At 43.0% G+C, this 288358-nt stretch overlaps 1 protein-coding gene and 1 long non-coding RNA gene across 4 annotated transcripts; one reads left to right on the top strand and one right to left on the bottom strand.

Annotated features, from left to right (window-relative positions):
• Nucleotides 1–18530: 18530 nt before the first annotated feature.
• LOC143804350 (uncharacterized) lies at nucleotides 18531–76261 on the bottom strand. Its single transcript, XR_013221013.1, has 4 exons — nucleotides 76133–76261; nucleotides 51898–52025; nucleotides 48160–48280; nucleotides 18531–20049 (listed from the first exon to the last, which is right to left on the bottom strand). It is a non-coding gene; the product is annotated as an uncharacterized LOC143804350 (long non-coding RNA).
• On the top strand, nucleotides 74776–133173 carry BICRAL (BICRA like chromatin remodeling complex associated protein). 3 transcript variants are annotated; one of them, XM_077282356.1, is made up of 13 exons: nucleotides 74776–75065; nucleotides 107992–108108; nucleotides 108413–108458; nucleotides 112774–112822; nucleotides 114025–114093; nucleotides 115224–116843; nucleotides 119705–119774; nucleotides 121794–121873; nucleotides 125863–125912; nucleotides 126014–126159; nucleotides 126806–126900; nucleotides 127200–127302; nucleotides 128023–133173. In XM_077282356.1, the coding sequence occupies exons 3-13, from the start codon at nucleotides 108418–108420 to the stop codon at nucleotides 128799–128801; spliced, it is 3102 nt and encodes a 1033-aa protein (XP_077138471.1). In that variant the 5' UTR covers nucleotides 74776–75065; nucleotides 107992–108108; nucleotides 108413–108417; the 3' UTR covers nucleotides 128802–133173. The 3 variants fall into 3 exon arrangements, with proteins under 3 accessions (XP_077138471.1, XP_077138472.1, XP_077138470.1); XM_077282357.1 differs by lacking the exon at nucleotides 74776–75065 and adding an exon at nucleotides 75544–75732; XM_077282355.1 differs by lacking the exon at nucleotides 74776–75065 and adding an exon at nucleotides 75742–76540.
• The last annotated feature ends 155185 nt before the right edge of the window (nucleotides 133174–288358 follow it).

Consider the following 288358-nt stretch of genomic DNA (forward strand, 5'->3'; position numbering starts at 1 on the left):
GTTGTCAAGTGGATGCAAGGGGCACCAGCACCAGAAGCTATTATACAGCTACTGTCCTGCAAGTGTGTGCGGTCATGTGAACTTCCTCAGTGTACTTGCCTCAGCAATGGCCTGAAGTGCACAGACATGTGCAGATTACAGACATGCCAGAACAAGGGTACTGAAGACGAGCCAGTAGAACAACAGTCAGATTCAGAGTCCGATGTTGAAGATATTATGGAGTAACATATATATATATATATATATATATATATATATATATATATATATATATATATATATATATATATATATATATATATATATATATATATATGCACATGACATGTTCAGTGTGTATTTACATAACTTGGATTAAATTTTGTTACAAATACTACATCTAGTCACTCCGGGTGGTACCGATATCGTCATATTTGGTTCTTGGCTCATGCTAAATTTCCTGTGGAACACCTAAAGGGTTAACAGTTTTTAAAAATGAGTTTTGAACAGCTTGAGGGGTGTAGTTTGCAAAATGGGGTAATTTATGGGTGGTTTCTGTTATGTAAGCCCCTTAAAGTGACTTCAGAAGTGACTTGGTCCTTTGAAAAGTGGGTTTTGCTGTAAATGTGAAAAATTGCGCATAAAACTATAAGCCCTATTACGTCGTAAAACAATAAGGTTTCATTTTCAAAATGATGCCAATATGAAGTAAACATGTGGGGAGTGTAAATTAATAACTATTATGGGGGGTATCAGTATTTTTGTAAAAAGCAGAGAATTTCAAAGTTAAAAAATTGCCGATTTTTCCAAAATTTCCGAATATTTAGCATTTTTTTATATAGAAAGGTAAAATATATTGACTCCCATTTAGCACTGACGTGAAGTACAATATGTCACGAGAAAACAATCTCAGAATGGCTTGGATAGGTGAAAGCGTTCCAAAGTTATTAGCCCATGAAGTGGCACAGGTCAGATTGGCTTAGGCACTTGGGTACAAATAGGCCTAGGGCTGAAGGGGTTAATAAGCTACGTATATGTAAGGGCTATCATATCAAAAAATAAACTACAGACATGCATCTACCTAAAAATACCAAAGAGAATTAGTCACTCCGCTTGGTACCGATATCGTCAAATTTGGTTCTTGGCTCATGGACTAATGCTTGTCATTACAGAGCTCCTTTAAAACCCTGCCTGTGGCCGGGCTTCAAAGGAGACAATGATGTTTACTATATGCAGCAATGCTGTGGCATTGCTGTACATAGCACAAGCGATCAGATGATCACAGCTTCAAGTCCCCTAAGGGGCTAACAAGAACAGTGAAAAGTAAAAAAATGTTTTAACAAAATCACAAAAATGTGCCAGAAAAAAATGTTAGCACCCTGAGGTTAACCCCTTTACTACCTTGGACATATAAGGTATGTCCAAGGAGGGCTATCCTTGTTTGCTGCAGGCTCCGGCGATGAGCCTGCAACTTTTCCGGCACATGTCAGCTGACTTGAACAGCTGACATGTACCCCTAACAGCTGCGGGTGGAATTGCAATCCACCCTCGGCTGTTAAGATGTTAAATGCCGCTGTCAATATCTGACATAAATTTAACACGATTGCGCTAAAGGCGCATCACTAATCCCTACCATCGGCGCCCGTGTCACATGACCGCAGGTCGCCGATGGGTTGGCATGACAACCTGGAGTCTGCAGCAGTTGTCATTGCCGGATAGCTATGACCGCCACCCATCGTAATTATTTGAGGGGATGATCGGATAATCGCAGCTTCTAGACTCCCATGGAAACTATTGAAGCAAGTGTAAAGTAAAAAAAAGTTCAAATCACCATTCAAAATAAAAAAATAATAACAATATAAAAACCACCACATATTTGGTATCGCTGTGTTCAGAAATGCCCAATCAATATATTAAAATAATTAATCCGATCTGTAAACTGCGCAACAAGAAAAAAATCAAAGCGTCAGAATTAGGTTTTTTTGGGGTCGTCACAACATTGCATTGAAATGCAATAACCGGCAATCAAAAGATCGAATCTACACCTATATTGTATCAATAAAAACGTAAGCTTGGGATGCAAAAAGTAAGCCCTTACCCAGCCCCAGATCTCGAAAAATGGTGACGCTATTGGTCTCGGAAAATGGCGACCTTTTCTTTTGAGAAACTTTGGATTTTTTTTACCACTTAAAGGGACTCTGTCACCTGAATTTGGAGGGAACAATTTTCAGCCATAGGGGCGGGGTTTTCGGGTGTTTGATTCACCCTTTCCTTACCCGCTGGCTGCATGCTGGCTGCAATATTGGATTGAAGTTCATTCTCTGTCCTCCGTAGTACACGCCTGCACAAGGCAATCTTGCATTACGCAGGCGTGTACTATGGAGGACAGAGAATGAACTTCAATCCAATATTGCAGCCAGCATGCAGCCAGCGGGTAAGGAAAGGGTGCATCAAACACCCGAAAACCCCGCCCCTATGGCTGAAAATGGTTCCCTCCAAATTCAGGTGACAGTCCCTTTAAATTAAAAAGAACCTATAAATGTTTGGTATCTATGAACTCGTAATGACATGGAGAAACATAATGGGAGATCAAATTTAGCATTTAGTGAACATGGTAAAAAACAAGCCATCACATGGCCATATTGTCGGAAAAATAAAAATGTTATGACTCTGGGAAGAAGGGGAGCAAAAAACGGAAACTAAAAAAAACAGAAAAACCCAAGGTTGCAAAGGAATTAATATTTGGTTGAACACCCTTTGGAATAAATATCTGCAATCACTCACAACCATCAACAACTTCTTACACTTCTCAACTGAAGTTTGCACCACTCTTCTTTTGCAAACTGCTCCAGGTCTCTCATATGTGAAGGCGCTTTCTCCCAACAGCAATTTAAGATCTCTCCACAGGTGTTGAATGGGATTTAAATCCAGACTCATTTCTGAACACTTCAGGAATCTTTAGAGCTTTGTTTCCATATATTTTTGGGTGGTTCTTGAAGTACGTTTGAGGTCATTGTGCTGCCGGAAGACCCAAGTCCAAGGACGCAAACCCAGCTTTCTGAACACTGGGCACTACATTGCACCCCAAAATCTTTTGGTAATCTTCAAATTTCCTGATGTCTTGCGTATAGTCAATGCACTCAGGGCCAGAAGCAGGAAAACAACCCCAAAATATCTTTAACCCCTTTCTGACCTCGGACGGGATAGTACGTCCGTGGTCAGATCCCCTGCTTTGATGTGGACTCCGGCGGTGAGCTCGGCACACAAAAAATAAGCCCTCACCTGACACCAGATCACGAAAAATGGAGACGCTGTGGGTATCGGAAAATTGTGCAATTTTTTTTTTAGCAAAGTTTGGAATTTTTTTTCACCACTTAGATAAAAAAAATAACCTTGACATGTTTGGGGTCTATGAACTCGTAATGACCTGGAAAATCATAATGGCAGGTCAGTTTTAGCATTTAATGAAGCTAGCAAAAAAGCCAAACAAAAAACACGCATGGGATTGCACTTTTTTTGCAATTTCACGGCACTTGGAATTTTTTTCCCGTTTTCTAGTACACGACATGGTAAAACCAATGATGTCATTCAAAAGTACAACTCGTCCCGCAAAAAATAAGCCCTCACATGGCCATATTGACAGAAAAATAAAAAAGTTATGGCTCTGGGAAGGAGGGGAGCGAAAAACGAACACGGAAAATCCCAAGGTCATGAAGAGGTTAAACCTCCATCATATTAGACTGTGAGTAGTGTGTTCTTTTCTTTGTAGGCCTCATTCTTTTTGTGGAAAAACAGTAGAATGATGTGCGTTACCAAAAAATCTCTATCTTGGTCTCATTTGTTCTGAAGACACTTTCCCAGAAGGATTTTGGCTTCCTCAAGTACATTTTGGCAAACTGCAGTCTAGATTTTTATGTCTCTGTGTCAGCAGTGGGGTCCTCCTGGTTCTCCTGCTATAGCGATTCATTTCATCCAATTGTTGATGGATAATTTGTGCTGACACTGATGCACCCTGAGCCTGCAGGACAGCTTGAATTTCTTTAGAACGTGATTGGGGCTACTTATCAACCATCTGTACTATCCTGCGTTGCAAGCTTTCATCAATTTTTCTCTGTCGTCAACGTCCAGGGAGATTAGCTACAGTGCCATAGGTTGTAAACTTCTTGAATATGTTAGGGTATGTTTCCACGTTCAGGATTGCATCAGGATTTGATCAGGATTTGATGCAGGTAAAATCTGAACCAAATCTGCACCTGAGATCACTGGCAGGTCACCTGCGTTTTTCATGCGTTTTCTTATGCGTTTTTCATGCGGATTTGTGTGTGTTTTTGTAAGCTCAATAAAGATATACAATAAAAAAGAATTGTGATGTCTTTCTTGTCCAACCTCTTCATTTACAAACTCCATTGAAGAATATACACAAACAGCTAGATAGATACGTTAGATGGATACAATTTATAGATACGATACATATCTATCGTATCTGTCTATCTATCGTATCTATCTATCTATCTATCTATCTATCTATCTACAGTTAGGTCCATATATATTTGGACAGAGACAACATTTTTCTAATTTTGGTTATAGACATTACCACAATGAATTTTAACCAAAACAATTCAGATGCAGTTGAAGTTCAGACTTTCAGCTTTCATTTGAGGGTATCCACATTAAAATTGGATGAAGGGTTAAGGAGTTTCAGCTACTTAACCTGTGCCACCCTGTTTTTAAAGGGACCAAAAGTAATTGGTCAGATTCAATAATTTTAAATGAAATGTTCATTTTTAATACTTGGTTGAAAACCCTTTGTTGGCAATGACTGCCTGAAGTCTTGAACTCATGGACATCACCAGACGCTGTGTTTCCTCCTTTTTGATGCTCTGCCAGGCCTTCACTGCGGTGGTTTTCAGTTGCTGTTTGTTTGTGGGCCTATCTGTCTGAAGTTTAGTCTTTAACAAGTGAAATGCTGCTCAATTGGGTTGAGATCAGGTGACTGACTTGGCCATTCAAGAATATTCCACTTCTTTGCTTTAATTAACTCCTGGGTTGCTTTGGCTTTATGTTTTGGGTCATTGTCCATCTGTAGTATGAAACGACGACCAATCAGTTTGGTTGCATTTGGCTGGATCTGAGCACACAGTATGGCGGCTCTGAATACCTCAGAATTCATTCGGCTGCTTCTGTCCTGTGTCACATCATCAATAAACACTAGTGACCCAGTGCCACTGGCAGCCATGCATGCCCAAGCCATCACACTGCCTCCACCATGTTTTACAGATGATGTGGTATGCTTTGGATCATGAGCTGTACCACGCCTTCGCCATACTTTTCTCTTGCCATCATTCTGGTAGAGGTTGATCTTTGTTTCATCTGTCCAAAGAATGTTATTCCAGAACTGTGCTGGCTTTTTTAGATGTTTTTTAGCAAAGTCCAGTCTAGCCTTTTTATTCTTGATGCTTATGAGTGGCTTGCACCGTGCAGTGAACCCTCTGTATTTACGGTCATGCAGTCTTCTCTTTATGGTAGATTTGGATATTGATACGTCTACCTCCTGGAGAGTGTTCTTCACTTGGTTGGCTGTTGTGAAGGGGTTTCTCTTCACCATGGAGATTATTCTGCGATCATCCACCACTGTTGTCTTCCGTGGGCGCCCAGGTCTTTTTGCATTGTTGAGTTCACCAGTGCTTTCTTTCCTTCTCAGGATGTACCAAACTGTAGATTTTGTCACTCCTAATATTGTAGCAATTTCTCCGATGGGTTTTTTCTGTTTTCGCAGCTTAAGGATGGTTTGCTTCACCTGCATGGAGAGCTCCTTTGACCGAATGTTTACTTCACAGCAAAACCTTCCAAATGCAAGAATCATACTTCAAATCAACTCCAGGCCTTTTATCTGCTTAATTAAGAATTACATAACGAAGGGATTGCCCACACCTGTCCATGAAATAGCCTTGGAGTCAATTGTCCGATTACTTTTGGTCCCTTTAAAAACAGGGTGGCACATGTTAAGTAGCTGAAACTCCTTAACCCTCCATCCAATTTTACTGTGGATACCCTCAAATGAAAGCTGAAAGTCTGAACTTCAACTGCATCTGAATTGTTTTGTTTAAAATTCATTGTGGTAATGTCCATAACCAAAATTAGAAAAATGTTGTCTCTGTCCAAATATATGGACCTAACTGTATCTATGGATCTATCTATCGTATTTATCTATGGTATCTATCTATCGATATATTTATCTATTATCTACCGATATATCTATCTATCAATATATCTATATATAGCTATATCGATAGATATATTGATAGATAGATAATAGATAAACAGATAGATACGATAGATAGATAGATAGATAGATGGATACGATAGCTATCTATCATATCTATCAATTGTATCCATCTATTGTGTCTATCATATCTATCTATTGTATCCATCTATCGTATCTATCTATCTATCTATCTATCTATCGATATATCCATCTATCAATATATCTATTGATAGATAGATATATTGATAGATAATAGATAGATACGATAGATAGATAATAGATAAACAGATGATTGATAGATATGATAGATAGATGGATACGATAGATGGATCACACAAGCGAGAAACTCAGACGAGTCTCGCATCTTAATACCCGACACTGCCGCCGGCACTCGGGAGCAGAGCGTGCAGCTGCATGTATTTCTATGCAGCTGCACGCTCCACTCCCGAGTGGCAGCGCCAGTGTCGGGTATTAAGATGCGAGACTCGTCCGAGTTTCTCACATGTGTGATCCCGGCCTTAAATAAAGACACACACACGAAATCTGCGTTAGGCCGGGGTCACACTCGTGAGAAACTCACACAAGTCTCTCGCTTCAATACCCGGCACTGCCACCGGCACTCGGGAGCGGAGCGTGCGGCTGCATGTATTTCTATGCAGCTGAACGCTCCGGTCCCAAGTGCCCGCGGCAGTGCCGGGTATTGATGCCGGCCTTAAACGCAATGTTTAATTTAAAATTAAAAAAAAATAAAAATGGCGTGGGCTCCCGTGCAATTTTCTGCATGAGAGAGGGAAAGCCAGCGCTTGGGGGACTGATGTTTGTAGCCTGGGAACGGGTTAAATGGAGCTTCCCAGGCTATGAATATCAGCCCGCAGCTGTCTGTGTAGCCTTTACTGGCTATAAAAATAGGGGGACCCCCCAAAAATGACGTGGGGTCCCCCTATTTTTTATAGCCAGAAAGGCTAAGCAGACAGCTGCGGGCTGATATTCATAGCCTAGAGAGGGGCCATGGATATTGCCCCCCCGGCTACAAATACCAGCCCGCTATCCATTACTAATCCTATTGTAGTGAAAATGTAAAAAAGAAAATAAAGACACAGCCAGAAGAAAGTATTTTATTATTCTTAATTTCACCATACTTACCATACTTGAGCGCCTGCAAAAAAAGGAAAAATAATAAACCAACCGTACACTTACTTTCCGCCGTAGTCCAATTAATAACGAATGTCCCACGACAATCTCCCCTATAGAACAGTGACATCGGGTGATGTCACTGCTCTATAGGCCCTCCAGTGACACACTGACAGGAGACAATGGCTTCTGCAGTGTATTACTGAGGTTACCTTAGTTCAGAGTCTCACTTTATGGCAAAGCTGTGTTGGAATTTTCCCACACAGCAGTGCCACAAGTGAGACTAGGGACTATTTTGTCGCAGGGGTGGAGGAATACATTGTGGGGAATACATTGTGGAGGGATACCTTCCATCATTGTATTCCTGGAGCCCCTGGAGAGCGGTCACATCAGCTGATGTGGCTGCTCTCCACAGGAGATCGTTGTGGAACACTCGTTTTAATTGGAGATCTGTGGATCAGGGAGTATATTGTTTGTTTATTATTTTATTATTTGTTACAGGTGACAATGGCTTCGGGGATCAAGGTGACAAGATGATGGTGAGTATGTACTCTATGTTTAATGTACTGTATGGCTATATGTATGTATTGTATGTGCTGTATGTATGTACTGTATGTATGTTATGAATGTTGCATGTTCTGTATGTATGTACAGTATGTTGCATGTTGTATGTTGCATGTTGTATGTTGCATGTCACATGTTGTATGTCGCATGCTGTATGTTGCATGTTGTATGTCGCATGTTGCGTTGTATCTCGCATGTCACATGTTGTATGTTGCATGTTATATGTCGCATGTTGTATGTTGCATGTCGCATGTTATATGTCGCATGTTGTATGTCGCATGTTGTATGTTGCATGTTGTATGTCGCATGGTGTACATTGCATGGTGTATGTTGTATGTGCACAGTCTAGACAAGTCCGGCTCTGCTACATGTGGATGCCTGACATCCAGATGTAGCAGAGCCTGTAGATGATCGCCGGAGATAACTCTCCAGTGATCACCTACACTACAGCATTCTCACAATCAGCTGATCAGCTGTTTGTGAGAACCAGACTAGTGACCGGAGATAACTCCCGGTCACGTGTACGGCAGTTCTCGCGATAAGATAAGTTATCGCGAGAACTGCAGTGGACGAGGGACTTCCGGCGGCGGGACAGGTGAGCCGGCAGACATGCGTAGTAGGCTGCGGGTATGCAGTTTCTACGCATGTGACTAATCATTAGATGCGGTTTAACCGCATCTAATGATTGTCTATGGTAAATTTACGGTGCGGAGACGGAGCGTCGCCGCATTGTAAACAGACATGCTGCGTTCTGAAAAGACGCGCTGCGTGTCTGTTTACGCGGGTCTGCCGCCTGCGTGTTTTACCACATAGTGGAGACGGGATTTCATGAAATCCCCTCCACTATGCGGTAACATCTGGATGCTGCGTGTCTAAGCAGCATCAAACACGCAGAGTTTCCTGAACGTGGAAACATACCTTTAAGGTATGTATAAAAATGTGTCCTGCCTTTCCTTTAAGCTGGACATTACATTCATGAGGTTCTCCATGGCGACGTGTTCACTAGCCCACTCTCAGTCTTTCTCAGCCCTTATCCATATACACATCACTTGACAAAGGGTAAAGTTTTAATATTAACAGTTAGGACCATCCCGAATAGGGTCACCATGAAGTGGTGGGATGGCTTTTACATTTTTTTTAATCAAAATTATGTTAACTAAGCACCCTATATTATTTTCAGGCACTATTACCGTTCATTTATTTACTGCAGGGTATTTGCTTTTTATGTTTTGATCCTGGGTTTTGTCTGTTTAGGGGCCAGTGTGAAAGTGTGAACATGCGCTTACATCTTGCATGCACACCAACTCATTCTAGTTAATCTCTTTAGGTTTTTTTTTCTTGATTATATTGCACACTGTGGACAAAGGAAAATCAAGATCTCTGTAGATGGAATTGTAACCTTGAGGCTGTGTGCACACGTTGCGTTTTTTTTTGCTATAAGAACGCAATAAAAACGCATACATATGCATCCCATCAATTATAAAGCATTCTGCAATTTTTGTGCACATGATGGATGCATTTTTTTTCCGCAAAAAAAATGCATTGCGGTAAAAAACGCATCATGTTTATTAATTTTGCGGATTTTTCGCACTTTTCCCGCTATTTAATGCATTGGGAAGCTCCAGAAAAAAAACGCACCAAAAAGGCGTCAAAAGCGCGAAAAAAAAACGCATGCTGATTTCTTCCAGAAAATGTTTGGTTTTCTTCAGGAATTTTCTGCAAGAAATCCTGACGTGTGCACATACCCGGAGATTGTTGATATTTTGGTTCTCAAGTCCTAAGCTTGTTCTCTTCTACTCTTTTTGTTCTCCATACACACAAACAAGCAATGCAATAATTGAGTCAACTTTTCCCCTTTTATCTGGTTTCAAGTGTTATTTTCATATTGCCCACTTCTGTTACTTGCCACAGATAAGTTTGAACGAGCATCACATTCTTGAAACAAAGTTGTTTACCCACATTTTTATAAAGGTACCAACAATTTTGTCTGGATCACTTTTGTGGTTTTGTGTGAAATTACGTCCAATTTCCCTTTTTTCTTTTTTTTTTTGTTCCAAAGCATACAAAGTAAATAAACAGGTTTATAACAAAACATGTGTAATTACAATAATTTTGTGGGAGGAATACTTCATTTTCTGGAACAGTTTCAAGGATGCCAACACATCCGGCCATGATTGCATATATCTATTTATCTTTATGGTTCCTAAAAAAAATCTGCGATTTACCCCAAGAAATAGCAAGAATAATGACATTATTGGAATGTTTCTGATCTTTGCAGGGCACAAATTGTTTTTTTTCCCATTGGAGAAGAGTGAAATTGAGCAACAACCTGCAACAGATTCACAAGGAAAAATTGCATTGAAGCTCCAGCCTGAAACCCAACTGGTCATAGGTTTTGAAGAATATATGAAATGTTGACAGTATTTTGGTGTAAATAGTATTGAAAAGTCATACATTTGGTGCAAATGGCTTCTGTTCTTTGTTTATGCAACTTTTGGCATTCTCTTGCCACTTTTGCCCAGCTTTAACAAAGTGGGCGAAGCGGGATAGGGCGTGATGACCACTCCTCATCAAATTCATGACAAGCAGTGGCTTTCACCCATTCACAAATCTTACTCCAGCAGGGGCTGGACTAGCATTTGTGGCAAGGCGCACACTCGTCTGGCGCTCCTGATTAATGAATCAGGATTGTTTGATTCTAGCCCATCTCCTCATAAAGATTGGCGTGAACAATGCTGGTCTTGATGTCTCGGGTCATTAGTGGTCATTCTCGCTTCTATAGCAAGAACCTTTTTCTTGCACTCAGATATCAATATGTCAGAGAGCAATTACCATTGCAATGGGGAAGCGCAGTTGTAAGGACGAGCAGTTCAAATATGTGGGAACTAGTGTTGAGCATTCCGATACTGCAAGTATCGGGTATCGGCCGATACTTGCTGTATCGGAATTTCCGATACCGAGATCCGATATTTTTGTGATATCGGGTATCGGGTATCGCAACAACATTAATGTAATAATGTGTAAAAAAGAGAATTAAAATAAAAAATATCGCTATACTCACCTGTCCGACGCAGCCGGGACCTCAGCGAGGGAACCGGCAGCGTTGTTTGTTTAAATTTCGCGCTTTTACTTGGTTACGTGAAGTCCCGGCTTGTGATTGGTCAGGGCGGCCATGTTGCCGGGACGCGGACCAATCACAGCAAGCCGTGACGAAATTACGTCACGGCTTGCTGTGATTGGTCCGCGTCCCGGCAACATGGCCGCCATTAACCAATCACAAGCCGTGACGTCACGGGAGGCTGGACATGCGCGTATTTTGAAAAGCGCGCGTGTCCAGCCTCCAGTGACGTCCCGGCAACATGGCCGCCATTAACCAATCACAAGCCGGGACGTCACGGGAGGCTGGACATGCGCGTATTTTGAAAAGCGCGCGTGTCCAGCCTCCAGTGACGTCCCGGCAACATGGCCGCCATTAACCAATCACAAGCCGGGACGTCACGGGAGGCTGGACATGCGCGTATTTTGAAAAGCGCGCGTGTCCAGCCTCCCGTGACGTCACGGCTTGTGATTGGTTAATGGCGGCCATGTTGCCGGGACGCGGACCAATCACAGCAAGCCGTGACGTAATTTCGTCACGGCTTGCTGTGATTGGTCCGCGTCCCGGCAACATGGCGCCGTGACCAATCATAAGCCGGGACGTCACTGGAGGCTGGACACGCGCGCTTTTCAAAATACGCGCATGTCCAGCCTCCCGTGACGTCACGGCTTGTGATTGGTTAATGGCGGCCATGTTGCCGGGACGCGGACCAATCACAGCAAGCCGTGACGTAATTTCGTCACGGCTTGCTGTGATTGGTCCGCGTCCCGGCAACATGGCCGCCCTGACCAATCACAAGCCGGGACCTCACGTAACCAAGTAAAAGCGCGAATTTTAAACAAACAACGCTGCCGGTTCCCTCGCTGAGGTCCCGGCTGCGTCGGACAGGTGAGTATAGCGATATTTTTTATTTTAATTCTTTCTTTTACACATTAATATGGTTCCCAGGGCCTGAAGGAGAGTTTCCTCTCCTTCAGACCCTGGGAACCATCAGGAATACCGTCCGATACCTGAGTCCCATTGACTTGTATTGGTATCGGGTATCGGTATCGGATTGGATCCGATACTTTGCCGGTATCGGCCGATACTTTCCGATACCGATACTTTCAAGTATCGGACGGTATCGCTCAACACTAGTGGGAACCCAACTCGGGTAATAAATTGTTTCAATAATTCATTCCTTTATGGCACAAAAATAAAAATGATGTGGTCAAAATTATTGGGATGGTCACCTTTTGAATTTTCTCCCATAAGTGAACTGTCACAAGTGTGTCATGCCCTACTCGGAGATCTGGAGTTAGAAGATTACCTATTGTGAATTGCATATCTTCAATTTAGCCTGTGTGTTTGAGTCCCATATTAAATGGATTCGGCTTCCTTTGGTTGGTACTGCAGATGTTAACTACCCGTTCTATGATGGTTACAAATTTGCAGCTCCATTTTCAGTTGCTTCTGATCTGGTCATTACAACTCCCTATAAAACTTGGCCAGATCTTCCCTGTCCTGTCAGTGAAAACTTTGTTTCCTAGCTCCTTGGAGATGCTGTGCTGAATAGATCGTTGTTGCTACTGGAGATTGTTGCGTGCTGTTTTTGGGTGTCCGTTTTCCTCATTTTCCTATTCACATTTGGTTCGTACATTCCTATCCTTTCCTATATACCTCTTTACCTTTGGTGAGTTTGTATGTTTGTTGCTTTCTGTTATCCCTGTTTTGTCTGGGTCTTGTTTACCTTATATTTCGGTCCCCTCATGGGGTGGGGAGGGGACACATCAGGGTTTAACAGGAGCATGGTAAGGTCGAAGACTCGGGCCTCTCTACTTTCAAAAGTACCCTTTGGGACAGGGTTAGGGTCACAGTTCGAGATCCCCCTTCCTTACTGAGACCATCACAGCGTGACAGGAACAGTGAGACTGCACAACGAACTCAGAAATGCTTTGGAGCCCAAGCCTACTACTCAAGCTGCGCATAGTTTCTGAAGAATGTGACAATTGTCTGCTTGTATGACAGATGTGCCAGATGACAGATGTAAGACTTACATGTGGCATTCTGTCTTTTTAACATACTGTGAATAGTCTCCCTGCCCCAGACAACATGTCAGTGAGTCACATTGCTTAACACAACTGAAACAGACTTGGAGATAAAATTACTGGGTTGTCGTCCAAATCCTGATCTATGTTTAGCCCTCAACATTCACCACAGTAAAATGTCTCTGCATATTTATACATAGCTGTTAAAAAGAATTGTACATTAACAAGTGCTCTTTTTCTCATCTTTCAGGATACATCGGGGGCCTATCTACAGCATTACAGAATGCTGTAGATAAGCCCCTGATGCTGGTGGGCTTAGCTCACCTTCCATTTTGAGGGTGACAGGTTCCCTTTAATAAAATACATTCTTGTATTCCAAGGCTACATTTCTTTTTCAATTGTTAATTCCCCCACTGCAAAGGAGGGATCCTTGTCAGCCACCTCAGGACGTCTCATACTGAAAAACTTTTTTTATTTTTTTTTGCCTTTTTCCCTTTCTTTCTCTCCTGTGATTAGAGGGGACTAGGTGAATTTGTGTTGTGAATTCTTTATTCCAGGCGGGCTCAGGCTACGTTCACACGATCCGGATTTTGATCCGGATCCGTAGCGGATTTTCAGCTGCGGATCCGGATCAGTTTTCCATGTTGGTTACAGTACAATGTAACCCAATGGAAAACCAAAACCGCTGTGCTAACGATCCGTTTTTCCGCTGGAAAATCCGCGCGGATTTTCCAGCGGAAAAAAGAAGTAGCATGTCAATTCTTTCAGCGGATTCCGCACTGGTTTTCCAGCAGCTCCAATAGGAAACTGCTATTGGAAACCCGCAGTGGAAAACGCTGAAGAAAAAGGATCAGAAAACGCAGCTCAAATTCACTGCGGAATTTAGCTGCCGTTTTCCAAAAACGGGCAGGAAAAAAAAAGGATGTAAATCCTGATCGTGTGAACGTAGCCTCAATGTTTTGAGTATTTGGGAAATCTATTGTGTCTTATGGCGTGGTTAAATTCGTACACATTATGTATAGCTATTCTTTCTATGATGTCCTCTATTTTTGGAGGATCTTTCCTTTTCCAATGGGATGCAATTAAATGATTTGTTACCATTATTATATGTGAGACTATAAAGATATTTTCTTTTGGTATATCATTTATCCCTATTGCTAGAATTCTTAAGTGTGGACAGAGTCTTATATTATTGTGTGTAATCTGTTGTATCAGTTGTTCCACTTTTTTCCATGTTTCTTTAATCTAGGTACATTCCCAAAAGATATGCTTGATGTCTCCCTTTTTCCAGCATTCCCTCCAGCACAATGGTGACTGCGCTGGGAAGATTTTATTAAAAGATACATAAACAAGAAAAAAACAGAACCAACAACTATAAATACCTAAACCAATAATCACTTTGATCGAGGAACTCAAGAATGAAATAAAATGGAAAACATGTAGTATATATATAAACTTTTTAATAGCGACATTGATCTTAAAGAGACAACTAATACGACAAACTGGGAGAAAGATTTGAACTTTACTCAGGATTCAGAACAGTGGGAAAAATCTATTAAAAGAGTATAGAAATTCAATACATGCGCTACGCTGCATGAAGCTTATTATAAGCTGATCACAAGATGGTACTTTACCCCCAGTTAGACTTAATAAAATATGCCATACTTTTGAGGTCTTGCTTGTTTTTTTCTTATTACTGGTAATCCAGTATGCACACACATTTGGTTCCACTGCATACATTGCTTCCAGCCCTGCTGATGCACTAACTGCCCTTTTCCACTGCATACATTGCTTCCAGCCCTGCTGATGCACTAACTGCCCTTTTCCACTGCATACATTGCTTCCAGCCCTGCTGATGCACTAACTGCCCTTTTCCACTGCATCAGTGCTTGTGGTCCTTACTGCTCACCCTGATCTGAGGCCGAGCAAATCCACCTCAACAGATAAGGCCATAACAATTCCATTTGCAAAATCTAATTTCATAGAATCTAGTATTTTATCTGGTCAATGAACAAATAATATAAATGTCTACACATCATTACTCTATTAATACTGCAAAAAGCCTTCATCATGCTTTATTACTGCCTACATGCACTCATCTGTCTATCTCTGCCACTAAGAAGAGATTACAAAAGACAGAGGTATACAGCCATAATTCTATCATTTAAAGGACAACTACACTGTGTGCAGAATTATTAGGCAAGTTGTATTTTGATCACATGATACTTTTTATCCATGTTGTCCTACTCCAAGCTGTTCAGGCTTGAGAGCCAACTACCAATTAAGTAAATCAGGTGATGTGCATCTCTGTAATGAGGAAGGGTGTTGTATAATAATAATAATAATTTTTATTTCTATAGCGCCAACATATTCCGCAGCGCTTTACAACTTATAGAGGGGACTTGTACAGACAATAGACATTACAGCATAACAGAAATCACAGTTCAAAACAGATACCAGGAGGAATGAGGGCCCTGCTCGCAAGCTTACAAACTATGAGGGAAAGGGGAGACACGAGAGGTGGATGGTAACAATTGCTTTAGTTATTTGGACCAGCCATAGTGTAAGGCTCGGGTGTTCATGTAAAGCTGCATGAACCAGTTATCAGCCTAAGTGTGTAGCAGTACAGACACAGAGGGCTATTAACTGCATAAAGTGTATGAGAACACGATGCGAGGAACCTGACTATGTGTTTTGGGTTTTTTTTCTATTTTTAATCAAAACCAAATCAAAACCCTATATAAGGTGTGCGTAATTATTAGGCAACTTCCTTTCCATTGGTAAAATGGGTCAGAAGAGAGATTTGACGGGCTCTGAAAAGTCCAAAATTGTGAGATGTTTTGCAGAGGGATGCAGCAGTCTTGAAATTGCCAAACTTTAGAAGCGTGATCACCCAACAATCAAGCGTTTCATGGCAAATAGCCAACAGGGTCGCAAGAAGCGTGTTGGGTAAAAAAGGCGCAAAATAACTACCCATGAATTAAGGAAAATCAAGCGTGAAGCTGCCAAGATGCCATTTGCCACCAGTTTTGCCATATTTCAGAGCTGCAACGTTACTGGAGTAACAAAAAGCACAAGGTGTGCGATACTCAGGGACATGGCCAAGGTAAGGAAGGCTGAAAAACAACCACCTTTGAACAAGAAACATAAGATAAAACGTCAAGACTGGGCCAAGAAATATCTTAAGACTGACTTTTCAAAGGTTTTATGGACTGATGAAATGAGAGTGACTCTTGATGGGCCAGATGGATGGGCCAGAGGCTGGATCAGTAAAGGGCACAGAGCTCCACTCCGACTCAGACGCCAGCAAGGTGGAGGTGGGGTACTGGTATGGGCTGGTATCATCAAAGATGAACTTGTGGGACCTTTTTGGGTTGAGGATGGAGTGAAGCTCAACTCCCAGACCTACTGCCAGTTTCTGGAAGACAACGTCTTCAAACAGTGGTACAAGAAGAAGTCGGTATCGTTCAAGAAAAACATGATTTTCATGGAGGACAATGCTCCATCACATGCCTCCAACTACTCCACAGCATGACTGGCCAGTAAAGGTCTCAAAGAAGAAAAAATAATGACATGGCCCCCTTGTTCACCTGATCTGAACCCCATAGAGAACCTATGGTCCTTCATAAAATGTGAGATCTACAGTCAGGGAGGTAAAACAGTCCACCTCTCGGCACAGTGTCTGGGAGGCTGTGGTGGCTGCTGGACGCAGTGTTGATCGTAAACAGATCAAGCAACTGACAGAATCTATGGATGGAAGGCTGCTGAGTGTCATCATACAGAAAGGTGGCTATATTGGTCACTAATTTTTTAGGGTTTTGTTTTTACATGTCAGAAATGTTTATTTCTAATTTTTGTGCAGTGATATTGCTTTACCTGGTGAAAATAAACAAGTGAGATGGGAATATATTTGTTTTTTATTAAGTTGCCTAATAATTCTGCACAGTAATAGTTACCGGCACAAACAAATATCCTCCTAAGATAGCCAAATCTAAAAAAACACTCCAACTTCCACAAATATTAAGCTTTGATATTTATGAGTCTTTTGGGTTGATTGAGAACATACCGTATATACTTGAGTATAAGCCGACCGAAGTATAAGCCGAGACGCCTAATTTTGCAACAAAAAACTGGGAAAATTTAATGACTCAAGTATAAGCCTAGGGTGGAAAATGCAGCAGCTACCGGTAAATGTCAAAAATAAAAATAGATACCAATAAAAGTAAAATTAATTGAGACATCAGTAGGTTAAGTGTTTTTGAATTTCCATATTGAATCAGGAGCCTCATATAATGCTCCATAGAGTTCATGATGGGCCCCATAAGATGCTCCATATTAAAATATGCCCCATATAATGCTCCATACAGTTCATTATGGCCCCATAAGATGCTCCATATAACAATATGCCACATATAATGCTCCATGCAGTTCTCTATGGCCCCATAAGATGCTCCATATAACAATGTGCCCCATATAATGCTCCATGCAGTTCTTTATGGCCCCATAAGATGCTCCATATAACAATGTGCAACATGTAATGCTCCATGCAGTTCTTTATGGCCCTATAAGATGCTCCATATAACAATGTGCCACATGTAATGCTCCATGCAGTTCATTATGGCCCCATAAGATGCTCCATATAACAATGTGCCCCATATAATGCTCCATGCAGTTCATTATGGCCCCATAAGATGCTCCATATAACAATGTGCCCCATATAATGCTCCATACAGTTCTTTATGGCCCCATAAGATGCTCCATATAACAATGTGCCACATTTAATGCTCCATGCAGTTCATTATGGCCCCATAAGATGCTCCATATAACAATGTGCTCCATTTAATGTTCCATGCAGTTCATTATAGCCCCATAACAATGTGCCACATATAATGCTGCTGCTGCTACAATAAAAAAAATGACACACTCACGTCTCTTCGCTGCCCGCTGCTCCTCAGCGTCCCATCTCTCCGCAGTAACTGTTCAGGCAGAGGGCAGCGTGCACACTAATACGTCATCGCGCCCTCTGACCTGAGCAGTCACTGCAGAGGACGCGGAAGACGGGGCGGCGGTGGAACGAGAGAAGGTGAGTATGAAATACTCACCTACTCCCGGCGCGGTCCCTGGCAGCTTCTCCCGGACAGATGGTCTCCGGCGCCCGCAGCTTCTTCCTGTTTAGCGGTCACGTGGTACCGCTCATTACAGGAAAAGAATATGCGACTCCCTATGGGAGTGGAGTCCATATTCATTACTTTAATGAGAGGTACCACGTGACCGCTGAACAGGGGAAGAAGCTGTCGGCGCCGGAGACCATGGGACACGCAGGGACCGCGCCAGGAGCAGGTGAGTATGTGACCGTCCTCGCTCCCCCTCGTCCGCCGCCCCCCCCGCCCACCATGACTCGAGTACAAGCCGAGAGGGGCACTTTCAGCCCATTTTTTTGGGCTGAAAATCTCGGCTTATACTCGAGTATATACGATAGTTGTAGATCAATAATAAAAATAATCTTCTAAAATACAACTTGCCTAATAATTCTGCACACAGTGTATTACCTGATTAATGTTGACCAAACTGAGGGCAACATAAATCAGAACCTGGATGATCTACTGCAACCTGGAATGTTTCTTTATGAAATGTTCCAGCATTTCAGAGAAATTGTTCATCAAGGACTATCCAGCAGGGTTCCATAGCCAGAGACTAGACTAGTTTGGCACCAACCCTGATCGGCTTCTCCCAGCACTGTTAGGTGGTAAACAGGTTTCTTGCTAAGGGAGAGGCCTGTCAATCACTTGCATTGGCACTGGAAGAAGCTGGCCATCTCTGACTATGATCCCAGGATGGAGCTTTAAAGTATAATTTCTCTGAAATGCTGGGGAGTTTGCGAGAATCATATATATGGCTGCAATCGTACAGCCAGGCTCTGATTCCTGCTGAGCACTTTTAGGTCAGAATGAATCTGATGATAGAGATCCAGATTCCAGCGCTGAAAACTGTGACTACTGCTCTATCGGAGAACCACATAAATCCGGAGTCAGATTCATTTGAAAGAGGACCTGTACCTTGCTCAAAAATAAATATTGTTAAATTATTTAAATAGAGTTATTAAATAACTTAATGTTAAATAGAACTCTACATATTCTGTTGTTTTGATCCATTTTACTTTGCATCACTGCATTGAAGAGAGATTTACATTTATTGATTTAGGAGCAAAATATTTGTGAAATTTTTGCTTGTATTGCAACTGGGAGTTCCTTAAGTTTTCTTTGGCGGTGTGCGTTTTCACACCTTCCTTACAAACTCCGACAATCACAGCTGATCTATCAGACTCAGACACTGACAAACTTTGATTGAAAGCCTCTGGGAGGGAGTTGTGAAGGTTCAAGAAGACTCAATTTCACTTAAGGCAGAAATTTCACATATTGCGCTCCAAATGCAATAAATATGAATATCTCAGCAATGGAGTGATGCAGCGCAAAATGGAAAGAAACAGCAGATCAGGGAAGCTCAATTACAGTAGGTATTTCACTTTTTTTGAGCAAGTGACAGCACCTCTTTAAAAGGAATCTGTCACCAGGTTTATGTGGTCCTAAGATAGGGCAGTATTATTATTATTATTATTATTATTATTTATTTATAAAGCACCATTGATTCCATGGTGCTGTACATGAGAAGGGGTTACATACAAGTTACAGATATCACTTACAGAAAACAAACTTACAATGACAGACTGATACAGAGGGGCGAGGACTGTGCCCTTGCGGGCTTACATTCTGCAGGATTAAGGGGAAGGAGACAGTAGGTTGGGGGTTTCAGGAGCTCCGGTGTTGGTGAGGTGGTAGCTTCGGTGGTGATGAGGAGGCAGCGGGGTCAGTGCAGGCTGTAGGCGTTCCTGAAGAGATGAGTTTTCAGGTTCCGCCAGAGATTCTGATTAGAGTGCTGTGTACATTTCCAAATCAAGTGGATTTCACATAGCCGTTTACTTATTGCACCTACAGTTGAGAGATATGAGACTTATATTTACCAACCAACCACTTTTCACCCTTCCTCTGCTGACAACCTTTACCCTATCCTGTGCTCAGAGAGGAAGCTTCTGGACATTGCGAACTCCACAGTGGACACCCAAAAATTTACACTACTGTGCTTAACATCAAGGATTGGTTGGAGTGGTGGATCATCTCTGACACAATGTATCACACTTCACTATCTGTTGATAGCTGTCAATGATTCTCACAATTCAGAGTTGGGTAGATATTTGAAGAACTTTTTTTTCCCTTGTATATAGTACCTACCAAAAACTCATGGCACATGACACTTAAGGGGTCTATGATGGGAGTGGACAGCACAATAATCAGCTTCCCCTGCTTAATGCTACACTGACTACTTGCAGACATCGCTATTAGGAATTAACTTAATATAGAGATGACTATAGCTCCAATTTTGTGTAAAACTAGTCATATACATTAAAATGCATTTAGCTTCCTTCAGTGGTGTCCGCATGCAACCACAATTATTTAAATTTATTAATCCAAAAAAATAAGAAGAAAAAGAGTCTATGACGATTCCAAGTGTTTAATTTTCATTTAGTAGCTGTCAATATTAGGTCTCAAAAACATGTGACTGTAAGTGAAGGAGTCCATGAATAAGCTGGGAAAAGAATAAATCAGAGAGATAAGAGAAAACTTTAAGTGACCAAACCAACAACTTAGAACTATCTTAAAAAAAGAAGAAGAAGGAATGCATAAGTGAGTTCACAATCACCAAAAGGCCAAGATCCAAAGGGTAACGTTTCTTGAGGAGAGTGCCATGCCAAGCTGGACATGTCGCGGTGAGGAGACTTTTATGCTCCTCTGGGAAATATGATAATTATATCTTCAGAGAGGAAGAGAAAATTACAATTTGCAAAAGGCCAGGAAGAACGATACAAGAGGCAGGGCTATCAACAGTAGTCAAAGTCTAAGAAGAGATTTTTAAACTAACAGTTCATGAAAAAAACAACAACGTAGTTTGTTAAAAAGAGGCTTTAAACGCCATGAGCTTTTTTTTGCAAATGGCTGACAATTTCATGAATAATAACTACTTAACCTCCCGCCCACTCAACGAAGGTGAGTCATCCGCACAACCTGCTTGAAAACACACTAATAATCAGGTTCTAAAACCGAAATTAAAAATAAACGTAATATGACACTCTTATGCATCCTCTAACATACCTAATATGTAACATAATTAAGGTTTTGATTGCAGAAATAACCCACTGCAGGTTTATGCTACAATAATACACGGAGCTGTGTGGCCAGATCACATCTATAAGAGTGTATGATATCACCAAACTGTGAATACAGATCCAAGGCAAATGAAAATCTGCTGTGTTCTATTTAACCGCATGCATGACACAAGTAGAGTGCACATTTCAGCTAAAAATAAAAGATCAGAAATTAGTGGCTGGTAAAGTCATGCTTTGCACTGAAATAGGGCAACACCCCGAAACACGTGTCTGAAAATTGAAATTCTGGTTTGGCTTTTATCCCAAGTCATGTTGCAAGACTGGATATTGACGTTTAGGACTGATACTTCCAATAGGGGGCACTAGAGTTCAAGTCCTCTTCTTCTGTGAAGTGGTAATCGGAATGTTTAATTTCCCAGAGGAGCATTGCATTACATGAGTTTATATGAGTGAGCGAGACATTAGTCAAAGCTTATTAGATAGACAGGTTATGGGAAAAAGTGTAATCTATGGTACAATTAAAATACAGAAAGAATTAAATAAAAAGAAAAAAGGAAGGAAACGGAAAAAGAAGAGAAAAGTTGGAGATTTGTAGGGGGAAAAGATAGAGAGAAAAAAAAGAGGGAAAAAGAATGAAGAAGGTGAACAAAGAAAGAAAAAACGAATAATAAAAGTGGGGGGGGGGGCATGGGGAGGAGAAAAAAAAGAAAGAAAAGGAGAGTACTGGGTAAAGAGTTACCACGTCCTGATGGATAATGACTGAGTTAGCAGGTTATGAGCCGCTAGTTGAATATAGATGTGTAACATTTACCCAGAGTTAACTGGTGTTTAAATAAAAATGTAACTATATAAATATAAAGAATATACCTAATACATACATCGTTATGGGTTTAATGAGGTCTAAATATTATTATTATTAAAATGTAACATAATGTAAATAACATTCTAATCACTTTTGGTATATTATAACCAGGGCCGGACTGGGACTAAAATTCAGCTCTGGCATTTGAAGTTACACAGGACACTTGTCACATGGTGACTGTATAATATCTTTGTACACTTGTAGGTTACAAGAAGTGAGGGGAGTGTAACACGACTATATGGCCGGGGACACACTTAACGTATAAAAAAACAGTCCGTTTTTCACGGCCGAGAATCGCACAAATGTTTCAAAAACAGTGATCCGTGTGCAGTGCGAGGATGCGATTTCCTCGCATCAAATGATCCGTGTGACATCCGTGTGACATCCGTATGGCATCCGTATGCCGAGATTTTCTCGCAAGCTTGCAAAACCGACATCTAATGGATTTATGTGCTCAAATGTTCGGGAAAACATATATACAGTATATATATATATATATATATATATATATATATATATATATATATATATATATATATATATATATATATATATATATATATATATATATGTATATATATATATATATGTCATTGAGACACATATATATATATATATATATATATTCTGTATTTAGATTTCATTCAGCGCGATATCTGTGAACAGCCGGTAATTCAATTGCCGGCTTTTCATTTCTCCTGCACAAACCCGACAGGAAATGAGACATGGTTTTCATACAGTAAACCATCTCATATCCCCTTTTTTTTTGCATATTCCACACTACTGTTAGTAGTGTGTATGTGCAAAATTTCGGCGCTGTAGCTGCTAAAATAAAGGGTTAAATGGCGGAAAAAATTGGCGTGGGCTCCCGCGCAATTTTCTCCGCCAGAGTGGTAAAGCCAGTGACTGAGGGCAGATATTAATAACCAGGAGAGGGTCCATGGTTATTGGCCCCCCCGTGGCTACAAACATCTGCCCCCAGCCACCCCAGAAAAGGCACATCTGGAAGATAAGCCTATTCTGGCACTTGGCCACTCTCTTCCCACTCCCTGTAGCGGTGGGATATGGGGTAATGAAGGGTTAATGCCACCTTGCTATTGTAAGGTGACATTAAGCCAGGTTAATAATGGAGAGGTGTCAATTATGACACCTATCCATTATTAATCCAATTGTCTGAAAGGGTTAAAACACACACACACACACACATGATTTAAAAGTATTTTAATGAAATAAACACAGCGGTTGTTTCAGTATTTTATTCCTCTCTCAATCCATCAGCAAATAACCCTCGCTTGGAAAAATAATAAACGCACAAGATACATACCCTCAGCTGAACCGTCACGTCCCACGAGGTAATCCATGATCTGAAGGGGTTAAAATATTTTACAAGCAGGAGCCCTGCAAATGCAGCTGTGCTCCGTGCCTGTAATCCCCGGCGAATGAATGAAATGTAGGTCATTGACCTACATTTCCTTCAGTCGCGGTGATGCGCCCCCTGGTGGATGTCCTCATATGACCTGGAGCGTGGGAAAAAGTTCCCAGGCTGCAGTTCATGAGAACATCCAGCAGGGGCGTATCACCGCGACTCAATGTAAGTATAGATCACTCTGCTTTCCTTTCAGCACCCGGGGATTACAGGCACGAGCGAGTGGTTTATCGCAGCTGGTGCCTGTAATATTAGTTAACCCCTTCAGATGGATTACCTCGTTGGACGTGATAGGACATCAGAAGGTATGTATCTTGTGCGTTTATTATTTTGCCAAGCGAGGGTGTCCCGGATGGATTGAGAGAGCAATAAATTATTAAAACAACCGCTGTGTTTATTTCATTAAAATACTTTTTATTCATGTGTGTGTGTTTTTTTAACCCTTTCATACAATTGGATTAATAATGGATAGGTGTCATAATTGACGCCTCTCCATTATTAATCTGGCTTAATGTCACCTTCCAATAGCAAGGTGGCATTAACCCTTCATTACCCCATATCCCACCGCTACAGGGAGTGGGAAGAGAGTGGCCAAGTGCCAGAATAGACGCATCTTCCAGATGTGCCTTTTCTGGGGTGGCTGGGGGCAGATGTTTTTAGCCACGGGGGGGCCAATAACCATGGACCCTCTCCTGGCTATTAATATCTGCCCTCAGTCACTGGCTTTACCATTCTGGCGGAGAAAATTGCACGGGAGCCCACGCCAATTTTTTCCGCCATTTAACCCTTTATTTTAGCAGCTACAGCGCTGAAATTTTGCACATACACACTACTAACATTAGTAGTGTGGAATATGCAAAAAAAAAAAGGGGATATGAGATGGTTCACTGTATGTAATCATGTCTCATATCCTGTCGGGTTTGTGAAGGAGAAATGCAAAGCCGGCAATTTAATTACCGGCTTTTCTATAGAACACCGGTGCGTATTTCTCGCAATGCACACGCATGGTCCGTGTGTAATCCGATTTTTTCTCGCACCCATAGACTTGCATTGGCGAGTCTCGGCCGAGATACGCTGACAATCGCAGCCTGCTGCGAGTTCCCTCGGATCCGAAATACGGTGGAGAAAATATCGGATGATGGGAGCTGGACCATAGATTAACATTGGGCCGAGTGCTATGCGATTTTTTATCGCATAGCACTCGTCCGTATTACGGTCTAGTGTGACCCCGGCCTATAACATATAATCACAGCTGCATCCAGCATTACAGCTCAGTCCTATTTATTGCTTTTAGTTGCAGTACCAAGAAAAGCCGCTACTTTACCTACAGAACTGGATCTCGTAGATAATGAAGGGATTGAGACGACCAAAGCTATGGAACCTCATTCTGATGCTCCATAAACTTTGCCTACAGGCACTTTTGGTTCTGCTGCGCAGCCCAAGACCCGGTGACTCTGAAGAGCGGTGACATCAGTAACGTCACCGCTCTTCAGATATTCCGGGTCTTGCGCTGAGCTCAGCGACTGAAGAGCAGTACTGTTACTACCGTCACCGGTCTTCAGAGTCGCTGGGTCTCGCCAGGTCTGGGCTAGTAGTGGGGGTGTCTGATAGACACCTCTCCATTACTTACATAAGGGATTGATAGCAGCTGACATTACGCAGCTGACATCAACCCTAAAAATTATTACACATACCAGAATTAAAAGCTCTGACGGCTGGGAAAAGCAGTAGTGTTAGCGCTATTTCCAGGCGCCGGGTGCTAACTACAACTGTCATCATCCTTGCCTGGTCTCTCTGTGAAGCGTTTCTGCTGTATTTACATGTGTTGATCTCAGATCGTTAAACGAGTGTGATCGACAATACTAAGTTGTTCGCTTGTTTTTCCAGCCCCTTTACACCAACTGAGAAAGAATGAAGGGAACAGAACAATCACAATTAGATTAATCTGTCCCCACACAGGATTATGTTATCAGCAGCACATCTACAGTTTACATCGGCAATGTGCTGCTGAGAACAAGGATTTCTGTTCCCACATAAACAATCCAATCACTTGATGAATAGGCAGCATTTTGTTTGTTTAGTATAATACACCCCATAGTCCTCCATATATTATAATGTTCACCACAGTCCTCCATATAGTATAATACACTCCTCAGTTCTCCATATAGTATAACACACTCCTCAGTCCTCCATATAGTATAATACACTCCTCAGTCCTCCATATAGTATAATGCACCGCCATAGTCATCCATGTAGTACAATTCACTTCCCATAGTATAATGCATCCTATAGTTCTTCATATAGTATAATGTATTCCCCATAGTCCTTGATACAGTATAATGCCGCCCACGTACACTCCCTGACAGAAGTTATGTCGCTTATCCATGTTATGTAAATAAAAGCTTATAACCTGACATTAAATTCATCCATTGGTTGTATAAATTATTCTTTTGAAAGCTGAAACCCTCTGAAATGTGGTTTAGGCTAAGAAAATAAATTGGCATCAATGCAGAAGTATTGATCAGTTAATGGACACAGAATGGTCAGATTTTGGCAAGTCAAAAGTTTTGTCGCCCACAGAAAGTAATGTGATATTTAAACAAATAATTAACTTAAAAAAAAATATATGTTGCATAACATTGGTAAATGAAGTTGTGGTGCCATTAGAGTCATATTTAATATTTTGTGTGATTTCCATGAGCTTGAAGGACTGCATCCATTTGGTTCAACAATGATTCATACAATTTATTAATGAAGTCATCAGGAATAGCAAAGAATGCAGTCTTCCATGCCTCACAGAGTTCATCTAGATTCTTTGGTTTTGTCTTCCAAGCTTCCTCTTTCATCCTACCCCAAACATGCTCAATGATGTTCATGTCTGGTGACTGGGCTGGCCAGTCCTTGAGCACCTTGACCTTTTTTGCCTGGAGGAACTTTGTTGTAGAGACGGATGCATCCTGCTGCAGAATTTGACCCCTTTTATGATTTGGAATATAAGAGGTAGCTAATACTTTTTGATATTTTAGGTTATTGATATTGCCTTCCACCATGCAAATGTTTCACACACTCCCATACTGAATGTAACCCCAGACCATGATCTTTCCACCTCCAAATTTAACTGTTTTCTGGGTGTATTTTGGATCCATACAGGCTCCAGTAGGTCTCCTGCAGTATTTGTGGAAATCCACTTTCTGACACTATTTCCAGAGTCCATCTGTTTAGCAGGCTGTGGGACTTTGCAAATGCCACACGGTTTTTTATTTGCCTTTTGTTTAGTGCTGGCTTCTGGGCACTGATTCGACCATGGAGGCCATTTCGAGACAGAATCCTACAAACTGTTCTAGTTGACACAGAGACATGAGGTGACCAGGCCTGTTGGAGCTCTGCTGCAGTGGAAGAGGGGCTTGCTTTGGATTTTCTAACCAACAAACGTTCCTCCTGAGCAGTTGTCTTGCGGGGTCTGCCGGACCTGGGCTTGTCAAACACATCTCCAGTCTCTTCAAATCTTTTTTTAATTCTTTGTTCTTGATGCTGAGACACATTAAAGGTGCCAGCCACCTCTGCAGTGGATCTGGTCTTCAGCCTCTTGATAATCCAGGCTTTGGTAGCAGGGTGGATATTTGGCATGTTGTCAGAGCTCAAGTTGCAGTTCAAGTGAAGGTCTGGGGTGCTGGGCTTCTTTTTATACACACAAATTAACCAACCATTTACTGAGCACAGGTGAGGATGTAAACTAGGATTGGGTGCATTATATGACCAGGCGACAAAACTTTTGTCTTGCCAAAATCTGACCATTCTGTGTCCATTAACTGATCAATATTTATGCATTGATGCCAATTTATTTTCTTAACCTAAACCACATTTCGGAGGGTTTCAGCTTTCAAAAGAATAATTTAACATCAGGTTATAGGCTTTTATTTACATAACATGGATAAGCGACATAACTTCTGTCAGGGAGTGTATAGTATAATGCAGCCACCTCACAGAATACATTGTAGCCCCGAGTATAATGTAACCCCCCAGAGAATATAATGCAGCCCCCTCATATAGTATAATGCAGCCCCTGCATATATAATATATGGTAGCCCCCTCATAGAGTATAATGGAGCCCCCCATAGAATATAATGCAGCCCCTCCATATAGTATAATATCACCCCTCAGAGTATAATAAATTTAATACATAGAATACATTTAATACATAGAATATAATACAGTCTACCTCCCCATAGAATATAATGTAGCCCCATAAGACTATGATGCAAGTCTCCCTCATAGAATATAATACATCCCACATAGAATATAATGTAGCCCCCAGAGAATATAATACAGCCACCCATAGAATACAGCCCCCCATAAAATGTAATACAGCCCCCCATAGAATGTAATATAGCCCCCATAGAATATAATACAGCACCCCATAGAATGTAATACAGCCCTCCCATAGATTGTAATACAGCCCCCCATAGAATGTAATACAGCCCCCCATAGAATATAATACAGCCCCCTATAGAATATAATACAGCCCCCATAGAATGTAATACAGCCCCCCATAGAATATAATACAGCCCCTTATAGAATGTAATATAGCCCCCATAGAATATAATACATCACCCCATAGAATGTAATACAGCCCTCCCATAGATTGTAATACAGCCCCCATAGAATGTAATACAGCCCCCCATAGAATATAATACAGCAACCCATAGAATATAATACAGCACTCCGTAGAATATAATACAGCCCCTACAGAATATAATATAGCCCCCATAGATAATACAGCCACCCACAGAATGTAATACAGTCCCCCACAGAATATAATACAGCCCCCTATAGAATATAATACAGCCCCCCATAGAATATAATACAACCCCCCATAGAATATAATTTAGCCCCCCACCTGAGAATGGCCCCACAATCCAGTTGTCACTCATTGATTTACAAAAAAACCCCACAATCCTCACCTCTCCTCGTGCCCCACGCAGCTCCAGGCTCGGGTCTCAGCGGCTGCAGTCTGCCCGGCACACAGCAGGTACGCGATGATATGACGCCATCATGCACTCGCAGTGTCAGAGGCAGAGGGGAATGATGGGAGAGGGAACGTCATCTGACGCTCTCTCCTCCATCATTGCATTGAACTGTACTGGCGGTAGCTGGTGGGGGGGGGGTGAGTCGGCGCTGGCGGGGGTGGGGGGGAGTCGGCCCTGGCATCGCTGACAGTGGCAGAGCGTGCAGGAACGGGATCAAGTGGCCCACTACAGGCACCGGCCCTTCTGGCATTTGCCAGAAGTGCCCGATGCTCAGTCCGGCCCTGATTATAACCCTTAAAAGCCCAGTATATTGGGTGTCCCAGGACCTGGACTCACACCAAACACAGAACAGAAGCACTCAACTTATGCGTGAATGCATGCACAATAGTGTATGAGCTGAATAGAAAATTCATGGCATTCTGGTTTGACAGATTGGTTTCATTACTTGCCCCCCTGATCTACAGGGCTTTAAAGGGGCTACAAAATATTAAAGATTATGAAATATTTACTTACACTTTAAAAAGTTCCAATACATTCTAAAAGATTCTGATCACTTGATAATATTTCACCAAAAAGACTGTAGACTATTGATAAAGGACAGATACCATGAGGATTCTGAAACTGACTTTTGAAAGCTCTTTATTTTTCAATCGAAATGTGAAAAGCCATTTTAAATAACTTACTTTAAGGGCTTGCTCACACTGGTGAGTAGCATACGATGATTGTCTAATGCGAGAGTCAGATGCAATATGCAAATCACCCTCAACTTGAACTCTGCTTTGAGTGTGAGCCGAATGTCATTCTACTGTGATCTGATTCATTTGCATGCGAGAATCGGATCAGAAGTGTGGAGAAAATAAAGAACTAAATTTCTCTAACTTCTCCGTTCTGTGAGTTGGCGTATATCAGACCATGGTTGGATAACATCCGAGTGCAGTCTGATGTTTTGCATACACCCATAGACTTGTATGAGTGCGTGCGATCCCGATTCTCGGATGCACTAGCAGCAAGCTGCAATTGTTTTCTAATGCCGATTCGACATGAGAAAATAATATTCTGCACTGCTCCATAGTATACCATTGGGCCGAGTGCTATCTGATAAAACATTGGCTAGCACTCGGTCGTGTTATACGCTTGTGTGAACGAGCTCTTATACTGAGGTGATAAGATTATGGGTACAAGGTCACACTCCTTGTGTGAGGTCTGTACTTACTCTAATACAGTGCTTTCAATACTGTATATACTGTTGCATATATCTGCCATCTCTGACCATGTAGTTAAAGTACTTTATTCACTTCTATTACACTATTTTCAAATTTTGCCATTTAATCATATACTCACTATGACAGAGGGGAACCTGGAATATATTACTATTTATTTATACACTCCCTGCTGACTCTTATGATTGTACCTATCCTCTTTACCTGCTATATGCACCTTATGTGTACTTCATAACGTGCATATGCATATGTTGATTACTTATTGTCAAAACATACAGTATGTACCTCTCACCATTCATGTATTTACTGATTTTAATTCATTTGTGGATAATTTTCCCTTTCCCCATCATGTTTTTATTTTTTAATATTTGGATAGTTGTTTCGGTTTAGGACTAGGAGAACAAAAGAAGGTGAACCCACTGGACCGTAACAGCGAACCTCTCCAGGACGAGTGGACCAGGTAGACCACCCCCTATACAGGGAGCGTTAGGAGCAGGCCCAGGGGAGACTACTGCACGGCAGCTGGTACCAAAAGAAGGAGGGAAGGTAAAAGGGCTAGGCAGGGACGACGGGAAAAAACATGAAAGACGACGAGACGCGGGAACGGGAGACTAACAAAAGACAGACGGGCGATGAGAGACAAACCAGTAGACAAGATGAGGACACAGGGCTACGGATGAGCAGAGGACGACGGCAGGAGGACTAAGCAGAGGAGCAGGAGCACCGAGGAAACGGAGACACAGGAGGACTGGAGCTGAAAGGAAACAAGGAAACAAACAATGGTTAGGTACAAGAAACGAAAGCGAGAAATGGAAGACAAGCCACAGAGAGAATGCAGAGCACGCTGAGAAGCGTGGGAGCCAGAGACACTTGCTAGGAAACAAATGACAATCAGGCACAGCCGAAAGGAAGAGGCGGCCTGATATGCAGAGCGGCAGCATACTTTCCGGGTCAAGGTCCTCCAGGGGCATAGAGAACAGCGGAAGGAGCGGCTGATCATGGAAAACAGTGTGCGCGTGCGAAGGAAACCTAATGCGCGCGCGCCCGGCAGGAAGCAGAAGCCGGGAGTGTGAGCAGAGGAGCCGGCGCTGGAGGGAGAACAGGAGCGCGCCGGCACGCCGTGGAATGGTAAGTATGAGCGGGCAGCAGGGGTGGCGGCGGTGATGGCTTGACCGACGGCGACATGACAGTACCCCCCCCTTACATCCCCCCTTCCTAAGACCAGAAAGAAATCTAGCCAAAACTCAGGGAGCCTGGATGTTCTCCCGAGGCTCCCAAGATCTTTCCTCTGGACCAAAACCCTTCCAATCCACCAGAAAAAAGGTCCTCCCTCTCATTCTCTTCATGGCCAGGATGTCCTTGACCTCAAAAACATCATTAGCGGAGGCAGGCCGAGGAGAATGAGTAGTAGAGGCATGGAACTGGTTGAGAACAAGTGGCTTCAGGAGGGAAACGTGGAAAGAATTAGGAATACGGAGTGAGGGAGGTAGCTTTAGCTTGTAAGAGACATCATTAATACGGGTCAAGAGCTCAAAGGGTCCAATATAACGGGGACCCAATTTACGTAAAGGAATCTTTAAGCGAACAAATTTAGAGGATAACCATACCCTATCACCAGGATGATATAACGGAGGGTCTAAGCGCCTCTTGTCAGCATGCCTTTTCATTCTGTCACGCGCAAATTCAAGAGCGGTCTTGGTCTCCTGCCAGATCCTGGAGAACTCCCCGGACAGAAGATCAGCCACCGGCACCACCGAGACAGGAGGAACCGGTAGAGGTACACCAGGATGTTGCCCGAAGACGATAAAGAAAGGCGACTTGGAAGAAGATTCACTGGGATGGTTGTTGTATGCGAATTCGACCCACGAGAGTAAATCGGACCAGTCACTGTGATGGGAATTAGAAAAATGATGGAGATAAGTCACCAGAGTCTGATTAGTGCGTTCCACTTGACCGTTGGACTGTGGGTGGTAGGCAGAAGTCAAGCGAGATGCTAATAAATTTACAGAGAGCTCTCCAGAACCGAGAGGTGAACTGAACTCCTCTACCCGAAACGATATGTTGAGGGAAGCCATGAATACAAAAAATATGGTGAATAAAAACTTTTGCCAATTCAGGTGCAGAGGGTAAACCAGGAAGGGATATGAAATGCGCCATTTTGGAGAACCTATCCACAACCACAAGGATGACGGTGCAACCGGAAGAGCGAGGCAAATCGGTGATAAAATCCATTGCAATGTGTTGCCACGGAGCCGAAGGAACTGGAAGCGGATGAAGAAGTCCACAGGGCCGTTGCCTAGGTATCTTGTTCTTGGCACAAGACGGACAGGAGGCAATAAAACTTTGGACATCTTGGGAAAGAGTTGGCCACCAGTAGTAGCGAGACACAAGCATGAGAGTCTTCTTAAAACCAACATGACCAGCAATTTTGGAGGCATGTCCCCAACGTAAGACCCGCCTCCTGTTGCGCTCAGAGACGAAGGTTTTGCCCAGAGGCAAAGAAGACAGATTGACGGGAGCTACTACGATGACTTTGGAGGGATCCAAGATGTGCGTGGGTTCCTCCTCCGAATCGATAGACAAAAAGGACCTGGAGAGAGCATCGGCCTTAAGATTTTTATTGCCAGGACGAAAATGTAACTCAATATTAAAATGAGCAAAGAAGAGGGACCATCTAGCTTGCCAGGGATTAAGTCTTTGTGCCGAACAAATATAAGCTAGGTTCTTGTGGTCCGTATAGATCTTGAACGGGTGAACAGCTCCTTCCAATAGGTACCTCCACTCTTGCAAGGCCAACTTGATGGCCAATAACTCTCTGTCACCAATAGAATAGTTTCGTTCAGAAGAGGAGAAAGTCTTGGAGAAGAAACCGCAGGTGACGAATCGCCCAGACGAAGTCTTTTGAGAAAGTACTGCTCCGGCTCCTACAGCAGAAGCGTCTACCTCAAGAATAAAAGGTTTATTAGCCTCAGGGCGATGAAGCACGGGAGCTGAGGAGAAGGCTTGTTTCAGAGACAGGAAGGCATCTTCAGCTTCAGAGGGCCAGATGTGAGGATTGGATCCCTTGTGAATCAAAGAGATGATGGGTCTGGTCAGAGAAGAAAAGTGAGGGATGAACTGTCGATAATAATTTGTGAAACCAATGAATCGCTGGATAGCTTTGACACCAAGAGGACGAGGCCAGTTGAGCACGGCGGACACCTTTTCCGGGTCCATACACAAACCAGAGTCGGAGATGATGTAACCCAGGAATGGAAGAGACGACAGTTCAAAGGCGCACTTTTCGATTTTGGCGAAAAGGCGATTCTCCCTCAGACGCAGAAGCACAAGACGAACGTCTCTTCTGTGAGTAGACAGATCAGGAGAGTAAACGAGAATATCGTCCAAATATACCACCACACAAGAATACAAAAGGTCTAGGAAAATGTCATTCACAAATTCCTGAAATACTGCGGGGGCATTGCATAAGCCGAAGGGCATGACCAGATACTCATAATGGCCATCTCTGGTGTTGAAAGCGGTCTTCCACTCATCTCCGGAACGAATTCGGATTAGATTGTAGGCCCCACGAAGATCCAGCTTAGTAAAGATTCGTGCTCCCCGTAGCTGATCAAAGAGTTCAGGAATGAGAGTAAGTGGATACTTGTTCTTAATAGTTATACAGTTGAAACCTCGGTAGTCGATGCAGGGACGGAGGGTTCCATCCTTCTTCTTAACAAAAAAGAAGCCCGTGCCCGCGGGTGAGGACTTTCGGATGAAACCCCTGGCCAAATTCTCCTGTACATACTTGGTCATGGCTTGAGACGCAAGAGGATTCAGCGGATAAATTCATCCCCTGGGTGGAGTTGAACCAGGAACGAGGTCGATCGGGCGGTCATATGGACGATGCGGGGGCAAGTTCTCCGCCTCCTTTTTGTCGAAGACATCCGCAAAGGAATGGTAGGCCGAAGGCAAACCTTCCGGTGGAGTGGTAGACACAGATGACCTTATAGGAAGAACAGGGCGCAGACATCTAGTCTGACAGGAATGACCCCATCGGAGGACATCACCAGACCGCCAATCCAAAACAGGCTCGTGTATTCTTAACCAAAGAAGGCCCAGGAGAAACGTATGAGACAACGATGGCAGCACGTAGAAGGCTATCCTCTCTCGATGCAAAGCTCCGATTTGCAGCTCCACTTCTTCGGTGACCAAGGTAACGGTCTCCCGCAAGGGCCAGCCGTCGACTGAAGCTAACTGCCGAGGAGACTCCAAGGATCTGACAGGAATTTGAAACCTTCTGACCGCCTCAAGTTGAATAAAATTACCTGCAGCCCCAGAATCAACATAAGCCACCTCAGAAAAGCGACTAGAACCAATATGCAACAGAACTGAGAGAGTAAAGGGTAGAGAGGTATCGCTATCACCTAGGTAGGCCTCCCTTACCTGTCCTAGGCGGAAGCGTTTCCCGGCCTCACCGGACAGGAACGTAGGAGATGAGAGGCGCTGCCACAATAAAAGCAGAGACCCTGTGTGAATCTCTCCTTGCGACGCAGTTCCGCTGGCTTGATACGGTCCACTTGCATGGGCTCAGGTGCCAGTGCCGTTGAAGGAGACCTGTAGAAAACGAGGAGGACTGCGAGAAAGCGGAGCTTGTCGGGGCAACCTCTTCTCCCTGGCGGATTCACGGAGACGTTCCTGAAAACGCAAATCTATGCGGGTCGCCAGGGAAATAAGATGCTTCAAGGATGTTGGAGTGTCTCTACCCGCCAACTCGTCCTTAATTCGGCCAGACAGACCGCGCCAAAAAGCTCCCACCAAAGCCTCATTGTTCCAACCCAGCTTGGAGGCCAAAGTACAAAAACGAATGGCGTACTGGCCGACAGAAAGGGTGCCCTGGTGGAGATTAAAAAGAGACTCAGTGGTAGAAGCTAGTCGCCCTGGCTCATCGAAGATCTTACGAAAAGTCTCCAAAAAAGTAGAAAGTTGGGAGACGAGAGGATCGTCTCGTTCCCAGAGGGGATTAACCCAGGCCAAAGCCTCACCCTCCAAGTGAGACACAATAAAAGCCACCTTAGCTCGGTCAGTGGGGTATTGTTGTGGCAGTAATTCAAAGTGTAACTGGCATTGATTTAGGAAACCCCGACATAATTTGGGGTCTCCACTATACCGTGGAGGTTTAACCAGGCGAGGAGGTGGATGTGAAGCCGGAGTCTGGGCAGGAGCGGAGGCAGCAGACGGTTGTCCACCAAAGCCATATAATTAAGTATGTGGCCCTTAGTATCGTGTTGCTGGGCGAGCTCCTGCTGGAGGCCGGCCACCTGGGCGGCGCTCCCCGGGTCAGAGGGCTGAAGAGCAGTTAAACGGGATTCCATAGATTTTAAAAAACCCATGATCCTGGTTTGGTTCTCCCGTAGAAACGTCAGTTCCTTTTGGGTGAAAACAGAAGTACCAGCGGGGTCCATGGCCTGATTGTACTGTTACGGTTTAGGACTAGGAGAACAAAAGAAGGTGAACCCACTGGTCCGTAACAGCGAACCTCCCCAGGACGAGTGGACCAGGTAGACCACCCCCTATACAGGGAGCGTTAGGAGCAGGTCCAGGGGAGACTACTGCACGGCAGCTGGTACCAAAAGAAGGAGGGAAGGTAAAAGGGCTAGGCAGGGACGATGGGAAAAAACATGAAAGACGACGAGACGCGGGAACGGAAGACTGACAAAAGACAGACGGGCGATGAGAGACAAACCAGTAGACAAGATGAGGACACAGGGCTACGGATGAGCAGAGGACGACGGCAGGAGGACTAAGCAAAGGAGCAGGAGCACCAAGGAAACGGAGACACAGGAGGTCTGGAGCTGAAAGGAAACAAGGAAACAAACAATGGTTAGGTACAAGAAACGAAAGCGAGTAACGGAAGACAAGCCGCAGAGAGAATGCAGAGCACGCTGAGAAGCGTGGGAGCCAGAGACACTTGCTAGGAAACAAATGACAATCAGGCACAGCCGAAAGGAAGAGGCGGCCTGATATGCAGAGCGGCAGCGTACCTTCCGGGTCAAGGTCCTCCAGGGGCATAGAGAACAGCGGAAGGAGCGGCTGATCATGGAAAACAGTGTGCGCGTGCGCAGTGAAACCTAATGCGCGCGCGCGCCCAACAGGAAGCAGAAGCCGGGAGTGCGAGCAGAGGAGCCGGCACTGGAGGGAGAACAGGAGCGCGCCGGGACGCCGTGGAATGGGAAGTATGAGCGGGCAGCAGGGGCGGCGGCGGTGATGGCTTGACCGAATGCGACATGACAATAGTGGTTTATGCAGGCAGATAAATTTAGTGCATCTTTATAGAATTTTGAATAACTTTACCTTTTGGTACAGATATTGGTGCATCTGAAGCCACGCTGCTCCTCTACATAAAAGTTGTACTCATTTTTCGAGTGAGGAAAATGTACTAAGAGGTATTTCCATCTTGGGCATCTATGGTATATCCACAGTAGATTTTGAGACTGTAACATCTCATGCACCACCATTCAACCACATGTGCACTTTTCTCTCCATTCACTTATTTGGGCCTACCAAAACATGCTAAGCAAGTGTGCTTGGCAATTTTTTAGAACAGCTATATAAATCAATGGAGAGAGCCACAAACACCCATTTACCTCTCCATTGACGATGTTCCGTGTTCTCAGAATGGAAGAAGGACTAAACATTTATTAGACAATAATGTCCAAGAGACGACAGCCATAAACGCATAAAAAATTGATTTAAAATTGTATGTCAATTTGGCATAGAATTTAGTACATTATTTCCAAAAGCAAAGACACACTTGCAATACTAACTACACTGTTAATATAATTATTAGTCAATTTGTAGTTTTGATGATTAATTATATAATTGAACAACTACAGTGCTGTCGATCAAACCAAAAGGTTAATAAGACCGAATATTTAACAAAAAAGTAAAAGTGCAGATTTGTCTTTCTTAGGATAATATCTATGTGTGCCTGAGGAGGTGGTGATGGCGAACTCAGTCGAGGGGTTCAAGAGAGGCCTGGATGTCTTCTTGGAGCGTAATAATATTGTATCTTACAGTTATTAGGTTCTTTAGAAGGACGTAGATCTGGGGATTTATTATGACAGAATATAGGCTGAACTGGATGGACAAATGTCTTTTTTCGGCCTTGCTAACTATGTTTGAAATATTAGACAACTAATTGAAAACGTTCCCATTGCAATTGTTTATTTTGATCTGTTAACCCCTTAACGACCGCCGATACGCCTTTTAACGGCGGCCGCTAAGGGTACTTAAACCACAGCGCCGTTAATTAACGGCGCTGTGGAAAAAGTGAATAGCGCCCCCCAGAGTCGGATTTTCTCTGGGGTCTCGGTTGCCGAGGGTAGCCGAGACCCCAGAGAACATGATTCGGGGGGTTTTTACCGACCCCCGAGTTGCGATCGCCGGTAATTAACCGTTTACCGGCGGTCGCAACAAAAACAAAACAAAACGCGATTTGCCATTTAATTTCTCTGTGCTCCGATGTGATCGCACATCGGAGGACAGAGAAATAGGGTCCCCAATGGCCCCCGATAGCCCACCAATACTCACCTATCTCCCCCGGTGCTCCTCGTGGCTCCCGATGGGCGCCGCCATTTTTTTCCGGGGAAAAAATGGCGGGCGCATGCGCAGTGCGCCCGCCGCCCGGCCCCCGGAAGATCTTTGGGGTCTCGGCTGCCGGGGGTAGCCGAGACCCCAAAGAACATGATCGGGGTCGGTTTTTACCGACCCCTGTTTTGCGATCGCCGGTAATTAACTGTTTACCGGCGACCGCAAAAAAATAAAAAAAAAGCGATCTGTAATTCTCTGTCCTCTGATGTGATCGCACATCAGAGGACAGAGAAATAGGGGGATTCGGGGACCCTATCATACTTACCGGTGTCCCTGGGTCCTCCTGCGTCTCCTCCTGCCGGCCGGCTTCTTCCTCGGGAAAGAAAATGGCGGGCGCATGTGCAGTGCGCCCGCCATCTGCTGCCATCTGCCGGCCGGCAGGAGAGACGAGTTGGGGCTAAAATTAGGGTTAGGGCTAGGGTTAGGGTTAGGCTACTTTCACACTAGCGTTTTTTGGCTTCCGTCGCAATGCGCCGTTTTGGAGAAAAAAAACGCATCCTGCAAAAGTGCTTGCAGGATGCGTTTTTCTCCATTGACTTGCATTAGCGACACATTGCGACGGATTGCCACACGTCGCATCCGTCGTGCGACGGATGCATCGTGCTTTGGCGGACAGTCGGCACAAAAAACGCTACATGTAACGTTTTTTTGTGCGACGTGTCCGCCATTTCCGACCGCGCATGCACGGCCGGAACGCCGCCCCCGCCTCCCCGCACCTCACAATGGGGCAGCGGATGCGTTGAAAAACAGCATCCGCTGAAACCGTTGTGCGGCGCTTACAACGCTAGCGTCGGTACGTCGGCCCGACACACTGCGACGGGCCGAGTACAACGCTAGTGTGAAAGTAGCCTTAGGCTTCTTTCACACTTGCGTCGGTACGGGGCGGTCGCAATGCGTCGGCCCGACGTACCGACGCACGTTGTGAAAATTGTGCACAACGAGGGCAGCGGATGCAGTTTTTCAACGCATCCGCTGCCCAGTATATGTCCTGGGGAGGAGGGGGCAGAGTTACAGGCACGCATGCGCGGAAATGGCGGACGCGACGTACACAAAAAAGGTTACATTGAACTTTTTTGTGACGACGGTCCGCCAAAACACAACGGATCCAGTGCACGATGGACGCGACGTGTGGCCATCCGTTGGCAATACAAGTCTATGGGCAAAAAAGGCATCCTGTGGGCACATTTGCTGGATCCGTTTTTTGTCCAAAACAACGGATTGCGACGGATGCCACACGACGCAAGTGTGAAAGTAGCCTTAGGGCTAGGGTTAGGGTTGGGGCTAAAGTTAGGGCTAGGGTTAGGGTTAAATTTAGGGTTAGGGTTGGGGCTAAATTTAGGGTTAGGGCTAAAATTAGGGTTAGGGCTAGGGTTGGGGCTAAAATTAGGGTTAGGGTTGGGGCTAAAGTTAGGGTTAGGGTTGGGGCTAAAGTTAGGGTTAGGGTTGGGGCTAAAGTTAGGGTTAGGGTTGGGATTAGGGTTAGGGTTTGGATTAGGGTTGGTATTAGGGTTACGTTTGGGATTAGGGTTGGGATTAGGGTTAGGGTTAAGGTTAGGGTTGGGATTAGGGTTAAGGTTAGGGTTGGGATTAGGGGTGTATTGGGATTAGGGTTAGGTTTGAGGTTAGGGTTGAGATTAGGATTAGGGGTGTGTTGGATTTAGGGTTTTGATTAGGGTTATGGTTAGGGTTGAGATTAGGGCTGTTTTGGGGTTAGGGTTGTGATTATTGTTAGGGTTGTGATTAGGATTATGGATCGGGTTGAGATTAGGGTTAGGGGTGTGTTGGGGTTAGGGTTGGAGTTAGAATTGGGGGGTTTCCACTGTTTAGGTACATCAGGGGGTCTCCAAACACGACAGCCAATTTTGCGCTAAAAAAGTCAAATGGTGCTCCCTCCCTTCTGAGCTCTGCCGTGCGCCCAAACAGTGGTTTACCCCCACATATGGGGTATCAGCGTACTCGGGATAAATTGGACAACAACTTATGGGGTCCAATTTCTCCTGTTACCCTTGTGAAAATAAAAACTTGGGGGCTAAAAATCTTTTTTGTGGAAAATAAAATATTTTTTATTTTCACTACTCTGCATTATAAACTTCTGTGAAGCACTTGAGCATTCAAAGTTCTCACCACATATCTAGATAAGTTCCTTAGGGGTCTAGTTTCCAAAATTTGGTCACTTGTGGGAGGTTTCTACTGTTTAGGTACATCAGGGGCTCTGCAAACGCAACATAACACCCACAGACAATTCTATCAAAGTCTGCATTCCAAAATGGCGCTCCTTCTCTTCCGAGCTCTGCCGTGTGCCCAAACAGTGGTTTACCCCCACATATGGGGTACCAGCATACTCAGGACAAATTGGAGAACAAATATTGGCGTCCAATTTCTCTTGTTACCCTTGTGAAAATAAAAACTTGGGGGCTAAAAAATCTTTTTTGTGGAAAGAATTTTTTTTTTCTATTTTCACTACTCTGCATTATAAACTTCTGTGAAGCACTTGGGCATTCAAAGTTCTCACCACATATCTAGATAAGTTCCTTGGGGGGTCTAGTTTCCAAAATGAGGTCACTTGTGGGGGGTTTCTACTGTTTAGGTACATAAGTGGCTCTGCAAATGCAACATAACGCCCGCAGACCATTCTATCAAAGCCTGTATTCCAAAATGGCGCTCCTTCCCTTCCGAGCTCTGCCGTGCGCCCAAACAGTGGTTTACCCCCACATATGGGGTACTGTTATGGTTCTCAATGGCAAGAGAACATAGCCCAGCATACATAGGAACTAGCTCTTGGAAGGATGGAAACTTAAACTGACCATGAACTAAACCTGCCGCACAACTAACAGTAGCCGGGTAGCGTAGCCTGCGTTTTATCCCTAGACGCCCAGCGCCGGCCGGAGGACTAACTAATCCTGGCAGAGGAAAATATAGTCCTGGCTCACCTCTAGAGAAATTTCCCCGAAAGGCAGACAGAGGCCCCCACATATATTGGCGGTGATTTAAGATGAAAATGACAAACGTAGTATGAAAATAGGTTTAGCAAAATCGAGGTCCGCTTACTAGATAGCAGGAAGACAGAAAGGGTACTTTCATGGTCAGCTGAAAACCCTATCAATACACCATCCTGAAATTACTTTAAGACTCTAGTATTAACTCATAACATCAGAGTGGCAATTTCAGATCACAAGAGCTTTCCAGACACAGAAACGAAACTGCAGCTGTGAACTGGAACAAAATGCAAAAAACAAACAAGGACAAAAGTCCGACTTAGCTGGAAGTTGTCTGGTAGCAGGAACATGCACAGAAAGGCTTCTGATTACAATGTTGACCGGCATGGAAGTGACAGAGGAGCAAGGTTAAATAGCGACTCCCACATCCTGATGGGAACAGGTGAACAGAGGGGATGATGCACACAAGTTCAATTCCACCAGTGGCCACCGGGGGAGCCCAAAATCCAATTTCACAACAGTACCCCCCCCTCAAGGAGGGGGCACCGAACCCTCACCAGAACCACCAGGGCGATCAGGATGATCCCTATGAAAGGCACGGACCAGATCGGAGGCATGAACATCAGAGGCAGTCACCCAAGAATTATCCTCCTGACCGTATCCCTTCCATTTGACCAGATACTGGAGTTTCCGTCTGGAAACACGGGAGTCCAAGATTTTTTCCACAACGTACTCCAACTCGCCCTCAGCCAACACCGGAGCAGGAGGCTCAACGGAAGGCACAACCGGTACCTCATACCTGCGCAACAATGACCGATGAAAAACATTATGAATAGAAAAAGATGCAGGGAGGTCCAAACGGAAGGACACAGGGTTAAGAATCTCCAATATCTTGTACGGGCCGATGAACCGAGGCTTAAACTTAGGAGAAGAAACCCTCATAGGGACAAAACGAGAAGACAACCACACCAAGTCCCCGACACAAAGCCGAGGACCAACCCGACGCCGGCGGTTGGCAAAAAGCTGAGTCTTCTCCTGGGAAAACTTCAAATTGTCCACCACCTGCCCCCAAATCTGATGCAACCTCTCCACCACAGCATCCACTCCAGGACAATCCGAAGATTCCACCTGACCGGAGGAAAATCGAGGATGAAACCCCGAATTACAGAAAAAAGGAGACACCAAGGTGGCAGAGCTGGCCCGATTATTGAGGGCAAACTCCGCTAAAGGCAAAAAAGCAACCCAATCATCCTGATCTGCAGACACAAAACACCTCAAATATGTCTCCAAAGTCTGATTCGTCCGCTCGGTCTGGCCATTAGTCTGAGGATGGAAAGCAGACGAGAAAGACAAATCTATGCCCATCCTAGCACAGAATGCCCACCAAAATCTAGACACGAATTGGGTTCCTCTGTCAGAAACGATATTCTCCGGAATACCATGCAAACGAACCACATTTTGAAAAAACAGAGGAACCAACTCGGAAGAAGAAGGCAACTTAGGCAGGGGAACCAAATGGACCATCTTAGAGAAACGGTCACACACCACCCAGATGACAGACATCTTCTGAGAAACAGGAAGATCCGAAATAAAATCCATCGAGATGTGCGTCCAAGGCCTCTTCGGGATAGGCAAGGGCAACAACAATCCACTAGCCCGAGAACAACAAGGCTTGGCCCGAGCACAAACGTCACAAGACTGCACAAAGCCTCGTACATCTCGTGACAGGGAAGGCCACCAGAAGGACCTTGCCACCAAATCCCTGGTACCAAAGATTCCAGGATGACCTGCCAACGCAGAAGAATGAACCTCAGAAATGACTTTACTGGTCCAATCATCAGGAACAAACAGTCTACCAGGTGGGCAACGATCAGGTCTATCCGCCTGAAAATCCTGCAAGGCCCGCCGCAGGTCTGGAGAAACGGCAGACAATATCACTCCATCCTTAAGGATACCTGTAGGTTCAGAATTACCAGGGGAGTCAGGCTCAAAACTCCTAGAAAGGGCATCCGCCTTAACATTCTTAGAACCCGGTAGGTATGACACCACAAAATTAAACCGAGAGAAAAACAACGACCAGCGCGCCTGTCTAGGATTCAGGCGTCTGGCGGACTCAAGATAAATTAAATTTTTGTGGTCGGTCAATACCACCACCTGATGTCTAGCCCCCTCAAGCCAATGACGCCACTCCTCAAAAGCCCACTTCATGGCCAAAAGCTCCCGATTCCCAATATCATAATTCCGCTCGGCGGGCGAAAATTTACGAGAAAAAAAAGCACAAGGTTTCATCACGGAGCAGTCGGAACTTCTTTGCGACAAAACCGCCCCAGCTCCGATTTCAGAAGCGTCGACCTCAACCTGAAAAGGAAGAGCAACATCAGGCTGACGCAACACAGGGGCGGAAGAAAAGCGGCGCTTAAGCTCCCGAAAGGCCTCCACAGCAGCAGGGGACCAATCAGCAACATCAGCACCCTTCTTAGTCAAATCAGTCAATGGTTTAACAACATCAGAAAAACCAGCAATAAATCGACGATAAAAGTTAGCAAAGCCCAAAAATTTCTGAAGACTCTTAAGAGAAGAGGGTTGCGTCCAATCACAAATAGCCCGAACCTTGACAGGATCCATCTCGATGGAAGAGGGGGAAAAAATGTATCCCAAGAAGGAAATCTTTTGAACCCCAAAAACGCACTTAGAACCCTTCACACACAAGGAATTAGACCGCAAAACCTGAAAAACCCTCCTGACCTGCTGGACATGAGAGTCCCAGTCATCCGAAAAAATCAGAATATCATCCAGATACACGATCATAAATTTATCCAAATAATCACGGAAAATGTCATGCATAAAGGACTGAAAGACTGAAGGGGCATTTGAAAGGCCAAAAGGCATCACCAAATACTCAAAGTGGCCCTCGGGCGTATTAAATGCGGTTTTCCACTCATCCCCCTGCTTAATTCGCACCAAATTATACGCCCCACGGAGATCTATCTTAGAGAACCACTTGGCCCCCTTTATGCGAGCAAACAAATCAGTCAGCAGTGGCAACGGATATTGATATTTAACCGTGATTTTATTCAAAAGCCGATAATCAATACACGGCCTCAAAGAGCCATCTTTCTTAGACACAAAGAAAAAACCGGCTCCTAAGGGAGATGACGAAGGACGAATATGTCCCTTTTCCAAGGACTCCTTTATATATTCTCGCATAGCAGCATGTTCAGGCACAGACAGATTAAATAAACGACCCTTAGGGTATTTACTACCCGGAATCAAATCTATGGCACAATCGCACTCCCGGTGCGGAGGTAATGAACCAAGCTTAGGTTCTTCAAAAACGTCACGATAGTCAGACAAGAATTCAGGAATCTCAGAGGGAATAGATGACGAAATGGAAACCAAAGGTACGTCCCCATGCATCCCCTTACATCCCCAGCTTAACACAGACATAGCGTTCCAGTCGAGGACTGGGTTATGAGATTGCAGCCATGGCAATCCAAGCACCAACACATCATGTAGATTATACAGCACAAGAAAGCGAATAATCTCCTGATGATCCGGATTAATTCGCATAGTTACTTGTGTCCAGTATTGTGGTTTATTACTAGCCAATGGGGTGGAGTCAATCCCCTTCAGAGGTATAGGAGTTTCAAGAGGCTCTAAATCATACCCACAGCGTTTGGCAAAGGACCAATCCATAAGACTCAAAGCGGCGCCAGAGTCGACATAGGCATCCGCGGTAATAGATGATAAAGAACAAATCAGGGTCACAGATAGAATAAACTTAGACTGAAAAGTGCCAATTGAAACTGACTTATCAAGCTTCTTAGTACGCTTAGAGCATGCTGATATAACATGAGTTGAATCACCACAATAAAAGCACAACCCATTTTTTCGTCTAAAATTCTGCTGTTCGCTTCTGGACAGAATTCTATCACATTGCATATTCTCTGGCGTCTTCTCAGTAGACACCGCCAAATGGTGCACAGGTTTGCACTCCCGCAGACGTCTATCGATCTGGATAGCCATTGTCATGGACTCATTCAGACCCGCAGGCACAGGGAACCCCACCATAACATCCTTAACGGCATCAGAGAGACCCTCTCTGAAATTCGCCGCCAGGGCGCAGTCATTCCACTGAGTAAGCACAGACCATTTACGGAATTTTTGGCAGTATATTTCAACTTCATCTTGCCCCTGAGATAGGGACATCAAGGCTTTTTCCGCCTGAAGCTCTAAATGAGGTTCCTCATAAAGCAACCCCAAGGCCAGAAAAAACGCATCCACATTGAGCAACGCAGGATCCCCTGGAGCCAATGCAAAAGCCCAATCTTGAGGGTCGCCCCGGAGCAAGGAAATCACAATCCTGACCTGCTGAGCAGGATCTCCAGCAGAGCGAGATTTCAGGGACAAAAACAACTTGCAATTATTTTTGAAATTTTGAAAGCAAGATCTATTCCCCGAGAAAAATTCAGGCAAAGGAATTCTAGGTTCAGATATAGGAACATGAACAACAAAATCTTGTAAATTTTGAACTTTCGTGGTGAGATTATTCAAACCTGCAGCTAAACTCTGAATATCCATTTTAAACAGGTGAACACAGAGCCATTCCAGGATTAGAAGGAGAGAGAGAGAGGAAGGCTGCAATATAGGCAGACTTGCAAGTGATTCAATTGAAAGCACACTCAGAACTGAAGGGAAAAAAAAAAAAAAAAAAAAATTTTCAGCAGACTTCTTTTTTCTCTCCTTTCTCTGCCAATTAATTTAACCCTTTGTTGGCCGGTCAAACTGTTATGGTTCTCAATGGCAAGAGAACATAGCCCAGCATACATAGGAACTAGCTCTTGGAAGGATGGAAACTTAAACTGACCATGAACTAAACCTGCCGCACAACTAACAGTAGCCGGGTAGCGTAGCCTGCGTTTTATCCCTAGACGCCCAGCGCCGGCCGGAGGACTAACTAATCCTGGCAGAGGAAAATATAGTCCTGGCTCACCTCTAGAGAAATTTCCCCGAAAGGCAGACAGAGGCCCCCACATATATTGGCGGTGATTTAAGATGAAAATGACAAACGTAGTATGAAAATAGGTTTTGCAAAATCGAGGTCCGCTTACTAGATAGCAGGAAGACAGAAAGGGTACTTTCATGGTCAGCTGAAAACCCTATCAATACACCATCCTGAAATTACTTTAAGACTCTAGTATTAACTCATAACATCAGAGTGGCAATTTCAGATCACAAGAGCTTTCCAGACACAGAAACGAAACTGCAGCTGTGAACTGGAACAAAATGCAAAAAACAAACAAGGACAAAAGTCCGACTTAGCTGGAAGTTGTCTGGTAGCAGGAACATGCACAGAAAGGCTTCTGATTACAATGTTGACCGGCATGGAAGTGACAGAGGAGCAAGGTTAAATAGCGACTCCCACATCCTGATGGGAACAGGTGAACAGAGGGGATGATGCACACAAGTTCAATTCCACCAGTGGCCACCGGGGGAGCCCAAAATCCAATTTCACAACAGGGTACCAGCATACTCAGGACAAATTGGACAACAACGTTTGGGGTCCAATTTTTCTTGTTACCCTTGTGAAAATAAAAATTTGGGGGCTAAAAAATCTTTTTTGTGGGAAAAAAATATATTTTTTATTTTCACTACTCTGCATCATAAACTTCTGTGAAGCACATGGGCATTCAAAGTTCTCACCACATATCTAGATAAGTTCCTTGGGGGGTCTATTTTCCAAAATGGGGTCACTTGTGGGGGGTTTCTACTGTTTAGGCACATCAGGGGCTCTCCAAACGCGACATGGTGTCCGATCTCAATTCCAGTTAATTTTGCATTGAAAAGTCAAATGGCGCTCCTTTGCTTCCGAGCTCAGCCATGCGCCCAAACAGTGGTTTACCCCCACATATGGGGTGTGGGCGTACTCAGGACAAATTGTACAACAACTTCTGGGGTCCATTTTCTCCTGTTACCCTTGGTAAAATAAAAATTTGGAGGCAAAAAGATCATTTTTGTAGAAAAAATGCGATTTTTTTATTTTCAGGGCTCTACGTTATAAACTTTTGTGAAGCACCTGGGGGTTTAAAGTGCTCACCACACATCTAGATAAGTTCCTTAAGGGGTCTAGTTTCCAAAATGGTGTCACTTGTGGGGGGTTTCCACTGTTTAGGCACATCAGGGGCTCTCCAAACGTGACATGGCGTCCGATCTCAATTCCAGCCAATTCTACATTGAAAAAGTAAAACGACACTCCTTCTCTTCCAAGCTCTGCGGTGCGCCCAAACAGTGGTTTACCCCCACATATGGGGTATCGACATACTCAGGAGAAATTGCACAACAACTTTTGTGGTCTAATTTCTCCTGTTACCCTTGTGAAAATAAAAATTTGGGGGCAAAAAGATCATTTTTGTGTAAACAAATGCGATTTTTTATTTTCACGGCTCTACGTTATAAACTTCTGTGAAGCACTTGGGGGTTCAAAGTGCTCACCACACATCTAGATAAGTTCCTTAAGGGGTCTAGTTTCCAAAATGGTATCACTTGTGGGGGGTTTCCACTGTTTAGGCACATCAGGGGCTCTCCAAACGCGACATGGCGTCCGATCTCAATTCCAGCCAATTCTGCATTGAAAAAGTCAAACGGTGCTCCTTCACTTCCAAGCTCTGCGGTGCCCCCAAACAGTGGTTTACCTCCACATATGGGGTATCAGCATACTCAGGAGAAATTGCACAACAAAATTTGTGGTTAAATTTCTGTTTTTACACTTGAGAAAATTAAAAAAAAATGGTTCTGAAGTAAAATGTTTGCAAAAAAAAGTTAAATGTTAATTTTTTTCTTCCACATTGTTTCAGTTCCTGTGAAGCACGTAAAGGGTTAATAAACTTCTTGAATGTGGTTTTGAGCAGCTTGAGGGGTGCAGTTTTTAGAATGGTGTCACACTTGGTTATTTTCTATCATATAGACCCCTCAAAATGACTTCAAAGGTGATGTGGTCCCTAAAAAAAAGATGGTGTTGTAAAAATTAGAAATTGCTGGTCAACTTTTAACCCTTATAACTCCCTAACAAAAAAAAATGTTGTTTCCAAAATTGTGCTGATGTAAAGTAGACATGTGGGAAATGTTATTTATTAACTATTTTTCGTGACATATCTCTCTGATTTAAGGGCATAAAAATACAAAGTTTGAAAATTGCAAAATTTTAAAAATTTTCGCCATATTTCCATTTTTTTCATAAATAATCGCAAGTAATATCAAAGAAATGTTACCACTAACTTGAAGTACAATATGTCACGAAAAAACATTCTCAGAATCAGCGGGATCCGATAAAGTGTTCCAGAGTTATAACCTCTTCAATTGACAGTGGTCAGAATAGTAAAAATTGGCTCGGTCATTAAGTACCAAATTGGCTCTGTCACTAAGGGGTTAAAGTGAGAACAATAAACAAACAACTTATAATGTACACAAATACATTTCTGAAATAATATACACATATATCACTGACCAACATAGACACTAGTGATGAGCGAACGTGCTTGGATAACGTCTTATCCGAGTATTTGGGCGTGCTCGTATATTATATTCGAATCCCTGTGGCTGCATGATTTGCCGATGTTAGACAGCCTCAACATATGTGGGATTCCCTAACAGACAATTTTTTCATCTGTTGACGATCCACTTTTTGAACCAAACCGAGAGACATCCTCCCAGACACCGTTCAGAGAGGTGTACTGTTTTTCATTGTTCAGTCATGGTCAGCTTTCATCTTTCCTTACCTTGGCCGTGTCTCTTAGCACTGAACACCTTGTACTTCTGGGCCTCCAATGAGATTGCAGTTTTGGAATATGACTGCACTAGAGGATAATGGGCTTCCTGATTGCTTCATGTGTGATTCTTCTAAAATCAAGACAGATAGTGTGAGTCTATTTTTGTCAACAAGTTATTTGCACTTTTTCAAGAGTGCTGCATCCCACAGTAAAGGCAAGTGCCGACAATCAGGAATAGTAATGTTTTGGACACAGCGTATTTTCGCTGCATCCAAAACGCTGCGTTCTATATTACGCACTTGTCTTTAGAAATATGCGGAGTTACCACATCTAAGATCTACTCAGGGAAAGTTCGCAGAGAAGACTAGGTCTACGCTACATAAATTAACATGCCCAGATGTACTCATGGAGTCTTGAAAGCCAAGGGTGGATTTACAAAGTAGGAACAAAATAATAAAAATTAAAATTTAGATTTTAGGAGAAAAACCGTAACAATGCAATGACATGACACTAGAAATGAGTGAACGTGTTTGGATAACGTCTTATCTGGGCGTGCTTGTATATTATATTCGAGTCCCTGTGGCTGCATGATTTGCAACTGGCCTGAACACATGTGAGGATTCCCTAACAAACAGGCAATCCATGCATGTACGGTATTGAGGCTGTCAACAGACGTAAATCATTCAGTGGCAGGGACTCTAACATAATATACGAGCACACCCAGCAGATGCTCAGATAAGACTAGAGCATGCTCATATAATACGTTATTCCAGCATGTTCGCTCATCTCTACTTGACACGAATCTGCATAACTAATCATACGTTAAATAGTTTCAAATTTATGTATCAGATAGCCAAGATGATTGTCTATAACATGATGGTAGTTTGGATGGAAGCAGTAGTGGATGGTGAGATATGGAGCCTCAAAGTCAAAAGTTCAAAACATTGTTACCATTTTGCTCATCACTGTAACATTTCCCATATGTTCACTTTACATCTGTATCATTTTACAAACATCATTTTATTTTGTTAGGGTGTTAGAGGGGTTAAAAATGTAGCAGCAATTTCTCATTATTTCAACAACTTTACAAAACCTGTTTATTTAGGGACTAGTGATGAGCAAGCGTGCTCGGATAAGGTGTTATCTGAACATGCTTGTGTGCTTATAGAGTATCTTCAGCATGCTCAAATACTATGCTTGAGTCGCCGCAGTTACGTCTCGACAGCCACAACATATGCAGGCATTGCCTGTTATATAATCCCCGTATGTGGCTGTTGAACGGCTCATAGACATGCAGCCGCGGCGACTTGAACAATGTGTTCGAGTACGTCGAAGATACTCTATTATCACACGAGCATGCTTGGATAACACCTTATTCGAGCATGCTCGCTTTTCACTATTAGGAACCTATTCAGATTTAAATGGACTTTGAGGGCCTACAGTATATATTGGAAACTCCCAAAAAGTGATACCATTTAAAAAAAAGCATACTTCAAAACTGCTGTCGCAGGTTTTTTTAACCCTTCAGGTGCCACACAGGAATTAATGCAAAGTGGAATGAAAAAAATTGTAATACAATTTTGCCTCTAAAACGTTGCTATTTCCCCAAATTTTTCACTTGTGCAAGATGCAACACCAAGGAGTGGACCCCACAGTTTGTTTCTCACTTTCTTAAGAGCGTGGCAATAAGTTCTGTTTGGACCAACAGCAGGGATCGATACAGATGGAGCAATATTTGAATTTTGAAACACAAATTTGGCTGAAAGGGATGGCGGGTGACAAGACACATTTGCAGGACCCCTAAGGTAGGCCTAAACAGCAAAATACCCCCACAAGAGACCCCATTTTGGAAACTACATCCCTCAAGGATTTTATCCAGTATAGTGAGCATTTTAAACTCACAGGTACTACACAGAATTTGATAACATGGGGTCATCTTCAAAATGTTCTTTTTTTTCCACAAAAATTTTGATCTAGCCCCAAATGTCTCACTTTTGCAAGAGGTAACACCAAAAAGTGGACCCCACATGTCGGAACAGAAGGGGAACAGTTTGAATTTTGGAACACAAATTTGTCTTTACTTTGTCAGATTTGCAGAACCTGTGTGGTTCAAGAACAACATAAACCCCCCATAAATGTATTTTTTGTAAATTATACCCTCAAATGTATTTATCTAGGGAGGTAGTGAGTAGTTTAATACCACCATTTTTTATGCAGTCGAGGCAACACAAATTTGAAAAATTACAATATTTATCTATTTACTGTCACTTTTATGACTTTTTTTGTTTGTATGTTCTGAGGAACGCACCTTAAATTTTGTTGGATTAGTTTTTTAGTGTTCATAAATACATCCAATATGGCACCAATGTGAGTACTGGACACACGGCTGTGCCTGATGGCGCACCATTTGGTTTTTGGGGTAAAATTGATGGATTCCAAGACCCATTCAAAGCTTACAGAGACACTGAGCAAACAAGAAAATCCTTCTAGGAATTATTACTCGCAGAGGAAGGCATGTCCCGGAAAACACGTTTGCTGATTCTAAAACTTGGTCTTGCTAACAAAACAGTTGTCATGCAATTATGTTTTCGTAGCAGGAAGAATAATCTGTACTGGAGTTAAGGGGAAAATGTGGAAGAAAATGCAGCCAGCTATGTGGCAAAACTTGAATTTATTCCAAAGATGAAAAAAACACCAGCAGGGCTAGAATAACAGGTTTATCTTTCAAAGTGACTGGTCGTACATTGCTTGTTTAGCTCCATCAATCCCTATATACGGGACGAATGTACCAATAGATAACAGACTCCTGCCGATAAGGTAGGAGGTGCTATGTGCATGTAGCGCCCCCACTGCCGCAGGGCCGAGGGGTACCCGGTACCGGGCCTCTGAGTCTCTGCTCTGGGGTTGTCACGGTGGCTAGACCCGGTCCGTGACCCTGCTGAGGGGCGCCCAATGAAAGGTGTGGATGGTGGTGGTAGTGCGGTGCAGTGCTGGTCACAGTAAATAACGAGGACACCAGGTTGCAGTCTCTTTACCTTTTTACTGAAGGCTTGGAGGTGCCCAATCCAGAGTACTGTCAACAGGGCTGGCTGAGACCGGCCGGTCCAATGGCTCATCCGGAGTTCCCTTTGCAGGTGGGAATCAGTGTCTACCTTCTAGCGCCTGTGTGTTGTAGTCCTTCCCTGCTGAACACCCCAGGATAGTCCTCACAACTGATTCTGTCTGTCTCTGATGTTCGTTCTCTCCGTCCCCCAGATGATATGGTTAGGACGCACCCGTATGACGGGGTAGGCCTGGAGTTCTTCCGGGACTCTAGAGTCGCCCCTCTCCCACAGCTGCCTCCATTGTCTGCTTAGGTGATTTTGGTGAGACAGCCAACCTATAATTGGCTGTCCTGCCGTGGTTTAAAGTAATGCTTAAAGTCTTTTACTTTCTCGGCGTTACGGCCACCGACTGTTTGTGCCTCAGAAGGATGTTGCCTCGATCTTTCAGCACGACTCCTTCTGGTCCTATCGCCTCTTTGCTGTATTCCCGTTTTCTCACTCAGCACAATAAACCTCGCTTCTTGTCCTTTCTTAGGAATCTGTCAGGATCCCATCCCTGACAGGTCCTCTCTCTAGCTCTTCCCAGTTACTTCTCTCTGTCTTCCTGTCCAACCCCCAGTTTTACCAGAGTGTGAGGAGTGGCCTACTAGATAGAACCCCCCCCCCCTGGTGGCCGGAGTGTGAAGTGTAGTGTGAGTGTTACCTGGTCAGGTGAATTCCTTCAGTGCCATCAGACGTACCATAGCCCCCCTTAGCGGCGGGGCATCAGTACTGCAACGACCAGGACTCTGGGGCGCTGCACTCCCCCCGGTTAAATCCAGTACTCCTGGACTGGGAAGAAAACAACAATACATGTCAGCAAAAAGACATACAATTTTGAAAATGCAGTAACAATAAGTAAATTTGAACAGAGCTTCCCTTTATGGGAGGTGAGGACACTTGAACGTTACAAACTTGGTTAAATACTTTAAATAGCATATTATAAATAACTTTTCTTACCCAACCGGGTATTCTACTAAGTGCAAAATTTTGAACAATAATTTAACGTTGCCTTTAAGGACGTACACGCTGAATCCACTAAAGACCTTCTTATAAAACATTATAAGGCTAATCAACCTTTTCTTCATTTTCCATTTTTACATCTGCAGGACCGCCTGTCTATCTGCCCCAGACCTACTGCCTCTCGTTCTGTTGCAGGACCGCCCCTTTCAGCCCGGGCCTACTGCCTTTCTGCTACTATACACAGTATAGAACGTATCATCCATCTCTCAGTTCAGGATCACCGAGCCATCTCTGTATGGCTCCTAGGAGGACTCACCGACTAACCCCGTACGGGTCCACTTCCTGTCCTCATTCTCTGACACATCATTAAACATTTCTTACTATCAACTGTCTGACTACATATAACTTTACATGTAAGCATTATCACTATTTCTTTTAAGGCATCATTATACTTTAAGTGCTATGGGTGAACGTTCCCTTTAACCCCTTCCTGACATCTGACGTACTATCCCGTCGAGGTGGGCCCGTATGACCACCGACGGGATAGTACTTCATACGCGATCGGCCGCGCTCACGGGGGGAGCGCGGCCGATCGCGGCCGGGTGTCAGCTGCATATCGCAGCTGACATCCGGCACTATGTGCCAGGAGCGGTCACGGACCGCCCCCGGCACATTAACCCCCGGCACACCGCGATCAAACATGATCGCGGTGTACCGGCGGTATAGGGAAGCATCGCGCAGGGAGGGGGCTCCCTGTGGGCTTCCCTGAGACCCCCGGAGCAACGCGATGTGATCGCGTTGCTCCGAGGGTCTCCTACCTCCCTTCTCGCCGCAGGTCCTGGATCCAAGATGGCCGCGGCATCCGGGTCCTGCAGGGAGGGAGGTGGCTTACCGAGTGCCTGCTCAGAGCAGACACTTGGTAAGCCTGCAGCCCTGCACAGCAGATCGCAGATCTGGCAGAGTGCTGTGCACACTGCCAGATCAATGATCTGTGATGTCCCCCCCTGGCACAAAGTAAAAAAGTTAAAAAAAAATTCCCCACATGTGTAAAAAAAATAAATAAATAAATATCCTAAATAAAGAAAAAAAATATATATATTATTCCCATAAATACATTTCTTTTGCTAAATAAAATAAAAAAAACAATAAAAGTACACATATTTAGTATCGCCGCGTCCGTAACGACCCATCCTATAAAACTGCCCCACTAGTTAACCCCTTCAGTAAACACCGTAAGAAAAAAAAAAAAAAAACGAGGCAAAAAACAACGCTTTATTATCATACCGCCGAACAAAAAGTGGAATAACACGCGATCAAAAAGACTGATATAAATAACCATGGTACCGCTGAAAACGTCATCTTGTCCCGCAAAAAATGAGCCGCCATACAGCATCATCAGCAAAAAAATAAAAAAGTTATAGTCCTGAGAATAAAGCGATACCAAAATAATTATTTTTTCTATAAAATAGTTTTTATCGTATAAAAGCGCCAAAACATAAAAAAATGATATAAATGAGATATCGCTGTAATCGTACTGACCCGACGAATAAAACTGCTTTATCAATTTTACCAAACGCGGAACGGTATAACCGCCTCCCCCAAAAGAAATTCATGAATAGCTGGTTTTTGATCACTCTGCCTCACAAAAATCGGAATAAAAAGCGATCAAAAAATGTCACGTGTCCGAAAATGTTACCAATAAAAACGTCAACTCGTCCCACAAAAAACAAGATCTCACATGACTCTGTGGACTCAAATATGGAAAAATTACAGCTCTCAAAATGTGGTAACGCAAAAAATATTTTTTGCAATGAAAAGCGTCTTTCAGTGTGTGACGGCTGCCAATCATAAAAATCCGCTAAAAAACCCGCTATAAAAGTAAATCAAACCCCCCTTCATCATCCCCTTAGTTAGGGAAAACTAAAAAAAATTAAAAAATGTATTTATTTCCATTTTCCGGTTAGGGTTAGGGCTAGAGTTAGGACTAGAGTTAGGACTAGAGTTAGGGCTAGGGTTAAGGCTAGGGTTAAAGCAAGGGTTAGGGCTAGGGTTGGGGCTAGGGTTAGGGTTAGGGTTGGGGCTAGGGTTGGGGCTAGGGTTAGGGCTAGGGCTAGGGTTGGGGCTAGGGTTGGGGCTAGGGTTAGGGCTAGGGTTAGGGCTAGGGTTAGGGCTAGTGTTACGGCTAGTGATAGGGCTAGGATTATTGCTAGGGTTAGGGCTAGGGTTGGGGCTACAGTTAGGGTTGGGGCTAAAGATAGGGTTAGGGTTTGGATTACATTTACGGTTGGGAATAGGGTTGGGTGTGTCTGGGTTAGAGGAGTGGTTAGGGTTACTGTTGGGATTAGGGTAAGGGGTGTGTTTGGATTAGGGTTTCAGTTATAATTGGGGGGTTTCCACTGTTTAGGCACATCAGGGGCTCTCCAAACGGGACATGGCATCCAATCTGAATTCCAGCCAATTCTGCGTTGAAAAAGGAAAACAGTGCTCCTTCCCTTCAGAGCTCTCCCGTGTGCCCAAACAGGGGTTTACCCCAACATATGGGGTATCAGCGTACTCAGGACAAATTGGACATCATCTTTTGGGGTCCAAGTTCTCCTGCTACCCTTGGGAAAATACAAAACTGGGGGCCAAAAAATAAGTTTTGTGGGAAAAAAAAGATTTTTTATTTTCACGGCTCTGCGTTGTAAACTGTAGTGAAACACTTGGGGGTTCAAAGTTCTCACAACACATCTAGATAAGTTCCTTGGGGGGTCTAGTTTCCGATATGGGGTCACTTGTGGGGGGTTTGTACTGTATGGGTACATCAGGGGCTCTGCAAATGCAACGTGACGCCTGCAGACCAATTCATTTAAGTCTGCATTCCAAATGGCGCTCCTTCCCTTCCGAGCTCTGTCATGCGCCCAAACAGTGGTTCCCCCCCACATATGGGGTATCAGCGTACTCAGGACAAATTGGACAACAACTTTTGGGGTCCAATTTATCCTGATACCCTTGTGAAAATACAAAACTGGGGGCGAAAAGATCATTTTTGTGAAAAAATATGATTTTTTATTTTTACGGCTCTGCATTATAAACTTCTGTGAAGCACTTGTTGGGTCAAAGTGCTCAACACACATCTAGATAAGTTCCTTAACGGGTCTACTTTCCAAAATGGTGTCACTTGTACAGGGTTTCAATGTTTAGGCACATCAGGGGCTCTCCAAACGCAACATGGTGTCCCATCTCAATTCCAGTCAATTTTGCATTGAAAAGTCAAATGGCGCTCCTTCCCTTCCGAGCTCTGCCCTGCGCCCAAACAATGGTTTACACCCACATATGGGGTATCAGTGTACTCAAGACAAATTGCACAACAATTTTTCGGGTCCAATTTCTTCTCTTACCCTTGGGAAAATAAAAAATTGGGGGCGAAAAGATCATTTTTGTGAAAAAATATGATTTTTTATTTTTACGGCTCTGCATTATAAACTTCTGTGAAGCACTTGTTGGGACAAAGAGCTCACCACACATCTAGATAAGATCCTTAGGGGGTCTACTTTCCAAAATGGTGTCACTTGTGGGGGGTTTCAATGTTTAGGCACATCAGGGGCTCTCCAAATGCAACATGGCGTCCCATCTCAATTCCAGTCAATTTTGCATTGAAAAGTCAAATGGCGCTCCTTTCCTTCCGAGCTCTGCCATGCGCCCAAACAGTGGTTTACCCCCACATATGGGGTATCAGCGTACTCAGGACAAATTGTACAACAAATTTTGGGGTCTATTTTCTCCTGTTACCCTTGGTAAAATAAAACAAATTGGAGCTGAAATAAATTTTGTGTGAAAAAAAGTTAAATGTTTATTTTTATTTAAACATTCCAAAAATTCCTGTGAAACACCTGAAGGGTTAATAAACTTTTTGAAAGTGGTTTTGAGTACCTTGAGGGGTGCAGTTTTTAGAATGGTGTCACACTTGGGTATTTTCTATCATATAGACCCCTCAAAATGACTTCAAATGAGATGTGGTCACTAAAAAAAAATGGTGTTGTAAAAATGAGAAATTGCTGGTCAACTTTTAACCCTTATAACTCCGTCACAAAAAAAAATTTTGGTTCCAAAATTGTGCTGATGTAAAGTAGACATGTGGGAAATGTTATTTATTAAGTATTTTGCGTGACATATGTCTGTGATTTAAGGGCATAAAAATTCAAAGTTGGAAAATTGCGAAATTTTCAAAATTTTCGCCAAATATTCGTTTTTTTCACAAATAAACGCAAGTTATATCGAAGAAATTTTACCACTATCATGAAGTACAATATGTCATGAGAAAACAATGTCTGAATCGCCAAGATCCGTTGAAGCGTTCCAGAGTTATAACCTCATAAAGGGACAGTGGTCAGAATTGTAAAAATTGGCCCAGTCATTAACGTGCAAACCACCCTTGGGGGTGAAGGGGTTAAGAAGGAACCAAGTCTCTATGAGGTAGTGCAACTTCTCAAGCTGCAAGTCCGTACGCAGCAAGGACTCCGGTACTGCTTCCAGGAACAGTTTCTTCGCAAAGAGTCCTTTCTTTTATAAAACCAGTAGAGGGCACCTTTAAGAAGGTGCAAACTATTTACAAGGAGTTTGTAATCATGCAGTGTTCATGATCCAGCAGTTCTTTTCCACAATAATAAAACAGGAACAAAAACAAAAAGCAGAAGAAGGGATCCCGGGTAAACAAAGGGATCCCTTTAAGAGTTACCCTGATCGGGTTGCAGCAGCAGAACACAAAGATCAACAATCAACTATATACATTCCCGTGGTATCGAGGTTTACTCTCACTCTGGCGGACGTAGCTCCGCATAGACCTCGCTAGGCAAGGTGATCGGCGAGATCAGGGCCTTTAAGAAGTGCTCCCTACCCGTGGCTCGATCCCAGGGTGTAAGGCGCCGGAGTCTATAGGTCCCAGGGAGACGGGGTACCACGACGGGGCCTATCAGCAAGTCCTCTGCTGGCAGGGTCGTTCTTCATATCTGCTTCAGATGCGGTCCCTCCGGTGCCGATCTGCTCCGTCTCCGCTGGGATCTGGAACGCTGGTTGCAGGGCCTTGCGATGCGGCGTTGTCATCTCCGTTTGCAGCATCTCGCTTTCCGGCAGAGCCTTGCTTTCTGGCTTCGGAGCGCTGGAACTTCTTTCTTGCTCCGGACCAGACGAGGCTGCCGACAGACGTCTGGTGAGGCTCCCGATGAAGGTCTTCTTCCACCCGGCCTCAGTGCTCAGCTGCGTCCGCAGGAGTTGGTCGCTGAGCTCATCCACTCCGGCCGGCAGGAAGTCAGCGGTGGAGGCCTGGTCACGGTGTCCCTCCGGGTAGCTGGGGGAGTCCTCTGCTCCGACCCCACGCTCCGGTTCCGGGCAGCTCGCCATGGCGTCCTCCACATGGTTCGCTTCTTCTTCCTCATCCTTTTCCCGCTCTCTCCTCCGTGGGCGGTTTCGCTTTCTTTGCCTCCGCCCTCCATTAAGGATTAGGAGGCGGATCTCGGCTGCTGACGGACACGTCCTCAAGGGACAGAAATACTTAGACTGGGCAGCCATTGTCTTTCGCGCTCTTCAGCTTGTTTACGCCCACTTCACGCCCCTCTTCTTCTCCTGCACTCTCCTTAGCGCTGTAATGGTGGCGGTTTTGGCGGGAACTTTTGGCGGCAAGTGGCAGTCCACAGTCTTTGCAATAAGTCACAGTCCAAGTATAATAAATCACAGTTCCAAGGCACACATGACCTGATCCTTCAGGCTTAAGTAGATCCTGTTCGTGACGCCAAATTGTAGCGCCCCCACTGCCGCAGGGCCGAGGGGTACCCGGTACCGGGCCTCTGAGTCTCTGCTCTGGGGTTGTCACGGTGGCTAGACCCGGTCCGTGACCCTGCTGAGGGGCGCCCAATGAAAGGTGTGGATGGTGGTGGTAGTGCGGTGCAGTGCTGGTCACAGTAAATAACGAGGACACCAGGTTGCAGTCTCTTTACCTTTTTACTGAAGGCTTGGAGGTGCCCAATCCAGAGTACTGTCAACAGGGCTGGCTGAGACCGGCCGGTCCAATGGCTCATCCGGAGTTCCCTTTGCAGGTGGGAATCAGTGTCTACCTTCTAGCGCCTGTGTGTTGTAGTCCTTCCCTGCTGAACACCCCAGGATAGTCCTCACAACTGATTCTGACTGTCTCTGATGTTCGTTCTCTCCGTCCCCCAGATGATATGGTTAGGACACACCCGTATGACGGGGTAGGCCTGGAGTTCTTCCGGGACTCTAGAGTCGCCCCTCTCCCACAGCTGCCTCCGTTGTCTGCTTAGGTGATTTTGGTGAGACAGCCAACCTATAATTGGCTGTCCTGCCGTGGTTTAAAGTAATGCTTAAAGTCTCTTACTTTCTCGGCGTTACGGCCACCGACTGTTTGCGCCTCAGAAGGATGTTGCCTCGATCTTTCAGCACGACTCCTTCTGGTCCTATCGCCTCTTTGCTGTATTCCCGTTTTCTCACTCAGCACAATAAACCTCGCTTCTTGTCTTTTCTTAGGAATCTGTCAGGATCCCATCCCTGACAGGTCCTCTCTCTAGCTCTTCCCAGTTACTTCTCTCTGTCTTCCTGTCCAACCCCCAGTTTTACCAGAGTGTGAGGAGTGGCCTACTAGATAGAACCCCCCCCCCTGGTGGCCGGAGTGTGAAGTGTAGTGTGAGTGTTACCTGGTCAGGTGAATTCCTTCAGTGCCATCAGACGTACCATACCCCCCCTTAGCGGCGGGGCATCAGTACTGCAACGACCAGGACTCTGGGGCGCTGCACTCACAAAACAACCAATCCCTTGCAGAATCCTGAAAGTATTGTCTGGTACAGGAGGTTCGGCAAGAACAACCCAGTAAAGCCCATAGTGTACCAGTACGGAACAGTCTCATCATTAGAGATCCTCCAACAAAATAATCATGCCGGTATCACCAATATAAATAATATATAAGGAATATAAATAAAAATAAAAGTTTTGTGCAGAAAGACAGTAGGAAAAACATTAAAAATAAGATAAATGGTCAAAAATGTTTACGTGAGTACTGTATATACTAGAGTATAAGCCGAGACATGTAATTCTGCTACAAAAAACTGGGAAAACTTATTGACTCGAATATAAGCCTAGGGTGGGAAATGCAGCAGCTACTGGCAAAAATAAAAATAGATACCAATAAAAGTAAAATTAATTGAGACATCAGTAGGTTAAATGTTTTTGAATATCCATATTGAATCAGGAGCCCCATATAATTCTCCATACAGTTCATGATGGGCCCCATAAGATGCTCCATACAGTTCATGACGGGCCCCATAAGATGCTCCATTCAATATACGCTCCATAAAGTTCATGATGGGCCCCATAAAATGCTCCATACGAAAAATATGCCCCATATAATGCTGCACAAAGGTTAATAATGGCCCAATAAGAATCTCGATATTATAATATGCCCCATATAATGCTGCATAAAAGGTTAATGATGGCCCCACAAGATGCTCCATAGAATAATATGCCCCATATGCTGCTCCATAATGGTTGATGGCTCCATAAGATGCTCCATAGAATATGCCCCATATGCTGCTCCATAAAGGTTGATGGCCTCATAAGATGCTCCATGGAATAATATGCCCCGTATGCTGCTGCTGCGATTAAAAAAAAAATTACATACTCACCTCTCTTCGCTGGGAGCCAGGTGCTGGTGTTCTGAGCAGGTGGAGACATCGGCGTGCTATGGGTGCCAGGTGCAGGAGTTGCCGCTGGCTCAGGTCCCCGGCACTTGCGATATTCACCTGTCCCCGTTCCACCGCTGCTGTGTCTTCCGGCTCTCTGCAGTGACTGTTCAGGTAGATGACGCGCACTAAACACGTCACCGCGCCCTCTGACCTGAACATCACGGCCAGAGGATGCGGAAGACAGAGCCCAGCGGTGGCTCACCCTCCCCGTTATACTCACCCTCCTGGTGCGGTCTCTGCACTTCCCTGCTTCTCCGATGGTCTCCGGTGCGCGCCAGCAGCTTGTTCCTGTGTTCAGTGGTCACATGGTACCGCTCATTAAAGTAATGAATATGCGCTCCACGCCTATGGGAGTGGAGTTGCGTCCATATTCATTACTTTAATGAGTGGTACCACGTGACCGCTGAACACAGGAAGCGCTGAATTTGAGAAGCAGGGAGGCACAGAGACCGTGCCGGGAGCAGGTGAATGTGATGTGACAGCTGCCACTCCTGCTGCTCCCAATCCCCTGCCGACCCCCTGGGACAATGACTTGAGTATAAGCCGAGAGGGGCATTTTCAGCCTTAAAAAAAATGGGCTGAAAATCTAGGTTTATACTCAAGTATATTCGGTAATCAACTCCTGGAATTGTCAGATGACCTGACTTTTCAAGAACATTTGTGGGGTCCACATTGTGGAGTATAAAGACGTGGGCATGTGGATGAGAATTTGTGTGAATAATAGTTTGTGAGTGATCAAGTCCTGGAACTGTGAAATAGGGTAACGTGTTTTACTGACAACAATATTATTTTTACTTGTCCAATAAAAATTCCTCTCTGCTGGGACTCACTAAACAAAGTATAAATTTGAATGTTATATCAAATTAATAATGGAAATTTGTGTGGTAGATCTCAAAATGGGTAGATACAAAGGCCTGGTTGAGATGGGAACATAGGGCAATAATATCGGGAATCATTCCTTCAACTTGCTTCCTACAAGTCTGGCATCTTTTTGGGGGACGGTTTTGGGCAGGAGTGGCAAGGACGGGGCAAATAAAAAGTTGATCTCATAGACTCCGGACATCCTCTAACTCGAAGAAGACTGCCTCCTGTGTAAATGAGTCAAATAGGAGACACTCGACAACTTTATCCTGGAACTGGAGAAAAGGGAGTGCTCCTTGTGACTTTTTGTACACAACAAAACTGTTAGGCTGTGTGCACACGTTCCGGATTTTTCGCTATAAAAACGCATACATATGCATCCCATCATTTAGAATGCATTCCGCAATTTTTGTTCCACGAAAAAAACGCATTGCGGTAAAAAACGCAGCATGTTCATTAATTTTGCAGATTTTTTGTGGATTTCCCACTATATTATTGCATTGGGAACCTCCGGAAAAATCCGCAAAAAACACATGCGGATTTCTGGCAGAAAATGTCCGGTTTTGTTCAGGAAATTTCTGCAAGAAATCCTGACGTGTGCACATTGCCTTATACGTAGCAATCTAGATGAGGTAGATTGCTAGCCTTTTATTTCAGGCCCTGGTCTTTTGCTTCACCAGACACAGGTGAAGCACCTGGTGTGACAGGTCACCGTCACCCATAAATTTATTATAATTGTGATGCAGACCGGTTTTTGCTCATCCCTGGCCCCTATCACTGGCCGTCACAGTGGTGTCCGCATGCAGTGTGGTCAGCATGTAGATATCTACCCTGTCATTCCACTTCACTGCAAGAAGTTGATCGCTATCAAGTGAGAATAACACCCCCTTCTCCAAACCTCTAGACCAGAGGTGTCAAACTGCATTCCTCGTGGGCCGCCAACAGGTCATGTTTTCAGGATTTCCTTGTATTGCACAGGTGATAATTTAATCACCTGCACAGAATGATTTCAGCACCATGTGGAATGCTAAGGAAATCCTGAAAACATGACCTGTTGGCGGCCCTCGAGGAATGCAGTTTGACACCTCTGCTCTTGACACAGAGACGGAAAACCAACTCATTTGTTTCGGACTGTCCCCTAGGCCCCTGCATTTGCACCATGGAGGGATTTATATAGGGGGGAATTAGTATAATTGTTGGTGTACGTGTGATCCTTGATGTTAAAAATTACAAAGGTGCAAGTGTACCCTCACACATTTTGTATACCGTCTTTGGCTCACTTGGGGCAGAATCGACAGAATGACAGACAGCACTTGAAACTCATCAAGGACTCGTCAACTGCAACATTGTGGTACAGTGTATAGGAATTTAAAAATTAATCTTTAACCCCTTTACCCCCAAGGGTGGTTTGCACGTTAATGACCGGGCCGATTTTTACATTTCTGACCACTGTCCCTTTATGAGGTTATAACTCCGAAACGCTTCAACGGATCTTGGCGATTCTGACAATGTTTTCTCGTGACATATTGTACTTCATGGTAGTGGTAACATTTCTTCGATATAACTTGCGTTTATTTGTGAAAAAAACAGAAATTTGGCGAAAATTTCACAATTTTCAAATTTTGAATTTTTATTCTGTTAAACGAGAGAGTTATGTGACACAAAATAGTTAATAAATAACATTTCCCACATGTCTACTTTACATCAGTACAATTTTGGAAACAAAATTTTTTTTTTCTAGGAAGTTATAAGGGTTAAAAGTTGACCAGCAATTTCTCATTTTTACAACAAAATTTACAAAACCATTTTTTTTTAGGGAACACCTCACATTTGAAGTCACTTTGAGGGGTCTATATGGCAGACAATACCCAAATGTGACACCATTCTGAAAACTGCACCACTCAAGGTGCTCAAAACCACATTCAAGAAGTTTATTAACCCACACTGCCACATGTATGCAGTCCTTGATCAGCCGGTCGAGGGTGCATACTGCTGTGCGAGATGTGAGCACGTTGTGCATTTGGAAACCCAGATACTGGATCTAAATGTGCAGCTGGCAACACTGAGATCCATAGACAATATGGAGAGGAGTCTTCTGCTCACAGAGCAGACGCTCAATGGGATAGATGAGGAGGGGGATGGTAGGATGGAGCTGCAGGACAGTGAAGTAGGTAGCTGGGTGACATTCAGAAAGCGGGGTAGAGGGAAGAGTGCCAGGGAGGCTAGTCCTGATCTGGCGCACCCCAATAAGTTTGCTAAGTTGGCGGATGAGGGGGGTGCCAGTACAGGGGTAGCACTGCTGCAGCCAGGCATGTCCTCTGAAAGCCGGAGGAGTGACTGCTCCAGTAAGGAGAGAAATAGGAGAGCAGGGCAGGCCAGACAGGTGCTGGTAGTGGGGGACTCAATTATTAGGGGAACAGATAGGGCAAGCTGTCACAAAGACAGGGATCGTCGAACAGTGTGCTGCCTACCTGGCGCTCGAGTCCGACACATCGCTGATCGGGTGGACAGATTACTGGGAGGGGCTGGTGAGGACCCAGCGGTCATGGTGCACATTGGCACAAATGACAAAGTTAGAGGTAGGTGGAAGGTCCTTAAAGATGATTTCAGGGAATTAGGCTGCAAGCTGAAAGCAAGGACCTCCAACGTGGTATTTTCTGAAATACTGCCTGTACCACGTGCCACGCCAGAGAGGCAACGGGAGATTAGGGAGGTTAATAAGTGGCTCAAGAATTGGTGTAGGAAGGAGGGGTTTGGGTTCCTGCAGAACTGGGCCAACTTCTCAGTTGGCTACAGGCTCTACGCTAGGGATGGGCTGCACCTCAATAGGGAAGGTGCAGTTGTGCGGGGGGAGAAAATGGTTAGAAGGTTGGAGGAGTGTTTAAACTAGGGAATGGGGGGGAGGGTATTCATTTTATAGGTGGGGAAGATAGTGCAGATAGAGACCTGGGCACAAATAAGGAAGTTGGGGGTGGCGGTGGCATGGGGGGTGGGGTTAGAACAGTTAGTAATTTAAGAAAGAATAGAGGTACAGAGAGGAACATCAAGTGCATGTATACTAATGCCAGAAGCCTCGCCAACAAAATGGACGAATTAGAACTAATGTTGTTGGAACATAATTATGACATGGTGGGGATATCTGAAACATGGCTGGATGAGAGCCATGACTGGGCTGTTAACTTGCAGGGCTATAGCCTTTTCAGAAATGACCGTACAGATAAGCGAGGGGGTGGGGTGTGTCTGTTTGTAAAATCGACCTTAAAACCCATCCTGCGTGATAATATAGGTGAATCTAATGAAAATGTAGAGTCCCTGTGGGTGGAGATAAGGGGAGGGGGAAAAAATAATAAATTACTGATAGGGGTTTGTTATAAATCTCCAAAAATAATGGAAGCAATGGAGAATATCCTTGTAAAGCAAATAGATGAAGCTGCGACTCAAGGAGAAGTCATTATTATGGGGGACTTCAACTACCCTGAAATAGATTGGGGAACAGAAACCTGCAGTTCCAGTAAAGGTAATCGGTTTTTGACAACTATGAGAGACAATTACCTTTCACAACTGGTTCAGGACCCAACAAGAAGGGGGGCACTGCTAGACCTAATATTAACCAACAGGCCAGACCGCATATCAAATATAAGGGTTGGGGGTCACTTGGGGAATAGTGATCACAAAATAATAAGTTTTCATGTCTCCTTTAATAAGATGTGTAGTAGAGGGGTGACAAGGACACTAAACTTCAGGAGGGCAAATTTCCAACGGATGAGAGAGGATCTTGGTGCAATTAACTGGGATGATATCCTGAGACATAAAAGTACACAAAGAAAATGGGAGACATTTATTAGCATCCTGGATAGGACCTGTGCACAGTATATACCGTATGGGAATAAACATACCAGAAATAGGAGGAAACCAATATGGCTAAATAGAGCTGTAAGGGGCGCAATAAGGGACAAAAAGAAAGCATTTAGAGAATTAAAGGAAGTAGGTAGTGAGGAGGCATTAAATAAATACAAAAAATTAAATAAATTATGTAAAAAGCAAATCAAGGCAGCAAAGATTGAGACAGAGAGACTCATTGCTAGAGAGAGCAAAAATAACCCCAAAATATTCTTTAACTACATAAATAGTAAGAAACTAAAAAAATGATAGTGTTGGCCCCCTTAAAAATAGTCTGGGTGAAATGGTGGATGAGGATGAGAAAAAAGCCAATATGCTAAATGACTTTTTTTCATCAGTATTTACAAAAGAAAATCCCATGGCAGCCAATATGACTAGTGATAATAATTCCCAATTTAATGTTACCTGCTTAACCCAGCAGGAAGTACAGCGGCGTCTAAAAATCACAAAAATTGACAAATCTCCGGGCCCGGATGGGATACACCCCCGAGTACTGCAGGAATTAAGTACAGTCATTGATAGACCATTATTTTTAATCTTTAAAGAGTCCATAATAACAGGGTCTGTACCACAGGACTGGCGTATAGCAAATGTGGTGCCAATATTCAAAAAGGGGACAAAAACTGAACTCGGAAATTATAGGCCAGTAAGCTTAACCTCTACTGTGGGTAAAATCCTGGAGGGCATTCTAAGGGATGCTATACTGGAGTATCTGAAGAGGAATAACCTCATGACCCAGTATCAGCACGGGTTTACTAGGGACCGATCATGTCAGACTAATTTGATCAGCTTCTATGAAGAGGTAAGTTCCGGTCTGGACCAAGGGAACCCAGTAGATGTAGTGTATATGGACTTTTCAAAAGCTTTTGATACGGTGCCACACAAAAGGTTGATACATAAAATGAGAATAATGGGGATAGGGGAAAATATGTGCAAGTGGGTTGAGAGTTGACTCAGGGATAGGAAACAAAGGGTGGTTATTAATGGAGCACACTCGGACTGGGTCACGGTTAGTAGTGGGGTACCACAGGGGTCAGTATTGCGCCCTCTTCTTTTTAACATATTTATTAATGACCTTGTAGGGGGCATTCAGAGTAGAATTTCAATATTTGCAAATGACACTAAACTCTGCAGGGTAATCAATACAGGGGAGGACAATTTTATATTACAGGATGATTCATGTAAGCTAGAAGCTTGGGCTGATAAATGGCAAATGAGCTTTAATGGGGATAAATGTAAGGTCATGCACTTGGGTAGAAGTAATAAGATGTATAACTATGTGCTTAATTCTAAAACTCTGGGCAAAACCGTCAATGAAAAAGACCTGGGTGTATGGGTGGATGACAAACTCATATTCAGTGGCCAGTGTCAGGCAGCTGCTACAAAGGCAAATAAAATAATGGGATGCATTAAAAGAGGCATAGATGCTCAAGAGGAGAACATAATTTTACCTCTATACAAGTCACTAGTGCGACCACACTTAGAATACTGTGCACAGTTCTGGTCTCCGGTGTATAAGAAAGACATAGCTGAACTAGAGCGGGTGCAGAGAAGAGCGACCAAGGTTATTAGAGGACTGGGGGGTCTGCAATACCAAGATGGGTTATTACACTTGGGGCTATTTAGTTTGGAAAAACGAAGGCTAAGGGGTGATCTTATGTTAATGTATAAATATATGAGGGGACAGTACAAAGACCTTTTTGATGATCTTTTTAATCATAGACCTGAGACAGGGACAAGGGGGCATCCTCTACGTCTTGAGGAAAGAAGGTTTAAGCATAATAACAGACGCGGATTCTTTACTGTAAGAGCAGTGAGACTATGGAACTCTCTGCCGTATGATGTTGTAATGAGTGACTCATTGCTTCAATTTAAGAGGGGACTGGATACCTTTCTGGAAAAGTATAATATTACAGGGTATATATATTAGATTCCTTGAGAAGGCGTTGATCCAGGGAACTAGTCTGATTGCCGTATGTGGGGTCGGGAAGGAATTTTTTTCCCCATGATGGAGCTTACTCTTACCACATGGGTTTTTTTTGCCTTCCCCTGGATCAACATGTTAGGGCATGCTAGGCTATGGGTTGAACTAGATGGACTTAAAGTCTTCCTTCAACCTTAATAACTATGTAACTATGTAACCCTTCAGGTTTTTCACAGCAGCAGAAGCAACATGGAAGGAAAAAATTATCATTTTACTTTTTAGTCACAAAAATGATCTTTCAGCAATAATTTTTTTAATTTCCCAAGGGTAAAAAGAGAAAATGGACCTCAAAAGTTATTGTTCAATTTGTCCTGAGTATGCTGATACCCCACATGTGAGGGGGAACCACTTTTTGGGCACATCTCAGGGCTCAGAAGGAAAGGAGCGTCGTTTGACATTTTCAAGCTAAAATTGGTTGGAATTGAGATCGGACGTTATGTCGCATTTGGTGAGCCCCTGATGTGCCTAAACAGTGGAAACCCCCAAGTGACCCCATTTTGGAAACTAGACCCCCTAAGGAACTTATCTAGATGTGTCGTGAGCATCTTTATCCCCCAAGTGCTTCACAAAAGTTTATAACGCCCGGGCGTGAAAAAAAAAATCAGATTTTTTTCCACAAACATGATCGTTTAGTCCCCAATTTTTTATTTTCTCAAGGGTAACAAGAGAAATTAGACCCCAAAAGTTGTTGTCCAATTTGTCCTGAGTACGCCGATACCCCATATGTGGGGGTAAACCACTGTTTCGGCGCATGGCAGGGCTCAGAAGGAAAGGAGCACCATTTGACATTTTCAATCTAAAATTGGCTGGAATTGAGATCGGACGCCATGTCGCGTTTGGCGAGCCCCTGATGTGCCTAAACAGTGGAAACCCCCGACAAGTGACCCCATTTTGGAAACTAGACCCCCTAAGGAACTTATCTAGATGTGTCGTGAGCACTTTTATCCCCCAAGTGCTTCACAAAAGTTTATAACGCCCGGACGTGAAAAAAAAAAATCTGATTTTTTCCACAAACATGATCGTTTAGTCCCCGATTTTTTATTTTCTCAAGGGTAACAAGAGAAATTGGACCCCAAAAGTTGTTGTCCAATTTGTCCTGAGTACGCTGATACCCCACATGTGGGAGAAAACTACTGTTTGGGTACACTTCGGGGCTCGGAAGGGAAGTAGTGACGTTTTGAAAATCAGACTTTGATGGAATGGTACGCGGGCATCATGTTCCGTTTGCAGAGCCCCTGATGTGCCTGAACAGTAGAAATCCCTCACAAGTGACCCCATTTTGGAAACTAGACCTAATTGGGAACTTATCTATGTGTGTGGTGAGAATTTTGAACCCCCAAGTGTTTCACTTAAATTTATAACGCCCGGGCGTGAAAATAAAATATCCTATTTTTTCCTACAAAAATTATCATTTAGTCCCCAATTTTTAATTTTCCCAAGTGTAACAGGAGAAATTGGACCCCAAAAGTTGTTGTCCAATTTGCCCTGAGAATGCTGATACCCCACATGTGGGAAAAAATAATGTTTGGGCACAAGTCGGGGCTCGGAAGGGATGTGGTGACGTTTTGGAAAGCAGACTTTGATGGAATGGTCTGCAGGCGTCATGTTCCGTTTGCAGAGCCCCTGATGTGCCCAAACAGTAAAAAAAAAAAACCACAAGTGACATTTTGTAAACTAGACCCCCAATGAACTTACATAGATGTGCCCCCTTTTTGGAACGAATCTACGGTTTCCTGTAAAGTAAATTAGTAGTGCATGGAGGTGTGGTACAATTTGAAGCGATCCTTCATACACAGGCCAGGTTTTTCGGGGCAGGTGTCGCATTGATAAATGGTGTCCTTGCGTATTCCCCTTTTGTAACACACTCAGCACCTTTTTTGCAACTTACCTCTTTTTCCAGTTTGCGGGAACTCCCCTGGGAAATGATAACCTGGTACGATACGAGTACCTTCAGTTCCGGAAGTACTGGGGCCGCTCCTTCCCTCGTGCCAAATATCAGGGCCTTAAAGGGAACCTGTCACTTGAATTTGGCGGGACCAGTTTTGGGTCATATGGGCGTGGTTTTCGGGTGTTTGATTCACCCTTTCCTTACCCGCTGGCTGCATGCTGACTGCAATATTGGATTGAAGTTCATTCTCTGTCCTCCGGAGTACACGCCAGCGCAAGTCAATATTGCCTTGCGCTGGCGTGTACTCCGGAGGACAGAGAATGAACTTCAATCCAATATTGCGGCCAGCATGCAGCCAGCGGGTAAGGAACGGGTGAATCAAACACCCGAAAACCACGCCCATATGACCCAAAACTGGTCCCGCCAAATTCAGGTGACAGGTTCCCTTTAACCACTACCTCCTGGAACTAAAGGTACGACGTATCGGTGTGGCGTGCACATCGCGACAGCAGGAAAGCGTTGAGCATTGCCATTTGTACGATGTACACGGACAGCTTTTTGTATCACACCTTGGCCTTTCTCAAAGCACTGTACGGTTGGAGGAGTTGATCAGACAGATCAACGCCCCCCATGTTTTTGTTGTACCCCAGTACAGTCAGGTTTGCTGACCTGTGTAGAGGTACCCCGTACAGTGCTGAGGGCACTGCCATCACCGTGTATGCTGGTCAAGAGAAGGACATCCCTCTTGTCCTTGTACTTGACCACCAGCAGGTGGTCGCTACATTGGGCTCTGCTCTCACCTTTTCTGAGCATCTGCCCAAGTAGCGTCTTTGGGAGGCCTCTCTGATTTTTGCGGACAGTACCGCAGGCTGCGGTACCTCGCGCAGAGAGGGATTTGTAGAGTGGGATGCTGGAATAAAAGTTATCAGTGTAGAGGTGATAACCTTTATCCAGCAGTGGGTGCACCAAATCCCACACAATTTTCCCACTCACTCCCATGACAGGGGGACACTCAGGCGGTTCAATCCTGGTGTCCTTCCCTTCGTAGACTCTAAAGCTGTAGGTGTACCCTGAGGTACTCTCACACAGCTTGTAGAGTTTGATTCCGTACCTGGCCCTCTTGCTGGGCAGGTATTGACGGAATCTGAGCCGCCCCTTAAAATGAACCAAGGACTCATCCACGCAGATGTCCCTTTTGGGCACGTACACTTCACCAAACTTTTTGTTGAAGTGTTCGATGACCGGCCGAACTTTGAACAGACGGTGAAAGTTGGGGTCATCTCGTGCGGGACACTGTGCATTATCGGAATAATGCAGGAACTTATGGATGGCCTCAAAACGCGTTCGGACCATGACCATTCGGAACACTGGAGTGTTGTATAAAATATCAACACTCCAATATTGCTGAATTTCTGGCTTCTTCAGGAGCCCCATATGAAGCATCAGGCCCCAAAACTGCATCATTTCAACTGCGTCTACAGGAGACCAGTTAGAATATGATGAACCTGTGCTTTGCTCCAAAAATTGACGAGCGTACAAATTAGTTTGCTCCACCATGAGGTTAACAAAATCTTCAGAGAAAAAGACTTTGAAAAAGTCTATTTCTGTGAGGCCGGTGGTGTCAAACCTGATTCCTGATTCTGCCACAAAATCAGGAATCAGTGGCTCGTAATTTTCAGCGGGCGAGGTCCATACGGGGTCCGAAGAGGGGCGCGTTGGTGCATCTTCAGGAGTGGGCCCTGCCTCATCTTCATGAATGATGGGCACTGCTTCTGTCCTGCTGCGTCTGCGTGGTGGTTCCGCAGGGCCGGAGGAGGAAGATGAGGCGGGGGAAGAGGAAGAATCAGAAAAATAAAGAAAAGTGGGATCCTTCCCTCGCTATCAGTGTCGGAGGCAAGGAAAGAATATGCCTCCTCCGCTGAATAGCGCTGTTGGGACGAACGGGACATTTTTTTTGTGAGTATGGTGCTTTTGTGTACTTTATTGGTAACTATGTGTACGTGTGGGGGGGATAGTGTTTGGTGCAAACTATTCTGAAAAAAAAAAGCTAAAGGAAAAAGAAAGCAAATGGGGAGAAAAAAATACCTGTGAAAGGAAAAGTCTAAAACAGCAGGCCCTAGCTCTAAGTGAACCGAGTCACTTATCAAATTTCGGCGCCTGCTGGGTGTGCGAACGGGGATGTGAAAAAAACGGCAGGCACGAGAGCTCTGATAAGTGAACCGTGTCACTTATCAGAGTTCGGCGGCTGCTGGGTGTGCGAACGGGGATGTGAAAAAAAAAAGAAAAGGGAAGGCACAGATTAGATGCGGCGGCTGGGGGAGCGCACGGGGATGGGGGAAAAGAAAAGGCACGGATTAGACGCAGCGGCTGGGGGATAACACGGGGATGGGGAAAAAAAAGAAAAGGGAAGGCACAGATTAGACGCGGCGGCTGGGGGAGCGCAAGGGGATGGGGGGGAAAAAAAAAGGCACGGATTAGACGCAGCGGCTGGGGGAGCGCACGGGGATGGGGAAAAAAAAAGAAAAGGGAAGGCACAGATTAGACGCGGCGGCTGGAGGAGCGCAAGGGGATGGGGGAAAAAAAAAAGAAAAGGCACGGATTAGACACAGCGGCTGGGGGAGCGCACGGGGATGGGGAAAAAAAAAAAGAAAAGGGAAGGCACAGATTAGACGTGGCGGCTGGGGGAGCGCAAGGGGATGGGGAAAAAAGAAAAGGCACGGATTAGACGCAGCGGCTGGGGGAGCGCACGGGGATGGGGAAAAAAAAAGTGAGCACGAGTGTTGATAGGTGAACTGCGTCACCAATCAACGCTCGGCGGCGCTAAGGGGGTGAAAAAAAAGCGAGCACGAGTGTTGATAGGTGAACTGCGTCACCAATCAACGCTCGGCGGCTGCTAAATTTGGGCACTGATACGGCGCAAGGTGGGGGGATGGGGGAATGGGGCAAGGGGGGATGAAGAGAGATCGGGCCAGGATCGGGGTATCAACGCTTACGGTTTGTAGTCTCTCTTCTTTCTTCTCTCTTCTTTTTTCTTTAGCAAGAATTGTGGTGTCACAGGCTACTGTGGCACAAGTCTCAGCACAGGAGGGGATCTCGCAGTGTGACCGCTCTGAAGGAATCCTCACCAAGTGTGAGGATTCCTTCAGAGCAGTTACACAGGTCAGGGGCAGGTGAAACAGGTCACAGAGCGGTCACACCGCTGTTGTGACCTGTGATTGGTGGGATCGATGATCACATCGATCCCACCAATCAGAAAAGGCCCTGGCGACGCCGGTGTTGCTAGGCACTAGCCTATGATCGGAGCTCACAGCTCCGATCATAGGCAGGTCACCAGCAGGTGACCGGCAGGTCACCATCAGGGCACAGCGCGGTCACACCGCTGCTGTGCCCTGTGATTGGCACGATCGACGATCACATCGATCGCGCCAGAGTGGAAGGATCCGGAGCCATGGCAGGGGACACGGGGCAGCAGAGCGCGCAGGTACAGGCAGGGCACAGAGCGGTAACACCGCCGCTGTGCCCTGCGATTGGCGCGATCGAGGATCACATCGATCGTGCCAATCAGAGTGGAAGGATCCGGAGCCATGGCAGGGGACACGGGGCTGCAGAGCGCGCAGGTACAGGCAGGGCACAGAGTGGTAACACCGCCGCTGTGCCCTGCAATTGGCGCGATCGATGTGATCGTCGATCGCGCCAATCCTGGGGGGGTTTGGGCCCATGCCTGGCGTTGCCAGGCACTGGCCTAGGATCGAGTACATCGGTACTCGATCCTAGGCTGGGACCTCACTGTTTCAGCCAAATTAATTGGCTGAAACAGGGGGGGGGGGGGGGGGCGACAGGCCCTAGGATGCCGACACCATCTTCCTCCAGGTAAGATGGCGTCGGAATTTGAATGCGATCACTGCGACTGAAGTAGCAGTGTCGCATTAAAGGGCATGATGTACTATTCCGTCCTTGGGAAGTAGGGCCCACCCCACATGGACGGAATAGTATGTCTAATGACAGAAAGGGGTTAAGGACAGAAATTAGGGGTCTTAATTTGTTAAGACAACCATAGTTAGGGGAGCTTGGAAATTATCACTAAAAGGAATGTCAACAGGGCTTCATAACGGGCCCGGGACTTGACAGCTGCAAATACAGGGGTACTGTCTGTGGGTAGATTTTGTTGCCCAGTAGCAGAGAGTGATCTTTTTAAGAAACCCGTTCAGGGAAATACATAAAAAAATTGGAGGGGGCGGACATGTGTGGGGATTTATGAACGAGAATGAAAGTGGGTTTCCGAGAAATGTATTGTCGGGCATATAAATTTGTTTGGTGGCCAATCAACTGTAGGACTTCTGTTTGGAAAGAAAATCAAAGGGGGTAAAATTAGTTACATCAACTTTTACACCAGGGGCTGCTAACAAAATGGGGAATTTGTGGGGAAAAGGAATTGGTGGAATACCTCAGTGATAGGGGGCCTAGGGAACTTGGCGCTGCATCTGACGTTTCAGCAGAGACAACTGCCTCCTCTACGCTCAGGCTGTGGGATCCCATGGAGGAAAAGTCAGTCACTGGCTGAAAACTTCTGCTTCAGAAGTAGATTCTGTACCACTCCCGAAGCAAAGCAGGGTGTACGCTTGCTCTGCGGTAAACGTTCTGCAGCCAATTACTTTATTTTATGCCTGCCTAACTAAAAAAAAAAACAACTAAACTTAATCTAACAGTAGTAGAATCAAACATAATCTAACACTGTTATTTATTTTTTTTTAGTTTTGAAAAACCCCTAACAATGAAGAATGAAAGAGAGAAAAATAAAATGATAAAATAAATTTTTTTAATTTGACTGGGGGGGGGGGGGGGATGATCAAGGGGGTGATTAGGAAAGGATTTATTGGAATTGATATAGAAATTAGATTTATTTCTTCACTGACAGGACAACACTATGGCCGGGGTCACACTTGCGAGTGCAATGCGAGTCTCTCGCATCAATACCGGGCACTGCCGCTGGCACTTGGGACCGGAGCGTGCGGCTGCATAGAAATACATGCAGCTGAACGCTCCGGTTCCGAGTGCCGGGTATTGATGCGAGTTTCTCGCATTGCACTCGCAAGTGTGATCTTGCGATCGCCTTTAGCGAAGTGATTCTCTCTTAACTCCCAGAACAAATACAAGGGCAGAAGAGGGAGGCACAGCCAAAGTGCTGTCCTGTTTTGTAAATATTTTGGGATTTTGATCACAGTGATAGTGTCCATCAGTGATCAAATGTCTTTATCCAAGGAAATTGGTTCCTGACGTTGCCAGGTGCAAGCAGGCAGATCTCGGAGGGCGCATGCTCTGTATGCCTGTTGAGATGCACCTGCCATTTTGCTTCATGAAGGAGAGGGGGCTGGGAGATGGCATCACCGCTACCTTGGAGGGCTAGGGGACACCATTTCTCTCTCCTCTGACATATTACATCATGTCAAAGAGAGAAATTCATTGAAAAATTGAACTCTGAAGTATTGTTAAAAGTCATGTTAACATGGCTGTGCGTTATGTTCATTTTTTTTTTTGGCGGTCTTGCAGAAGACAGCTTCCCTCTCAAACACTAGTTTTGCTGGTGGCTCAGTGGTTAGCACTGTTTCTTTGCAGAGCTGAGTTCCTGGGTTCAAATCCCGCCAAGGACATTTGTATGTTCTCCCCTTGTTTGCGTGGGTTTCCTCCCACATTCCAAAGACATACTGATAGAGAATTTAGAATGTGAGCCCCCACTCGGGACAGCGATGATAATGAATACGATGGCTCTACATAAGCAATGCAAAATAATAATAATTATTATTATAGCGTAATTTATTCCATGGCACTTTACATGTGAAAAGGGGTATACGTAATAAAAACAAGTACAATAATCTTAAACAATACAAGTCATGACTGGTACAGGAGGAGAGAGGACCCTGCCCGCGAGGGCTCATAATCTACAAGGGATGGGTGAGGATATAGTAGGCGAGGGCAGACCTGGTCGTGCAGTGGTTTAATAAAATAATAAAAAATAATGCATTCTTAAAAAAAAAAAAAAAAAAAAAAAAGTACAAACTACATACATACTATATAACAGTAAACACTTGTAATACTTTACTAATAATAAAAAAAGTAAATAAATAAATTAAAATAAAAAAATATAAATATAAAAAATAATATAAAAAAATATAAAAAATAAAAAGATAAAATAAAATCCAGTAAAAAAAAATAGCAAATAAACGTATCTGGAGAACTTAACTTCTAAAAGGGGGAAAAAAAAGTTATAAATTTAAATACGTAAAATATGTAAATAATAGTAATACACACAAAAAAAAAAAACGCAATTTTTTTTCCGTGAGTGCGTGCGAGTGTATGTCCCCCCTCTCTGCGAGCAGCGCTCTCTCTCTCTCCTCGTCTGCTCCTTGTGGCTGAGCGAGGTTCATGTTGCTCTCTCTCTCTCTTTCTACACTGCCAGCCCCTGATGTGATGGCGAAGAAACCCCGTTGACAAGGCACTGCTTTTTCATGACGGTGAGTTTCCCTTTGAGTGTATTATAATTTTGTGATAAAAATTTCAAGGAAAAAAAAAAAAAAACACACAACCTCCTTCCTCCCTTCTTTCCTTCCTTCGAGGAGGGGAGGAAAAAAAGAAAGAAAAAGAGACAGGGGGGGGGGTACAAAAAAAAAAAAAATTCTATCTTCAGACAAGGAAAAAAAAAAAAAGAGAAGCAAATAAGAATAATAAAAAAAAAACAGTTGCCAAAAAAAGGCCAGCATATTAGGTTTCAGCTTAGAGAGCTATTGGCTAGTACCGTATTCCCCCCCTCTTTTACTTCTCTTTTTCTTTTTTTGGCTACGAAAAAAAAAGAAGTGTGGGGAGGTGGTGGTGGGAGAGGAATAATAAAATATTAATCGACGACGGCGAAATCTAGGGTTTCCTTTTCGATCGTAAGCTCCTTTCGTTTCACGGCTAACGTCGACGTTCGTGGTCGTTTTTTTTTGCTTTCTCGTGCGCGGCCGACGCTGCCGGAATGAAATATACTGGTATTATTATACGTTTTATATCGCTTCGGGTGCGATTTAAGGGGGTGGAGGGATAACGACGAGGATCGTAGGGAGGGGATGATGATGAAGAAGAAGAAGAAGGGGTTTTTTTATCCGCTAGAGGTGGTAAAAAAAAAAAAAGGAGCCAAGAAAGGTGACGGTGCGACAAAAGGAGGAGTAGATTGTATATATATATATTTTTTCCCCAATGCAAATTGAAGAAGAAGAAGGGAGGAAAGGAAAAGTCTTCTTTCAATGACTCATTGATTTCAACTGGTTTAAAATTAGTTTTTCTCTCCCTCTCTCTCTGTCTTTAACTCCCACCATCATCACCTCCCCTCACCCTCCCCGCCCTGGATCACCACCACCATCATCATCATCAGGGGGGAAAAAATAGAAAAAAAGAAAAATAATCTTTAGCAATCCCCTCCCATCTTTTCCTCTTTGCATCGCTCGCTGCCCACGACGATTTATTTCGAGGTGTCTGCTCTGTGGAGATGGGAGTCGTCGCCTGCCCGCTTTTTATAGTTTTTTTTTTTTCTCCCGCATTTTACCTCAGGAGCGCCAGTTCCTAGGTCAAAATCGACTCCCCGGCTTCTTATCTGGCCTATCCGTCCGGAGACGTTTTATACAGCATTTTTTCTACTTCGCCTCTTCTTTGTCTTCATTTTTAATGATATTTTTACCTCAGAAAGTGACGATGAAAATGGACGAGGCCGCCATTTATAGAACGGAAGATGTTCGTTACTGTGGTTATGGCGCTGCGGGAATTCGCTGGCCTCCTGGCGGGATTATTAATCGTTTTGTGTTATGGCTGCTCTATTATTTGGGGAAAGAAGCGGTGTCTTCATGGGGTGATGGCCGAGGCCGGCAGTCGATGTCGGCGGCGGTGGTGGGTTGTTGTCGTTCTCTTCGTCCTCCTCTTCGTCGTTGTAAGGCGCGGTGGCGGGAATCCCTGACGGGTTGGTGTTTTTTTTTCCCATTTCGTTGTATTTCCGTTAATTTAGAATGTGTATGCTTGTCTTTATTAAAATGTCCTCCCTGTCGAGTGTGATTGAGTGATGTATTGTTGACGTTTACTTAACGAGACATTTTCTGTCAGATTATGATGTTGTTTGTAAGGAGTCTGCAAGATGGCGCCGGGTGCTGGCGAACGGCCAGTCAGGATGGCGCAGTTCAGCACAAGCCTCCATTTTATAACCGAGGCTTCTGCACTAGCAGTGACAGCTACTGCTGTTACATGAGAGACATCCGAGTTGTATTATATGCAAGTGTGTATTTTAATAAAACCTAAAATCGTATTAATTTCCATTTACTATGCTCTTTTGTCCTCTGTTATCAGCCATCTGACCCTGTGAGGAAGGCAGTTTTTTAGAGGGGTGACTGGTAGAGCTATATAAAACGATGGATTCAAGTCACCGACGTGTCTAGATAATGCTGTAATGTCCCTAAACCCTGTGGTAAAAATTGACTAAAATGGCTGACACCAGGGAACAGTATCCTCAGTGATGCAGTCTATATTAAAGCTATCATTCACATCTGTATTTTGAGTTTCTGTGGCAGGTTAACGGGACACCTTAGGCACAGTTCACATTGATACCAAACATTTTGCAAAATGAATCGTGTCTGCGCCTCCATACCCGTAGACTACTATGGGCAAGACGGCTAAAAATAAAGTTAATTACGTTTTGTCAGGTTTATGTCATACTAGCTGAAGAGCCTGGCGTTGCCCTAGCATAGTAACTAACTGTGATTAGTTATAGCACCTCACTTCTCAATTTTCCCATCACACCTCTCATTTTCTGATCACTATTTTCCCCTCCTCTCATTTTGCACATTAGTTATAGCACCTCACATCTCATTTCCCCCCTCACACCTTCATTTTCACCTCACACCTCTCATTTTCCCCATAGTATATACCTGTATGTCATCTCCCCTGTATATAGTATATACCTGTGTGTCATCTTCTCCTGTATATAGTATATACCTGTATGTCATCTCCTGTATATACCTGTATGTCGTCTCCTGTATATAGTAGATACCATTATTTCATCTCCTGCTATATATAGTATATACCTGTATGTCATCTCCTGTATATAGTATACACCTGTATGTCGTCTCCTCCTGTATATAGTAGATACCATTATTTCATCTCCTGCTATATATATAGTATATACCTGTATGTCATCTCCTGTATATAGTATATACCTATATGTCATCTCCTCCTGTATATAGAATATACGTGTCTTCTCCTGTATATAGTATATACCTGTATGTCATCTCCTGTATATAGTATATACCTGTATGTCGTCTCCTCCTGTATATAGTAGATACCATTATTTCATCTCCTGCTATATATAGTATATACCTATATGTCATCTCCTGTATATAGTATATACCTATATGTCATCTCCTGTATATAGAATATACGTGTGTCTTCTCCTGTATATAGTGTATACCATCTCCTGTATATAGTATATACCTGTGTCATCTCCTGTATATAGTATATGCCTGTATGTCATCTCCTCCTGTATATAGTATATACTTGTATGTCATCTCCTGCATATAGTATATACCTGTGTGCCATCTCCTCCTGTATATAGTATATACCTGTGTCATCTCCTGTATATAGTATATGCCTGTGTGTCATCTCCTGTATATAGTATATACCTATATGTCATCTCCTGTATATAGAATATACGTGTGTCTTCTCCTGTATATAGTATATACCTGTATGTCATCTCCTGTATATAGTATATACCTGTATGTCATATCCTGTATATAGTATATACCTATATGTCATCTCCTCCTGTATATAGAATATACGTGTGTCTTCTCCTGTATATAGTGTATTCCATCTCCTGTATATAGTATATACCTGTGTCATCTCCTGTATATAGTATATGCCTGTATGTCATCTCCTCCTGTATATAGTTTATACTTGTATGTCATCTCTTGCATATAGTATATACCTGTGTGCCATCTCCTCCTGTATATAGTATATACCTGTGTCATCTCCTGTATATAGTATATGCCTGTGTGTCATCTCCTGTATATAGTATATGCCTGTATGTCATCTCTTCCTGTATATATTGTATACTCGATGGTGGCCCGATTCTAACGCATCGGGTATTCTAGAATATGCATGTCCACGTAGTATATTGCCCAGTTACGTAGTATATTGCACAGCCACATAGTATATTGCACAGCCACATAGTATATTGCACAGCCACGTAGTATACAGCACAGAGCCACGTAGTATACAGCACAGAGCCACGTAGTATATTGCCCAGCCACGTAGTATACAGCACAGAGCCACGTAGTATATTGCACAGCGACGTAGTATACAGCACAGAGCCACTTAGTATATTGCACAGCCCACGTAGTATATTGCCCAGCCACGTAGTATATTGCCCAGTGACGTAGTATATTGGCCAGTGACGTAGTATACAGCACAGAGCCACGTAGTATATTGCACAGCGACGTAGTATATTGCCCAGCCACGTATGTCACAGGTTAAAAATAAACATATACTTACCTTCCGAGGGGCCCCTTGTAGTTCTGTCGCCTGTGTTCGGTTCAGGCGGCAGCTTCCGGTCCGAGGGTGTGATGACGTCGCGGTCACATGACCGTGACGTCACGGCAGGTCCGTCTCGCGCAGGGCCTGCGATGACATCGCGGTCACATGAACGTAACGTCATGGCAGGTCCTTCTCGCGCAGGGCCTGTGATAACGTCTCGGTCACATGACCGTGACGTCATGGCAGGTCCTTGTCGCACACCAACCTTAGCACCGGAACCTGCCGCTTGCATGGACCGGTCACCGGAGCGTCAGAAAGGTGGCGGAAGGTGAGTATATAATGATTTGTTATTTTTTCTATTATTATTTTTAACATTAGATGTTGGTCACACAGGGTTAATAGCAGCGGTAACGGAGTGAGTTACCCGTGGCATAACGCGGTCCGTTACCGCTGGCATTAACCCTGTGTGAGCCGTGACTGCGGGGAGTATGGAGCGGGCACTGACTGCAGGGGAGTAGGGAGGGACTAATCGGACTGTGCCCGTCGCTGATTAGTCGCAGCAGCCATGACAGGCAGCTAGCGAGACCAATCAGCGAATGAATATCCGTGATGGAAGTTGCCGACAGAAAGACGGAAGTACCCCTTAGACAATTATATATATAGATACCTGTATGTTGTCTCCTCCTGTATATAGTACATACCTGTATGTCATCTCCTGTATATAGTATATACCTGTATGTCTCCTCCTGTGTATAGTAGATACCATTATTTCATCTGCTAGATATAGTATATACCTGTATGTTATCTCCTGTATATAGTATATACCTGTATGTTATCTCCTGTATATAGTATACACCTGTATGTTATCTCCTCCTGTATATAGTATATACCTGTATGTCATCTCCTGTATATAGTATATACCTGTATGTCGTCTCCTCCTGTGTATAGTAGATACCATTATTTCATCTCCTGCTAGATATAATATATACCTGTATGTTATCTCCTCCTGTATATAGTATATACCTGTATGTTATCTCCTGTATATAGTATACACCTGTATGTCATCTCCCCTGTATATAGTATATACCTGTATGTCATCTCCTCCTGTATATAGTATATACCTGTGTATCATCTCCTGTATATAGTATATGCCTGTATGCCATCCCCTCCTGTATATAGTATATGCCTGTATGCCATCTCCTCCTGTATATAGTATATGCCTGTATGCCATCTCCTCCTTTATATACCTGTATGCCATCTCCTGTATATAGTATATACCTGTATGTGATCTCCCTTGTATATAGTATATACCTGTATGTCATCTCCTGTATATAGTATATACCTGTATGTCGTCTCCTCCTGTGTATAGTAGATACCATTATTTCATCTCCTGCTAGATATAATATATACCTGTATGTTATCTCCTCCTGTATATAGTATATACCTGTATGTTATCTCCTGTATATAGTATACACCTGTATGTCATCTCCCCTGTATATAGTATATACCTGTATGTCATCTCCTCCTGTATATAGTATATACCTGTGTATCATCTCCTGTATATAGTATATGCCTGTATGCCATCTCCTCCTGTATATAGTATATACCTGTATGTCGTCTCCTCCTGTATATAGTATATACCATTATTTCATCTCCTGCTATATATAGTATATACCTGTATGCCATCTCCTCCTGTATATAGTATATACCTGTATGTTATCTCCTCCTTTATATACCTGTATGCCATCTCCTGTATATAGTATATACCTGTATGTCATCTCCCTTGTATATAGTATATACCTGTATGTCATCTCCCCTGTATATAGTATATACCTGTATGTCATCTCCTCCTGTATATAGTATATACCTGTATGTTATCTCCTCCTGTATATACCTGTATGCCATCTCCTGTATATAGTATATACCTGTATGTCATCTCCCTTGTATATAGTATATACCTGTATGTCATCTCCCTTGTATATAGTATATACCTGTATGTCATCTCCCCTGTATATAGTATATACCTGTATGTCATCTCCTGTATATAGTATATACCTGTATGTCGTCTCCTGTGTATAGTAGATACCATTATTTCATCTCCTGCTAGATATAATATATACCTGTATGTTATCTCCTCCTGTATATAGTATATACCTGTATGTTATCTCCTGTATATAGTATACACCTGTATGTTATCTCCTGTATATAGTATATACCTGTATGTTATCTCCTGTATATAGTATACACCTGTATGTCATCTCCCCTGTATATAGTATATACCTGTATGTCATCTCCTCCTGTATATAGTATATACCTGTATGTCATCTCCTGTATATAGTATATGCCTGTATGCCATCTCCTCCTGTATATAGTGTATGCCATCTCCTGTATATAGTATATACCTGTGTGTCATCTCCTGTATATAGTATATGCCTGTATGCCATCTCCTCCTGTATATAGTATATACCTGTATGTCGTCTCCTCCTGTATATAGTATATACCATTATTTCATCTCCTGCTATATATAGTATATACCTGTATGCCATCTCCTGTATATAGTATACACCTGTATGTTATCTCCTCCTGTATATACCTGTATGCCATCTCCTGTATATAGTATATACCTGTATGTCATCTCCCTTGTATATAGTATATACCTGTATGTCATCTCCCCTGTATATAGTATATACCTATATGTCATCTCCTGTATATAGAATATACGTGTGTCTTCTGTATATAGTGTATGCCATCTCCTGTATATAGTATATACCTGTGTGTCATCTCCTGTATATAGTATATACTTGTATGTCATCTCCTGCATATAATCTATACCTGTGTGCCATCTCCTCCTGTATATAGTATATACCTGTGTCATCTCCTGTATATAGTATATGCCTGTATGTCATCTCCTCCTGTATATAGCTGTATGTCATCTCCTGTATATAGTATATACCTGTGTGTCATCTCCTCCTGTATTAGACCTCTTCACACGTTATTTGGTCAGTATTTTTACTTCAGTATTTGTAAGCTATAACTAGGAAAAGTATATTAGAAACACGTCACCACTTCTGTATTTTTCTCCCACTCGTGGTTTTGGCTCATAAATACTGAGTTAAAGGGAACCTGTCACTCCCAAAATCGAAGGTGAGCTAAGCCCTCCGGCATTAGAGGCTTATCTACAGCATTCTGGAATGCTGTAGATAAGCCTCCGATGTATCCTGAAAGATGAGAAAAAGAGGTTAGATTATACTCACCTGGGCGGGCGGTCCAATCCTATGGGCGTCGCGGTCCGGGACCTGCGCCTCCCATCTTCTTACGATGACGTCCTCTTCTTGTCTTCACGCTGCGGGTCTGGCGCAGGCGTACTTTGTAAAGTACTGCAGTGCGCAGGCGCTGGGCCTCTCTGACCTTTCCCGGCACCTGCGCACTGCAGTACCGGACCGAGACACCCATCGGACCGGAACGCCCCTGGGTGAGTATAATCTAACCTTTTTCTCATCTTTCAGGATACATCGGGAGCTTATCTAGATAAGCCCCTGATGCTGGTGGGCTTAGCTCAACTTCGATTTTGGAGGTGACAGGTTCCCTTTAAAATACTGACCAAATACTGAACATGTAAATGTGGCCTTACACACACAGCCTCCACGTGCAGCTCCTCAACGTGCACACGTTGCGGATTGGCCGCTGCGGATTCACAGTAGTTTTCCATCAGGTTTAGGGTATGTGCACACGCTGCGGATCCACTTTTCCCAAAGTTTACAGTACCATGTAAACCTATGGGAAAAAAAAAGCGCTGTGCACATGCTGCTCTTTTTGTTAATTCTTTTCCGCAGCGGTTTTCAACATGCACCAATAGGAAAGTGCAGTTGAAAACCTGCAAAGGAATCCGCAGAAGAAACCGCGATAAAATCCGCAGTGAAAACCGCAGTGGTTTTGCACTGCGGATTTTCCAAATCCGCTGCGGAAAAATCCGCAGCAGAATCCGCAACGTGTGCACTTACCCTAACAGTACCATGTAAACCTATGGAAAACCAAATCCGCTGTGCCCATGGTGCGGAAAATACCGCTTGGAAATTCTGCGTTGTATTTTCTGCAGCATGTCAATTCTTTGTGCAGATTCCGCAGCATTTTACACCTGTTTCTTTATAGGAATCCGCAGGTGTATAACCGCAGGAATTCCACAGTAAATCTGCAGGTAAAACGCAGTGCGTTTTACCTGCGGATTTTTCAAAAACGGTGCGGAAAAATCCGCACACCAATCCTTAATGTGGACACACAGCCTCACTCTTCTCTATACACAGCCTCATACTGCAGCAGCACCTCACTTCTCTCACTGACATCTCTATCCATGAGGCTCCTCCCTTTCTCTTGGCGTCTTACCTCACAGGAGCAACTCCATTTTAGATACGACGGAGCTATATGTGGCCTGTGCATGCTATGCGGAGTGGGCGGGGCTCGACACACTAGCGCTCAACTTTATACACAGTGCCTCGCGAAAGTATTCGGCCCCCTTGAACTTTTCAGCCTTTTCCCACATATTATGCTTCAAACATAAAGATACCAAATGTACATTTTTGGTGAAGAATCAACAACAAGTGGAACACAATTATGAAGTTGAACGGATAATATTGCACGCCCCACTTTTCAGTTTTTGAATTTCCACAAAAATTTAAAATAACCAATAAATTTCATTCAACTTTACAATTGTGTTCCACTTGTTGTTGTTTCTTCACCAAAAATTTACATGTGGTATCTTTATGTTTGAAGCATGATATGTGGGAAAAGGTTGAAAAGTTCAAGTGGGCCGAATACTTTCGCAAGGCACTGTATATACTGTGTATATATATATAGAGAGAGAGAGAGAGAGATTGCGTTTTATTTTAGATGCAGAGAAAAGCTGTTGACCTACTAGTTATAGACGTATACTTTTTTATATGTATTTCATTTTTCTGAATCGGAGATAAATTGAAACGTAAAGCAACATGTCTCCGTACGTCTAGCGTGTACGCTTGTAATTTGGAAAAGAAGAAAAAGTTCTCCTAGAAACACTATTTACACCTCGCGCAGAGATGGCAGCAAAATCCAAGAGGGTGTGAACCTATCTTCACCAGAAGAAGCTAGTATGGGAGGGGGAAAAGTCGATTTTATGTAAATGGAAGTATTGTATAAATTAACGTGTATCTCAACGTCCTGACTGTTCTTATTTAGTAGTCACTTGAATTGCTTGCAGATCAGTGGGGGTCCGAATCCTGAGATCCCCCCGAAGTAGACTGAGCATTCACATGGATCGGAGTACAGAATCGGTAAAAAACATAGTCTACAAAGCTTCATGATCTTAAAATAATAATCTTTATATAGAGTCAACATATTCCACAGCGCTTTACAGTTTAACAGTTTCATACACAACAGTCATAAATAACGTTAACAATACAATAATTAAAGCAAAATAAGACGACCCTGCTCGTGAGAGCTTACAATCTACATTGAGGTGGGGGAGATACAAAGTACAGGTGTGTATTTACAGTGATGGTCCAGCCATCTTGAGGAAGTGGGGGGATAGATAAAGGCTTCATGAGCTGGTCACCAGCCAGTATTTGTGGTGCTCTTGGGTGCGGTGGAGTTTGCCGGAGGGTTATTCTCAGATAGTGAATGGGCTACACACACTAAGGGTACTGTCACACCCTGCAACTTTCCAACGATCACGACCAGCGATACGACCTGGCCGTGATCGTTGGAAAGTCGTTGTGTGGTCGCTGGGGAGCTGTCACACAGACCGCTCTCCAGCGACCAACGATGCCGAAGGCACCGGGTAACCAGGGTAAACATCGGGTTACTAAGCGCAGGGCCGCGCTTAGTAACCCGATGTTTACCCTGGTTACCAGCGTAAAAGTAAAAAAAAACAAACACTACATACTCACATTCCATTGTCCGCCAGGTCCCTCGCAGTCTGCTTCCCGCTCTGACTGAGTGCCGCCGTAAAGTGAAAGCAGATCACAGCGGCCCTGCGCTTAGTAACCCGATGTTTACCCTGGTTACAAGCTAACGCATCGCTGGATCGCTGTCACACATAACGATCCAGCGATGACAGCGGGAGATCCAGCGACGAAAGAAAGTTCCAAACGATCTGCTACGACGTACGATTCTCAGCAGGGTCCCTGATCGCTGCTGCGTGTCAGACACAGCGATATCGTATGGATATCGCTGGAACGTCACGGATCGTACCGTCGTAGCGACAAAAGTGCCACTGTGTGACAGTACCCTTACACATAAAATGACTTTGATTAGTGAAGGTGATAGGCTGCTTTGAACAGGTGTGTTTTAAGGGAGTGTCTAAAGCTGTGTAAGTTGTGGATAGTCCTAATTTCTTGGGGTAGAGCATTCCAGGGGATTGGCGCAACGCAGGAGAAGTCTTGGAGCCGGGAGTGGGAGGTACAGATTAGTGCAGAGGTTAGTCGAAAGTCGTTTGCAGAGCATAACGAGCAGGTAGGCCGATAGACAGAAATGAGGGAGGAGATGTAGGGGAGTCTCGCACTGTGGGTGAGAACAAGCAGTTTGCGTTGGATCCTAGAATGTATGGGCAGCCAGTGCATAAAATATCAGGGAAAAGTAAAAATCTCCTTTTTTCTATTGAATCCAGACTCTGGTTTGTGCCCGGTCTCGGTCGGGGAGCTGTATGTCTCAGGACCTGGACTTCTACCGATCTACAGAAAGTTCAAGTGGTTAAAGGGAATCTGTCACTTCATTTTTCGCATATAAACTGCGGCCACCGCCATTAGAGGCTTATCTACAGCATTCTGTAATGCTGTCAATAAGCCCCTGATGTAACCTGAAAGATAAGAAAAATAAGCTAGATTATACTCACCCAGGGGCGGTCTGGGTCCGATGGGCTTCGCAGGTCAGGCGCCTCCCATCTTCTTACGATGTCGTCATCCTCCTTCGTGTCGCGGCTCCTGCGCAGGCGTACTGTTTTGCCCTGTTGAGCCCAGAGTAAAGTACTGCAGTGCACAGGCGCTGGGCCTCTCTGAGCTTTCCCGGCACCTGCGCACTGCAGTACTTTGATCTGCCTTCAACAGGGCAGAGAATTACGCCTGCGCAGGAGCCGCGACAAAAGCAAGGAAGAGGACGTCATCGCATGAAGATGGGAGGCGCCAGACCTGCGACGCCCATTGGACCACACCGTAGCAGACCGCCCCTAGGTGAGTATAATCTAACTCGTTTTTCTTATCTTTCAGGTTACATCGGGGGGGGGGCTTATCTACAGCATTACAGAATGCTGTAGATAAGCCCCTAATGGTGGTGACTAAAGATTATATGCGAAAAATGAGGTGACAGATTCCCTTTTATCTGTTGCAGCCAGTCTCCACCACAGATCCAGCACAGTTGGATTGCCAATTCAAGGCACTTAGTTATGGACTACTAATTGTAAATTTAAAATGCCATTGTAAATTTTGTGCCGCGTGGTTAACGCATGTCCTCCTGCAATCTATGCCTGTCAAGACAAAGCCGGAGACGCAGCAGAGAAGATAGAGACTGTTTATCACCACTTTTGTATTTTCTTTTTGCCAGCGACATAGTGCTCACTGAGCCCTACATACAAAATCGAAGTATCAGCAATGCCAATGCTCCTATTGGATTCAGTGATCACATGATTAAACGGAACCTGTTGCCAGCAGAAAAGCTATTAACCTGAAGTTATGTTATTCATCTGCAGGTTAATAGCGTTATCAACCTGCCCAGTGCCTGCGCTTAGCCGAAAACTGCGAGATTAAAATTAACTTTATTCACCCCGGCAGCATTCCGGTATCAGTTATGGGGCAGCGCCGGAGCTGGTTCAGTCATCACTGAGAATACCACTCTGAGAATACAGAGCGGTGTCTGTAACTGCTACCCCGGACCTGACTGTCACTTACTCTGCATTTGGGCGGGCTGGCTGTCAGTCAGGGCCGGGTGCGCGGTTAGAGCTGAACAGGCGTCACTCTCATGTGACTGAAACTGAGTGCTGCCAGGGAGAATAAAAGTAAATTTTTTACCCAAAATGTTTGGCTACTTTCAGGCGCCGGGCAGGTTAGTAACGCTGTTGACCTGCACATTAACCCCATATTTGCAGGCTAATAACATTTCTGCTGGTGACAGGTTCCCTTTAACTTGTGTATGGCAACATCAGCCCTGCCAGTGACTTGGGCTGATTTTCCCTGTAACTAGGGTTTCTATGGATGATCCAATTACATTGGAAAAAATGCACAATAGAATAAACGTTATATCCCAGTAGACATCAGAATAATAAAATCCTCCCCCCTCCACCCACATTCCTTCAAATATATATATATACACAGTATATACATTGTTTTTATTAAATAAAATTCACTTATTTCATATGTATGATAAAAAGCCCTATACATGTATACAAATAAAGTCCACCTTTGTAAAACGCTTTTAACATTTTTCTACCGCTTAGTGAACAAAGTGAAGAATAAAATTCATCGTCAGAATTGCTGTTTTCTTTTTCCTCAATAAACGAGTGGAATGAATGAGTAGTATCACTGACACTGCAAGAGCCCATGGAGTGAGCTCACAAATGGATGTCGGTGCTCGTGTGCTCTCATCCAGCTACTCCACCGAGTCCCCCGCCATCCTGATATTCAGTATATGCCCGTCATCCTGATATGTCTTTTATCTCTGGGCCCATCCTGATATATATATCAACCGTCTTGGTATATGTCCCTTTGGTCTTGCCCATGTTGTGGAGGTTAGAGTCTGACTGATTAACTGAGTCTGTGGACAGAAGTCTTTTATAAAGGTGACTCTGTAAGGCTTCTTTCACACTTCCGTCGGGGGAGAGAGATATTTTTCGACGGATCCAGTGCACGACGGATGAAACGGATGGCCATCCGTCGCTAATAAAAGTCTATGGGAAAAACCAGGATCCTGCAGAAATTGCAGGATCCTGTTTTCTCAAAAATTGACGGATTTCAACGGGAGCTAAATGACGGAAGTGTGAAAGAGACCAAGACAGCTGTCTTTAATGCAGGTAACGAGTTGAGTTGATTAGGAACATCTAACTGGTCTGTAGGAGCCAGAACTCTTAATGGTTGGTAGGAGATCAAATACCGTATATACTCGAGTATAAGCCGAGACCCCTAATTTTGCCACAAAAAACTTAGAAAACTTATTGACTCGAGTATAAGCCTAGGGTGGGAAATGCAGCAGCTACTGGTAAATTTCAAAAATAAAAATAGATACCAATAAAAGTAAAATTGATTGAGACATCAGTAGGTTAAGTGTTTTTGAATATCCTTATTAAATCAGGAGCCCCATATAATGCTCCATACAGTTCATGATGGGCTCCATAAGATGCTCCATACAAAATACGCCCCATATAATGCTCCATGAAGGTCATGATGGGCCCCATAAGATGCTCCATATTAAAATATGCCCCATATAATGCTGCATGAAAGGTTAATGATGGCCCCATAAGATGATCCATAGAATATTATGCCCCATATGCTACTGCTGCGATAAAAAATGACATATTCACCTCTCGTCGCTCAGGCCCCTGGCACTTGCGATATTCACCTATCCCCATTCCACCGCTGCACGCCGCTGTGTCTTCCGGGTCTGTGCAGTGACTGTTCAGGCAGAGGCCGCGCACTTACCGTGTCATCGCGCCCTCTGACCAGAACATCACAGCCAGAGGATGCGGAAGAGGGAGCCCGGCGGTGCAACTGGGACAGGTGAATATCGCATGGCTAACCCTCCCCCGTCATACCCTCCCGGCACGGTCACTGGTAGCTTCTCCGATGCGATTGTCTCTGGTGGCGGCAGCTTGTTCCTGTGATCAGCGGTCACATGTTACCGCTCATTAAAGTAATGAATATGCGCTCCACCCCATATGGGAGTGGTGTCGCGTCCATATTCATTACTTTAATGAGCGGTACCACGTGACCGCTGAACACAGGAACAAGCTGCTGGCATCAGTGACAATCTGAGAAGCAGGGACCGTGCCGGGAACAGGTGAGTATGATGTGACAGCCGCCGCTCCCCCGCTGACCGCCGGGGACAATGGTTCGAGTATATACGGTACTTATTTCTTACTGCAAAATGCAAATAAATTTATATAATTTATACATGTGATTTTCTGGATTTTATTTTTGATATTCTATCTCTTAATGTTAAAATTAACCTACCCTTAAAATTATATACTGTTCATGTCTTCGTCAGTGGGAAAACTTACAAAATCAGCAAGGGATCAAATACTTATTTCTCCCACTGTATATGTCCGTCATCCTGATATATGTCCTTTATCTTTGAGCCCATCCTGAGATATATATATATATATATATATATATATATATCAACCATCTTGGTACATGTCCCTCATTCTGCCTCTGTTCTTTAATGTATAGAAAAACACGGATGACCATGGGCTGTGCATTATACTACATGGATGACCATGGGCTGTGCATTATACTTACCATGGTAGGACATAGAAGTCATGGGGCCCTACAGCAGAAGTAAAATGCACTCCTCACTATAGTATAATGCCTCCCCTCAATAGTCCTCCATCCTCAATAGTGCCCCATAGTCTTCCGTGTAATATAATGCACAGCCCATGGTCATCTGTGTAGTATAGTGCACAGCCCATGGTTATATGTGTAGTATAATGCACATCCCATGGTCATCTGTGTAGTATAATGCACAGCCCATGGTTATATGTGTAGTATAATGCACAGCCCATGGTTGTCTGTGTAGTATAATGCACAGCCCATGGTTATATGTGTAGTATAATGCACAGCCCATGGTTATCTGTGTAGTATAATGCACATCCCATGGTCATCTGTGTAGTATAATGCACAGCCCATGGTTATATGTGTAGTATAATGCACAGCCCATGGTTGTCTGTGTAGTATAATGCACAGCCCATGGTTATATGTGTAGTATAATGCACAGCCCATGGTTATCTGTGTAGTATAATGCACAGCCCATGGTTATCTGTGTAGTATAATGCACAGCCTATGGTTATCCGTGTAGTATAATGCACAGCCCATGGTTATCTGTGTAGTATAATGCACAGCCCATGGTCATCTGTGTAGTATAATGCACAGCCCATGGTTATATGTGTAGTATAATGCACAGCCCATGGTTATCTGTGTAGTATAATGCACAGCCCATGGTTATCTGTGTAGTATAATGCACAGCCCATGGTTATCCGTGTAGTATAATGCACAGCCCATGGTCTTCCATGTAGTATAATGCATAGCCTAGTGTATACATGTAATATAATGCTCCGCCCATGGTAATACATGTAATATAATGCACAGCCCAATCATACATGTATAATAATAATCTTTAATGTAATGTAATAATAGTGCACAGCCCATAGTCATATATGCAGTAGTATAATGAACAGCTCATAATCATACTTGCAGCAATATGGCTATGGGTACCGTCTACTTGCTGATTTTTTTTTTTTAACAAACCAATATACTCATCTTCCCAGCGGTCCCTTGCCTTGCTGCATCCTCTTTTGAAGCCGGCAGCTGAATTCAGCGTTCAGGCGACAAGAGCGCATGATGTCACTGCCTATGTGCCCCCGGTCATATGCACGGTGACGTCAGCTGCTGGCTTCTGTTTTACCGGCAGCGTGCATTGCGACGCACGGACCCGGTGAGTGTGCGCGTTGCAATACAATTTAGCTGAATGTGCATCCAAAGACGCACATCCAGCTGAAGTATTTGCAGGCATTGGCGGGCCAGGTCGTAGTGGAGACAGGTACGACCAAGATCGTTACGCACCTGCTATCGTCCCTCACTCCGATCTGCTGTGGTCGCTTGCAGCACATAGGATCACACAGCTGCGAGCTGCCGCTGTGGACAGGAGGGAGGGATTAGTGGCTATTGCATTATCAGTGTGGACGTGCAGGGCTACGGATTCAATTCTGGAATTGATTGAAGCGAACGCTGTCAATTAAGTTAAGGGGAAGTGTGATGGATGCTAATTGAAAAGGCGAAATGGTGCATAAAACTTTTTGCCACACGGTGCACTGACAACATTTGCATATTTTAATAAATAGTTTTTATGTAAAAGTAAAGTAGTAAAATCTACACTCCAGGTAGGATCATTATAAGTCCCCCAGTGTGACTATAAATAGTTTCATTTGCATTTTTGGGAGGTGACAGTCCCTTTAACATTCAAGCAAATAAGGTAGCACACTGTAGCGCTAAAACTTGCAAACATGAAACATGAAAATTTTTTACTGCATTACTGCACTAGAAATATGAAAAATGAGAGCGTTTAGCACATAAAAAAGGCCAATTTTATGTGTACCTGGAGGAAATCGTAGGACCTGGTATAAGAGAGATGCCGTAAAGTGGCTACCAGGTACACATAAAATTGGCCTTTTTTATGCGCTAAACGCTCTCATTTTTCATATTTCTAGTGCAGTAATGTAGTAAAAAATTTTCATGTTTGCATGTTTTAGCGCTACAGTGTGCTACCTTATTTGCTTGAATGTATAGGAGTTGGCGACTCTAGGTTTAGCACCTGTTCACACGTTTTTTCAAAAGTCCCTTTAACATGTCATTTATACCACACAGTGAATACTGTAAAAATGAAATGTAAATTACTTTTTTTTTCTTTGCTCTTCATTCAAAAGGAATAAGCTAAAGTTTTATCAATCCCACAAAATGGAGCCGTTGAAACACAAAATCATCCTGCATTAAAATGTTAACTGAAAAATTAAAATGCTATGCCTGTTGGAACACAGTGATGGAAAACAATGGCCCCAACTGATTTGTACACTTAGTTATGATTTATACACTATTTATATATTTTTATCCCAAATCCTGGATACCTATTTGTAGAAACCCATTGATGCTGTAGACTAGAGATTGAGATTTTGAGGTCTTGTGCTGCATAAGGGGATAGTGAAGAAGACAAAGATTAGGCATTACTGGAACACAGAATTATTATGTAAGCAACATCGATCATGAAAGTCAATCTAGCAATAGACATGCCCTCCCTCCCTTCTGAGCCCTGCAGGGTGCCCAAACAGCAGTTAACAGCCACATGTATGGTACTGCTGTATCATAGAGGACCCACAATGCAACTTACAGGATGTGTGTCAGCACAAACTAAGCATGTGTTGGGCACTAAAATGACATATTTGCAGTTTTCATTCTGCAACATCCACTGCTTGCACCTTTCTAGAAAACACCTTTGACTTACGATAACCCCTTAGTGACACAGCCAATTTGGTACTTAATGATCAAGCCAATTTTTAGAACTCTGGACACTGTCAAGTTATGAAGTTATAGCTCCGGAACGCTTCAATGTATCCCACTGATTCTGAGATTTTTTTTTTGATTTTTTTTTTTTACATATTGTACCTCATGCTTACGTTATAACTGTTAAAAGTTGACCAGCGATTTCTCATTTTTCCAACAAAATTTACAAAACCATTTTTTTTAGGGACGTCTGGGGGGTCAGTATAACCGAAAATACCCAAAAGTGACACCATTCTAAAAACCACCCCTTCAAGGTGGGCAAAACCACATTAAAGAAGTTTAATAACCCTTCAGGTGCTTCACAAGAACTAAAGCAATGTGGATGGAAAAAAATGAACATTTTACTTTTTCCACAAAAAAATTACTTTGAAACAAAATGTTTTTATTTTCACAAAGGTATCAGGAGAAAATAGACCACAACATTTATTGTGCAATTTCTCCTGACTACCCTGTATGTGGGGGAAAGCCACTATTTGTGCACATGGCAGGGCTCAGAAGGGAGGCAGCATTGTTTGACTTTTTAAATGCAAAATTGTCTGGAATCAATGGTGGGTGCCATGTTGCGTTTGGAGACCCCTGATGTACCTAACCCCAACACACCTTTAACCCCAATCCCAACCATAACCCTATCCACAACCCTAACACCTCTAATCCCAACCCTAATCGTAATCCCAACCATAACCCTAACCTCAACACAAACCTAACCCCAGCCCCAACTCTATCCCCAACCCTAACCCCAGCCCCAACCCTAGCCCTAACCTTAGACCTAGCCCCAACCCTAACCCTAGTGGAAAAATGGAAATAAATATTTTTATTTTATTATTTTTACCTAAGGGGGTGATAAAGGGGGGTTTGCTTTATTATTTTGTTTTAATTTTGATCACTGTGATAGGGTCTGTCACAGTAATCAAAATAAACCAACAGGAAAAATTTCCTATTGTTGTCGGGTGCTGGCCGGCAGATCTCGACTGGCACACTGCGCATGCGCCCACCATTTTCTTCCCGGAAGAAGATACCAACGGCCAGGGAACAGGACCGGGGGATGCAGGAGGGTCCAGGGACACCAGAGGTACCATGGGTGGCTCAGGGGACCACATTTCTCTTCTGAAGTGCTAGATCATATCAGAGGAGACAGAAATTAAATGGGAAATCAGACTTTGTTTTTGCGGTCGCCGTTATTCCGTGAATAACGGTGATCGCAACACTGGGGTCGGTAAAAATCAACCCGAATCATGTTCTCTGGGGTCTCAGCTACCTCCGGTAGCCAAGACGTCCGAATTTCCAACGCTGGGGGGGCGCTATAACCTTATTTCTCAGCACCATTAAAAAGCGGCGCTTAGGAATAAGTACCCTTAACTGCCGCCGTTAAAAGGCAAATCGGCGGTCGTTAAGGGGTTAAAATGGTCAGTAGAACCTTAGGACTCATTCAGATAAACATATTAAAGGGAATCTGTCACCCCCGGGATATCTATTTATATGGGTATACAGGTAATAGAAATAGTAGATTAGTCCTACCTGTATGCCTCATATTAACGGTCTTGTTGTTGAGAAATGTTACATTATGTCTTTATGCTACTGATTTCCAAGCTTCGGGGCTTACGGTGCCTGGAGTAAATCCCTGCCTCCTATCTTCATTGTAATACTACCCCCTCAACCTGCACTTCCTCCACAATACGTACCTCTTCCAACGTTCTATGGGCACTGCATTCAGAGATCTAATGCACAGGCGCCGGCGAGTCACTCAACACCTGCGTGCACACTGATAAGGTCCTCTCCCCACTTCCTCACTGCATATTCATTGCTAGGAACCATGACTAGAAGCGATGACTTTGCAGGGAGGAAGTGGGGAGAGCACCTTATCGGCGTGCACGCCGGAGGTCACTGGAGCGGAAGTCACAGGTGCCAGTGCAGAAGATCCCTGAATGCAGTGCCCATAGAAGGGAAGATGAGGTACAGATGTGCTCAAAAGTTTACATACCCCAGCAGAATTTGTGCTTTCTTGTCCTTTTTTTCAGTGAATATGAATGATAACACCAAAACTTTTTTCATGGTTAGTGGTTGGGTGAAGCCATTTATTGTCAAACTACTGTGTTTTCTCTTTTTAAATCATAATGACAACCCAAAACATCCAAATGACCCGGATCAAAAGTTGACACACCCTGATGATTTTGGCCTGATAACATGCACAGTAGTTAACACAAATGGGTTTGAATGGCTACTAAAGGTAACATCCCCACCAGTGATCTGTTTGCTTGTAATCAGTGTGTGCGCATAAAAGCTGTGTGAGTTTCTGGGATCCAGACAGACTCTTGCATCTTTCATCCAGCCACTGACGTTTTTGGATTGTGAGTCATGGGGGAAGCAAAAGAATTATCAACTGATCTACGGGAAAAGGTAGTTGAACTGTATAAAACAGGAACTTAATGGCGTTTTCTCATGAAAAAAGTTCATTTTAATCAATAGATCTTGGAATAAGAATAAATTCCAAAATTGTATGTATTACAAAAAAAAATGTTACTGTGTTGAAATAATCTTACAAACGTGCCCCTGCTGTGTACTGCGTAATGGCTGTGTCTTCCCATACAGGAACATAGTCTCATCATACCACAACTCCTGGCCAGGGGGAGGAAGGAAAAGAGTATACAGATATTACAGCAGGGGAGCACAAATGATTCTTTGAGGTAAAACATTGTTTTTGAGAGTTAAAACATTTCCCTGCAAGTTTTTAAACAATCGGCAGCGGTCCCGTGCTGTTGTTTACATACTCTTTTTTTTCCATCATCCATTGCCGAGGAGATGTAGTATGTTCAAACCATGTTCCAGCACGCTCAGACACAGCCATTACACAGCAAGGATGCATTTACCAGTATATCATTATCTCAACACAGGAACTTTTTTTAACACATCCATTGTGGAACATATTTTTATTCCAAGATCTGTTTATTAACCCCTTCCCGACCCATGACGCCTATGCGGCGTCATGGAATGATCGCATCCCTGCAGATCGGGTGAAAGGGTTAATTCCTATTTTACCCGATCTGCAGGGAGAGGGGGAGTTGTACTTCAGCCTAGGGGGGGTGGCTTTGCCCCCACGTGGCTACGATCGCTCTGATTGGCTGTTGAAAGTGCAACAGCCAATCAGAGCAATTTGCAATATTTCACCTATGAAAATGGTGAAATATTGCAATCCAGCCATGGCCGATGCTGCAATAGCATCTGCCATGGCTGGAAATCATGTACTGGCCCCCCCCACCGCCCCCGATCTCCTCCCCAGTCGTCCGTTATGTGGCCCGGTCCTCTCCGTCCCCCTGTTCGCTCCCCCGTGCTCCTGTCCGCTCCCCCGTGCTCCTGTCCGCTCCCCCCGTCCTCCGATCCCCCCCCCTGTGCTCCGATCCACCCCCCCACCACCCCCTCATACTTACCGATCCTCCCGGTGTCCGGCCGTCTCCTCGCTGGGCGCCGCCATCTTGGAAAATGGCGGGCGCACGCTCAGTACGCCCGCCGAATCTGCAGGCTGGCAGATTCGTTACAGGTACATTTTGATCGCTGTGGTAGGTTCTACCACAGCGATCAAAATAAAAAAATAATAAATAAACCCCCCCCTTTATCACCCCCATAGGTAGGGACAATAATAAAATAAAGAAAATATTTTTTTTTCTTTTACCACTAGGGTTAGGGTTAGAACTAGGGGTAGGGTTAGGGGTAGGGTTAGGGTTACGGGTAGGGTTAGGGTTAGGGGTAGGGTTATGGCATGTGCACACAGAGCGGATCGGCCGCGGATCCGCAGCGGATCGGCCGCGGATCGGCCGCGGATCCGCAGCGGATCGGCCGCGGATCGCAGCGGATCCGCAGCGGATCGGCCGCGGATCGCAGCGGATCCGCAGCGGATCGGCCGCGGATCCGCAGCGGATCGGCCGCGGATCCGCAGCGGATCGGCCGCGGATCCGCAGTGGATCCGCAGCGGATTGGCCGCGGATCTGCAGCGGATTGGCCGCGGATCCGCAGCGGATCGGCCGCGCATCCGCAGCGGATCGGCAGCGGATCCGCAGCAGATTGGCCGCGGATCTGCAGCGGATCGGCCGCGGATCCGCAGCGGATCCGCAGCGGATCCGCAGCGGATTGGCCGCGGATCCGCAGCGGATTGGCCGCGGATCTGCAGCGGATCCGCAGCGGATTGGCCGCGGATCTGCAGCGGATTGGCCGCGGATCCGCAGCGGATTGGCAGCGGATTGGCCGCGGATCCGCAGCGGATTGGCCGCTGCGAATTCGAAGCAGTTTTCCATCAGGTTTACAGTACCATGTACACCTAAGGAAAACCAAATCTGCTGTGCCCATGGTGCGGAAAATTCCGTGCAGAAACGCTGCATTGTATTTTCCGCAGCATGTCAATTCTTTGTGCGGATTCCGCAGCGGTTTACACCTGTTCCTCAATAGGAATCCGCAGGTGAAATCCGCACAAAAAAACACTGGAAATCTGCTGTAAATCCGCAGGCAAAACGCAGTGCCTTTTACCTGCAGATTTTTCAAAAATCGTGCGGAAAAATCTCACACGAATCCGCAACGTGGGCACATACCCTTAGGGTTAGGGTTGGAATTAGGGCTAGGGTTGGAAATAGGGTTAAGAATAGGCTTGTGGTTAGGGTTACGGATAGGGTTAGGGGTGTGTTGGGGTTACAGTTGTGGTTAGGGTTGGGATTAGGGTTACGGTTGGGATTAGGGTTAGGATTAGGGTTGGAATTAGGGTTACGGTTGTGTTGCGGTTAGGGTTGTGGTTAGGGGTGTGTTGGGGTTAGGGTTGTGATTAGGGTTATGGCTACAGTTGGGATTAGGATTAGGGGTGTGTTGGGGTAAGTGTTGAAGTTAGAATTGAGGGGTTTCCACTGTTTTAGGCACATCAGGGGTCTCCAAACGCAACATGGCGCCACCATTGATTCCAGCCAATCTTGCGTTCAAAAAGTCAAATGGTGCTCCCGCCCTTCCAAGCCCCGACGTGCGCCCAAACAGTGGTTTACCCCCACATATGGGGTATCAGCGTACTCAGGAGAAACTGGACAACAACTTTTGGGGTCCAATTTCTCCTGTTACTCTTGCAAAAATAAAAAATTCTGGGCTAAAAAAATATTTTTGAGGAAAGGAAACACATTTATTATTTTCACGGCTCTGCGTTATAAACTTCTGTGAAGCACTTGGGGGTTCAAAGTGCTCACCACACATCTAGATAAGTTCCCTTGGGGGTCTAGTTTCCAAAATGGAGTCACTTGTGGGGAGTTCCTACTGTTTAGGCACATCAGGGGCTCTGCAAATGCAACCTGATGCCCGCAGAGCATTCCATCAAAGTCTGCATTTCAAAACGTCACTACTTCCCTTCCGAACCCCGACGTGTGCCAAAACAGTGGTTTACCCCCACATATGGGGTATCAGCGTACTCAGGAGAAACTGGACAACAACTTTTGGGGTCCAATTTCTCCTGTTACTCTTGCAAAAATAAAAAAATTCTGGGCTAAAAAAATATTTTTGAGGAAAGGAAACACATTTTTTATTTTCACGGCTCTGCGTTATAAACTTCTGTGAAGCACTTGGGGGTTCAAAGTGCTCACCACACATCTAGATAAGTTCCCTTGGGGGTCTAGTTTCCAAAATGGAGTCACTTGTGGGGAGTTCCTACTGTTTAGGCACATCAGGGGCTCTGCAAATGCAACCTGATGCCCGCAGAGCATTCCATCAAAGTCTGCATTTCAAAACGTCACTACTTCCCTTCCGAACCCCGACGTGTGCCAAAACAGTGGTTTACCCCCACATATGGGGTATCAGCGTACTCAGGAGAAACTGGACAACAACTTTTGGGGTCCAATTTCTCCTGTTACTCTTGCAAAAATAAAAAAATTCTGGGCTAAAAAAATATTTTTGAGGAAAGGAAACACATTTTTTATTTTCACGGCTCTGCGTTATAAACTTCTGTGAAGCACTTGGGGGTTCAAAGTGCTCACTACACATCTAGATAAGTTCCCTTGGGGGTCTAGTTTCCAAAATGGAGTCAATTGTGGGGAGTTCCTACTGTTTAGGCACATCAGGGGCTCTGCAAACGCAACCTGACGCCCGCAGAGCATTCCATCAAAGTCTGCATTTCAAAACGTCACTACTTCCCTTCCGAACCCCGACGTGTGCCAAAACAGTGGTTTACCCCCACATATGGGGTATCATCGTACTCAGGAGAAACTGGAAAACAACTTTTGGGGTCCAATTTCTCCTATTACCCTTGGGAAAATAAAAAATTGTGGGCTAAAAAATCATTTTTGAGAAAAGAAAAATTATTTTTTATTTTCATGGCTCTGCGTTATAAACTTCTGTGAAGCACTTGGGGGTTCAAAGTGCTCACCACACATCTAGATTAGTTCCTTGGGAGGTCTAGTTTCCAAAATGGGGCCACTTGTGCGGGAGCTCCAATGTTTAGGCACACAGGGGCTCTCCAAACGCGACATGGTGTCCGCTAATGATTGGAGCTAATTTTCCATTCAAAAAGCCAAATGGCGTGCCTTCCCTTCCGAGCCCTGCCGTGCGCCCAAACAGTGGTTTACCCCCACATATGGGGTATCATCGTACTCAGGACAAACTGGACAACAACATTTGGGGTCCAATTTCTCCTATTACCCTTGGGAAAATAAAAAATTCTGGGCTAAAAATCATTTTTGAGGAAAGAAAAATTATTTTTTTATTTTCACGGCTCTGCGTTATAAACTTCTGTGAAGCACCTGGGGGTTATAAGTGTTTACTATGCATCTAGATAAGTTCCTTGGGGGGTCTAGTTTCCAAAATGGGGTCACTTGTAGGGGAGCTCCAATGTTTAGGCACACAGGGGCTCTCCAAACGCGACATGGTGTCCGCTAACGATTGGAGCTAATTTTCCATTCAAAAAGTCAAATGGCACGCCTCCCCTTCCGAGCCTTGCCGTGCACCCAAACAGTGGTTTACCCCCACATATGAGGTATCGGCATACTCAGGAGAAATTGCCCAACAAATTTTAGGATCCATTTTATCCTGTTGCCCATGTGAAAATGAAAGAATTGAGGCTAAAAGAAATTTTGTGTGAAAAAAAAGTACTTTTTCATTTTTGCGGATCAATTTGTGAAGCACCTGGGGGTTTAAAGTGCTCACTATGCCTCTAGATGAGTTCCTTGGGGGGTCTACTTTCCAAAATGGGGTCACTTGTGGAGGAGCTCCAATGTTTAGGCACACAGGGGCTTTCCAAACGCGACATGGTGTCCGCTAACGATGGAGATAATTTTTCATTCAAAAAGTCAAATGGCGCTCCTTCCCTTCCGAGCCTTACCATGTGCCCAAACAGTGGTTTACCCCCACATGTGAGGTATTGGTGTACTCAGGAGAAATTGCCCAACAAAATTTAGGATCCATTTTATCCTGTTGCCCATGTGAAAATGAAAAAATTGAGGCTAAAATAATTTTTTCGTGAAAAAAAAGTACTTTTTCATTTTTACGGATCAATTTGTGAAGCACCTGGGGGTTTAAAGTGCTCACTATGCTTCTAGATAAGTTCCTTGGGGGGTCTAGTTTCCAAAATGGGGTCACTTGTGGGGGAGCTCCAATGTTTAGGCACACGGGGGCTCTCCAAACGCGACATGGTGTCCGCTAAAGATTGGAGCCAATTTTTCATTGAAAAAGTCAAATGGCGCTCCTTCCCTTCCGAGCCCTGCCGTGCGCCCAAACAGTGGTTTACCCCCACATATGAGGTATCAGCGTACTCAGGACAAATTGGACAACAACGTCCGTGGTCCAGTTTCTCCTTTTACCCTTGGGAAAATAAAAATTTTTTTGCTAAAATATCATTTTTGTGACTAAAAAGTTAAATGTTCATTTTTTACTTCCATGTTGCTTCTGCTGCTGTGAAACACCTGAAGGGTTAATAAACTTCTTGAATGTGGTTTTGAGCACCTTGAGGGGTGCAGTTTTTAGAATGGTGTCACTTTTGGGTATTTTCAGCCATATAGAACCCTCAAACTGACTTCAAATGTGAGGTGATCCCTAAAAAAAATGGTTTTGTAAATTTTGTTGTAAAAATGAGAAATCACTGGTCAAATTTTAACCCTTATAACTTCCTAGCAAAAAAAAAATTTGTTTCCAAAATTGTGCTGATGTAAAGTAGACATGTGGGAAATGTTATTTATTAACTATTTTGTGTCACATAACTCTCTGGTTTAACAGAATAAAAATTCAAAATGTGAAAATTGCGAAATTTTCAAAATTTTTGCCAAATTTCCGTTTTTTTCACAAATAAACTCAGAAATTATCGACCTAAATTTACCACTAACATGAAGCCCAATATGTCACGAAAAAACAATCTCAGAATCGCTAGGATCCGTTGAAGCGTTCCTGAGTTATTACCTCATAAAGGGACACTGGTCAGAATTGCAAAAAACGGCAAGGTCATGAAGGGGTTAAAATGAACTTTGTTCGTTCAACAACCCGTTTAATATAAAGCCCTTCAAACTATTGTTATTCGTGGGGGTTTATCCTTTTGTTTTAAAAAAATGTTTTCCATTTTCGGACAAATTCCTATTTTTTAACTGAATAAAGTGTTATAAAAATGTCTTAAACATTTATTGTTGTAATTTGCCTACATTTCCACAGTTCTGCAATAAACCCAATGGTCCCAAGTCATTAAGACTGATGATTTTCACGCCAGGGCTTGATGAGGGGGCCGTGTTGGAGTCATGCTATTGATTCATTAAGGCTACGTTCACATTTGCGTTGTGCGGCGCAGCGTCGGCGACGCAACGCACAACGCATGCAAAATGCATGCACAACGTAGCGTTTTGTGACGCATGCGTTCATTTTTTGCATGATTTTTGGCGCAGAAAAAACTGCATCATGCAGCGTCCTCTGCGCCCTGACAGTTGCGCCAAACTGACGCATGCGTCACAAAACGCAAGACAACGCATGTCCATGCGCCCCCCCATGTTAAATATAGGGGCGCATGACGCATGCGGCTGCGCCCGACGCTGCGCCGCACAACGCTAATGTGAACGTAGCCTAAGAGGTGCATTTGGTGCATCTGACAAGTGGATTGCACCTCCCAGCGCCTCGCAACAAATCTTATTCCAGTCTTGGATTTGAATAAGATTTCTGTCGTAAGGAACGCCACATGCTCATGACTTAGATGAGCTGAGGCATCACAACCCTGTCCCACCCAAGCTCTGCCTATTTTCTTGGAGCTGGGTGAAATTAGCATAAAAACGTGAAAAGTTAGAAAATATTCCAAAGAATTACCCCAGAATTCTATCATAATTGCTTTGATGAATTTAGATGAATCGGTAAACACTCAATCTCTGTTATACACCTGTGTAAACTTGCTGGCGATCACGCTATGACTGACCTAAACGTTTGTTTGTCAGGTGATAGGATCATTTATGCTGGCAAAAAAAATAATTATCAGCACATCATTCCGCGGAAGCAGGTGATCTTCTACCGAGAACATGATACTGTATGGGGACATCTCAAAACTCCTTTGAGACATGGATGTCTGAAATAGTCATGGAGGAGAGCAGTCTATATAAAACACAGATTACACACATATTGACAAAGGAAACACAGACGGCACAAAGGCGAGGTATTTCACTGCAGCAGACACCTAGGTCTAAACGTGTCAGTGCTGAAAAAGCAGAAGAGTCGATCAGCTTTTAAAAGGGAATCGATCAAATCTCCCTGATGCCAGTGTTAATGGTCTCACGTAGCCAACTTCGATGCTGTAAAGGGGCCAGAAACCTGGAAAAAAAACTGTCTACAGATCCTTTAAGTCTAATTAAGGACTAGACAACATAACAGGTGGCAACGTTCAATAGGTGGCACCTGAGCGATTTCATTCTCCCTGAAGGGAGAGCCAATGTGCCATTCTTTTTCTCAAGGAGCATTGCCTGGCCTGTAACACTTCTCAAGAAAACCTATTATCCCTGAGACATGTCAGTGACTTTTCACATAGCCAACTAGTACACTGTTTCGTACCAACAAAAGGTAAGAAGTGTGAAACAGCTGTCTACAGATGGTGTCATTTCATTTTGGAGGAAACTGATTTGTTTAACGTGCTTAGTTGTGTTGAACTATTCAATAAAGGTTTGGGTATTGACTTATTGGGTAGCTCTGTGCACGCCTGTGTGACTGAAAGCCGGCGGCTCCTGGGATGAATAAAGTTCAGTTTCTCCTGAGTTGACACACTGCTATTAACTTGCAGATTTACCTTATATCTGTAGGTTAATAGCGATATCGGACCTCATGGGTTCCCTTTAAAGAAGATCTGTCACCAAATCTACCAATACAAGATATATACACTCTTAAATCCATGTAAGAATGTCTTTATAATCCTCAAAAGAAAGAAGCATTTTGAGTCTAAATGTACTCACTTTCTGCCCACCCAGGCTAATTGACAGCTGCAGCTTGTACTGAGCAGTGTGAGTTTTCTGGAGGACGCACACTGAGGAGGTTTCAATCAGGGTAGGTGGGCAGACACTGAATTTAACCCCTTAGTGACGGCCACATTTTTAAAATCTGGCCAGTGTCACTTTATGTAGTAATAACTCTGGAATGCTTCAACAAATTCCAGCGATTTTGAGATGAGTTTTTTTTTCGTGGCACATTATAGTTTATGATAATGGTAAATTTAGGTCGATGTGTTTTGTGCTCATTTAAAAAAAAAAATCTGAAATATGACAAAAATGTCAAAAAAATATCAATTTTCAAACTTTGAATGATTATCCCTTTAACCTAGATAGTCATACCACACAAAAACATTAATAAATAACATTTTCCTCATGTCTGCTTTAAATCATTAAATCAGCACCAATTGTAAAATGTTATTTTATTTTGTTAGCATTTTAGGAGATGTAGCAGCAATTTTTCATGGAAATTTACAAAATTTATTTTTTTGAGGGCTCTATCCAGGTTTGAAGTGACTTCAGGGGTCTTATATATTGGAAAACCCCCAAGAGTGATGCCATTTTAAAAACAGCACCCCTTGACATACTGAAAACTGGTGTCAGGTAGTGTATAGCCCTTCAGGTGCTTTTCAGGCATTAATACAAAGTGGCATGATAGGAATGAAGTGTATTTTTACCACCTAATTGTCGCTAACTTTTGAACAGGCCGCTGTGCCTGGCAGACTCTTAAGGCCGCTATTTGGCCTTGAACTGCCATAGCAAACATCAGGACCATACAATCATAATCTCAGGGTGCCAAAGGGGATGAAGAGGGAGCCCCCACACTCTTTTAACCATTTATATGATATAGTCATTATTGACAGCAGCATCTAAGGGGTTAAACAGATATGGATGGGTGACAACACCGATCATGGCTGATGCAGCAAGTTGTCAGCTATAGTGTACAGCCGGCAGCTGCTGAATTGTCACCTGTATGGGGATGCTATTGTCTTATATCTCAGGTCAGTAAAAAGACGTTTTGGTGGTCATTAAGGGGTTAAACTTTCAAACCAGATTTTCCAAGTCATTCTGGATTCCTGAACTCGAGTATATGAGTCTCATCGGGTGTAAGAGATCAATTAATCGAGTATATGATGTCACCGCTGGTGATTCTGCGCTCTCAGTGGTTTTCATCCGGAATGATCGCATCTTGGCACCGTCCAGGTTGAAAACAATTTAGCCCCCAGACCTGGATTACAGCATGGGACAGAACGACAGACAGGTATGGTATATTGTTGTTTTTTAATTTTACTTTTTTTTACAGGAGATCGAGGGCTTCGGTGGAATTAGGCATTGCAGTAAGTATGGTTTACTTGAGATTATTAAAGGAGTCTGTGTCATTTTTTCAATTAACGGATTTTATTCTGGCTGTGTTTTTATTTAACATATAACTATAGGAGTTGTAATGGATATGTGTCTCCACCTCTCCATTAATAAGCCGTGGGCTTGATGTCACCTGACAATACAAAGGTGACATCAACCCCACAAATATTAACCCCACTTGCCACCGCTACAGGGCAAGTGGGAAGAGCCAGGCAAAGCTCCAGAATTGGCGCAACTAATAGATGTGCCTTTTCTGGGCAGCTGCGGGCTGCTGTTTTTGGGCTGGGAGGGCTTATATCAATGGCCCCTTACCAGCCTGAGAATACCAGCCCCCAGCTGTGAGCTTTAGCAAGGCTGGTTGTCAAAAATGAAGGGGACCACACTGCGGTTTTTAAAAAAAAAAATTATTTTAATTTAAAAAAACAGCGTGGGTACCCCTCTATTCTTGATAACCAATCTTGCTGAAGCTGAAAGCTGAGGGTTGCAGCCCCCAGCTATGAGTTTTGCCTGGTTGGTTAAAAAAAATGGGGAACCCACGTCGGGTTTTTCATTAATTTACTTCTTTAGATCGCAGGCGGCAGTTGAGGAATACCCCAATCATCTGCTCCTGCTGTCACTGTTATTAGCAGGTGTCGGATGATGGGAGAAAGAGTCCCAAAAGCCCCCACCTGCTGTCATCGTTCTGACTTTAATATAACTCTCATCATTCTCCACTGCTTGCGCCGATCACCGGCAGAGCAGGAGAGAATGATGAGAGCCGTCTTCAGCACCTGCCGCCTGGGAACAGCGCTTACTGTGGTGCTTCTTCCACGGTGCCTATGCGTGTCACATGGAGGACATCAATATGTGTTCTACGTGTGCGGGACATTTTGTCGCCCGTGCTGACAGTAAAAAACGGACATGTGTACTTGTGGGGCACATGGACATGTGCACAGACCCATTCATTTGAATGGGTCTACTTGTGTATGTATCTCCGGTACGTGTGAAAACTCACCACACGTACCGGAGACAAGGCCATGTGTAAGAGGCCTTAGGCTATGTTGACATAATGCTTTTATTGCAATATTTTTTTCCTGCATGAAAAAAGCAGTGTTGTACCTTTGCGCACCTTTTTCCTGTGTTTTTTTAGGGTATGTGAATTTTCCGTTTTTGCTGCGTTTTTTTCTGCAGACAAAACCTGCTTTCTTGACCGTAAAGAATCTTCTTACAAAAAGCAGATTTTTTTCAGGTACTTTTGTCTCTTGTGGATGCTGATAAGTTTAGTGCCCCCCCAAAAAACATGATGCAACTTAATGAGTTTTCTGCACTAAAAATACAGCAAAACCCCATACCTGCGTTTTTTTGCTGCGTTTTTGTGCTGAAATAAGTGATATGCTGCAGATTTAAAAAACGCTGCAGTTTTACAATTCACTCAGGAAAAATCCAAGGTGTGTGCATGATATTTCTGAAATCTCATTGCTTTTGCTGGTCCTGTAATCTGCAGCTTAAACTTTGCATAAAAATAGCAACAACAAAAAAACACGCAGGAAAAATGCAACATGTGAAAATAGCCTTACTATGTGTTTTTTTTATTTTTTTGTTTATGCATTCAAATGAATGGATAAATGCTTCGGTTTAAAAAAATAAAACAAAAACATGCCATAGCTATCACAACTAAAAAAAACAAAACACCGTGAATGAGATTTTAGTAATCTCATTTATTTTGCTGCTACTCTTTGTTGTTTTCCTCATGTAAAAAATGCTATGTGTGAACAAACCCTTACAAATAGCTATGCTATACTTGGAATTTCCTCATTGGGTATGTGCAGACGATCAGTAAACGCTGTGGGTTGGACGCTGCGTACTTGTGCAGCGTCCAGAGGTTACATCTTAGTGGATGGAACCCGTGGAGACGGACATGCGGCGTGTCTCTCGAGACTGCAGTATGTCGAGTCTCCGCAAGAGAAATTTCACCAATAGAATGTATTGGACGCGGTGAATCCGCACAGTTCAGTGAGCACAGAGGATTCACCTATACTCAGTAGACCCCACCCTTTGGATGCAGCGAACATGTGCCACTTCCGGATCATGTGCACATACCCTGATTGTTTGGCTGTGAGGATAGACAGGTGTTTGGGATGTGTGGATATGATTTTACACAGATTTCACTACCTGAATGCAAAGGGTGAATTCTGCTACAAACTTCCCCATACATTGCATAATTTGTCAGGCTGCAGGTGTCATATTCTCAGATTTTCTCTTAATGTAAAATGCAGCGGATTTTCAGTTCAGTAGTGAAGCTATTTTTTTTTCTTATTAATCCGTTCTCCACACTAAAAAGGTTGCCAACCCTTGCTGTATATCATCCACATTTGATAGGAGTGTGACCCCTCATTGTATGCGTCATACCAGTAATGTAAGTGATTAAAGCCCTCATTGAAGAAGTGTGTATGCTCCAACGTTCAGAAAGAGGTTTATAATATTTAATTAAAATTTACTGAAAACAATTGTGAAAATGAATATTTCCAAATCGGTCGTTCATGACTGTGACAGGAATAGCTCCGTCACTCCCTGGTTCCGTTATTCGCCTGTAAATTAATGGGAGTTATGGAAAATGCACAGCTCAGTTAGGCTACATTCACAGTCACATGTCCCTTTGTCATCTATTTGTAACGGGCCCATTAAAAAAAAGAAACGGACACGAAAAAAAGGACGATACCAAGTTTAACGCACATTTTCCATTTTTTTGTTAAGCAAATCCAGGAAATGGATCCTTTTACAAAAACTTTTGATTTCTGCTTGAATCCATTTTGAATGGATCCATTTTTACTAGAGGAGCCTCTGAACTTATCTGGTGTTCTTGTCATGCATAGTGGTTAGAAACACATCTGTTAGGCTAGGTTCACATTGCGTTAGTGCAGTCCGTTTAGCGCATACTCTAACGGACTGCGTTAACGCAATGTCCAAAAAGGGATCGCGTTTAGCGATCGCGCTAGCGCAGATGCCCGATCTGCGCTAGCGAGAACGGACCCAAAAACGTTGCAGACAGCGTTCGAGGTCCGTCACAAAATAACGGCACATCGCTAACGCATGCCAAAAATGGCATTCGTTAGGGATGCGTTACATACATTGTCAATGGGTGCTCTAACGGACCCGTTACATTGCGTTAGTGCCGCTATGTAACGGATTCCGTTAGCGGATACCCACTAACGCAATGTGAACCTAGCCTTAAACGGATAACATAATGAATGACCATCCGTTATGATCCATTTCCCATACAGTTTAATGTTAAAAAAAATTAAGTCTCCTTTCTGTTTGCTATAATTTTTTGGGGGGAATGGTATAAAACTGATGACATTTTAGGAAAATAAAACCCTTTCAAATGAATGGGCCCTGTAACGGAATGTTTAATTTTTCGCCTGTATTCCCCACAATGGGATCATAAAAACTGTTATGTGAATGCAGCCTGCGCTAAAAGGGATTGTCCACTTGTTTTAATTATTCAATATTCAATAGATGAAAGTACAATATTTGCATGTTTAGATTCTAGAATCGCAATTACCTACACAGGATCTGAAGTATTGCTCCAAGGGTCAGTTATCAGGAAATCAGTGAATATTTTCTAATCAACTGCGGTATATTAGTAAGCCAAACTTAAGGTAATTTTTTATTAAATTTGACCACCTATGTAAATCTACATATTTTATTAACTTAGTAATTTGATTATCAAGCAAATGTGTTCGGCTATTTGTTTTAATTGCCTGTGCACTTTTTGAAATCGACTTCGATTTATTACAATTTGTAATATATATTTTGTTTTCTCCCAGGTCCCAACCTTCTGTAACAGCATTTGCTTGTCAAAATGAACATTCTGAATCCTTTTCAATATGACGCCTATTACCAGTGGCCTGATCAGAAGTTGTGGTAATACTTTGGAACACAAGGTACTTTTTTTATGCAATTCTTCATTTGAAAGAAATCTAAACTTTATATACAAAATTAGTTGACGAATGTTCTTTTTTAAAAGTAAAAAGTAACCCTGCTGGCAGTCAGCAGGTCCATAATGTTGGTTTAATTTGGATTGCCTTGTATGAAGCATATTCCTGGAATCATAAAAAAATATTATTTCACCCCTGATGTATCTGGTTATTTACCAGTAATTAAGTGGATTGGACCCATTATATTGGACGTTGAAATTTGGTCTGTTTGGACTTGCGCGCATTAAACAGAAGTGTATTTTTTGTATAGCTGACATGGATGATGATGATGACTCCGGTCTTCTTGATATTATCGGGTAAGTGAATTGTATTTAAATTCTTTCTTTGCATCAAGCCTGTTAAAAGCAGCGTAAACAATTGTTTCACTTTTTTTATGCTCAGAAATGTTTTAAGGTTAATATAATGTATTTCAATTAAATAATAAGAATTTATAACTTTTATATCATCAAACACATGCATTGTTAAAAGGTATAACAAAAACAGAAGCAAAAACAATGAGGCGACCGACAAAAAAAATTAATTATGTACCATGTTAGGCATCGAGTTCCTGCCGCTGCACAGAGGGAATCTCGAGTCATGTCCGCTGCGGTCTCCCATGCTTCTCCAGCCACAGTCGAGCCAGCTCAGCAGAGACGTCGGTCCCAGCACCTGGCCAGGACAGATACTGCACGTTTGGTAACTGCTGCCCTTCCAGGTTCAGCCATTATAACTAGTGCTGTTCGGCAGCGAGCAGGCGCTCCTGGGACTAAGTCCTGCTTTTCCCCTCCTGAGCATGCCCAGAAGAAGACCTCTCATTGGAGGTCGGGGGTCACACGCTCAGGTCCTGTAGCAGCTCCTATTGGTCCACTAGGAAGGTCCTGAACTACTACAGCTATAAAAGGTTTGCATGGCCGCATTGCCATGCGCTAGTATCATTTGTGTTTGGCAGTTGCCAGTGGATACTCTGCCACACTGTATATAAGTAGTGTGAGTCTGTTTAGCCTTGGGGCTGTACACTCAGGCAGGCAGCTAGCGTCAGTGGGGGCAATTAGCCTTGGCTTAGCATCTGGTTCCTTCATGTGTGCGGTTAGCACAGAAGAGTTCCAGAGCAAGCACAACTTTTAATTAGGGTTTTAGTCCCTGTGTACAGCTCGACTCTGTGAGGCAACAGAGCTCGCTTTCATTTCACACGGGGTGAAGTTTAACCCACGTGTGAGCTCAGTGTCCATCCGCCATTACTTGCTGCAGGTATCTCTGCACGGTGGACCCCGGTCTGCGAACGCACCTCGTATCTATCACCCTATTACTTGGTGCGTTCCGCTAGCCCTTACATACCGTTTTTATTGCACAACTCATAAAAAGGCAAAAAATATTTTTACCTTTATACAGTGCCTACAAGTAGTATTCAACCCCCTGCAGATTTAGCAGGTTTACACATTTGGAATTAACTTGGCATTGTGACATTTGGACTGTAGATCAGCCTGGAAGTGTCAAATGCACTGCAGCAAAAAAGAATGTTATTTCTTTGTTTATTTTTTTTTTTTAAATTGTGAAAAGTTTTTTCAGAGGGTCATTTATTATTCAACCCCTCAACCCACCAGAATTCTGTTTGGTTCCCCTAAAGTATTAAGAAGTAGTTCAGGCACAAAGAACAATGAGCTTCACATGTTTGGATTAATTATCTCTTTTTCCAGCCTTTTCTGACTATTTAAGACCCTCCCCAAACTTGTGAACAGCACTCATACATGGTCAACATGGGAAAGACAAAGGAGCATTCCAAGGCCATCAGAGACAAGATCGTGGAGGGTCACAAGGCTGGCAAGGGGTACAAAACCCTTTCCAAGGAGTTGGGCCTACCTGTCTCCACTGTTGGGAGCATCATCCGGAAGTGGAAGGCTTATGGAACTACTGTTAGCCTTCCACGGCCTGGACAGCCTTTGAAAGTTTCCTCCCGTGCCGAGGCCAGGCTTGTCTGAAGAGTCAAGGCTAACCCAAGGACAACAAGGAAGGAGCTCCGGGAAGATCTCATGGCAGTGGGGACATTGGTTTCAGTCAATACCATAAGTAACGTACTCCACCGCAATGGTCTCCGTTCCAGACGAGCCCGTAAGGTACCTTTACTTTCAAAGCGTCATGTCAAGGCTCGTCTACAGTTTGCTCATGATCACTTGGAGGACTCTGAGACTGACTGGTTCAAGGTTCTCTGGTCTGATGAGACCAAGATCAAGATCTTTGGTGCCAACCACACACGTGACGTTTGGAGACTGGATGGCACTGCATACGACCCCAAGAATACCATCCCTACAGTCAAGCATGGTGGTGGCAGCATCATGCTGTGGGGCTGTTTCTCAGCCAAGGGGCCTGGCCATCTGGTCCGCATCCATGGGAAGATGGATAGCACGGCCTACCTGGAGATTTTGGCCAAGAACCTCCGCTCCTCCATCAAGGATCTTAAGATGGGTCGTCATTTCATCTTCCAACAAGACAACGACCCAAAGCACACAGCCAAGAAAACCAAGGCCTGGTTCAAGAGGCAAAAAATCAAGGTGTTGCAGTGGCCTAGTCAGTCTCCTGACCTTAACCCAATTGAAAACTTGTGGAAGGAGCTCAAGATTAAAGTCCACATGAGACACCCAAAGAACCTAGATAACTTGGAGAAGATCTGCATGGAGGAGTGGGCCAAGATAACTCCAGAGACCTGTGCCGGCCTGATCAGGTCTTATAAAAGACGATTATTAGCTGTAATTGCAAACAAAGGTTATTCCACAAAATATTAAACCTAGGGGTTGAATAATAATTGACCCACACTTTTATGTTTAAAATTTATAAAAATTTAACTGAGCAACAAAACTTTTTGGTTTGTAAGATTTATGCATCTGGTAATAAATCCTGCTCTTGTTTGAAGTTTGAAGGCTCTAACTTATTTGCATCTTATTAAACCTGCTAAATCTGCAGGGGGTTGAATACTACTTTTAGGCACTGTAGATGCATGAACAATGTGATGTAAAATAAGAAAATAGCATCTGCTAATGACATATAATTATAGGGAATATTATTTTATAACTAATAGTATAATTGCAATTAGTGAAATAAATTTGGTGTAATAGCCATAGTTGAGGTTATATTATAACCATTACAGCGGTTTACCCTAAATAATCACAATTTAGGTTTTTAAGTCTGCAACTATGGAATTATGTGGTAGCTAAGTCCTGACTTCAAATTTGTTGTAGTTGATAATTTTTGTCATCCCTATATTTGGAAATTCTCTCTGTTCAGAACTACAGAAAGAAAAGTCCTGTGCGTATAAAGTTGGCTCTCTGCATCATAGTTTATGGGAGAGATTTTGCCACCAATGTACGTAGGTGAGATGTCTGATGGATGTGAGCATGGAACTCAGCACAAGCAATGGTAGATAGGTTACTCGCTATCCTCTCCTCTCTAGCCTGAGAGGAAAATGCAGTGGACAAATTTTTAGGTAGTTTATTGACTGTACCTTGATAAGTGATAAGGTAGAGATGTCTAGAGAAGATCAAGGGACAGGGATGAGAGATAAAGAGTGGAGAATGGAGGATAGAGGTAACAGGAAAATCTTCTCTCCAGCTCTGATGCACGCTCCTGCCAAGCTGACTCTGACCATGAACAAAAGGATGTGAGGAAACAAGATAGGGAAGAGTCACAGAGAGACAGAGGCATGGTGTGACATTACAACTGCAAATACATAAAAAATATATTATAACAATGGCCAGCAGATGGATCAAAGAAATGAGATACGATTATGGCTTACAGCTAATGAAAACCCCAAAGTCATTATCTCACTAAATTAGAGTATGGGTTTTCATTGGCTGTAAGCCATAATCATCAACATTAACAGAAATAAACAATTGAAATAGATCACTCTGTTTGTAATGACTCTATGTAATATATTAGTTTTCCTTTTTGTTTTGAAGAACTGAAATAAATTAACTTTTTGATGATATTCTAATTTTGTGAGAAGCACCTGTATCTTACTTCAACGATCCCTTCTTTAAAACAGTGTGAAACATACCAATCTTAAATCACCACTTCAGCAGTTTTTTATTCAGCCCTGGAGTGGCGCTTTAAATTTAAGCCCCCTCCCACGTGTTCATGTACTCACCCTCCGACATCTCCATAGTTTTTTTTTGTGCCACTGCAGTCCCCCTGCGTCATCTTGTGAGTGCAGCTTCTGACTGGCCAGAAACCAGAAACTACTTTACCCTCTGTCAATACAAGTCTATGAGGGCCAGAACGAGGCCAGAACGAGGCTGTCATAGACATGTATTGTAAAATGACCTCCGCACCGCTCCATGAAACTCTGCAGCTTCGAGCAGGTCACTTCTCGCCAGAAACCGATTGGAGCGGCTCTTTAAATGGCTAAAGGCAGCAGCAGGTGAGTATCATAATGGGACAGGGGACTTACATTTAAAGCACCACTCCAGCGGTGCAATAAAAAACAAAAACGCTGGAGTGGTGCTTTATTTAATTGGGCTCTTTATTTTCCTTATTTTTGGCTTATTTGTAATACTTGAAAGGAGACTTAAAATAGCTTCAAACACAACACTCTGCAGTCTTTTAGAGGAATTTTATTTTAATTTTCTTTTTTTTTCCTTCAAGGGATCCACAAGCATTAAGTTACTTTCTGCATGGATCTGGTTGTAAATCAGTAAGTTGTCTTTTCTTACATTTAATTTGATTAACTGGCAGCACGGATGTTTGCATATATTTTTTGATTGTACTATTTTATTACATACCTAGTTACTGCACAGGGGGGATGAGGGCATATTTAAATGTAAAGTACGCTCATATCCTTGTAATAGTAAGTACACACCATTAGTGATGAGCGAACGTGCTCGGATAAGGTGTTATCTGAGCATGCTTGGGTGCTAACCGAGTATTTCGGGTGCGTTCGAAAAACATGCTCAAGTCCCCACGGCTGCATGTCTAGTGGCTGTTCAACAGCTGCAACACAGGCAGGTATTGCCTAGCAAACGGACAATCCTTGCATGTGTTGTGGCTGTCTAACAGCTGCGAGACTTACAAGTGTGAGGACTCGGACATATTATTCGAGCACACCGAAGACACTCGGTTAGCACACAAGCATGCTCGGAGAACACCTTATCCCGACACGTTCGTTCATCACTACAAACCATCATTTACATTAGTTGAAGTGTATAATAATGAAAAGATAAATTAGTATTGCTAAAAACATCACAGAATATTTAATACGTGATAGGAAAATTTCTATGTTACTAGTGATAGTGATGCAGGAGAATGTGGGGTTTCGTTCTTTATGATCTGCGAGATATCCATGCACATACATGAGATTAGTTCCCTTTTTTGCCTGTGTAACCATCGCTCCTCCCTATCCCCATCATGCCTTCCCGGTTACAGCATATAAATAATTTACCTGTGACTTCTGATGCTGTACATTTTTACTATATTACTGTCCCTTCATCTTCTGTCCACAGGATAAATGATAAATGTATTAATGCTGGGTGTCCCACTGTTGAAGGCAATTCCAATCCAAAGATTGGGGGTCCCAAAGTCCGTGTGTGAAGTGCACGGTAGTGAGCATGTGCGTCCTTCATTCCTATAGATAATAAATGTAGCCGTGGTCACACATGCTCACTACCTCCTCATTGACACAGCGGACTTTGGGACTTTTTATGTTAAAACTTCCAGTGTTCTTACTCTTATCATCTATCTCGTGGATATATTTTGTTTATGAGTTGAACCCTTAAAGATAGTGTATTGTTTTTGTGGTGTTAGCTGTTAATTATATTACATTTTATATTTTTTGTGGCCCATTTTGTTTTTTGCTCAGATTATTTTTCAGGCAATTAAAATCCATATATTTCCTTGCAGGCTGCTGAAGATTTAGCAAATACAGATTTTTCTGCATCTAATTCAAACTCCATTTTCGCTAATATTAGTGTAAGTACAAAGCTCAAATGAGTGCTATAGTTTTTACGTACCAAAGCTGAGCAAGCAAGGCATGCAACATCCCAAAGAGAAGATCCAGACCACTACTTTATAAATGCATTGCCATATATTGGTGTTAAAACGTATTGGTGTTAAAACGTGAAGTGCTATAGTATGTACACAAAAGCTGTATGGTGGCATATGGAGTCCTTATGGTTTGGTAGTAAAGATTTTTAGTACTCTGTGAAGTAATGCTCCTAATGGATAATACTCCTGTAAAGTATCATGCTTTTAAATATAGCACTTTTTCAATATCAACTACTAGTAAGGAATAAACTCTGTATATCTTTGTGGAACTATAGTATAATAATCCGACCTGTTTATCGATGCCTTATTACAGATTTGATTGGCTTAGTGCAATGGTTTTTCCAGAAATAGTAAAAAATACATACGGTAACTAAAAAAAAATGTCACTATAAATAAACTCATAAAAGCCTTAAAAAAGTTTCTCCCCTTTAAAAAAACTTTGATAGTTATGAAAATATAATCTGAGTATTACGTACCCTCTTTGCGTCCAGCTCTGTGTCTCCGCCGCTGCATTGGTCTCTATTGTTTGTCAGCAGCGCTGATGTCATATCGGCAGTGCTGCAGTCAATCAGTAAGCTTAGGTCTGTGACAACAGAGACCGGGGCTGCGGCAGAGAGTCAGCACTGGACCCGGGGAGGAAAAATAATATCCAGTTTATTTTTTGGGGAACTACCTTATCTTATAGCAGAACGTTTTCTGAAAGCAGAAAACCTTTTTAAGCAAATCCTACATAACAAGAACAAGATAAATTCCACTGAACAGTAATAATCTCCATATTAGTCTAAGGGCAGATCAGTCATGTTTTCAGTAGGATGTGATAAATAATAATGATAATAATATAAACAACAAATAAATAATATAAATAGATTATTTATAGTTTTAGAATTCTATCATTATATATATGTGTGTATATATATATATATATATACTGTATAAATATATAAGATTAGTATAGTCTATTATATTTATTTGGCATTCATCCTATGGTTTATTTGTTTATTTTATAACCTTGTGGCTATAGTTTATTTAGTTAATGCTTTTTATTTTCCATTCAGCTGACCGATTCCAAGTCATCCATTAAAAGTGTGCAAAGTCTGACTGAAGAGGAATCTGAGGAGGGACTTCAGCTGTCGAACAATATTCAGTTCTTTGAAGATGAGCTTGAATCTTCCTCTATCCCAGACCTCAGTGAGGACATTTTACAGAAATCACTGCAGGAGGCCAATATTACAGAGCAGATATTGGCAGAAGAGGCTTATTTGGATGCTAGCATAGGCTCAAGCCAGCAGTTTTCCAATATTTCGCCTCATGCCCATTCGTCAGCATCCCTAACTCAGGCTACTAATGCCGCTAGTTACTCAGGTCAAACATTACATCCCGTAGGAGTGACGCACGTGCCTGTTGTCCCGCAGCAAGTGGGTGCATCATTTGCCAGCAATACAGTAGGTGTACAGCATAGTTTTATGCAACCTGTTGGAATTCTTCCCAACCAGCATATTCCTACCAGTAGTCACAGTGGTTCTGGACAGATCCATCTTATTGGCTCAATCAACAACCAGTCTCCAGTGATGACGATTAATAATATCGATGGATCTCAAATTATACTTAAAAGTGGTCAGCAGGCGCCTCCTAGTAGTACAAGCGGGGGAGTACTTGTGCAGAGTCATACTCCAAATGGTAGTACAATGTTTGCCAGTCCAAATGTAAGTCCTGCAGGACAGCAAGTCGCGGTCCCGTTCACTAGTGGGAATTTCCAAACATCTTTACCGGTCCACAACATAATTATTCATAGAGGTCCAGCGCCAAATTCTATTAAAGGTCCCATTAATATTCAGCCAAAGCCTATACAGGTTGGACAGCAAATGTCTTACAGCGTAAGTAATTTGGGGATACACCATCACAGACATTCAGGACCTCATTGTGGTTCTGGAAATTCAGCACAAAGCCCTGTAATGGGTCCTCAAATAGTAACTCATCAACGTTCCCATAAACCATTGAGCCAGCAGTCAGGTAGCAGCATCGTTATCCATTCTCCTTTAGGGGAAGCACACACTCATCATAATCAATTCCTCATTCCTGCAGGTCTTTCCATAAACTCCAGTTCTCTTCAGCATATTCAGGCCATAAATACCCAATTTGTGCAGACACAGCCTCCACAACTTGGTCCTCACCAAGTCCCTACAGAACATATAATGTTGAGCAGAAACACGGGTGGCATGGTCAGGCCAGGCCAACATTATCCCGGGCAAATGTTACACAGCCCCGGAACTGCTGTACAGCTCGTTTCCAGTCAGACCTTCTCAAGCTCCGGAGGACAAGTCATATTGAACCAAGGACCATCTCAGATGGTAGGCGGCCAGGTAGCACAAGGATCTCCTACACTTTTACATTTATCTCCAGGTCAAGGAAATAAAGTCCAAGGATCGTCATCATCATCATCATCTGGTTGCTCAAGCATGACGACAAACCGTTTTACTGTTGTAAGTCCAAGCACTGTTCTTCAAGGTATGGGACCATCATTTCAGAGTTCTGGATCTGGAGACAATTATGCCGAACAGCAAAATGACAGGCACCATCCTGTAGTGAACGAGACTCTTCTTCCAGGAGCTAATGCTAACTCCAGCAGCATGTTCTGCTCCAACTCAATCTCTAAGCAGTCGTTCTCCTGTAATCAGGTATGAAATTACTAGATAGCTTGAACTTACCCAACTCTTTATATAATGCTTGTCTCGCTAGCCAACCTAATTAATCAAACCATTTAACAGAATTCAGATTTCTGTAAACTAGAAGTGATACCTAATATGCTGGATTTATTTTGTCTGATTTTTTTTTTAACTAACAGATTGGGAAAAGCAATTTTAAATTTTTTTAGGTTTTTCTGATCATCAAAAAAGATAAACTTTTGTTTTTATTTATTTTCATTTATTGTTTTATAATTTTCCTGGGGGACGTGAGCCTGCAATCAGTTGGTTGCTGGTAAAATACACTGCAATACTGGCATACTGCACTGTATTGTTCTGTTGGGCTTATGCCTTTTATTAGGCTTAAGTTTTATTTTACTTTTTTTTGCAGTTTTTTTTCTTTTTATGGAATGGGATATTGCGGTAATTTGTTTTTTCATTAATTTATGTATACACACGCACACATAATATAATTTACAGAACGTAAAAGGTGATGTGATTTACATTTTCATGGATTTTTTTTCTTTCAAATTTTTCAACAAAAATGTTAAACAACTGAATATATTTAGAAAATATACATATATAACAACTGAATATATTTAGAAATGTACATATATATATATATATATATATATATATATATATATATATTTGACATATTTTCCATGCGAGACCTGGACCTGCAATCACTTAATGGTTGGTACAATAGACTGGACAATCTGCTATTAGGTATAATAGGCATAGAAAGATGGAAGACAGGAGAAGTGAATAACATTTGTAGACAGTGGTTCAAAGTTTTTATTAAAAAGCAACCGAGTCATGAATGCAGCGCAGGACTATAATGCAGGCTGTAATGTAGGATGATCGCAACATAAGAAATGCAGTACATGTAAAAGGCACTTAACCTTTTATATATATATATATATATATATATATATATATATATATATAATAGCAAAAAATTGGAACAGCACAACTTCTTTACTTATCTTCGGGTGCAAAGCCCCTAGACCACCCGTCCACCGGTCGTCTCTAGTCAATACGTTTCCAAAAAAGCAGGCAGCACTCCATTTTCTTAAAGATAGCATGTAGGATTTTAATGAACCCACATGTCTCTGCGACGTTTCGGCTCTAAATGAGCCTTTCTCAAGCCTTGGAAACGTGTGTATATATACCGTATATATATATATATATACAGTGGGGCAAAAAAGTATTTAGTCATTCAGCAATAGTGCAAGTTCCACCACTTTAAAAGATGAGAGGCGTCTGTAATTTACATCATAGGTAGACCTCAACTATGGGAGACAAACTGAGAAAAAAAATCCAGAAAATCACATTGTCTGTTTTTTTTATCATTTTATTTGCATATTATGGTGGAAAATAAGTATTTGGTCAGAAACAAAATTTCATCTCAATACTTTGTAATATATCCTTTGTTGGCAATGACAGAGGTCAAACGTTTTCTGTAAGTCTTCACAAGGTTGCCACACACTGTTGTTGGTATGTTGGCCCATTCCTCCATGCAGATCTCCTCTAGAGCAGTGATGTTTTTGGCTTTTCGCTTGGCAACACGGACGTTCAACTCCCTCCAAAGGTTTTCTATAGGGTTGAGATCTGGAGACTGGCTAGGCCACTCCAGGACCTTGAAATGCTTCTTACGAAGCCACTCCTTCGTTGCCCTGGCGGTGTGCTTTGGATCATTGTCATGTTGAAAGACCCAGCCACGTTTCATCTTCAATGCCCTTGCTGATGGAAGGAGGTTTGCACTCAAAATCTCACGATACATGGCCCCATTCATTCTTTCATGTACCCGGATCAGTCGTCCTGGCCCCTTTGCAGAGAAACAGCCCCAAAGCATGATGTTTCCACCACCATGCTTTACAGTAGGTATGGTGTTTGATGGATGCAACTCAGTATTCTTTTTCCTCCAAACACGACAAGTTGTGTTTCTTCCAAACAGCTCCAGTTTGGTTTCATCAGACCATAGGACATTCTCCCAAAACTCCTCTGGATCATCCAAATGCTCTCTAGCAAACTTCAGACGGGCCCGGACATGTACTGGCTTAAGCAGTGGGACACGTCTGGCACTGCAGGATCTGAGTCCATGGTGGCGTAGTGTGTTACTTATGGTAGGCCTTGTTACATTGGTCCCAGCTCTCTGCAGTTCATTCACTAGGTCCCCCCACGTGGTTCTGGGATTTTTGCTCACCGTTCTTGTGATCATTCTGACCCCACGGGGTGGGATTTTGCGTGGAGCCCCAGATCGAGGGAGATTATCAGTGGTCTTGAATGTCTTCCATTTTCTAATTATTGCTCCCACTGTTGATTTCTTCACTCCAAGCTGGTTGGCTATTGCAGATTCAGTCTTCCCAGCCTGGTGCAGGGCTACAATTCTGTTTCTGGTGTCCTTTGACAGCTCTTTGGTCTTCACCATAGTGGAGTTTGGAGTCAGACTGTTTGAGGGTGTGCACAGGTGTCTTTTTATACTGATAACAAGTTTAAACAGGTGCCATTACTACAGGTAATGAGTGGAGGAAAGAGGAGACTCTTAAAGAAGAAGTTACAGGTCTGTGAGAGCCAGAAATCTTGTTTGTTTCTGACCAAATACTTATTTTCCACCATAATATGCAAATAAAATGATAAAAAAAGACAATGTGATTTTCTGGATTTTTATTTCTCAGTTTGTCTCCCATAGTTGAGGTCTACCTATGATGTAAATTACAGACGCCTCTCATCTTTTTAAGTGGTGGAACTTGCACTATTGCTGAATGACTAAATACTTTTTTGCCCCACTGTATATATATATAAACTGTAATATGGCAGATGTAACTTTAGTGCTTTTTGTTTGTATTTAGACAAATATTTTGAATCATCAGTCTGCCGGTTCATTAATGAAAAACCAAGATGGGCAGTCAAATACACCAGGTATGATTTGGCGTTCTTGATGACTAAATATGTAAAATAAAATTTTTAGAATTAGATATAGTCGTTGGGCTTAAAGAAAATATGTAATTAGAAAATGACCTATTCTTTTAATCGTGTTATTGTACAGGAGGGTGAAGAGGTGAGCGGTGACATTTATTGTGAATGATGGATCCTGCGTTAGCTCCTATATACAGTACAGAGATACATAGGTTAGCTTTCATTGTAATCCTATCTGTGATGATAATGAGGCTGTTGAAAAATATTCTGTGCAGAAAAGATAGTATTAGGCCCAGTGGCCATTTCAAGATTTCTAATTTTTTTTTAATATAGTAAGATGAAATAAACCATCTCAAGCAAAAGCTTACATAAAATCTGATTTAAGCAATAGGTAATTTTTGGATGACACATTATGTTGAGATTCTAAAAACGAAGGCTCTTCATTCCTGCAGCGTAGCCCTCCTAAACGTGACAGTTTCCTAGTTTGCCAGAAACTAAACTAAAGCTCATTCAGCCAATTCTTCTGATGCACCCATAGACATTAGTAATTGTCCCGGCAGAGCAGTTATAGTATATAGTCATAGTATTTACAATGGGGGCAGGGGAGAAAGTCGCTGTCAGAAAGCCCTGGCGGCTGATCTCAAGAGAGAACAAAAGGATTGAGCCTTGAAAATCAAAACTATCCAATGCTTTTCTCTCCTGCATTACCCCTCATATTAGATCAAAGCCTATGGGCCATTTACGGTCCGCAATGACCTTCTCTCCGGTCCCGGGCAGATTTCAGGGGACCACAGTGCTTGGGCCGGCAGCTGTGTTTTGATGGCCACTGGCCTTTTTATTTTTACTTGCTTTGTGAGCACCTGCAATGTCACGACTCAACTGTCTGGTGACCTGGCACCAGGGGCTCCTTCCTAGTCCCTGTCACTAGGGGCACCCTAGCTCGCCTTATTCCCCGGGATACTTCTGAAGGTGACAATACGGTGCCGCCACCCTTGCTGTATCTCCTGAATCAGCCCTCCATCTGTTTTCTTCCCCCACCCAGACCAGGGAAGAGGTGCGCTGTTGTGCACCGCAGTACACCAACCTGACAAACAAGGGAACACCAACAAGAGGTAACTGAAAATACTACCAGGCATACAAATATACACTCACATATAACAGAGGAATGTTTCAGGGAGTGGAGGATGAGGCAAAACCAAAGTAAGACGAGGGAAAGGAATTATCACACTTACAAACCCACGCAACAGTCACAGATAAATCCTCCAAACTCCTTCTCATATTAACACCTCTTCTCCAAGCCATGCAGTATAAGCTAGCTCTGACATGGGTTTCAATCAGGACCCAGATTATATAGGGGATAGGAGTGGCTAACCGAGCTCAGCTGAGAGCTCAGAGTCCCAGAGCTCCCAACATGGGCGATTAACCCATGTTCTGCCAAAATAAATTAACACCATTTAAAAAGAAGATGAAGTGCTTCTTTTCAGCGCAGCAGAAGGAGCAGACGCTGCAGTCTTCTGGCTCCTCTCTGTTGCGGTAACCCCGTGACACGCATGCAGTGTTCACTACTGAACGCTGATGCGAGTGCAATGAAATATTATTTCCTGACACCCGTACCAACGTGAAGACTTACTTTGTGGGTGAAGTTAGCGCACAGTTTGTACGGCCCCTGAAGGATGGTATAAATATTCAAATGGCCCTTGGCAGAAAAAAAGGTTCCTCACCCCTGTATTAGATGGTCCTTATGGAATCCGTGAGTTTTTTAATTTTAAGTTTGGGGACCATAAGGATGACTCCAATTGAACCAACCATGAGTTAGCAGCAATGATTGTGTGTTGAGAACTGCTACTTAAATTACAGCTGCAGTTCACAAGATTGCAGTTAATTCAACTTTGGACGGCAGCTGTAGCTTGATATTTAAGTTATTTAGTAGCACCACAAAACGTCTCTATAGCTTTGGTCTAAGGAGGAACCTTACTGCAGAAAGCATGAAAAAATACCCCATATTCACTTCTTTTATTGCAGATCACAGTGCTGTAGGGAAACATTTACACCATCATTTATCATTGTCAAAAGAAGCTCTCATGGGAATGCAGAATGCAGAGGTAATTGCTAACTTTTGGTATATTCAATACGCATATGCATATATACATTACTGTTGTCAGTAAACTATACCGGAAATATGTAATAAGGGCAGCTGATCAACATACATACATGTATGGTGCATGTATGTAATACAGCCTGCCCCATTAGCTTACTGCATTGATTAGGACTAGCTATGATCGCTGCTGACAGTGGCAATTATGTATAATGATCTCCTTGGCTCACCGATTCAGGCGCTTCCACGTCCTACACGATTGCCTGGTGCCACAAGGTTGCCATGGCAGCCCGTAATTGGGCTTCATAGTAGATCGTTAAGTTCACTATTTAATTCGATAGTAAAGTGTTGTAGTAAATAGTGAAAGCATTCAAACTATATCCCTATGTGAAATATAAAAAAGTGAAATTAGAAAAGTAAATATATATATATATATATATATATATATATATATATATATATATATATATATACACTCACTGGCCACTTTATTAGGTACACCTGTCCAACTTCTTGTTAACACTTAATTTCTAATCAGCCAATCACATGGCGGCAACTCAGTGCATTTAGGCATGTAGACATGGTCAAGACAATCTCCTGCAGTTCAAACCGAGCATCAGTATGGGGAAGAAAGGTGATTTGAGTGCCTTTGAACGTGGCATGGTTGTTGGTGCCAGAAGGGCTGGTCTGAGTATTTCAGAAACTGCTGATCTACTGGGATTTTCACGCACAACCATCTCTAGGGTTTACTGAGAATGGTCCGAAAGAGAAAAAAAATCCAGTGAGCGGCAGTTCTGTGGGCGGAAATGCCTTGTTGATGCCAGAGGTCAGAGGAGAATGGGCAGACTGGTTCGAGCTGATAGAAAGGCAACAGTGACTCAAATCGCCACCCGTTACAACCATGGTAGGCCTAAGAGCATCTCTGAACGCACAGTGCGTCGAACTTTGAGGCAGATGGGCTACAGCAGCAGAAGACCACACCGGGTACCACTCCTTTCAGCTAAGAACAGGAAACTGAGGCTACAATTTGTACAAGCTCATCGAAATTGGACAGTAGAAGATTGGAAAAACGTTGCTTGGTCTGATGAGTCTCGATTTCTGCTGCGACATTCGGATGGTAGGGTCAGAATTTGGCGTAAACAACATGAAAGCATGGATCCATCCTGCCTTGTATGGAGCATCTTTGGGATGTGCAGCCGACAAATCTGCGGCAACTGTGTGATGCCATCATGTCAATATGGACCAAAATCTCTGAGGAATGCTTCCAGCACCTTGTTGAATCTATGCCACGAAGAATTGAGGCAGTTCTGAAGGCAAAAGGGGGTCCAACCCGTTACTAGCATGGTGTACCTAATAAAGTGGCCGGTGAGTGTATGTGTGTGTGTGTGAACAGTGGCATGTAAAAGTTTGGGCATCTCTTGTCAAAATTACTGTTATTGTGAATAGTTAAGCAAGTTGAAGATTAAATGATTTTTTAAAAGGCCTAAAGGTAAAGAAGACACATTTCCTTTGTATTTTAGGCAAACAAATAATATATTTTTATCTTTTGCATTCTAAAAATTTCAAAAAGGAAAATGGGCCAATGCAAAGGTTTTGGCATTAGCCTATTGTAGTTATGGCTTGTTCACTATCATCGTTCGGAAAGGCCATGTGATGCAAATTTTCCAGCTTTACGAAAACCCTGCCCCCTCTAACCTTGTGCCAAAAAAACACAGCCAATGGGTTATTCTAAGCAGCTGCCTAGCACTATGAAAATTAAAATGGTGGAGGACCACAAAGCAAGAGAAGTCTATAAGAAGATGGCAAAACCTTTTCAAGTTGCCCTTTCCTTTGTTCGAAATGCAAGTAAGAAATGGCAGTTAACAGGAACAGTGAAGGTCAAGATAAGGTCTGGAAGACCAAGCAAAATTTCAGTGAGAGCTGCTCGTAGGATTGCAAGAGAGGCAAATCAGAACTCCTGCTTGACTACTAAAGACCTTCAGAAAAATTTAGCAGACTCTTGAGTGGTGGTATATTCTTCTACTGTTCAGAGACACATTCACAAGTATGGCCTTCATGGAAGAGTCATCAGACGAAAACCTCTCCTTCTTCACCATAAAAATTCAGCATCAGAAGTATGGAAAAGAAAATCTAAACAAGCCTGATGTATTTTTGAAACAAGTCCTGTGGACCGATGAGGTTAAAATAGAACTCTTTAGCCACAATGACCAAAGGTATATGTAGAGAAAAAAGGCACAGAATTTCAGGAAAAGACTATGGCGCCAACCATTAAGCATGGGGGTGGACCACTAATGCTTTGTGGTTGTGTTGCAGCCAATGGCACAGAGAAAATATCACAGGTAGAGGGAAGAATGGATTCAATAAAATTTCAACTAATTCTTGATGCAGACACATCCGCCATCTGTAAAAAAGCAGAAGTTGAAAAGAGGATGGCTTCTACAAATGGATAATGATGATCCTAAAAACACATCAAAATCCACAATAGACGACCTCAAAAGGCGCAAGCTGAAGATTTTACAATGGCCCTCACAGTCCCCTGATCTGAGCATAATTGAAAATCTGTGGCTAGACCCCAAAATAGAAGTGCCTGGAAGACGACCCAGGAATCTCACAGAACTGGAAGAATTTTCCAAGGAAGAATGGATGAAAATCCCTCAAACAAGAATTGAAAGACTCTTGTCAGGCTACAAAAAAGCGTTTACAACCTGTGATACTTACAAAAGAGGATGCTACTAGGTACTAACCATGAAAAGTGCCCACATTTTGCATATGCCCATTTGTCTTTTTGTATTTTTTAAAATATAAAAGATTAAATGACGGTATATATTTTTTTCCCCCTAAAATACAAAGGAAATGTGTCCTCTAACTTTAGGTCTTTTAGAGATTATTGCATATTCAACTTGCAAAACTGTTCACAATAACAGTAATTTTGACCAGGGGTGCCCACATTTTTGCATACCACTTTGTATATATATATTTTTATAGATATATATATATCTAACAATTTTTTTTTTAGATATGAAGCAATTTAAATAAATGAAACATTTCTGTCCCGTATCATTGTTGCCTTAATGCTCATTTTTTTTGTCTAGTTTTGTACATTTTTTTGCATTGCACCCAATTCATTATTCTATATGTGCCCTTTATAAGTCTACTTTACATGTCCTTGCTTTTTTTTTGTTTTCTGATTTGTGGATGGAGTTTATCAATTCCAGATGTTTTTGCCTGATTCATCAATATCACTCTCACCCTTCCACACAACTTTTTCTCACTTTTGACACCAAATTGCTAATTTAATTAAGTAGTAATTTGGCACCACAAACTGCAACTAATACCACGAGACAAAAAGGAAAGTGACTTGAAACACCCCCCCCCCCCACAAATAATAAAGAATTGGGGTCTTAATATATTAACACATCCACAAAGATTATCAAAAGTTAACATGATTTAACCCATAAAGTAAACTCTATAGAGCATAGAAACCCCCCCAAAACTTCAGGATTGCAGTTTTTTGATCGTCACCACTCTTTTCCCCAAAACAAAGGCATTAACCCTGCTGTTCTGTTTAGATTTCACATACACTTGTACTGTTCCCAAATAAAGTAAACAAAAATTAAAAAAAAAAAAAATTCCCACAGAGAGTACCCCCCTAATGACGAAAAGTCAGGGAGCCTCAAGTCTCAGAATCACACGCTGAATTTTTATAACATTATAGAATTTCAAAAACGGTCATTTTTGACCTAACAGAACAGCAGGGTTAAAATGTGATCAAGACCATCGTAAGTGCCTCAAAATACCCAATAAAAACTGTTTGGCCATAGATCGTTTATTAGGAAATTGCTAAAAACTGAAGAAAGAATTTAAGTATTAGTTAGAGACATAGAGCAGAGGCCACTGAATAACATTATACTACAGCGGTAGAGGGCCAGGGGTAGTTGAAACGTTAAACTGAAAACTCTTTTTGTAAAGATCGTTACTTGTATACTTTTTTGATAGGTTGATGGGTGTCCCGGTGTACTGAAGAGGCCAGCCTCAAAACAAGCTCTGTGAGTATTACAGCCTTTTATACAGTATTTTTATTGTGCTATAACATCTTGATTTTCATTTCTATTTCAAATTTTTCTTTCTTTTTTTTTTTGCTTTCTAGATTTCTTCAGCTTTTGCGTAAAGAGAACGAGCGATCCCTTCTGCCAGACAGAAGCAGATTCCAGTCTATTGATAATGCTTGTGAAAGACTCTTCCCATTCCATATATTTCAAGGATCGCTGCCAAGTGAGGAGGATTTACTCCAAGGTAGTTCACCACTATGTACTATACTGCACAGATAGATTATATATCTTTCCCCTCTCTGTGACTAGTGATTGAAGGGGGCTGGCTTTCTGGCTCAGTTCGATAGCTAAGCCAATTCCCTTTTCAGTCTCTGCATCAGCTAAGCAGCCTGCTGCGTTCAAGCCTTTTTGCTAATAATATGTCTGGACATAGGGGGATGTGAGCTCTTTCTGTGTCAGAATGAACTTCGAAGCGGATCAATTTGCATTTTTGGCACATTTCGCCTAGATTTAGACTAACACTGAAATTATTGGACTTATTGCAATTTGTGGCGCGATTGGGTTTTCATGCAGCTTCATGCGCTCATCTGCATAGCGGACAAGTGCAGGAGCTGCTTGCTATCTACATGCACTAATCTGGTCTATAAACTGGACCAGATTAGCACATGTTGCATTTTTTTCTCCACGCAGATCTGAAGTTTGTGCGGTAAATTACAATTGGTCCTTGTATGGTTCGTTGCACGCAAGGACAGCGCACAGACCGAAAATACACTTTTATGAACTTAGTAATAAACAAAATTTTATCTTGCTGGTCATCCCCCTTATAGTATACTTCTCATTTAGTTATATTTTGTCCTTTTTATTGACTACTTATTCTTTTTTAATTACAGTGGACAGTGAATTTGAGACTGCAGCCACACATCTTTTAAAGAAGACCCAGGCAATGCTCAACAAGTACCGAATGCTGCTATTAGATGATGCAATGGTGTGTAATGTACATATAACGCACAGATAAGTCATCAGTATGCATTTACCAATATATATATAGGTGTCACAAATCTGTCCAAGTTGGAGATGATGACAGAATCGAATATTCAAAGCATAGTCGGGGAAATAACTGGGTTCAGGTGAGGAAGTAAAGATGTGCAGCAAATGGAAAATCAGATAGTCCGATGGCCACAAAGGCATACAACAGCGCCATATACGAGGAAATGTCATATTCTGAATAATATTTGATGGGTGAGGTATTAATATATTGATCTGTTGTCTGCATTATCACTTTAGCGGACCACTCCTTCTGCAGAGATGGTAATGTTAGACAGAATGTTCAACCAAGAAGAAAGAGCCATGCTAACACGTGAAAAACGGATGGCGCTGGTCGATCCGGGTGAGTTTTTTTCTTACCACATTTTTCCTTTACAAAGCATAACTGACATAATAACAAGAAAAAGAAAGAATAAAACAACCACCATAAAAGGGAGAAGGGAGAAAGCTCTTTATTCTTTGTCAGCAATGCTTGGTGAAGGAGGTCTTAAAGTGTATATGTCATCTCAACATGCTCCTCTACGTAAGAGCTGCATGTCACACATACATTTTTGACTTCTAGTAGCCAAAACTATTTTGCTGTTTGGCTACCAGAAGCAATGAAAAAAATACACTGAACTCATAGTTTATGAGCTTCGTGTGTTCATGAGGAGATCTCTCCCCTCCGCTCAGTGTACGTATACAAAGCATCCAATTGGTCAATGCATAGAGAGATGGGAGTACTTTTGAGCACTCTGTATACGGCGATCAGGACGTCACAGATGGTAATAACCCATTTCTGCCTTCTTCACGGGGAGTCTGGCTGTGTCTGACAGCTGACTCCACAGCTGCATCATCCCTGCATTCACATTTTAGAATGTCAGTGCGGAGCAAAGTGTGGACCGTCTGGATGTTTAAAGTTTACAGGTGGTCTATAACTGGTTAAAAAGGTTTTTTTTTAAAGAGGACCTGCAGACATATCATATTGATGACCCAGCCTCAGGGTAGGTCATCCATATCAGATAGGCAGCAGTGTGACACTCAGCCCCCCCACCTCCATCTGACAATTGTGCTTTTTTCACAGATGGTTACTTGTCAGAGTTTTGCTGCATTGATACATTTCAAGAAAGTTCTTCTGATGAGAAGGTTCCCAGCAGTCAGGATATCGATGCCGAAGCAGACCCTACCTTATCAGATGCTTGTTCACCGGTTGATGATTTTAAGGACAAGACAATTGTGGGTAAAGTACACGACTCCCCATTATCAGTGCCTAAGAACAATTCAGCATCCCATAAACCCAATGACCCTTCCGAGGATAAAGACAGCCTTAATACAGATAGTAAGTTGAAGAATACAAGTCTTTTACCACAAAAGCAACTTTTCGTAAGCCTTTATAAACTGAAACGCAAGTACACTGAATGTTCTTCAGATCCCGATGCTTCGTGTAAAGCGTCTAAGAATCCCGATCCTGTTGCCGATGCTCCGATGACCATTCCTATTTCTGGTACAGATATGGAGATAGGCGATGTAGAGCATTTCCATGGTAAGGCGGCGGGACCTTCTCAAGATGCTGCATGCAAGCCAGGAGATCCTGCAGTAAGTCCCGGAAAACCTTGTAAAACTTCAACTCCCAGTGACATGGTAAAAGCGACTGTAAGAAATGTCCTGGAACTTAAACTAAGTGCAAAACACTTCAAAAGTGACAATTCCAGCAGCAATTCAGCAGAATTACAATTTGTAAAACCATCAGCTCCGGCATTGGAGGAAAACTGCACGGACAAACCCATTTCTGATGCCAGAGAAGGTGCTCCAGAAACGGATTCGGTTTTAGAAGCCGCTGTAAATAGTATATTAGAGTGCTAAAGGACAACGTTCACATTTTGTCTGTGGGATGCATGCCACTAGTGAGCAATAGTGACTTTATTCACAAGCCAGATTGGCAACGGCACACAGCGGCTTGGAGGCAGCCATTACTGAATGAAAGCAAGCCTGTTTTAGACAATCAGAAAGGATCTACAAAAAGAAGGTCTCATTAGTAATACAAGGGTTTTAAAATATATTTGTTCTTTTTTTTTGCTCCACATTTTCATTAAAGATGCAATCTCCATTGCAAATCTGAAGCAGACTTCTTTCTTCAGTGTTAGATGAGCGAGGTAAAGCACTGCCACCTATAATAGAAAGAGACATAATAAGTACAGAAAATATTAATATTAAGGCGTCCAAATTTTAATCTGGGATCACGTGGGTTATTTTGGTACTTTATATATGCACATTGTTCGGATATTTAATATTTTGTTCCATAATGGCCAACAATTTGTTTTGTTTTGCCCCCAGCATTTTTACATACACCCAACGTTTCAGAAAAGTTGTCTTGTATGCTGCACATTCCTCCTATGTTGTGAGATCTTTTTTTTTCATGTTTCAATACCCATAGGCATAGCTGCTGTAGATCTCCATGTTCCTCCTGTCTGATGATCAATGGCATTTATCTGATAAATATAGCAGTGGAAATCAGTTCTCCATATATTAAGTAGATATTGAGCTTGTGGGAGGATTGTGTCTATACATAGATGGCAATTGGAGCAAGCAGAGCTGCAGTAAAAAGCATGGGGGAAACAGAGAGCTGCAACCATAGCCTCTGATGAGTCATAAAGTGGATTTCAGTCCATTACCTTTGTGATCTCTTAAAACAGCACAAGTAAACTGAGTAGTTGACATTGAAAAAAAAAATACTGCAGGTAAGCAATACACAGAAGGATGTAATTTGCATAAAACAGAACAATAGGATAAATATGTCATTTTTTTTTACCTGATGTAAATGCCACTGTTCTCCTGAATCTGGCGATGTTTTTCTTTTGTTTCTGCACCTCTCCATCCCTGAGATATGGCCCCTTGTTTCCTGTATGTAAATTTAGTCTTGTTAGCATAGTGGGCGTGGTCCTCAATTTTTCTCTGGGCATCTTCATGATACCACACCCCCTTAGCTTAAAAGACTAGCTTTACATACAGAGACTAGGGGGCCATATATCTGGAACGGAAAGGCTCAGGAACAAAAGAAAACCATCGCCGGATTCAGGAGAACAGCGGTATTTACACCAGGTGAAAAAAAAATGACGTTTTTGGCACGTGACAGGTCCTTTTTAATATTAGAGCTACACATTTTTTTTTCTTTTGTACATGATGCCAAATATGATTTGAGAGATTGCACCTTTTCTGAAATGTCCTATAAGTGTCCTCAACTTCAGACGTGAGACGGTTTTGCAGTCAGAGACTCTTTGTACCATCCAACATTATATATGTGTAATGCTCCGTGCACGTCATCTATCAGCAATGTTCTGTACATGTTAAAGTTCAGGATGGTTTCTTGTGTGTGCGAATCACCTCTGTCGTAAGCATCGATACATCAATACATCGGTCATATCCATCTTACTAAGAGAAAGTGCCGCTAATTGTTACAGTCATTTCTATGCCAGGACTATACATTACTAATTTATAGCAGAGCCTGAGGTTATGGGGCTGTAGATGGCCAGACATATAAAGATAACAGTTCAGATAAATGATTGTTAGCACTAATTGTTATGGCTAGGGTCCTTCACTTGTAAGATCAGTTGTGTATCTCCTTACCCAAACCTGCAACGGGCAGGCAGGACGTCCCCTGTTGCTTCATTTTAAGCTAATATTGTTATGATGGCAGATACAAAAATGAGCTCAATGTACATAGGTGACGAAGAATGGGATAGCTTGGGCAGGACTTTGCCTTTTAATAGTCCCCATCGCATTTACAGGGGTTTCCCCCTATCATATAAGCCCCAGATTAACGACTTAATTGGCTGTAAAAGTTAAAGGCTCCAATCAAAACCCTTGATAGGGTCATTCCAAGTCTTTCCCTTCCATTTCAGGAGGTTTGAGACCCTACTAACATGTCGCTTGTCATCAGCCTCTCGTAAGGTATCTGCAAGTACTGTGCACCTGTCCTATTCTTCTTATTAGGTTAAACGGATAATACCTGTCAGATGTGCACGAAACCTGGCAAGCGGGTTATGGGTGCCTTGTTGCACCTTTAATCTCCATTTTCTGAAGTGAAAAGCTCTGGAACCCCCCCCAGTATCCAATATGCTCGTAATGTCCGGTCAGTGGGGTGACCCCCTTCTAAGTGCTAAAAAAGCAATATGCCTCTTTTTTCCTTGCCTGCTTCTCCAGTCATATTTGGAAGTTCCCCTGTTTAGCCCATCATGGACTGGCTGGAAAAAGCAAAGTCTCTCTTTGCTGCAAATTCCCTTTAGTAATTAGTGAGGGGTGTAGAGGTTGTACCCCAACGCTTGGAAAGTGATGACATATACTAGCGATATCCATGTTTGAGAAAACTGAGAAAAAGTTTCTGACATCAGATAGCGGTCAGGCTGCCGCAGGTCCTTGCGTGTTGACCCCACACATAATGGACTTTGGAGGTCTTAGGTTGCAGCCAGACGGCCGTATAAATCGGAGTGCAGTGCCCTCTGGACTGGCCGGCGACCGAAGCGCGATGGCTTCATGCATTTCTATGCAGCTACCACGCTCAGGTCGGGAGAGCCACCGGACAGTCTGTGATTTATACGGCCGTCTGGCTGCACCCTCAGGCACATTTCCATGTACGGATACTGGTGACGTTACTAACTATTCACCTATGACTTCACTCTTTGTATGATATCGCATCTAAATGTCACAAATGTGGTAGTCTGGAAAAGCATGGCTGCGTACATTTGGATGTTCTGTATGAATTAACACCGTGTTTTTTATGAATCTGCTGTTTCCTAAGTTTCATCAACTTGTGCATGAAAAGTGCCCCTGTCTGAACACGGTTATTGCACCCATTAAGGATAAGTTGGTGCATGCAGTTTTACCAAATTCCATTTAAAACTGTAAAAACTATTGGTGCAATAATTGGGTGATTTTTTTTTTTTAGTAAAAAGCTTATAATAGACCCCAAAAATAAATACAGACCCCAAAGTAGACACAAACTATCAGTTAATGTGTACAAAATAATACAGTTACATTGAGGGACTGGGCTAAGATTGAGATTTTATTACCTTTCCACAGCATCCTGTGTGTGGCTCCGATATTCACATCATGTGCACCTATAGAAGTCTACGGCTGAGTGTAAAACATTGGACTGCATTCGGATGTCATCCAAGTGCAGTTCGAGTACCGCTGACCGAGAGAATGGAGAAGATGGAGAAATTATGTTCTCCGTCTTCTTCGCACCTGTGGTACAGTTGCAAGAAAATTGGATCACAGTAAATTGACACTTGGCTCAAACTTTGATGAGAGTTTGATCCAAATGTCATTACCATAATCGATTGGAACAGAGAATAGTCGCTTGTGTGAGTGCACCCTAAGAGCAGAGTTCCTAAAGTGCAGCCGTGTATTGAATAGACAGCGATTGGCAAGAGCTGTACTCTGCTTTCGCCGTCAGTCCCATAGGCAACAATCAAGACTACATAGAGTGGGACTGACTAATTGGCCCATTAGGTAGGTTGTGGATGCCTTGCTGATGTCCCATTACTTTATGATTGGCGGGAGAACAACCTCATGGCCTAACATCAACCCTAAAACCGTAAAGGGACAAGGCACTGATTTACGCTGCTGTCCATTCAACCTTAGGATTAGTGGGCGTCCCAGACGTCAGACTCCCACCAATAATAAAAACATATACTTACTAAAGGCAGTCACTGTATGAGAAGGGAATGCCCCATAACAATCTTTTTGTTTTTATTCTAACTTGCCTATACGTCATAGAGAATCAAAGCAAACAATCATACAAGTGCAAATTTCCCTACACATGTAACACGTTTAGTATAGTATTTGTATTGTATGTTGATCTGCAGCTGGTTAGTGTAATTTATTTTTGCCTAAGTCAATGTAGTTTGCATAGACAAATGTATAAGAAAAACAATAGAGTCAGTAATCTTAAAAGTCACATCTGCGATAGCATATAAAAAAATATTTTAACTCAAGAATATAAATGTGAAGAATACACCCAAGAGATAAAAACCCACTGTGTTATGTCTAGGGTAAGACCTTGGTGGTCAGTGCATGAATCTATGGTGTTTGAACTTTATCATCAGCCATTTAAAGGGTTATTCCCAAACTCAAAATGTGGTCTTATAATAATGTACTCATATATTTATTAATTTGTTTCAATGTAGCCTATTTTTAAATTGATCCCATTTTTCTAATATCACCCCTTTAAGAATGACCCCCCCCCCCCCAGCCTCTATTTACCTTCCTTTTGCAATTGGAACCATCCTGTATTTCCAGGGGCCTTGATCTATTCTGCACAGTGCAGTTTCTCTCAGCCAGCATAGCCATGCTGTGTCTAGAACAGATCTTTTAAGAGTAGTGACGTACTGCAGGATGGGCTGTATAAATAGGGGACAGAAAGGATAGCTCTATTGCGGGATGGGGCCCTGTATGGAGAGGGTATAATGCAGAATGGGCTGTATAAAGAGAGGACAGAAAGGATCGATCTATTGCAGGATGGTGCTCTGTATGGAGAGGGTATAATGCAGAATGGGCTGTATAAAGAGGGGACAGAAAGGATCGATCTATTGCAGGATGGTGCTCTGTATGGAGAGGGTATAATGCAGAATGGGCTGTATAAAGAGGGGACAGAAAGGATCGATCTATTGCAGGATGGTGCTTTGTATGGAGAGGATATAATGCTGAAGGGGGCTTTTTAGAGAGGCTGAGACTAATTGAGCTGTGTTTGTTGCCTGCTGCCGTGAGACCAGTGATGTGAAACTGCAAATGCTATCAATTGATGCACATAACAGAGCAGACAACAAACACAGCTCTGCATTGCCAATGCAGAGGATGGCAGGAGAATTGAGCTCTGCTAGAACCAGCTTATGATGAAAAACCACACTGCAGCTATATTGATGTCGATAACATAAGATAGAATCGGTCCGGCAAGGCAATGTACAGGAGCAGAGAGTGCCAGAAACATGCGGTAGAACACTCAGTGATGGGGCTAGTCCAGGAGCACACGGGAGGCGAGAGGGGGCTGCAGCACTGAAGAGAAGCAAGTGCTGCTGGCAAATGTAGTTTTAACAGATAAGCATAGGACTGCCCAGTCTTCTATGTGAAGCTGGACACACAGAGGGGCAGATAGAAAGGAAAAAGGCACAAAAGTACAAGAAGAAAATGTTATGTTGGCTTAGTGTGTCTACTAACAATACGTGTGCATTTACTGTGCTTTGTGAAAAATAATGCGATTGTGGGAATAACCCTTTAAGTACCTACCTTGTCTTGCTTTTAAGCATTAGTATCAGGTTTTTTTTTCTGGGGTGTTCCATTAATGTTACTCTTCATAACAGAACTTTAGACCACTCTTAAAACTCCTTCTTTTTATTTTATTTTTTATATATATCTCTAGGTCCAACATTACATTTTCTCTTTTTTCGGTAAGGGTCAGAGTTCCATTTTTCTCAAGCAGTGATTGATTATTCAGCTGAATTCTGGTTCTTTTCTTACTATTGATGCAAAGTTTTGGGTTCTAGCTGACTTTAAGAGGACTTGTCACTTGCCATAAATATGTATTTTTTTTTAAATCTGGCATAAGGGCTGTTCTCATGAATCTGGTGATGTTTTTTTTTTGGGTTCCTGAGCCTTTCCCTTCTTGAAATATGTCCCTCTTGATGATTTGTATAAATCTAGTCTTCTTAGTCAAGTGGGCATGGTCCTTATGAAGACTCCCACAGAGAATCTTGAGCACACCCACTTGGCAAAAGGGACAAGGGAAGAGGGTGCATATCTCAGGAAGGAGGAGTCACAGGAACAACTACAAAACATTGTCAGACTCCGGAGAGCAGCGGCATTTAGAGTAGGTAAAAAAAATTACATAGTAATGGCAAATTACAGATTTTCCTCAAGTTTTTAGTTTACTGGGTGGTATATTTACTTGTTATAAGGACCATTGTGCTGGGAGGAGGTAACATGTCTCCATCATTTTGACCTGGGAGGCAGCTGCCTGGCATTGAGCATAACTAGTAGGGACTTTACAAAACTTCCTGGCTCATGGTGGCGTGCCTAGGTAGTTTCTGTATAAGTGCTGCCTGCCTAGGAGCCAAAATGTTGATCTATCCTAAAAGAGGAGGATTTTTGAGGCTGCCCTGTATATACAAAGCAAATAAATCAAGTTTCTGCTCTCATAAGTTTCCTTTCAGAGTTTACTCGCATCATTTGCTGCCTTTTGACTATTGAGTAGAGGGTTATGTCTAGCGCAGAGCGGGGGTCGGTCAGAAAACAGTCTTTGTCGTGAAACCTACTTCCACGGTTTAGGTCTTTTCAGTCCTGCTGGATAATACTACAGAACATAGCGGATGTAGTTAGAGGAGTAACGGAGGCTCTGCAATAGGAATGTAAGTGTGAGAAACCATGTTGTTTACCAAGTGTAATGTGAAGATCTAAGATGTCTTTGTATGTTCACATTGACTTTTTTTCACTTTAATTTGTGCCAAGTTTACGGTTTGCATTACTCTGTAGCAACATTCCATGTTGAAGAGGAAATGTCAGCTTTAAATAGAAGCATTTGTAAAAAAAAAAAAATGTTTCCGGTGATAGAAAATTTGTCACAGATACTCGTGATTCTGGGTTAAAGTTGTTCATTACTTGGACAACTTCTTCTCATACCCCCACGCTTGGCCCCGATAAAATAAACGAAAGCTTATACTCCCTTCCGTTGCTGGAGCCGTTCCCGCGGTGTCGACACTCGCTCTCCCCGGGGCTTCCGGGCTGTTGTTGTGACACGTGACCCAAGCGTCCAATCAGCGCTGGCGTCACTGTCCCCGCCTCCTGTAGAATTGAACATGAAGAGGAAGTGAGAGAGTAGCGGCTGCCTGGACTTCCTCTTCATGTTCGATTTGTCCCAAAGGCGGAGACAGGGACGCCGCTGCTGATTGGGCGCCGGGGTCACATGTCGCAACAATCGCCAAAGAGCCCCGGGGGGAGACTGAGTGCCGACATCGCTGGAACGGCACCAGCACGGGAGGTGAGTATAGGTTTTTTATTTTATCGGGGCCAAACATTTAGATCAAGAAGAGGATGTCCAACTAGTGGTCAACCCCTATCAGTGTAAGGCTCAGGATTAGATGTTGGTCTCGTGATTAGTTTATGCTTGGGATGGTCTTTTTCACATCAGTAGGACTCATTGAGACGTCCGTGAAATACTAAGTACGAACTGTGATGTACGTGCTAGCTGGCGGTTCTCTCGAATTTAGCAGTCACATATATGCCTATGAGGCAGGAGAACCTCGGCCGGTCTGCCCATACTTGGACCGTGCTTCGCGGACATCTAAATTTGGGCTAAGATCTAAATTTAGCACATTTTCTAATGATCATCACACTACCACCCATTGGTTTGAGATCACTCATCTAGACACGCATAGGAAAAAATAAATATCATGAATAGTAAGTTTGCACCTAAATTACATACATAGAACTACAGCCCCAAAGTGGAGATCATATACCACAGATACATTGTGGTTTTACCTCCGGCCGTCTTCATAACTACAACTCCCAGCAGCTGCTTCCACAACACTTTAAAACTGACATTTCCTTGATTGATTTTAACTGGAGCGACAGTGAAACTTTTTGACATAGAAATCAAAGGCATAACATGTATCTCATGGACAGCGTTTTACCGAGTTTCATTTTACAGATACGCGTATGTTGTATAGAACGTCTCATGAATTGCTTTGTATACATTTTGTAAAAAAATATTTATAAAATGTTTTGTAAAAAAAAAAAAAAAAAAAAAGATAACAAATTGCAGTTTATTTTGTTATGTTGGGTAAATAGTGTTTAATGAAGCAACTTGTAAATATGTATCGTTACGTCCATGGTTAGAACTGTCTGGCTGTAAATGACACATTAAAATCATCGCTGCAATACAACCAAAGACTGCGGGAAAAAGGTCCAGATGTGACTGTGTTATTAATCAGCATAGTGGTGTCCTGTGTGTGTGACATCTGTCCATCTATCTCCTATCTGTCTGTCTTATTATCTATCATCTATCTATCTTCTATCTCCTATCTGTCTGTCTATCTATTATCTATCTATCTATCTATCTATCTATCTATCTATCTATCTCTCTCTCTATCTATCTATCTATCTATCTATTATCTATCTTCTATCTCCTATCTATCTATTATCTATCATCTATCTCTTATCTCTGTCTATTATCTATCATCTATCTATCTATCTATCATCTATCTATTATCTATCTACACTCTATTATCTATCATCTATCTATCAATCTATTATCTATCAATCTATCATCTATCAATCTATTATCTATCTATCAATCAATCTATTATCTATCATCTATCTATCTATATATTATCTATCATCTATTATCTCTATTTATCTATCATCTATCTATATATCTATCATCTATTATCTATCTATCTACACTCTATTATCTATCATCTATCTATCGTCTATCTATCTATCAATCTATTATCTATCTATTATCTATCTATCTATCTATCTATCTATCTATCTATCTATCTACTATCATCTATCAATCTATTATCTATCTATCATCTATCTATCTATATATTATCTATCATCTATTATCTATCTATCATCTATCTATCTATATATTATCTATCATCTATTATCTATCTATCTACACTCTATTATCTATCATCTATCTATTAACTATCTATCTATCTATCTATCATCTTTCTATTATCTATCTATCAATCTATTAGCTATCTATCTTAACAAGGTCTGATTTTAGTCCTCAGTCTCATCCACCTGGCAGTATTCTGCTCAGTATTGTAAGCCACAAAGTAAAGGTACAGTGGGGCAAAAAAGTATTTAGTCAGTCAGCAATAGTGCAAGTTCCACCACTTAAAAAGATGAGAGGCGTCTGTAATTTACATCATAGGTAGACCTCAACTATGGGAGACAAACTGAGACAAAAAAAATCCAGAAAATTACATTGTCTGTTTTTTTATCATTTTATTTGCATTTTATGGTGGAAAATAAGTATTTGGTCAGAAACAAAATTTCATCTCAATACTTTGTAATATAGCCTTTGTTGGCAATGACAGAGGTCAAACGTTTTCTGTAAGTCTTCACAAGGTTGCCACACACTGTTGTTGGTATTTTGGCCCATTCCTCCATGCAGATCTCCTCTAGAGCAGTAATGTTTTTGGCTTTTCGCTTGGCAACACAGACTTTCAACTCCCTCCAAAGGTTTTCTATAGGGTTGAGATCTGGAGACTGGCTAGGCCACTCCAGGACCTTGAAATGCTTCTTACAAAGCCACTCCTTCATTGCCCTGGTGGTGTTCTTTGGATCATTGTCATGTTGAAAGACCCAGCCACGTTTCAACTTCAATGCCCTTGCTGATGGAAGGAGGTTTGCACTCAAAATCTCACTATACATGGCCCCATTCATTCTTTCAGGTACCCGGATCAGTCCTCCTGGCCCCTTTGCAGAGAAACAGCCCCAAAGCATGATGTTTCCACCACCATGCTTTACAGTAGGTATAGTGTTTGATGGATGCAACTCAGTATTCTTTTTCCTCCAAACACGACAAGTTGTGTTTCTACCAAACAGTTCCAGTTTGGTTTCATCAGACCATAGGACATTCTCCCAAAACTCCTCTGGATCATCCAAATGCTCTCTAGCAAACTTCAGACGGGCCCGGACATGTACTGGCTTAAACAGTGGGACACGTCTGGCACTGCAGGATCTGAGTCCATGGTGGCGTAGTGTGTTACTTATGGTAGGCCTTGTTACATTGGTCCCAGCTCTCTGCAGTTTATTCACTAGGTCCCCCCGCGTGGTTCTGGGATTTTTGCTCACCGTTCTTGTGATCATTCTGACCCCACGGGGTGGGATTTTGCATGGAGCCCCAGATCGAGGGAGATTATCAGTGGTCTTGTATGTCTTCCATTTTCTAATTATTGCTCCCACTGTTGATTTCTTCACTCCAAGCTGGTTGGCTATTGCAGATTCAGTCTTCCCAGCCTGGTGCAGGGCTACAATTTTGTTTCTGGTGTCCTTTGACAGCTCTTTGGTCTTCACCATAGTGGAGTTTGGAGTCAGACTGTAATGGGATGATTCACACTTCCTTTTTTACGTTCAGCTTCTGGTTTTGGGTTCCAAATATTGTTGCAAAATACTGTTGGGTGAATGAGATCTTAAAGGATTATTGCCAAAATCACAAGTTATGTTCTATCGAAAGGATGCCAGATAACTAAATGATTGTTGGGGTGTTTTGATACCCAGTGTTACTTGAATCCCATCTTTGACATGGACCTCTGCTCTTTTCATATTGCGTACCCCAGGTAAATTCAAGACTGGGCTTTCAGAACTCGGTTCCCAGGATTGATGTGGTTCCCAACAGTTGGACCTTCAACGTTACTTAAATGTATTATTATTTTGCTTTGCTTATATAGCGCCATCATATTCCGCAGGGCTTTACAGACATTATCATCACTGTCCTCATTGGACAGTCTAAGTTCCCTATCAGTATGTCTTTGGAATGTGGGAGGAAATCGGAGAACCCGAAGGAAACCCACGCAAATACGGGGAGAATGTACAAATTCCTTGCAGATGTTGTCCTTGGTGGGATTTGAACACAAGACTACAAAGCAACAGTGCTAACCACTGAGCCACTGTGCTGCCCATAAATTCTCCTTTATCATACAGTATGGATAGTAGATAAATTGATTTTGGGAATGACTCTTTAGGGGGCCCATTCTTGTTAGCTGTACGATACGATACACTTTATTGATCCCGGGGGGAAATTAAAGTCGTCTAAATGTGATTTAGGTTGAACAAACAAGCATGTATACAGGGAGGCTGGAGGGTATAGCTGTTACGTGAACAGTATGTCTATGGAAAGCTTTACTGCAAAATTTATAGCATAAAATACATAGGTGCACCTCTCCCAAAAATGATAGACATAACAGACTGAATAATTCCATGCAGCGTCCATATATCAGAGCTATACAGTTGGCCTGTTACGCATGATCCTAGTACCCATCTTATTTATGAATCTTTCTTCCACAAAAGTCAGTAAGTTATGATATATTCAAGCAAGCAGCCTTGAGATGGGGACATTTTTAAGCTACTCCTTACACCAGATGGACCTCCTCAATAAAATTAGTATCTCTATAGAGCTTCTACTAACTGAGGACATGGACATTAAAGGAGTATTCCCATCTTCAAGATCCTATCCCAATATGTAGTAGGTGTAATAATAATAATATTATTAGCAGATTTTTCTAATTGGAAATATAGTATAGTTTTTCTGATTCGCTGTGCTGTTTACCCCACTTGCAGGGCATTGCAGTAGTTTAGGCATCCATGGTTACGACCACTCATATGGTGACAGTTAGTTGTTAGTGGTCGTAACCATGGATATCTAAGCTGCAACAATGCCTGGATATGTAGTAAGTGACATAGCGAATCAGAAGAACTATACTACATTTCTAATTGGAGGTATTTGCTAATATTACTATTATTATACCTACTAGATATAGGGATAGGATCTTGAAGATGGGCGTACCCTTTTAAAGAAATTCTACTAAATTCTACTGTTGTAGGTACATTATCTGCATCTATGTATGTGATGTGTAGACATAATATCCCGCATGTCACAAACACGTGCCTGAAAATGCCAAGTAGTAACTGCAATCATTCAGTAGAGGTCTTCATCATTTGGCAGTACTGAGCATGCTCAGATAAGGTGATATCCGAGCACTCCTGTGTCCTAATCAAGTATTTTTGGCATGGTCAAAAAAAAGTGCTTGAGTCCTCGTAGCTGCATGACCGCCGCAATATATGCAGGGAATACCTGGTTGTTAGACAATCCCTGCATGTGTTGTGGCTGACGAAAAGCCACGAGACATGCAGCCGCAGCGACTCGCACATTTTAGTTTAATCAGATTTTATTGGTTATACAGAACAAAACATAACATAAAAACCAAATTTTAAATTTGGGTCACGCAGGGCCTAATTGCATACAATAACCAAAGAATTATAATACCGCTCTTGTATATCCAAGTTGATCACAGATGCCGTTAAGATAATCCTTCTAAATTATTTCTAAACAACTCTTTTTCGGTGATTACTTTGTATCTCCCTTCATACTGCACCCACACGCACAAATGGTACACCATTTGAAAGGTAAACTTGCCCCCTTCAGCAAGAGAATAGCCAAACAAACCACACATCGACGATGTGATCACAAAATACAGTTTAAACATTAATTTTCATAAACATGCAGTAAGGAAAAAGTACCTGCAGGTGGCACCACACTACCCCAAAGCACAAACAAATCCTAACATTTGCCTTGGGGGCTTTCCAGCTTGCTGATCTCCTTGCCCAGCCGATTTCAGGCACATTGGAGCATTGCACACTTCACTGCAGGTGAGTCACATATGCAAACACATTTGTAAACATGCACTGCTTTTTTAGTGATTACTTTGCCCCACACACACAAATTGTGAGTCACATATGCAAACACACTTGTAAACATGCACTGCTTTTTCAGTGATTACTTCGCCCCACACACACAAATAATACACCATTTGAAAGGTAAACTTGCCCCCTTCAGCAAGAAAAGACACAAACCACACATTCACGATTTGATCAATAAATACAGTTTAAACATTCATTTTCAGAAACCACAATAACCTCCAGGTGGCACCACAACCTCAAGACTTTTTTTAGCCTCTGCTTATCAAACAAAACAATTTATTGTATTACCAATCTACATATGTAAATACCTTTCTGTGTTCATCATCTCATTAAATACATTAACATTTGACCAGTTTGATTTTTCTGAAATTGCCTACGCCCCCGACAACCAATGCGAAAATTTCATACGGGCCAACTAGTTTATACTCTATACTCTTTTCTCTGTATTACGTTAACGATATATCAAGTATAAAAAAAAGACAAACAAAAGAGAAACATACCACAACATTGGTGAATATCGCTACCTAAGAAGGATCTATAAATTCTATTAGATATAAAAGTAGGAAGAGGGAGGAGAAGAAGAAGATCATACAAGGGATATGACAAACAATTTCACCCGAAATACCTACTTGCAGGCCATTCCTGGAGTGAAACAATAGGTGAGTTTATACAAACCTTTTTTTTCTGAAAGTAATTTTTATGCAGTGTTGGGTGGCAAAATGTAAAATTTGTGATTCAAATGTCATGAGACTGTTTTCCTGGGCTGATATGTTTCCAATCAAGGAATATTTTAAAGGGAATCCGTCACCAGGTCTTTACCTCCTAATCTGAGAGCAGCATAATGTAGGGGCAGAAACCATGATTCCTGCAATGTGTCACTTACTTGGCTGCTTGCTGTACTTTTTTATAAAATCACTGTTTTATCATCAGGGGATTGTCACTAAAGAACTACTCGGCCTGCTGCCAGGTAGACTAGCTATGCCCACAGCACTGATCGGCAGCTTTCTGCATACGCACAGTGTACACAGAAGGCTTCTAATCAGTGGTTTGGGTGGGGTTATACGGAGCTCAGCATTCATAGAGCTGCTAGATCTGCAGCAGAGAAACCTGGTTTTAACTGCAACAAGCAGCCCAGTAAAGTAAGTGACACATCACTGGAATCAGGGTCTCTGCCACCACATCATGCTGCTCTCAGAAGGGGTGGCAAAAACCTGCTGACAGATTCCCGTTGATGGTGCATCACACACTGACATCTTATTAAGTGATAACATGTCACAAAAATACTCCAGCACGCAATAATAATCTGACCATGGGAACCCCATCAAGCCTGAGAAATAAAGGGGACGCAGCAATGTCATCTCCTTTATAGTTTTTTCCTTGCACAACACTAAAAGGGATGCAATGTTGAGCCCTGGATCAGTGGGAGTCCCACAGATTGAGCCCCAATAATCATTAAAACATACCTGTCATTTCTGGTGACTTACCCAAATAAATTGTCCTGTGTGCACATGACAAATAACACTATTTCTGTTCATTATATATCATATCCTACATTTTGTCATAAGTTTTCCTCTCAGCAGGTTCTTACTCTGATTTTCAGTTGTCTCTGAGCTAGTAGGAGGAGACTTGTCAGTATGAGGACTCCCATACACAGCACACAGAGAAGAGGGATTCCTACTTACTAGTCTGTCTCTAACACATGTCCAGAAGCATCAACAACATTGAGAGGATTATACAGCAGTACTAAGCAGTGTAGCTGTGAATCCAGCATTGGGGGTGAGATGAACAACAACACAGTATCAGTTTCTGTCTGTGCCTCTCTAATCCTTCCTTCTCTATAGATGTCTATAGACAGTTGTAATCTGATGCCCCAGTGAGCTACCAGTCTGTCTTGTTTTACAGAAGTCATGTTTTACCAGTCTTTCAATGTGAATGATGAGTTCAGTGGGGAGAAGAAGTGGCTCGTAAGTGGAGAAAAAAGCATATTTCATTAATAAGATTTATTACAAAGATTTACTAGTGATTTATGCCAAGTGACTATGTAATTGATTGTATATCATAGTAATATGCTGTCACAGGTCTGCACAGCATATAGAATGCAGGGCAAATGGGCCCATAGAAGGTTATCGTGTGGCCTGCAAAGCTACCTGGGAGACGACACATTTTCCTTCCTAACCTCAAATGTATTAACATCTGAAAGACGAGAATACATTTGTGGCGCCCCAGGGTCCTGGTCGTCACAGTAGCATTGCTTTCCTCAAGGGGAGAGTTTCAGTCAGTTCCTGTCAGAGAGACAGAGGGGAAGGAAGCAGAAAGATGAGCTAGAGAGAGAGATTGCCAGAAGGGAGCTTGTCGTGGAACATCAGCTGAGGCGGAGCTGGTACGATAGGAGAATAGCTGAGCAGACGTTGGGGTCTGCAGCTCCTGGCAGAAAGAGGAAACTGAGAAGGAAAGAACATCAAAGAGTTCAGTTCTTGCCAGGAAACAGACTGGATCAGTCTGAGGCAGAGGAAGGTTTTACGGAGCTGTGTAGCCGCAGTGCAGCAATTCCTGGAAAGAGGCATTTAGAAGGCCGAATTGATTGCAGTGAATGTGCAGGAGAGCAAAGCACAGGAGAGAATACCAGAGGGAGACCAGCCCCCGAGCAGGCTGCCTACTTCTGAGGCGCAGAGACCGGTAGCCAGAACACCGAGGTTGTAAGGACCTCTATGACTTACATCAGAGAATGGCAGGACAGCTGAACTCCAAGTTACCTGTCCGACTTAACACCCATGAGGCACGGTGACACCCTTAGAGGCTGGGACATGCTAGAGTCTCTATAAACAGCCTCAAGCCACCAGTCATACCAGTTATGTCCTATCCTATCCGGGGGACAGAGAGAGATAACATCTGTGAGGACCTTATGTAAAGCTTTAAGCAGTAACACCACGATGCTAGAGGAAGGCTTTTGATTTCCACCTGGGTAAGGGGACTCAAGCCGGCCAGACCCTGCCTGTCCTGTGATGTGGTGCTCTGGACTGTGGATGCTGAAGTCTTCAGTAAACCAAGGTAAAGAGACTGCAACTTTGTGTCCTCGTTGCGGGAATCCTGGGGATATACTTCACCTGTGGGAAGTTGTACCATCTAGCTGCCATAACATCACCCCAGAGGACCCCTTAAAGCAGCGTCGGTCCCCACTGACTGAATACCACAGGTGGCGTCACGAACATAAACTTTATTCCCTTTAAAGACCTTTCCCTTTTACATAGGCGCCCACGGCCGCGGACCGGGTCGCAGCCACCATGACATCCCCCTGTGAACTCAGGACTCGGTACTGAGTACCCCACGGCCCTGGCGGGGCGCTCCAAGTACATGTGGGGGTTGCCTGGTTGCTAGGGAATCCTTGTGAGCCCCAGGCTCGAAGTACATTGGCGTGATGAGGAATTTTCTGGGACACTAAAGGACATTATGGAGACAATGAGGACATTATGGAGCAACGGGGACGCTATAGTGGACATTATGGACCACTGGGACAATGGGATACAGGATAGAGACATGGGGCAGGATGGAGACAGATGAGGCAGGATCATGGGGCAGGATGGAGACAGATTGGACAGGCTCATGGGGCAGGATAGAGACAGATGGTGGGGCAGGATCATGGGACAGGATGGAGACAGATGAGAAGGATCATGGGGCAGGAAAGAGACAGATGGTGCAGGATCATGGTGCAGGATGGAGACAGATGGGAAAGAATCATGGGGCAGGATGGAGACAGATGGGGGATGATGGAGACAGGTGGTGCAGGATCAAGGGGCAGGATGGAGACAGATTCGACAGGATCATGGGGCAGGATAGTGACACATGGGGCCGGATCATGGGGCAGGGTGGTGACACATGGTGAAGGATTATTATTGGGTAGGATGGCGACATGGTGCAGGATCATGGGCCAGGATGGATACAATGGACACAGATGGGGCAGGATCATGGGATGGGATGGAGACAGATGAGAAGGATCATGAGGCAGGAAAGAGACAGATGGTGCAGGATTATGGTGCACAATGTCACCAGTCATCACTCTATTACCTTTACACTGACACTGTATACATTGTCCTGTGTGGAATGTCACCAGTGATCACTGTATTACCTGTATACTGAGAATATATACAGAGCTTCTGTGTTTAATGTCACTGGTGATCACTTTACTACGTTTACACTTACACTACCACTATGTGGTATTATAGGTCACTATGTGGTGGTAATATGGTGTCTGGTCATGGTGCGGTGGTATTTGTCCCTTGTATGTGATATTATTGTTCATTTTAAACATTGAAAAATATACCTAAATCATATTGGCTATTTTAGCAAATGATTAATAGGATAGAGTAGAGTTGGGCCCAGCCAAAAGAGTTGACCTTGTCGTGGTGGCAGATTAAAAAATGTTTTGGCCAAAACAAAAGCTCCTGGCTATATTTGTTATCTGGTGATGGGAACTGTAAATGTGTGATGGTGAGGACGTGGTGCAGAAATGAAGTTTTTCCAAGAGAGGTGGTGGGACTGTGGACAGTTCGAGGGATGGAGACGGGGCTGGGGTAGAGTCTGGGTGGAGTATCAAGGGCGCTCCAAAAATTTTGCCAGTATGGGGCCCCGAAATTCTTAGTGTATCCCTGGATACAGATGTGTTGTGAATTCCGTTCTTGGGCTCCATCCTGTGGTTACGAATGGTATTTTTGGGAGTTCTGCTCTTGGGCTCCCTCTGGTGGTTTCGAGTGGAACTTAGCAGCTGCTTTCACTAATCGGTTCCCTGGCCTTGTTACTTAACTGGGCTCTAGTCTGTAGTCGATGCCAGCTGTCAATGTTTTCCTGTTGGATTCAGTCCTTTCCTGGAAGTTCTCTGTTGGCCAGTCCATTTCAGCTTAAGATAAGTTCTGCTAGTTCTTGGGTGTTTCCCTGCTTATGACCTTCTGTTCAAGTTTAAGTTATGTCTCTTTTGTCCAGCTTGTCATTATGAAATATTCCGGCTAGTTGGAAGCTCTGGGGTAGCAGATTTGCTCCTCCACACCGTGAGTCGGTGTGAAGGTTATTTTTGTAAACTCTGCGTGGACATTTAGTTTTTATACTGACCGCACATTACCCTTTTCTATCTCTGTCTATTTAGATAGTACTGGCCTCCTTTGCTAAAATCTAGTTTCATTTCTGAGTTTGTCATTTCCTCTCCACTCACCGTCAATATTTGTGGGGGGCTATCTTTCCTTTTGGGGGTTTCTCTGAGGCGAGATAGTTTTCCGTTTCCATCTTCAGGGGTAGTTAGTTCTTAGGCTGTGACGAGGCATCTAGGCAGAGATAGGAACGTCCCACGGCTATTTCTAGTGTTGGTGTTAGGAGTAGGGATTGCGGTCAGTAAAGCTACCACCTCCTCGGAGCTTGTACATTATTTGTTTTACCCACCAGGTCATTTCAGTGCTGCTCCGTAATCACCAGGTCATAACAGTGATTGCTGTCGGTGGAGCTGCCACCTCCTCGGAGCTTGTCCATGATTGTTTTTACCCACCAGGTCATCTCAGTACTAGTGTTGAGCGATACCGTCCGATACTTGAAAGTATCGGTATCAGAAAGTATCGGTCGATACCGGCAAAGTATCGGATCTAATCCGATACCGATACCCGATACCAATACAAGTCAATGGGATTCAAGTATCCCAGGGTCTGAAGGAGAGGAAACTCTCCTTCAGGCCCTGGGATCCATATTAATGTGTAAAATAAAGAATTAAAATTAAAAATATTGATATACTCACCTCTCCGACGCAGCCTGCACCTTACCGAGGGAACCGGCAGCCTTCTTTGCTTAAAATGCGCGCGTTTAATGCCTTCCGTGACGTCACGGCTTCTGATTGGTCGCGTGCCGCCCATGTGACCGCGACGGGACCAATCACAAGCCGTGACGTAATTTTCAGGTCCTGAATGCCTAGAATTAGGCATTTAGGACCTGAGAATTACGTCACGGCTTGTGATTGGTCGCGTCGCGGTCACATGGGCGGCACGCGACCAATCAGAAGCCGGACGTCACGGAAGGCAGTAAACGTGTGCATTTTAAGCAAAGAAGGGTGCACATTTTAAGCAAAGAAGGCTGCCGGTTCCCTCGGTAAGGAGCAGGCTGCGTCCGAGAGGTGAGTATATCAATATTTTTTATTTTAATTCTTTATTTTACACATTATATCGATCCCGATACCGATTCCCGATACAACAAAAGTATCGGATCTCGGTATCGGAATTCCGATACGGCAAGTATCGGCCGATACCCGATACTTGCGGTATCGGAATGCTCAACACTACTCAGTACTGCTCCGTAATCACCAGGTCATAACAGTTCAGCTGGCCCACAATGTGTTAAATGCATCTCAAAAGAGGGAAAAGAAAGTTCTGAGTCATTGTTTTTTTTTTTCTTGTTGCCTGTTTTGTCTTTTTTTTCCCCTTGATCTTTGGATGGTTCAGGAGCTTGGTGCTGATATGGAGGTTCAGGGTCTGTCTGCGCGTGTTGATCATCTCGCTGCAAGGGTACAGAGTATTCAAGATTATGTTATTCAAACGCCTGTTTCTGAGCCTAGAATTCCTATCCCTGATTTGTTTTCTGGGGATAGATCGAAGTTTTTGAACTTTAAAAATAATTGCAGATTGTTTTTTTGCTCTGAGACCCCGTTCCTCTGGTGACCCCATTCAGCAGGTGAAGATTGTCATTTCTCTGCTGCGTGGCGACTCGCAGGACTGGGCATTCTCCCTTGAGCCAGGGAATCCTGCATTGCTCAATGTAGATTCATTTTTTCAAGCACTTGGACTGCTTTATGACGAACCTAATTCTGTGGATCAGGCTGAAAAAATCTTGCTGGCTCTGTGTCAGGGTCAGGAAGCAGCGGAGGTATATTGTCAGAAATTTAGAAAGTGGTCTGTGCTTACAAGATGGAATGAGGATGCCCTGGCAGCTATTTTCAGAAAGGGTCTTTCTGAAGCCCTTAAAGATGTTATGGTGGGGTTTCCCACGCCTGCTGGTTTGAACGAATCAATGTCTCTGGCCATTCAGATTGATCGGCGCCTACGTGAACGTAAGGTGGTGCACCATATGGCGGTGTCCTCTGGGCAGAGTTCTGAGCCTATGCAATGTGATAGGATTTTGACGAGAGGAGAACGGCAGGAGTTCAGACGTCAGAATGGGCAGTGTTTTTACTGTGGTGACGCTACTCATGCTATCTCTGACTGCCCGAAGCGTACTAAGAGGGTTGCTAGGTCGGTTACCATCAGTACTGTACAACCTAAATTTCTCTTGTCTATTACCCTGATTTGCTCATTGTCGTCCTTTTCTGTAATGGCATTTGTGGATTCTGGCGCTGCCCTGAACTTAATGGACCTAGAATTTGCCAAGCGCTGTGGTTTTTCCTTGGAGCCTTTGCAGAGCCCTATTCCCTTGAGGGGGATTGATGCTACGCCATTGGCCAAGAATAAACCTCAGTACTGGACTCAGTTAACCATGAACATGGCTCCAGCACATCAGGAAGATATTCGCTTTTTGGTGTTGCATAATTTGCATGATGTGGTTGTGCTGGGGTTTCCATGGTTACAGGTACATAATCCATTGCTGGATTGGAAGTCTATGTCTGTGACTAGTTGGGGTTGTCAGGGGATACATAGTGACATTCCTCTGATGTCAATTTCCTCTTCCCCTTCTTCTGAAGTTCCTGAGTTTTTGTCGGATTTCCAGGATATATTTGAGGAGCCCAAATCCAGTCCCCTGCCTCCTCATAGGGACTGTGATTGCGCTATTAATTTGATTCCTGGCTGTAAGTTCCCTAAGGGTCGACTTTTCAATCTGTCTGTGCCAGAGCATGCCGCTATACGGAGTTATGTAAAAGAGTCCTTAGAGAAGGGGCATATTCACCCGTCTTCGTCACCGTTGGGAGCGGGGTTCTTTTTTGTTGCCAAGAAGGATGGCTCCTTGAGACCCTGTATAGATTATCGCCTTCTCAATAAGATCACGGTCAAATTCCAGTACCCTTTGCCTTTGCTCTCTGATTTGTTTGCTCAGATTAAGGGGGCTAGCTGGTTTACCAAGATTGACCTTTGAGGGGCGTATAATCTTGTCCGCATCAAACGGTGATGAATGGAAAACAGCATTTAATACGCCCGAAGGCCATTTTGAATATCTTGTGATGCCTTTCGGGCTCTCTAATGCTCCATCTGTGTTTCAGTCCTTTATGCATGATATTTTCCTGGGGGTATCTGGATAAATTCATGATTGTATATTTGGATGATATTTTGTTTTTTTCCGATGATTGGGAGTCTCATGTGAAGCAGGTCAGGATGGTATTTCAGATTCTTCGTGCTAATGCACTGTTTGTGAAGGGGTCTAAGTGCCTTTTTGGAGTTCAGAAGGTTTCTTTTCTGGGGTTCATTTTTTCTCCCTCGGCTATTGAAATGGACCCTGTTAAGGTCCAGGCTATTTATGATTGGACTCAACCCACATCTGTGAAGAGCCTTCAGAAATTTTTGGGCTTTGCTAATTTTTATCACCGCTTCATTGCTAATTTTTCTACTGTAGTTAAACCTCTGACCGATTTGACCAAGAAAGGTGATGATGTGGTGAATTGGTCCTCTGCGGCTGTGGAGGCCTTTCAGGAGCTTAAGCGTCGTTTTACTTTTGCCCCTGTGTTGCGTCAGCCAGATGTTTCTCTCCCTTTTCAGGTTGAGGTTGACGCTTCTGAGATTGGGGCAGGAGCTGTTCTGTCTCAGAGAAGTTCTGATGGCTCTGTGTTGAAACCGTGTGCTTTCTTCTCCAGAAAGTTTTCGTCTGCTGAGCGTAATTATGATGTCGGCAATCGGGAGTTGTTGGCTATGAAGTGGGCATTTGAGGAGTGGCGACATTGGCTTGAGGGAGCTAAGCATCGTGTTGTGGTCTTGACCGATCATAAGAATCTGATTTACCTTGAGTCTGCCAAGCGGTTGAATCCTAGACAGGCTCGGTGGTCTTTGTTTTTCTCCCGTTTTGATTTTGTGGTCTCGTATCTTCCGGGATCTAAGAATGTGAAGTCTGATGCCCTGTCTAGGAGTTTTTTGCCTGATTCTCCGGGAGTCCTTGAGCCGGCTGGTATTCTCAAGGAGGGGGTGATTCTTTCTGCTATCTCCCCTGATTTACGGCGAGTGCTTCAGGAGTTTCAGGCTGATAGACCCGACCGCTGTCCTGTGGGGAAATTGTTTGTTCCTGATAGATGGACTAGTAAGGTGATTTCTGAGATTCATTGTTCTGTATTGGCTGGTCATCCTGGGATCTTTGGTACCAGAGATTTGGTTGCCAGTTCCTTTTGGTGGCCTTCTTTGTCACGGGATGTGCGTTCCTTCGTGCAGTCCTGTGGGACCTGTGCCCGGGCTAAGCCCTGCTGTTCTCGTGCTAGTGGGTTGCTTTTGCCTTTGCCTATCCCTGAGAGGCCCTGGACGCATATTTCCATGGATTTTATTTCTGATCTTCCTGTTTCTCAGAAGATGTCTGTCATCTGGGTGGTTTGTGACCGGTTTTCTAAAATGGTCCACTTGGTACCTTTGCCTAAGTTGCCTTCCTCCTCTGATTTGTTTCCTTTATTTTTTCAGCATGTGGTTCGTTTGCATGGCATTCCTGAGAATATTGTGTCTGACAGAGGTACCCAGTTTGTTTCTAGGTTTTGGCAGTCCTTTTGTGTTAGAATGGGCATTAATTTGTCTTTTTCTTCGGCGTTTCACCCTCAGACAAATGGACAGATGGAGCGAACCAATCAGACCTTGGAAACCTATTTGAGATGCTTTGTGTCTGCTGATCAGGATGATTGGGTTACCTTCTTGCCGTTGGCCGAGTTTGCCCTTAATAATCGGGCTAGTTCGGCTACTTTGGTTTCGCCTTTTTTTTGTAACTTCGGTTTTCATCCTCGTTTTTCTTCAGGTCAGGTTGAGCCTTCGGACTGTCCTGGGGTGGATTCTGTGGTGGACAAGTTGCAGCAGATTTGGACTCATGTGGTGGACAATTTGACATTGTCTCAGGAAAAGGCTCAATGTTTTGCTAACCGCCGTCGGTGCGTTGGTCCCCGGCTTCGGGTTGGGGATTTGGTCAGGTTGTCTTCTCGTCATGTTCCTATGAAGGTCTCTTCACCTAAGTTCAAGCCTCGTTTTATTGGTCCATATAGGATTTTGGAAATTATCAATCCGGTGTCTTTTCGTTTGGCCCTTCCAGCTTCTTTTTCCATTCATAATGTGTTCCATAGATCTCTGTTGCGGAGATATGTGGTGCCCATGGTTTCCTCCGTTGACCCTCCTGCTCCGGTGTTGGTTGAGGGGGAGTTGGAATATGTGGTGGAGAAGATTTTGGATTCTCGTCTTTTGAGACGGAAACTTTAGTATCTGGTCAAGTGGAAGGGTTATGGCCAGGAGGATAATTCTTGGGTTTTTGCCTCCGATGTCCATGCTGCCGATTTGGTGCGTGCTTTTCATTTGGCTCGTCCCGATCGGCCTGGGGGCTCTGGTGAGGGTTCGGTGACCCCTCCTCAAGGGGGGGTACTGTTGTGAATTCCGTTCTTGGGCTCCATCCTGTGGTTACGAATGGTATTTTTGGGAGTTCTGCTCTTGGGCTCCCTCTGGTGGTTTCGAGTGGAACTTAGCAGCTGCTTTCACTAATCGGTTCCCTGGCCTTGTTACTTAACTGGGCTCTAGTCTGTAGTCGATGCCAGCTGTCAATGTTTTCCTGTTGGATTCAGTCCTTTCCTGGAAGTTCTCTGTTGGCCAGTCCATTTCAGCTTAAGAAGTTCTGCTAGTTCTTGGGTGTTTCCCTGCTTATGACCTTCTGTTCAAGTTTAAGTTATGTCTCTTTTGTCCAGCTTGTCATTATGAAATATTCCGGCTAGTTGGAAGCTCTGGGGTAGCAGATTTGCTCCTCCGCACCGTGAGTCGGTGTGGAGGTTATTTTTGTAAACTCTGCATGGACATTTAGTTTTTATACTGACCGCACAGTACCCTTTTCTATCTCTGTCTATTTAGATAGTATTGGCCTCCTTTGCTAAAATCTAGTTTCATTTCTGAGTTTGTCATTTCCTCTCCACTCACCGTCAATATTTGTGGGGGGCTATCTTTCCTTTTGGGGTTCCTCTGAGGCGAGATAGTTTTCCGTTTCCATCTTCAGGGGTAGTTAGTTCTTAGGCTGTGACGAGGCGTCTAGGCAGAGATAGGAACGTCCCATGGCTATTTCTAGTGTTGGTGTTAGGAGTAGGGATTGCGGTCAGTAAAGCTACCACCTCCTCAGAGCTTGTACATTATTTGTTTTACCCACCAGGTCATTTCAGTGCTGCTCCGTAATCACCAGGTCATAACAGTGATTACTGTCGGTGGAGCTGCCACCTCCTCGGAGCTTGTCCATGATTGGTTTTACCCATCAGGTCATCTCAGTGCTGCTCCGTAACCACCAGGTCATAACACAGATGGTAGTTAAACAGATGTGACATTACTTTCCTGCGGATACAGCGGGTCTCGCATTTCTGTACTTTTTAGTACAGAGATCTGGGTGTTTAGCTTGACAATGTCACCATCTAGTGGTAGTATGGGTAATTACACATGAAAAAAGTACACCTGGATATTTAAGTAGAAATTATTATTATTTATTATTATAGCGCCATTTATTCCATGGTGCTTTACACGTGAGAAATGCTTTCAAATATGGCTTTACTTGCTATAATAATAATCAATACTATTCATTTTATTTCTATAGCTCCAACAGCAGCACTTTACAAGCTGTGACATGTACAGACAATAAAGACAATACAAATTAACACATAGTTAAATAGTTACAGGAAGAGTGAGGGTTCTGCTTGCAAGCTTACAATCTGGAAGAAAATAGGGAGACACAATAGGTAGAACGTGCTTGTCATGTCCCGTCCAGGCATCATAATAATAAATAGGGGTTATCATATAAAGCTGTATGAGCCGTCATCAGCCAGGATTCTCTGAGTACAGTTACCAAGTGCTATTGGGTGCATGAAGGATATGAAGAATAGGAGTCACCAGAATCTGAGGAAAAATTAGAAAGGGAGAAATAGGGAAGAGTTAAATTAGTGAATTGAAGTGATAGACCAGTTTAAAGAAATTTGATTCAAGATCACGCTTAAAGTTGTTGGTGCTAGGTATTAGTTGGATCGTCCTGGGTAGTACATTCCAGAAAACTGGAAGAAGCACAAGAGAAGTCTTTTGGAGGCGAAAGTGGGAGGTTCGGATTACGGAAGCTGTTAGTCTTAGATCAGTTGCAGACTGGAGAGCACGGGTGTATGGTAATACTGCTCACTCGGCTGCTAACAGGGGTAGACACAGGAGTGTTTCTTCTGCTGGTTTCTCAGTGCAAGGAGCAGTCCCGCACCGCACCCGGCACATTAACCCCCCCCCCCGCATTTCAGGAGCAAGCAGAGGGAAAAAAGCCCCTCTGCCCTTGGATCAGAGACCCTGCAACATCATTGCGGTGTCCTGATCATTGCCATGGTGACTCAATGTCGTAGTGATGACATCCGGGTCACCAGAGCTAGAAAAGTTGCTTGGCCATGCTCATTGAACATAAAGTGCAATAAAATGTGATAAATAACAAATATAAATAAACATGGCACTGCTGAAATCGTAATCTTGTCTTGCAAAAACCAAGCCTTCATACAGCTCTATTAGTAAAGAAATAAAGTAAGAAGTAAGAAGTAATAGCTCTCAGAATAAAGCAATGCAAAAATAATAAATAAAACCAATTCTTCACCTGCTGTTGATTTGTTCATTCTGCCTCCCAAAGATCGCAATAAGGCTCGGCTCACATTTATCCTCAGCTCTAGGCTGAGCACTTACATCGGGGTTTCTGTGTAAATCTCTGAAATACATGATTCAGACGGAACCCCCAGCAGAAGATTCTCTATAATGAAGCAGATGGAGGAACTATGGACGCCATAGGACCTGTGATCTGATGGTGTCCGTCTTTTTAGGATTGGATAAAAGTGGCGTCGGCCACAGTTTTGTTCACTTCTGAAAAAAAAGACAACTCTGAAAAGAGGCCAGATGGAGTCCAGAGTAACTCTGTTGCCTCATTATAGTGAATCGATCCCTCGGGGGTCTCATCTGAGTCACAAAACTCAGAGATTTAGATGGAAAACTCCAATGTAAGTGCTCAGTGTAGAGTGCTGGATAAAGTGATCCAAATCATTATGTAAAATCTTTCTAATAAAAGCTTCAACTCAATCCACAAAAAAAGCAAATCTTTACTCAGGTCCGTCATCTGCTAATGGAAATATAGGGGATTCCACAAAGCGAAATGGCTCCTCACCATTCTAAAAAATTCAGCAAATTCTGGGCTCCCAAATCCAAATGTCCTCCTCCCTTCTGAGTCACTCAGTGTACGTAAACCACATATAACGTCCACATGTTCGGCATTTCTGAAGCGATGAGAGACCACCTAACTTACAGGTGCATGATCTGGTCACTACAGCGTACTGGTCACTACAGCGTACTGGTCACTACAACGGCAGTTTGCAATTTTCATTCATTGCTGCTTGTTTCTGGAAAACACACATGGAATCAAAATCATCACTACATCTGTACATAAATTCCCGAGGGGGTATTATTGCCAAAATGGGGTCACTTGCAGGATAAATGCAATTTTTCATTTTGACGGCTCAACGTTATAAAGTTCTGTGAAGCACCTGTTAGTTCAAGGTGCTCGCCACACCTTTATATAAGTTATTGAGGGGTGTAGTTTCCAAATAGGAGTCAGTTGTTAGGAGGGTTCCATTGTTTATGCACATTTGGCTCTACAAACGTGGCATGGCGCCCTATTTCAGACAATTTTGCTTTCCAAAAGTCAGATGGTGTTTTCCACCACATATGGGGTACAGGCGTACACGGGAACAATTCCAACAAATTGTTTGGTGCATTTTCCTGTGTTACCTTTGTGAAAATACTAAATTTGTGGCTGAAGAAACAGTTTTTATGGGAAAAAGTAAAATTTTCATTTTTTTCTTCTACCTTGCTTTAATTTCTGTGAGGCACCTGAAGGGTTAATAAACTATTTGAATGTGATTTTTAGCCCTTTGAGAGGTGCAGTTTTTAAAAATGGTGTCCTTACAAAAATTGGTTTTGTAAATTTGGTTGGAAAAATGAGAAATTGCTGATAAATCTTTAACCCTTCTAATTTCCTAACAAAAAAATAAGATGACCCCACAGCTGACACAGAGACATAAAAAAGCAAGACTGCAGTTTGCCAAAAAGGGGACTACAAAAGGTATAGGGTGCACTACACAAATAGGCGTAAATGACCTATATATGGGTGCAGCACCATGCGTGAAAGGAAATGTGCCAAAAAAAAAAAGAGCAATGCATGGAAATGGTGCACTCCAGAAAAATATTTTTTTTTTTGCAAAAAGGTATAAATTTATTAACTCAATGACATACAGAAACACCCTAAAATGATTAAAAACAATACAAAAACAGCACAACCACATCCCTGGGATTAATCCATAGAAAGGTGAATAGAGACTATAATATAAGTGGACAAAAAAATGGGACTGTCCCCGTTTATACAACTCTGTCATAACAAGGCAGATATCAATACAGTAGACAATAAGCAATATGCAAAAAGTCGTATAATTTGCAAAGTAAAAAATAGCATATAAGACCGAAAGTGGGCGTCCCCAAAGACGGTAAACAAGCACATGTAAATAGTTGGGCCCAACAAAAGCCCCATAAACTGTTAGGACATAGAGACATGCATACAAAACATGTATATACCGTATTTTTCGCTTTGTAAGACGCTCCGGATTATAAGACGCACCCCAAATTTTGAGGAGAAAAATAGGAAAAAACTTTTTAATAAATTGGTGGGGCGTCTTATAATCCATGCGTCTTATTACTTACCAGGGGTTGTGGCTGTGGTGGCTGTGGTGGATCAGGGTCCCAGGCTCGTTGCTGGAGGCAGGAGTGGAGCATTGCTGCAGGCTGGGATGAGGGGTTCTGCAGGGGGCTCCTGTGCTGCAGGGGGGCTCCTGTGCTGCAAGCTGGGATGAGGGGTCTGCAGGGGAGCTCCTGTGCTGCAAGCTGGGATGAGGGGTCTGCAGGGGGCTCCTGTGCTGCAGGGCTGTCTCCGGTGCTGCGGGGTCTCTGGCGACATTTTGTGAAAGGCCAGAGCCCCCGGCAGTTCGTCCATGCGTTCCTGTATGACTGACTCCGGGAAAATGGCTGCCGGAATCTCGAGAGATGAGATCTCAGCGCTGAAATCTCATCTCCCGAGATTCCGGTGGCCATTTTCCCGGAATTAGTCATACTGGAACGCATGGACGAACTGCCGGGGGGCTCTGGTCTTTCACAAAATGTCGCCAGAGCCCCCCGCAGCACCGGAGCCTCCAGCATCACCCGGGGCAGCAGCGGACAACCCCGGCAGCGGCGGCGGACGACAGCGGAGGCGGGCGGTAGCGGCGGCGGACACCCCCTCATCCCAGCCTGTAATGGTAAGCGGTATATCCGCTTTGTTAGACGCACTCACATTTCCCCCCCAAATTTGGGGGAAATAAAGTGCGTCTTACAAAGCGGAAAATACGGTAAGTCGCGTATGTAAATAAGGGCAAGGTGATGGACAGCCCCAGCTATGAATGAAGGGGTGGTGGCCTATAGGCAAAATTGTAATAAAGTAACTAAAGAATCATTAAGGTGAAAGCACCAATAAGAGCTGTAGGGAATCAATGTATATCACCTATGTCAAGCAGTCAGAGGATCAAGCCAAAAAGTCAAGAATGTCCAAACTGAGGGGAAAAGAGTCCCGCGACCAGGGGAATTCGTCAGGGGAATTGGGGTCTCTCCCACCTCTCCCTGGTCCCGGGACCACTTTCCCCTCATTATGGACATTCTTGACTTTTTGGCTTGATCCTCTGACTGCTTGACATAGGTGATATACATTTAAAAATTACAAAAAGGAAAATGGTTAGTACCTAGTAGCGCCCCCTTTTGCAAGTATCACAGGTTGTAAACGCTTTTGGTAGCCAGACAATAGTCTTTTCTTGTTTGGGGGATTATCATTCATTCTTCCTTGGAAAAGTCTTCCAGTTCTGTGAGATCCCTGCATCGTCTTGCATGCACTGCTCTTTCGAGGTCTAGCCACAGATTTTTAAATTATCTTGTTACAGCCTTCTCCTGCTTTGTGGGCCTCCCCCTTATCATTTTCAGAGTGCTAAGCAGCTGCTTAGAGGAACCCATGGCACAAGGTTAGAGGAGGCTGGGTTTTTATAAAGCTGGGAAATTTGCGCCACCTAGCCTTTCCTAATGATGATATTGAACATGCCATAACCCCAACAGGTTATTTAAGGTCTGAAACCTTGGTCAAACTTATCTGAGCACGCAAATCTCCAAGGGTGCCCAAACGTTTGCACTGGCCCATTTTCTTTTTTTTGTAATTTTTATAATGGTGAAAATATATATTTTTTTGCCTAAAATACAAAGCAAATGTGTTATCTTTAACTTTAGGCCTTTTAGAGAAAATTTAATCTTCAACTTGCTTAACTGTTTACAGTAACAGTAATTTTGACCAGGGGTGCCCAAACGTTTACATGCCACTGTTTATGGAGGACTATGGGGGGTGCATTATTCTATATGGAGGACTATTGTATGGAGGACTATGGGGGTTTCATTATAATGTGTGGATGACTATTGTATGGAGGACTATGGGGATGCATTTTTCTTTATGAAGGACTATGGGGCCCATTATACTATATGGAGGACTATGGAAAGTGCAGTATACTATATAGAGGACTATGGGGAGGGCTATGTTGGGGCCCTTATAATATTTGGAGGGCTATGTAATGGCTATGCCTGAGTCTTTAGGTTTTATGGAGGGTTAAACGATGGCCACTATAATGGCAAGCAATTATACAGTGTGAAGGTTTGTGTGGGGTCCATCATACTGTGTGAGGGCCATTATACAGTGGGGTGAGGTGTGGGGGGCCATTATACTACATGTAGGCCCATTATACTGTATGGAGAGCTGTGTTGGGGTCACTGTTAGGAGATCATACAGTGTTGGGGTCACCATACTTTGCAGATGGAGTTGAGGTGGGGTACCGTAGGGTCATCAAACTATGCGTGCGGAGGATTCACTGTGGGGATATCATACTGTGTTTGTGTGACACTTGTTTCCATCACACAGAAAGGGGAATCTAGAGCTTCAGTAGGAGAAAAATTACTTTGTAAAGTCTGCAAGGTTTTGAGATACAGTATGCTCTTCTGTAACCCCACCAAATATTGATAATCTTTTTTGTTGGGGGAGGAGGGCAACTAGAACTTTGGCTATGGGGCCCCCTTGGGGAAGGGGTTGATTTGTTGTCAAGTTTAGGTATTAAGAGGATTATGGGTAGGAGGGGAGGACCGACTCCATTATAGTCTTACAATTAGGTTTGATTTCAATAAGGAAACACATTTCTTGTGTTCTGAAAAGTAATTCCCCACTTATCTGCCCAAGTCCAATCTGGTCTGAATAACCGAAAATACCTGGTAATCTAATCAGAATGATGGAATGACACTGGAATGTAGATTGCGTCTGTCTGGTTTGATGCACTGCAGGAGAAGGTACAGTCTTGTCTGTGAGATAAGGTCCTTGGTGTTTGAAGTGTTGGGTATGAGATCTGTGATTCTTCTTATGTCAGAGGCTCTGGCGCGACCTATTAGCCTCAGTGCAGCATGAAACATATGTAAATGGATAATGAGATGGATTGTGCTGTCGGTAAACTATCCATTACAAGCGGAGGGAGGATAAAATTAAGGACCTAATACACATTAGACTAACATCGACTGAATTTATCAATATCGCCAGTCTTATCTACATGGGGGTGTCGACTGACCCCGAACAGATGATTGTCAGAGGAGTTAAGGGTCCGGCATGTCTGATTCAATACTGTTGATCCTTTTGTTCACTACTAGATAAGCCTCCGCCAAAGATGTCTGACAGCGGCTCTATCTTAGAGAACACAGGAGCGAGTGATCCTGTGTATGTGAAAGTTGGGTGAGATTGTTGCTGGACGAGCCCTCATTTGGATGACAGCTGTCTAAAGTAAAGTGTATGGGGGGCTTTCCTTGGCTCTCACCTTGTATTTAGTTACAATAAAATAAGCCATTTTTTCCTGACATTACGTTGGGCATATTTACGTGGTGTTAAGATCGACATGTGAGGAACATAATACAGATAGTGTGCACCTGCCCATTCCCTGTTTCGGGCAGAGTGAGGCGCGCTGTGCAAGTGCGGGACATCGAACCCTGTGTGGCTGACATCGGAGCCTCAGCGGCTCTGCCAATGTAGACGGCACAATGTGACATCACCGTTGCAGCCAAACAACATAGACCAAGGTATTGAAGGAGACACAGCGCTGTACCCAGAAAGGGTTAAGTAAAGTGGGGTTTATGTTTGTACAACCAACTGAGCCGACAGACAAAAGTTTTCTCAAATGGGGCAACCCCTTAAACAAATGGCAGCATGAACAATTGGATACAAATTGCAGGGTTCAATTGCAAGAAGTCAAAAAAGGACCACCTCCCCTAAAAAAATAAATAAAAAACAAACATGCAATTTTGATCAGTTTAACAAATCCAATTAAAAAATATATATCAGTGTGTTCGTAATAAAAATAGAACTTTTTCTTTTTGTAGAAAGTTGGCCGCAAAAGTTGAAAAAGATCTAGATGAATGTAATAAAGATCCAGGTGAAAAATGGCCACAATAAATGTTTAAATGTGTTTTTTTTCATGATGGAAATGGGGGTGTATTATACTTTAGGGATAACTATGAGGGGTGCATTATACTGTATTGAGGACTATAGAGGTACATTATACAGTATGGAGGGCTATAGGGGGTGTATTATACTGTATTGAGGACTATAGAGGTACATTATACAGTATGGAGGGCTAAAGAGGGTGCATTATACTGTATTGAGGACTATAGGGGTACATTATACCATATGGAGGGCAATAGGGGGTGCATTATACTATATTGAGGATTATAGGCGTACATTATACCATATGGAGGGCTATAGGGGGTGCATTATACTGTATTGAGGACTATAGAGGTACATTATACCATATGGAGGGTAATAGGGGGTGCATTATACTATATTGAGGATTATAGGGGTACATTAAACCATGTGGAGGGCTATAGGGGATGCATTATACTGTATTGAGGATTGTAGGGATACATTATACCGTATGGAGGGCTATAGGGGGTGCATTATACCATATGGAGGGCTATAGGGGGTGCATTATACCATATGGAGGGCTATAGGGGGTGCATTATACTGTATTGTGGATTATAGGGGTACATTATACCATATGGAGGGCTATAGGGGGTACATTATACTGCATTGAGGATTATAGGGGTACATTATACCGTGTGGAGGGCTATGGGGGTGCATTATACCATATGGAGCGCTATAGGGGGCATTATACTGTATTGAGTGCTATAGGGGTACATTATAATATACCATATATAGGGCTATAGGGGGTGCATTATACTGTGTTAAGGACTATAAGGTTACATTAAACAGTATGGAGGGCAATAGGGGATACATTATACCATATAGAGGGCTATAGGGAGTGCATTATACTCTATTGAGGACTTTAGGGGCGCATTATACCATATGGAGAGCTATGGGAGTGGATTATACTGTATGGAGAGCTATGGGGGTGCATTATACTGTATGGAGGACTATAGGGGTGCATTATACCATATGGAGAGCTATGGGAGTGCATTATACTGTATGGAGAGCTATGGAGGTGCATTATACTGTATGAAGGACTATAGGGGTGCATTATACTGTATGGAGGACTATAGGGGGTGCATTATACTGTATTGAGAACTATAGGGTTCCATTATACTGTACAGAGGACTATATGGAGTGCCTTTTTCTTTATGGAGGGCTATAAGGAGTGAAGTATACTATATATAAGACTATGGGGAGTGCAGTATTCAAAATGTCATTTTATTTTCAGGATGGAAATTTGAAGATTTTCCAAGACATAATGTGAATAGGCCACATACCAGATAGTAGAATGCAGAGGTGTAAATCTGCTGCTCATTCCAGAGAAAATCTGTCTGAACTTTTCCGATTTTTTTCAAGTCCATAGATACCAAACATGGGACCCAGCTACAGGATGAGGTGCTGGGCACAGCACATATACATTTGTCCATAATTTTAGTATATTATTTGCAGGACCATTTTAGTATCCTGCTGATGATATGTATTGGAACAGACTCTGAAGTCTATTTTCTGGTCTGTGATTATTCCGTGACTTACCCCAAACCGGTAGCCTACCATAAAACCCCTTTTGGTTTGGCCACAAGGACGCAGCACAGAATTACCATTTAAACCAATGGTGAAACTTTTGCTTTTTTAATGTAACTCAACTCCTGGAAATTCAATGCTGTCGGGGGCAGGAGGTCAATAACACCAGACTCGCTAGGAGAGTTTCTGCTTAAATCCCTTGCAAAGCTTCATATCCCTAATTAAAAACAGAAACAATAACAAATTCCCATCATGTACTTTTCACTTTGTGGTAAAGAAAGAAAACGACCCCAGAAAAAAAAACACTTTTTTTAACTTATTATTTTTTTCCCTCTAGACATTATTCCCATAATGTTTATATTGCTGTATTTGTTTTTGGTTTTACTACTCAGTTTTTTTTTTCGTTCTAAATTAATTTGTAACACTTAAGGATAACACAGAGTATGGAATACATATATATTTTTTGAAACCCATAACTGCAGTTCTAAAGTCAGTCACTTGGGGGAGAAAGAGCACTATAATATCAATACAAGATGTTTAGTCTGAGAAAGTTTCAGTAACTTTGAAAACTTTTTCTATTTACCGTTTTTATTATTTATTCATTTTTTAAAGTAAATTGTAATTATACTTGATATTGCTCTTCAGTTGTAGTATCATAAATAAAGCTTTATAACATTGTGAGTTAAATGGACATGAGGTGATGTTTGTTTTAATATGACCCAGATGATTATTACATCGACAAAAACGAAGAGTATGCTACAGGTTGCTGCTTATTTTTGCAAAGTGGATGAATGAAGCAGAACAGATGCAATTGATGCCAAAGATGTGAAATTGAATTTTCGCACACGTAGCAGAATTGAATTTATAATGTAGTGCTAAAATCTAAGGGGGACAATTTTTAAGACATTTTGATAGAATATGAGAATTCAAAGGAGGTTAAAAGTTAGCTGATTTTGTGCCAAAGTTGCAAAATGTTTAATTTTTTTTTTTTTTTTTTTTTTTTTTTTTAAATTTAAGAGTTTTAAGTCCTTGAAATCTCAGTTTTTTTTCTATCTACTGGATAATATGGTACAAAGATATATTTTTCCTGTATCAATTTTTTTTGTTTTTACATTTGGCGAATCTTTAGACAAGACATCTCTTTATCACTGCCGCCTACTGGGGTGAATTGGCTGCCCACAGGCCGCCCCGAAGCACAGTCTGTGTCTATGATGAGGAACATGTTTGTGCTTTGGGGCGGCCTGTGGGTAGGTTTTTCCTTGGTGTCTATGGCTTAAAGCAGGAAGATAAAACCCTGCCTACAGTCCTGCCCCGGAGCACAAGCATATCATTACCTGAAAGCTTCTAACACTGATTACACAAGAACTACAAGACAGATTTCTTCACCCCAAGTATTATTTTAATCAGTATAACAGCAGCAACATGACAATGCCTGTAGTTTACTTTGCAAAATCCTGACAGGCTCCCTTTAAATATCGCATGCTTATGTGTGCATTGGTATATGAGATACTAAAAAGGCTCATTAGTAGTGATGAGCGTGTTATCTGAGCATGCTCGGGTACTAACCGAATGTCTTCGGAGTGCTTGAAAAATATGTTCCGACTCCCCTTGGCTGCATGTCTTGTGACTCTTCGACAGCCATAACACATGCAGGGATTACCTGTTTGTTAGACAATCCTGGCATGTGTTACGGCTGTCGAACAGCAGTGAGACATGCAGCCATGGGCGTACTTGAGCATACTACTCAAACACTCCAAAGTCACTCGGTTAGGACCTGAGCATGCTCGGATAACACCTTGTCCCAGCCCGTTTGCTTATTACTACTTGTTGGCAATGTCCACACAATTAATTACATTAAATGAATGGCTCTATATAAGTAAATAAAATAAACAAAAATAAAAAATACCATAGCCATAGGCTATGTTCTCTTGTTTTTGCTTAGGCAAATTAAAAGCTGCTTTTGTAGTATCAGCAAAAGGTATGAGATTTCAGAAATCTCATACACTCACTTTTTTTTTCATGGCTAAACTTGAGAACTGCAGCGTTTTTTAAACCTGCAGCATGACAATTCTTTCAGCATTTTTTTTCAGTCTTTTTTCACACATAGAAAGCAGCAGAAAAAACGTTGCAAAAAACTGCAAAGGTGTTTTTTTTGTGGGTTTTCGAAGCAAATAAAAATATCATTTTATTAAATATGAACTGTAGAGAAGAATACATGTAATCTGCACCCAAAAATGATGCAAAAAAGCACATAGAAATCGCCACAACAATGCTGAAAAAGGGGTGATTTGAATGCAGGGTTTTTACTGTCAAGAGAGCAGGTTTCAGCTGCAGAAAAAAAACTGCAACAAATCTGTGTGTAAACATAGCCTTAGGGTGTGTGAACTCTGTTTTTTTTAAGAAGTTTTTTTGAAGCAGGTCCTTTCCTAAATCCTCCTGAAAAACAGCTTCAAAAACTCTTAGAAACCTCTTTCACTTATTTTCTATGTGAAATTTACTTTGCTGTTTACATGAGGAGGTTTTTTCCAACTTTTTTTTTCCAGCAGAGGTTTTCAAAAACACCTAGCGGCAAAAAAGAAAGCACATGTGGCTTCTTTGAACAGGATCTTGAAGGAAACCTCTCCAAATGAATCACTGTCTAATAATAACGATTCAGGAAAAAAAAAGCTCTTCAGAAGGAGAAAACTTCTCCAAAAACTCCCTGTTCCTGAAGCGGTTTCTGCTTGAAATACTCAGTTTTTGGTTGCCTTTTTTATATCCCCTTCTTGAACTGGATTTTCTTTTTTTTATTCTGAGTTGTCAATCAGAGACCCAACCCTGTATACACTGGAATATTTCAACTTTTTTTCTTTTAAACCAAACTTTACTTTTTCTCTGAGAGATTTTCAAGAGATCTAACTGTGCAAATAAATAGCATTTCTCCGTTGTCTGTTGCTAATTATCACTAAAATTTTGATTTGTATTCACTTCAAAGAATCTCACATCTTCTCTTTCCATTATTTGTGTCATAATGATGGTTATTTAATTTGAACCAAACGTGAGTGAGCTGCCCGCCAAAGGAGGACGAGTATGTGTTTATACTCATGGACTGTCATGCCCAGTGATTCCCTCACACTTCTGAGGACTCCAAGCGCCTACTGACAATGTGATGTAATAATAGTATTGTACAAATAAAGTGCCCGACTGTGCAAGGGTAGTACCATCCAAATACCCGAACAATGGGCGTCCATGTTACCAGCCTTTAACTGAACACGTTTTTTTTTGCAGTGCTAAGGTTAGGGTTAGGGTTAATGGTAGAGTGGGTTTCCTCCGGGTTCTCCAGTTTCTTCCCACATTCCAAAGACATACTGATAGGGAATATAGATTGTGAGCCCCAATGGGGACAGCGATGATGATAAATGTAAAGTGCTGCGGAATATGATGGCGCTATATAAGTAGGCATAATAATAATAACATCAACATCTACATGGAAGCTGCATGTTCTCCGTGAGTTTTTTTCCAGGTTCATCAGTTGTCATAGTTTGGACACTTTTTTATAAAAATTTTTCCTGTGGTTTAATTTTTTTCAGAGCCAACATAGCCATAGGAAGGCTGATTTTTTTTAAAAGCCAACATTCACTTTACCATATAATATACCAAAAAAATTGAAAAAAAATCCTAATTGGGTGTAATACTGAAAAAAAACACTAACTTAGTTCCGCCATTGTTCTTTGGGTTCCGGCAATGTGCAGTAAAAATGACCGGACAATGAATATGATTTTTCCCTGTTCGTTCGATTGAGAAAATACAAAAATTGAATAGCTTTTTTTTATATGTTTTAGTGGTTAAAAAAAAAATCAGAACTGTCTAAAAAAAAAAGTGGTTTGTGTCACCAAATTCACTTTTTAATTTTTCCATCGATGTAGCTGTGTGAAGGCTTGTTTTTTGCATGTTGAGCTGTTTTTTTTTATCAGTACCATTTTGGGGTACATATAATGTTTGATCTCTTTTTATTGCATTTTTATAGGGAGGTGTGATAAAAAAGGTTTATGTCAATTCCAGTGTTTTTATATGTTTTTCTTTATGTCGTTTACTATATAGGTTAATTCGTTTTATATTAATCTGTTTTATATTATTATTTTATTCATATTTTCATGGATTTTAAAAAATATTTTTAATGAATGTTTCTAATCACAGAGATATTAAATATGTTTAGATTTTTTTTCAATATATTTGGTTTTGGTTTGGAAAAAGGGGGCAATTTAAAGTGTGTTTTTTTTCTCTCCTTTTTTAAAATACTTTATTTTTTTAGTCCCCCTAGGGGACTTGAATCCGTAATATTACCTTGGTACTACAGTATATAATAAAGATGCCGACCTCCTGTGATGGACAACCACTGGGCTTCATAGCAGAGCAAAGATGGTAGGGACAGGGGCTTTTTAGTAGGCCTCGGCTGTCATGAAAACTCATCAGCACCTCTCTATCACTTTGCTAAACCTGATATACTACACCACTTAAATGGTTTATAATAGATTGTCAGCAGCATTTAAGTGATTAAATAGCAGTGATCAGTGCTAGCTCAGATCACTGCTGTTAGAAGCAGGTGCCGGCTGTGTGATACAGTTGGCACATGCTCTGTATGCAGCTGTTCAGCTTCTGAGCCTGCTCCTAATGTGTGATGTTCTGGAAAGTAACATGTTGGAATGGGTTTAAACATATTGTCTGGCTTTATGCTATTGATAATCTCTTCTCAAGATCATCAATATCAGAGATGCGGATCTGATACCTGATACACCCCAGCTGTTTTTTCGCTTAGGTTCCGGCCATATGTGAACAATGAATGGAGACAAAACACCTTGGTTCCATTCATTACATAGTCGGTTCTGCAGAGAACTACAGGTCAGATCTCGCATAGGCTGTGATCCTACTGAGACATGTTAGTCATGACCAACATGTCTCTTTGCAGCTGCAGCATCTATAGTCTCTGCTTAGGCTACTGCCATTCCAGACCCCTTTTTTTTAAGGGAGCTTTACACTACTTGGCCACCCCTTCTTGGCAATTGAAATAGTCATAATAAAGAAAAAAATCATAGACATACCTTCCAGATTGGAAGTGCTTCTCCAAACTCTCTTCTCCTGCTGGTCATGTGCCATTGGTATGTAATTTTATCGCTGCAGCCAGTCAGTAGCTGTTGATCGTCTGCAGTCTTTCCCCAATCTGTAAGTGTCATCTGAAGGCTGGATTTTTCAGGGCTGCCATCAGGAATTTCAGGACACCAATCTGGCAAAATTTTCGGCCCCTTGAGACTCTGCCAAGGCTCTACCCAAGCTCCATCTCCACCCCTCGAACCTTCCACAGTCCCACCATCCACTCTTGGAAAAACTTCACTTCTGCACCATGTCCTCACCAATCACACATTAACAGTTCCCATTGAAAACAAAATCACATTTACAGCTTTTGTTTTGGCCAAAAGATTTTTTTCAAACGTCACCAGGAGACTCTTTTGGCAGGGCCCTACTCTACTGTAATCTATTAAAAGTTAGTTAAAATATCCAATACTCTTTTTAGGTATATTTGTCTTTATTTTTCTGTCCGGGAAAGTGTCACATTCATTTTTTAAAATGACCAATTATTCCATATTTAAGGGATAAATACTGTCACACCATGACCAGAGCACACATCACCACCATATAGTGACCGAATAATACCACATACAAGGGACAAGGACAAATGCTGTCACACCATGACCAGACCACATATAACCACCACATAGTGACCGAATAATACCACATACAAGGGACAAATACCGCCATACCATGACCAGACCACATGTTACCACCACATACAAGGAAGAAATACCACCACACCATGACCAGATCACATATTACCACATATAGTGATCGAATAATACTATATTCAAGGAACAAATACCGCCACACCATGACAAGATAACATATCACCACCACATAGTGATCGAATGCCACAATACTGATCATTAATATAAACCACAATACTCATATTACCATAAGTGTCATTATACACAGGGGCTCTGTACATAGTATACAGTGTATAGTGTCAGTGTATAGGTAATACAGTGATCACCAGTAACATACACAGGAGCCTTTTATATATCTTTTTCAGTAAACAGGTAATATAGGGACTCACCAGTGACATTATATACAGCACTTCTGTATATAGTATGCATGTAATACAGTGATCACCAGTGACATACACAGGAGCTCTGTTTATAGTACCCAGAGTATAGTGGCAATGTTCAGGTAATACAGAGACTAACCAGTAACATTATGCACAGGAGCTCTGTTTATAGTGTATATCATACAGGGATTCACCAGTGACATTATACACAGGAGCTCTGTGTATAGTGTACAGGTAACACAGTGATCATTGGTGACATTATACACAGGAGCTCAGAATATAGTGTCAGATTACAGTTAATACAGTGATTACTGGTGCGGTGACATTATACACAGGATCTTTGAATATAGTGTATAATGTACAGGTAATACAGTGATCACCAGTGACATTATACACTGGAGCTCTGTATATAGTATATAGTGTACAGTGTCAGTGTACAGGTAAAATATTGACTCACTAGTGGCGTCTCTAGTTGAAGTCCCTCATCTTCACTTTTCTTCTTCATCCAGTGCAGAACGCAGTCACTTCTTCCAGCCAGGACTCATCTCTAGAGAAAATAACACATACTTATCTAGAGCACCACTTCCAGAGCACAACCACACTTTTTTCACAACTTCTACAGTACGCCAGATGCCATAAACAGCAACATAGTGCTGCCCTGCACAGTAACAGGACCCTTCCCTATTCATCATTTGCTCTCCCCAACACCTCACCCTCAAGTCATCATTTGCTGTTTCCCACCCTCAGTCTCAATTCATAACCATTTACTATCCACCCACTACAGAGTCTCAATTCATAATCATTTACTCTCCCCCACCCCCAATTCATCATCTTTTGCTCTCTCCCCACCCCACCCTAAAGTTGTCATTTGCTGTTCCCCACCCTCCACTCTCAAGTAATAATCATTATTTGCTGTTCACCACTTCCTAGTCTCAATTCACAATCATTTGCTCTCCCCCACCTTCAGTACATAATCCTTTACTCTCCCCTACCCTCAATTCGTCGTCATTTACCCTCCTCCACCTTCAATTCATCATCATTTGCTCTCCCCACCCCCACCTTCAATTTATCATTTTTGGTGCCCCTTCCCCCTCACTCAGTACAGCATCATTTGCTCCCCCCACACCCGTTTAATTCATTTTATTTAAAAGAAAAAGTTTTTCATATTTACCTCTCATACGATCCTCTGCAGCTCCACTTTCTGGTATCCAGTGGGCATACATGCCAACGCCTGGGCGATGAAGTCATCGTGTAGGTGCCTTCACTATCACATCACAAAAAAGGCAGAGGGAGTTCCCCAGGAGCTGCATTGCCATTCTGTTTTGACAGCCATGAAGCTCCAGGAAAGATCCCCTTCACTGAGATGTATGCTGCAACCCACCCTTGCCCCTGGGGCCCGGTGAGCAGAATCAAAAGAGCCTCCCCTCTTTGCTTCTGCTCACCGTGCCCCCTACACCAGTAAGGGTAGTAATGCCCTGATGGTGGCACTGTTTTTTTTTTGCAGTGCCACTACCTAGTAAACCAAAGGCCCCCGTACATATTACAATGTTGTATGAACCCACAGATGCCAACAGGTTTGTCTAGCCCTCTAATATGTATTGGGGTGCTCGCCAACTGATCATTGAATGACATTTTGATTGGGCATATCCGATTTCAGATTGCTGATCACCTTGTTATTCTGGAGATAAGCCATCGCCAGAATAAACAGGAATGCTTAGCCAACTGAGTGCTCCTGTGAATGGGAGAGATAGCCAAGAAAGCTCTCTGCCAATTGGTCCGATAAAGCATCCTTCGGCCAACAGCCATCTGATGTGTATGAGGGGGCTTAAAGAGAGTCTGTCAGTATGTTTTTGCTATGTAATCTGAAAGCAGCATGACGTAGGGGTACAGAGCTTGATTCCAGTGATGTATCACTTACTGGGCTGCTCGGTAAAGTTTTGATAGAATCTCTGTTTTCACTGTTATAGATGTAGCAGTGCTCTGAATGTTGATCTGTGTACAACCCCACCCACACTACTGATTGGCAGCTTTCCTGTGTATTCTCTAAGCAAGTTGCCAATCAGTGGTGGGGGTGGGGTTACACAGATTCGCTGGACTTCTGTGCATGTGATACATAGTCCAGCAGTGATAATCTCCTGCTGGTAACACACAGATTGTATTGAAACTATAACACACGGCCTAATAAATTACACAGATTAAATTGCAAAAATTAATGGACAAATTAGGCTTCTCTCATATCAAATTGCAAAACCTGCTAACAGATTCCATTTAATCTTTACATGCTGCCATGTAATGCAGGACACGACATGTTGTCCAGTTGTCCAGAGCGAAAAGAGGACCCTAAACAGATTCGCACCATCTCTTCCAGGGGCTCTTCTAACAAGTACGAATTGTTCGAAGCAGAGAGCTCCTTTAATCCTGTGATGTCAATGCAGTATAACTTCTTTTTTTTTTTTACTGCAAAACCTAATGGAAATTCTGTCGCACAAGTGTTATGTGACTTATATTTTACAGCAGGAAGGTAACATTTTTCCTACGAAATATCTGCACACATTTTTTCTCCTACTAAAAGCAGTTGCAATGCTGGCACACAGATTATACGTCTCTGAGATTTAAGGTTTAATCTGTTTATGTGTTAACATGTACTTGGCAGACACCTCTGTTGTGAAGACTGGAATAAGAAAAACATACCCAGGACGCAGGGATCCTGTGTCCTCCCATCTGCTCTCCCGAATTCACCAGGACATTACAAGATCATGACTTATGATGGAAATGAATCATTTTGTCATATTATTAATTCATTACTTGAGTAGAAATATTTACGACACATCGCACTATGTCTGACAAATACAACAATCCTTGGGATTACGATTTAGTCACCTTGCCATATTGATGAAATTTGGACTCGCTATATGCGGGGTACAATACACAGCTGGACCTCCTTTCTAATTTCTGCTGAGGGTCAGGAGAAGTCTAGTTGAGCTAAAAGGAGGAGTTCTTACTATGTACTAGAATGATATATTTCCAACAGCTGCCCCCATTCATTACATCGAGTCCAATTATTCAGGTGGAAAATGAGCCGATATTGAAAGTTACGCTTATTTATCAAGACTGATTATAAATGTTTTTAAGAAGATGATATTTTTTTGTCCAGATTTGTTAATGGACATCATAGTTTTGGGGTCTTCAAAAAACCCAAACTAAACAAAACTGTCTTAGGGTCCATTATTATATAAAATGGAGGTCATACTTAGTTCCTTAAATGATTATTCTCATCATTAAAAGTCATTGGCAATTCGAAGGATAGGTGATTATTTGTGGATGAATGGGGGTCTGACTACTGGGACTAAAAAATACCCCCCTCTGAATTCAGTACAGTGCTCAGCTAATCCCATTCTTGGGATTGATGGTGGTTCCAGTCATTAGACCTCCACTGGTCGACAAGATCTCATATATTCTTCTTAGATAGATGATAAAGGGATTTTCCCATTATTAACCCCTTCATGACCAGAGGTATTTCCGTTTTTGCAATTTCGTTCTTTGCTCCCCTTCTTCCCAGAGCCATAACTTTTTTATTTTTCAGTCAAAATGGCCATGTGAGGGCTTTTTTTTTTTGCAGGGCAAGTTGTACTTTTGAACAACACCATTGGTTTTAACATACCATGCACTGAAAAATGAGAAAAATATTCCAAGTGCGGTGAAATTGCAAAAAAAGTACAATTCCACAGTTGTTTTGGGGTTTTATTTTTACCATGTTAACTAAATGCTGAAACTTACCTGCCATTATGATTCTCCAGGTCATTACGAGTTCATAGACACTAAACGTGTAGGTTCTTTTTTATTTTGGTTATTTGGGGCTGGGTGAGGACTTATTTTTTGCATGCCGAGCTGACGTTTTTTATTGATACCATTTTGGTGAAGATACAATCTTTTGATCGTCCGTCATTGCATTTTATTGCAATGTAGCAGCGATCAAAAAAACATAATCCTGGTGTTTTCAATTTTTTTTCTCCTTAGGGCTGTCCCACACGTCCAGATAATTCCGGTACCGGAATAAATCGGTACCGGACTTATCTGTGTCCGTGTGCCTGGGAACTCACGGAGGCCATACGTGCGGCACACGTGTGCCGCCCGTATGGCGAGTGGGTACCACACGGAGCGTGTGGTACCCACTCTGCATCATGCTGAAGCCGCGATTCATATGTTCCCTGCAGCAGCGTTTGCTGCAGAGAAAATATGAATAATAGTGTTTAAAATAAAGATCTATGTGTCCGCCGCCCTCCCACCCCCTGTGCGCCCCCCCCGCTGGTCAGAAAATACTTACCCGGGTCCCCCATTGGCTGTCGCTCCTTCCTGGTCTGGCCGTGGCTTCTAGTGTATGCGGTCACGTGGGCCCGATCATTTACAGTCATGAATATGTGGCTCCACCTCCCATAGGGGCGGAGCCGACTATTCATGATTGTAAATGATCGGCCCCACGTGACCGCATACAGTAAGCCGCGGCCAGACCAGGAAGGAGCTACAGCCGACGGGGGACCCGGGTAAGTATTTTCTGACCAGCGGGGGGGCGCACAGGGGGTGGGAGGGCGGCGGACACATAGATATTTATTTTAAACACTATTATTCATATTTTCTCTGCAGCAAACGCTGCTGCAGGGAACATATGAATCGCGGCTTCAGCACCATGTGGGGGGGACAGCGCTTACTGTAGCGCTGTCTCCTGCATGCACACGGACCCCAGACGGAGAATGTCCGTGTGAGGTCCGTGATTTACACGGACCCATTGACTCTATTGGGTCCGTGTAATACGTGCGCTCCCAGGAACACTGACATGTCTCCGTGTTTGGCACACGGAGACACGGTCCGCAAAAAAACAATGACATCTGAACAGATGCATTGATTTTTATGGGTCTACGTGTGTCAGTGTCTCCGGTACGTGAGGAAACTGTCACCTCACGTACCGGAGCCACTGATGTGTGAAACCGGCCTTACGCAGTTTACCGATCGGTTTAATTCTTTTTTACATTGATACATCGGACGATTCTGAATGCGGCGATCATAAATATGTGTATGTTTTTTATTGTTTTATTTTGAATGGGCAGAAGGGGGGTGATTTGAACTTATTATACTATATTTTTTTTAGTTTTTAACCCCTTAATCCCATTGGACGTACTATACCGTCAAGGTGACCTGGGACTTAATTCCCAGTGAATTGATAGTACGTCCAGTGCGATCAGCTGCGCTCACGGGGGAAGCACGGCCGATCGTGGCTGGGTGTCAGCTGACTATCGCAGCTGACATCCGGCCCTATGTGCCAGGAGCGGTCACGAACCGGCCCTGGCACATTAACCCCCGACACACTGCGATCAAACATGATCGCAGTGTTCCGGGGGCATAGGGAAGCATCGCACAGGGAGGGGGCTCCCTGTATGCTTCCCAGAGACCCTTGGTACAAGGCGATGTGCTCACCTTGTACCGAGCGTCTCCTCCCTGCAGACCCTGGATCCAAAATGGCCGCGGGGCTGCATCCGGATCCTACAGGGAGGTGGCTTACCAAGCCAGGATCACGGCACATCAGATCGCTGATCTGACACAGTGCTCTGAAAAGTGTCAGATCAGCAATCTGACCTTATAACATGATGCCCCCCCCCCCCCCCCGGGCAATGTTATAAGGTAAAAAAAAGATATTCACGTGTGTAAAAAAAAATAACAAAAAAAATCCTAAATAAATTAAAAAAATAAAATAAATTGTTCCCATAAATACATTTCTTTATCTAAATAAAAAAAACAATAAAAGTACACATATTTGGTATCGCCGCGTCCGTAACGACCCGACCTATAAAACATTCCCACTAGTTAACCCCTTCAGTGAACACCGTAAAAAAAAAACGAGGCAAAAAACAACCCTTTATTATCATACCGCCGTACAAAAAGTAGAATAGTACGCGATCAAAAAGACAGATATAAATAACCATGGTACCGCTGAAAACGTCATCTTGTCCCGCAAAAAAAGAGCCACCAGACAGCATCATCAGTGAAAAAATAAAAAAGTTATAGTCCTCAGAATAAAGCAATGCAAAAATAATTCTTTTTTCTATAAAATAGTTTTTATCGTATAAGCTCCAAAACATTAAAAAATTATATAAATGAGATATCGCTGTAATCGTACTGAACCAAAGAATAAAACTGCTTTATCCATTTTACCAATCGCGGAATGATATAAACGCCCCCCCAAAAGAAATTCATGAATAGCTGGTTTTTGGTCATACTGCCTCACAAAAATTGGAATAAAAAGCGATAAAAAAAGTGACGTGCCCGAAAATGTTACCAATAAAAATGTCAACTCGTCCCGCAAAAAACAAGACCTCACATGACTCTGTGGACCGAAATATGGAAAAATTATAGCTCTTAAAATGTGTTAACGCAAAAAAATATTTTTTGCAATAAAAAGTGTCTTTTAGTGTGCGAAAGCTGCCAATCATAAAAATCCGCTAAAAAACCCACTGTAAAAGTAAATCAAACCCCCCTTCATCACCCCCTTAGTTAGGGAAAAATAAAAAAATAAAAATGTATTTATTTCCATATTTCCATTAGGGTTAGGGCTAGGTTTAGGGTTAGGGCTAGGGTTAGGGCTAGGGTTGGGGCTAGGGTTGGGGCTAGAGTTAGGGTTTGGATTACATTTATGGTTGGGATTAGGGTTAGGGGTGTGTCAGGGTTAGAGGTGTGGTTAGGGTAATGGTTGGGATTAAGGTTAGGGGTGTGTTGGAGTTAGGGGTGTGGTTAGGGTTGGGGTTAGGGGGGTGTTTGGGTTAGGGTTTCAGTTAGAATTGGGAGTTTCCACTGTTTAAGCACATCAGGGCTCTCCAAATGTGACATGGCTTCCGATCTCAATTCCAGCCAATTCTGAATTGAGAAAGTAAAACAGTGCTCCTTCCCTTCCGAGCTCTCCCGTGCGCCCAACAGGGGTTTACCCCAACATATGGGGTTACATAGTTACATAGTTACATAGTTATTAAGGTTGAAGGAAGACTTTAAGTCCATCTAGTTCAACCCATAGCCTAATATGCCCTAACATGTTGATCCAGGGGAAGGCAAAAAAACCCCATGTGGTAAGAATAAGCTCCACCATGGGGAAAAAAATTCCTTCCCGACCCCACATACGGCAATCAGACTAGTTCCCTGGATCAACGCCCTATCAAGGAATCTAATATATATACCCTGTAACATTATAATATACCCTGTAACATTATAGCGTACTCAGTACAAATTGGACAACAACATCTGGGGTGAAATTTCTCTTGTTACCCTTGGGAAAATAAACATTTTGGGGGCAAAAAAACATTTTTGTGGGACAAAAACGATTTTTTATTTTCACGGCTCTGCGTTATAAACTGTAGTGAAATACTTGAGGGTTCAAAGTTCTCACAACACATCTAGATAAGTTCCTTGGGGGGTCTAGGTTCCAATATGGGGTCACTTGTGGGGGGTTTCTTCTGTTTAGGTACATCAGGGGCTCTGCAAATGCAACGTGACGCCTGCAGACCAATCCATATAAGTCTGCATCCCAAATGGCGCTCCTTCCCTTCCGAGCTCTGCCATGCACCCAAATAGTGGTTCTCCCCCACATATGGGGTATCAGCATACTCAGGACAAATTGGACAACAACTTTTGGGGACCAATTTCACCTGTTACCCTTGGGAAAATACAAAACTGGGTGTTAAAGATAAGTTTTGTGGAAAAAAAAAGATTTTTTATTTTCACGGCTCTGCGTTATTAACTGTAGTGAAACACTTGGGGGTTCAAAGTTCTCACAACACATTTAGATAAGTTCCTTGGGGGGTCTAGTTTCCGATATGGGGTCACTTGTGGGGGGTTTCTACTGTTTAGGTACATTAGGGGCTCTGCAAATGCAATGTGACGCCTGCAGACCATTCCATCTAAATCTGCATTCCAAATGGTGCTCCTTCCCTTCTGAGCTCTGCCATGCGCCCAAACGGTATATACCCCCACATATGGGGTATCAGCGTTCTCAAGACAAATTGCACAACAACTTTTGGGGTCCAATTTCTCCTGTTACCCTTGGGAAAATAGAAAACTGGGGACTTAAAAATAATTTTTGTGGAAAAAAAAGAATTTTTATTTTCACGGCTCTGCGTTATAAACTGTAGTGAAACATTTGGGGGTTCAAAGCTCTCACAACACATCTAGATAAGATCCTTAGGGGGTCTACTTTCCAAAATGGTGTCACTTGTGGGGGGGTTTCAATGTTTAGGCACATCAGGGGCTCTCCAAATGCAACATGGCGTCCCATCTCAATTCCAGCCAATTTTGCATTGAAAAGTCAAATGGCGCTCCTTCTCTTCTGAGCTCTGCCATGCACCCAAACAGTGGTTTACCCCCACATATGCAGTATCAGCATACTCAGGACAAATTGCACAACAATGATTTGGGTACAATTTCTTCTGATAACCTTGGGAAAATAAAAAATTGGGGGCGAAAATTTCATTTTTGTGAAAAAATATTTTTTTATTTTTACGGCTCTACATTATAAACTTCTGTGAAGCACTTGGTGAGTCAAAGTGCTCACCACACATCTAGATAAGTTCCTAAGGGGGTCTACTTTCCAAAATGGTGTCACTTGTGAGGGATTTCAATGTTTAGGCACATCAGGGGCTCCCCAACGCAACATGGCATCCCATCTCAATTCCAGCCAATTTTGCATTGAAAAGTCAAATGGCGCTCCTTCCCTTCCGAGCTCTGCCATGCACCCAAGCAGTGGTTTACCCCATATATGGGGTATCAGCGTACTCATGACAAAGTGCACAACAACATTTGGGGTACAATTTATTCTGGTAACCTTGGTAAAATAAAAGAATGGGGGCGAAAATTTCATTTTTGTGAAAAAATATTATTTTTTATTTTTACGGCTCTACATTATAAACTTCGGTGAAGCACTTGGTGGGTCAAAGTGCTCACCACACATCTAGATAAGTTCCTTAGGGGGTCTCCTTTCCAAAATGGTGTCACTTGTGGGGGGTTTCAATGTTTAAATTCCAGCCAATTTTGCAATGAAAAGTCAAATGGCGCTCCTTCCCTTCCAAGCTCTGCCATGCGCCCAAACAGTGGTTTACCCCCACATATGGGGTATCCGGGTACTCAGGACAAATTGTACAACAACTTTTGGGTCAATTTTCTCCTGTTACCCTTGGTAAAATAAAACAAATTGGAGCTGAAGTAAATTTTGTGTGAAAAAAAGTTAAATGTTCATTTTTATTTAAACATTCCAAAAATTCCTGTGAAACACCTGAAGGGTGCTGATGTAAAGTAGACATGTGGGAAATGTTACTTATTAAGTATTTTGTGTGACATATCTGTGATTTAAGGGCATAAAAATTCAAAGTTGGAAAATTGCAAAATTTTCAAAATTTTGGCCAAATTTCCATTTTTTCACAAAAAAACGCAGGTAATATCAAAGAAATTTTACCACTTTCATGAAGTACTATATGTCTCGAGAAAGTAAGGTTAGAATCAGCGGGATCCGTTGAAGCGTTCCAGAGTTATAATCTCATAAAGGGACAGTGGTCAAAATTGTAAAAATTGGCCTGGTCATTAACGTGCAAACCACCCTCGGGGCTTGAGGGGTTAAATATTTTTAAAAACTTTTTTTACATTTAGAATGCTTCAATAGTTTCCTTGGGAGACTAGAAGCTGCAGTTGTCTGATCGACTCTGCTACATGCAGGCGATGATCAGATCGCCTATATGTAGCAGAGATGCTCACTTGCTATGGGCGCCGCCGCTGACCACCCGGTGGCGCTCATAGCAATCTGGCTATGACAACCATAGAGGTCTGCTGGAGACCTCTGGTTGTCATGCCAACCCATCAGTGACCAGCAGTCACGTGATGGGGTCACCGATGGGTGGGATTTCCGCTGCACTTCAAAAGATTGACAGTGGCATTGAACAGGTTGAACAGGTTAACAGCCGTGGCTGTTAAAGGCACATGTCAGCTGTTCAAAACAGCTGACATGTGCTGGGAAAGATGTGGGCTCAGTGCCGCATCCCGCAGCATAAGGACGGACTCTGACATGGGCGTACTATTAAAAGTTAAAGGGGTGGTATACTTGCATTAAAAATTCCCGTATTCTTCCCTAATTACACTATGTAATTTTCCTTTTTTGATGATGCTTTGTTTGAGAATCCCAGTACATGCTGGGATACTCAAACAAAGCATCATGAGGCTTCATGTAAGAGCAGAAGTCAGAAAGTGGAGCATGAAATAAGTTGCAATGACTAAGAACCGCAAGGTTCGAAACGCGTCTGCCCATACAATCTAACCCCTCTGGGGCTAGTGACAATTATGCTACATGTTATCATGCTGTTATTTTAAAGAACTTTTTCAATAAACTATGATTTTTTTTATGCTACAAGTGGAGCTGGATTTTCAGTATTTTCTTGATCAAGAAATAAGTTAGTGAATACCTGACGGAATGGCTGGGTTATGGTTTAATCTCCTTAAAGGGAATCTGTAAGCAGGATTTCACCCCTAAACTATTTATATGCGCATGTAGTTATTTCAAAGACAAATTCTGCAATAGCTTTAAAAGTCCAGTCCACTCCTCCATTACTGAGAACTCAGAGGACCTGCTCTGTCACTCCAGGTCTATTTCTCGCTCAACAACATCTCCTGCTTGATTGACGGCTCCTTTGACTGAAATCACACAGCATTGAGAGTGTCAATCAAGCAGGAGGAGGAGGCGGTACAGGGCAGGGAATAGAGCTGTAATGACAGAGGCTTCAGATCTATCATAGCTCTTCAGCTTCATTTGCATGTCAGTTCAAGCACTGATTTCTCAGTAGCAGATGAACGAACTGGCCATGTAGAACTATTGTTCAACTTGTCTTTGAAAGCGCTATATGGGCACATGAATAGTTGGGGAGGTGAAATCCTGCTGACAAATTCACTTTAAGTCACTTCTAGTTATCTTTAGTGTGTTTTGAAAATGTATTTATTTTTGTGATGGATGATTCTTCTACTGCCAAAATTAATTCCTACTTGAGAAAAAAGGTCCCCATACACTTTAGACTTGCGTCAGTCAAATCTACTGATATCAGCTTCAGTCTATGTGTACGAAGTTCTCCTGAAACAAATCTGACATATGAAGTCAGGAGAGATAAGGATCTGGGATGTCTGATTTCACACTACTGATCCATTTTTGGCCTATAAGCTGCGGCCACCGCCATTAGGGGCTTATCTACAGCATTCTGTAATGCATTCTGTAATGCTGTAGATAAGCCCCAGATGTAACCTGAAAGAGAAGAAAAACAAGTTAGATTATACTCATCCGGGGGGCGGTCCGATCGGCGTCGCAGGTCCGGAGCCTCCCATCTTCATACGATGACGTCCTCTTCCTTGCTTTGTGTCGCGGCTCCTGCGCACGCGTACTGATTTGGCCTGTTGAGGGCAGAGTAAAGTACTGCAGTGTGCAGGCACTCGGCCTCTCTGACCTTTCCCGGCACCTTCGCACTGCAGTACTTTGCGCCGCCCTCAACAGGGCAGAGAATTACGCCTGCACAGGAGCCGCGACAGAAGCAAGGAAGAGGATGTCATCGCATGAAGATGGGAGGCGCTGGACCCGGATCGCACCGGACCGCCCCTGGGTGAATATAATCTAACTTGTTTTTCTTATCTTTCAGATTTCATCGGGGGCTTATCTACAGCATTATAGAATGCTGTAGATAAGCCTCTAATGTTGGTGGCCGTAGTATATATGCGAAAAATGGGTTGACAGATTCCCTTTAAGAACAATAAACCTAAAAGACCATCACCATGAGAAACCTTTCTCACAGCATACTGGAATGCTGTAAAAAAAGTCCCCAATTGAGTCTGCAAGTCCCCAAAAATAGCTTTTTTTATATTCACAGGGGGGTCGCTTTGGTCTTATAGGTGTCTTGATCTGATGCCTCCTCTCTTCTTGCTATCGACTTCCTCCTTCGCTGCTTCCTGTGGATGACGTGTCCTACACCATTCACACAGTCTGGCCCATCGTGCTCCAGCACTGACACACTTCTATCTGCCCTGCCGAGAGCAGAACAAAGCATTCTAGTGCGCATGCAATAAGAGAGGAGACTGGATCAAGACGAGAGATTCCCATTAGACAAGACAGCCCCGTCCGTAAAAATAATAAAAGCTATTTTTTGGATCTACAGACTGAATTGGGGACTTTTTATGACATTCCAGTGGTAGTGACCCTACTTACATGGGAAAAACCTGGTAACAGGTTCCCTTTAAAGGTGGCACAGAATACTTTCACTAACACATCTGGAACCAGAAGAAAGTTAGTGATGACAATTTGTTGGTAGCTCTTCACTCTTATTTTGGGAAATTCTCTTGGATTTGCTCAGGGGCAGTGTTGGACAGAAGGAATCTGTAGGGGTATGTGTTCAGGGTGCTTGACGTAGTTAGGGTTTTGGTAGCAAATGGAATAAAAGCTTAGCTGTGATACCAAAATTGCTTGCATGGAAAATTATTTTTTGGCACTGCAAGTAAAAACTCAATAGAGATTTTAAATCATCTCATTCAATATAATACACCATCTGCCTATTTAATTTTTCTATACTATAATTGGAGCAGTGTGTGACAATTTAATGAATTTGGTGCACATATTGCTCAATTTAAAAATTAATTATATTTACGTAGTATCAGAACCTGTGATATTACTAACCCAGACACCTCTATGTACTTTGTTATCCTTTCGATCAGAGATCGTTACCGGTGAGGGCATGAAGGTTACTCGAACACATTTTTCTATTTTTTTGTAGGCATTCTTAGATTTCTCATGACAAACTTTGCCCTGACCTCGACAACTCGAAGTATGCGCTGTACTTGTTATCTTTCTAAATGAATTTACACTGATTAGTTCTGCTCACAGAGGTTTTCAAAGCAAAATGCATTAAAAGTTCATTTGTCTTGTCCTTGCTATTGAGCCTTGAACTGACAGGATAAATCCCTTTTCCATTAGTTGGACAGCTACATTATTTTGTTATGCTAAGTCCCATAAAATATTATATTTATGCATAACGTAAAATATAAAATTATATTCTACATAAAAGGATATTTCACACTTATCATTGCTTGGAGCTTTTGGATTTCATATTTGAAAGTAACAAAAAGGCCAAAAAGACAAATGGTGGACCCTATGGGTTACAAAGAGGTTTGAGACTAGGCTACACCAGAGGCTATAGACATTATGTATTGTTCACCTTTAGACTGTCCTTGTACTTTTAGAAAACTTGATGTGATTTGAAAAACAACATCATAAAAAGACAATCGGCAAATCACTTAATTTAAAAGTTATGTTGTCTTAATCCCCCCCACCCAACCCCCCAAAAATCAATCCACTATAGAGGTCAAAAATCATATGTCTACTGACTATGGGGAAGTGAACCTCCATTTGGGCACCTTATCCACTTGAAAATTACTGATGAATGCAGATATAGGAGGTAACTGATCATGTCATAAAAAATTGGAAATAAGTACAATATTTTTATTTTGTTATAACTTATCAATTTTGATTGGAAGTTCTGTTTGTATATCTGTTTGCCTTTGGGGCCCTTCTGATATACAACTATAACAAATAAATATGGTTTGACCAGACTGTACTCTTGTGACAGTCCCCCACTATTTTCAACATGTTTTGATATATACTACAAACCCTACAGTGTACTTTGTTCTGCTGTTTGATAATTGTATATTGTCCTCATAACTTCCCTTTTTCTCATTTTAGGGCCTAATAGGATTTATTAGGGAGAGTCTACGGTGAGCGGGGGCGTCATCAGCGCAGGTCCTAGGGTGCCAACCTCCGCAGCAAGGTAGGGAGACAACAGTGTCCTAATAGGGTCATTCTACACTCCCCTCCTTATATCAGATAAAGCAGAAAATTGTTGGCCATTTTGTTTAATGTCTATTTGGCTGTATATTGGTGATCTTTTGTGTTTTAATAACTTGTTAAAAATGAAGTTTTAATCAAGTTATGTTACATATAGTGCTTTAGTCATTGATTAGTACTAACATTTTATAAAGCATAGCAATGCTCCTGCATTGCTGTGCATTATAACTGCGATCATACTGCAAAAAGTGAAAGTACCATAGAGGGACAAAGTAAAAAAAGTAAAATAAACAATTGTAAAAAATATTTGTGTTAAAAATCACAAAATAATAAACAAACAAATATATACAATATATATATATACAGTATTGTACCCGTAAATAAATATTTTTATAAAAAAAAAATAAACCAAAAAGTACACATATTTGGTATCACTGCGTCAGGAAGGACCCGACCTATAAAACTGTCCCACTAGTTAACCCCTTCAGTGAACACCATAAAAAGAAAAAAAGGCAAAAACTATACTTTTTTATGATACTGCCTAACAAAAAGTGGATTAAAACGCGATAAAAAAGACAAATGTAAATAAAAATGGTATCTCTGAAAACGTCATCTTGTTCCACAAAAAAAAGCCATCATACAGCTCCATCAGTGGAGAAATAAAAAAGTTATAGCTATCAGAATATAGCGATATAAAACTCTAAAATAATTTTTATTGTGTAACAGCGCCAAAACATAAACAAATTACATAAATATGGTTTTGCTGTAATCGTACTGTCCCGATCAATAAAGCTGCCTTATCAGTTTTACCACACACGGTACAGCATAAAAAAAATTCCCCAAAAAACAATTCTTGAATTTACAGGTTTTTGTTCATTCTGCCTCCCAAAAATCGGAAAAGAAAATAATAAAAAAGTCATGTGCCCGAAAATGGTACCAATAAAAACGGCAACTCGTCCTTCAAAAAACAAGCCATAACATGACTCTGTCTACAGAAATATGGAAAAATTATTGCTCTCAAATAAAGCTTTTTTTAGTGTGTGACAGAAGCCAAACATAAAAAAAACCTGGTATCGCTGTAATTGTCGCCTAATCAATTATACTGCATGATGGACGGCGTAAAAAAATAAATAAAACCAATTCTTCACCTGCTGTTGATTTTTGCATTCTGCCTCCCAAAGATCGCAGTAAGGCTCCGTTCACATTTATCCTGCGCTCTGCATTGAACTCTCACACCGGGGTTTCTGTGTAATTCTCTGAAATACATGATTCAGACAGAACCCCTGGCAGAAGATTCCCTATAATGAGGTAAATGGAGACACTGCGGACCCTGTCTGACCTGTGATCTAGTGGTGTCCCACCTTTTTAGACGTGCATAAAATGCTATTGACCACAGTTCTCTGCACCTCTGAAAAGAAGGACACCGCTGAACAGAGGCCAGACGGAGTCCGGAGTTACTCTGCTGCCTCATTATAGTGAATGGATCCCTTGGGGATTTCATCTGAATCATGTCACTTGGAGATTTAGATGGAAACCCCAAAGTAAGTGCTCAGTGTAGAGCGCCGGATAAGTGTGATCTAAAATGTTATGTAAAATGTTCCCAATTAAAGCTCAGGTCAGTCCCCACTCAGGTCCTTCATTTGTTAATGGAAATATAGGGGGCTTCCACGTTACTGGTAGTACAAAGGCTCTGGAAAAGCACTATGGCTCCTCACCTCCCAAAAGAAATCCTGCTAATTCTGTGCTCCCAAATTCAAATGCCGCCCTCCCTTCTGAGTCACACAGTGTACCTAAATCACATATAACGTTAACATGTTTGGCATTCCTATAGCGATGAGAGCCTGCCTAATTTAAGATGCTCCTTCCCTTCTGAGTTTTGCACTGTGCCTGAAAAATATTTCCTGATTACATGTAGGGCATTGGCGCGCTCAGGAGAAATTGCACAACAAATTGAGAGGCCCATTTTTTTCCTATTAGCCTTTATAAAAATTAAAAATTTGAGGCACATGTGGTGTCAACATTGTCACTGTACCCCTAGATTAATTCATTGACTGGTGTAGCTTGTAAAAAGATGTCATTTATGGAGGGGTTTCTGCTGTTCTGGCACCTCAGGGGCTCTGCCAATGTGACATGGCACCCTCAAACCATTCCATGAAAATCTGAACTCCATTATGGCACTACTTCCCTTCTGACCTTTGCACTGTGTTTCAAAACTAGTTTTTGACCACATATGTGGTAACAGTGTACTTAGGAGAAATTGCACAACAAATTGTATGGTGCAATTTCTGCTGTTACCCCTGTGAAAAAATGAGGCTAAAAGAATATTTTTGTGGGAAAAAATTTGTTTTTTTTTCTTTTTTACAGCTCAAAGTCTGTGAAGCACCTGGGGGTTCAAGGTGCTCACCACACATCTACATACATTCCTTGAGGGGTATAGTTTCCAAAAGAGGGTCACTTGTGGAGAATTTCTACTGTTTAGGCACATCAAGGACTCTACAAATGGAACATGGCGTCCGCTAATGATTCTAGCCAATTTTGCATTCAAGAAGTAAAACGGTTCTCCTTCCCTTCTGAGCCCTGCCATGCGCCCAAAATGTAGTTTTCACCCACATATGAAGTATCGCCGTACTCAGGAAAAATTGCACAACACTTATTGTGGTCCATTTTTTTCCTATTACCCTTGTGAAAATAAAAAAAATTGGGCCAAAAAACATTTTTGTGGAAAAATTTGATTTTTTATTTTTTTGTGGCTCAACTTTATAAATTTCTGTGGAGCACCAGGGGGTTCAAGGTGCTCACCACACATCTCGATACATTCCATGAGAGGTCTAGTTTCCAAAATGGGATCACTTTCGCGTATTTTCCATTGTTTAGACACATCAGGGGCTCTCGAAGTGTGACATCACTTCCACTCTTGATACCTGTCGTGTGCCCAAACAGTAGTTTTACCTAACATATGGGGTATTATCATGCTCAGGAGAAGTTACACAACAGTTTTTGGGGTTCATTTTATCCAGCTGCCCTTGTGAAAATTAAAAAAAAAATTGGATCTAAAGTAAAATTTTTGAGAATTTTTGTTAAATGTTCATTTTTTCCTTCCATATTTCTTCAGTTCCTGTGAAGCACCTGAAGTGTCGATAAACTTCTTGAATGCGGTTCTGAGCACCATTTTTAGAATGGTGTCAATTTCTGGGTATTTTCTGCCATATATGCCCCTTAGGGTATGTGCACACGTTGCGGAATTTGCTGCGGATTTTGAAAATCCGCAGTGCAAAACCACTGCGGTTTTCACTGCGGATTTTCACGCGCTTTCTTCTGCGGATTCCTCTGCGGGTTTTCAACTGCACTTTCCGATTGGTGCAGGTTGAAAACCGCTGCGGAATCCGCAGAAAGAAGTGACATGCTACTTCTTTTTTTCCGCAGCGTTTCCGCGCAGAATTTTCCGCAGCATGTGCACTGCGGTTTTTGTTTTCCATAGGTTTACATGGTACTGTACACCGCATGGAAAACTGCTGCGGATCCGCAGCGTCAAATCCGCTGCGGATCCGCAGCAAAAACCGCAATGTGTGCACATAGCCTTAAAGTCACTTCAAATGTGATGTGGTCTCTAAAAAACGGTTTTGTAAATTTTGTTCAAAAAATGAGAAATTGCTGTGCTAATGTAAAGTAGACATGTGGGAAATGTTATTTATTATCTGTTTTGTTTGATATAACTCTCTGGCTTTAGAGCATAAAAATTAGCAAAATTGCAAAATGTTCTTGAAAATTCAGATTTTTCCACAAATAAATGCAAGTCATATCGAACGAATTTTACCACTATCATGAAGTACAATATGTCACGAAAAAATATTCTCTGAATAAGTGGAGAGCCACAAAACATGCTGGGATTTCCCGTGTATGTCAGACAATCCACTCATGTTTTGTGGCTGCCTAACAACAACAAAACATGTGGAGACTGGAACATGTCATTCGGGCAACCGCGATACTCGGTGCATTCTTGGGCACCCTAGGCAAACTCGAGTATTGAGCACGGTCTCTCACAACTAGTTATAATAAATAGTTACCAAAATCAATCTCCAAAAATCCACACCTGACATGTGTTTCGCACATTTGCTTCTTCAGGGGGGCAAAAAAGTCATATATAAAAGAACAGTTTCAATTTAACTCCCTCTCTGAGGCATGGGCTTTTCTTAAAGTATTTATATTATAACTTATATTAATAGGAATTGTGCATAAAATTGACCATTAAAAGTATAACTGTGTTACTAAGAAAACTCAAATAATGATAAACATTTCATTATAAAAGATAGATATTTAAAAAGGTTGTGCATAATAAGGTGTATTTTGTCTCAACAGTGCCATTCTGGCTTATTGGTTATGCCTGGTATTGCAATTCATATCCATTCAAATACAAGTGACTGAGCTGAAATATCAAACAGCCGATAGACATAAGTGACACTGGTCATGGGGGAAAAAAAAGCAGATCATTTATTGCTGAATTATGTGCAGAACCTATAAACCAGATTCCCTGGAAAATATGCAAATGACATTAGGCGAAACACCAAGGGAACTATCAATCCTTTCTCTCTCGTTATAAATTGGGTGTCATGGGAGAAACAACATATTTTTTTCTATAAAGAAATGCAAGGTCTAAAGCTGATTTCCCCACTGATAAGGTTCAAAGCTTTGCTTCTCAGACATCACTGCCAAACTCAAGAGGAAACACTACTCTTAAAGTTAGAATGCCTTTATATGGATATACATCCAACACAAACATGAAGAAAAAGAGGGAAATATTAAAGAAATATGGCAGCGGCACAACTGTTCACATCAATGTCGGGAAAGCACAGTGAAAACGTTCTTGTTTCCTTGCTGTATATTGTTTATATATTTTTGTTACTTTAAAAAATGTGCTGCCATTATACACCCACCTGTGAAAATGATAGTCGAATATAACCTATTGGATAAATAAAGTCATATTGCAAATTAATCTGTATTTATTTATGTTTTTACATGTGAAATATTATCTTTTTGTTTTTATATTTTATTATTATAAGGGGCTTATGATCTTCAAAAATTGTATTCTGCCGGTTTAAATGCAGTGTGATTACTAACATACTGCCTGTAAATAAATGTCTCTGTAAGCCAATCTCACATTTATATAATCATTCGCCTGCTTGTGTGACATGCTCTGAACAGGTGATTAATATATAGGACATTACTCATCCTGTCTTCTTAGGCTACTTTCACACTAGCGTCGGGAACAACCCGTCGCCGTGCGTCGGGCCGACGTTCCCGACGCTAGCGTGGTCTCCGCCGCACAACGGGGGCAGCGGATGCATTTTTCCCACGCATCCGCTGCCCCATTGTGAGGTGCGGGGAAGTGCGGGGAGGTGGGGGCGGAGTTCCGGCCGCGCATGCGCGGTCGGAAAAAGCGGACCGTCGGGAGCAAAAAACGTTACATGTAACGTTTTTTTCTCCCGACGGTCCGCTACCACACGCCCAAGCGTCGCAAAACGGACGCACCGTTTGGCAATGCGTCGCAAATGCGTCGCTAATGTTAGTCTATGATGAAAAAACGTATCCAGCAAGAACTTTTGCTGGATGCGTAGTTTCGGCAAAACGACGCATTTGCGACGTATTGCAGTTAACGCTAGTGTGAAAGTAGCCTTAGTTACCAGCCATCTTTACTCTTCTTTTGCTCTCTTACCTGCCTCCCTATCTCAGGAGGGATTGTGTTTCACATGCTGGGCAGCAGATTGTGCATTGTCACTCTTTCACACTTCCGTCGTTTGGCATCCGTCGCAATCCGTCGTTTTGGGCAAAAAACGGATCCTGCAAATGTGCTCGCAGGATGTGTTTTTTGCCCATAGACTTGTATTAGCGACGGATCGCGTTGGATTGCCACACATCGCGTCCGTCGTGCGATGGATCCGTCGTATTTTGGCTTCGTTGTGTTTTGGCGGACAGTGGTCACAAAAAACGTTCAAGTGAACTTTTTTTGTCCGTCGCGTCCGCCATTTTCGACCGCGCATGCGCTGATGAAACTCCACCCCTCCGCCCCAGACTGCAGAATGGGCAGTGGATGCGTAAAAATAAACTGCATCCGCTGCCCACGTCGTGCAAAACTTTCACAACGTCCGTCGGTACGTCGGCCCGATGCATTGCGACGGACCCATACTGACGGAAGTGTGAAAGAGGCCTAAATAGCAGAGGAGAAGAGTATTAGCACCAATTCATAATCTGCACTTTATTGAAGTCCCTTTTCTTTTTTTCCCCACTTTATTGAAGTCCCTTTTGTCCTTTTCTTTTCTGATATTCACAGAGGTTTTTTGCACCAAATCCATCAAAAGGGCGTTCACGTTTCATTAATTTGGTGCACAATAACTGTAACATTTTTGTTTATTTTCAGCGCTGAAGTGGTGCTTCTAATCTAAGGCCCCTGTTCGCAGTTTTCTACTTAACAGCTGCCGTCTTTACCTTTTACTGGTGCTACTCTAGTCCTGTGTCACCATCTTGTGACCACAACTTCTGACTGACTGAAAATCAGAAGTTACGTCACAAGCTTTCAACGCAAGTCTAAAAGAGTTACGATGAGTCTCTCATAGACTGGTATTGAAAGTGACCAGTGATGAAACAGTGGGAGTGATCCGGCAGGTCACAGATTGCTGCAGACCAATGGGAACGGCGGTGGTAAGGTGAATTCGGCAAAAAGTAAGTATAAGACTAGGGGCAGGGACCTTAGTTTAGAACCACCAGTTAAGTGCTACAGTAAGAAAAGCCTCAGGAGTGGTCCTTTAACCATTTTTGGTGGCTTTTCAGCAAGAAAAATTGCAAATCCTTCAAAAAGTTGCATGTTTGGTCAAAAAAACGCCCGAAATTAAAGACTTTATCAGAAATCTTACTTGGGACGGGTACTGGAGTGAGATGCACCGCCCTCCCAAAATGCAATATTTGGTAAAAATTACATTTCATGAATCTGTCTAAAACATCTGGGTAAGCAAAGCTGCCAAAGAAAAATAAAAAAAAGACTTAAAAAAAGACAACAACAAAATTCCATCAAAACATATAGAGAATAACATGAAAATACTAAAACCTCTTAAAAGGAGAGAAATATTACAAAAAATGGAAAAACAGCAATGATGAATCAGGACCTTGGGTCACGTTCACTCGTTCAGTATTTGGTCAGTATTTTATATCAGCATTTGTAAGCCAAAACCAGGAGTGGAACAATCAGAGGAAAACTATAATAGAAACTTGTCACCACTCCTGCATTTTTCCCCCACTCCTGATTTTGGCTTACAAGTACTGATGTAAAATACTGACTGAATACTCAACATGTTAACGTGGCTGTCACGACTCAGCTGTCGGGTGACCCGGGACCAGGGGCTACTGCCCTGCACCTAACACTAGGGGGCACGCTAGCTTGCCCTATTCCCCTGGATACTTCCGAAGGTGAAGATGCCAGGACCGCCATCCTTGTCTTATCTCCTGAATCAGCCCTCCGTCTGTTCCCTTCCCCCACCCAGGGAAGAGGGGAGCTGCCGTTCACCATAGTACACCAACCCAACAAACAAGTCAACATGAGCAAGGAGTAACTGAAAATACCAGGTATCCAAATATTCACTCACATATAACAGAGGAATGCACCGGGGAGTGGAGGATGTGGAAAAAACAAAATAAGAGGAGGGGAGGGAATTATCACACTTACAAACCCATGCAACAATCACAGTTAACTCCTTCAAACTAGCTCCCAACATGACCAATTAACCTCTATTCTGCCAAAAGAAACAAACACCATTTGAAAAGGTGAAGTGCTTCATTTCAGTTCAGGAGTATGAGCAATGAGACGCTGCGGTCTTCTGGCTCCTCTCTACTGCTGTAACCCCATGACAGTGGCTTTAGAGTCAGTGTGTTTGTGAAAAGATTTACAGCATTATCTGCGCCTTGTAATAGCATGCAGCGCTTTATTATTTGCATTTTTTTCAAGTCACTTTTCATTTTTGACTTGTGGCTTTCGCTGATGTTTTTTTTTGCCAAATTCATTAACATGGCGCAGACAATTCACGAAGTTTGTGCAAAGCCCAAAATTGACTTTTTTTTCTGACTCTGACTGGTTTTGTGACATTTCCCATGTTTTATAAAATATAGCAAAAAAAATACAAAAAACAAAAACGCCAAAATATCTGTCTAAGGCTACTTTCACACCAGCGTTAACTGCAATACGTCGCAATGCGTCGTTTTGTCGAAAAAACGCATCCTGCAAAAGTGCTTGCAGGATGCGTTTTTTCTGCATTGACTAACATTAGCGACGCATTTGCGACGCATTGACACATGTCGCAACCGTCGTGCGACGGGAACTCCGCCCCCACCTCCCCGCACTTCCCCGCACCTCACAATGGGGCAGCGGATGCGCTGGAAAAATGCATCCGCTGCCCCCGTTGTGTGGCGGAGACAACACTAGCGTCGGTGACCTAGCCCGACGCTAGTGTGAAAGTAGCCTTACATAAAATCACTTTGGGTGTGTGTCAAATTTTGTGACTTTAAGTAGCCTTTCATGAATCTGTTTAAAGCCACATTGACGGAAGAACCTGATCACTAACTAGACCACAAAAGACGAGTTGAGAAAAAGGCGCAAATCATTCGATGAATTTGTCGCAAATCAAAAAGTCGCTAATTGAGAGGTATTCGTGCCAAAAAACATGATGGAAATGCAATGATGACTTGGGATCAATGTTTATAAAAGTTGGTAATCATGAGAACTGTTGTTGTTCATATGCCAGTCCTTGCCATAGCTAGCCCTGGTAGCATGAAAACAACTGTGCTGCACAGAGCTGGGCAAAAAAATAAAAATAACTACTCCTAAGATATCGTGACACCATTTGGTGACTTGGCACTTTTATGTTTAAGCTTAGAAAAACACTTTAAATGGGATAGAAGGGTATTCATAAAGCATAGTTTACTACACTTTTCCATAAAGTAAATCATAAGTATTCCAATGTGTCCTTTCCCGACATATGCCAAAAAGCATTGTTTTACCCCTAATATGTTGTTATTCTTCCTGCCTATATTTATTGGCAATTTTTTGCATTATTTTGGATAGTTCTTTATGTAGATCTGTTTGCTCTATAGTTACACTGAAGACAGTATTTGGAATAATTTTAGCAATATGCTCCTACAAGAAACTCCAAGTCTTGAGTTCATGCTGAAAGGGGCAGAGAAATGTGACCCCCTCTGGACTCTCCCCTGTTCATTTCCTCCAGAGTCGCATGACAATTACTAAGGTGAGGGTGACTTGCAGTGACATACCTCTAAAGCTTTCAAACTACCTAAAGAAAGGAAACGTCAGGGCACACATTGCTTTTTATTGCCTAGGGAATATTTTAATGTATGGTCCACTCAGGGAGCCCACGCGGGTAATTTACTACCTTCTACTTTTATTCGAAAAAGCTGCTCATCAAATATTTTTACCACTCATCTGCAGTTTTGCCTTCTTACTTTTAATTGCCAGTCCCTTAGATGCAGCCATGGGAAAATAATTTAATTTCCAATAATATATGGATTCATAAACTATACCCAGGAACAATAAAGAAATGGCTTTTGTAGAAACACTCCATTCATAAACCGGACCATGGAGGTTAATTAGCTCTAGTGTTGGCACTGATGGATGGGAATATTTCTGACATGTACAGCCAAGAACCTTCTTTTTCTATGTCTAAAAATTAATTTGTAAAACAGACTGGATACAAAGTTACAGTGTACTTTTTTATTTTTTTTATATATATATTTGAGCCTTTGGTGACATTTTTGGGAAACACAATCCATGTTTCTGGCAAGTCTTGCCTTTGAGATAGCTTACAGTTTCTTGAGATATTCTGAAGATCCTGGGTGCAACCCAGTTGTAACGAGCAATTTTTCCGTTTTGTACCATCAGCAGTCTCAGGATGGTTTTTGCCTTGTAGGATTTTTTTTTTGACATTTCTACGTACCTGTCCACATTTCTGATAAATAGTGTAATTTGCATCAAATCACTACAATTGCAACACTCCATATTTAATGATAAATATGGTGCAAATTATGCCAGAGCAACTTTTTAAGCATGGAAAAACACTTCCCCATATTTAACTAAGGTAAGGTAAGTAAGTTGGTAAGTTTAAACTCTACTGTGGGTAAAATCCTTGAGGATTTTTTAAGAGATGCTATCCTGCAGTATCTCAATAAGAATAACCTCATGATGCAACATGTGGGTTTATGAGGGATGGGTCCTGTCAAACTATTCTGATCAGCTTCTACGAGGAGGTAAGTTCCAGATTAGACAAGAGAGCGCGTAATTCCATGCTCCCATCTATGTATAGTACAACCCATCAGACGATCACAGCTTCGAGTCCCCTAAGGGGACTATTAAATCCAATAAAAAGTGAAAAAAAATGTTTTTTAAAAAATATGAAGAAAAAAATACAAAGGATAAAATCACTTCCTATTGTTCCATTAAAAATAAAATAATTAAAAAACAAAAAACTACTTAGATTTTGTATCGCTGAGTTCATAATAGTCCGATCTATCAAAATATAAAATATATTAATCCGATTGGTAAACGGTGTAACAAGAATAACAATTGAAATGCCAGAATTACCTTATTTTGGCCCCTCCATAAATATAATGCAATAAGAAGTGATCAAAAATTGTATCTACCCCAAAATGGTATCAGTAAAAATCTCACCTCAGGGCACAAAAAATAAGCCCTCACACAGCCTCATATCCTGAAAAGGATCACATTACGAGTCTTGGAAAATGATGACAATAGCAAACCTTTTTTTTTTTTTTTTACAAATTTCCAAATTTTGTCTCACGACTCTGGGAAAAAGCTGCTGCCAGAGATTGTTCTGATAGCCGCAACACTCAGAGGAGGAGACAGGAGATTACTGATCACTACCATCATCTGTACTCCAAATAAGTATATGCTGATATCAATGCAGCTGAAGACAGGCAAATAGACTTGGGAAAGAGCCAGGGTTTGGAAGTTGCTCACTTATGTGCAATTTTTTACAGGTGTCATGCCGGTGTCTCACACGCCTTCTCAGCATCGCCATACTCACTGCATTCAGCACTCTGTTTCCCCAGCTTCAGACCATCTTCCTGAGCTGCCTTGTGCTCACTGCCAGCTGTGCTCCTCAAGAATCTCCACCTGGCTATAGGGAGGTGCAGCCAAATCCTACAGGAATTCAACCCTGCTGTGTCCTGCATGGATTGCCTTCCCCAGCCTGACCCTAGGCAGCAGCAGTTTAATTAGGCAGCTCCTACCACTAGTCCTTGCCCAATCGTTGGTTCCCAGTTGCTTGTCTCTGAATCCTGTGGGTGCATGTTTGTTCCATCTTACCTACCTTCTACCTTACCCAGATCGTTTACCGGTGATCCCGACCTCTCTGCTCCTGACCTCAGCTATTTATACTGAACCTGTGCTGCCTGCCCCGACTCTGGATTGTCTGACCATGTCTTTGCCTCTGTCCTCCTGTACCTCTTACCCGTTTCTCTGACTCTCTGGTCAGCTCCTGCAGACTTTGGGATTGCCCTGGTGTCTACCAGCAGGCCAGCCTATCCTCACCATCAGAAGCCCTAGTGAAGACCCGGTAGACACTTAGTCATGCCCCTCCAGAGAAAGCCTGACCTGTGGCGCAGTGGGTCCACACCCACCAGCATTACAACAGGAATGAAGAAAAATCCCCTAATAAAGTAGTATCCAAAGTTTCATAACTTTCCTTCCTGGTCAAAGTTGTTAAAAAAAGAAAGTTTAGTTGATCTTTAATATAGGATGCAAATTTTTTGGCTTATAATGAAAAATAAATGGATAAAAAAAGAAAACGTTTTCTAGATACATATTTACACGTCTTCCACAGTACTATGACATTACAGTTTATTATTATTTCATGTTTATTATGTTTAAAGTGGGTATTTTTCACTTCTTCCCTGTGCTGTCTATAGTCCCCCCATGTGAGTGAAGACATTTCATTCTTAGGAAGCCGACTTGACCTTTAAACATCTGTTAAAGAAAAATGAGCAATTTGTTTACGCCTTTCCCGATGAATGATATAATTTAAGAAAAATAGAAATGACCAAGCGATGAGATTAGATCTTCCACTGGAGACTTGAGTGTTTGCATAGATATTTCTCCTTGGATAACAATTAACCTTCTTTAACACCCCAAGACATTAGAATGTGCTCTAAAATTAAACACATCTGGATCTTTGTGCCATTGATAATGACTGAGTGATAACCTCTCGTCTTAACGTCTCTTGTGCTGAATCTTTCTTCAAAATTTGAAGAATTTCACACTGAATGACAATTTCTGACTCTCAAATTCATTTTTATTTGAATCCTGGTGGTCTAAGCAAGGTCAAGTTAAGGATAGAAAAATCTTGCTATGACTCCATTTGCTAGAGGAATGGATCCTGGAAAAAAGTTTGGAAGAACGTTTACAGGAACCAAGTCTTTAAGTCTTGTTTTTCCTTTTTTGGGTTTGTTGCAATTGTTCATTCTTTAAAAGAACCACCATTGGATTGATGTACTTTAAACCAACCTAAAAACAACAACTTAATCTTATAGATCTGTCCAATGTCACGCCGTTCTGTCTGTATCTGGTTTTCGGCGTGGCAATGCATGTCTTTGTTTTACCCCTTTGCTCCTTTCCCCCTAATTGAGCTGGGATACTGTTGGCTGTTACCTGTATGGAGCCTGCTTAGTTCCTTGTTCTGCTGCGTAGCCGTTCATGGGTGGTTAGGTCTTTGCTCTGCTGCATGACCATCTGCATGTGCGGTCCCTGGTTGCCGCTGTGGAAGCTGTCCGTGGGTTGCGAGGTCATTTGCAACTGGTGCATGACTTTCCACGTGTGTCTGGGCATGCAGTTGCTGCCAGGTGCTCTGAGCCTCAGTTCCTGTACTGATTGTGCTGTAATGGTTTCTGTTTGTGCTAAGGGCGTGCGTGGCCACACCTCCCCTGCTTTTATTAGGGTTAGTGTGTGTACTTGAAATGCTGTCCCCAGCCAATTGCTGAGGGGCAGCTCCTATATAAAGTTCCCCTGCCTTATGGGCGAGGCCTGAGCTACTCACAAAGCTCCTGAACTTTGCTGTGAGTATTTTGTGTTCCTGCACCTCTCCTGTCTATGTTTTGGTACCAAAGTCCTTACCTTGATCCCTGTTATGTCCTGTTCTGGTGCCTGTCCTGGAGGCAGTATATCCAGGCCTGAATCCTTGATCCTGTACCTGTCTTGTACCTGACCCTGTCTGAACTGTGTCTGCTGTGTTATGTTCCTGGAATCCCTCTGCGTCTGGAGCCTCACACCCAGTGACTTTGAGTCTCTTGTAACCGGTGTTTCTGCTGAGCATCTACTACTCTGTGCTCTGGCTACCATGCGGTTCTAGATCCTGGCAGGCCCAGCAATCTTTCAGTTCTAGCACCATCCCGCTTGAGTTCCTTCCTAGGTCCGATGCACGGAGCCTGTCGACCGCAGTCTGGAACCTGATGACTGCTGTCGGGAGCTTGGAGCCTGATGACTGTGGTGATGCCTGTAGGTCATGTCGGATGTCCGGAACCGAACGACTCCTGTCTTACGTCTGCCGGTGACCCTGGGTCCAGATGTCCTGATGTCCTGTCTGTACCCTGATGTCCTGCCTGTGTCCTGATGACCTTGTGTACCCTGATGTCCTGATGACCTGGTGTACCCTGATGTCCTGATGACCTAGTGTATTCTGATGTCCTGATGACCTCGTGTACCCTGATATCCTGATGACCTCATGTACCCTGATGTCCTGACATCCTTGTGTGTCCTGATGTCTTGCCTGCGTCCTAATGAGCTTGTATACCCTGATGTCCTGCGTGTGTCCTGATATCCCGCCTATGTATGCCTCGGTGATCCGTTGGTGCCTTGGGGTCCACTGGGTGGTACCCTTCTGGGAGGTGTGAAATCGGGAGCTTGGCATAGTCATGTTTGGTTTATGTACTGTGTGACTTTACTTTAGTAAACTTTACTTTCTCTATACCTGAAGTTGTGTGTGAAATCAAGTCCTACGTGTCATTTCCTTGTCCACATGCTCAGCTGCCACAGAACCCCGGTCTCTGCCCTCCCCTAGTTTGGGTAATCCCGGGTTCCCCTCTGCGGTATAAAGGGTCCGTATTGCGTCCCTGGGGGATGCACGCCCCGTGCCGTCGTGGTTGGTCGGCGTGGGGGCGTTTGTGGGCTGGGCCGCATCAGCGGCTGCAGCTTACTGTGACATCCAACTTATCTTGAACCAAAAGAAAAAGGTATCTAAATTTTGAGTAATGTTAGACGACCATCCGTGAAAAAGACATTACTCTGTCAGTCATGTAAAAGTTTTCTCTTGCAAAGCTGACTATGTCACATCATTCATCTCTGCGAAGCCAAGTCCCTTGTAAAGGCACAAACATTGTCTAAATCACATAATAAAAGTAATGTAATCTTGGTAAATCTTCCTCAGAGTTTTGGTGAAGTAGATTTACACAAAAACGTTGATTTTATGAAATATAAGGAAATATGAAAAAACAATCGAGTGCATCCGCGGATTGGATCGCACCACGCACCCATACATGTTTATGGAAATATTTGCGGACACAGAGACAATGGAGAAGAAGGAGAAATTAAGTTCTCCATATTTTCCCCACTTGTGGTCCGATTCTATCAAAATGACCCATGTAAGCAATCCCTAGGAAAGAGAAAAATGTCTACCTGGGGTGAAGCCAGTAGTTAATGGGGTTGTCCACCTTTGTGGACTTTTTTTTTTAAAACTTAAATGCATGTAAATGGGGTTAAAATAATTTTAGCACTTGGTTTTCATTAAAAATGTTGATTATTAGCACCAAACACATGCATACAAGGAAAAAAAAAATCATCCCCAGAGGTGGACAACACCTTTAACATGACTGGACGAGTCTAGACTGAGCTACTGAAGGACCCAATTGCTCCTAAACAGAATGTTGTTCCATCACTTACCTACCCACGTGGTCAAAATAGGTGATACCATCATTTAATGACAGAAAAAAACACAATGGTCACAGAAATAACTTGAATCTGACAAAAGTAATAAATAAAAGATCTATGAAAATGAACAAATGAAAGTCAGACATTGCTTTTCAACAATGCTTCCACGGAATGAAAAAAAAAATAAAACTCATGAAATAGGCCTGGACAGAAATGATGGTACCCCTGAAAATAATGTGACAAAAGGGACATGTTAAATCAAGGTGTGTCCACTAACTAGCATCACATGTGTCTACAATCTTGGAATCAGTGAGTGGCCGGTATATAGGGCTACAGATACTCACTGTGCTGTTTGGTGACATGGTGTGTATAAGTTCAGAAAAAAATCACTGCACACGTACAAGAAAAATAATGCTTCAGGTGAGTATTTATTTGATGCTGATAAGTGAAGCGACAATTTAAGACGCTTTGGCCAGTTAATGGCCTTTATCATATAGTCGCTGGAAAAAAAAGAAAATACAACAACCATAAGAAAAATATAACAATAGTAGAATATATATGCAGCGCCCCAGAGTCCTGGTCGTTGCAGTAATGTCGCTCTCCCACCAGGGGGAGTGATATTACGTCTGATGGTACTAAAGGAGTTCACCTTGCCAGGTATCACAAGTCACACACTACACTTCACACTCCAGTCCAACAGGGGGAGCAAAGGTTCTATCTATTAGGGCACTCCTCACACACGGATAAAACTGGTGGGTTGGATAGGAAGTTAGTCAGAAGCTGCCTGGGTTCGACCCAGAGAGGACCTGTCAGGGGTGGGATCCTGACAGAGGCCTAGCACGAGATAGAACGTTACGGAGCTGCGCCTGCACCCATTGCGGCAGCCTCCTAAGAAAGGACACGAAGCGAAGTGTATTGTGGAGAGTGAGAGGCGAGATCACAGCACAAGGAGTTAATACCGGGAGGAGTTCTGCCCCAAGATCGGCAGCCTCCTTCTGAGGCGCGTAGCCGGTGGCCGGAACACCGAGGGAGTAATAGGCTCTACGCATTACTTCAGAGACAGGCAGGACAGTCAATTCCAAGTTGGTTGCCCGACCTTAATACCTAAGAAGACACGGAGGCAAATTGTGGGAGAGGGGCATCTCTAGGGTCCCTATAAATAAGCTCCAGGCCTACCCCGTCATACGGGTTGTCCTATCCATACCATCTGGGGGACAGCGAGAGAGAGAACATCAGAAACATCCACGAAAGTTGTGAGGACTATCCCGTGGTGCTCAGCAGGGAGGTACTATAACACACAGGCGCTAGTAGGAAGGCTACTGATTTCCACCTGGACAAGGGGACTCTGGATGTGCCTTCGGACCGGTCGGACTCTGCCTGCCCTGTGATCTGTACTCTGGACTGTGGACGCTGAAGTCTTCAGTAAAAGGTAAAGAGACTGCAACCTTGTGTCCTCGTTATTCACTGCGCCTTACATCGTCCACCATCACCACCTACACATCTGGGAAGCCCTGGGGACATACTTCACCTGTGGGAAGGTATACCATCTAGTTGCCATTCCATCACCCCAGCGGACCCCTAAGCAGCGTCGGTCACCCTGACCGAGTACCACAGGTGGCGTCACGAACACCAGACAAACTTTACCCTTTTAATTGGGCGCCCCTCAAAGGGCCACGGACCGGGTCGGGCCACCATGACATCCCCAGAACCGAGAGAGATAGACCCGGTACTGAGTACCCCATTGCCCTTGGCGTGGGGGCGCTCCATATACAATATTTACAGATAAGATTATTTACAATACTCATCTCCAAAATATAGGTTGATTCTTAAGAAATTGTATTGATGCGAAAGGGTAATATACCCAGATAGAGGCATCCAAGACAAGGAGAAAGGGTTAAAAAATGGCGGATATATTCAAGGTACAGAGGTGTCGCTACGATGAAAAATAGAAAAAGTCGTGTCACCGCAATGAAATATGTTACAGAGCATATTAAGCCCTGTAGATAATGATAAAAAAGGAAGGAAATATTAGTCGTAAAAATTGTTAGATGGAATGGCTTATATATCTAAAGTTGCTTATGAGCACCAGTTGAGTAATAGATTTATAACATTAGTATGCAGAGTGTAGTAGATGGGAGAATCATACTGAGAGATGAGATATATAAAGCAAAGATATAGAGGATGGAGGTAGTAGTTGCCATATTAATGGCTATAAATACCCGGTAGAGTCAATGCCCAGTGTAAGCAATGGGTTCAGGAGGAGCCGGTCTCAAGGGAATACAGGCTTACTAGGTAAACATAAGAAAAACTTCTAAACAGATTAAAGGTGAACTTCAAGCTCAAGGAGCATCAGTGTCAGATCGCACCATACGTCGTTGTATGAGCCAAAGTGGACTTCATGGGAGTCAACCAAGGAGGACACCATTGTTGAAAAAAATCATAAAAAAGCCAGACTGGAATTTGCCAAACTACATGTTGACAAGCCACAAAGCTTCTGGGAGAATGTCCTATGGACAGATGAGACAAAAATGGAACTTTTTGGCAAGGCACATCAGCTCTATGTTCACAGATGAAAAAATTAAGCATATCAAGAGAAGAATACTGTCCCTACTGTGAAACATGGAGGAGGCTCTGTTATGTTCTGAGGCTGCTTTGCTGCATCTGGCACAGGGTGTCTAGAATCTGTGCAGGGTATAATGAAATCTCAAGACTATCAAGGGATTCTTCAGAGAAATGTGCTGCCCAGTGTTAGAAAGCTTGGTCTCAGTCGCAGGTCATGGGTCTTGTAACAGGATGACGACCCAAAACACACAGCTAAAAACACCCAAGAATGGCTAAGAGGAAACCATTGGACTATTCTGAAGTGGCCTTCTATGAGCCCTGACCTAAATCCTATTGAGCATCTTTGGAAAGAGCTGGAAAAGGCAACATTCAAACATGAGGCAACTGGAGCAGTTTGCTCTTGAGGAGTGGGCCAAAATACCTGTCGTTAGGTGCATAAGTCTCATTGACAGTTACAGGAATCGTTTGATTGCAGTCATTGCCTCAAAAGTTTGTGCAACAAAATATTAAGTTAAGGGGACCATCATTTCTGTCCAGGCCTATTTCATGAGTTTTATTTTTTTTAGTTCTGTGGAAGCATGGTTGAAAAGCAATGTCTAATATTATTTGTTCATTTTCATAGATTTTTTATTATTACTTTTGTCAGATTCAAGTAAGGCTGGTTTCACACTTGCGTTTTTGAACGCATGCGTTTTTAAAAAAAAACGCATGGTGCAAAAACGCATGTAAACGCGTGTAAACGCTGCGTTTTTTTGACGCATGCTTTAAACGCGTGCGTCAAAAATACGCAGCGTTTACACGCGTTTACATGCGTTTTTGCATGCGTTTGCGTTTTTTTTAACATTTTACAAAAAAAAAAAAAAAAAGATAACCAGACACAACCAATGGGAATAGAGAGGGCGTATATGATTGTCTCTCAATATATAGACCCTAGGGGGACAGAAAATTTCAGAGCTTGCTACTGTTTCCGTTGTCATGATGGATCTTGCCATGGATAACTTTTATTTCAAACTGGAGTTCAGCTTCAAGATTTTCAAGACTTCAAGATTTTTGAAAAAAAAAGCTGCAGACAAAAACGCAAGTGTGAAACCAGCCTTATTTCTGTGACCATTGTATGTTTTTCTGTCATTAAACGAAAGGGACCAACAATTATGACCACGTGTGTATACTGTCTTCATTGGTGCCTGACTGTCATCATTTGGCGCCGTGAGAAAGGCCATGTCTTAGAAGAAATTATGAACTGTTGCTTGGCTCTGTCAGAGGAAATCACTTCCCAGGCATCTATTGATTGAGAAAGTTGGTCAACTATCTCCCTAAGCAAGTGGAGCGCTCACCAGGACCTAGGGGTACTCGGTACCGGGGCAGTGGTTGTTAAAGGGGTGGTCACGGTGGCAACGACCGGGTCCATGGCCCTGGGCATTCAAATAAAAGGGAAGGTCTTTAAAAGGGTTATTTGAAATGAAGTTTGGTTGAGACGCCACCTGTGGTATTCGGTCAGGGATGACCGTCGCTGCTTAAAGGGGTCCACAGGGGTGATGTTATGGCAGCTGGGATGATATGGCTTCCCACAGGTGAAGCTGGGTCCCCAGGGCTCCCGGTGTGATAGGGGTAGATGGTGTAGAAAGAAATAGAGGACACAAGGTTGCAGTCTCTTTACCTCTTTACTGGTGCAAGGCAGCCACAGTCCAGGGTACCGGATCACAGGTGCTGGTATGGTGCGGCTGGCTTGGAAGTGGTTCAGGAGTCCCCCTAACCAGGTGGGGTTGGAAGCCTTCCTCTCTGCGCTGCATTGTAGTCCCTTGCTGCCTTAGGCCTCACACAAGGTCATCACTTTCTCTCTGTCTCCCTTTAGGTAGGACACTACCCAGATGACAGGTAACTCGAGCCTTTTTACAGGGTCTCTCAGATGACTCTGGGCTCTATGTGTTACTGTGCCTTCGGATATTAATGGGGAACAGGTGACTTGCAATCTGCTGTCCGCCGGTTTCTGCTGTGGGAAATGAAGTAACTCCCACAGCCTCGGTCTTCTGGCCACCGGTTCCTGTGCTTCAGCATGGAGGAAGCTCAGTCGCCGAATATATATAGCAGAGCCACCCACAAACTGGATCAGAGCTCCCCCTTCTGGCCTGGAGTAAGAACATGTTGCATGTTTGTAATACCTGTTAAAGGCATCCCTCCTCGCTTCCAAGCATGGCATCAAGACTCACAATGAATATAAAGTCAGGGAAATAGACAGGTTTACACGAGAAAAAAACCAAGCATGGCATCACCCTACCCGGGAGGAAAGCAATACCACTGTAACAGCCGGTTACCTGGGGTGTTACACAAGTCAAATACTCCTCATGGTGCCTAACCACTATTATAGACCATGGGATGTGCTGTTTTTATTCTCTTTTAATGGCCTCTGGCTTGATCCCAAGAAATGATGACTTGATGGATGGAAGATCTGTAGGAAGAACAATCTTGTGCAAGCCCAGATAGGTCCTCCAGGGTCTTCTCTTTTGTTTTTATATTATTACACCATGAAGTTGCTGGTCTTCCTTTTTGCCTTGTTCCTTCTGTTCTTTTGACCACGATGTCCTTCGCCAATGATTGCATTTTTTGTAGGGATGTGCTTGTAGCTTACCAACTCCATAGCCTCCACCATGAACACCTCATACAGCATTGCTGAAGCTGAGTACGACTGACAGACACTTGGTATGGACAGACACAAATAGCTTAAAATAACAAATACTGCCATATTACCATATACACTATTTATTTTATTTTACTCACTTATAGAGCACCATCATATTCTGCAGAGTTTTACAGACATGATCACCACTGTCCCCATCAGGGATCATAATCTAGATTCTCTATTAGTATGTCTTGTAGACTCACAGTCTGAAAAGTCAAAGTACAGAAGGGAGTGGGTGCATGGCCTGCCAGCCTATGGAGATGGCTGCTTGAGCCAGGAGCTCCACAGCACAGGACCATAACCTGGCTCTACACGGCTTCATATTATTATATATTATATTTTATAGCGCCATTTATTCCATGGCGCTTTACATGTGAACAGGGCAAATATAGACAAGTGCAATAAACATGCGTAAAACAAGGCACATACAGGCACAGGAGGGGAGAGGACACTGCCCGCGAGGGCTCACAGTCTACAGGGGATGGGTGAGGATACACTAGGAGAGGGTAGAGCTGGTCATGCGGCGGATCAGTAGACTGGGGATCACTGCAGATTGTAGGCTTGTCGGAAGAGGTGGGTCTTCAGGTTCCTTTTGAAGGTTTCCGTGGTAGGCGAGAGCCTGATGTGTTGGGGTAGAGAGTTCCAGAGTATAGGGGAAGCACGGGAGAAGTCTTGGATGCGGTTGTGGGAGGAAGAGATGAGAGAGGAGTAGAGGGGGAGATCATGAGACTATCGAAGGTTGCGTGTAGGTAGGTACCGGGAGACCATGTCACAGATGTATGGAGGAGTCAGGTTGTGAATGGCTTTGTATGTCATTGTTAGTTTTTTGAACTGTAGCCTCTGGGCAATAGGAAGCCAGTGAAGGGCCTGGCAGAGAGGAGAGGCTGGGGAATAACAGGGAGACAGGTGGATTAGTCGGGCAACAGAGTTTAGGATGGATTGGAGTGGTGCCAGAGTGCTACAGGGGAGGCCAGAGAGTGGGAGGTTGCAGTAGTCGAGGCGGGAGATGATAAGGGCATGTACTAGTGTTTTTGTGGTTTCATGGTCAAGGAATGCACGGATCCGGGAAATGTTTTTGAGTTGGAATCAGCAAGAGGAGGCAAGGGCTTGGATATGTGGCTTGAAAGAGAGAGTAGAATCAAGGATCACCCCGAGGCATCGAGCGTGCGGGACCGAGGAAAGTGAGCAGCCATTGACATTGATGGATAGGTCAGGTGGAGGGGTAGAGTGAGGTGGGGGAAAGATGATGAATTCTGTTTTGTCCATGTTCAGTATTAGAAAATGAGCAGAAAAGAAGGATGAAATAGCCGACCGACATTGTGGGATTTTAATAATAGAATAAACTTGGCACTCAGTAGTGAGGAAAATTATTTTGCTTCTTTTTATTATTGATGCATCCAGACAAAACTAACGAATAAACGTTTTCTGTCTGGCAAAGGACCTTCATCAGACAATTCTTTAGTGTGAACTGGATGTAGAAGCAATCTAAGAAGGTATAAGGAACGTCCACAGATTATATAGATTATATAACAGCCTGCTGCAATAGGTATAATCTGCTGCAATAGGTATGATCTGAGATATGGAACACCAATCACACAGGGAGGATAAAGCACCAGGTATGTGGCAACGACAGTTGCAGAGGAAAAACGCTGTGTCCGGATCAGTGAGGAGGAAGCGTGGCAACGTGCCGTGCAGCAGGAGGGACGCTTGTGGGATTTTGGTCAGTAAGGAAGAGAGGTCAGGTCCAGAAAGGAAGATCTGCATGTCATCAGCGTAGAGATGATATTGTAAACCGTGGGATTATATGAGCTGTCTCAGGCCGAAGGTGTAGATGGAGAAGAGTAGGGGTCCTAGAACTGAGCCTTGGGGAACACCGACAGACAGGGAGCGAGATGAGGAGGTGGTGTGGGAGAGGGAGACACTGAATGTCCGGTCTGTTAGATGCCAAGAGATGAGAGAATCTGTAAAAGGAGAGAGTGGTCCACAGTGTCGGCCGAAGGCAGAAGACAGGTCCAGGAGGAGGAGGACAGAGTAGTGTCGCTTGCTCTTGGCGGTTAGTAGGTCATTGGTCACTTTAGTTAGGGCAGTTTCAGTTGAGTGATATAGTCGGAAGCCAGATTGTAACCGGTCAAAGAGGGAGAAGGAGGAGAGGTGGAGGACAGTTCAAGATGGACATGCTGTTCCACTAGTTTTGAGGCATAAGGGAGAAGGGATATCGGGCGATAGCTGGACACAGAGGATGGGTCGAGGGAGGGTTTTTTGAGGATAGGTGTGATTGATGCATGTTTGAAGGATGAGGGGAAGAAACCATTTGTAAGTGAGCGGTTGAAGAGTTGTGTTAGGGTTGGGAAGAAGACTTTTGCGAGGTTAGGGATCAGGTGGGATGGGAGCAGGTCAAGCGTGAAAGTGGTGATATGTGATCTTGACAGAAGGATGGAGAGCTGATCGTCTGTCATGGTGGAGAAGCTGACTTTGGAACAGGGCTGAGAAGTCAAGAGGAAGGGCATTGGGGGCTGTGGGCCAAAGCTTAGTCTGATGTTATTGATCTTCTGCTTAAAGAAAGAGGCAAATTCTTCAGCAGAAATGAGAGGGGAGGGAGGAGATGCTGGGGGACGGAGTAGAGAATTGAAAGTGTTAAAGAGCTGTTTAGGGTTGTGAGTCAGGGAGGACATGAGAGATGAGAAGTAAGTTTGTTTTGCGACAGTGAGGGTGGACTTGAAGCTGGCGAGAGACTGCTTGTATGCAGTGAAGTGCTCAGCAGAAGGAGATCTCTTCCATCTCTGCTCAGCGACCCTGGAAGCCCGTCTCAGTTCTTTGGTCAGGCTGGTTAGCCAGGGCTTCCTGTTGATTCTACGAGTTTTGCTATGTGTGAGGGGGCTGCCAAATCAAGTGTAGCTGTTATTGTGGTGTTATAAAAAGTGGCAGCAGCATCTGTGTCATGGAAGGAAGTTATATCTGTAAGAGGAAGAAGGGACTCAGAGAGTGAGTGTAAATTGAGGTGTTTGAGATTTCTGCAAGGGTGAGTGAGTTTGTGGAGTGGAGGTTGCACAATAGGAGGGGAGAGGGAAGAAAATGTCAGTAGGTTGTGGTCAGACAGGGGGAGGGGTGAGTTAGTGAGATTAGTAAGGGAACAGAGGATGATGAGGTCCAATCTGTGGCCATCTTTATGGGTGGCTGCGGATGACCATTGAGTGAGACCAAAGGAGGCAGTAAGCGATAAAAGTTTAGAGGCGGCTGAGGTGGAAGTGTCAATGGGGATATTGAAGTCACCCATGATGATAGTGGGGATGTTGGCTGAGAGGAAATGAAGTAGCCAGGTGGTGAAGTGGTCAAGAAAGGTGGAGATGGCTAGTTCTGGAGGGCGGTAGATAGCAGCCAGCTGGAGGTTGGAGGGGGAGTAGATGCGGACGGAGTGCGCCTCGAACGAGGGAAGAGTAGCGGAGGGTGGTAGTGGAATTGGAGTAAAGGAGCAGGTATCAGAAAGGAGCAAGCCAACTCCTCCACCACATTTGTTGGTGGGACAAGGGGTGTGAGAGAGATGGAATCCACCATAAGAAAGCACAGCTGGAGAGGTTGAGTCAGAGGGGGTGAGCCAGGTTTCAGTGATGCCGAGGAAGGAGAGTTTGTTATTGATAAAGAGGTCATGGATAAATGACAGTTTATTGCAGACAGAGCGTGCGTTCCATAGTGCTGCAGGTAGGGGGACCGGGGGAATGGGGGCTGGATGAATGGGTATGAGGTTACTGTGGTTGCGAAGACGTGTAGAGGATCATGGCAGGGGATTAGAAATGAGTGTGGGGATGTGTTGAGGAGGGCCGGGATTAGGGGAAACGTCGCCAGCAATGAGGAGCAGCAGACAGAGCGTTAGAAGGTGGAAGCTGGATAGGATGTGGTGTGGCCATGTGTGTCTGGAGAAAATGGATTGTATGTGGAGGAACAGTTCTGTGGAGGAGGTGAGGTGGCTGGGTAGGATGGAGGGAGAAATGACTAGTTCTTTACTAGGTGGAGGGATTACAGGAGATAGGAAGAAATAAAGTAGTATGGGGGTGAATGTTGAAAGAAACCGAAACATTATAGTATTTTTCTATTCCTCTACCTTCTAGTCAATTCCACTCCAATTCTAGTCTAATTCATAGTAATTAAAAATCTGTAATTTAAAAGATGGAATTTGAAAGATGGTCAGACACGTCTGGTCAGACTCATGGCTTTGGATTTATGTGCACCTAAGGGTTTGCATATCGACTTGTTTACCCACCCAGACCTGTGTGAGTACATCGTGCCTGTCATGCCCAAGGGGAAACCCTGCAAATCGGCTGTTCCAGCTAAACTTACTGACTTTTATTCAAGGGACAAACCAGCTTCTCCCTCCAGTAAAATGGCCCTGCAGTCCTCTGCAGCTGCCTCCTACACATCTCGCTCCTCAGGCTGTGAATCTGCACAGAAGGGAAACTCCTCTGACATACCCCTCACAGCAGAACAAACAATGCAGAGATTGCAATCTTCACTAAGAGCATCCTCACAAGAAGACTTAAGGGACATGGTAAAACACATTAAAGGAGACATTCAGGAGCTGGGGGAGTGAAACTCACACATAGAAGCTAAAATGGCACAGTTTGCAGAATTACACAATGAAGAGGTCTTTCGCCTGAATAACAAACTCTGATCAAGAGGACAGAGCAAGGCATAATAATGTTAAAATTAGGGGTATTCCTGAAGCCATTACTGACAAAGATCTGCATGATTACTTTCCAAAGTTGCTAAAGTGGGCGCTGCCTGACTGGGATACTAGGGATCTTATTGTGGACAGGATCCACAAGGTCCCAAAGCCCAAAAATATAGACCCAGCTTTCCCATGTGATACATTGGCAAGGATTCATTTTTTTCTGGCTAAGGATGCATTAATGCAGAAACTCAATCAGGATCATCCACCTCAAGACCCGTTCCACAACCTGAAAATCTTCCCTGATTTGTCTGCTGCTACCTTGGCCAAAAGGTGGCAATTTGCGGGGCTGTCTAGGATCCTCCGTGAAAACAATATTCCATACCGGTAGGGATTTCCGGTTAAAATGGTGGTCACCCACGATGGGAGACTGCACATATGTCACTCTCCTTTGCAGCTGGAGAAAGTAATGAAAGAATGGAACCTAATCGCTCTCCTAGCCCCTTCAATGGTGAAGCCTGGGCTGCGCCATTCACGGAAAAAGCTCTCTCCTGACTGGTATAAGGCTTGAACTTAAGCGTATAGGTCCTGTGCTGTACTTTCCAATTCTGGGTTAAGATAGTATAACCCCCTTGCATGCTCATGAACCTAGAGCATGTCATCCAACCATGGCTTATGTAGTCCTGGTTGAACTTGTGTTTTTGTGTTCCCTTTCCTTTCCATCCTTGTTCCCTTCCTGATGGACAATGTGAGATTGCAACAGACATTAAGCTGATGTGCTTTAGATTTTTTACATGAGTATTAAATTCCTCTCGTTGAATGTAAAGGGATTGAATTCGCCCATGAAGAGGACTTTAATGTGGAAAGAGATTGTGACCTCCAATTGTGACCTCACCTGCATTCAAGAGACTCACTTGCTGGAGTCAGACGACTGCTGTCACCTGAACTCTTAACTCCCATGAAGTGACACCACACCATTTCCTTAAACATAGCTGCTTTATTACGTGAAGAGATTTAAACAAGTCTATCATCTTTTACATGGCTTAAAATTATGGTCACAGCTCAAATCCAAGCAATATTTTGCCAAAAGACTGGGTGTAGGGAGATTATCTGCCTTCCGGTCTCCCGGTGCTGATTTCCTCACCACCAAAGTCTTCACCCATTCCGCAGATGCAACTTGAACATACAACATAAAACAGGGAGGGAGGGCGGGAACAGGTCCGGGTGACTGGAGAGACCGGATGTTCTGCGGGTCACCTGATCATAATCAACGCAGGGCGAGGACAGCTCCTGGAGGCGGGGTCAAGCCTTCCACAGCATCACTGTATGGGAGACTCATAACAGCCCAGAAAGGAGGGCCCAGCAGTCAGGGGACAGCGTCAAATCAAGCCGCAGTGTCCCTCAAACTGGCGAATGAAGCACCACAATTCTCTCAATTACTATTTGCAAATGATCTTAAAAAGAAAGGTGAAGTTTGTACATGTGTAAAGAGCACGGTTACTTTTAAGGTCCTTAACCTTTATAAAGACCCTGGCGGTCATTTTTCATTGTGTTATGTACCTTAAACGGCTCGCCCTACACGATAACCAATGTATATTGCCCAAATTATGGTCAATTGGCTTTCATTCGTGGTGTTTTGCTAAATGTCAAAGAGATAGCTCAGGGCTTTGAAATTATCTGTGGGGACTTTAATATTCCAGCTTCATCGGAGATGAATACCTCCTCTAAAAAGTCAGCCCACAGGATTCGTTAATCCCTGAATTGCATCACCATGACATATGGAGATATCTTCATGCTTCAGAGAGAGATTTTACTTTCTTTTCTCCTAGACACAAATCGTATAGTAGAATTGATATGTTTTTGGTAAATAGTCGCTCTGTCGCTAACTGTATATCGGCAGCTATAGGACCAATTACTTGGTCCGACCATGCCCCAATTTCCCTGGCGGTTTCTGATCAGTACTCTCTGAATTGCTCCCCATGCTGGAGACTGAACCCCCGGCTATTACTAAATCATGGAACGATCTCTGAGATTACAAAAACTCTGACAGATTACTTCCGGGAAAATGACAATGGTGAAGTAAATGATGAGACATTATGGTCTGCACACAAATCTGTGATTCAGGGTCAACTCATAAAAATAGCTTCCTATCAAAAAAAAATGAGAGATAAAGAGTGGTCTGATCTCATCGCTCAAATTCAAAAACTAGAGGAGGCAAATACAAAGTGCCCCGCAGTCAAAATTTCAAACGAGATCTGTTATCTTAGATTTAGACTCCGTTCCCATTTAATCGGCCAATATGAAAGTGATTTTAAAAAATCCAAACTATCTTTCAATGCGATGGCAGATAGAGCTAGCAGATTTTTAGCTAGACGAGTGAAGAAACAACAAATCAAATCTAAAATAGAATTTCTGAAAGGTCCCAATGATTCCGTCATCAGGAACCCCATAGAAATTGCAAATTCCTTAGCTAACTATTATAAGTCACTATATAACTTAAAAGATGATCCCTCAATGCCACAACCCTCCCCCTCATATATTCAAGAATTCTTAGATAGTGTTAACCTTCCCTGGGTTTCCTCTTCACAACTTAATAACCTTAATTTGCCCTTTATTGTTGCAGAAATACATCAGGTAATCCATCTTAGTAAATCTAATTCGGCGCCGGGTCCTGATGGCCTACCTAACAAATATTATACGACCTTGACACAGGTGCTTGCCCCCTTTTTGCTTAGGACATTTAACTTTTGGCAAGGAGCTCAGTCAATTGCTCCCTCCAATCTTGAGGCCACTATAATGACCCTCCCAAAGCCTGGCAAGCTGGCTGATACCCCTGGCAATTTCAGATCAATTTAATTTCTGAACTGGGATTTGAAATTATATGCCAAATTGATAGCTCTCAGACTACACACAGTCCTGCCTGGGCTAATCTTTGCAGATCAGGTGGGATTTGTCCCCGGGCGCCAGCTAGGGATGGTACTAGACAAATGGTGGACCTTGTGGGGATGGAAGAGCTTTCGAGGACCTCCAGTGTACTCCGGTCACTAGACACGGAGAAGGCATTTGTTTGGAATTGAGGGCCTTTTATGCTCAGCTATTCTTTCTCTCTACTCAAACCCAAACGCTAAGATTTTTTCTTTAGGATTTAGGTCGGAGGGATTCTCTATTTGTAATGGAACCTGTCAGGGGTGTCCTCTTTCTCCTGTAATTTTTACTCTGGAAATGGAACCCCTGGCGGAGTAACCCGGAAGTGTCAGGCATTAAGTTGGGGGACTCTAACCATGTAATTGGTCTATATGCGGACAATGTTATTATCGCCTTCACAAATATTGAGCAATCTCTCCCTGATATAAGGTCCACTTTGACAAAATTTTCCTCCATCTCTTATTATAAACTTAACTTGTCCAAGTCTTTAATCCTTCCAATTGGAGTCCCGACTGACTTGAGGGAAAAATTAAAAGCTACGTTACCTTTTCAGTGGGCCGAGGAAAGTATTCCTTATTTAGGGATAAGTTTGTTAGCTTCCCGTCTCCTGTTTCAATCTATGTTTTCAATCTAATGTACTCCCTTTACCTAGCACTCTCGAGAAAGAATTGATGAGATACTCTAAATTGATCCTTTCATGGGTTGCAAGGATTCAATCTTTTAAAATGGTCTTTCTACCAAAAATAATCTACTTATTCAAGTGTCTGCCGGTGTTGTACCCCCCAATTATATTTCTAAAATTAAAAATTTGGTGGGGAGATTTGTATGGGCTAACAAACCCCCTCATGTAGCAGCAAAAATTTTGCAATATCACTACAGGATGGATGGTATGGGTATCCCCAATATACAAACCTACTATAAAGCTGCCCTTCTGGAAACGGTTAGGGACTGGTGGCTATCTGAGACGCCCCATAGATGGTTGCAAATTGAGTCATTTCTTTCCAGGGGCGGGTCAACGAGACGTTCACTTGAAATCGAATATATCAGACCTACAGGACCAATCCTTTTAACTATGGAGGCAATAGTTAGGGTCTGGAGACGGGAAGTAATAAACCAGCTGAATATCCCCCTGTCTGATCTGTCGATTAGGACAGTCGAACCTCATATACCCTATCTAAGCATGTCAAGATGGGAGGCTGCGGGTATTAAATCATTGGGAGACCTTTTAGAGGACTTTGGCTTAATTTCATTTAATGATATCCTGACTTCTCATCCATCCCTGAGGAGGGCCTTTTATCAATACCTTCAAGTTAGACATTTGCTTTACACTGGGTCTACTCCTTGGACTTTCCCTGAAAAGATCACTTTTCTCCTCTGGCAGGGAAAACTCAGGTTTAGCTCCTTTTTATAAGATGCTCAATAATCCCCCTTGGAGAGAACACTCCCATACATGATAAAGTGGGAAAAAGAATTGAAATTCTCTACACCCCCTCAGAAGAGGCATGATGCTATTAGTCTAGTGCAAAAATCCAAAATCCTCTAGATGTGTTAATCACCTAGAGCAGATTAAAAAACTGCACCTCAGATGGTATCTCTATCCGGTGAGAATAGCTCACTTCTCCCCAAATTATTCCCCCCTTTGCTGGAGAGGTTGCAAGCAAAAAGGTTCCTTGAGCTATATGTGGTGGGACTGTCTGGTAATTTTCCCATTCTGGCTTAGGGTTTTTGATCTGTGCTCAGTGCTCACACATTTTAGGCCAGAGAATACCCCCAGAACCCAGTCTGGTGGTCTTATATCTTGGTCTGGACAATTATCCGGTCGAGATGGCAACGGTTCTTTCACATGTTCTGATATCCGCAAGATTTTGTGTTGCTGCAAATTTGAAGTCCCTGATCCCTCCCTGTATTCAAGAGCTTATTAACAAGGTAAATGCTCACTTTCCACACGAATACTTACTAGCTTCTTCCATTAAGCAGAAGGAAAAGGGAGTTCGTTCTTGGGCCCTCTGGCTGGATTCTTCCTTAGCAGCCCCTCTATTGGCCATAACAGATAATGCCCTTCCTTACTGAGTCTAGACTTGCTTGATACTAGGCCCTTTACTTTCCACTTTCTCAGTATCATTGTTGTTTTGTTTTAGGTCTGTTGCTTGTCTCACTCAACACCTTCCCTCCTCACCCTCTACTCTTGGTTGTGTTTGTATTTCCGTTATAACAAAATGAGAGTTTGGACTCAAGTTGTTGCAGGTCAAACTGTTTAGCTCACATTTCTGTGGTTTAAATTCGATATGTGCTGTTGATCTGCGACTCTATGCATTTATTGTACTCTGCTATGTTTTGCTCTCAATAAAAGATTTTGGATAAAAAAAAAGTATAGAAGGGAGTGAGCTCCACTGGTTTCTCATTGTTCAGTCTTCTCTGCTTTCTTGTGAATTACAACACCATAATTTTGACTCCTCGTCGGACCCTGTAATTCCCGTTTCATCCTCCAGTTGCCGTTTTGGTGCTACAACTTCTGTTCTTCCATCTGGATCTGCCTGCTGCACCAGCGTCACCTTTCTGTGCTGCATAACAACTACGGTACTCATCTAGACTGAGGGACTCGAGGATACTCCTCACCTACTGCATTTTTATTTATGGATCATAGAGATTAAACAAGTTTGTGCATTTACCGTCATTCCTTTTTTGAAAAACTAATGTCAATTTTCTGGCACTTTTCATCCAATGACCCATTGCTATAAATATAAGCAAAGTTAGAAATATCATATATTTTTCTATATATTTTTTATCATATTTTTCTATGGATTGTCATTCAGGCATGTGCTTAATGAATAAGAGCATTTTGCCATATTACACAGAGCTCTTTAATAGCTGGCATCGGCCCGGCATTATTTCATGTAATGTTCATTGAATGTGTCATTTTGAAATGCCCCATTATCGTTGCCTGGGATTATTTTCTATTTTGTGAGGCAGCCTTGTGAAAGAAAATCATTTTAATAATATTCCAACACTTAGGCTTTGTGTACTCTGAAGCCCGCTCTCAGTATTACCATTCCTCCAGATATTTATGGGATTTCATTTAAAAAATGTTTTTAATTAGCACAAGCATGCCACTGGGATTAGTGCGATGCCAAAACTAAAGGAGAACACTCCGGGTGAACGTATAATGTGCTTTTATAAGATTTATGCCTATTATTATTAAAAAATATGACTTATTTGTTTAAGGCTCCCTCAATCCCCCTTTTTTTTCTTGTGGTCTTTTTGAATATTTTCTGTTCTGAGCTATTTTGGTCGCACAGAGGATCCATTTTCAGTACAAAGCGTTCTGTTATATTTATGTTTCTTGTATTTTGCTTTGGCTATAATGACATTGACTGACACTTTTTTTATTTTAATTCTTTATTTCACATTTTTTTGATTAAAACATTTATTTTTGTTTGCTAAAATAGCCAGGTTTTGTCCAGATTTGTGAAATTCTTGTCAGATGTTTGTTTTGGTTATTTTTCTCATAGAAACTTAGATTGTAATCGCCCACATCAGTCTCTGACCCAAGAAAGGGTCGCAATCTGGAGCCTTCACGAACGTAATGGGTTCCCATAGCAAAAATCGGGGGCATTCAGATGTCCTTATAAATCGGTCCTAGATCGACAGTCTGGCCAGCGGGTCTGCCAACCCAAGTGTGAGAGCTTCATAGAAATATATGAAGCTGTCACGCTCAGGTCGGAGACCTGCCGGTCAGTCTGTGCATTGCGGTCCTATCCCGAAATGATTTATACGGACGTCCGAATGCACCCTTAGATATTTGTTGACATCACCACACCACTTACTTACTTGCAATCGCAATCTGTAACCAAAAAACCCCCAATACAAATCTTACAATTTTCACAAGGGAAACCAGGGTCAATTTTGGAATCATTTTTCTTGTTCTTTACAGAAGACTTTTTAGAAGTCTCATTATCATCAAGGACAGGATTACAATGAAAGGTTACACCAATGACCGGATACCACCAATCACAATAGGTGATGTCACAACTCACCTCTTCCCCCTCCCTTGACAATGACCTTTGCACATGCTCATTAGATACTTCAATATAAAACATAGGATCTGCTAATGTACATGTGGATTTCCTGGAAGGACAGGAAGTATGAACATCGAACAGCCCCAGTGGCCAGTGTGAAAATAGCAAGATTTAAAAAAAAAAAATGCAGATTATAATCTATATAAAGAAAAATATATTTAATATATAAACTTGATTTAAAGAGTAGGTCAATTTTTGATGACACATTTCTTTTAAAGGGGCTTTGGATAAATTGTGCCAATTGCTGTTACAGCTGACAAACTCAACTCTTGCTACATCAGTATGGAGGATAGGATGCGGGAAATGTATTTCCATATCTGGTAACAACTTAAAGTCTCACTTTGTCACTAGACAGCTCATCCTGCAAGAAGTTAATATGTGGCAGGACTATATAAGCCTGTTTTCAGCAGTTCTGCAGTTGATAAAAGTTTTCTCTGCTGCCATTTCAATGTCTGACACCAATTTTAATAGAACATAAACTGAATACTCTGGAGCCAATGTTTCCCAGCTTTTGCATACTGCCATAATTTTAAAGGAATCCCGCTGTCCCCTCCAGGACCACAGATGATTGCTGTGTTTATTTGTTCTCACTTTCTTTCCTGTTGCAGTAAGAATGATTGACAGCTGTACAATGTGATTTCCATACTCTCAAAAGCTATGGAGATTTTCCTGTATTTAAGCTTGTTTTTGCTATGTCATGTTGCATTGGGTCTCAAATCTTTACACCGTCTCTCTAATGTCTCTTTGGAATTTAGTAGCTTGCAATGTAAAAACAAAACGTGAAAAAATAAATACAACTAGATCGCAGTCCTAATATTGGTGCGGTAATGATTTTAATAGCGATTACTCAAAGGGAAAAGAAAATAAGTTTAAAAAATGGACATGGTAAAATGAGAGAAACTTAAAGCCTAATTTCTTCTTAGTCACGATTTGCGGAATAAATGTATATAAAACTTGACCATCTTTGTAATAACATTGCTTTATTTCTCTTATACTGATCCTGAGTTACTGCCTGTATTAGTGCTCAGAGCTGCATTCACAATTCTGCAAAATTCAGTGATGAAATCTCCCAGCATTTTGCACTTGTTTGGTGTCTACAGGAAATTTTCTTTGATGATTTCACCAGGCATTCCACAGTAAACTGAAGATGGGATAAATAAGTATCCTGTTTTTATAGGAACTGAGATAAGCTTTCAGGGTTGTTTCTGACAATAAGCTTGCAGTCTCCAGGGTTGAGGAGCAGGAATGCCACTTTAGAATATAATCCAGGATGTAACTCAGGATCAGTACCGGATAAGTAATGTAATGTATGTACACAGTGACTGCACCAGCAGAATCGAGAGTGCAGCTCTGGAGGATAATACAGGATGTAACATAGTCCATAGAAGAGGCCCAAACCCGGGCCACGTAGTTGAATTTAATATTGAAAAAGGATATGGATTCCTGGAAGAAGAGTGGATCGGGGACAAGGTCTATGTAAGCAGTGACGTGGTGAACTGCAAGTATCTGCCTTCACGGCTCCACAGTCTGTATCAAGGCGAGATGGTGGAGTGTGTGAAATGCAAGGCCAATGGGGCTGGTACGCAGTGGTTCTGGTGCATCCTCCCACATGGAGGGACACATTAGAGAGAGACTAGTAGGTTTGAAGCAGAGAGCTCAGAGAGTGGCCCGACAGAGGTGGGATGAAAAGGTTCCCCAAAGGATTCTTGTCAACGCCAAGGACTGAAGACTTCTGTGAGGGGAACCTAACCCCTTAAGAGTCCCTGGCAGGGTCTGGCGAAGTCTGCCCAACCCCCATGGAAAGCGGTGAACTGGCCAGATCTCCAGGAGATCGTCAGTCATCAAGCTTGCCGGACCTGCAGACTGCGGAGTCGAGATTCACAAAATCACTCCCCAGTGAGAATAACCAGGTCACGGCAGGTCAGGTTGTCCAAAAGTTTAGGGTCACCAGCTATGGCCCTACTCAGGTAGGGTGTGGGAGCGGCCCAACCAAGTTCTGAGACCAGCTCTGGAAGTGGAGGAGACCACCCTCCCCCACTGCTTGGACCGCCTTTATGGAGGAGACGTGAAAGGCCTGAAAGAAGCTTTGAGAGCATTGGTGACCTGGGACTTAATGTGCTCTGCTGCCAATTTGAAGGCTTTACAGGGAGGTGTCTGAAACCAGAAGAAATACCCGTTTATGGCAGAGTAAGAAAAGGACTGTTTCCTAGAATTTCAATGTTTGTTTGCCAACTGAAGTAAGTTCTAGAGATTGTTTCTTGTTACCTTCAGTGCCGAAAAGGCCTGAAGCCATTGAGTTTGTTTACTAGCAACAGAGACTGTGCATTTCCTGGAGTGTGTATTTGAACAGTAAAAGAACTAGTACTCTGTTGGCTCATGGGTAGTATTGAGCATTCCGATACTGCAAATATCGAGTATCGGCCGATATTCGCTGTATCGGAATTCCGATACCGAGTTCTGATATTTTTGCGATATCGGGAATCGGGATCGGGATCCATAATCATGTAAAAAATAAAGAATAAAAATAAAAAATATGGATATACTCACCCACCGACGGCCCCTGGCTCGCAGCGGTGCAACCGGCAGCCTCCGTTCCTAAGAATGCAGTGAGTGTAGGACCTGCGATGACGTTGCGGTCTTGTGATTGGTCGCGTGACCGCTCATGTGACCGCTCACCTGACCGCGACGTCATCGAAGGTCCTTCACTCTCTGCATTCTTAGGAACGGAGGCACACGCTTGCAGCGGTGACAGCCAGGGCTCATCCGAGGGTGAGTATATCCATATTTTTTATTTTTATTCTTTATTTTTTACATGAATATGGATCCCAGGGCCTGAAGGCGAGTTTCCTCTCCTTCAGACCCTTGGAACCATCCAGGATCACTTCCGATATTTGTGTCCCATTGACTTGTATTGGTATCTGGTATCGATATCGGCGATATCCGATATTTTTTGGATATCGGCCGATCCAATCCGATACCGATACTTTCAAATATCGGAAGCTATCGCTCAACACTACTCATGGGCCTTTGTTGATAATATGGACCGGGACACTGTTACACCCGGTCTGTTTACTATACCTCCAGGGGGTCTCCGTCGGGTCTCTCGCTCTGTGCCGGCTTCACGCTGTCTGGACACAGCCCCCACCTCTCCTTCCTCTCCTGCTTCCTGGCATGCGGCCAGCAGGTTCCCTGGTAGAATTCTTAGGTCGCACGCGCGCGCGCTCCCAGTCTCTTAAAGAGACAGTGTGCATTTTACAAATGTTGTCTCTAGCCAATGGCGTGTGTTTATCTGCTATTTCTGGCCCCTCCACCATAGGGAGGGCGCCGGAGCAACAAGTTCCTACTGTTGCTAACTTCCGGTTCCTGTTATCTTGAGCTTCTGTTTCTGAAGTATCTGCAAGGAACTCCGCTCATTCTGTCTGTCTCCACAGATCTTCTGCTACCAGTTACCCGGTTATTCTGGACTGCTTCTGCAGTATCTACACTGGACCCATCTAGTCCTGCCAGTACGCCAGCCTCACTTCCGGACCACGCCAGTACTCCCGGTGCCAGCCTCTACTCCTACACCCGGTATCCTCCAGTCAGCTCTGCAACATCCGCTAACCTTGCTGGACCGTCTGTTCCGCTGGGACAGCCGCCACGAGTTCGGGGTCTAACTGAAGGTAGCACCCATGTCCTCCAGGCATTCCATTCTGTCCCTGTTCGAGGGGACTTACTACGGGTGTCTGGGCTCACGCAGTAATGCCCCCTTCGGAGCCCCCCGGACCGTGGTCTAGTGGTTCCACATCAAACCTTAATAAATACGAATGTGAACTTCTACATCTGTGCCTCCATTTCCATTCGTTACAGATTGCTCCAGCCATGGAACCCACTGGATCCCAGAAATCACCAGTCATGGAGTTACGTCAGGAGATCTCCCAGCTGAAGGAGCAACAGGATAAAATCATGCCTTTCCTGCACAACGTATCTGCTCGCCTGGATATTCTGGCTTCTTCGATGGCACCTGCTCCTGCCACTTGTGTCCAGGTATCTAACTGCACAGCAAGTAAGGATTCTCACTTGGCGGCTCCCACCCGCTACCGAGGCGACCCCGTTTTGTGTCGAGGGTTCATAAATCAGTGCACACTGCACTTTGAACTACTGGGGCATAGGTTTGCTTCTAATTTGGCCAAAGTTGGCTTCATCATGTCCCACCTTGATGGAGAGGCGCTCGCCTGGATGAATCCGCTGTGGGAGAGGGTGGATCTGTTGGTTACTAATCTCCAGTCTTTTCTAGAGGCATTCCGCAAGACCTTTGACGAACCTGGTCGTACTACGTCGACAGCTTCTGCTCTTCTTCGACTACGACAGGAGGCCCTTATGGTGGCAGGGACTCTCTGGACGAGTCAAGGATGAGTTGGCGGGACGTGACTTGCTTACTGCTCTGGATGACCTGATTTCCCTGGCCGTTTGGGTTGATCTACGGTTTCAGGAACGGTCAAACGAGATCAGACGTGAAAAAGAATCCAATCACCTGGTTGCTTGTGCTCCTAAATCTGCGAATTCTCCAACTTTGTCTCCCGCTCCTGTGGCTATGGAGGTGGATCGTGTAAGTCTGGTCAACCGTCGCCAGGAGGCGCGTCACCTGGAGGGGAGCTGTTTCTACTGTGGCAGTGCCAAGCATTATATCCGCTCTTGTCCTAAGAGACCGGGAAACTCCAGTGCCTAGGGTCTGTAGGAGAGGCTACCCTAGGTAAGGATCATCTCTCTCCAGCTCTGCAAATAACAATCTCTGTGGCCTTCGGCGAGACGAGATTTTCGGAGTTCTGTCACCTGGATTCTGGTGCCGCCGCCGGGAACCTTATTTCGCAGGCGATAGTGGATCGTTATCAGATTCCAGTTCAGCGTTTATCGGAACCTTTGCAAGTGACATCTGTGGATTGCAGACCTCGGGTGGAGTTCATATGGTTCCAGACTGTGCCTTTGGAACTCCGGGTAGGTCTAACCCATTCTGAAAGAATCCGTTTGTATGTGTTGCCAGATTTGTCTCACCCCTTGCTTTTAGGTCTACCCTGGTTCCGGATACATAATCCTGTTCTAAATTGGAGGACAGGAGAGATCCTGCGCTGGGGAGATTCTTGATTTGATCGATGTATCATTCCGGTTCGTCCTGCTCAGCCTCCAGTACAACCTGAAGCCCTGCCGGGTTTGCCGTCTCCTTACTGGTCCTTCGCTGATGTCTTCGGGAAAAAAGAGGCAGAGAAATTACTTCCACACAGGTCGTATGATTGCCCCATTGATCTGCTTCCCGGAGCATCTCCTCCACGTGGACGGATCTATCCTCTTTCTCAAGCAGAGACTCAGTCCATGTCTGAATACATTCAGGAGAACCTGGACAGAGGATTCATCCGGAAGGCTTCCTCGCCAGCTGGAGCTGGATTCTTCTTCGTGAAGAAAAAGGATGGATCTCTACGACCCTGTATCGATTACAGGGGTTTGAACAAGATTACGGTAAAGAACAGGTATCCGTTGCCGTTAATTTCAGAATTGTTTGATCGTCTTAGGGGATCTAAAATTTTCACCAAACTGGATCTCAGAGGGGCTTACAATCTGATACGCATTCGTGAAGGAGATGAATGGAAGACCTCCTTTAATACCCAGGACGGACACTACGATTACCTGGTAATGCCATTTGGGCTAAGTAATGCACCAGCAGTGTTTCAGGAATTTGTAAATGACATTTTCAGGGATCTGCTTTACTGCTTTTGTGTTGTTGTTTACCTGGACGACATTCTGATCTTCTCTGCTGATTTAGCTTCCCACCGGAGACAAGTACGTATGGTCTTACAAAGACTCAGGGAGAACCGACTCTATGCTAAGATTGAAAAGTGTCTCTTCGTGCAATCCTCTCTGCCTTTCCTGGGTTATACTGTCTCGCCTACAGGTTTAAAAATGGATCCAGAGAAGGTATCCGCCATTCTAAAGTGGCCTCGCCCATGCGGTCTGAAGGCAATACAATGGTTCCTGGGGTTCGCCAACTATTACCGTTTGTTCATTCCAAACTTTTCCACCCGAGTGGCACCCATTTCGGCTTTGACCCGGAAAGGCGCGAATGCCAAGGGATGGACACCTGAGGCTGAGGAGGCTTTTACTTCCCTAAAGCATGCCTTCTCCTCCGCACCCGTACTTCATCGTCCAGACTCCGAAAAACAATTTTTGCTTGAGGTAGACGCTTCCTCCATAGGTGCTGGCGCAGTTCTCACCCAGAAGTCGTTGTCTGGCCAGATGGTCACCTGTGGATTCTTTTCGAAAGTCTTTTCTGTTTCTGAGAGGAATTATTCCGTAGGAGATCGTGAATTGTTGGCTATCAAGTTGGCTCTGCAGGAGTGGCGTCACCTTCTTAAGGGTGCTGCTCATCAAGTTATCATTTACACAGATCATAAGAATCTTGCTTATCTTCAATCTGCTCAGAGACTGAATCTTCGTCAAGCCCGGTGGGCTATGTTTTTTGCTCGATTTAATTTTTTTCTTCATTTTCGACCAGCTGATAAGAACATTAAAGCTGATGCACTTTCCAGAGCGTTTTTGCCTCCAGATTTTGTGGAAGGACCGCACCACATCATTGAACCGTCCAGATTAGTGTCGGTGGCCGCGGTTAATCTTGCTCGACTCCCTCCAGGTAAAACCTTTGTTTCTACTTCAGATCGGAAACAAGTTCTTCGGTGGGGTCATTCTTCTAAGTTGGCCGGTCATGCCGGATTATTATTGACCAAAGAGAACCAAAAAATGCCCCTAAAATATAACTTTTAATTCTATTAGGTAAAATTACCTATATAGGGTCAGGAGACAATGGTTAATTTTAACAATATAAACTTAACACTAAAAAAGGATAGAGGTATAATAAGTGAGGGGGTGCTCTTTCCCTTACTCACCCTACCTTACCGCGGAGGTTGGCACCCTAAGTTCGACATGGCACCCCCACTCGACGGCGGCTCTCCCTTATGACCCTAAGGGGGACTACCAAAGAAAACACCATCACCAACACCAATATTTTAAAGTGCTAATGTGCTTTAAAAAGTGCTTAAATAACACCTGCATAGGTATATACCAATATTTTCATATATCAATTTTTCTATGTCTCAGGGCTCTGATTGATGAGAGTCCTGATGCCTTATAACTAAGGTGCAGCTGTGAGCAAAGATGTAAAATAATCTTATAACAATAAGTTATCTGTTTGTGCCGTATCTTGAACCATTTGTTATCACCTCATAAAAAGATACAGAACTCCCAGACCCTATCTCATAGGTATCAGCAATATACCACACAAGGGGCAACCAATAAAGGATAATGACTGTTTCTAGTTAACAGTCAGGTTGCCAGATACCATTAATCGCAGTATTACACAGACGTCAAAGCATAATCATGCTAATAAACGCTTGATGAATAGTAGATTCCCAATTTTTATACCACAATTAGCAATATACCGCAAGAAAGGGATAACCAGTGAGAGATAATAACACTGTTTTTGGTTACATAATCAGGTTGCCAGATATCAATAGTCACTATATATTCACAAGTGTGAAGGCACAATCATGCTCACAGGTGCTTAATAAACAGATTCTTAGTCATATACCACATAATGAAAAAGTTGCAGGGATATAAATAATCCATAATTCGATCATGGTCATAGAGAAAAACAGTACAAAATAGTACTTATCAATTAGTTGCCCATCACATCCCGACGCGTTTCCCCCAGGAAGATAAGCAGGGGTTCATCAGGGGACCAAACCGGGGGCTATTTTCCGGACCGGGGGCTGCTACAATGCGCTGCACCGTCCTGACCGGCTGATGCCGGACAAAGGAAGACTCTGCTACTCATCTCCCGTTACTACTGGTGGCCTACCATGGGCAAAGATGTTCAGGAGTATGTGGCTGCCTGTCCTTCGTGTGCTCGCAACAAGACTGATAAGCGTTTGCCTTCCGGGTGGTTATTACCTCTGTTTGTTCCTTCAGTACCCTGGCAGCACATCGCAATGGACTTCATTACTGATCTTCCCGTCTCCTCTGGCTGTTCAGTCATCTGGGTTGTGGTGGATCGCTTTTCGAAGATGGCGCATTTCGTTCCATTACCTGGTCTCCCGTCTGCTTCAGAGCTCGCTGATCATTTCATTCAACATATCTTCCGTCTTCATGGGTTTCCTCTACACATCGTATCCGACAGGGGTGTCCAGTTCACCTCCAAGTTCTGGAGAGCACTTTTTAAGTCTGTACAAGTGGAGCTGGACTTCTCTTCTGCATATCACCCTCAATCCAATGGTCAAGTAGAGAGGACCAATCTAATCCTGACAGGTTTTTTGCGTCACTTCATCAACGTACATCATGATGACTGGATCAAGTTGCTGCCTTGGGCAGAATTCTCGTACAACAATCAAGTAAGTGAGTCTTCTGGTAAATCTCCCTTTCAGATTGTGTTTGGGCTCCAACCCAGGATTCCTCTTAGCATCTCTGGGTCTTCTGGCGTTCCTGCAGCTGATACCTTTACGGAGGAATTCTCGAAAGTATGGAGCGACACCAAGGTTGCCTTAGAGAGAGCTTCACTACGTATGAAGAAGCATGCAAACAAAAGGCGTCTGGGGGCTCCCTCCTTCCGGCCAGGGGATAAGGTATGGCTCTCCTCCAAGTATATCCGTCTGAAGATGCCCTCTTACAAACTGGGTCCCCGCTTCATCTGTCCATTTGAAGTCTTGAAACGGATTAACGCAGTCTCGTACAAATTGAAACTCCCGGCTTCCTTACGGGTGCCAAATTCTTTTCATGTTTCCCTCCTCAAACCTGTACTTTTGAGTTAATTTTTTAAAGATCCTGGTTCCACTCGAGATCCCGTCAGTGAGGAGGATGTGTTTGAGGTAGAGAATATCTTGGCCACTAAAAGAATAATTGGTAAGATCTATTTTTTGGTGGATTGGAGGGGCTTCGGTCCTGAGGAGAGGTCATGGGAGCCTAGAGAGAATATCCGTGCTCCTCTTCTTCTGAAAAAATTCTACGCAGGCTTGAAAAAGAGGGGGCGTAAAGAGGGGGATACTGTTACATCCGGTCTGTTTACTGTACCTCCAGGGGGTCTCCGTCGGGTCTCTCACTCTGTGCCGGCTTCACGCTGTCTGGACACAGCCCCCAACCCTCCTTCCTCTCCTGCTTCCTGGCGTGCGGCCAGCAGGTTCCCTGGTAGTTCTTGGGTCGCACGCGCGCGGGCTCCCGGTCTCTTAAAGAGACAGTGTGCATTTTACAAATGTTGTCTCTAGCCAATGGCGTGTGTTATCTGCTATTTCTGGCCCCTCCACCATAGGGAGGGCGCCGGAGCAACAAGTTCCTACTGTTGCTAACTTCCGGTTCCTGTTATCTTGCGCTTCTGTTTCTGAAGTATCTGCAAGGAACTCCGCTCATTCTGTCTGTCTCCACAGATCTTCTGCTACCAGTTACCCGGTTATTCTGGACTGCTTCTGCAGTATCTACACTGGACCCATCTAGTCCTGCCAGTCTGCCAGCCTCACTTCCGGACCACGCCAGTACTCCCGGTGCCAGCTTCTACTCCTACACCCGGTATCCTCCAGTCAGACCTTGCTGGACCGTCTGTTCCGCTGGGACAGCCGCCACGAGTTTGGGGTCTAACTGAAGGTAGCACCCATGTCCTCCAGGCATTCCATTCTGTCCCTGTTCGAGGGGACTTACTATGGGTGTCTGGGCTCACGCAGTAATGCCCCCTTCGGATTCCCCCGGACCGTGGTCTAGTGGTTCCACATCAAACCTTAATAAACACGAATGTGAACTTCTACATCTGTGCCTCCGTTTCCATTCATTACAGACACTTTGCTTCCAGGGTCCTTACCAAGAAAGACCGGTGCTTCTGAAAGTTTTAAAAAGTTTTAGCCTTATGGATTATTTCACTTGTTGTCCCTGGGCAATGAACTGAGAAGGGCTGGGTGTCTATGTAGAAGAAGATGTCGGAAGAAGTTTTCAGCCAAATGTTTTTATAGTGTTTTATGATATATGTACTAACTCTTCTTTTAAATTCCAGCATGGTCGAGGACAACCATAATTAAAGTGTGGGGGAATGTAGGAGTGGTGGAGGTGATGCTCCACTCCTTGACACCCCAAATGATTAAATGTGTTTTTTTATGTATGTTACCTGAGAGTAAAACAACGTGAGCCTAATACTCGGGGCAGTGAATTGCCAAAATACCCTTCCATGTAATTCCGTCTGCCAGCCTGGGGAACCTCGAGATGGTTGTTGGGGTCCGTGGGCGCACTCAGCCTGTGAAGATACAGTGAAAGATGGACTCAAATTCTAAGAGGTGGGAGGTGAACTGGGAGGTGGTGGGAGGTGCAATCTGGGTGCACTGCTAGTGGTGGAGAAGAATTTCTAGTGCTAGAGAAAAATATTTAGAATTGAGAGTCCTCAGTGGATGATACCTTTTAATGGCTAACTGAAAAGTAGTGCAAGAGGGATACTGTACCAATATCAAGAACCAGGGGTGAAGTTGTTTCCGGCTACTGTGAGAAAGACAACAACTGTCATGGTCCAGTCCGGAGTTTACTTTCTTCTTTCCTCTCTCGAGACTGGTCATGCAGGGGGTCAATCTTCTCAGCCTCGTTCTGGAGCTAGCTGGGCTATTTCAGTCCGTCACAGCCTGCAGACCAGTGTTAGTGATAGTTCTTGCTTCCTGGCTTGAGCCCCTGACCTGTATTAGTGATCCATGTGCCTCTGACTGCCTGTACCTGTGTATGACTCAATCTGATCTTTGGACTTTGCCCCTTGTTTTCCGTTTCTGATACCATGCTCCCTGACTGGTTTCGACTCTGGTTTGTACCCCGACTTCATCTTACATCTCACGTTATGGTTACCACTTTCCCGGTAGGCTCTGACTTCTTGCTTGTCCCTGACTATTCTTCTGACTGCCCCTGTGTACTGTGCTGACCTCTCTGTGTATGACCTTGGCTTGTCTAACTACTCTTTCGTTACCTGTGGCACCTGTGCTGCTATTTCAGTGTTGCTAAGCTGTATGTACAATCTCTCTTCCCTCACCAGCACCCCCTGGTTGAGGTTAACTATACTGCACTTCAGCAGCACATTACAACAACCTGTTGGGCCTTATCCTATTTTCAAGTAAAAGTTTGATTGTTTTAACACATTCTGTGTTTGCTGGATTCATTGCTGCCAAGGTTCCAGAAGATTAAAACCTGGAGCCAATGGAGGCCTGCAGAGCAGAAGTAAGTGTGATGCACCCCACACACAGCAGCACATCGGGATGGGGACACATATTGTCTGTGGAGTGCTAGAGTGAGTGGGAGCAGCAGCTCACCCGCTACTACGGTACTTGGTTTGGGAACTTCACACTACTACTACAAGATGGATGACAGGTATTTTCTCCATAACCCTAAATTTTAATGAAATGGCTATAGCAGTGGAAAAATATTTATACTAGAATTGGATGAGTAAAAAAAATCAAATGAAATAACAAATTCCTGATTTTTTATTCATCTGCTTTTATTCCGGATGAAATAAGCCACAACTGTCTTTGCCATGGATGGCTTGTAATGAATACATATAACTATTCTGAAAGCCACTTCAAGGTCTTTACATAGAAGCTGCTCAGTCATAATAACAGTGCATAAGTCATCAGGAAAGCTGAGAACAAGAAGAAAAAATTAAGTTACAGAGATTCATGTGGAAATACCGGCCTCTGATGTTTTAATAGCCTGTTTTCTTAATATGGAGTTTTGCTACTGTGGGTTACAACTTTTCCATCTTTTTTCATCCTCATCTGCATTATATACACTTAAATATTGCATTTGTGAAACTCGAGGCAGTAGCACCAAGCGTCTTCTCCGAATCAGCAAATTTCAAAAATGTTCTGCTTTAGGCCGTGTATTTTTCTGCTAGCTTCTGTCACACATGAACATCTGCATTCACTTAATTAACGTTCCTCAGGAGGATATAAGGAGCTTCAATAATAAAAAATATTTGATGCTGGAAAACCATAATTGACCATTTATGTTATTTATAAATGTTATGGTGTCCTGTTTTCAGCTATGCAGAAATATTAGGTCCAACATTTTAGTTATTATTCTATATAGTAAATAAGTAAAATAATAATATTAAAAATTTTGCTGTACAGAATAAAAAACTAAAGCTTGGACCTAATATGTAAATTGGATTATTTAAATATTGGAAACAAAATATTTCAGGTTGTTGTTAGTATTAAAAAAGTATAGAGAAGTTTATGAAAAAAGGCATTAAAAATCACCATTCCTAGAATATGCTACCTTTTGGAAAAAAAAACCCACTACGCTTATGTAAAAGTGAGGAAAACGCAACAAAAACACTGTGATAAGTTCATATTTATTTCTTGACTTACAACTAAAATTGGGCAGCAAAGAATGCAAGAAAAAAAGTTGCTGGTATCATGTGGGTAACCATATTTAGAAAGCTAATTTTTTTCGATTAGACTTTAGTTAAGTTAGTTACATGTTTCTGACAAAGTAAATGAATTTAAAGTATAAATTTTTACGGCAACCCATTAATAATAATAATAATAATAATAATATAAATAATCATTCAACTATTTCTGTTGATCAAATACGTCATAGATTTTCATGTGAGATTTAGATTTTTTTAAACTTTAAATACATACTTATCTATATTTCTTTATCTTAAGTTGAGACATTTAAATTGCCATTGTGGGACCTCCGCAAAATACCAAGAAATGCCCACTTTTTGGAGGAATTTATGTAAAACTATTGGGGTTTGGCTTTAAGATTGTGGATTTTGGCAAAAATTATATTATATATACACTGACGAGAAAAAGGTTAACAATGTTTTGAACTTTTGACTTCCAGGTTCCATATCTCACCATCCACTACTACTTCAAGTATGAGACTTCAATCAATTTGTAGACAATCATCTTGGATATCTCATACATAAATGTGACTTGCAACTATTTAGCATATGATTAGTTATGCAGATTCTTGTCATGTCACTGCATTGTTACTGTTTTGCTCCTGAAAATCTAAATGTTAATTTTTGATATTTTGTAAGTATTCTGTAAATCCACCTTTGGCTTTCAACACTGCCTGAATCCTCCTGAGCTGCTCATGATCAAATTCAAACATGTGTAGATCAGAATCTGATCCCAGGTCTCTTCTACACGTTCCCAGAGTTGGTGCATTCTGGTCGACTCACCTGGGTATGTATACAAGTTTTTCTTCAACTCTACTCATAAGTGTTCATTTGGGTTGCAGTCTGCGGACTGTAGGTACCATTCCAGCACTTCTACTTCATTGTTATTAAACCATTTCTTCAGCAATCTTGATGTATGCTTAGGGGGTCATTTTCCTTTTGGAACACTATGTTGTCCTTTTCATACTCATAGTACTGGAGTGTATGAAAAAATTTGTTTTGTAAGATACTCACATGTAGCTCAGCATTGAGACCACCATTGATCCTAGTTAAGTATTCAACGCCATTGGCTGTGAAACAACCCCATATAATCATGTTTCCTCAACAAACTTGACAGTTCCTTCAATTCTTGATCCGTTAGCCCCTCTTTCCCTTGTTTCTTTCAGACCCTCTAGCACCCATCAGAGCCTAGTCTATTGACTTTCATCTCATAGCTCCAAATCACCCATTTCCAATCTTCTACTGTCCACTTTTCATACTTTTTTGCAATCTTGAGCTGATGCTTCTTATGACGATATTCAAGGTGAGGCTTCTTTACCTTTTTTCAGGCTACCATTTCAGACTTGTGTAACGTGCATCGCATGGTGCTTGCTTGGATGTCTGTGATCTCAGTTTTACAAAGCATATGAACCACCTCCACTGCCGTGTTTGTCGCATGGCAGTGGAGGTGGTAGACCTTGTGATGAGCCAACTTGGTGACTCTGATATTTTGCCTGGACGTCCACCTTTTGGGTTCTTAATGGATGAATAGACTTCATTTCGTATTCTTCCAACTGTCATGTCACTCTCATGATGCAGTTTGGCAATTTTCTTGGCCAAGAAACTGCTATTGATGAGCTAGATGATGCTGTTTCTTTTTTCTTGGAAATATTCTTTATGGTTGGTCCTCAATTCAAACCAATGACCTTTCACTTGAGAATCAACCTAATAACACACTGAGCTATTTGGGAATGTGAGAACAGGTTGTATTTTGTAGTAAACAGGAAGAAAAAGATTTTTCCACCACCAGGAGCTAAACAGTAACAATGCAGTGACGTGACAAGAATCTGCATAACTAATCAAATGCAAAATAGTTGCATGCCAAATTTATGTATGAGATAACCTAGATGTTTGTCTATAAAATGATGATAGTCTTGCGTTGAAAGCAGAAGTGGATGGTGAGATATGGAACCCTTTTGCTCATCAGTATATGGACTGGGTGCTATGTGAGACAACTTATTTTTTTTTTGTTTCAATAAGTTTTATTATGTTTTAAACAATAAACAGATCAGGAAAAGCTTTCCTACGCAGGGGATGATTACATATTAATAAAACAATCAATGGTGAAATCCTGATGTAAACCAATTTTTACATACAGAGACAGGACAAAAACAGGGTGGAAGACACAATAGGGATGGGGATATTGCCAATCCACTTTATGGCAATATATTAAATTTAAGTGTACATTGAACACTCGATCACATTAGTATGTGTCACCGTAAAGAAATATAAGTAAAAAGGAACTTATATGCTAAATTCTTGGTAGACTGTAGGTAGGAGAGGAGATTAGTTAAAGCGGTAAGGTTCAAATTGAACAAAAGAAGATCCTCCAGGTTCGCACAGTAAAAGAGACGTCATGGTGAGAGTATTAGAGCCTGAGTCAAGCAAGCATTGGAGTCAAGGTCCAGCCAAGGCGACCATATCCGAAAGAATGTATTCCAACTATCCGTCCTAGTCGCTTGAATACGTTCGTATAGCATTATTGCATTCATTCTGTCTTTGACCAAGGATATAGAAAGCGATGAGGTCCTCCACTTGGATGCTATATGTATCTTAGTTGCCATGCATAGTAGATTAAGCAGTCTATGTGAATTTTTCGTAAGACCAGGATGTTTAGAACCCAATAGGAAGACAATCGGATCAAGATGGACAATTTTATTAAACATTCTCTCGGTGATGGTTTTTACTTCTTGCCAAAGCGCCATGACTAGGGGACAATTCCACCAGATATGCTTCATATCACCTGGACTACTACAACCTCTAAAACACATATCAGATAAATGAGGATAAATGACCTTAAGTCTAGTAGGTACCAAATATGTTCTATGAAGGACTTTAATGGAAGATTCCACTAATGAAACCTGGTGGCTACCCCTAGATATGTTATCACAACATCTGTGCCATTCTTCCAAAGTAATAGCAAATCCCAGATCCTCTTCCCATTGCATCATATATTTTAATTTCTCTTTGTCATGTGTAGCATTAATTGTAGAATATAATAAAGAGATTGTCCCCTTACCCTGAGGGTCAGAGAGACACTTTTGTTCAAAGCTAGATAAAGGGAGAGTAGTTCTATTCGCTAAATTTTGTTTGCCAAAATTAAAAATTTGGTTCAAACGGAAGGCTTCCCTAACTGGGGGATTATGTTTCTGTATAAATTCTTGCATAGTTAATAATGTATTGAATGGGGTACACAAATGTTTCGACAACTTCTTATTTACATTGGTTTGTATACATCAAGATCTCCTTCTCTACTCCCCTCTTATCTCTTCTTCCCACAACCGCATACAAGACGTCTCCCGTGCTTCCCCCATACTCTGGAACTCTCTACCCCAACACATCAGACTCTCGCCTACCACGGAAACCTTCAAAAAGAACCTGAAGACCCATCTCTTCCAACAACCTGCAGTGATCCTTAGTCTGCTGAACTGCCGCGCAACCAGCTCTACCCTCTCCTAGTGTATCCTCACTCATCCCCTGTAGACTGTGAGCTCTTGCGGGCAGGGTCCTCCTTCCTTCTGTACTTGTGTGTGCCTTGTTTTGCTCATGCTTATTGTGCTTGTCTATATCTGCCCCTTTCACATGTAAAGCCCCAAGGAATAAATGGCACTATAAAAATGTATAATAATAATAATAAAATATAAATTAAAGAAGTTGACCAGCCTTAAGGCTTAAGTCTGAAGTCACTCTATTTGACTGCAGACTTGTGAATCCTCACAGTGCACAGTACGCGCTTTGTGGATTCTTCGGTGCTGGTGACGGGAACCGGCGGTCATGTGGCCACAAGTACATGATTTGCATGTTTCCAGCCAAATTCTGACTAGATGAGTCTGGTCTCTCTCAATTTAGTTATATTGAGCAAGACTTCGTACGTCTATTAGGCACATGACTGAATGTATGCAAATCACACACTTGCAGTCACACGCCGCCAGCTCCCAGCACCAGAGTATCCTGACAATGCACACTGTGAACGCTGTGAGGAATCTCAAGTCTGTAGTCACATAGAGTGACTGCAAATTTATACCCCAAGCCCGGGCAACTCCTTTCAGAATCAGACACTGTTCAGCAGTTTTTAGTACTTGATGGTTTACAAGTTTTTTTTTTTTACTGGGCATTTTTTCAAGACCAGCACAAATTCCTTTCTTTATCTCTAACATTTTTATTGCCAGAACTTGTATTTTTTACAAGAATTTGTAGCCATATAGTTTGAAAAAAAAAAATTCTACATTCTAGTTAATGATACCCTAAAATCTAAGATCGCTAAAATGCGTTTTAAAACAAAAATATCTATGTGACTGCAGACTTGTGAATCCTTACATCGCACACAGTGCACTCTGTCAGGATTTTCCAGTACTGGCCACATTCTGACTGGATGTGTCCAGTCTCGCACAATGCAGGTGAATTAATCAAAGCTGCGCACGTCTAGGTGGATTGTGACCGGGAGTATGCATATCACATACCCAGTCTTGCCACCAGCACTGGAGAATCCTTACAGCATGCACTGTTCGTGATGTGAGGATTTCCAAGTCTGCAGTCACATAGACTGAATGTAGACTTTCATGCCAAACTTGGACAACGCCTCTAATGAAAAGTATATGTTACTTCTTGACTGAGAACAGAACATAGGAACTCCATGTTATATATTATGTGTTGATACTTTTCGAAAACTAGTAAAAAAAAGCAATGACTTCATATGCATTCTGAAAATGTTAATGAAATGATAAATATGTGTTTAATTAACATTCTACAAACTGTGTGACTTAATTCTGTTTTTTGGATTCCAGTTTTTTTTTATTTTATTTAATCCCAGACTCCAAAGTGACTCCATCCATAAATTGCCATCAAGTCATTTTATTATCCCCAGACACTGTAACTCAGACTTCAAATGGTTATTGAAAAGTTCTTGTCAATAAGCCAAGGATTCTTGCCTGACAATCTGTCTTTCACACAGTGTACATAGTGATGACTTAACTCTTGTTTGCCGTGATACGAGTCTGAAATTGCTTTTAAATGAGGAAGAAAGCCATTATTTAATCAATAGAATTACAACAATTTAGGAAAAATTGTCTCCAATATAAACAGAGGGAATGTCTTTGCACTGTGTGAAAACAAGTGGAAATTGCTTGCAGATCTGCTTGATATTAGAAGACGTAAAGACGTCTGAAGTTGACACATTTAAAGCCACCATTAAAATATTTAGTAATTATTGTGAATTAACAGAATTGATTTCAATTTATATTTTTGACATGTTGAAGCCAGAAAAAAGAAAAAAAATCTATATATCTACATGTATATATATATATATATATATATATATATATATATATATATATATATATATATATAATATGGGGACAGGGTCAAATATTTCCAATTATCAGATTATACAACCTATAAAATATGAATTATTTTCTGACTGTTCTAGAAAATTCCGTGTTTATTTTCTTATTTTCTTTTATAATTAAAAATTGTTTTTAATAAAACAAAGTTAGTTTTGTCTTTGTTTTCTTCAAGGAAAATTTCTTTAATATTTCTACAAATGTTTGATATTTTTATATGTAAAATCAATAGTAATAAAAAAAAAATACATCCCAAAATTGTAGCTAAATATCAGAGCATGTAGCATATTCTGAAAAAGACTTAGGACCTTAGAACTGCAAGGCTCCCATTGCATTAATGACATTATTCTCTGCGAACTGACTGTCCGTTATCATGGTCTGGGGTCTCGCTAGGCTCCCCAGTATAAGTAATGTAAGATATAAAAATAACATTTCTGCGTAAGTGCGTGTAGGTTTATGATGTCACACCGTGCTCAGGACCTTGTGCAAACATGCGCGGAAACAGTCCCGAGCCTCATAAAAGCCTAAAGCCCTGATTTAGCTTTAACCCCTTCAACCCTAAAGCCTGTTTTCACCTTTATGACCAGGCCAAATTTTACAATTCTGACCAGTGTCAATTTATGTGGTGATAACTCTGGAACTCTGCAACAGATCCCACTGATTCTGAGAATATTTTCTTGTGACAGATTGTACTTCATGATAGTGGTAAAATTTGTTCGATAAGACTTGCATTTATTTGTGAAAAAATGGAACATTTGTTTACAATTTTGAAGTTTTCAAACTTATAATTTTTATGCCCTTAAACTAGAGAGTTATATCACACAAAATAGTTAATAAATAACATTTCCCACATGTCTACTTTACTGCATGTCAATATAAATTTTATATTGACGGCACAATTTTTGAAACATACAGTATTTTTCGGACTATAAGATACACTGGACTATAAGACGCACCTAGGTTTTAGAAGAGGAAATTAGAAAAAAAAATGAAACAAAAAATGGGGTCAATTCTATACTTAATATCCCCCATCCTGGTGTGCATGGCTCCCTTTTCTCTATCCTGGTATGCAGGGCTCCCATCTCTATTCTGATATGCATGGCCCCCTCATCCTCATCCTGGTATGCAGGGCCCCCATCTCTGTCCTGGTATGTATGGCCCCATCCTTATCCTGGTATGATTGGCCCCTATCCCCATCCTGGTATGCAGGGACCCATGCTTATCCTGATATGCAGGGCCTCCATCTCGGTCCTGGTATGCAAGGCCCCAATCCCTATACTGGTATGCAGGAACCCCATCTCTGTCCTGGTATGCATGGCCCCATCCTTATCATGGTATGATTGGCCCCAATCCCTATCCTCGTATGCATGTCCCCATGCTTATCCTGGTATGATTGGTCCCATCCTCATCCTGGTATGCATGGCCCCATACTTATACTGGTATATATGGCCCCATCCTTTTTCCTGGTATACATGGCCCCATCTTTATCCTGGTATGATTGGCCCTAATCCTCATTGTGGTATGCAGGGCCCCCATCTCCGTTCTGGTATGCATGGCCCCCAGCAGAAAAAAAACATTCTTACCATTCCTTTGCACCCTCACAGTGTCCTGCTCTAGTGCCAGCAGCTGCTTTATGCTTGTAAGCAGTGCGTGGCAGTGACGTCATGCACTACTCAAAAGCCACCAAGGACAGCCCCAGGAATACTCACTGTTATCCATGCCGGGGCTGTGTGCATAAACGGCAGTGAGTATCCATTGCTCTTTAGTGAGCACAGTGTCAGCCGCAGCTGCCGGATTCCTGCATCTGCCAGGCTTTCACGTATGCAGCTACTAAAGGGAAGGAATATTCATTGCATTCCATGCCTATGGGAGGAATTTTTGCAATGTGGAAGGAAAAAATTAACATTTCACAAAAATTACTCTAGACCCAATTTTTTTTATTTTCACAAGGGTAACAGGAGAAAATAGACACCAAAATTTGTTGTACAATTTCTTGTGTTTGGGCTCACAGCAGGGCTCAGAAGAGAAGGACCAGAAGGGGCTCCTTCCCTCTGCCTGCCTTCTAAATGCTGCGATTGATATCAATCAAAGCAATTAGAGGGCTAAACTGCCGGGAGTGGTGTGGGCATCGCTCTGACAGTGCTGGGTCAGAGCTATGAGAATCGCTGAATTCCCGGCAGCAATCGTGCGCACAGCTGCTGTGTGCACAAAATCGCCTGGACGTACTGAGTACGTCCAAGATCGGGGATGGGTTAAGAGACCTGAGAATTCAATGCTCTTGGTTGTGATAAGAAGATGGAATGAGGAACCGAACGGGTGATGGTTAGTGCTTTATTTTCAAACCTTTTGATGGCTCTTTAAGGACCTCATTTTGATGAATTCATGCGGAAGCAAATGTAAAAAAAATCAGCATTATGGCGAAAACAGATTTTTGTAACTTTTGAGTAGAATTAAATTTAACTCGGATGTATTCACTCATCTCTGGTTAACTGAGAATTTGTCAGTGTGTTGATTCTGACAGTCCAATGAGAGAGTTTATAACTTTTTTATTCATCTATTTTAGAGTTTCTCTCAGTTGATTTATGATCATATGAAAGCTGAATGTGCAAGGAAACAAAGAGCATGTAGAAGCCAAATGGTGAATTTTTTTTTAATGAAACTCAATTGCAAAAATATATTTTTACCCCAAACACAAGTATTTAAGTAAAAAAATAAAAAATGTCCCTAGCAATGGGAAATCTCTTTAATGGCTTATCCCTAGGAAAGATCATGAGCATCATATCAGTGAAGTTTGTCCCATCCACCAGTCAGCTGTTATCAGCAAGCATCAGGGGTGGTCAGATAAAAACAGCATATGTAGACAGAACAGCACAGTCCCATACACTAGGTAGTGGCCATTCATGGCTATTGCATCTCAGATCCTATACACTTCATTTCATGCCAGATGTTAGACTCACCTGGTGCAGTGGATCCACTAATCCTCAGGGCCGGGTGGTCGCATGGTGTCACGGAGGTATGCAGGGCCAATTGTAAAACCCGATGTGGTACACAGCAAAGGGCAGCAGCTATAGGGGAAGACTAGTGAAGCTCCACCAAACCAAGGCAGGTGCGTAAAACTAAAGCTAATAACACCAAATCATGATGGTGCCGAGTGTCACATCCCCACTGATTCAATATTGATTATCCTAAGAATAGTTCATTAATATCACAGTCCTGAAAAACCCTTTGAAGAATAAAATTAAAGGGATTTTTCAAAGATACCATGTATTCCCCTATCTAAAGAGTGGTAAGACCATTATTTTAGAACACAGAGAAGGGGCTATGCAAAGGCCCATCTTGAGTGAAGCAATGGTGCGCATGCTGGACTTACGCTTCATCCATGGGACTGCACAGCACAGCGATTGACTATTTCTGGAAGTCCCATTGACAATGAAGTTCAGACCTCCCCTCCATTCAAAATCAAGCTCAGCAGAGTGTTGGCAGATATGAAACAGATACAGACTTATTTGTGTGCAGGAGGAATTTACACTTTCCTAACAATAGATGGCGATGTTGTTACTTGTTGTACTTTGGTTTCACTTTCTCTCTGATGAAAGGTCCTTCAGACTTCCTTTTATGCTGTATTAAGAAGCTGATGCATGCACCTCATGTTCTGTGCAGATAAAAGTTGAATTACCCCATACTGTATAATCTACTCTCACAAGTTTCTTCTGCGACCAAGCTATGCATCAGAAAGCCCAGTTTTTGTCATTTTGGAGGCCCACCTTTGAAGATGGCTGGTCGTTACAATGGATCAGCAAGTTATCTTCTATCTTGTGGATCTTGAGCCATAGAAACTTGATGGCTGAGCATTCTGTGAGAAGATTGATCTTGAGCAAGACTAGATAGGTCCTCCAGGGTCTTCTTCACCGGTATCTTGATAGTTTCAAGCCATCAGGTTGCTGGTCTTCCTCTTCACCTTGTTCCTTCTATTCTTCCAATCATGATGTTCTTCTACATTGATTACTTTGTGTTATGTATCCAAAGTAGGCAAGTTGTAGCTTAGTGATCCTTGCTTTGAGTGACATGACTGGCTTGATGTGTTCCTAAATGATTTATTTGCTTTTCTTGCCATCCGTGGTATCGATAACATCCTTCTCAAGCACATTTTGAAGGCATTGATTCTTCTGTCTTGTTTCTTTATCGTTCAGGTTTCTTATCCGTGTGTCACCACAGAAAAGACCAAACTATGTATGAGCCGTGTCTTTGTCGCCAGGGAAATGTTCCTCGATTTGAAGACCTTGTCCAGTGATTTCAAAACCCCTTTAAGCTTTCAAAAATAATAATAGTGTAATTTTTGAAAGATCACTTAAAACCTATATTTTTTTATTCTTCTTTTATTCTTTTTTCATGGCTCCCTAAACTGGGTCAAGTGAACATAATCATGAATAGCGGCCATTGTGTCCACCAGTCAGCATACTGTATATACGTGGAAGTCAGAAGCTGTGATCGTAGTTACTTCTTACTGGAGCTGGTAACATCTGATACTATATACCCAAATAAACAAGAAGCCATCCTCTTCATGTTTTTCTTCTCTCATCATGTTCATTCTAGAATGTTAAGAGATGACATGTGGAGAAGCAACACACAGTTCAAGGAAGATCCCCTACCGAGCTGCTGACATACTTCCCTCGGGTAGTGACATGGATGGTATTTGCTGGTGTCACACAGTGGGGATCTTCATTGAAGCTCATGTTTTTGAGCTCCATCTTGACCTTTGCACTTTTACTCTTTAACATACTTAGCTCTATTCTTTCCATACAGTGATTGACTCGCAGGTAATTTTCTGCTGACTGTAATTTCTGGAGTCATATATATTTTCAAAGAGACGGCTGTGATTTGCCCTACGTGAACTTTTTGTTGCGTGTTTTACATTCTTTTTGGGTGAATTTTCATCAAGTATCATTTTGAATTAGTTTATGTAACTTATGTGATGAGAGGTCCATCATACAACGTATACAAGGATCCATACGGGAGACGGTAGTGACATATACGTATATTGTTATGAATTAGCATTATAAGAATAAATGTAACACACATCCATAAAATATTTTTCAATATCAATGAATTTATTTGAAAATAAATTACATTTCTTTCTCATAATAGCTTTGCTATAACATGACTCCATTTACTTTTTGCCTATAGCAAAAATAACATATCTCACATAACCAGAAACACCCTCCCTCCCTATTTTCGCCAAGCGTACCAGAAAAACCTGTACATCATTTTATGCTAGGGTGGTAGGTATATAGTCTCCTTTTCCAATTTAGCAATTTAAAGGGATTTCTAGGTTCAGAATGTTTTGATAGCCGCTACTTAGGGATCGTGCAGGCGTCCGTATTTTAGGTCCAAGTGATAAAGGTCCAAGTGACAAGATGATAAAACATTCCAAACCGACGAGAAATTGCATTTTACAGCAAAAAAAGTGAAGAAACAATTTTTCCTGTGTAATCACTTCTATACGGTATAAGGCAAAATTTAAAAAGGATGTAAATTATACAGCTCTGGCAAAAATTAAGAGACCACTGCAAAATGTTCAGTTTGTCTGAGTTTTCTCTTCATAGGTATATTTTTGAGTAAAATGTAAATTGTTCTTTTATTCTATAAACTTCTGAAAACATGTCTCCGAATTTCCAAAAAATAAATTCTGTATTTTTTTCTAAAAAGGAGAAATGGTCAAAATTAAACAAAATAACCAGTGCTTTCAGACGTCAAATAATGCAAAGAAAACAAGTTCATAATCATTTAGAAACAACAATACTAATGTTTTAATTCAGGAAGAGTTCAGAAACCAATATATTGTGGAATAACCATGATGTTTAGTCACAGCTTTGATGCGTCTTGGCATGCTTTCCATCAGTCTTTCACACTGCTCCTGGTACAAAAATTTAAGCAGTTCTTCTTTGTTTGATGGGTTGTGACTATCCATCTTGATTACGTTCCAGAGGTTTTCAATGGGGTTCAGGTCTGGAGATTGGTCTGCTCATGACAGGATTTTAATGTGGTGGCCTCTTAATTTTTGCCAGAGCTGTACATAATTTAAATAAATCAAAATTGATTTTTTATTAAAAATACCGTACCTTTTTGCAAAGTGGGACAGGAACCTGTGTTTCGTGGATGGGCGTATTTCTTGTGAGCCAGCAACAGTTGTAGTCTTCAGCATTTGAGTGCACCATCAACAGCACTTCCACTTCCCTGTCCCTTAGCGCATGCCTTGCGCATTTTGTAATTGCTAGGTCTTTTGAACTCAAGTTTATTTTTAATAAAGTAAAAAAATTGGTCACCTGCAACAATCAAAGTGTTTTTTTGAGTTTATTCCACCGTAATGTAACAGAAAGAACGGGAAAGTGTATGGATGACAATTAAATACTTTCCAGAAAAATGTTTCAATGCATCTTCTCAGTTTTAGAGATCATAGACATGTTCACAGGCCACATAACACTGTATGTCTGAAAAATTGAAGCCTCCAAAAGTTTTAAAAGTTTTTTGCAGTTTCAGAGATTACAGAAATGTTCACAGACCACATAATATGTATGTCTGAGAAATGTAGCCCAGGAAAAGGTCTTAACTATTTTTGGTTGTGTTATATAATAGTGATGAGCGAGTGTGCTTATCACTTGAGTTTTCCGAGCATGCTCGGGTGTTCTCCTAGTATCTTGGGTGTGCTTGTATATTATGTTTGAGTCTCTGCAGCTGCATGATTTGCGGCTGCTATATAGCCTGAATACATGTGGGGAATCCCAAACAAACAGGCAATCCCTGCATGTGTTCGGGTTGTCTAACAGCCGCAAAACATGCAGCTGCGGGGACTCAAATATAATCTACAAGCATGATCCTCGGAGAACAACACTGAAGTGGCTAAAAGAAGATAAAAATGGAACATGCGCACAGCAATATTGTTTTTACTTTGATGTGCATTATGCATTAATTTTTGCAGTGCTTGCTTTTTCCTGCAGGCTGTAGGTGGAAACCGCCTGAGAAAATCATTGTGTGCACATACCCCGAGGGAACACTGGACTATTCTGTTCAGGAGCACATCCAAAAATACACACTAGATCTATCCAAATTTATCAAGAGTTTTAACAGGTAGGATATAAGAAACATTTACTGGCTATCCAGAGAGAAGAGCGATAAGGCTGTGTGCCCACCATGAGTTTTTTGGTGAGTCTTTGACGCTACATATTTTTGCTGTATATTACGTTTCCAGCAAAGTGTATGGGATTTATAGAAATATCATGAACATTGTGCTTTTTTTTGACCTGGGGAGCATGTTTCAAATTCGCAACATGTCAATTTCTCTTGTGGGTACATTGAGTTTTATGTCCAGATTTTCCTCATAGACTTATGACTGTATCAATAAAGTTTTGTCAAAGTCAAATACCAGGAAGCATCAAACACAAAGAAGCTTTATTTAAACTATGACACACCAAAAAGAGACAAAAAAGGCAGGGTCAAAAAATGCAATAAAAACGCAAATAAACTAATTTACATAATAGGTACAGAAAAAAATCATCAAAAAGTCAGCAAAAGCTCATCGTGGGAACAAAGTCAAGTGCTGTTCAGTGGTGCGAGCTTTCTAGAATAGTCAGGTAGCCAGGCCAGAACCAGGATATACAAAATCGTCAGGCTAGAGAAAGTCATTAAACAAGCCAAAGTCAAAATCAGAAATATCACTAAGGGTATGTGTCCACGGTCAGTAGACGCTGCGTGTTTGACGCTGCAGCGTCAAACACGCAGCATCCAGATGTTCCAGCATAGTGGAGGGGATTTTTTGAAATCCCGTGTCCACTATGCGTGGAAACCCGCACGCGGCGGGCCTGCGACTCCGGACATGCTGCGCGTCTTTTCAGATCGCAGCATGTCCGTGCTACCTGCGGCGACGCTGCGTCGCCGCAAGTAATATCACAGGGCCCTATGGTGAGGGGTGCGATGATCCCGGATGTGTACAGTACACATCCGGCATCATCGCGTCCAAGAAAGGGGGCAGGGCTTAGCGCCGAGCGGCTTCGCCGCTCCGGCGATACCACCGGCCATCTTGATCGTGGACACGCAGCCTAAGACGCACGAGCTAAGATTTACAGAAGAGCTTGTTAGGCTATAATTGGCCGTGGGAACAAATTCTTAGGGGTTTAAATAGCGAGCAACCCCATCCAATGGTGACCGCAGTAAGAAAGACATTAGCTAGGATTTATCCACAAAGCTTCTGGACTGCCCAAAACTACAAGTCCCAGAAATAGAAACAGGGCCACCGAATAGTCACTCTGCATTGGCCAATGAAGCAGGAATAAAGTGGACTGGCACTGTGATAGATGTGACAGAAACAGGGAAATCAGAAGTGATTACAGCCTCTTCTTTCTTCTCGCTTAAGTTCAAAGTGTGGAAATAGCTATGGAGGATATTCACTAGATTAAAACATAACCTTTAATAAATATGGATAAAATACTTGGGTCCTAAAAAGACATGTACATAGACAGTGAAACAACGTGCTCATGTGAACCAGTGCTCAAGATAAAAAAATTGGAACAGTCTTACCAATTTGGACGGACAAATGGAAGAAATCTCTCAATTTCTGTAAGGAAGGTGGCTCCAATATACAGAAAAACCGGGCCAAGGGTAGGGAATGATATATACACCCTGTCTTCCCTGTGAACCCTTAAAGAGCTCCTGTCCTCACAAGGACAGGCCCCAAGTGAGCCCTACTATGGACACCCACCAACCAAAATATAACCTAAATGTCTCTCTTCTCCCGAGAGAGACATTTAGGTTATATTTTGGTTGGTGGGTGTCCATAGTAGGGCTCACTTGGGGCCTGTCCTTGTGAGGACAGGAGCTCTTTAAGGGTTCACAGGGAAGACAGGGTGTATATATCATTCCCTACCCTTGGCCCGGTTTTTCTGTATATTGGAGCCACCTTCCTTACAGAAATTGAGAGATTTCTTCCATTTGTCCGTCCAAATTGGTAAGACTGTTCCAATTTTTTTATCTTGAGCACTGGTTCACATGAGCACGTTGTTTCACTGTCTATGTACATGTCTTTTTAGGACCCAAGTATTTTATCCATATTTATTATAGGTTATGTTTTAATCTAGTGAATATCCTCCATAGCTATTTCCATATTGATTCTGAGGGTTTAGACACGGCTAGTTTTATTACAAGCCTTTGCTGCTTTTAAGTTCAAAGTGTATCTAAACTTTTATTTCATTATCTTCCATTATCTACAACGTTATGTATTTTTGTCATATAGCTAATGACCTTATTTTGTTTTCTTCTCTCTCAAACACTATGCTGAATTGCTGTTTCAAATGCTCTTTTAGAAGCTGCTTTCAACTGCTGCTCAGCCAAGATCCATTCATTATATTCCAACAGTTGGTGTACGGGACTTTACATGACTGACTCTTTCTGCTTTCAACCCTTCAACCCCATTGCTCAGGAGAATTCCTGTACACAGACTGAATCTAGGGAGCCAATCTTGGCTGAGCAGCAACAGAAATCAGCTTCTAAAGGAGCATAAACTGGGCATTGAAATAGCATTGTGTTACAGAGAGAAAGAAGCAAAATAAGGTAATGAAGTATATTACAAAAAGCATGACTTGGCAATGCCTGGGGGTAATAAAATAAAAAAAAGTTTAGGTATTCTTAAAGAACTTAGCTCGCCCAACATGGTCTTTAAGCAGTTAAACCAACCTCTCCAGATTACATACAGAATGACTTGCTATATGTGTTGTTAATACCTGATAATTTTGTGCTTTTCACTGGGGGTTTTATTGCATGTAGTTTATAAGCAATCGGATCAGGGCGGTCCTTTTATTAGATGATTCCTTGTGCAGTACCTTCTTTTACAACCCATATGGTGCTCCATCCGCAATACACCACAAAAATGTTATATTGTGTAGTTACCAATTTGGGGATCCACACAATTGCTAAGTGAAACCATAAACTGGGACCCCCGATTACCCCTTTAAAACAGATCCCAATGCTGATCTTGCTGAATTACAAATGAGAAATTAATGAAATCTGTTGTTCCCTGTTATCATCCATTTCAGGCTGGGGAAAAGGGTCAGTGTATTGCTCCTGAATCGAATTTCGATCTCTACTATCTCACAAATCAGTTTATTATATTCGGGTTTTACATGAATTGAGTAGTTAAATTAGCCATATTAAATATTATTGGCTCTCCTCTTGTGTAGACAGCAATATAAAAATTAGATTATGTTTCATTCCCAGTTACAAGCACATTTGTAGGAATTCTGGAGCCTGGTACTGGTTACAGAAAATTCAGCCTGCTACCCAGTTTCTAACACCTTTTGAGACATACTGACTTGATTATAATATCACTTAGAAAAATAAACTGTGCACTTTGGTATGTGGAGCACTAGACGTTCTCAGATCTTGGTATTAACGTTATTAGATTCTGTTTTTAGTTCACAGTGTGATGTTCTGTTTTACAGATAGGGATCAGACAGATGCCTGCCATACAGATTAAGTAAAAATATACATTATATATACACTATATGGACAAAAATATTGAGACATCTACACATTTCTCCCAGCGTCAGAAATTGAAGCTCATGAGCCCTAATGCAAAATCTCTATCAAGGACCAACACTATCATGGGTCTTTTATAGTATTGATCCACTCAAATGGACCAAATGGACTTGTTCAGCCTCAGGGCCCGGTATGATTGCTACCCGTACACCAACTATAGTTACATTCTGATTACACCAACATGAGCGTTTCTGACCTCCCATTCTAAATCCATAGGCATTAATATGGAGTCGTCCCCTTTGCAGCTATAACAGCTCCCACTAGGGTTGAGCGAAACGGGTCGATCATTTTCAAAAGTCGCCGACTTTTGGCTAAGTCGGCGTCTCATGAAACCCGATCCGACCCCTGTGCTTGTCGGCCATGCGGTACGCGACTTTCGCGCCAAAGTCGCGTTTCAATGACGCTAAAAGCGCCATTTCTCAGCCAATGAAGGTGAACGCAGAGTGTGGGCAGCGTGATGACATAGGTCCTGGTCCCCACCATCTTAGAGAAGGGCATTGCAGTGATTGGCTTGCTGTCTGCGGCGTCACAGGGGCTATAAAGGGGCGTTCCTGCCGACCGCCATCTCACTGCTGCTGATCTGAGCTTAGGGAGAGGTTGCTGCCGCTTCGTCAGAAGCAGGGATAGCGTTAGGCAGGGTCCACTAACCACCAAACCGCTTGTGCTGTAGCGATTTCCACTGTCCAACACCACCTGTGGAAGCTACATTTTTTTTTTATTCTCTCAGCGCTGTAGCTCATTGGGCTGCCCTAGAAGGCTCCGTGATAGCTGTATTGCTGTGTGTACGCCACTGTGGAAGCCAACTGCTTTTTTCAAAGCACATATCCTCTTGTTCCTTCCTTTCTGCACAGCTATCTTTTTTGTTTGTCCACACTTTTTATTTAATTTGTGCATCAGTCCACTCCTATTGCTGCCTGCCATACCTGGCTGAGATTACTGCAGGGAGATAGTAATTGTAGGACAGTCCCTGTTTTTTTTTTTTTTTTTGTGGGAGATTAAGATTTGCATTTCTGCTACAGTGCCATCCGTGTGTGTGCCATCCCTGTGTGCGCCATCTCTCACTCAGTGGGCCATAGAAAGCCTATTTATTTTTTTGCTTGATTTGGGTTCTAAAATCTACCTGAAAAAAAAAATCACTACATCCATCAGTGGGAGATTAATACTGTCCTCAGGGCTTGTGTGCCACTCCTGACTCCTGTGAGCGCCATCTCTCACTCAGTGGGCCATAGAAAGCCTATTTATTATTTTGCTTGATTTGGGTTCTAAAATCTACCTGAAAAAAAAAATCACTACATCCATCAGTGGGAGATTAATACTGTCCTCAGGGCTTGTGTGCCACTCCTGATCCTGACTCCTGTGCGCGCCATCTCTCACTCAGTGGGCCATAGAAAGCCTATTTATTTTTTTGCTTGATTTGGGTTCTAAAATCTACCTGAAAAAAAAAACACTACATCCATCAGTGGGAGATTAATACTGTCCTCAGGGCTTGTGTGCCACTCCTGACTCCTGTGAGCGCCATCTCTCACTCAGTGGGCCATAGAAAGCCTATTTATTTTTTTGCTTGATTTGGGTTCTAAAATCTAACTGAAAAAAAAATCACTACATCCATCAGTGGGAGATTAATACTGTCCTCAGGGCTTGTGTGCCACTCCTGATCCTGACTCCTGTGCGCGCCATCTCTCACTCAGTGGGCCATAGAAAGCCTATTTATTTTTTTGCTTGATTTGGGTTCTAAAATCTACCTGAAAAAAAAAACACTACATCCATCAGTGGGAGATTAATACTGTCCTCAGGGCTTGTGTGCCACTCCTGATCCTGACTCCTGTGCGCGCCATCTCTCACTCAGTGGGCCATAGAAAGCCTATTTATTTTTTTGCTTGATTTGGGTTCTAAAATCTAACTGAAAAAAAAATCACTACATCCATCAGTGGGAGATTAATACTGTCCTCAGGGCTTGTGTGCCACTCCTGATCCTGACTCCTGTGCGCGCCATCTCTCACTCAGTGGGCCATAGAAAGCCTATTTATTTTTTTGCTTGATTTGGGTTCTAAAATCTAACTGAAAAAAAAATCACTACATCCATCAGTGGGAGATTAATACTGTCCTCAGGGCTTGTGTGCCACTCCTGATCCTGACTCCTGTGAGCGCCATCTCTCACTCAGTGGGCCATAGAAAGCCTATTTATTTTTTTGCTTGATTTGGGTTCTAAAATCTACCTGAAAAAAAAAACACTACATCAATCAGTGGGAGATTAATATTGTCCTCAGGGCTTGTGTGCCACTCCTGATCCTGACTCCTGTGCGCGCCATCTCTCACTCAGTGGGCCATAGAAAGCCTATTTATTTTTTTGCTTGATTTGGGTTCTAAAATCTACCTGAAAAAAAAACACTACATCAATCAGTGGGAGATTAATATTGTCCTCAGGGCTTGTGTGCCACTCCTGATCATGACTCCTGTGCGCGCCATCTCTCACTCAGTGGGCCATAGAAAGCCTATTTATTTTTTTGCTTGATTTGGGTTCTAAAATCTACCTGAAAAAAAACCACTACATCCATCAGTGGGAGATTAATACTGTCCTCAGGGCTTGTGTGCCACTCCTGATCCTGACTCCTGTGAGCGCCATCTCTCACTCAGTGGGCCATAGAAAGCCTATTTATTTTTTTGCTTGATTTGGGTTCTAAAATCTACCTGAAAAAAAAAACACTACATCCATCAGTGGGAGATTAATGCTGTCCTCAGGGCTTGTGTGCCACTCCTGATCCTGACTCCTGTGCGCGCCATCTCTCACTCAGTGGGCCATAGAAAGCCTATTTATTTTTTTGCTTGATTTGGGTTCTAAAATCTACCTGAAAAAAAACAACGCTACATCCATCAGTGGGAGATTAATGCTGTCCTCAGGGCTTGTGTGCCACTCCTGATCCTGACTCCTGTGAGCGCCATCTCTCACTCAGTGGGCCATAGAAAGCCTATTTATTTTTTTGCTTGATTTGGGTTCTAAAATCTACCTGAAAAAAAAAACACTACATCAATCAGTGGGAGATTAATATTGTCCTCAGGGCTTGTGTGCCACTCCTGATCCTGACTCCTGTGAGCGCCATCTCTCACTCAGTGGGCCATAGAAAGCCTATTTATTTTTTTGCTTGATTTGGGTTCTAAAATCTACCTGAAAAAAAAAACACTACATCCATCAGTGGGAGATTAATACTGTCCTCAGGGCTTGTGTGCCAATCCTGACTCCTGTGAGCGCCATCTCTCACTCAGTGGGCCATAGAAAGCCTATTTATTTTTTTGCTTGATTTGGGTTCTAAAATCTACCTGAAAAAAAAAACACTACATCCATCAGTGGGAGATTAATACTGTCCTCAGGGCTTGTGTGCCACTCCTGATCCTGACTCCTGTGCGCGCCATCTCTCACTCAGTGGGCCATAGAAAGCCTATTTATTTTTTTGCTTGATTTGGGTTCTAAAATCTACCTGAAAAAAAAACACTACATCCATCAGTGGGAGATTAATACTGTCCTCAGGGCTTGTGTGCCACTCCTGATCCTGACTCCTGTGAGCGCCATCTCTCACTCAGTGGGCCATAGAAAGCCTATTAATTTTTTTGCTTGATTTGGGTTCTAAAATCTACCTGAAAAAAAAAACCACTACATCCATCAGTGGGAGATTAATGCTGTCCTCAGGGCTTGTGTGCCACTCCTGATCCTGACTCCTGTGCGCGCCATCTCTCACTCAGTGGGCCATAGAAAGCCTATTTATTTTTTTGCTTGATTTGGGTTCTAAAATCTACCTGAAAAAAAAAACACTACATCCATCAGTGGGAGATTAATATTGTCCTCAGGGCTTGTGTGCCACTCCTGATCCTGACTCCTGTGAGCGCCATCTCTCACTCTGTGGGCCATAGAAAGCCTATTTATTTTTTTGCTTGATTTGGGTTCTAAAATCTACCTGAAAAAAAAACACTACATCCATCAGTGGGAGATTAATATTGTCCTCAGGGCTTGTGTGCCACTCCTGATCCTGACTCCTGTGAGCGCCATCTCTCACTCAGTGGGCCATAGAAAGCCTATTTATTTTTTTGCTTGATTTGGGTTCTAAAATCTACCTGAAAAAAAAAACACTACATCCATCAGTGGGAGATTAATATTGTCCTCAGGGCTTGTGTGCCACTCCTGATCCTGACTCCTGTGAGCGCCATCTCTCACTCTGTGGGCCATAGAAAGCCTATTTATTTTTTTGCTTGATTTGGGTTCTAAAATCTACCTGAAAAAAAAAACACTACATCCATCAGTGGGAGATTAATGCTGTCCTCAGGGCTTGTGTGCCACTCCTGATCCTGACTCCTGTGAGCGCCATCTCTCACTCAGTGGGCCATAGAAAGCCTATTTATTTTTTTGCTTGATTTGGGTTCAAAAATCTACCTGAAAAAAAAAACACTACATCAATCAGTGGGAGATTAATATTGTCCTCAGGGCTTGTATGCCACTCCTGATCCTGACTCCTATGAGCGCCATCTCTCACTCAGTGGGCCATAGAAAGCCTATTTATTTTTTTGCTTGATTTGGGTTCTAAAATCTACCTGAAAAAAAAAACACTACATCCATCAGTGGGAGATTAATGCTGTCCTCAGGGCTTGTGTGCCACTCCTGATCCTGACTCCTGTGCGCGCCATCTCTCACTCAGTGGGCCATATAAAGCCTATTTATTTTTTTGCTTGATTTGGGTTCTAAAATCTACCTGAAAAAAAAACACTACATCCATCAGTGGGAGATTAATATTGTCCTCAGGGCTTGTGTGCCACTCCTGATCCTGACTCCTGTGAGCGCCATCTCTCACTCTGTGGGCCATAGAAAGCCTATTTATTTTTTTGCTTGATTTGGGTTCTAAAATCTACCTGAAAAAAAAAACACTACATTCATCAGTGGGAGATTAATACTGTCCTCAGGGCTTGTGTGCCACTCCTGATCCTGACTCCTGTGCGCGCCATCTCTCACTCAGTGGGCCATAGAAAGCCTATTTATTTTTTTGCTTGATTTGGGTTCTAAAATCTACCTGAAAAAAAAACACTACATCCATCAGTGGGAGATTAATACTGTCCTCAGGGCTTGTGTGCCACTCCTGATCCTGACTCCTGTGCGCGCCATCTCTCACTCAGTGGGCCATAGAAAGCCTATTTATTTTTTTGCTTGATTTGGGTTCTAAAATCTACCTGAAAAAAAAAACACTACATCCATCAGTGGGAGATTAATGCTGTCCTCAGGGCTTGTGTGCCACTCCTGATCCTGACTCCTGTGCGCGCCATCTCTCACTCAGTGGGCCATATAAAGCCTATTTATTTTTTTGCTTGATTTGGGTTCTAAAATCTACCTGAAAAAAAAACACTACATCCATCAGTGGGAGATTAATATTGTCCTCAGGGCTTGTGTGCCACTCCTGATCCTGACTCCTGTGAGCGCCATCTCTCACTCTGTGGGCCATAGAAAGCCTATTTATTTTTTTGCTTGATTTGGGTTCTAAAATCTACCTGAAAAAAAAAACACTACATCCATCAGTGGGAGATTAATACTGTCCTCAGGGCTTGTGTGCCACTCCTGATCCTGACTCCTGTGCGCGCCATCTCTCACTCAGTGGGCCATAGAAAGCCTATTTATTTTTTTGCTTGATTTGGGTTCTAAAATCTAACTGAAAAAAAAACACTACATCCATCAGTGGGAGATTAATACTGTCCTCAGGGCTTGTGTGACACTCCTGATCCTGACTCCTGTGCGCGCCATCTCTCACTCAGTGGGCCATAGAAAGCCTATTTATTTTTTTGCTTGATTTGGGTTCTAAAATCTAACTGAAAAAAAAATCACTACATCCATCAGTGGGAGATTAATACTGTCCTCAGGGCTTGTGTGCCACTCCTGATCCTGACTCCTGTGCGCGCCATCTCTCACTCAGTGGGCCATAGAAAGCCTATTTATTTTTTTGCTTGATTTGGGTTCTAAAATCTACCTGAAAAAAAAAGCACTACATCCATCAGTGGGAGATTAATACTGTCCTCAGGGCTTGTGTGCCACTCCTGATCCTGACTCCTGTGTGTGCCATCTCTCACTCAGTGGGCACTGGGCCATAGAAAGCTTTTTTTTTTTATTATTATTATTTGGTTTCTAAATTGTCCCTGAAAAAAACAATTTATCTTATTTGGTTTCTAAAGTCTCCCTGAGGGAAAAAAAAAAAAAATAGGTGGGAGATTAATATTGACATTTGTGTTTGAGTGACATTCCTGCGTGTGTGGCATCTCTGTGATTTGGTGCCACAGAAAACAGAGTGTGTAACATTGTGCCTGATTTTCCTTGTGGTCTCACCAACCTGTTAAGGGATATTGAAATCATACTGAAGTTATAGCGCACCGTGTAAGTTGTTTGACAGCAACAAATAAAGTTACTTTGGTTAAGTTTTTAAAACAATGAGGAAGTCTGGTGCAAGAGGTCGTCATGGGCGTTCATTGTCAGCTGGTAATGATGGTAGTGGTAGTGGAGCATCAGGTGGTCGTGGGGATAAAAATATTCCACGTAAGTCTGGAGCTGTGGAGCCAGTTTCGTCGTCTGGCTACACAAGGCCTCGAACGCTCTCTTTTCTGGGAGTAGGAAAACCGCTTTTAAAGGCGGAGCAGCAACAGCAAGTTTTGGCTTACATTGCAGACTCAGCCTCTAGCTCTTTTGCCTCCTCTTCTGAAACTGGTAAATGTAAAAGCAGCGCGTCGCTTGTGGATGTCCACGGTCAGGGACAAGTCGCTTCCTTGTCCTCTTCAGCAAAAACTACAACAAGAGAGAAGGATGCAGCAGGCGACACAACGGGTTACTCCATGGAGCTCTTTACACATACCGTCCCTGGCTTACAAAGTGAAACACTTAACAGGCCATGCCCATTACAAGTTGATTCTGACATGGAGTGCACTGATGCACAGCCACAGCCAGAGTACTATGCTGCTCCTTTGACTCAGACCACCACATTGCCCTCTCAGGGTACTGATCCACAATCAGACCCTGATGAGACTATGTTGCCCCGCCACGAACGCTATACCACCGACCGACACAGTGACACAGACGAAGTTGCACACGAGCTCGAAGAGGAGTTAATAGATGACCCAGTTATTGACCCCGATTGGCAGCCATTGGGGGAACAGGGTGCAGGCGGCAGTAGTTCAGAAGCGGAGGTGGAGGAGGGGCCGCAGCAGGCATCAACATCGCAACAGGTTCCATCTGCCGGGCCCGTATCTGGCCCAAAACGCGTGTCAAAGCCAAAACCTGTTGGAGGACAGCGTGGCCATCCGGTTAAAGCTCAGTCTGCAATCCCTGAAAAGGGATCCGATGCTAGGAAGAGTGCAGTCTGGCATTTTTTTAAACAACATCCAATTGATCAGCGCAAAGTCATCTGTCAAAAATGTTCAACTAGCTTAAGCAGAGGTCAGAATCTGAAATGTCTCAATACTAGTTGCATGCATAGACACTTAACCACCATGCATTTTCAAGCCTGGACTAACTACCAAACGTCCCTTAAGGTTGTAGCACCCTCGGCCAATGAAGCTAGTCAGCAACGCAACATCCCTTCCGTCACTGTAAGGCCACCATTTTCCGCACCACCGGCAGTATCTGTGCAGGTTTCTTTGCCAGCCAAAAGCACTCAGGGTCAGGGAATCACCAGTTTTGTAGGAGGAAATATTGCATCTAGGTCACCGGCGGAAACAATACCATCTCCAACCGTCTCGCAGTCTGCCATGTCCACCGGCACACCCGCAAGTTCCACGATCTCCATCTCTCCAGTTCAGCTCACACTACATGAGACTCTGGTTAGAAAAAGGAAGTACTTATCCTCGCATCCGCGTACACAGGGTTTTAACGCCCACATAGCTAGACTAATATCGTTAGAGATGATGCCCTACCGGTTAGTTGAAAGCGAAGCTTTCAAAGCCCTGATGGAGTACGCTGAACCACGATACGAGCTACCCAGTCGACACTTTTTTTCCAGAAAAGCCATCCCGGCCCTGCACCAGCATGTTAAACAGCGCATCGTCCATGCACTCAGGCAATCTGTGAGTACAAAGGTGCACCTGACTACAGATGCATGGACCAGTAGGCATGGCCAGGGACGTTATGTGTCCATCACGGCACACTGGGTGAATGTGGTGGATGCAGGGTCCTCAGGGGACATCAATTTCGGGACAGTTGGGCCTAGCCCACGGTCTAGGAAACAGTTGGCTGTAGGCGTTCGCACCACCTCCTCCTCCTCGTCCTCCTGCAGAAGCTACAGCTCTTCCACAGACCACAGTCGGCCAACCACTCCATCGGCAGATGACACTGTTGCACACCAGTTGTCCCATTATGGGCCAGCTACTGCCAAGCGTCAGCAGGCTGTATTGGCTATGAAGTGTTTGGGCGACAACAGACACACCGCGGAAGTTCTGTCCGAGTTCTTGCAACAAGAAACGCAGTCGTGGCTGGGCACAGTAGATCTTGAGGCAGGCAAGGTAGTGAGTGATAACGGAAGGAATTTCATGGCTGCCATCTCCCTTTCCCAACTGAAACACATTCCTTGCCTGGCTCACACCTTAAACCTGGTGGTGCAGTGCTTATTGAAAACTTATCCTGGGTTCTCCGACCTGCTCCTCAAACTGCGTGGACTTTGCTCACATATCCGACGTTCGCCTGTACACTCCAGCCGTATGCAGACCTATCAGCGGTCTTTGAACCTTCCCCAGCATCGCCTAATCATAGACGTTGCAACAAGGTGGAACTCAACACTGCACATGCTTCAGAGACTGTGCCAACAGAGGCGGGCTGTTATGTTTTTGTGGGAGGATACACATACACGGGCAGGCAGTAGGATGGCAGACATGGAGTTGTCTGGTGTGCAGTGGTCCAAGATACAAGACATGTGTCAAGTCCTTCAGTGTTTTGAGGAATGCACACGGCTGGTTAGTGCAGACAACGCCGTAATAAGCATGAGCATCCCCCTAATGCGTCTGCTGATGCAAAGTTTGACGCACATAAAGGAGCAGGCGTCTGCACCAGAGGAAGAGGAAAGCCTTGATGACAGTCAGCCATTGTCTGGTCAGGGCAGTGTACAGGACGAGGTAGCGGGCGAAGAGGAGGTGGAGGACGAGGAGGATGATGGGGATGAGTATATTTTTAATGCGGAAGCTTTCCCGGGGGCACTGGAAATTGGTTGTGTGGCAAGGCCGGGTTCTGGTTTTTTGAGGGACACAAGTGACGTAGATTTGCCTGAAACTGCCCCTCAACCAATCACAACCGGAGATTTGACAACTGGAACTTTGGCCCACATGGCGGATTATGCCTTACGTATCCTAAAAAGGGACACACGCATAACGAAAATGATGAACGATGACGATTACTGGTTGGCCTGCCTCCTTGATCCACGCTATAAAGGCAAATTGCAAAATATTATGCCACATGAGAACTTGGAACTAATATTAGCAACCAAACAATCAACTCTTGTTGACCGTTTGCTTCAGGCATTCCCAGCACACAGCGCACGTGATCGTTATCACACGAGCTCCAGGGGGCAGCAGATTAGTAGTGTTAGGGGTGCACACATCAGAAGTGGCGTTGGACAAAGGGGTTTTCTGACCAGGTTGTGGAGTGATTTTGCTATGACCGCAGACAGGACAGGTACTGCTGCATCAATTGAAAGTGACAGGAGACAACATTTGTCCAGTATGGTTACTAACTATTTTTCATCCCTTATCGATGTTCTCCCTCAACCGTCATTCCCATTTGATTACTGGGCCTCAAAATTAGACACCTGGCCAGAATTGGCAGAATATGCATTGCAGGAGCTTGCTTGCCCGGCAGCAAGTGTCCTATCAGAAAGAGTATTCAGTGCTGCAGGTTCAATATTAACCGAAAAAAGGACTCGTCTGGCTACCCAAAATGTTGACGATCTAACATTCATTAAAATGAACCACAACTGGATTTCAAAATCTTTTGCCCCACCTTGCCCGGCTGACACCTAGCTTTCCTATGAAAAGCTCTTGCCTGTGGACTACTGTGAATTACTTTTCTAATGTCTAATTTTCTGCAGCTGATTGTCCGGCAAATGACATGTTTACACCTCCCTAAATGGCCAAACTCCCCACACGGGGCCGTGGTATCGCGACTTGGCGCAAGCACCCGTGAGACAGCTGTTTGCCTGAAGAGGTGGGTATGCTCGCTTTTGGTCGATGGCATTGGTACTGAGTCCCTCATAGTACAATAAAGTGTCTCTGGCGGTGGTGGTGCGCACCCAACGTCAGACACACTGTTGTAACATGAGGGGCCCTGGGCCTGTACCGCCGGCCACAAGAGAGTTCACCCACCCCCAGGTCAAACATTGCTCTACCACTTCCACAGTTATCTCTCACACTTCCACCAATGTTTAGTCTATGCGCTGACATCCTTCCATACCTGCCACTGACAATACCATTGTGTTGACATGTATGATGGTACATAACATAGTCAGGGGCAGTGTCCTCACTTTACCACAGTAAATACTTTGTGCTAAATTAGTAGGTCTGAAACAACGCAGAGGATCCCACCCCTGAACCTAATGATTGCACCCTTTAGTGTCTTTGTTTTAATGCGAGACATTCACATTTATTTGTTGTTTTTTGACTACTAACTGGCAGACACTCATTACAATCGGCCTCCGTTGACCACACCACTGCTGCCCGTGTACCCCTGGAACCTATTTTACAGTGCCTACAGCCAGCCCATTTTATTATGTTAGGCCTTCGAAGCCTGTCTGCGGTCCTTCCTTCCACTAGGCCTCCACTGACCAGACCACTGCTGCCCGTGTACCCCTGGAACCTATTTTACAGTGCCTACAGCCAGCCCATTTTATTATGTTAGGCCTTCGAAGCCTGTCTGCGGTCCCTCCTTCCACTAGGCCTCCACTAACCAGACCACTGCTGCCCGTGTACCCCTGGAACCAATTATAAAGTGCCTACAGCCAGACCATTTTATTATGTTAGGCCTTCGAAGCCTGTCTGCGGTCCCTCCTTCCACTAGGCCTCCACTGACCAGACCACTGCTGCCCGTGTACCCCTGGAACCAATTATAAAGTGCCTACAGCCAGCCCATTTTATTATGTTAGGCCTTCGAAGCCTGTCTGCGGTCCCTCCTTCCACTAGGCCTCCACTGACCAGACCACTGCTGCCCGTGTACCCCTGGAACCAATTATAAAGTGCCTACAGCCAGCCCATTTTATCATGTTAGGCCTTCGAAGCCTGTCTGCGGTCCTTCCTTCCACTAGGCTTCCACTGACCAGACCACTGCTGCCCGTGTACCCCTGGAACCAATTATAAAGTGCCTACAGCCAGCCCATTTTATCATGTTAGGCCTTCAAAGCCTGTCTGCGGTCCTTCCTTCCACTAGGCCTCCACTGACCAGACCACTGCTGCCCGTGTACCCCTGGAACCTATTTTACAGTGCCTACAGCCAGCCCATTTTATTATGTTAGGCCTTCGAAGCCTGTCTGCGGTCCCTCCTTCCACTAGGCCTCCACTGACCAGACCACTGCTGCCCGTGTACCCCTGGAACCTATTTTACAGTGCCTACAGCCAGCCCATTTTATTATGTTAGGCCTTCGAAGCCTGTCTGTGGTCCCTCCTTCCACTAGGCCTCCACTGACCAGACCACTGCTGCCCGTGTACCCCTGGAACCTATTTTACAGTGCCTACAGCCAGCCCATTTTATTATGTTAGGCCTTCGAAGCCTGTCTGCGGTCCCTCCATCCACTAGGCCTCCACTGACCAGACCACTGCTGCCCGTGTACCCCTGGAACCAATTATAAAGTGCCAACAGCCAGCCCATTTTATTATGTTAGGCCTTCGAAGCCTGTCTGCGGTCCCTCCTTCCACTAGGCCTCCACTGACCAGACCACTGCTGCCCGTGTACCCCTGGAACCAATTATAAAGTGCCTACAGCCAGCCCATTTTATTATGTTAGGCCTTCGAAGCCTGTCTGCGGTCCCTCCTTCCACTAGGCCTCCACTGACCAGACCACTGCTGCCCGTGTACCCCTGGAACCAATTATAAAGTGCCTACAGCCAGCCCATTTTATTATGTTAGGCCTTCGAAGCCTGTCTGCGGTCCCTCCTTCCACTAGGCCTCCACTGACCAGACCACTGCTGCCCGTGTACCCCTGGAACCAATTATAAAGTGCCTACAGCCAGCCCATTTTATCATGTTAGGCCTTCGAAGCCTGTCTGCGGTCCTTCCTTCCAGTAGGCCTCCACTGACCTGACCACTGCTGCCCGTGTACCCCTGGAACCTATTTTAAAGTGCCTACAGCCAGCCCATTTTATTGTGTTAGGCCTCCGAAGCCTGTCTGAGGTCCCTCCTTCCACTAGGCCTCCACTGACCAGACCACTGCTGCCCGTGTACCCCTGGAACCAATTATAAAGTGCCTACAGCCAGCCCATTTTATCATGTTAGGCCTTCGATGCCTGTCTGCGGTCCTTCCTTCCAGTAGGCCTCCACTGACCTGACCACTGCTGCCCGTGTACCCCTGGAACCAATTATAAAGTGCCTACAGCCAGCCCATTTTATCATGTTAGGCCTTCGAAGCCTGTCTGCGGTCCCTCCTTCCACTAGGCCTCCACTGACCAGATCACTGCTGCCCGTGTACCCCTGGAACCAATTATCAAGTTTATAAGCGTGTCCCGAGGAACACTCCGGTATAAAACATCAGAAAATATAAAAATAAGTATTTTGCTTATAATAAAGAAAATACTGGAGAGATATCAAATGCATACATTTTAACATTAAAAACAAAAACACATACAACCAAAAACTGGTACAGTACCAAAATTGGCCACCAGCTACAAAAACTTTCTCCTGCAAGTAGTTAACTGAAAGGTTTTTTTCCATTGAAAACACAGATATGGCATCCACCGAGTGTTGTCCTGTCGCGTCTCCTTTATATTATTGCAAAGAAGCTGCAACTGAATAAAGCTGTGCTTCAACCTTCTGGCTTTCGGCCTATAGTATCAGATATTAAACTGCATTTGGCCTTCAACTTTGGTTACTGCCTACTAACGGTGTCTGCCCCTCCCTGGTGTTGCCCTCAACTGAATAAAGCTGTGCTTCAACCTTCTGGCTTTCGGCCTATAGTATCAGATATTAAACTGCATTTGGCCTTCAACTTTGGTTACGGCCTACTAACGGTGTCTGCCCCTCCCTGGTGTTGTCCTCAACTGAATACAGCTGAGCTTCAACCTTCTGGCTCTCATTAAGTGTTTTTTAAAAAACAAAATGGTGGTTAGGGCCTACTAACGGTGTCTGCCCCTCCCTGGTGTTGCCCTCAACTGAATAAAGCTGAGCTTCAACCTTCTGGCTCTCATTAAGTGTTTTTTAAAAAACAAAATGGTGGTTAGGGCCTACTAACGGTGTCTGCCCCTCCCTGGTCTTGCCCTCAACTGAATACAGCTGAGCTTCAACCTTCTGGCTCTCATTAAGTGCTGTGTTTTTAAAAATTGGTGGTTAGGGCCTACTAACGGTGTCTGCCCCTCCCTGGTGTTGCCCTCAACTGAATAAAGCTGTGCTTCAACCTTCTGGCTTTCGGCCTATAGTATCAGATATTAAACTGCATTTGGCCTTCAACTTTGGTTACGGCCTACTAACGGTGTCTGCCCCTCCCTGGTGTTGTCCTCAACTGAATACAGCTGAGCTTCAACCTTCTGGCTCTCATTAAGTGTTTTTTAAAAAACAAAATGGTGGTTAGGGCCTACTAACGGTGTCTGCCCCTCCCTGGTGTTGCCCTCAACTGAATAAAGCTGAGCTTCAACCTTCTGGCTCTCATTAAGTGTTTTTTAAAAAACAAAATGGTGGTTAGGGCCTACTAACGGTGTCTGCCCCTCCCTGGTCTTGCCCTCAACTGAATACAGCTGAGCTTCAACCTTCTGGCTCTCATTAAGTGCTGTGTTTTTAAAAATTGGTGGTTAGGGCCTACTAACGGTGTCTGCCCCTCCCTGGTGTTGCCCTCAACTGAATACAGCTGAGCTTCAACCTTCTGGCTCTCATTAAGTGCTGTGTTTTTAAAAATTGGTGGTTAGGACCTACTAACGGTGTCTGCCCCTCCCTGGTGTTGCCCTCAACTGAATAAAAATGTGCTTCAACCTTCTGGCTTTTGGCCTATAGTATCAGATATTAAACTGCATTTGGCCTTCAACTTTGGTTACGGCCTACTAACGGTGTCTGCCCCTCCCTGGTGTTGCCCTCAACTGAATAAAGCTGTGCTTCAACCTTGTGGCTTTCGGCCTATAGTATCAGATATTAAACTGCATTTGGCCTTCAACTTTGGTTACGGCCTACTAACGGTGTCTGCCCCTCCCTGGTGTTGTCCTCAACTGAATACAGCTGAGCTTCAACCTTCTGGCTCTCATTAAGTGTTTTTTAAAAAACAAAATGGTGGTTAGGGCCTACTAACGGTGTCTGCCCCTCCCTGGTGTTGCCCTCAACTGAATAAAGCTGAGCTTCAACCTTCTGGCTCTCATTAAGTGTTTTTTAAAAAACAAAATGGTGGTTAGGGCCTACTAACGGTGTCTGCCCCTCCCTGGTGTTGCCCTCAACTGAATAAAGCTGTGCTTCAACCTTCTGGCTTTCGGCCTATAGTATCAGATATTAAACTGCATTTGGCCTTCAACTTTGGTTACGGCCTACTAACGGTGTCTGCCCCTCCCTGGTGTTGCCCTCAACTGAATACAGCTGAGCTTCAACCTTCTGGCTCTCATTAAGTGCTGTGTTTTTAAAAATTGGTAGTTAGGGCCTACTAACGGTGTCTGCCCCTCCCTGGTGTTGCCCTCAACTGAATAAAGCTGTGCTTCAACCTTCTGGCTTTCGGCCTATAGTATCAGATATTAAACTGCATTTGGCCTTCAACTTTGGTTACGGCCTACTAACGGTGTCTGCCCCTCCCTGGTGTTGCCCTCAACTGAATAAAGCTGTGCTTCAACCTTGTGGCTTTCGGCCTATAGTATCAGATATTAAACTGCATTTGGCCTTCAACTTTGGTTACGGCCTACTAACGGTGTCTGCCCCTCCCTGGTGTTGCCCTCAACTGAATAAAGCTGTGCTTCAACCTTGTGGCTTTCGGCCTATAGTATCAGATATTAAACTGCATTTGGCCTTCAACTTTGGTTACGGCCTACTAACGGTGTCTGCCCCTCCCTGGTGTTGCCCTCAACTGAATAAAGCTGAGCTTCAACCTTCTGGCTCTCATTAAGTGCTGTGTTTTTAAAAATTGGTGGTTAGGGCCTACTAACGGTGTCTGCCCCTCCCTGGTGTTGTCCTCAACTGAATACAGCTGAGCTTCAACCTTCTGGCTCTCATTAAGTGCTGTGTTTTTAAAAATTGGTGGTTAGGGCCTACTAACGGTGTCTGCCCCTCCCTGGTGTTGCCCTCAACTGAATAAAGCTGTGCTTCAACCTTGTGGCTTTCGGCCTATAGTATCAGATATTAAACTGCATTTGGCCTTCAACTTTGGTTACGGCCTACTAACGGTGTCTGCCCCTCCCTGGTGTTGTCCTCAACTGAATACAGCTGAGCTTCAACCTTCTGGCTCTCATTAAGTGCTGTGTTTTTAAAAATTGGTGGTTAGGGCCTACTAACGGTGTCTGCCCCTCCCTGGTGTTGCCCTCAACTGAATAAAGCTGTGCTTCAACCTTCTGGCTTTCGGCCTATGGTATCAGATATTAAACTGCATTTGGCCTTCAACTTTGGTTACGGACTACTAACGGTGTCTGCCCCTCCCTGGTGTTGTCCTCAACTGAATACAGCTGAGCTTCAACCTTCTGGCTCTCATTAAGTGCTGTGTTTTTAAAAATTGGTGGTTAGGGCCTACTAACGGTGTCTGCCCCTCCCTGGTGTTGCCCTCAACTGAATAAAGCTGAGCTTCAACCTTCTGGCTCTCATTAAGTGCTGTGTTTTTAAAAATTGGTAGTTAGGGCCTACTAACGGTGTCTGCCCCTCCCTGGTGTTGCCCTCAACTGAATAAAGCTGTGCTTCAACCTTGTGGCTTTCGGCCTATAGTATCAGATATTAAACTGCATTTGGCCTTCAACTTTGGTTACGGCCTACTAACGGTGTCTGCCCCTCCCTGGTGTTGCCCTCAACTGAATACAGCTGAGCTTCAACCTTCTGGCTCTCATTAAGTGTTTTTTAAAAAACAAAATGGTGGTTAGGGCCTACTAACGGTGTCTGCCCCTCCCTGGTGTTGCCCTCAACTGAATAAAGCTGAGCTTCAACCTTCTGGCTCTCATTAAGTGTTTTTTAAAAAACAAAATGGTGGTTAGGGCCTACTAACGGTGTCTGCCCCTCCCTGGTGTTGCCCTCAACTGAATAAAGCTGTGCTTCAACCTTGTGGCTTTCGGCCTATAGTATCAGATATTAAACTGCATTTGGCCTTCAACTTTGGTTACGGCCTACTAACGGTGTCTGCCCCTCCCTGGTGTTGCCCTCAACTGAATACAGCTGAGCTTCAACCTTCTGGCTCTCATTAAGTGTTTTTTAAAAAACAAAATGGTGGTTAGGGCCTACTATTGGTGTCTGCCCCTCCCTGGTGTTGCCCTCAACTGAATAAAGCTGAGCTTCAACCTTCTGGCTCTCATTAAGTGTTTTTTAAAAAACAAAATGGTGGTTAGGGCCTACTAACGGTGTCTGCCCTTCCCTGGTCTTGCCCTCAACTGAATAAAGCTGAGCTTCAACCTTCTGGCTCTCATTAAGTGCTGTGTTTTTAAAAATTGGTGGTTAGGGCCTACTAACGGTGTCTGCCCCTCCCTGGTGTTGCCCTCAACTGAATACAGCTGAGCTTCAACCTTCTTGCTCTCATTAAGTGTTTTTTAAAAAACAAAATGGTGGTTAGGGCCTACTAACGGTGTCTGCCCTTCCCTGGTCTTGCCCTCAACTGAATAAAGCTGAGCTTCAACCTTCTGGCTCTCATTAAGTGCTGTGTTTTTAAAAATTGGTGGTTAGGGCCTACTAACGGTGTCTGCCCCTCCCTGGTGTTGCCCTCAACTGAATACAGCTGAGCTTCAACCTTCTTGCTCTCATTAAGTGCTGTGTTTTTAAAAATTGGTGGTTAGGGCCTACTAACGGTGTCTGCCCCTGCCTGGTGTTGTCCTCCACTGAACAAAGCTGAGTTTCCACCTTCTGGCTTTTTTTTTTTTTTTAATTGCTGGATGGGGCCTAATAGCTCTGTTTGCTCCTCCCTGGTGTTTGTCCTCAACTAAAAGAAGCTGAGCTTCAACCTTATGGCTTTCGGCCTATAGTATCAGATATTAAACTGCATTTGGCCTATTAGTGTGTTTGGGCCCTTAAAACAGTGTCTGCTGCTCCTGGGTTTGCTACTCCACTCAACAAAGCAATGCCCCCTGTTTAGTCCTGTTACCAATTTTGAACTGCATTTAGCCTACTTTATTCTTTGGCCCTATATATGTTTCCTCCTCATCCTGCCCACTGCCCAGCCACTGCTACATGAGTCTGCTGGTACATTGACCTAGACCACTACATTCCCCTTGCACTCTACACAGCCAGAATCTGACCCTGCTGAAAGTCAGGTTCCCCTTCCCGCATGTTATACCACCTTACACAGGGACAAAGAGGAAGGTGCAGATGAAAGTGCAGGTTCCTTCATCAGGTGGGGGGGGCATACTCGTTGGCGACGTCACTGGCACATGGCCCCTCAGAGTACGCAAAAGTGTCGCTGCTGGTGGGAGGCGCCCCCGCCGTGCAAACACACCGCTGTACTTTGAGGGGCCCTGTGCCAGTGCCAATGCCAACGAGTGGGCCCCCCTGCTTGCTTAGGATCACAGCACTTGCAAACTTGACATACTTACCTCTCACTGCTCCACCGCCGTGACGTAGTCCATGTTTCCTGTGCCCACTAAAACCTTGAACCAGCCCTACCCCCCACAACTTTTGCCAAATCACCCCCAATTTCCAGTGCCCAACTATTATTATAAAGTTAATTTAGATTGACAAGCTTCAGAAAACAAGAATGGATGTTTTTGGCATTAAAATGGGCACTGTAGGTGTTTTCCTGGCCTCCACTCACTGCCGGCTATGCTTCCCCATTGACTTGCATTGGGTTTCGTGTTTCGGTCGATCCCCGACTTTTAGCGATAATCGGCCGACTTCACTCGACTCGACTCTGGACTAAGTCGGGTTTCACAAAACCCGACTCGATCTTAAAAAAATGAAAGTCGCTCAACCCTAGCTCCCACTCTTCTTGGAAGACTTTGTACAAGGTCTTGTAAGGGTATGTGTCCACGTTCAGGATTGCTTCAGGATTTGGTCAGGATTTTATGCAGGTAAAATCCTGACCAAATCTGCACCTGAGGTCACTGGCAGGTCACCTGCGTTGTCCTTGAGTTTTTTCTGCAATGTAAGGACATGCTGCGTTCTTAAAAGACGCGCCGCATGTGAGTTTTCTCGGGTGTGCCGCATGCGTCTTTTACTGCATAGTGGAGACAGGATTTCATGAAATCCCCTCCACTATGCTGTAACATTTGGGCGCTGCGTTTTTAATGCATGCTGCTCAACGCTGCGTCAAAAACGCAGCGTTTCCTGAACGTGGACACATACCCTTAGTGTCTGTGGAAAGTTTTGTACTTTAATCCAGGAGAGCATTTGAGAGGTCAGACACTGATGTTGCGGGGAGGCTCGGACTCACAATCTCCCTTCTAGTTCATCCAAAAGATATTGGATGGGGTGCAGCTTAGGGCTCTGTGTGGCGGGTCATGTTCTTCTACACCAGGTGTGGGGACCTTTTATCTGCCAAGGGACATTTGGATATTTGGATATTTATTGTTGTGAATTCTGCTCTTGGGGTCCCTCCGGTGGTTATAAGTGGTAGCACTGCTGTCTCTGAATCGCAGCATTTATCAGGTGTGTTCACTTTTTGCAATTCTGACTGGGCTATTTAGTCTTGCTTGACCCTTTAGTCAGTGCCAGTTGTCCATTGTTCCTGGAGGATTCACATCCCTGCCTGGTCTCTCCTGCTTTGCTGTTCATTTCAACAAAGATAAGTTCTGGCCTTGATTTTTTGCTGTCCACATACTGTGGCCTTATTGTTCAGTTCTTTTCCATGTTTTTGTCTTGTCCAGCTTGGTCTGTATAAGGATTTGTTTAGCCAAGCTGGTATCTCTGGAGATGCAGATATACCCTCCATATCTTTAGTTAGCTGTGGAGATTTTGTATTTTCTGTGGTGGATATTTTCTAGTGTTTTAATACTGACCGCATAGTACTCTGTCCTATCCTTTCTATTTAGCTAGAAGTGGCCTCCTTTGCTAAATTCTGATTTCAGTCTGTGTATGTTTTTCCCCTCTCCTCTCACAGTCAATATTTTTGGGGGGCTGTCTATCCTTTGGGGATTTTCTCTGAGGCAAGATAGTTTTCCCTTTTCTATCTCTAGGGGTAATTAGTCCTCCGGCTGTGTCGAGATGTCTAGGGAGTGATAGGTACATTCCACGGCTACTTCTAGTTGCGGTGTTAAGTTCAGGGTCTGCGGTCAGTACAGGTACCACCTTCTCCAGAGTACGTCTCATGCTGCTCTTAGGCCAACAGATCATAACAATTTATACCATCCTTCATGGGCCGTGCAAAGTTATCAACCTGAAAATTATCCTTCTACATTTGATTAAACAATTTTTTGCCTCACCCTAAATGTGATGGCTTTAATTGCTTCTCTTTGGTGTTTTAACTTGGCGGGAGCTATGTACAATAGATAGCGGGAGCATAATTTTATGAATGTTTCTTTCAGAATATGGAGCATCTTCACACACATTTTCTGCTTTCCTTCTTTAAGCTGACTTGTCTCTACCTCAGCTAGCATCTTTACATTCGCCACCACCCAACACAGTACTTTGGGAGTCTCTAAGATTCCCAATAATGGTACTACCGTCCAGTAAGTAAGGGTCCTATACTTCATCCCACAGATTTGCGTCCTCCTTTCCCTTAGGAGAACTAGTTTGCCACAAAATTGCCATTATTTAACTTTTATGCTTGCTGACTTCTTGAAATTTCCGCCTGGGGCACTCTCTACATCTCACTTTCCCTGTTCCGTCCTGGCTCATTACTTCTCTAACTTGCGAACTCGGGGCCATACTGCTAGATGTCCTGTCTCAGGACCCATCTCTAGTAAATCACTCTGTCCTTCTATTGCTTTTCCTTTCTCTACTCTGGATTTCACTATCCACTACCTCGGTCTCCACTCACACCAGGGACACCCACGTCACGTGGCTCTGCTGATAAGTCAGATCTTAGGTCTGCTTCTGTTGCACGCTGGGCCCTATCTGACCTCCTGACAGGAAACGGTCTCTATCCCTGCTGTGGAGACACAGGGGGTCAGTGGGTGCTCTCGTCCACTGGCCCAAGACTGCAAGGACCAGGCTCATCCCACTGAATGCCTGCTCATCTTTTTTCGTGGGCATAATACTACTCAGACAGCACAAGGTGAGCGTAAAACAGTGTGGCAATACTTTTGTTACATGTACGCCGCTAGGTTCAGATAGGGGCGGGACAGGTTTCATGAATTCTTTGGAACTCTGGGGGAACTGTTACTCAGTGTGACCATGTACTGCAGCTTCCTCAGGCACAAGATGGATCCACTTGCTCACACAGATACAATTGATAGAGTCCTTATGAACATGAACAGTGTAGTTTAATGTCACAGCACATTCAGTACAATTCAAGTCTCTTAAGCACAGGCTTTATAAACAGTACAGATGCTTCTTAGAGGCATATTGACTAACAGTCTCTTTTGATTGCACAGTTCAGCATAGATCAAGACGCTTTACAATAGCTCAGTGTACACAGCATTCCTTCTAGCACAGTGTAATGGAGGAGGGGGTTTGCTGAGGGAGATGATCTCGGTGACACAATATTTTCCAATAACTATCTTCCTGTTCCTGATAGACTTTCTCCACTAGCAGTACAGGGGGTTAGCCCACTCCACTCCTTGTGTCCCTATGGTTCACTTGCCTGAACTCTTGTGAGAGAGAGATCACACACCACTCATCCCTTTCACTGTTGCCAGAACAGTAAACAGGTTTCCCACAATCCCCCTGGGGCTCTGCTAACCACTCCCTGTCTTCTGAGACTGTGTTAACCCTTCTAGTTGCTGGATGCTTTTTAAGCAACAGCAGATAGCACTAGTTCTGCATGTCGCACTTTATTGAACCACAAACAGACAATAACACATAGAACTGTCCCAGCAAAATATCCAAGATGATGCAAAATTACAGTCTCAACCTTCTGCTGACTCACCGGGATTATAGCAGCTGTGACTGCGGAGTTTCCATGGTCGACTACCCCCACCTGTTGCATGCACAGAGAAGAAGTAACGACAAGCTTAGGAAGCTGACAGTCCATTGAGGTACATGGCAGGTGACCGGAGGGTCACATTCTGGCTTCTCCGAACATCTCCATGGAGCCAGGTGGCTGGTGGATCCCAATCCTGGCTTCCCCCACCGTCTCCATTGGTCTCAGGGGACCGGCGGGTCCAAATCCTGGCTTTCCAAAACATATCAATGGGCTCAGTGATGGTCACTGGAGCAGGTCTGTATTCTTTCACTCGGGGCCATGGTCCCCTAAGTTGGCATTCTCTAGAATGTCAAACCTATGTCCCTTGTGATGTAGCCATGCTGTCCTGGCTGCTGTACCGTAGAGTGTTCCTCGCTGTGGTTTTGTAAAGAGTCTCTGGTTCTCCTTTTGAAATGATAGAAATCCTTTTTTTTTATACCCACATCTGTGTTTCAGGTCATCATCCACAGGTCAGGGGGAAGGTGAGATGAGTTTAACTCTCATTGTTTGAGTATTTAATCAATCTGTGTAGTTCATCCTTTTCTGTTTTGCAGGTCAATGAACTAGTTAGCCTGGACAATGTGCAATCAACATATTAACAAACATCTATTGCTCAATTACCCTGCATCTCTGTCATTCAAGATAACAACACAATATGCTAAAACAAAGGTCAGATCAAAGTCAACATTAAAGGATCATGGGGCAGGAAAGAGGGACACGGAGTCTCCACATGAGTAGCATTCAGCTGGAATCCAAGCGAGTTTGTTAGCATGTGTCTGGTGGGTGCCGATCCTGCTGGTGCATTCAGCAAACATATAAAGCTCATATGAACAATAGTCTTGACCTATGAAAGAAAGACACATAAATTCAAAAATAAACATAAAGATAATAATGTATGTCTCTGAGCCTACTGAATTTAAGTATGAATAATTAAGATTAAATGCTCTGTCGTCATACCTGCACTTTAGCCCTTCCCTGTTGTGAATTCTGCTCTTGGGCTCCCTCCGGTGGTTGTAAGTGGTAGTGCTGCTGTCTGTGGATCACAGCAGTTATCAGGTGTGTTCACTTTTTGTAATTCTGACTGGGCTATTTAGTCTTGCTTGACCCTTTAGTCAGTGCCAGTTGTCCATTGTTCTTGGAGGATTCACATCCCTGCCTGGTCTCTTCTGCTTTGCTGTTCATTTCATCAAAGATAAGTTCTGGCCTTGATTTATGCTGTCCACATGCTGTGGGCCTTATTGTTCAGTTCTTTTCCATGTTTTTGTCTAGTCCAGCTTGGTCTGTATAAGGATTTGTTAGCCAAGCTGGTATCTCTGGAGATGCAGATATACCCTCCATATCTTTAGTTAGATGTGGAGATTTTGTATTTTTCTGTGGTGGATTTTTCTAGTGTTTTAATACTGACCGCATAGTACTCTGTCCCATCCTTTCTATCTAGCTAGAAGTGGCCTCCTTTGCTAAATTCTGATTTCAGCCTGGGTATGTTTTTTCCCTCTCCTTTCACATCACAGTCAATATTTGTGGGGGGCTGTCTTTCCTTTGGGGAACGTCCCAGTGCTGCTCTTAGGCCACCAGATCATAACAGTACAACTGGCCAACAATGAGTTAATTGCATCTCAGAAGAAGGGAAGGAAAGTGCTGAGCCATTTTTTTTTCTGTAGTCTGTTGTGTTTTTTTTTTTTTTTCCTTCTCTCTTTACCTTTGGGTGGCTCAGGAGTGTGGTACTGGCATGGATGTTCAGGGATTGGCTTCTCGTGTGGATCAACTTGCTGCTAGAGTACAGGATATTTCCGATTATATCATTCAGACTCCGGTTTTAGAGCCTAGAATTCCAACTCCTGATTTGTTTTTTGGGGACAGGTCCAAATTTTTGAGCTTTAAAAATAACTGTAAACTGTTTTTTGCTCTGAAACCCCGTTCCTCTGGTGATTCCATCCAGCAGGTTAAAATTGTTATATCTCTGCTGCGTGGTGACCCCCAGGATTGGGCATTTGCCCTGGAACCTGGGAATCCGGCTTTGCTTAATATAGACACCTTTTTTCAGGCGCTTGGGTTATTGTATGATGAACCGAATTCAGTGGATCATGCTGAGAAGACCTTGTTGGCCCTGTGTCAGGGTCAAGAAGCGGCAGAATCATATTGCCAGAAATTTAGAAAATGGTCTGTGCTGACTAGATGGAATGAGGATGCCTTGGCGGCAATTTTCAGAAAGGGTCTTTCTGAATCCATTAAGGATGTTATGGTGGGGTTCCCCACGCCTGCTGGTCTGAGTGATTCTATGTCTCTGGCCATTCAGATTGATCGGCGCTTGCGCGAGCGCAGAGTTGTGCACACTATGGCATTGTCTTCCGAGCGGAGTCCTGAGCCTATGCAGTGTGATAGGATTGTGTCTAGAGCTGAACGACAAGGATTCAGACGTCAGAATAGGTTGTGTTTTTACTGCGGCGATTCTGCTCATGTTATTTCTGATTGCCCTAAGCGTACCAAGAGAATCGCTAGTTCTGTTACCATCAGTACTGTACAACCTAAATTTCTGTTATCTGTGACCCTGATCTGCTCATTATCGTCATTTTCTGTCATGGCATTTGTGGATTCAGACGCCACTCTAAACTTAATGGACTTAGAATTTGCCAGACGTTGTGGTTTTCCCTTGCAGCCTTTACAGAGTCCTATTCCTTTGAGGGGCATTGATGCTACACCGTTGGCTAAAAATAAACCCCAGTTTTGGACACAGCTGACCATGTGCATGGCGCCAGACCATCAGGAAGATTGTCGTTTTCTGGTGTTGCATAATTTGCATGATGCTATTGTGCTGGGTTTCCCATGGTTACAGGTGCATAATCCGGTATTAGATTGGAAATCTATGTCTGTGACTAGTTGGGGTTGTCAGGGGGTTCATGGTGACGTTCCTTTGATGTCAATTGCCTCCTCCCCCTCTTCTGAAATTCCTGAGTTTTTGTCAGATTTCCAAGATGTGTTCGATGAGCCCAAGTCCAGTTCCCTTCCACCGCATAGGGACTGTGATTGTGCTATTGACTTGATTCCAGGCTGTAAGTTTCCCAAGGACCGACTTTTCAACCTGTCTGTGCCAGAACATACCGCCGTGCGGAGCTATGTAAAGGAGTCTTTGGAGAAGGGGCATATTCGGCCATCTTCTTCACCATTGGGAGCAGGTTTTTTTTTGTTGCCAAGAAGGATGGCTCCTTGAGACCCTGTATTGATTATCGCCTCTTGAATAAGATCACGGTCAAATTCCAATACCCTTTGCCTTTGCTGTCTGATCTGTTTGCTAGGATTAAGGGGGCTAGTTGGTTTACTAAGATTGACCTTCGAGGGGCATATAATCTAGTTCGTATTAAGCGGGGTTACGAATGGAAAACTGCATTTAATACGCCTGAAGGCCATTTTGAATACCTTGTGATGCCATTCGGACTCTCTAATGCTCCATCTGTGTTTCAGTCCTTCATGCATGATATATTTCGGAATTATCTTGATAAATTCATGATTGTATATTTGGATGATATTTTGATTTTTTCAGATGATTGGGAGTCTCATGTGAAACAAGTCAGGATGGTATTTCAGATCCTTCGTGATAATGCCTTGTTTGTGAAGGGGTCTAAGTGCCTCTTTGGAGTACAGAAGATTTCTTTTTTGGGCTTCATTTTTTCTCCCTCATCTATAGAAATGGATCCGGTTAAGGTTCAGGCCATTCATGATTGGATCCAGCCCACATCCGTGAAGAGCCTTCAGAAATTTTTGGGCTTTGCTAATTTTTATCGCCGTTTCATTGCCAACTTCTCCAGTGTGGTTAAACCCCTGACCGATTTGACGAAGAAAGGCGCTGATGTGACGAATTGGTCCCCTGCGGCTGTTTCTGCCTTTCAGGAGCTTAAACGCCGATTTACTTCTGCCCCTGTGTTGCGTCAGCCGGATGTCTCCCTTCCATTTCAGGTTGAGGTTGACGCTTCTGAGATTGGGGCAGGGGCCGTTTTGTCTCAGAGGAATTCTGATGGTTCCTTGATGAAACCGTGTGCCTTCTTTTCTCGAAAATTTTCGCCTGCGGAACGCAATTATGATGTCGGCAATCGTGAGTTGTTGGCTATGAAGTGGGCATTTGAGGAGTGGCGACATTGGCTTGAGGGGGCCAAGCATCGTATTGTGGTCTTGACCGATCATAAGAATCTGATTTATCTCGAGTCTGCCAAACGGCTGAATCCTAGACAGGCCCGATGGTCCCTGTTTTTCTCCCGTTTTAATTTTGTGGTCTCGTATCTTCCGGGTTCTAAGAATGTTAAGGCTGATGCCCTCTCTAGGAGCTTTTAGCCTGATTCTCCTGGGGTCCTTGAGCCGGTCAGCATTCTGAAGGAAGGGGTGATTCTTTCTGCCATCTCCCCTGATTTATGGCGGGTTCTTCAGGAATTTCAGGCTGATAAACCTGACCGCTGTCCAGTGGGGAAACTGTTTGTTCCTGACAGATGAACTAGTAAAGTGATTTCTGAGGTTCATTGTTCTGTGTTGGCTGGTCATCCTGGGATCTTTGGGACCAGAGAATTGGTTGGTAGGTCCTTTTGGTGGCCTTCTTTGTCACGAGATGTGCGTTCTTTTGTGCAGTCCTGTGGGACTTGTGCGCGGGCCAAGCCTTGCTGTTCCCGCGCTAGTGGGTTGCTTTTACCTTTGCCGGTCCCTGAGAGGCCTTGGACGCATATTTCTATGGATTTTATTTTGGATCTTCCGGTTTCCCAGAGGATGACGGTTATCTGGGTGGTTTGTGACCGGTTTTCTAAGATGGTTCATTTGGTACCTTTGCCTAAATTGCCTTCCTCTTCTGATTTGGTTCCGTTGTTTTTTCAGCATGTGGTTTGCATGGCATTCCGGAGAATATTGTGTCCGATAGAGGTTCCCAGTTTGTTTCTAGGTTTTGGCGGGCCTTTTGTGCTAGGCTGGGCATTGATTTGTCTTTTTCTTCCGCATTTCATCCTCAGACAAATGGCCAAACCGAGCGAACTAATCAGACTTTGGAAACTTATTTGAGATGCTTTGTGTCTGCTGATCAGGATGATTGGGTGGCTTTCTTGCCATTGGCCGAGTTTGCCCTTAATAATCGGGCTAGTTCTGCTATCTTGGTTTCACCCTTCTTTTGTAACTCTGGTTTTCATCCTCGTTTTTCTTCAGGGCAGGTTGAGCCTTCTGATTGTCCCGGGGTGGACTCTGTGGTTGACAGGTTGCAGCAAATTTGGGCTCATGTTGTTGACAATTTGGTGTTGTCTCAGGAGGGGGCTCAGCGTTTTGTTAACCGTCGTCGGCGTGTTGGTTCCTGGCTTCAGGTTGGGGATTTGGTCTGGTTGTCTTCCCGTCATGTTCCTATGAAGGTTTCTTCCCCTAAGTTTAAGCCTCGGTTTATTGGTCCTTATAGGATTTCTGAGATTATCAATTCAGTGTCTTTTCGTTTGGCCCTTCCAGCCTCTTTTTCCATCCATAATGTTTTTCATAGATCTTTGTTGTGGAAATATGTGGTGCCCGTTGTTCCCTCCGTTGATCCTCCTGCCCCGGTGTTGATTGATGGGGAGTTGGAGTATGTGGTTGAGAAGATTTTGGATTCTCGTTTTTCGAGGCGGAAGCTTCAGTATCTTGTCAAATGGAAGGGTTATGGCCAGGAGGATAATTCTTGGGTTGTTGCCTCCGATGTTCATGCTGAGGATTTGGTTCGTGCCTTTCATTTGGCTCGTCCGGATCGGCCTGGGGGCTCTGGTGAGGGTTCGGTGACCCCTCCTCAAGGAGGGGTACTGTTGTGAATTCTGCTCTTGGGCTCCCTCCGGTGGTTGTAAGTGGTAGTGCTGCTGTCTCTGGATCACAGAAGTTATCAAGTGTGTTCACTTTTTGTAATTCTGACTGGGCTATTTAGTCTTGCTTGACCCTTTAGTCAGTGCCAGTTGTCCATTGTTCTTGGAGGATTCACATCCCTGCCTGGTCTCTTCTGCTTTGCTGTTCATTTCATCAAAGATAAGTTCTGGCCTTGATTTTTGCTGCCCACATGCTGTGGGCCTTATTGTTCAGTTCTTTTCCATGTTTTTGTCTAGTCCAGCTTGGTCTGTATAAGGATTTGTTAGCCAAGCTGGTATCTCTGGAGATGCAGATATACCCTCCATATCTTTAGTTAGATGTGGAGATTTTGTATTTTTCTGTGGTGGATTTTTCTAGTATTTTAATACTGACCGCATAGTACTCTGTCCTATCCTTTCTATCTAGCTAGAAGTGGCCTCCTTTGCTAAATTCTGATTTCACTCTGTGTATGTTTTTTCCCTCTCCTTTCACAGTCAATATTTGTGGGGGGCTGTCTTTCCTTTGGGGAATTTTCTCTGAGGCAAGATAGTTTTCCCGTTTCTATCTCTAGGGGTAATTAGTCCTCCGGCTGTGTCAAGATGTCTAGGAAGTGAAAGGTACATTCCATGGCTACTTCTAGTTGCGGTGTTAAGTTCAGGGTCTGCGGTCAGTACAGGTACCACCTTCTCCAGAGTACGTCCCATGCTGCTCTTAGGCCACCAGATCATAACACTTCCCATTCTGGGAAAGTCCCAAACATCAACCTTAACTCTCCCTACTACTGGTGAAATAGAATCTATCATTAATAACACATGTCACAATGCACATTACACAATACAGCAATATGCATGTCTTTCAAGAGGGAACATGGCCAGTATGTCTATCTCCTTACATATATACATTACATAGGAGACAGGGGGATTGGTGTATATTAGTGATGAGCATGCTCGGGTGACCTTCGAGTATTTTTTAGTGCTCGGAGATTTAGTTTTCATCACCGCAGCTGAATGATTTACATCTGTTAGCCAGCATAAGTACATGTGGGGGTTGCCTGGTTGCTAGGGAATCCTCACATGTAATCAAGCTGGCTAAGAGATGTAAATAATTCAGCTGAGGTGAGGAAAACTAAATCTCCGAGCACTAAAAAATACTCGGAGGATTCCCAAGCGTGCTTGGGAAATCTCGAGTAACGAGTATATTCGCTCATCACTAGTGTATATACATTACACAGGTGTCAGTACTCTGAACATTTTTTACCTTTTGTGCACTACTGCCCTTTTCCAAGATGGCGTCTTTGGTCTCATGTGCACTTTGTTCTCCTGCTATAAAACTCCACCCCAGCCTTCAGTCTGTGCTAGAGTACTCTGCCTTGCATCCAGCTCCTGACCTCTGATTACTCGCTAGCTATATACCTGCTCCTGTGAACCTGTGTGGTGATCCTGCTACTCTGCTATGAGTTCCTGCTGCATACACAAGTTTCCAGTAATCCTCCTTCATCTGCTGTTCATGTTTACTTCCATCTGCATTTGCTGGTCATGTAAGCTGTTGCTGCTTTGCAATAACCTGAGACTATTAACCAAGCCTCCCTGGTTGAGCTAAGATATGATTTGAACTGCCTAATAAGCATATCTATCTGTGCCTGGACTATGAAAAGGATTTATTCGTGTCAAGAATAACTGTGCTTCATAGACTTTCTGCTTGATTGCATTTTCCTCTGAAGTTTCCTATAGACTGCTAAGCTGCGTTTATTATTTGTACCATGTGTTGTGGACTTGAGTTTCTCTCTGCACCTGTTTGAATCACTGTGTGATAATATAGACTTTACCACTTATAAAACTGTGTCCTGTAGTTGTCTTGTTCCACGCAAAGAGTCTCCTGAGTTATCCCCTATAATTATTACAGGATACTCTAGCCTAAAAAAAAAAAGGAGACTGCTGGAGCAATGAATGCAGAAAGCAAATTAGAGCTGGTGTTTTCCATAATTAGATCACTGCAGAAAGATTTGGAAGGTCTGCAAAAGAAGTTTGGAAGCTTTGAACACAATCAACAAGTGTTTGGACAAACTTTGCAGGACTTGAGAAACCGCATGGCAGCCCAGGAAAACAAACTTGCTGGCATAGAGTCCCAGTATAGATGGGCTTTTCAGGACATAAGCACGCAAATAGCTGCACAAGTGACTTTACCCTCTGGGCAACTGCCACCAGCTAGCCCACCTAAGTTGCCCCATTCAGATTTAATGGTGATCGCGACAAATTTCATGGCTTTGTGAATCAATGTATGCTATATTTTGATGTGCATGCTGACCGTTTTCCTACTGATAGATCCAAAGTATTGTGTGTAATAATGCTACTGACCTCACAAGCGCTCGCCTGGGCGAATCTGATAATTGAGTCTCGTGACGCACGGTTAAATGACTTGGATGATTTCTTGGCCGCTATGGCATTAATGTTTGATGACCCTAATCGCCGTGCAACCGCTGAATCTGCTTTGTTGTCTTTACGCCAGGCTAAACGTTCTGTTATTGATTATGCCACTGAATTCAGGAGATTGGCGGTAGATACCAATTGGGACAGTTATGCACAATTGCCTATTTTTAAAAGGGGTCTGTCTAGTATTGTAAAAGATGAACTAGCCCGCTCTGAGTCACCACAAGAGTTAGAGACATTTATACAGCATTGTGTGCGCATAGACATTCGCCTTACTGAGTGTAGGCAGGAGAAATTTTCTGCATATAACCGTGTTTCTAATTTTTCCCTTCCTTCCAAAGAGCCTGCAGGTAAAACCTCTCGGGAGGTGGAGGAGGTGCCCATGCAAATTGATTCCGTTCAGAGGCGCGAGATCAATGAGCGCCGGGAGCATCGCCTGCGTGAAAGTCTATGTTTCTACTGCGGCCACTCTGACCACTTCAAGATCAATTGTCCTAAGTGTCCTAGACAGCCTAACAAGGTGCTAGCAGCAATAGGGGAGTATGACAACTGTGATGATGAATCTGACATCTCTGAATGTAGCCTGCCTTTAAACGCTGTATTCCATTCACTTTCTATGACTTCACCCCCCAAGGAGCTGAAGGAAAAGAACTCTCACTGTTCTCTCCCTACTAAGATCCTGTGTTCAGCACAGTGGATTTCCAGTTCAGCTATGATTGACTCAGGTGCAGGTGGCAATTTCATGGATATTGCATTTGCCAAGGAACATGGTATTAAAATTCAGCAAAGAGCCTCTCCAATTACCATGGAAACAGTGGATGGGTCACCTTTAATCTCTGGGCCTGTGGATCAGGAGACCGTACCCCTTGAAATTTTGTTGGAGCCTAATCATCAGGAGCAACTTTCGTTCTCAGAACCCAATTATCAACTGGGAGACCAAGGAGATTATCTTCCCAACAAGGAGCAACTCAGCGTTAACAGAAGCTGTCCCTGAGTCCACAGCTACGGAACCACATGTACAGGTATTTTCTTTACCTCCAGCTTATAATGAGTTCTCTGACATCTGTGACAAGAAGAATGCAGATCAGCTTCCTCCACACAGGCATTATGACTGTCCCATTGAGCTGCTTCCTGGGGCAGCCATTCCTTTTGGTAACGTATACCCTTTGGCGGCACCTGAGCTTCAAGCCTTAAAAGAGTATATTGATGAAAATCTGGCCAAAGGCTTCATACGTCCTTCTTCCTCACCAGCAGGGGCACCTATCTTTTTTGTAAAGAAGAAGGATGGGACCCTGAGACCCTGTGTTGACTATCGAGAACTCAATAAGGTAACCGTACGAAACCGTTACCCTTTGCCTCTGATTCCCGAATTACTGGAAAGAGTCCGCCATGCTAAGGTGTTCTCTAAACTGGATCTTTGTGGGGCTTATAATTTAGTGCGTATTCGCCCAGGGGATGAGTGGAAGACAGCATTCAGATGCCGGTATGGATACTTTGAATCTCTTGTGATGCCCTTCGGGCTTTGTAACGCCCCTGCAACATTTCAACACCTTGCTAATGACATTTTCAGAGATTTGTTGGACCAGTTTGTAGTGATCTATTTGGACGATATACTAATCTTTTCTGACTCTCTACAGGAACATGAAGAACATGTCAAAACTGTTTTAAGACGTCTGAAAGAGAACCATCTGTATATTAAGCCAGAGAAATGCGAGTTCCATCGTTCTGAGATACAGTTCTTAGGTTATATCATCTCTCCCCAGGGGCTGAACATGGAATCTAGTAAGATTCAGGCTATCCTTGACTGGCCGGTACCCAAGAATGTTAAGGAGGTCCAATGTTTTATTGGTTTTGCAAATTTCTACAGACGCTTAATTCGAAATTTTTCTGATATTGTCCGTCCCATTACTTCCCTGCCAAAGAAGGAAAAGCCCTTTAAGTGGTCATCACAGGCTCAAGAAGCTTTTGATCGGCTTAAAGTCTGTTTCACATCAGCACCGCTGTTGATACACCCAGATCCAACACTTCCTTTCATTGTGGAGGTGGACGCTTCTGATAATGCTTTGGGGGCTATTCTCTCCCAAGATCCTTGTGCTTTCTTTTCCCATAGACTAACCTCAGCAGAGAAGAATTACGATGTGGGAGACAAGGAATTGCTGGCTATTATTGTGGCTTTCAAAGAATGGAGGCATCATCTGCAAGGAGCTGCACAACAGATCATAGTGCTAAATGACCATCGCAATCTAGAGTTCCTTAGATCCACTAGATGTCTTTCTCCTCGTTAGACTCATTGGAACTTATTTTTAAATCAATTTAACTTTGTTATCTCGTACCGTCCAGGTTCTCATAATGGGAAGGCTGATGCTTTATCCCGAATCCATGCTGCGGATTCCGTACCTGGAGCCCCGTCCAAGACCATTCTATCTGATGCCAATTTCATCAGAGTTATCCAAGATCAGGACTTGTGGAAGGAGTGCAGGGAGGCCTATGAAGGTGATGTATTTCTGGCCAACCCACCTGTGGATATTAATCTTGACTTTAAGGGTGGCATGTGGTTCAGAGATCGACATATCTAAGTCCCGGAGGTCGTCCGTCTGCAGATCCTCAAGTTGGTACATGACTCCAAGTTGGCTGGTGACAGGGGGGTACAGAAGACACAAGAGTTCCTGAGCTGATTCTTCTGGTGGCCAACTTGCTTGAAGGATACCAAGGACTATGTTCTCTCTTGCGAGGTATGTGCCCGTTACAAGACTCCTCATGTGGCACCTACGGGTCTTCTACAACCATTACCTTTTCCGTCCCACCCTTGGGGATCTATATCAATGGACTTTATTGTGGAGCTGCCTACATCGGGGGGCATGAATACAATCATGGTGGTAGTTGATCGCCTGACTAAAGCTGCTTATTTTGTTCGGTGCACTGGCCTCCCCTCAGCTAAAGATACAGTGAACTTGGTTATACAGAATGTCTTTCGGTTGCACGGGGTTCCGGATGAGATCATCTCTGACCGTGGAGTACAGTTCACTTCAAGATTCTGGAAGGGGTTTTGCTCTGCACTTAATATTAATGTCTGTCTCTCTTCTGCTTACCATCCCCAGACAAATGGTCAGACTGAGCGTACCAACCAGACGCTGGAACAATATCTAAGATGTTATGTCAGCCATCTCCAGGATGATTGGTTAGAGTTGTTGCCGTTAGCCGAATTTTCATATAATAATTCTCAGAGCGCCTCCACTAAATTTACACATTTCTTTGCCAATCTGGGTTATCATCCATGTATTTTACCTAGGTCTCCAATTAATTCTCCGGTTCCGGCAGTGGAGGAAAGGCTGACTGCGATGAGACAGAATCTGGAGGTTCTGAAGGAATCCCTGACCACAGCTCAAGAACGTTATAAGAGATCGGCTGATAGATTCCGTAAACCTGCACCCATGTTCAAGGTAGGAGATTCCGTGTGGTTAGCAACTAAGAATCTGAAGTTAAACGTTCCTTCACAAAAACTTGGACAGAAATTCATTGGCCCTTTCAAGATCAACGGTATTGTGAGCTCTGTGGCCTGCCGTCTGAAGCTGCCTAGGACAATGAAGGTACACCCAGTTTTTCATGTATCTTTACTAAAGCCTGTATCTCCTAATACCTTCCAGGGACGTGTTGTGCCACCTCCGCAGCCTGTGGTGATTGATGGGCAAGAACAAATCGTGGTGGAGGAAATTATTGATTCCAGGATTCACAGGAATCGGCTCCAATATCTGATAAGATGGCAGGGATATCCCCCTGAGGAAGACTCTTGGGAACCTGTGGAAAACATCAATGCCCAACAGAAGATTTCTCGTTTTCATCAGAGATTCCCTGAGAAACCAGGTCCAGGATCATCCTGAGGCCGCTTCTAAGGAGGGAGTAATGTCAGGACTCTGAACATTTTTTACCTTTTGTGCATTACTGCCCTTTTCCAAGATGGCGTCTTTGGTCTCATGTGCACTGTTTCTCCTGCTATAAAACTCCACCCCAGCCTTCAGTCTGTGCTAGAGTACTCTGCCTTGCATCCAGCTCCTGACCTCTGATTACTCCCTAGCTATATACCTGCTCCTGTGAACCTGTGTGGTGATCCTGCTACTCTTCTCTGAGATCCTGCTGCATACACAAGTTTCCAGTAATCCTCCTTCATCTGCTGTTCGTGTTTACTTCCATCTGCATTTGCTGGTCATGTAAGCTGTTGCTGCTTTGCAATAACCTGAGACTATTAACCAGGCCTCCCTGGTTGAGCTAAGATATGATTTGAACTGCCTAATAAGCATATCTATCTGTGCCTGGACTAAGAAAAGGATTTATTCGTGTCAAGTATCCTCAAGAATAACTGTGCTTCATAGACTTTCTGCTTGATTGCATTTTCCTCTGAAGTTTCCTATAGACTGCTAAGCTGCGTTTATTATTTGCACCAAGTGTTGTGGACTTGAGTTTCTCTCTGCACCTGTTTGAATCACCGTGTGATAATATAGACTTTACCACTTATAAAACTGTGTCCTGTAGTTGTCTAGTTCCACGCAAAGAGTCTCCTGAGTTATCCCCTATAATTATTACAACAGGACACAGTGGGACTGGTTTATACATCACATTGGAGAGACAGGGACTGGCATATACATATCATAGGACACAGTGGGGCCTGTGTATATACATGACATAGGAGAGACTGAGACAGGTATATACATGACATAAGAGACTCTGGGGCTGGTGAATACATCCCATCCAGGAGCCATAATTTAATTATTATTGCCATATATTTACTCTCACAGTTTCATAATTTCTGTTTTTGCCCAGTGGGATTGATTATAAGTGGTGATATAGTCACATTGCTTTAGCCACTGGTGAACCTTATTTATGCTTTTACTACTTATTGGTATGTTTGGTTCCACTCACTATGTCTATACTTTCTGAAGGGGTTGAGTTGGTTCACCTGGATATAATGTATGTGTTGCACTTTTAAATAGCTTTCATCTGTTTGCATTACGGGATAATAAAACCATGGAAGTTTTAATGGCACACCCTTTGCATGACCGCTATTCTATCTTTTTCTGAGTTGTATGTAGATAGTTCTTGTTTTTTTTTATTTATTCACCTTTGGATTTCTTTGTTACATTATTTGTTGGTGCGCTCCCTACACATACAGTATATCTTTGCCCAGAACATCACATTGCCGCCAACAGCTTGTCTTCTTCCTATAGTGAAACCATCTCTTCCCCATGTAAGGGACTCACCCGCATCTATCCACATGACTTAATGACTTAATAGGTATTGAGATTTTTTGACCAGGCTACCTTCTTTCATTGTCCAGGTATGCCGACAGTGGACAGGAGTAGTTTCTTTGGTCTGTGGTTATGCATCCATATTAACAGCATGTTCTAACATCTTTTTATCATAGCCAAAATCTAATTTTTGGTTGAATTCAACCAGATGGGCTCCCCACAAGAATTGATGATATAGTAGTCTTTCATTGGACAACTTTTGATAAATAATAGCCATTATATATTGGGAACACCCTATGAGACCAGATATTTGGGGACTTATATAGTCAACGAAACTTGACCCTTGTCCATGTTGCTTAGATCCTTACGTTTGTCCATTTTTCCTGCTTCCTATACATCAAGAACTGAATATTCACTTGCTGCCAAATATGTTACACCCCTTTACAGCTGCCATTGTAAGATGATGATAAACTTTTTGATGTCAATGGTGGAGGATGATCAATGCATATCTAGATCTATTTGTATAGTTTAAATTCTCACAAATTTAATGGAATGTCATGGACAGTTTATGTAGAAAAGAGCAAAAAGTTTGTATTTTCATAACACACGTCAACATAAGAATAAGGACTTAAATCATTTTATATAAATGGTAAAGGGACTGCCCCTGCTGGAGAATTTCTACCCATTTAAACTAAAGGGACATATTTGCATCATAAAGGGAATGTCCACTGCTCTAATACATAGTAGCTCTTGCAATAGTGGACCAGGCCTCTGGATTTCCCAAGTATCAGACATTTAGGAAACATATCTAAAAACATTCTTCCAGCATTAATGGTTCTGGAACGTCTTTTCCCTCACTTCTCAGCTTGCATCGCTACTTTCAATATCCAATTACTTTCCTGCCCTAAACTAGAAGCCAGTGTCTCCAAAAGGCTAGGTTTTATCTCCATCCAAGAGAATCAGTCTGATTATGCTGATCAGACTCTGATCACAGTTTGATCAGCGTTGGATCCTATTTTCTCAGAGGTGGAGAAAAAACAAACAAAAAAAGATTCTCCACCTTCTCCATCATGTCAGTTTGCGAAATAATTTTTCACAGACCTATAGAGATGAATGAGTGAGTGCCATCTGATTTTTGGAGGCAAGTCGTGCATGCTGAGATTTTTTTCCTCGGACATAGCATAACATGGGTACGAGGCTATCCGTCAATACTACAGAAAGCACTTCTCTGACTTAAATGGTTAAATGGTCATCTGCACAAGTCCTTATAGTTGTTTGCAGTTTGAAAAGAAGAAAGAACAAGAACAGAGATAAGTATCTATTTCTGTAATTTGTTTCGGCATCTCTGCTGCTGGAGACAGATTACACTCGACAACAGGCAAGAATAGAGATAAGGATCTCTTTCTGTAATTTATTTAGGCATCTCTGCTGCTGGAGACAGATTACACTCGACAACAGGCAAGACCAGAGATAAGGATCTCTTTCTGTAATTTGTTTCAGCATCTCTGCTGCTGGGGACAGATTACACTGGACAACAGGCATTGGCAGCAAGTTGCACAGAAGGGAGACACAAGCAGTGATTTTTTTTTTTTACTTGTAAGACAACATCATTTTTAAATTTCATGATTTTCTGATTTGTCTATTTATAACATAAGCTATTAAAGAAAAACGTCTTTTCCGAAAGTACAATGACCATTTTACGTGTATGTAGGGGATGTATCAGAAAAGGATGTATGAAGAAATGTATTTAGTACCTAGAAAACTTGCAAATTTTTACCTAATTAGAACAAACTAACATTCACGGAGAGACTTTAAGTTTTCAGCCTTATACTTCAGCTAGAAAGGATTAATAAAGTATTGAACCATTTAGTTGGTGGAACTACGTATAACATTTTTATTTTTCTATGGAAGAACAGATGCTACCCTGTGCAGCCATCACTGGACAACAGATTGAAGCTGAAAAGATAATCTTTTGGTATTGCAGCTGTCATAAGGATATGCCATTTCAGCCTAGATCAACAGACGTGTATTTCACTCTTGTAGATATCTAGACTTTGGACAGTCACTCCTGGGAATGATATTATTACGTTGGGTGCAGGCGTGCAACCTTTATGTAATTTAGTCTTTCCTGTGACATTTTATTGCATGGGAGACTCTGAATTGAAGTCTCCATTGAAGGCTGATTATTGGCAATTTAGACATATGTCACACCTGTGTGTTCTGATATATTAAACCGGATTTTACATGTCCCACCTGCACAGCAATTGACATTAATAAGAACTTTTAGCACTGAGGTATTAGGTCCAACATGAAAAATGTATTTTAATTTTATTAATCGAGTTCTTCAATTAATCCTAGTATTCAAAGCATTTTTTTGGTTTTCTGATACAGAACTCTATAGTTGTATAGTCAGCAACAGGATTAATTTGTAGATTTCTGCAGACGCCACTAGGTTCCAAATAAAATTTGTTGCAAATTTCACAAAAAAATTTGATAAAAGGGAATCTGAATTTTTCTGGATTCGATTTGCACGGATACAACAAACAGCAGACAATGGATGTTTTATAGGGCTAGGAATGGGTTAAAGAATAATATATCATTATATGCAACCGTTACGCCACTGCGGCTCCTCGCCTGGATCGCTATGTTCTCGGACAGAAGATAGAAAAGAAGAAGAGTGGAAAACCAAAGAAGAGCAGGCCAAAGACCCGAAGTGAGTGGAGGACCTGTCAGCAGAGTACATAGTTACATAGGTTGAAAAAAGACTTAGATCCATCAAGTTCAACCTTTCTCCACCAATTATACGTTGTCATTAAATTATCTATAACCCAGAATGTTATGTGTACCAAGGAAATCATCCAGCCCTTTTAGAAGTTGTTATTGTGTCTACCATTACTACCTCTTGTGGTCGGCTGTTATGACCCCAATGGCAGAGGGTCTCAGAAGTTATTACCAAGTCTGCAAACACAAAAACCAGCTCATAGGGCAGTGGTAACTAGGCTGACCGTATACCTGATCCTAGCACCACAAATAGCAGCAGCCGGGGAACGTACCTACGTTGGTTCTAGACGTCTCGCGCCAGCCGGAGAACTAACTAACCCTAGAAGGGAAAAGATAGACCTTTCTTGCCTCCAGAGAAAAGACCCCAAAAGTTGGATACAAGCCCCCAACAAATAATAACGGTGAGGTAAGAAGAAAAGACAAACGTAAGAATGAACTAGGTTTTTAGCAAAGAGAGGCCCACTGACTAATAGCAGAATATAGGAAGATGACTTATACGGTCAGCAAAAACCCTATCAAAATTTCCACGCTGAATATTCAAGAACCCCCGAACCGTCTAACGGCCCGGGGGGAGAATATCAGCCCCCTAGAGCTTCCAGCAAAATCAGAAATCACATTTAGTACAAGCTGGACAAAAATAAGAGCAATGCAAATAACCAAAAAAATAAGGAAGCAGGACTTAGCTTATTTTGCAAGAACCAGGACCAGCAGACAGGAGCAAACAGAAAGGAACTGATTACAACGATGCCAGGCACCAGACTGAAAATCCAGGAAGCTTAAATAGCAACACCCCTGGACTAACGAGCCAGGTGGGTACCAAGCTGAGGAAAGAAACTCAAAGTGTCATGTCGCTAGTGACCACAAGAGGGAGCCAAAAAATCCAATTCACAACAGTCGGCATTCCACAGTCTGACTGCTCTAACTGTAAAGAACCCTTTCCTATTTAACTGCCGAAATCACCTTTCTTCCACCCATAAGGAATGCCCCCACAGACCGCTCCCAGCACTTTAGCCATTGAAATGCTGTGATAGAACATGATCGCAGCATTCCGGAAGCCGGCAGAGGGCTGACAGTTCCTCTGCCTTTGGATCGGAGACCCCACGGCGTGACGTGGAGTCCCGATCGTTGCTATGGTGACCCGATGACTTCATGATGACATCTGGGTCACCAGAACTAGCAAACTTGCTGATCATACCCAGTGCATGATGAGCAAGTTTGTCTGCCAGTGCAGAGCTGACAGTTTCTGCAGCATGGAGATGCTGCTTCATCTCCATGCTGCAGAAGCGATCAGCCTGCAAAAATGATAGGTTCCAAAATTGTGCTGATGTAAAGTAGACATGTGGGAAATGTTATTTATTAACTATTTTGTGTGACATATCTCTTTGAGTTAAGGGCATGAAAATTCAACGTTTGAAAATTGCAAAATTTTCCACATTTTCGCAAAATTTGCATTTGTTTCCACAAATAAATGCAAGTTACCACTATCATAAAGTACAATATGCCACGAAAAATCAATCTCTGAATCACCGGGATCGTTCCAGAGTTATAACCTCATAAATTGCAAAAATTGGCCTGGTCATTAATGTGCAAACCACCTCGGGGGTAAAGGGGTTAAGCTATGTTCCCATTGGACCTATCTTTATTTGAAGGAATCAAATCAGCTAGCGAATAAATATTGGGAGATTCACTTATCTCTGTTAAGAAGCACCTTTTGCCAATTTAAAAAAAATCTGTGTAATCATAAATCCTAAAATTGCTTTCCAATTTATCTAATCATCAGAAAGTTTTTAAAAGGGACAGCCCTAGGCCAAAAAAGGCCCTCGTGGCCAAGGAGTGGGCATGTTCTCTGAGTTTCAGTCAAATGCATTAAGGAGTAACTAATATTTTTTTATATAATTTTGTCCAGCGTGAAAAGTTTTACAAGTTTGCAATTCACTTTTTTAGGGGATTTGTTTTCATTCTCTCTGCAACGGACTGCCCCAGAACTCGTAACTTTGCAACGGACTACCGGGAGAAGTCCGTGTTCTGCATTTAGCACCATAAACAATCTGTCCAGTACGAACCCCAAACTTTTAAATTCGAGCTCTCTCATCTCTAGTCATTGACTGAGAACTGTAGTTATTTACTTCTAGACAGGTCATGTGTTAAACAACTCGCTTGCCTTTTTATGAGACAGAGCTCCGATAATAGGACTGTCATTCGAATGAACCTTGGGACCATTACATGACAAGTCCAAGAAAAATTTTTATCCTATGGAAGTAGCATGTAAAAAAATGCTGGATGCTTTTCTCACAACAAATGACATTGTGGATCATAAATAATCTAGCAATCAAAAATCTATAATTGGTTGAGAAAGCATGGAGTTGATGTTCATAGGTCTTTTTTCAATATATGTTACTATCTAAATGAGGGTTTGCTTACAAAGACTGGAAACATTTAATATTTAAAAATTTAAGAAACCTTTAAAAAAATCCTACGTGTCTTTTGTATGATACATGTCATAATCGTTATATATATAATATATGATCAAATGATTAAAGTTTTACATAAGGGGGTACATCCACGTTACATTCTGCGTTTCATTTACCCCGTGAGATCAGGATTTCCTTCAGATCCTCTCATCAAGTCTTTCAACTGCTACTGAAGACATTGTTACACGCGTCCGTCTTCTCAGTTGTGCATTACCTAATGCGCGGAGCACAGGATGGTACATTGATTGTGTCTATTAGAAGTATACACCACAGATGTTCTTTTTGTTTTTGCCTCTTTCAAATATTTGGAGAAAATCCTAAAAACATGTCTATCATTAGAACCTCAAAGTTTGCTTTTTTTCCTCCATCAATGTGATTCTCATCCTTTGGATAAGCACGTTTTTGCATTAAAAGGACATGTGTTATGTAAACTTAAATATATTTTCCATAAATAGAGTTGGTTTCAATTATTTTATGTATCGTGCAGTAAAGAGTTTTTTGTTGAGGTTGTCTCATCTTATTAAATGGGTAAAATTGGAAAATGCTTGTTAAATCAAGCAACTTTGCAATTCACCTCTTATTAAAAATCCTCTCCATTCTCAAGAACAAAGGTATTTTTAATTCTATAGTTTACAGTTGTGGCCAAAAGTTTTGAAACTGACACAAATGTGAGTTTTCACACAGTTTTCTGCTTCAGTCTTTTTACATATTTTAGTTGGCTGTTTCTGTGGTTACTGAAGTACAATTATCAGCATTTCATAAGTTTTTAAACTTTTAATGACAAATAAAAGTTTATACAAAGACTCCAATAATTACAGTGTTGTCCTAATTTTTCACTTTTGCCCTTCGCCCTGGCAGCTGGATATCAGCTTCTGGGACAAATTTTGACTGATGGCCGCCAATTCTTGTCTAATCAATGCAAGTCAATAGGAGAATAGCAGTGGGCAAATCAACAATGAAGTCTTCAAATCGAGGAATAATTCACTGGCGACGAAGACACAGCTCGAATATAGTTTTGTCTTTTCTGTGGTAAAATAGGGATGCAAAACCTTGATGATAAAGAAACAACACAGAAGAAGATTTGATGCCTTCAAAATGTGGTGGTGGAGATGAATGTTATCATTAACAGGGATGGCAAGAAGAACAAATAAATCAATGTTTGGAACAAATCAAGCCAGACATGTCACTTTGAAGCAAGGATCACCAAGCTACCACTTGCCTACTTTGGACACCTCATTCGAACAGAGCAATCCCTGGAGAAGGACATTAAGGTTAGAAGAATAGAAAGAACAAGGCAAAAAGGAAGACGAGCAACCTGATGGCTTGAAAAAAAACAAAATAATGGCTGGAAGACCCTGGTGGATCTTTCTAGACTTGCACAAGATTGATCTTCCTACAGATCGTTCATCCATCAAGTTGCCATGGCTCGAGATTGAGCCGAAGGTTATTAAAAAATAAAGAAAAGTTTGTCATACTTTCTTGGTTTTTCTTTGTCCATCCACTTTTTGATGATTGACCCCATATTTACAATGAGATTGCGATCTGTGCAGTTTCCTGGTCAAGGGTCTAAAATAACAATGTTTTGTTCATTGAGTCAGTTAAGGTACTGTCACACAGTGGCACTTTTGTCGCTACGACGGTACGATCCGTGATGTTCCAGCGATATCCATACGATATCGCTGTGTCTGACACGCAGCAGCGATCAGGGACCCTGCTGAGAATCGTACGTCGTAGTCGTTTGGAACTTTCTTTCGTCGCTGGTTCTCCCGCTGTCATCGTTGGATCGGTGTGTGTGACACCGATCCAACGATGCGTTCGCTTGTAACCAGGGTAAACATCGGGTTACTAAGCGCAGGGCCGCGCTTAGTAACCCGATGTTTACCCTGGTTACCATCGTAAAAGTAAAAAAAAACAAACCGTACATACTCACATTCCGGTGTCCTTCAGGTCCCTTGCAGTCTGCTTCCCGCTCTGACTGACTGCCGGCCGGAATGTAAGAGCAGAGCACAGCGGTGACGTCACCGCTGTGCTGTGCTTTCACTTTATGGCGGCACTCAGTCAGAGCGGGAAGCAGACTGCAAGGGACCTGAGGGACACCGGAATGTGAGTATGTACTGTTTGTTTTTTTTACTTTTACGATGGTAACCAGGGTAAACATCGGGTTACTAAGCGCGGCCCTGCGCTTAGTAACCCGATGTTTACCCTGGTTACCTGGGGCCTTCTGCATCGTTGGTCGCTGGAGAGCGGTCTGTGTGACAGCTCTCCAGCGACCACACAACGACTTTCCAATGATCACAGCCAGGTCGTATCGCTGGTCGTGATCTTTGGAAAGTTGCAGAGTGTGACAGTACCCTTAGTTACCACGTTTACATTGTGATAAGGTGCTCCATCAAGGGTGAATTTTTAAAAAGTTGAAAAAATGTTTGTGCAAATGTACTACAGTACCCTCCTGGATTTTGCTTCCTTTTTGTAGAATAAGTGACTTTTTGAGCTAAAAATTGGCAAAAAAGGTTAAAGACAAAAATAAACCTCAACAACACATCATTTATCCAAAGGTAAGGTGACGAATATGAGTTTAATATCTGGGTAGTCCATCAGTCATGAAAAGCAGTCAGGAGTCTCCTGTGAAAATAGAATGTTAGTATACATGAGGGACCCCAGTTATTATCATTGTGGGGACACAAGTTATCCAACCTCGTAACATTCAAACATTTATCACCTATTCTTTTTGATTGTGGGATATCTCCTTCACCTCTCTTACATCTATTCCGTATTTTATGTTGACATACATTTGTTAGTTTGAGAACAATAAATGGAATATATTCAGCTCCATGACTAGACTACGCAGGGTTTGTTTGTAGTCTGTTACCATGGAGACACATAGATCTGCAAGAACTTTAGCTATAAAAGGATACAATTTTATTTTAGTTAAGACCTTTTTCATTTTTTTTAATTTTAGAAGAAATGGGACAGTACAAAAAATTTTTGGTTGTGAAGATAGACACGCCCTTTAAAAATTAGGTGGGTGGTTTTCAGAGTTGCCAACAACAATAGTTTTTATGGACAGATAGAAAACCGTAGTAAATCATTATGATAATTAGTGATACATAGCTACAGCTAATAATTATTATATTAAGACATCAGCTGCATTCACTGTGAACTATAAAATAATGATAATTACAAAAGAATTAAAAGTTTTTTCATCTTAAAACAAAAAACACTGACGCCTTAACTTTTTTTTACACACAGGGCAAAAAAGTGCCCTATTTTTACAAACTGTCCTGGAATTTCTGGACGGTTGGCAACCCTGGCGATTTTTAAGACGAACTAAAATGGATTACTTTAGAAGAATCAGGCTGGATAGTGAATCTAACTGAATCTGATCACTTTGTTTTCAAACTCAAAAATGTTGCATAGAAAGACATGAATTCAATGAAGGCAGGTGGTCTACTGTTGGGCCCACTCATGGGTTGATCCACCTTGAGTAATCCATCCCAGGCTTTAAACATGTCAATCACCATCATAAAGTTCAGCCGGACGCCCGAAATTTATGTTGTGGAGAAAGAATCCAGAAATCGTGTTTTATACTTAGTGGTTTTGCTGTCTTTTTCGTGAACCGCACATTGTAAAATAATGATTTTTTGTTTAGTACAGTCTTTTAAGATAAATCCTAATTGTCATGTAATACTTATGTTCCATCCTAACAAATTACCTTATAGTTGAAGATCGTTATTCAAAATACACATTTCTGTAACTAGAACCGTTTAATTTTCTGAAACCGTTCTGTGTAATTTTGGGATGAAAAAAAAAAGTTGACTTTGTTGCATGTAGTTAGCGAAGGTCATAAGTCCTCCAAGCTGCATGGGGCCAATGAAAACATAACATCTTCCAGAGCTATACCTCCAGCAGATCAGATGAAAGCAATTTGTAATACCCACCAGTGAAAGCCTGTGATTACCATAAAATATGTCATATATACATACATCTATGTACATTGAACTGGGCTTTAGGTAAAGCTCTGCCATTCACATATAGCTCTACAAACAACACTAAAGATGAGGGCCTGGCAAGACCCCTTATAATATGATAGTACATCTGGCTAAACCCTCTACCTGCCATGTATATGCATCTATAAATACATCCAAACGTGCTTTCTTGCCGTGCCAGGAAAAAGGATTTCTGCTAATTCAAGACATTATGAGTCACTTCACAACCATTCAAAGTCATTTTTACAAGAAAGACTAAAGCAAACATAATCTTCTCTTTTGGTTAATTGGAAGAGAAAATTATTAAACATGTCATAGTTCACGGATACAAAATTGCCCTGTTTTTATAAGGAGCAAATAGAGTAGGATTAATGGTAAAGGCTAGAGCTGTACAACATTTATATCATAGAAACCGGTTGGCACAGAAAGTCAGGGTCGGACTGATGCAAGTGTATCAGGGACTCCTCTGGTGGGTTTATGATCTGAAGAAATAATAGACCTCCACAAGTCCAAAAGAAAGATAACTCTTTTTGAATTGAGCCAATCAACTGTCAGCAATGATCACTTATGTTGGATGGTCCCCTGTACCGATATAACCTGCACAAAAAAACTCATATCATACTATATGTTGCCAAAATATGAGGCTAGAGATTGTTCGAATCCATTGGCAAGACCTGGTCTATTGACTCCGTCAAGGATATGGTCACACGAGCGATGAGTCTCTGTTCCGAGAGAATCGAATTGATTATGGTAATGACATCCAAGTTTAATCAGTGTCAGTTTTCTGTGATCCAATTCTCTTGGATGAGAGAATCATATCTCAGGTGTGGAGAAGACAGAGAACTTGGTTTCTTCATCTTCTTCATTGTCTCAGTCCACGTTGTTGGAATGGACTCGGATGAAACTTGCTTTGTAATGAGGTTAGTGGCCCGTGAGTGGAAGCCAAAAGTGATTTTGGACATCATATTTCTCTGGGTCTTGAGAATGTCTGACTGTTTTAGAGAATAGTTTTAACTCTAGCAAAAATATACATATTGCAACTTTTCAAATAAATTTCAAGAAATTTAGGAACTTTAGAGAATTACAATGGATTAGCATTCCAAACATTTCATTTATCGAATATCCATTCTATCTTGAGAATGGAATCTCATTGCACACCAACCTATCATTGAATGGAGGTGATACATGAGCACAAATTTTTTTGGAACTCCCTTAAAAATGAATACGAAGAGCTACACATCCGCGGCCACCTCTCCATTCATGGTGGTGCACAACGGGTACCCATTCGGGTAAAAACAATTCACCCTGAAAACCTAAAAAATAATCTCAGATAGCGAAATAAAAAAAAAGAAATTATAGCTTTCAGAATGCAGTGAAGCAAATATAGAAAAATATGCCGAGACCTGAAGATAAAAATTAAGAGTTTAATTTAAAAAAGCAAAGTTTACATGGGGATAAATCAAAGAGAAAATCAACAAATATATAGATGAAGGGAGGAAAGCAACTAAAATGTTTTATGAGCTCAGATTTTAAATACAACCACAAGTGGTTAAAAAAAAATTCTTAGAAATATGAGGAAATTCAAAAAATATGAAGAGGAGTCTTTAAAGGAGCCTGTCACCAGTTTTGTCATATATCAGCTAAAAAAAAAATCACCTTATTTAGCGCCCATGTTGCATTCTATAAATGATTATGTAACTCCCTGACTCCCCCAAAAATCTTTTGAAAGTCTCCTGTGCCGTATATTAATCCTGTCGGTCTGGTCCGATAGCCGTCCTTTCTGTGCTCTCTGTCCCTCCTCCCGGCTGCTGTTCTCCGTCCTCCTGCTTTGAATGACGTGGATGACGCATCCTGCCTCCTGATGTGGATGACGTCTCATGCATCAGCCACATTGCTGGGCGAAATATCGCGCCTGGGCAGAGAAATCCCAACTTGCGCATGCTCACTGTGCTTTGTCTTACTGCAGGCATGTGTACTTATGTTTTTGCTGCCCTAGGGGGGGCAAGACGCAGATTTCTCTAATAAGATATAATACAAAAAAATATCCTTTTACTCTTTAAAGGGAATCTGTAAGCGGGTTTTTGCTAACTCATCTGAGAGCATCACAATGGAGGCAAAGAGATCCTGATTCCAACGATGTGACACTTAGTTTACTGGATGCAGCGGTTATGACACAATTAGCGTTCTTAGATTTAGCAGTCCAGCAGACCTGAGAAAGCTAGCGCCCCGCAGAGCACAGCTGACTCCGCCCCCGTTC

The sequence above is a fragment of the Ranitomeya variabilis genome, chromosome 2, assembly GCF_051348905.1.
Source record: "Ranitomeya variabilis isolate aRanVar5 chromosome 2, aRanVar5.hap1, whole genome shotgun sequence".
Taxonomy (NCBI): domain Eukaryota; kingdom Metazoa; phylum Chordata; class Amphibia; order Anura; family Dendrobatidae; genus Ranitomeya; species Ranitomeya variabilis.

Coding starts and splice junctions, on each gene's coding strand:
- BICRAL (XM_077282356.1), top strand. CDS start 108,418: ATGGATGATGATGATGACTCCGGTCTTCTTGATATTATCGG. Junction 108,459..112,773: donor GGTCTTCTTGATATTATCGG/GTAAGTGAATTG, acceptor TTTTCCTTCAAG/GGATCCACAAGCATTAAGTT. Junction 125,913..126,013: donor CCAGCCTCAAAACAAGCTCT/GTGAGTATTACA, acceptor TTTGCTTTCTAG/ATTTCTTCAGCTTTTGCGTA.